General features: G+C 35.1%; 3 protein-coding genes and 1 long non-coding RNA gene across 5 annotated transcripts; 3 read left to right on the top strand and 1 right to left on the bottom strand.

Annotated features, from left to right (window-relative positions):
* The first annotated feature begins 69,203 nt into the window (after positions 1-69,203).
* Positions 69,204-99,875, top strand: LOC117321759 (homeobox protein Hox-B5-like). The gene is made up of 3 exons (XM_033876276.1): positions 69,204-69,481; positions 96,625-97,257; positions 98,421-99,875. The coding sequence occupies exons 2-3, from the start codon at positions 96,729-96,731 to the stop codon at positions 98,654-98,656; spliced, it is 765 nt and encodes a 254-aa protein (XP_033732167.1). The 5' UTR covers positions 69,204-69,481; positions 96,625-96,728; the 3' UTR covers positions 98,657-99,875.
* Positions 85,366-90,874, bottom strand: LOC117321760. The gene is made up of 2 exons (XR_004531407.1): positions 90,635-90,874; positions 85,366-87,440 (listed from the first exon to the last, which is right to left on the bottom strand). It is a non-coding gene; the product is annotated as an uncharacterized LOC117321760 (long non-coding RNA).
* Positions 99,876-117,716: 17,841 nt separating the features above from the next.
* On the top strand, positions 117,717-215,519 carry LOC117321757 (homeobox protein Hox-D4a-like). 2 transcript variants are annotated; one of them, XM_033876274.1, is made up of 5 exons: positions 117,717-117,794; positions 140,433-140,519; positions 141,090-141,215; positions 190,574-191,427; positions 212,346-215,519. In XM_033876274.1, exons 4-5 carry the CDS (start codon positions 190,848-190,850, stop codon positions 212,663-212,665), a joined length of 900 nt encoding a protein of 299 aa, XP_033732165.1. In that variant the 5' UTR covers positions 117,717-117,794; positions 140,433-140,519; positions 141,090-141,215; positions 190,574-190,847; the 3' UTR covers positions 212,666-215,519. The 2 variants fall into 2 exon arrangements, with proteins under 2 accessions (XP_033732165.1, XP_033732166.1); XM_033876275.1 differs by having other exon boundaries at positions 117,719-117,794; positions 212,364-215,519.
* A 6,288-nt stretch (positions 215,520-221,807) lies between these two features.
* LOC117342382 (coagulation factor V-like) lies at positions 221,808-223,223 on the top strand. The gene has a single exon (XM_033904538.1). It carries the CDS (start codon positions 221,808-221,810, stop codon positions 223,221-223,223), a length of 1,416 nt encoding a protein of 471 aa, XP_033760429.1.
* Positions 223,224-257,707: the final 34,484 nt, after the last annotated feature.

Genomic DNA, 257,707 nt, shown 5'->3' with positions numbered 1-257,707 from the left:
ATCTCGACAATACAGGATTTTATGATTACATGCAATTACTATTTTCATGTTCAGTTTCTTTGATGTGTCAGGTAAAATCAGTTCGATTTGTTTCAATTCATCAATTGAAGTTAATCATTTTTGCACCAGGAAGTGTGAATATTATTCTTTTGATCTCTATTACAAACGATAACTAATTTGGAATTTTTTATATTTACCTCTTTAATGTATATAGACATTCACCAAAGTCGAGATACTGATGATGTAATTATGAATAACATTAATATGTTTCGAAGCACCGCGTGGACGTACTTTAGTGCATTAGAACCAAGTATTTAAACAATTTTGATATCGAATGGTCTTGATAACAACACAGCTTACTTAACCCCGTATACAGACACTTTTATACAACGTTTTAAAGAATGTGCGAATTCACCGAGGAAAAAAAACTCGTAGATATGTGTTATTCCAAAGTGCGTAAGCTGTTAAAAATGTTATGTGAAAAATATCATGACATTTATGAGTTTGCATAATTCAAAATTTCGAGGGTGTCAACAAACTACTTAAACAAAAAAAATAAGGACAATGACAATGTAATCATATATGACATGTATTTGTTTGCATTAATTTCATAAACAATTTACATACAACTTGAGAATTCTGACTATGATTTATGCATTGGGGTACAGAAAGTACCAGACGGGTCTTTAAAAGGAGGAAAGTGCCTCACTGTGTGGCAGCGACTTGTCAAATCTCAATAAATCAGGGAAACCAGTAAGGGGTAATAAAGCTGCCATTTCTAGATGGCATTTTGGCAGTGTCTCCAAAGTACAGGAAATTGTAGCTTCTGTCTCCTTGCAATACACGCCAGGAAACTAGCTCATCAAGCCAGAGGCGCGTGTTGTGTTTATAGATAAATGTCGCAAGACCAAGCCCTAACTAATGTCTCTAGTTTACAAAATAAGATATGTTGGGATCAAACTGTTAGCCCCATCATTCAAGTTAGTCTTTTCCCTAATGCTGAGGAAAACATTGATACAAATGACGGGTCGTTTTGACTTCCTCTACAATCCAATCATTCCTAACCCTTTGAAAGCTTTTTGTTGACTAAGATGGAAAGCGTTTTAAAGAAATGGATTTCGGATTTGGTCTTTGGAAACATTTAAGGGGGTAAAGTCATCCGTATCGCATATAATCAGTAATTAACTTAAAACGAGGCGCTGTATTATTGCCCGTTACTGTTTCCTGGGTGTGCAGCCCACTTCCGGATCTGTGCGTAACGGAGGAATAGGGAGGATGGTACCCGAGCCTCTAATGAAGTTAGGCTGTAGTTTCGAAGGTATTTAGCTAGGTTTTGGATTACACACCTAGCCAGTAGTGTTTGATCCACTCATTTAAGTTGTTATGCCGGGAGTTCCGGCTAGCCAATAACACTCGTATCTGACCAATATATGGTTTTTATCATCACCTGTCATGAAACTACTTTTTTCCTGGGCAGTTGCTATCTAACAGATCAAAAGATTGGATTACTAAGGACACGCAAAATGACCCATATATGGATCTCAGATCAGCTTCAATTATAATAACACCTGCCATTAACGCTAACGAGCAATAGTAATGTGTAAAATATATGGACAAGTTTTTCTTGGAAGATTATACTTTACTTTAGGGCTTTAGACAGGCACAGATGTTCTATTATTCTTTCTCGTTATTAATATATCTATATATAAACAATGCGTGCAATTCATCTCTTGACTTTATACATGTCGGAAGCTATGTCGGTATCGTAACAGATATTTATGCTATTGTTGACTTGTTTGAGTAATGTTCGCCAGCTTGGGTGTGAAATTTTGCTATGAAGGGAAACCCCTTCTCTCGAAACATTTAAATTCTCCCAATGGCCCATGACCCGCGTCAGAGTGTCGCTTTTGAGTTTCTCAAGTGGATTGCTGTTTGTATATTTTCCATTTGTTTCAACAAGTACAGTTGATATCCTTACAGTTGGGCTTGTCATATCTCCTAGTTAGTCCGTGTAATTAACACTGGTCTTTCTCTACTTTATCTCGCTATCCTCCTAACTCTTCTATATACAAGTTACCGCGGAAAACACACCTTCTGGATAATTTCACGCCGTCAAACGTCTTCATCCGGCACCTAATTCTATGCCACGACCACAGATAAGCCCAGGAAACACACGCTCTATTATTAAATGAATGATAACCTAATAGATCATTTACTACCTCACTCCCACCCTCACTATTTTTGTCTTCACTTTTTTGCAATATCCATGCAGAGGCTTGCTAGAACGCATGGCTCGCCAAAACATTACACATGAATGAAATATCTAAAACAACACTATCTTGTCAAGTGCAATATCAGTAATAGCTATAGTCGCTTGTAGACAATCTAGGATACAACAAAACTGTGACTTTGGTGATACCACTTCTGTTACCATTACCGATATTAAGATGAGTAAATAGACATTTACTGTCAAGTCTCCAGAACAATCCCTACTTTAGGTTATGCCCCTTGAAAACATGGGCCTCTGCCCTGTGAGTGCAGGATGATATTCGCATGTGGCGGGTAAAGGGCCTACAAACACTATTGGCACGATTCCTCTCAGGATAACATCTCACTTACCAACCAGTAATGTCAAGCACGTAAATTTTTCGATCAGGTATGAGTTCATAACTATAATGTTAGTTTTGTATGATAATAGTAATTAATTATGACGCTATCATGCATAAGGCTGTTAAATTTGTAACAAGGAATACAATAGCAATTACTTCCTCTCTCAAAACAATGACCCACAAAATCATTATTAATGTTTTTTAGGTAATTTGCCACAACACATATGGCTTAACTTTTTCATTGGTGCTGGTTTCCTGATTTGTTAAGGAAGTGTTATCGTTGCAGTATATTCCCTGTGATGATTTGTATTTCCTATTTGCATAACGTTTTCTTTTTGTTTATGTCTATACAAACATACGAAATATATGTGACAAACAGCTGGTGTAGATGACCATTGACGGCGTTGTTAGTAGGGGCCTGTTTGTCCGGAGTCTTTGGTACTGTCCTAAGCTAACACGACTATACGAGGTGCATTTTTCTAGATTACCAGAAAGACCCGACAACATCCAAATGATATTAGATATGGTAATATTTTCCTCAGTTCACATTAACCTAACCGAAGCTCCATGATTCATAAAAAGAACAAAAACAAAAAACAAAAACAAGCAAATAAGCCGGTAAACAGATGTAAACAAAAACGTGATAACATGGAGGTTAATGTTTGGAGATACAAAGTGTACTGACCTGATGTTTACTTTTGCAAACACCGGGTCAGTATTGCATTTATGATGTCATAACTTTATGCCGTCGCAATGTCCTAATGTAAATTTCCTGTCATCAAGATACAGTTACGCCATTAAAAATTCCATGTCTAATATTGAATTAAAGCCCTTTAATTCGGTTAATATGGTGTAATACCAACCTGGTAAAATCTAGAATATTGACCTTCATGCAATATTTGTTTACACAAGGTCAGCATATGAAAATATTTACCTAATCGAAGCTCCATGATTGATGAATATGTATGTGTGCCTCCTAACATTGAATGAAATTCAAACGATTCTTTTTTAAAAGTTCTAAAAAAAACACCAAAACAAACAAACAAAAAACACAGGTAACAGATGTAAACAAAAACATTTTTTTTTTCTTAAAGCAATGTGAATTTACCATTGGCGTATATTCAACTGAGATGGCTAGAATTATTTATGACTCTCAGTCGCGTTTAGTTGATTTGTTATCGATATGGCATTGCCCTCTTGTGTATATTTGTAGCATAGTATGTATGCATTATTATATTGGTGCTGATGGACTTGCGGAGCATTCCATATGTGAGAGTTTGCAGGTCCAGCCTTTGTCACATGTGTTATATAGAGAAAAAATACAGCATATATCATTGCGCACACTAATACACGTACCTCAATGCCACCAACATTGAGAACATGTCAAATAGCAAAACATACATTTAACAACCAGCTGCACATTAGGTAGAAAAGACGAAAGTTAATACTATATTGAACATATAGATAGCTTGGTGTTTAGACTCAGTATGAAAACCTCAGTTGGTGATTGAATCTTATTCTTGAGATTCGTTCGATATGTTCGAATATTGAGTAGATTTCGTTACAACAGAACCGGAAACATATACTTATACAGAAATGACACAGCAAACTGTTTACAGTGAACACTGTCTTTACCGACATTGTGTTGGTCATTGTGTCGGATACCTCAGAGTGTCGCTAAGTCAGTGGTCGGTAAGGTCTGGATTCACTCCATAAACTGCTACATGCTATTTCATTCCATTCTAACAAAAAACTCATTTTCAACTGCAAATACTATGCTACAATGCTATCGTTTTTGCGCAATTCAGAAACTATGCAAACATAATTAAGGTTTGTACACATATAAATGATACGATGAAGGAAAGCAATTACAACTAATTGAAGTATTAACTGAGATATTCATAGAATTCGAGTAACACTTCGTGCAAAAGGACAGAGGCAAATAATGTCCTATACCGCACCTGTTTTATACACTGACGGATTTTCCTATACTCTTATATATGTGGAATATCGCTTCGACTACTGTCATGTGCATTTTGTTAGATTGCAATTTACATTCTGTTTGTTATTCAGGGTCCTCCGTGGTGTAAGAATCACCGTTACCAACCCGACACGCATGTCAGACCTCCGTTATGGCGGTAAACACCGTATTGATAATTCTAACACATATTTAGTCGTTATGGGTCTTTATTAGTTTAACAAAACGACCATGATACCATGCGGAGTTGTTATCCCTTGGCACGAAATCTACCCAGACGATTCTCGTTGCACACAACTATCATGGGCTTACGAGAACGGCTCGATAATTGCGTCTGATATTTTTTCTCTTTTGATGCCCATGAGCACGCATCCTTATAACATTTCACAGAGTGACGTATGAGAAACTAGCTCCGAAAATTAAATCATGTCTTCCCTGTTGTATTCGATAGGATATGGACATAAATCATACTCATTATGTTCTCATGGAAACTGTATCAAACACACAGTAATAGCCTATGACATCTAGATGTCTGATTAAACTCGAGTTTGCGTTCTGGGATAAGGACCAAACGACAATGTGCGCGGGAGAAATACTCGGGTACAACTGTGTCAAGTAAATCAATTGAAAAACGGCGATACGATATGGCAATTAAACTGAAAATGTATCACCATGCATTAATTGAAGTGATTAAACAAATCATGTAACATTAATTAGCTGGTGTAGAATACAAACAATCTTGTATTGAATGTAAGAGTACAAAGTTATTAAATAGTCATGAAGTAATTCCAAACTTCGCATAAAATAGTGTAAATATGCACATGATACCGTTTTTATATAGATACAAATGTGTGTACATGCTGGTTCTTGTTGTGTAACGAAAAATTGGCAACAGCCTTAGGCCAGATTTTTCAGTTCCTGTTTATTTCATTATTTCCGCATCCATACATTAATCATTACATTTGACTTGGACAATCAATACCTACACAAAGGGCAGCCCAGATATAAATAGAAAATGTCTATACAATTACTTTACAATTATTTCAGAACTACGTTAGTTAGAATGAAGGCATGCGCTTACCGACACAACGGAGTGCCAATCGCTGTCAAATAGGCTATTTTAAACATCAACACATTATCTGACAGCATGCCTACAGAAAATGCATGTTGATAGATACCATAACTGACATAACAGCTTACAGTGGGAATATACACGTAACCATAGCCTGTTCACATACCCATCTATTTTTTAAAAGTAATGCTTTATTGCCTTGGTGACGGCACGGCGCTATGATTAGTTTGACGTTTCTAAGACATATTAATTGATAACAGTAACATGTACATGTATATGCAGCAAACTTCGCTATGTGTTGGTGCATACGACATTCATTGTAAAGTCACCGGTGGATAACATGATTGCCTTGCTATGCTTTATGAAAACTAAAACGGAATGAAAAAATGAAGTATTAATGATGACCACAAAATTAGGTATTTATACGTACCCGCATATAGTTCCGCATAAGGTAAACGTTTTTCTTCATATTTGCTTTACAAGTGATTCATAAAATGTGTTTTTCTTAGATAGTTTGTCCAGCACGTAAATCACTGATAAGTATTAATATAAATATTAGATGATTTCATTAATTAAGACGTTACCACGAACAATATGATTACGTCATGCGAACGTCCCACACTGTTCACCTTTTCACACAATTATCAAATCAATATCTTTATTACTTACTTATGTATAGTCACAGATTCATTATACCGTGCTATGTTTCCATGTTATGTATTGGTTTGTATCATTTATCCTGTTATAAGATAATATAACAATATCCTCTTAATCAAAACAAAAGAACTCCCAGAACTCTCTGGTGGTGTCTTTAATAAAAAAAAAAAAAAAACGACCGAATCCATCAGGTGGGAGATAGTCACTTATCATGACCTGGTATATTTAACGGGCACGTGTTTGTAACTACACAATATTGTCAATTTTCTGATTTCGATGGCAGCTAGTTTTAGCGCTTAACCAAATTAAAACACATTATCACCTTGGATGACTTGGCGTTACTACAATGCATGTAGTCATCATAGAATGAACGGTAGTTTTAACTAGCATAATTGTGATTCAGCGGAAATAAGACTGACACTAAAATACGTACCTTCACAGTAAACATCAATGATATACCTACATGTACCTATTGATCTGTTTGTATGCATATTTCAGGTAGACGGATACTTTGGTGTGGAACGATGGTTTCCCTTTAATGGTAATAATGAAATATAATTTGTTTGTTGTTAATTTGAAAAAAGTCACTTTATTTAAAAACCTCGAATAAAGATGTCTGTTATTGCTACTTGTAGTTCTGCTATTTATAGACATGTAGCTGCAGTCATAACACGATGGTCTGGTAATAAACATATCTCAAAAGAAGATATTATTTTGAGATAACATACACAGCTAACATAACATTTCAAAATGAGAAAAAAATAACAATTACATTATGTACTACGTTAGCTACACACCATATATACTTAAACAAGATATTTTAGCTTATATGCAAAAGAAAGTGTGAATTGATATAAATATATTATTCTTATTGCAAGATCATGATTTCTGTATACTATAATGATACTACATACGTTGCCATTTGCATTTAAGTAACCCGAATCTAAAAAGGAGTTATGATTTGAATTAAATTGTTCAAAAATAAACTGCATCGCTGCATCATTTAAATGCTATATAAACCCCCAATCAAGATATACAATATCTATGTACATGCATTTAGGTCCATGTGATCTGAAAGGAATTTTGTGTTTTTGACAATGTTCTGAGGCTATTTGATGAAGCTTTAGAACATAATGATAAAATGGCATAACGTCCTTGCCCCTACATATTATCGTATGTGAATGTTGTCTAACAAAATATGGTTTATTTTATAGTAACCAATCGACGCACATGTCATCGGGAAGAGCTGTGAACTTTTGACTTTTCAAAATTACAATTAAAAGGCCATGTAAGAATAAGGTTTGAGCCATTATAGCAATCAAGCTAGGAAAACATTGACTTTTCACAGACGGCCATGAGACCCTCCCCAACAAATACCCCATCACCCATTAATCCCTGCTATTGTTGGCAAATAGCACATTAGGAACAGTCTTACGCCTGTTTATTGGGCATTAAAGTTTAATGGTTCGATTGATATACAATAGGCTGACCGGCTGGACACGAGAGAAAGGAAACAGGAGAGCGAGCGTTTATATTGGAACTAATTTTTATGGCATTTGGTCCACGAAACAAGACTTGCCGCTGCATTGAAGAGGAAGGCGGATGTGAATTAGGTTTGTGGTTTGCCAGAATAATTCTTTGTTTGTCAGATAATAATAAAATTTAGTAAAACAAGGGAGAAAGCAACCGCCACAGGTATCCGATACATAGTAATAAGAGCCAGAATAAACCTATAGCAATCGTTTGTGTTATTTGAAATCCAGTTATAGTGATACAACATCACACCATCAATTAGAAAGCTACTCATATTTAATAGACACATTTAATTGATAATATAAATATAATCTAACAATATAATCTAACATAGAAAAACACGTTATTTAGCTTCGTTAACTTCAATCAGTGGATATCAAGTATAAAAATTACAATGGGGATTAACATGTTTATATTTAACCAGGGATATTAGACATTTAAACCGATGTTAGATATACAAAGAAAATATTGAGGATAAACATGCATTAATATGTTATCAATGATTATTGGTCGTTTTGCGGTAAAGCATCGCACACGAAAAACACGTGTATACAACTTTCAAACACACATTAAGCTATAGGTATAGACAAAATATAAAATGAATACATTAAAAACTGCATAACACAGCAGTTTTCTTCTCAAAAGCCACGTCAGTGATCCAAGGGCTCAGAGTCTAGAAAGACTCTAGGTTATTCTAGAAATCTAGAAGGAAGTCGGAGAAAATGGGTTTAGGCGAATGTTAAGATAGAAAAAGTGAGCTGCATTAAATAAATACAACTGAATCAATTTAATTATCTGTAGATGTGGGATACTTTTGTAACATAATTGTTTTAGTCTGAACCGTTAATACAATCAGTAGTGATGTAAACGTGGCTTACAGGGTAACGGCAAATCCCGGGGACGTGAAGTAAACCGGCAGGGTTGAACACAAAGCAATTTCAGAGGATGATGCAATACTGAGATGAATATTTTATTTGCATTAGTTTAATAATGTATGTATTATATACCGCATATAGAATAAAAAAAATGGACAACACATCTGTGTCGGTTATTGAATCAAAACGGGACACATACCTCGTTATAAATGTGATCGCTATCATGAATGTAATATAACAATATCTTGCAATAAATTCAAATATTGCAAATTGAATCCTGCAAAATGACATTTGACTCGTTTCGATAAGTGTTTGATAAATAAGAAAGTTTACATATTTAATGTATTTAATTAACGATGACTTGCATGTTTTCTTGCACCTTTTAGTTAGGATATATAAAAATCAGTTTCACACTTTTCAATCGTAATACGTGTGTTCATTATTATAACAATTCGTATTTAATACTATGCCATGTACTTTTATCGCGTAGTGCTTCCTTGTGGCGGTAAGAAATGTGTAAATTACGAAAATTCAAAAATATCTACGATTTGTTATTGCTAATTATGACAGAGGCAATGTATACACACGTTTTGTGCAATATATACATGCTTGTTAGGCATCTGAAACGACATGTAGACATGATTTATCGTTCAAGTATCTCCCGAGAAAATTCCCGCCAAGACTCTAAATTGAGCCTCCGATATTTAACATAGGGTATCAATGAAACAAACGTCATGCCGCGAGAAATGGTACAGGGAAATATGCTACGCCCAAGATTTATCAAACAGTCTGAACAATATATTTACTGTATTATAAAAAAAAATCATCGATTTAACCTGTTTTTCTCTTAACTCAATCCCATTAACTGCTCTTTCGGATATCTATGAACTTGTTTAAACAGAGACCTATATAGTATATAGGTCTCTGGTTTAAATAACAAATATTGTTTACGTTAAAATCGCATAATAGATTTACTACTGACTAGTTACACCATTCGGAAATATAAATGATAGGGTGAATGATATAATTTATCATATACTAAGTACTAGATACTGCATCTCCACTCTGTGTAATACGACTAAATTCACGTAACCCATATCAGACCGCCGGTCGGAAAATGCATATCACCATATCAGCCCGGCGGTCCGAAAATGTATATCACAACTTTCGGAATTCCTCGTGTGTGATTGAACAGATGACCGCGAGGAAATCGTCCGAGGTGTTCCGATTTATAATTCAGCAGACGACCATTTCATTTGAAAACACCGGTCTGAATGTCAGATGGGGAACGTGTGTTGAATTCGTTAGTGGACATCATGGATAACATGGAGTTATTTTGAAAGTAATGTACAAGAGAACAGTTATATTTGTTGTTAATCTATTCTCTATGACTTAAATGTTAAAATATTAACTTTTTTCTGTTTAACAAAAAAAATGTGAAAAAATAACACACAAAACAAGCTTACATTTGTTGTTAACTTACTTGTTTTACATATTAAATGTTTATCACCAACATTTGTTGTTGTTTTATTAAATTTTTAAATCAAACTTTCAGTGTCTAAGTATATGATAAACAGAATAAAACATCGTAAACACATTTTTGTCCTCTCGCTGATATGCCATGTGATATGGATTTGGTTTGTTTTGTTTAACGTCCTGTTAACAACAAGGGTCATTTAAGGGCGTGCCAGGTTTTGGAGGTGGAGGAAAGCTGGAGTTCACGGAGAATAACCACCGACCTACGGTCAGTACCAGGCAACTGTCCAACGTGGGTTTCGGTCTTGGAAAGTTTGAGGGCTAGTGATAAAGTATCGGGACACCTAAACCACTCGGCTTCTGAATAATATGTGATGTCTGGTGCATGATGGATCCTTTGTTAAAGTTTACACATTTGGTTGAAATAAACTTAATGATAAGCGTGATGGTTTGAATGTCAAAAACGTTTATTATCCATTTCTAGATAGCAGCATCCCTGTATCCCCTATCTATTATTTTACGTGTGCCAGTTGATTCGATGTCCTCGTGTGATATCTAGCATGAACGGGCCTATGTTTGATGTTATGCCTTGCGGTTCCCTTGTCATCACCTTAGTTCTCGTTTGGAGGATGTCACTTATCCCGGATGTGACGTACAATTGTATGACGTAGTAGAAGACGCTCATTTTCCCGGTAAACCAGGTTTTATTATCGTTGTACCTTTTAAATGGTCCCCATAGAAATCTTGTTATGTTTCAAACCTTGCCCCCCTTTTATCGTTTCCGAGTTATAAATATGGTTTCGCTAGTATGTTGGTAGTTTCTATTATCTACCATGCCGTGAAATGATTAAACTTAAGACATGGATTTCGTACATAGGAAATAGGGCCAATTTTGTACCGATATTGCAATAGCAACGCAACAAAGTGTTTAATAATGGTGTCAAGGTTGGAGCATGACAATCACCAGCTGTAAGACATTGTTCTTGTTATCACGACAACATTCCCAAAGTTAACCTACAGGGAAAACTAAGTTGTATGGTAAGCATGATTATTTCAATTTTCCTAAATGTTAACGTTGTTATTTTTTCGTAATAATTAGCATCCCTGTTTTTCCTACCTGCGGTATTTACACATTTGTCCAATGTACTGTGTTTACATGTGTCTCAGTTGATTTGATATTTAGAAAAAAAAACACAGAATTAAGAGGAGTGACGGTTAATGAAGCCAATGGGGACATTTCATGGTCAATATCATAATCTCCTAGGGGGTGTTGACATCATAATCTCCTAGGGGGTGTCAACATCATAATCTCCTAGGGAATGTCGACATCATAATCTCCTAGGGGGTGTCGACATCATAATCTCCTAGGGAATGTCGATATCATAATCTCCTAGGGGGTGTTGACATCATAATCTCGAGGAGATGGTCGATATCATAATCTCCTAGGGGATGTCGACATCATAATCTCCTAAGGGGATGTCGACATCATAATCTCCTAGGGGATGTCGACATCATAATCTCCTAGGGGGTGTCGACATCATAATCTCCTAGGGGATGTCGACATCATAATCTCCTAGGGGATGTCGACATCATAATCTCCTAGGGGATGTCGACATCATAATCTCCTAGGGGGTGTCGACATCATAATCTCCTAGGGGATGTCGACATCATAATCTCCTAGGCGGTGTTGATATCATAATCTCCTAGGGGATGTCGACATCATAATCTCCTAGGGGGTGTCAACATCATAATCTCCTAGGGGGTGTCAACATCATAATCTCCTAGGGGATGTCAACATCATAATCTCCTAGGGGGTGTCAACATCATAATCTCCTAGGGGATGTCAACATCATAATCTCCTAGGGGATGTCAACATCATAATCTCCTAGGGGATGTCGACATCATAATCTCCTAGGGGGTGTCGACATCATAATCTCCTAGGGGGTGTTGACATCATAATCTCCTAGGGGATGTCGACATCATAATCTCCTAGGGGATGTCGACATCATAATCTCCTAGGGAGTGTCGGCATCATAATCTCCTAGGGGATGTCGATATCATAATCTCCTAGGGGGTGTTGACATCATAATACCATAGGGGATGTCGACATCATAATGTCCTAGGGGATGTTGACATCATAATCTCCTAGGGGATGTCGACATCATAATGTCCTAGGGGATGTTGACATCATAATCTCCTAAGGGGTGTCGACATCATAATCTCCTAGGGGATGTCGACATCATAATCTCCTAGGGGGTGTTGACATCATAATCTCCTATGGGTGTTGACATCATAATCTCCTAGGGGTGTTGACATCATAATCTCCTAGGGGTGTTGACATCATAATCCCCTAGGGGATATCGACATCATAATCTCCTAGGGGATGTCGACATCATAATCTCCTAGGGGATGTCGACATCATAATCTCCTAGGGGGTGTTGACATCATAATCTCCTAGGGAATTTCGACATCATAATCTCCTATGGGGTGTTGACATCATAATCTCCTAGGGGGTGTTGACATCATAATCTCCTAGGGGATGTCGACATCATAATCTCCTAAGGGGTGTTGACATCAGAATCTCGTAGGGAATGTCGACATCATAATCTCCTAGGGGGTGTCGACATCATAATCTTCTAGGGGATGTCGACATCATAATCTCCTAGGGGGTGTTGACATCATAATCTCCTAGGGGGTGTTGACATCATAATATCCTAGGGGGTGTCGACATCATAATCTCCTAGGGGATGTCGACATCATAATCTCCTAGGCGGTGTTGATATCATAATCTCCTAGGGGATGTCGACATCATAATCTCCTAGGGGGTGTCAACATCATAATCTCCTAGGGGGTGTCAACATCATAATCTCCTAGGGGATGTCAACATCATAATCTCCTAGGGGGTGTCAACATCATAATCTCCTAGGGGATGTCAACATCATAATCTCCTAGGGGATGTCAACATCATAATCTCCTAGGGGATGTCGACATCATAATCTCCTAGGGGGTGTCGACATCATAATCTCCTAGGGGGTGTTGACATCATAATCTCCTAGGGGATGTCGACATCATAATCTCCTAGGGGATGTCGACATCATAATCTCCTAGGGAGTGTCGGCATCATAATCTCCTAGGGGATGTCGATATCATAATCTCCTAGGGGGTGTTGACATCATAATACCCTAGGGGATGTCGACATCATAATGTCCTAGGGGATGTTGACATCATAATCTCCTAGGGGATGTCGACATCATAATGTCCTAGGGGATGTTGACATCATAATCTCCTAAGGGGTGTCGACATCATAATCTCCTAGGGGATGTCGACATCATAATCTCCTAGGGGGTGTTGACATCATAATCTCCTATGGGTGTTGACATCATAATCTCCTAGGGGTGTTGACATCATAATCTCCTAGGGGTGTTGACATCATAATCCCCTAGGGGATATCGACATCATAATCTCCTAGGGGATGTCGACATCATAATCTCCTAGGGGATGTCGACATCATAATCTCCTAGGGGGTGTTGACATCATAATCTCCTAGGGAATTTCGACATCATAATCTCCTATGGGGTGTTGACATCATAATCTCCTAGGGGGTGTTGACATCATAATCTCCTAGGGGATGTCGACATCATAATCTCCTAGGGGGTGTTGACATCAGAATCTCGTAGGGAATGTCGACATCATAATCTCCAAGAGGGTGTTGACATCATAATATCCTAGGGAATGTCGACATCATAATCTCCTATGGGGTGTTGACATCATAATCTCCTAGGGGATGTCGACATCATAATCCCCTAGGGGGTGTTGACATCATAATCTCCTAGGGGGTGTCGACATCATAATCTCCTAGGGGGTGTTGACATCATAATCTCCTAGGGGTGTCGACATCATAATCTCCTAGTAGATGTTCTATTTCCCTGTGATATATGAAGTTAGGCGTGATCGACGATCGTTGATCTGCCTGTAGGTTCTATCGGCACAACCTGGTTGTCATGGCGGGGAGTTGGCAAAATCTAGATATGACCAAGATTTGTTTGACGGGTGACATCGATGAAGAAGAGAACGCTGATTCTGCCGTAAATCTCTTCTTCTATTCACTATTTCCAGATCAGGATATAAATATTTTTATTTGTATATCGGTATTCTTTGTGTGTTATTGTGCAATTGTATATATATATATAAACACATATACATAATGTACTGTTTTTTACATATTTTAAAACAATTACAATGTATAAAATGTATATGCATGTATAATTGATTATACGAGGGCTGACTGATAAGTTGTGAGCCTCGTATTGAAGGAGGTACTCAAGGGTGTTCTATTCTCTTACTATATAGTGTTGTGTACCCAAGGACTAGTCTCATTAGGTAAGTTTATATTGACGACGTATACGTATATTTGGATCAACGTCCCGGTCTACTAGCGAAATTGTTAATTCGCCTTTGATTCTTTCCAATTTTCAAATCAATGAATAAAAACATCACATTTAAAAACAGAAGAAAAAAAAAACGTCCAAGAGAAAAAATTCCAGATAATGCGTCATTGTAATAAGGAGATAAAAATCAGGAATCAAAAATCACACAAAATCAAATTCATACAACTCTAATTCTCAAAACCAATAAAGCGACTGCAAAAATGGACAAACTATATGTTTACAAGGAGATACTTGAAACGGAAACGGATTAGGTAAGGTTTTCCGGAACGCTAATGTATTCTGCCTCATCGACATGTCCGCTGGTCCAGAATAATATAGAGGGAACCGTCCACTTCGTCTAAGTCTATACCAGAAATTAGTTTTACTTCAATATGATATATTTTGAACTTGCAGCTGTGCCTCGATCGGCTATCCCCAGACGTTCAGATTTATCTGCTATTCATCGCAGTAACCTAATACCATATTACTCAAATTTCAGAATATTCGTCATTCTCAGGGGGCTAAAAAATTAAAATAATTTTATATCGTTTCCTTATGCTTGTTACTTTAATATTGAAGTTCAGCCTACAACATATTCTCCCTTTCGGATCGGATCACACAACAATTACACAACTACATTCTTCTCCATTTTGAGAGGATCCTAAAATAGTAAGCTCATTATGGAAATTGCCACTACACAAAAAATAAGGTTATATATATATTATATATATTGCACGTTCCACTTCTGAATATGGCCACACAAGGGCTAAATTATAATGATATGTGTGTGTAGTTGCCGTGGATATATAAGTCTAAAAAAACAGATATACTATATATATCCACATGTTTCGTCTAACGTTGATAAGCTAACAGCTAGGGTTTAATCGATCATTGTCTTATATATTTCTATAGTCGCTAATGTCATATGTAAAACTAGTGTAAAATCCACTACGAAACACGAATACCAACAAATCGAGTCGGGTGAGGATAGCTCAGAGTCACAGACGGACCTGAACATCTAATGCACGTTTTATATGTCTTTATATACCAAGTTGCTATGCTCTATACATGTATATTTAACTATACAACATTTTAGATTTTATCTTTGTATCGGAAATATGGGAATTTTTTAGTCTATATCACATGTACGACTTTTTTACATTCTAGTTGGGTACAGAAATCATCCGTGAATTTTTGGCTTCTTAAAAGTTTATGTAATGTTGCAGAAAGAGCGACCGCTGACGGGACTGCTGAAAAGATATATGACAATAAGAGAGAAAAAAATACTACTCAAAACCAACATGATAACGGTTAACGTGACGATGGACTCTTAAGATGTGAAAGAAAAATGATAACAATGAAGACATCTTACATTAGCATTAAAATGCTAATGTGATCTGACAACGGTGAAAATCCCCTTATGCGAGTGCCAGAAATGTAATTCTATGTGACAACTACCATTACAAAATTAATGACATTTGAAAATGTGTTGATTAGACAACTACAATGTTAGCTATTTGTGCGAACAGTGACAAAAAACAGCTAATGAGACTTCTTCTGAACAGATAATGTTACATAAAGTGTTTCTCTATGTTGTGACTTAGATATGAGAAAGCGGCGGCATATTACTGATAGGGCTACGAAAACGTTATATGTGGGAAGAGGGAAAAGTACCGATGACATTGCAAAAAGGTTAAAATTCTTTAAGACTATTGTATTGTTTTCTGCTGTCCTACAGGTAGGGCGAAGGGATTGTTCCTGGTGCCTCTATTGTATAATCATAAGTGGTAACTAAATTGAGATGTTATCTTTTTTCTTCTTTCTAACAACTTTATTTTTCCTAATGTCTCCCTGGACACTGACTCACTTTTGACCTTTAGTTTAGCGTTCGACCCCTTGGAGAAGACTATGGTTTCAGTCCGAGACATACCAAACTCCTGCTTTGCTCTCACAATTTTTGGCAGTCGGACGAATACTTCATCAGTTGTCAGTATAATGTGACCGGGTAAGATTTCCCGCTGGATGTCCTCGGCTGTATGTTTCAGTGAGGTAACACTATAAAATCAGATTCGCGCTACCACAAGGCGACAAATACAAACATAACGCAGCCTCCCCAAACACTCACATACACACAAACTCACGCACATGCGTCTCGCACACTGGGGTGATCGTCCTTAAATGACATTAGCTGTTGATAGGACATTAGAAAAATATTTAACCAAACCAAACCTATTGTTTTAAGGTCAATCGACAATTAGAGCTATTTATGGCCAAATTATGTTAGTAAAAGGGCCATACAATCGCAAATGAGTAGCCAAGACGTTAGCGTTATGCGAGTACAATAAAATAAATGACTACAATGAAATTCGTGAGATGTTGTAATGGTAAGTGAAAACGGTGAAAAAAAATGCTGATATGACATAAAAAATAATGGTTTGTGAAGAAAGTGACGACAAACTGATGAGATTACTAAAATTAATGGGATGTGTTAACAGTGAAAAATTGTCGGTTGGACTATTAAAAATGTTAATATCAAAGGCAGCGGATATCTGATGATGGGACATCCTAGTAACATAATCGTATCTATAAGATGAGAAACTGTCCTATTTGACTAGGACATACAAAAATGTACTTTTTACAAAATTGCTTTAAATATTTACTTTTACATACATTGTACCTAATATCATTTACATAACATGATCGCTAAACATAGATTGATGGAAGACATTGAATGACATGGATTTATTTAATTTTAATATCGTCGATGTATATTCGTTTCGATTTTCTACTCTATCCTGTAATTGCCTATAGTGTAGTTATTTTTGAACATATATCCATATTAAATTCATCAATATTGCATAACATAAGCATGACACTACATGTGATTAAAAGAAAATGTATAATTCATGCATATTAATCGATTAACATGCATAAAACGTATAATTTAAAACTATAATCATATGCATTCTTATAATTGATGGATTAGAATGCAGACATTTTTGGGTTAGTTGGTCAAGCATGTCACAATCTGATTTTAGAAAGTCTATGAAGGAAATGCCATTGTAGACAATTAGATTTGTGTTATTTAATTAATCTTGATTATTATTATCATTCTGATAGGTAGCGAGTCTCTTAAGTGATACGTTTCTGAAATGAGAAGATATCGTAGACATCAATGGAATTAGAAATAAGATAAGAAGTCGCGAATTCCGTTCAATATTAAGTACAACTACAACTTTCCTGAACAATATTATGCACTTGAAATAATGTATCCAGTTATCAGTTCAGAATACTATGATGAAAAGATGAAAAATACGCCATAGAAGCAACACTGGTCTGGTTAGGTCAAAACAATAAAACACTATTACATTTTACTGAAATTCCCGTAGTATGTTTATCGGGATGGGTGGTTTAGGATAAGTGTTATTTGGGTTTGTTGGATGTGGTTTTGTTTGTTTGTTTGTTTGTTTGTTAATGTTGCTTTTTTCTCATTGTGATTATATTAGAATGATCTGAATGAAACTATTCTCTCATCAGAACCACTGCCCTGCAGGTAGGGCGTAAGAATTGTACCTGCTGCCGCCATTGCATGATCGTAAGAGGCGACTAAATTTGAGATCTTATCTTTTCTCTTCTTTCTTAACAACTTTCTTCTTCCTAATGTCTCCCTTGACATTGCCTCACTTTTGGCCTTTAGTTGAGCGTTCGCCCCTGTGAGGAAGGCTTTGGGTTCTGCCCCCTAGCCGAGACATACCTGAGTCTTTAAAAAATGGTAGTTGCTACTCCTGCTTAGCGCTCAGCATATTAGGAGTGGGACGAGTGGTTCGCCCGTTGTCAGTATAATGTGACAGGGTGGGGTGTGCTGCTGGGTGTCTTCGGCAGTATGATTCAGTGAGATAGCACTATAAATCGGCAAAAGTTCCGGCCTATCACAAGGAGACTTAACACGAACATATCGCAGCCTCCCAAAACACATACAGTATACGCACTCACCACACGCATACATGTCGCACATACGGGAGGCTGTCCTTAAATGACCTTAGCTGTTAATAGGACGTTAAACAAAATAAACCAAACCAAATCATCAGAACCATGTGTAATGGAATCCTGGATTACATTGTCGTACAAACGGTCTTCAGGGAAATACTTTTGATGAGACAGTTATTTTGTATGTAAACCATAATAAAAGACTCAATTTTATACCGATCTGCTACTCGACCACTTGCTTCCACCTATTGTTTGATTATAGAAGGAGGTTTACCAATAGCGATATAATCATGATAATCTTTATACCGATTCATTACCAAAGAAGTTGACGTAAATGGAGATATTGATATTGGTGATATGCTATCATACTGTTTATCAAGGCGTATCCATGGCGATATTGACATGGATACTCTTAATTTATGTAAATGATGATGTCACAGAAAATAGGAAATATTTGTATTTTGCTATTTCAGTTCTTTGCAAAATTAATTAGTTGAATTGTATTATGCGATAAGATGTTGTTTAAAAGCACACGTTTACATTTATTTTTGTTTCTATTTTGATTTCTGTCGTTTCGCTTGCGTTACCCTTACGACAAGCATGTAAACGATAACGTGCGATGATGCAATTTGTTCAATTTCTTGTTACCTTTCTGCCTAGCTGTATTAAATCGTAATGTATACAGTTTTAGACTGCTTTTAATGACTTAAGTATGACTTGAATATACCGTATTTTTGTTGTGGTTTATTTATTTGTTTATTATGCACTATATTTTATATTCGAAGCGATGGTTGTAGCATCATAATACACTTCCATGCCTTATATCATCAAATCTGCACTGTATAGTTTATATAATTTAGAAACAACATCTATTCCAATGGCGTTCACCTTGTCCAATCTGGACATTGGTGTTACAGAAGTGTTGAGTCAGTGTCTTAATTCAAACACATACACAATTTGATCAAGTTTGAGCGAACATGGCACAATACAAGAACGGCCAATCTTGGTCTTCCTGCCTTCGGAAAAAGTAAGATTGGTTATGTAAAGGAACCAAGAAATGGAAACAGACGTCACCCTGTCCATACATTCACTTCGTTAATATAAATTCTACATGGTTTTTGACAAAACTTTTAATCTTCCACGGTTTATGCTTAAAACCAAAAATAAAAATACTGCTTTAGGTTTCGATCAAGTCTTGCATCAAAACAAATTTAAATGTGGTACACATCTGGGCCCAGGTGTTAAAAAGGTGATTAGGCTAATCACGATAAACATCAATTTCAAAATATAATGGTTTGTGGGAATACTAACAAAAACTACAACACTAATCAGCCTCTTCCTACCTGCCTATTTTAAGGAATATCATACACTAATGTTTTGAAGTAAAGAGGAAATGAACTAATCAAGTGATTACACTAATCACTTTTTGAACAACTAGGCCTGTTAAGTCTACAAAACATAGTTTTCATCTCTACATTCTAAATAACAATGCGAATATTACCGTCGCTTCTTAATTAGAAATGAAATAATGACTCGGTGTTACAGTCAAACGATGTATCATCATCCATGTGCAATAACAACATTTCTAACTGACCCAGATCAACTTTCAAGTCACAAAATGTCATCGATAAAGTTAGGAAGATTTGATGAGGTGCTAGAATACGCAATACAGTTTGCTCTGTCAGTTCCATACCCCTCGCATGGATAAAGACGCCCAATGAAAGGTTTGATGGTGATACTAACATTCATTAGGAGGTCAGAGGATAATGGGTGACAACATGAGTAGTATGTCCACATAGTGAGGCAAGCTATTTCCACCAGGTGTGAATCTCTAAAGCATATACGACGATGCTTTACGCTTCCCTTGTTTTGATCAAAGTACTGACACACCTATATGAAACTCTCCAGGTTCACGTACTAGTAAAAGTGACCAGTAAGCATCCCGGTTCTCGTGTTTCGGTATATCACCATATACATCCCCATGTCTCCCGATTTGATCTTAGTGCCGCTGTTCAAACCAGCCAGTAAACCATCATACTAGTGCAACCACAGTGAATATCAGAGGTGTGTGGTTCGAACCCCTGCGTCTCACCAGTAGCTATAGGGACTTCATCTCTCACCAGTAACTATAGGGACTTCATCTCTCACCAGTAACTATAGGGACTTCATTCTCTCACCAGTAACTATAGGGACTTCATCTCTCACCAGTAACTATAGGGACTTCATCTCTCACCAGTAACTATAGGGACTTCATCTCTCACCAGTAACTATAGGGACTTCATCTCTCACCAGTAACTATAGGGACTTCATCTCTCACCAGTAACTATAGGGACTTCATCTCTCACCAGTAACTATAGGGACTTCATCTCTCACCAGTAACTATAGGGACTTCATCTCTCACCAGTAACTATAGGGACTTCATCTCTCACCAGTAACTATAGGGACTTCATCTCTCACCAGTAACTATAGGGACTTCATCTCTCACCAGTAACTATAGGGACTTCATCTCTCACCAGTAACTATAGGGACTTCATCTCTCACCAGTAACTATAGGGACTTCATCTCTCACCAGTAACTATAGGGACTTCATCTCTCACCAGTAACTATAGGGACTTCATCTCTCACCAGTAACTATAGGGACTTCATCTCTCACCAGTAACTATAGGGACTTCATCTCTCACCAGTAACTATAGGGACTTCATCTCTCACCAGTAACTATAGGGACTTCATCTCTCACCAGTAACTATAGGGACTTCATCTCTCACCAGTAACTATAGGGACTTCATCTCTCACCAGTAACTATAGGGACTTCATCTCTCACCAGTAACTATAGGGACTTCATCTCTCACCAGTAACTATAGGGACTTCATCTCTCACCAGTAACTATAGGGACTTCATCTCTCACCAGTAACTATAGGGACTTCATCTCTCACCAGTAACTATAGGGACTTCATCTCTCACCAGTAACTATAGGGACTTCATCTCTCACCAGTAACTATAGGGACTTCATCTCTCACCAGTAACTATAGGGACTTCATCTCTCACCAGTAACTATAGGGACTTCATCTCTCACCAGTAACTATAGGGACTTCATCTCTCACCAGTAACTATAGGGACTTCATCTCTCACCAGTAACTATAGGGACTTCATCTCTCACCAGTAACTATAGGGACTTCATCTCTCACCAGTAACTATAGGGACTTCATCTCTCACCAGTAACTATAGGGACTTCATCTCTCACCAGTAACTATAGGAACTTCATCTCTCACCAGTAACTATAGGGAGTTCATCTCTCACCAGTAACTAAAGGAACTCCATATCTCACCGGTAACCATAGGGACTTCATCTCTCACCAGTAACTATAGGGACTTCATCTCTCACCAGTAACTATAGGGACTTCATCTCTCACCAGTAACTATAGGGACTTCATCTCTCACCAGTAACTAGAGGGACTTCATCTCTCACCAGTGACTATAGGGACTTCATTTCTGACCAGTAGCTATAGGGACTTCATCTGTCACCAGTAACTATAGTGACTTCATCTCTCACCAGTAACTATAGGGACTTCATCTGTCACCAGTAACTATAGGGACTTCATCTGTCACCAGTAACTATAGGACTTCATCTCTCACCAGTAACTATAGGGACTTCATCTCTCACCAGTAACTATAGGGACTTCATCTCTCACCAGTAACTATAGGAACTTCATCTCTCACCAGTAACTAGAGGGACTTCATCTCTCACCAGTAACTATAGGGACTTCATCTCTCACCAGTAACTATAGGGACTTCATCTCTCACCAGTAACTATAGGGACTTCATCTGCTCACCAGTAACTATAGGGACTTCATCTCTCACCAGTAACTATAGGGACTTCATCTCTCACCAGTAACTATAGGGACTTCATCTCTCACCAGTAACTATAGGGACTTCATCTCTCACCAGTAACTATAGGGACTTCATCTCTCACCAGTAACTATAGGGACTTCATCTCTCACCAGTAACTATAGGGACTTCATCTCTCACCAGTAACTATAGGGACTTCATCTCTCACCAGTAACTATAGGGACTTCATCTCTCACCAGTAACTATAGGGACTTCATCTCTCACCAGTAACTATAGGGACTTCATCTCTCACCAGTAACTATAGGAACTTCATCTCTCACCAGTCACTATAGGGACTTCATCTCTCATCAGTAACTATAGGGACTTCATCTCTCACCAGTAACTATAGGGACTTCATCTCTCACCAGTAACTATAGGGACTTCATCTCTCACCAGTAAGTAGATGGACTCCATATCTCACCAGTAACTATAGGGACTTCATCTCTCACCAGTAACTATAGGGACTTCATCTCTCACCAGTAACTAGAGGGACTTCATCTGTCACCAGTAACTATAGGGACTTCATCTCTCACCAGTAACTATAGGGACTTCATCTCTCACCAGTAACTATAGGGACTTCATCTCTCACCAGTAACTATAGGGACTTCATCTGTCACCAGTAACTATAGGGACTTCATCTCTCACCAGTAACTATAGGGACTTCATCTCTCACCAGTAACTATAGGGACTTCATCTCTCACCAGTAACTATAGGGACTTCATCTCTCACCAGTAACTATAGGGACTTCATCTATCACCAGTAACTATAGGGACTTCATCTCTCACCAGTAACTATAGGGACTTCATCTCTCACCAGTAACTATAGGGACTTCATCTCTCACCAGTAACTATAGGGACTTCATCTCTCACCAGTAACTATAGGGACTTCATCTCTCACCAGTAACTATAGGGACTTCATCTCTCACCAGTAACTATAGGGACTTCATCTCTCACCAGTACTATAGGGACTTCATCTCTCACCAGTAACTATAGGGACTTCATCTCTCACCAGTAACTATAGGGACTTCATCTGTCACCAGTAACTATAGGGACTTCATCTCTCACCAGTAACTAGAGGGACTTCATCTCTCACCAGTAACTATAGGGACTTCATCTCTCACCAGTAACTATAGGGACTTCATCTCTCACCAGTAACTATAGGGACTTCATCTCTCACCAGTAACTATAGGGACTTCATCTCTCACCAGTAACTATAGGGACTTCATCTCTCACCAGTAACTATAGGGACTTCATCTCTCACCAGTAACTATAGGGACTTCATCTCTCACCAGTAACTATAGGGACTTCATCTCTCACCAGTAACTATAGGGACTTCATCTCTCACCAGTAACTATAGGGACTTCATCCGTCACCAGTAACTATAGGGACTTCATCTCTCACCAGTAACTATAGGGACTTCATCTCTCACCAGTAACTATAGGGACTTCATCTGTCACCAGTAACTATAGGGACTTCATCTCTCACCAGTAACTATAGGGACTTCATCTCTCACCAGTAACTATAGGGACTTCATCTCTCACCAGTAACTAGAGGGACTTCATCTCTCACCAGTAACTATAGGGACTTCATCTCTCACCAGTAACTATAGGGACTTCATCTGTCACCAGTAACTATAGGGACTTCATCTCTCACCAGTAACTATAGGGACTTCATCTCTCACCAGTAACTATAGGGACTTCATCTCTCACCAGTAACTATAGGGACTTCATCTCTCACCAGTAACTATAGGGACTTCATCTGTCACCAGTAACTATAGGGACTTCATCTGTCACCAGTAACTATAGGGACTTCATCTCTCATCAGTAACTATAGGGACTTCATCTCTCACCAGTAACTATAGGGACTTCATCTCTCACCAGTAACTATAGGGACTTCATCTCTCACCAGTAACTATAGGGACTTCATCTCTCACCAGTAACTATAGGGACTTCATCTCTCACCAGTAACTATAGGGACTTCATCTCTCACCAGTAACTATAGGGACTTCATCTCTCACCAGTAACTATAGGGACTTCATCTCTCACCAGTAACTATAGGGACTTCATCTCTCACCAGTAACTAGAGGGACTTCATCTCTCACCAGTAACTATAGGGACTTCATCTCTCACCAGTAACTATAGGGACTTCATCTCTCACCAGTAACTATAGGGACTTCATCTCTCACCAGTAACTATAGGGACTTCATCTCTCACCAGTAACTAGAGGGACTTCATCTCTCACCAGTAACTATAGGGACTTCATCTCTCACCAGTAACTATAGGGACTTCATCTCTCACCAGTAACTATAGGGACTTCATCTCTCACCAGTAACTATAGGGACTTCATCTCTCACCAGTAACTATAGGGACTTCATCTCTCACCAGTAACTATAGGGACTTCATCTCTCACCAGTAACTATAGGGACTTCATCTCTCACCAGTAACTATAGGGACTTCATCTCTCATCAGTAACTATAGGGACTTCATTTCTCACCAGTAACTATATGGACTTCATCTCTCATCAGTAACTATAGGGACTTCATCTCTCACCAGTAACTATAGGGACTTCATCTTTGAGCAGTAACTATAGGGACTTCATCTATCACCAGTAACTATAGGGACTTCATCTGTTACCAGTGACTATAGGAACTTCATCAGTCACCAGTAACTATAGGGACTTCATCTGTCACCAGTAACTATAGGGACTTCATCACTCACCAGTAACTATAGGGACTTCATCTCTCACCAGTAACTATAGGGACTTCATCTCTCACCAGTAACTATAAGAAATTCATCTCTCACCAGTAACAATAGAGACTTCATCTCCCACCAGTAACTATAGGGACTTCATCTCTCACCAGTAACTATAGGGACTTCATCTCTCACCAGTAACTATAGGGACTTCATCTCTCACCAGTAACTAGAGGGACTTCATCTCTCACCAGTCACTATAAGAAACTTCATCTCTCACCAGTAACTATAGGGACTTCATCTCTCACCAGTAACTAGAGGGACTTCATCTCTCACCAGTAACTATAGGGACTTCATCTCTCACCAGTAACTATAGGGACTTCATCTCTCACCAGTAACTATAGGGACTTCATCTCTCACCAGTAACTATAGGGACTTCATCTCTCACCAGTAACTATAGGGACTTCATCTCTCACCAGTAACTATAGGGACTTCATCTCTCACCAGTAACTATAGGGACTTCATCTCTCACCAGTAACTATAGGGACTTCATCTCTCACCAGTAACTATAGGGACTTCATCTCTCACCAGTAACTATAGGGACTTCATCTCTCACCAGTAACTATAGGGACTTCATCTCTCACCAGTAACTAGAGGGACTTCATCTCTCACCAGTAACTATAGGGACTTCATCTCTCACCAGTAACTATAGGGACTTCATCTCTCACCAGTAACTATAGGGACTTCATCTCTCACCAGTAACTATAGGGACTTCATCTCTCACCAGTAACTAGAGGATGTTCATCTCTCACCAGTAACTAGAGGGACTTCATCTATTACCAGTAACTAGAGGGACTTCATCTCTCACCAGTAACTATAGGGATTTCATCTATTACCAGTAACTAGAGGGACTTCATTTCTCACCAGTAACTATAGGGACTTCATCTCTCACCAGTAACTAGAGGCACTTCATCTCTTACCAGTAACTAGAGGGACTTCATCTCTCACCAGTAACTAGAGGGAGTTCATCTCTCACCAGTAACTAGAGGGACTTCATCTCCCACCAGTAACTAGAGGGACTTCATCTCTTACCAGTAACTAGAGGGACTTCATCTGTCACCAGTAACTAGAGGGACTTCATCTGTCACCAGTAACTATAGGGACTTCATCTCTCAACAGTAACTAGAGGGACTTCATCTCTCACCAGTAACTAGAGGGACTTCATCTCTCATCAGTAACTATAGGGACTTCATCTCTCACCAGTAGCTAGATGGACTCCATATCTCACCAGTAACTATAGGGACTTCATCTCTCACCAGTAACTATAGGGACTTCATCTCTCACCAGTAAGTAGATGGACTCCATCTCTCACCAGTAACTAGAGGGACTTCATCTCTCACCAGTAACTATAGGGACTTCATCTCTCACCAGTAACTATAGGGACTTCATCTCTCACCAGTAACTATAGGGACTTCATCTGTCACCAGTAACTATAGGGACTTCATCTCTCACCAGTAACTATAGGGACTTCATCTCTCACCAGTAACTATAGGGACTTCATCTGTCACCAGTAACTATAGGGACTTCATCTCTCACCAGTAACAATAGAGACTTCATCTCTCACCAGTAACTATAGGGACTTCATCTCTCACCAGTAACTAGAGGGACTTCATCTCTCACCAGTAACTATAGGGACTTCATCTCTCACCAGTAACTATAGGGACTTCATCTCTCACCAGTAACTAGAGGGACTTCATCTCTCACCAGTAACTAGAGGGACTTCATCTCTTACCAGTAACTAGAGGGGCTTCATCTCTCACCAGTAACTAGAGGGGCTTCATCTCTCACCAGTAACTATAGGGACTTCATCTCTCACCAGTGACTATAGGGACTTCATCTCTCACCAGTAACTATAGGGATTTCATCTGTCACCAGTAACTATACAGACTTCATCTCTCACCAGTAACTATACAGACTTCATCTCTCACCAGTAACTATAGGGACTTCATCTCTCACCAGTAACTATAGGGACTTCATCTCTCACCAGTAACTATAGGGACTTAATTTCAAATGGGCAGTTCATGGGGAGATAACTACTGCAAACATGCACGACAAGCAAATTGTTAAAACATGTACAAGAAGTTGTGAATCCGGCAGCAGCCATCTACATGCAATTCCCTCACTAGAGTAGCCGAGTCGTCTTCTTTGGCAGGGAAACCATTTTGCTTGTACACTATCACTGCAAGCTGCAATTACCTGTGGGCCATAAATACCATCTCGTATACACATATTGTCACCATGATCACGTACACACTTATTGTTACCATCTCGTACACACTTATTGTTACCATCTCGTACACACTTATTGTTACCATCTCGTACACACTTATTGTTACCATGACTTTGTACACATTTATTGTTACCAAATCGTACACACACGTATTGTTACCATGATCTCGTAAACACTTATTGTTACCATGATCTCGTACACACTTATTGTTTCCATGATCTCGTACACATTTATTGTTACCATGATCTTGTACACACTTATTGTTACCATGATCTTGTAAACACTTATTGTTACCAAATCGTACACACTTATTGTTACCAAATCGTACACACTTATTGTTACCAAATCGTACACACTTATTGTTACCATGATCTTGTACACACTTATTGTTACCATGATCTTGTACACACTTATTGTTACCATGATCTTGTACACACTTATTGTTACCATGATCTTGTACACACAATTATTGTTACCAAATCTTACACACTTATTGTTACCATGATCACGTACACACTTATTGTTACCATGATCTTGTAAACACTTATTGTTATCATATCGTACACACTTATTGTTACCAAATCGTACACACTTATTGTTACCAACTCGTACACACTTATTGTTACCATGACCTTGTACACACTTATTGTTACCATGATCACGTACACACTTATTGTTACCATGATCTTGTAAACACTTATTGTTACCAAATCGTACACACTTATTGTTACCATGATCACGTACACACTTATTGTTACCATGATCTTGTAAACACTTATTGTTATCATATCGTACACACTTATTGTTACCAAATCGTACACACTTATTGTTACCATGACCTTGTACACACATATTGTTACCATGATCACGTACACACTTATTGTTACCATGATCTTGTAAACACTTATTGTTATCATATCGTACACACTTATTGTTACCAAATCGTACACACTTATTGTTACAATGATCTCGTACACACTTATTGTTACCATGATCTTGTACACACTTATTATTACCATCTCGTACACACTTATTGTTACCATGACCTTGTACACACTTATTGTTACCATGACCTTGTACACACTTATTGATGCCATGACCTTGTACACAGTTATTGTTACCATCTCGTACACACCTATTGTTACCATGACCTTGTACACACTTATTGTTACCATCTCGCACACACTTATTGTAATCATATTGTACACACTTATTGTTACCATGATATTGTACGCATTTATTGTTACCAAATCGTTCACACTTATTGCTACCATGACCTTGTACACACTTATTGTTACCATGACCTTGTACACACTTATTGCTACCATGACCTTGTACACACTTATTGTAACCAAATCGTACACACTTATTGTTACCATGATATTGAACACATTTCTTGTTACCAAATCGTACACACGTATTGCTACCATGACCTTGTACACACTTATTGTTACCATGACCTTGTACACACTTATTGTTAACATGACCTTGTACACACTTATTGTAACCATGACCTTGTACACACTTATTGTTACCATGATATCGTACACATTTATTGTTATCATGTCATACACACTTATTGTTACCATCTCGTACACACGCATTGTTACCATGATCTTGTACACACTTATTGTTACCATCTCGTACACACTTATTGTTACCATGATCTTATATTTACACTTGCAAAGTTTTGTCACTATATAATAATACCAGACCGATTTATTTACCATTCTTGCATGGAAACATTGACCTTTAAACTTGCGTATGAAAATATGACAGGGTACGGGAACTACTTTCGCCAAGCACATGGCTTTGTTTACATTTACAATTTAAGTTACAAAGGGTTTGTTTACCATTGTTAAATGTATAAAAATAACATGTTTGACAATATTAAATATGATAATCTATCAAAATGTTTTTGTTATTTATGTTAATATCATAACAAAAAACAGAACTATTTTTTTACCGTGGAAAAAAAGTCTCAACTTGTTGTGAAGCGTCACCATTGGCTGTTCTAGTAATTGACTCCTCCCACTGTGTCCGACTTTTATATGATTTCTTTTTATTTACAAAGAAAAAAATATTGTTATCACAAAGACTTATAGAAACAACATCCGTAAGTGTAAATATAGGGATTGGATTTCACTTTTATGTTAACCATGCTTTTATGGAGCAATTCCTCTAAGAATATATTCTAAATGTGGCGCTAGCTCCATAATTGCTCCATAAAAGCATGGTTAACATAAAAGTGAAATGCAATCCCTATGTACACACTTATTAATTGTTACCATAATCTTGTACACACTTATTGCTACCATAATCTTGTACACACTTATTGTTACCATAATCTTGTACACACTTATTGCTACCATGACCTTGTACACACTTATTGTTACCATGATCTTGTACACACTTATTGTTACCAAATCGTACACACTTATTGTTACCATGATCTCGTATACACTTATTGTTACCATGATATCGTATACACTTATTGTTACCATGATCTTACACACTTATTGTTACCATGATCTTGTACTAACTTATTTTTACCATGACCTTGTACACACTTATTGTAACCAAATCGTACACACTTATTGTTACCATGATATTGAACACATTTATTGTTACCAAATCGTACACACTTATTGCTACCATGACCTTGTACACACTTATTGTTACCAAATCGTACACACTTATTGTTACCATGCCCTTGTACACACTTATTGTTACCATGATATCGTACACATTTATTGTTAGCATGTCATACACACTTATTGTTACCATCTCGTACACACGCATTGTTACATGATCTTGTACACACTTATTGTTACCATCTCGTACACACGCATTGTTACCATGACCTTGTACACACTTATTGTTACCATCTCGTACACACTTATTGTTACCATCTCTTACACACTCATTGTTACCATGATCTTGTACACACTTATTGTTACCATCTCGTACACACGCATTGTTACCATGACCTTGTACACACTTATTGTTACCATGATCACGTACACACTTATTGTTACCATCTCTTACACACTCATTGTTACCATGACCTTGTACACACTTATTGTTACCATGACCTTGTACACACTTATTGCTACCATGATATCGTACACATTTATTGTTAGCATGTCATACACACTTATTGTTACCATCTCGTACACACGCATTGTTACATGATCTTGTACACACTTATTGTTACCATCTCGTACACACGCATTGTTACCATGACCTTGTACACACTTATTGTTACCATCTCGTACACACTTATTGTTACCATCTCTTACACACTCATTGTTACCATGATCTTGTACACACTTATTGTTACCATCTCGTACACACGCATTGTTACCATGACCTTGTACACACTTATTGTTACCATGATCACGTACACACTTATTGTTACCATCTCTTACACACTCATTGTTACCATGACCTTGTACACACTTATTGTTACCATGACCTTGTACACACTTATTGCTACCATGATATTGTACACATTTATTGTTAGCATGTCATACACACTTATTGTTACCATCTCGTACACACGCATTGTTACATGATCTTGTACACACTTATTGATACCATGATCTTGTACACACTTATTGTTACCATCTCGTACACATTTATTGTTACCATCTCTTACACACTCATTGTTACCATGATCTTGTACACACTTATTGTTACCATCTCGTACACACTTATTGTTACCATGATCTTATATTTGCACTTGCAAAGTTTTGTCACTATATAACAATACCAGACCGATTTATTTACCATTCTTGCATGGAAACATTGACCTTTAAACTTGCGTATGAAAATATGACAGGGTACGGGAACTACTTTCGCCAAGCACATGGCTTTGTTTACATTTACAATTTAAGTTACAAAGGGTTTGTTTACCATTGTTAAATGTATAAAAATAACATGTTTGACAATATTAAATATGATAATCTATCAAAATGTTTTTGTTATTTATGTTAATATCATAATAAAAAACAGAACTATTTTTTTTCCCCGGGAAAAAAAGTCTCAATTTGTTGTGAAGCGTCACCATTGGCTGTTCTAGTAATTGACTCCTCCCACTGTGTCCGACTTTTATATGATTTCTTTTTATTTACAAAGAAAAAATATTGTTATCACAAAGACTTATAGAAACAACATCCGTAAGTGTAAATATAGGGATTGGATTTCACTTTTATGTTAACCATGCTTTTATGGAGCAATTCCTCTAAGAATATATTCTAAATGTGGCGCTAGCTCCATAATTGCTCCATAAAAGCATGGTTAACATAAAAGTGAAATGCAATCCCTATGTACACACTTATTGTTACCATAATCTTGTACACACTTATTACTACCATGACCTTGTACACACTTATTGTTATCATGATCTTGTACACACTTATTGTTACCAAATGGTACACACTTATTGTTACCATCTCGTACATACTTATTGTTACCATCTCGTACACACTTATTGTTACCATATCGTACACACTTATTGTTACCATGACCTTGTACACACTTATTGTTACTATCTCGAACACACTTAATGTTACCATAATCTTGTGCACACTTATTGTTACCATGATCTTGTACACACTTATTGTTACCATCTCGTACACACTTATTGTTACCATAATCTTGTACACACTTATTGTTACCGTGATCTTGTACACACTTATTATTACCATCTCGTACACACTTATTGTTACCATCTCGTACACACTTATTGTTACCATCTCGTTCACACTTATTGTTACCATAATCTTGTACACACTTATTGTTACCATCTCATACACACTTATTTTTACCATAATATCGTACACACTTATTGTTACCATCTTGTACACACTTATTGTTACCATGATATCGTACACACTTATTTTTACCATGATCTTGTACACACTTATTGTTACCATCATCTTGTACACACTTACTGTTACCATCTTGTACACACTTATTGTTACCATGACCTTGTACACACTTATTTTTACCATGATCTTGTACACACTTATTGTTACCATCTCGTACACACTTATTGTTACCATAATCTTGTACACACTTATTGCTACCATGATCTTGTACACACTTATTGTTACCATGATCTTGTACACACTCATTGTTACCATCTCATACACACTTATTGTTACCATCTCATACACACTTATTGTTACCATGATCTTTTTCACGCTTATTGTTACCAAATCGTACACTTATTGTTAACATGATCTTGTACACACTTATTGTTACCATCTCATACACACTTATTGTTACCATGATCTTTTTCACGCTTATTGTTACCAAATCGTACACACTTATTGTTACCAAATCGTACAGGCTTATTGCTACCATGATCTTGTACACACTTATTGTTACCAAATCGTACAAACTTATTGTTACCATAATCTTGTACAAACTTATTGTTACCAAATCGTACACACTTATTGTTACCAAATCGTACACACGTATTGTTACCATGATCTTGTACACACGTATTGTTACCAAATCGTACACACTTATTGTTACAGTAACATTGTACACACTTATTGTTACCTAATAGTACACACCTATTGTTACCATAATCTTGTAAACACTTATTGTTACCAAATCGTACACACTTATTGTTACCATGATGTTGTACCCACTTATTGTTACCAAATCGTACACACATATTGTTACCATGATCTTTTATACACTTATTGTTACATGATCTTGTACACACATATTGTTACCAAATCGCACACTCTTATTGTTAACATGATCTTGTACACACTTATTGGTACCATGATCTTGTACACACTTATTGTTACCATCTCATACACACTTATTGTTACCATGATCTTTTTCACGCTTATTGTTACCAAATCGTACACACTTATTGTTACCACATCGTACACGCTTATTGCTACCATGATCTTGTCCACACTTATTGTTACCAAATCGTACACACTTATTGTTACCATAATCTTGTACAAACTTATTGTTACCAAATCGTACACACTTATTGTTACCAAATCGTACACACGTATTGTTACCATGATCTTGTACACACGTATTGTTACCAAATCGTACACACTTATTGTTACAGTAACATTGTACACACTTATTGTTACCCAATAGTACACACCTATTGTTACCATAATCTTGTAAACACTTATTGTTACCAAATCGTACACACTTATTGTTACCATGATGTTGTACCCACTTATTGTTACCAAATCGTACACACATATTGTTACCATGATCTTTTACACACTTATTGTTACCATGACCTTGTACACACATATTGTTACCAAATCGCACACACTTATTGTTAACATGATCTTGTACACACTTATTGTTACCATGATCTTGTAAACACTTATTGTTACCAAATCGTACACACTTATTGTTACCATGATGTTGTACCCACTTATTGTTACCAAATCGCACACTCTTATTGTTAACATGATCTTGTACACACTTATTGTTACCATCTCGTACACACTTATTGTTAACATGATCTTGTACACACTTATTATTACCATGATCTTGTACACACTTATTGTTACCATCTCATACACACTTATTGTTACCATGATCTTTTTCACGCTTATTGTTACCAAATCGTACACACTTATTGTTACCAAATCGTACACGCTTATTGCTACCATGATCTTGTCCACACTTATTGTTACCAAATCGTACACACTTATTGTTACCATAATCTTGTACACATTTATTGTTACCAAATCGTAAACACTTATTGTTACCAAATCGTACACACTTATTGTTACCATGATCTTGTACACACGTATTGTTACCAAATCGTACACACTTATTGTTACAATAACATTGTACACACTTATAAAAAATGTTACCTAATCGTACACACCTATTGTTACCATAATCTTGTAAACACTTATTGTTACCAAATCGTACACACATATTGTTACCATGATCTTTTACACACTTATTGTTACCATGATCTTGTAAACACTTATTGTTACCAAATCGTACACACTTATTGTTACCATGATCTTGTAAACACTTATTGTTACCATGATCTTGTAAACACTTATTGTTACCAAATCGTATACACTTATTGTTACATGATCTTGTAAACAATTATTGTTACCAAATCGTACACACTTATTGTTACCAAATCGAAGGCACTTATTGTTACCAAATCGTACACACTTATTGTTACCATGATTACCTGATTATGTTAGTCTAGGAAGATAACAGAGCTGTAATCGAAACGTCACTAGCAATAAATGTATCGGTTGCGTTAGATAACCTTTCATTAATTTACAAAAGTTGCGTTGCATAAATGTATCAAAATAACAATGTAGACTATACGACCATTACCTCATGTCGTCTCTTCACAATATTATGTCGAGATGATATCTATATCAATCAGTAGAACAGAATTGCTTAATGTATGAAATAATTACAGAGACATACATAGTTTATGTTCAGCTTTGGGGTTATTTTAATAATACGAGTCAGTAGTCATACACAAATAAATAAACAAATAAACTCAATGCAATATTAAAAGACAAGAATAGAAAAAAGAACATATTTACATTGTAGGTACTGGCATAAGTATACTGACATATAAAACTGTATGCACATAGTATCATTACATGTAGTAATACAGTGTTCTAATTCGTGATATCACATTCTATCAATTTCACGGATAAATGATAAGTGACATGTTGACATAGTTAAATGTACAGTATAATATATAGGAACATTGCAGTAATAGAAACGAAGCTTAAAACATATAGTAATATAACACGTAATAGTTCATACATAGTAACAACACAATGCCGAGTGACAAAGTAGCATTGTAACAATATAACACTGAGGGTCAAAGTGTCATAGTAACAACCTGATTCTGAGGGTCAAAGTGACATAGTAACAATCTTAAACTGAGGGTATAAGTTACATAGTAACAATCTAATACTGAGGGTCAAAGTCATATAGTAATAATATAATACTGGGGGTCAAAGTGATATAGTAACAATCTAATACTGAGGGTCAAAGTGATATAGTAACAATCTTATACTGAGGGTCAAAGTGACATAGTAACAACCTGATTCTGAGGGTCAAAGTGACATAGTAACAATCTTAAACTGAGGGTAAAAGTGATATAGTAACAATCTAATACTGGGAGTCAAAGCGGTATAGTAACAATCTAATACTGAGGGTCAAATTGATATAGTAACAATCTAATACTGAGGGTCAAAGTCATATAGTAATAACCTAATTCTGGGGGTCAAAGTGACATAGTAACAATCTAACACTGAGGGTCAAGATTACATAGTAACAATATAATACTGAGGGTCAAAGTCATATAGTAACAATCTAATACTGAGGGTCAAAGTGATATAGTAACAATCTAATACTGAGGGTCAAGATTACATAGTAACAATATAATACTGAGGGTCAAAGTGATATAGTAACAATCTAATACTGAGGGTCAAAGTGATATAGTAACAATCTAACACTGAGGGTCAAGATTACATAGTAACAATATAATACTGAGGGTCAAAGTCATATAGTAACAATCTAATACTGAGGGTCAAAGTGATATAGTAACAATATAATACTGGGGGTCAAAGAGGTATAGTAACAATCTAATACTGAGTGTCAATGTAAGAAAGCAACAATCTAATACTGAGGGTCAAAGTGATATAGTAACAATCTAATACTGAGGGTCAAAAGATATAGTAACAATATAATACCCAGTGTCAAACTAGCAATGCAGCATCTAGTAATAAAATGGTAACGTAACGACATTTAGAAACAAGTTTGCATATCAATGATATAATATAGATTATCATCTTGACATAGTAACAATATTTAGTAACACATTGGTATAGTGACCGTACAACACATAGTAACACGTTGATATACTAATTATACAAAATTGAATAAACATAATTGACAAAGTAACAATTATTAATTAGTAACACGTTTACATACTAACAGTACACGTTCAAGGAAATATTGGCATGACATCAAAACCGAGGAACGCATTGACATAGCAATGATACAACATTTGAAAATCCATTGGTATATATATATATCAATACAACATATAGGACACCTATGACACATCATTTGCCTACCTGTTCTGAACAGGTAAGACTTGATTGTAGATATAATACGACGCGAATTTAACAGTCATTGATATAGAGATCACACATAAAGTTAAACACTTGTGCGATTTATGTTTAGTTTTTATTTTTTGAAAGATTAAACATCTAACATCAAATGTTGAAATTGTGCATGTGATAGTTTCTTCTTTTCTACTGTGAAGTTTTATGTATGTAATAATCTTCAGCTGACAGACCATTTGTGTTATAAATGCACAAATTATTCATGGACTATATAATATACAGTTTGATCAATATACGCAAAATTAAAATGTCTGGTTAATGAAGTATGTGTATAATAAGTCATGTAATATCTCATACATATTCAAAACCCCGTATGCATTTCTCTATCTTCGTGTTATCGTTAATAAGCATGCCGTAAGAGGTGGAGGAATATAACTATTGAAAATCAATGTCATAATTTAAACACCAAATTCGAACTCCATAAGTTTCTCTTGTATTATATATCGACTGAGATATTACCAATGTGTATTCGCCTATCACAGTAGGTTCTTTTTATTCTCATTTAAGGTCTCACTAAATATAGATTTTGAATATTGATATTTGAGGATGCACAAAAAAGGACTGATAATTATTTGTAACCGTGTTAATGAGATGTGTATGCAGACAGCACCATGACGTTTTGATATATCATCTCTTTTAGGTCTTACCTTAATAATATTGTCTAATGTTAAGTGCGATACTTCTGAAACGATATTAATATGCGAATTGCATCAGTTTTCTTTCTTTGAACTTTCTTATTTTATACGTATTTATGATAAATATATCACAGGATATTTGCATAAATGCACAATGCGTTGTTCTTTGCGAAAAATGTTTTTTATGGTATATATGCATTGTCCACATTGCCGGTTTAAAATAAAGAGAAAAAAGAGACAAACAACGAAGTAGCATTTTCGTTTAACTCTGCAGATGCTTGGTAACATAGTGACAATGCCTCATGAATGCTTTACTAAGCTGAGTGATTCCCATTTTATGATTTATATATATAACAACATACGATAGCAACACAAATGACGACAGAAAGCGTTTTATGACTCAGGACCTACCCGGACATCAAACTCAGGTTTACAGCACCAAATCACCTAGCCAGATATACCCGCATCTTTATACAACTGCGCCACATCCAAGTTTTGGTTTGTTTGATTGTTTTTTCCCGCTGTCGCATTTTTATCTGGTTATGTTTTCGTATACAAAATGCATAATCAGCGACATGTATATATGAAGAATATAACCCTTATACTTGTTTTCATGGTCGACTACTGTTTTGGTACTGCGTACTATAAGGTAAACCGTTTGTTTTAGATTTGTGTCGTTGCTCTGGTGTCTTTCCTATATATGTTTACATATTGAGAATACGATCGAAGCTAAAATACGTTTCGTTGAAAAAATGAAATAATATATAATTCATTCTAATTGAATATCTCAACTGTGATGATAATACATATATGTATTGTTACATTGAATGTTCTCCATAATAATATGTGTTGTGTATCTGCATGACAATGCAATATCCTCAAATGTATTATTTTGTTAAACATATGGCTGATGTAAGCGGGAGATCATATAGAAAGCGTTATAATATAATTCTGATTCTGTGGATTAAGTACATTGTAAACTATCTGTACTACGTAAAGCCGGGATTTCTGCTCTCATTATATCACTAATTGTGCCTTTTGTATATGAAAACACCACTAAATTAGAATGCATGTGATAGGAAGAGAGAAAAAAACTAGTTTTTGTAAACACAACTTGGTGACTTTATCATAGCGCGGCATTGGTTGTCCGTATATGTCATTACTACAGTATATGAATAACTCCACTTTCATAAATATTTATGATACAAAACAAAACAGATCTGACAGAAATATCTTCCGTTTTAAATATTGGTATTCCATCTTTTTCACGATTGTGCAATACCTCAAAACCCGGATTTAGTTTTTCAATAATCCAAGGGAAACGTTTAATTAAATGATGATAGAGTGATCCAATAACCAAAAGTCCCATTAACCTAAATATTAGAGCATCAAGCTGTCACAGTTTCCTGTCAGAAACGACAAAACATAGTTTTATATATAAAAAAAACCTACAGGAATTTCGGTAAGTATTGCTTACGTAATTCCACCAGAGCAGTTGTTATTAAATGGCTACTTTACCCCGATATATCCCTTTTAAAAGTCCTCATGACCTTGATACTAAGATTTTGATGTGGGCCGAAATCGTTTGTCTTGAGCACTTGAAGCTACCGCCCTTGTGTGGATGGTAAATGTTTCTTCATCTGTGTCGGCTACGGCTACCTCTATCTCCACTTCAAAGCGGTCCAACCAATCGCCTGCTGATAAAATATGTTTTCTTTGAATATCGGATTGTGGAAGTTGGCACAGAAAAGACATTTTTCTTCATAATCTGTCGTCAAGGTGCTCGGGGTGTGACAATGATGAGTTACCCGATTCATTTAATGGATAAAGCACACACGTGGGGGAGGAGGCAGGCTGAACAAGTGTACTTACACACTGCTGTGAAATCCTCGTGGTTCCTTTAAGAAGAAAAAAACTTAACTTATACGACACACCGTAACCACCAGCAATTCTATAATGATTGAGTGACTTCATACTCGATATGTTTTGCCCTTAACACTATTGTCATCCCCAGGCGTCAACGGAAATCTTGCATATATACATGTAATAAATATATGTTCAAAGTCTGACATTAATTAAAATTGAAAATCACATGTAAAATGACAAAAATAATGATTGATCATACAGAGTAAGAATTTATAGTTCAAAGCGTGCAATTCTATTTATTCATAATTATGATATGGATAAGTTTCAGTTTAAATTAAAATATGTTGCGTGAATTTGGTTTGAGAGACAAAATTATTATCATAAATAAGTATCAGTTATTCAGATCGGGATGATGTCAAAATGGTTATACTCAATATCAAAACTATAAATTAATCATAGTTTTTTTCCCCAATTTGAACACATTTTTATTAACAATTAAAATATACCTATTATGTTTTTTTATTTATTCAAATTCAATTGAATGGTATTTTTAATACTAGAACATTTTAATTATTTCAATTATAATTATTTTGATAAATGGATGTGTATGGGTCACTGTGCCGTACAAGTGCATTTTATAACTAACGGAACTGAGTAATATTACACAAGTTGTTTTCAGAATTTTCCTTCGCTATACCAAAAAGGTATGAACTGTTTTAAATGTTTTATAGTCATTCAAAATATTTTTGAAAGACACAAATAAAATAAAAATAAAACAATACAAACCTGCAACACATATGTGGAAATATATATCCTTATATACAGTATTGACCCATTAACATATACGGAACAAATAAGATAAATATGTAAATAAAAAATTTATGAATTATATATATTTAGATATGCACTTGTGTAATTCTACTGGTAGCTTATGGGCCTTGAAATATAAATCGTATGATGGTATCACCATTTATTGTGAGAAACTACATCATACATATTTTTCGTCTTTTCTCTGACTCTTAGTAGTCTATGAAGTAATGCATTCCATGTTACAGTTTTGTAACACCAAACATGTGCCACAGGAAGATGATTTTTATGTTCCTGTTCTTAAACAATACAGGTAAATACAGTATTAAATTATATAATGGTACGCGAATTAAGAATAATAATATAATATGTATAAAATCATTACGAAAATATGACGAACCATCATATATTTATATAAATGACTAATTTTAATGCTCTTTGTGGTGTTATTTTCTTCGGACAAGAGACTCGTTTCAAAAGACCTCTAAACAAGCAGAAGGCGATTTCCGAGCCAAAATTTGGCACATACAGTAGAGCTTTTTCCCTGGCTTATTATCTCAAATTTCGGCAATAATTATCTGTTAAGCATCTGTTGGTAACAGTGTGTAATTAATTAAGTGAACAAGGATAAAAACCAAGTTTTAAAATCTCTCCTTGTTCTTAAGTCTTTGTTCTGTGCGTTTAATGCCTCTTGACACATTTTAGTCGGATCTGTAATAGATTTTAGCGCTGTTTGATAGCGTTCTGATCCAAGGAGGAAAAGGTGCAAATGGATAGGAGTTTTACGAGGTGAAAAATGGTGTGTATTTCTGTCAAAATATCCTTCTATTGGGAGTTACTAATTGTTTTCAACTAAACGTCAGGAAGCATAGCCGTTTGTCGTCAGTTGGGCGACCCAGGAGCGAAATCGGAACCGTGCCTCTTTGCATCCCGCAATGTCTTGCTATGTTCTACCATGCCCGGCATCCAGCCGATTGGTAATAAATACGAAAAAACGCTGATTATATATGACGTGTAGTAATTTTAGAGTATATTGCAATAAGGGCTAGTACTAAACTCGTGTACACGACTATTTAGAAAAAAACACCATGGAATGATAATTGAAAAAGTCGTGTAGCGTGTTACGGCATAATCTGTGATAGGGCCGTGTAATGCACGATGTATGTACGTATGTTCAGAAAATGTAGACCATGTCGTATACGGCATTAGTGAGTGCTACCAGATAATATGTAGGATTTGAAAAAAAACCATATCTCAAGTACCTTTGATAACACTGTGTCTAGATTCTGTTTTGATTACACTGTAAAATAAATTCGGTACATACATTGTCAAATCAGCTACACGATCACGTGAAATAAGCATTGCAATGCATATTTACAAGGCCATTGGTTCAAACTTATCTGGAATCGGACGAGAAGAAATTATTAATTCATTAAAAATAGAAATAGCTTCAATGTGTATAAATGTTTTAGCAGACAAACATTAAATACTTCTTTTTTATTTATTTTATTTTATCTTTTTAAAACAAATTTGAACGACAAACTTTCCCAATAATTTTTCAGTGTTCAGTTTTTAAAACTAATAGGTTAGAAAATATATCAAAAATATTTTAAAATAAAAAGCCAAGTTACAATTTCACCTCGAGAAGCGCTAGGTAATAATTACAAACAAAGAGTTATTTGTTCAGAATTCCTTATCCTGTATATAGTTTCTGGTTTCAAAATATCTGACAAGTAGTACCAGGGACGCCCATCGGTAATCGCTGTAAAGTGAACATTTTATTTGAAAATTAAAAAGATAAAAAAAAAATAACATTGTAATTCTCATAATCATGAAATTGATACCTGCTAGGCACACCCATTATCTATCTTAGATAATTTTCTATAAGAAAATATGACACTTAAATACACGCTCGATTACTCAGTTAATTTAAATAGATATGCGTCTTTTTTTTTAAATCATCACTTGCATATGTGCGTTCAGATATCGTATTAGGTTGTATTTAAGAATGTATGATTGATAAAAGAAAGGGCCCATTCACAAAGTATTGACATTACCTGTATCACTGTTTACTAGTTCATATTGAAGAATTACTGAAGCTAAGTGCTTGTAAAGATAGCACTTGGTTTGACAATGCCATAAGCATGTATACTAATTACGTTAATGATTTATGCAACCATAGTAGAGCACGTGGCAGTTTCCATGTTTTTCTATTCAACAAATACAGCACATTTCAATATTATAATATTAAGTTGCCAGTTTATCAAGTGAATGACTTTTATTGTTTCAACGTTGTTCACTGAAATGCATAAAAAATTGTAAATATATATAATAAACGCCTCATACCAGGCAAATAGTTCAGACTGATAAACGTTTGGGTCAGTGTTAAGTGGTGCATTTACGTATAATACGGTTTTTGATTATGACAACAATGTGTTTGTTAAACATACATATTTGAATATAGTGTAATGTTTATTGCAGTGTCGTGCTCAATTAATATTGATCTCATTAACATTTGCTAATAAAACAATTTAATGAATGGCTCTGTAATTCATACATGTAGATGACAGATGTCAACATGTGTATATAAAAATTGGAATTGTACATTTATGAATGAATTTGTAAATTATAGAATATCAATTGGAGTCGTGTACAGGAGACCAGTCGTTCTTTTGAATTAGAGAATTGACCATGAATACTTTATATTTTCCAGATCCAATGTCAGGGAAGATTTTACTTAAAGAACGCAGTAGTGGTCACTTATATGGCATCAGATATGCTGTCCATCATTTAGCTACGAGTGACCGACGGAACGGAACAGAGGACTGCGGACAGAATACATTAGAGACCAGAAGATGAAAGCTTGCCCACATAAGTTAATCACGAGAAGAAGCAGTGGTCAAGCAACTAATTTCCTCCACATGTGAGGTCACAGCGCGTGCGGCCAGTGTCCAATGGCAATTAAAGTCAGGTGGGGTGATTTACGCCTCCGACGTTGAAGAGCTCTTCCTGTTGTGAACGCGGATACAATCAAAATAATGCCCGGGATTCGAACTCATCTTGAAAATTACATTCGATAAGACAGGAAGAGGGGGATGGGTCACTTTCCCAATAACTGCACAAGTTAATTGGCTTTTCCGATTAATTAGATAATGGTCCGCTGGTCAAGCAATTGACTGGACAATGGAATCTAGGAAAATGATAGGGGCTGGATGCATTTGGAAATTGGAGACTGATACTGAAATTGGGTCACGTGCTGATTGCTTCCCTCGCCGACTAATTATATTATGAAGTATTTCATGAGTCAGAATTTAAAGTCCAGTATTCAAAGTAGCATTCGTTTAAATAACCAGGTAATTTTGATACACCATATTATTATACATTGATGATATAATACAAGTTTTAAATGCGAAACAAAGAACACTTATTGTTTTTCTCTCTCTTTTTTTTTCCGCAAGAAAAATCCAATGATGCAAGGGAGGTAAGTTTATTTTTACATTATTTGAGCGAGAGTAGTCTCCCATGTACCATACCAAAATGTTTTGTTTTTAAACTTTTTACACTATTGAAATTGCAATTAATGGCATGATAGATAACACATTGATATCGTATATTTCACCAGGTAAGTGAGGCGAAAAGTGCCATGTAATGGTCTAGCTTGACATGTGATAGTGAATTGTACGGGGTTGCTTTTATGCTGATTACTTAGAAACCTAATATGATTTATATCTGTCAGTGTTAAACTTAATGGAAACATAAATAATATTTTTACCAAATTATAATCACTGACCAGTAAATATACGCCGAGGAACTTCACCACGGACGGTCAGATACAGTATTTGATTAAAGTACGTACGCGGAGTGGTGTATTTGCTGAAGCCCGTCTCTTTGATCCACGGCGGCGTGACCTTAGCGGGGTATAAATCAGATCGTATAGTAAGATAGAAACACCTGCAAACATTCACCATACCATGTATTTGTCATTCCAGCGTATCGTATTTTTTTCAGGAATATAATATATACACACTCATATTTATTAACTTTGAAAAAGTATTATCTATTCCATGCTTTCAGTATAATGGTTGTTTCTTGTAAGCTTTGCTCACTTGATCCACGTGTTTTAAGTGTGTTGCTAGTATTCTTTTCTTTTTAAAAATATACCTAACTTTACTTGCAAGATGTTTTTGCAAGGACACGATCATAATAACTTGCATTCTGTTTTAATACACCTGTATATCTATATGGATGGATTTATATCTATACAAAAGATGTGGAGGAGCCAGTCATCGACATCCGAATACAGGATAAAGTAATGATGTAAAGAGCTGTTGTAAATAATTCTAGACGGTTTTATTACGCTAGTTATTACACGATACTTATTACAAAGTGATAAAGAGCTAAGTAATAACCACAGAAATTCACGAGGGCATCTAAACTACATGTTTACTGGAACGGAATTTTACTGTATCAAGGGAGACAACTGCGTTAAAACAATAACAATTTAGAAAAGATTGCCGCAATGGCGCCTGTCTGCAACTATCTACATACATCAATAAACACATTTCATAACATGATAAATCATGACGAGATTCCGTTTTACCTTCAACTGAGTATTTTTCATATGTAGTGGAAAATGAATTGCAATATTTTGACATTTGAAATCTGTTAATGCTATTTCTTCAGAAGTATTGGAACTATAAAAGAGGAAAAGGGAGAAGAACTGAAGAAAAATTGTCTTACATATAGAAATGAAAAAGATCATTCACTGGTGGGTGTGAAGATCCCTCTGTGGTATTGTCTTTGTTAATTTAATGATGATGCAGGAGTACCAGGAATGAATGTTTACAAATGTTTTACAAGATGTAAATTATTTAATACATTGAGATTTCAACAAATGAGAGTTGTTGAGTAATGGAGTGTGCTGGTTGATTGTGCCATTGGGAGATCATGTGCTAGTTGTATGTGAAAGTTGTTCAATAAATAATATTTTAGTGAAAAAAAAATGCAATATTAACGATGACATTGAAAATACAAATGAAAATATAAATTTATATTATAATTTTTCGACATTCCTTTTTGAAAAAAATATGCATGGATACTTGAATTAAGCTGCAATAACATCAAAGCAAAAAGCCTTGATAGTTACTCTATTGATGTTAGATGATTCCCGTTCTGTTTACCATATGTATACATCTTGTATGAATTTGTCTTGTTTACATTTATTACAATCCACTTTCTAATGATACGTATCGAGAATAACGGTTACAAAATATTAAATACACAATCAACCGCGTGTAAAAACAACAGAAAAGTGACGAAGGACGGAAAAGCGAGTTTAAATTAAACTAGAACAGATAATCCTGAATATAGTCGCCATTACGAAACATAACTGGGCTAGATATACAACAAATCGACTTTCACTGCAGATCGATAGAAATAACTCACACCGCTACTGTTACCATGTCTTACTGAGCACGGAGATTATGGCAGCAGGGACATGTGCATGGGATTTTCAAACTATTATATTGCTTGCTTATATATAATTTCAATAATTGATTCCTCTTAAATTTCAAACAGATTGATTGAAATATTCACGGCGTAGAGATGATCGTCCCTAATATATTGTTAACGTACTTTCCTATTATATAGTGGTTGAGTGACCTCCCCTGTTCTGTATCCGCTTGTGATGGAGAGCGGAACAAGTCCAACTTTTGATACTATTTGTTGTTTGTTTATGATATATCTTATCAAAAGAAAACTGTATCCCTCACTTGAAATCAGGGCAAATATCAGTCGTCTTTATCCAAACACATTACGTCATTTACCAGCTGGTAGTACCCAAATATGGTATTTACAAGTCACAGCTTATAATAAAAACTCGAAACACAGAGTTCGAGACTGGCAGCTTAAGGATGTAGAGTGTTGACATTATGATCCAGTTGCGGTTTTCTTTTACCTCATTGAACGATATGAATACGTGTACACTGCCCGTTGATATGCACAGGTTCTTTTATCTTCAGTCTTATTATCAATTTGGGACATTATTCGGGTGTAGCCAAAATTTGTATTGCATGTAACACAGAACAAAAAGAGAAGACGCTCAACATTACGGAACGCCAAGTTGTATCCCCATTGTCTTCTTCAAGAGTCTCCATGTAACCTATATCTTTTACGTTAGAATTACAGTTGGACTCAGTTCCGTTTACATGTTCCCTTGGTCATAACTATTTTGCCCCGGGATGTTCACTGGATGAAACATGATTAATTACGTCTGTAACCGAGAAAAACTGAGGTTGAACTTGTCACATCTTCAAAATCGTTACAATGACACTGGCGACTAAAAAATGTTAATTATGTCTAAGTTTAGGAACCTACGAAAATGTCAAATGAAGGAACTGTGTTGCAAAGAAATTAATTTAAAAAAAAAAAACAAAAAAAAACTTGATTGATTTTAGCTCACTTATGTAATGAATTCAAACGAAACACATCAACACCTGTCATTTGAAGTTACCTCGATTAAAAGTTTTTAAAAAGTCCATCATTAGCAGGATGCGTGTAATTTCCTATAACATGTGTTATGTTATTGGTTTGTCCTGCTGTAGATTATATGTCAAATGTGACGAGTTGTATTAACTGGTTCAATGCGTGGCAGAGTCATAATTGTTCTTCTACAACAGATACGATTATATTGATCGAGGTACACATCGCACTTCGGAACAGGCGTGAGAATAGTTATTAACACATGTCAAAATTTAAAACGTCAACTCAAAGAACACATAATTCTTAATTGCAAATACCTGTCATTGGCCGTCAATTTAACGTCAACATCAATTTCTAACTTAACTGAGAAAAAAAAATCAATATTTCTCCGTGACATTCGAGGTTCGACGTGATTTATTAGCTTCAAATAAGTAAAATTGATTTCAATAATCTCTCATGTACAACTGGAAATTGAGCAGATATATTGTAAAGTACAAATAATTAATACAATATACAAATACGTAATATAAAGAATGTTCTTTGATACACTTAAGTATAGTTTCAATTTATAACATATCACACATCATGCAATTAAGCTAAACAAACGTGTTTCTACGGTGTGTCGAGAAGAAGTATGATTATACATGTATATGGGTTATTACAAAACGGAGACGAAAGGGACGTATACCCAGTTGAACGTTTGTAGTAATTACTTCATTCGTGAATAACTAGCCTCGTCGATTTGTTTACAAGGCTGTTAGTTATGGTTTGTTAATACCCGATTTGACAGACGGGTTCAAAAGTTCAAAAGTTATGCTTTTCATCGTAATCACGTATTGCGTGATGTTAATTGTTTGTGAGGTGATCGATGTCGGATAAAGACGGCATCTGAAGAAGAGTGACGTAGAATTTCACGAGAAATGCGTGAGGATATATATTATCTTGTACCAGTTCTGATTTTATTTAAAAGCTCGTTGACAGCCTTGGCATGGTACATTGATTACTTGTCATAAAAGGTCAGACGACATCAAAAAACCTTTGCAAATCCGAGTAACATCCATGTCAACAGATTCGAACTTTTGAAAAATAATGACCGATTTGATAGGTCACCCCGTCTCTTACATTTAGCGTATTACATGATATAGATAAGAGAATTAAATGTTTGGATAAGTTTTATCTATATACATAGTGTATCATACGCCTGTTCGACCCATGTTCCAAGGTGTTGCCCCTAGGGAATGTCGGAAACTAATGAACATGACCTACTGTATCCAGTAACACACATTTTCCACTAGAAAGCATTACATTATTGAAGAAATTTTCCTTAATTTTTATTTCTTTTCAATCCAATTCTGGAAAAGAAGTGATGGAGTTCTTTAAGTTAAGGAGCGTTGATGAAACTAGCACGTGGTCTGTGTCTTGTCCTTGTCATCCCTGTTTGGTCTGCTAGTCCCATCTTGGCACCCGTCCTCATATAGCCTTGACCTTTGCGATGATGTTATATCACACCCCTTCTACAACATATTGTTGAATGTGGCTACATTATAATGGATAGTCTTATATACATGTATTACCAAACATAAGTATGATTTTTTCCCCAGAAAACTTTCAATAAGGGGAAGCGTGTAAAGCATATTAGTGATATAAGACTGGTTTCCTTTCAAATAAGGATTAAAGTTAATTTTAAACAAATAACAATTTAAGACTCTTTTTACTAAATATTGGGAATATTTTTTCAGATGGTAATTGCGTTATAGATTTCAATCATTTTAAGTTAAGAGCTATATTCTCCATGATACCGATAAAATGATATATTAATAAGCATATGGAATTATTGATGATATTTCAATTCACCACAGAACATATCCTATATATTGTAATAGGAATTTTGATTAACACAAAACAAAACGGAATAATATGATAATAAAAATACACAGACATGTTTTGCACGTGTATATTTTATCAAAAGTAAAGTTTTGTTTTGGGGGCAACGAAAATCCACAGAATTTCTTAAATCAATTACAAGCAAACACAATGCGCCTTGGTTTCTACATTTTTAGCTATAGATTTCAGCAATAAATCTCTTAGTGACTTTAGCAAGGCGTAAAACATGTCTGAAATGGCGGATTTATAGCTTGGTTGTAATTTACACCTCAACTATGCGGAGCTACCGTCACGTGACATTCTGACATGCCTATTTGATTTATGTTTGAAGCGGATATCCGGTACGGGTCATGGTTGTAGGATAGATTGAAATAATCAGAAAAAAGATTCTCTCAAATTACGGTAAAAAGACCTCAGAATTCCCGTGTTCTGATAGGTGAAGAGGGTACCGAGTGCACTTGTTTAATTCTAGTGCAGGTTATTCTTCTAGAAGTGCAACTGTGTCAGCAGTGAGCTATTTATAAGGAGATAAGGAGAGTCTTGAAAATATACGAGAAACAGGTTGTTTAGCCAGGTTTTGTGTATCAGATACCCTGTAAGGTGATGTAATATGTGTCTGACATTTCGGTCATGTATTATCTGATGCATAAAAATGTGACAATGGTTCAGTTTCTTGTCTCTCGCTCCTCTTATAATTCCTTAGCTATACTTTTATAATGCTGGCTTGGTTTAATATATATATATATAATGTTAAATGATAATCTATAGAAGGAAAAGCGTAAATTTATTTTGATTTCGTGCTGTTTAAAAGTTTTCGGAATTGGTTGATATCAATATTCCAATAGAACGAATAATAGAATGAAATTTACTCAGTCGCCCTTCAGTTAACATACTCTTATCATTTCCCAGTACTTCTTCACTTAATGCTATGTTCTAATGTTAATGAAATCATATTACATGTATGTATATATAAGATCAGAAATAACATTGTGTTCATTCTGTCAACATGAAAGTGAAACAATACTGCATGTTTGGTATTGTAACGAACAAGGTAAACTACAATTGGTTGTTGATTTCATCCTTATTGGAGCAAAAATGCCAAATCACTATTGGTAACACGCGCTGATATACCTCGTGGTAAGTTTACTAGTGGTAATTATATATCAAATTAAATAAATGTAAAAAGTTACTGTATGTCATCTGAACCTTCTGTGATAAGATTTAAAGATTCAGCAAACGAGCTCGAATTACAAGGTTAAAATGTTTTCTGTTCAAAATTATGAAACAGAACATGACAATAAATATGACATATTGATGGTGTTGTCTAGAATGCTAAGGTCTTTCATACCAAACTATAATTCCGAATTACTTATATATATATATACATTGATATTAGGTATGTTTAATGTTGCAGGACAGTCCTACTGCAGGTTTGTAAAATGTAATTCAATTAGATATGCTTCAGAATTTTTAAGACATAGTACATTTATGCTACAAATGATATATGATATATACACTTTCACGTTGTAAGATGTTGGGCTAACACTTTTTTTAGAAATAAGATAATTATTCTGTGTCGTTTGCTAAAATAAAGTAACAATACATCAGAGGATATTTTTGTTCCAAGTATGAGTTTGGATTATAAAATCGCTTAAGATTCAATAGTAAAGGAATAAGGAATTGTGATTACGTCAAAGAAAAGAAAATATCAATTGAATCTTCTTCCCTATTTGTATTTGTGTTTTATATTGAAAACAGAACAATCCTGATAAAACCTTGTATATCTGTAACAGCTAATATCATATGAAAAACGTGTACATGGAACGTATCGAAATGGCTGTCGCTTCTGCAAGATACATCCACGTTGCAGATTCTGAAATATACATCATTTCCATTACTCTCGGACACGCTATTGTGTATTTGATAGATACTTGAAGTATGAACACAAGATTGACTTATTGTTGTAATTGTTTCTTAATAAATGAAGAATTAGAATTTAACCGATGGTTCCAATGATTTTGTTATCGTTGCAGCATATGGAACGGTAGTTGCTCTTTTTAACAATTAACGTGTCTTTCCAAATTATCGAAATGGCACAAAAAAAAAAAAAAATATTAAGTAAATTTAATGACTGCGTTTTATTAAGTTAGCAGTGGTAAGAAAGCAATAGGATACAAATACATATCAATTGTCCGTTTTTTCTCTGGCTCTGACACCAGACTTGGACATTCAGACAGAAGGTTGTCTTTCCCAAATCTGGTGTCGGGTCCAGATGAAACTCGAGCTAACATATTTTTCGAAAGCGAGTTTGCGCAACATTTGAAATATGTCTTTATCTCAATGAGCAATGTAGCTCAGTACAATCCCTGCATTACACGAATACAATACCATTATAAGGACACATACTAAACTGATGACGTCCCGCGATATACTGAGTAATGCAAAACGTCCAATTTTAGTGGAAATACGCCATAGGTACAATTATACGTGTGGACATTATTTGAAGTTTCACAAAAAAAACTGTAGTATATAACTCACCAATGAAACGCGATTATTGTAGTGAAGTAACACTGTACCTAATGCAGCTGAGAACAACGTTCTATGTTCCTACACAATGAATCATCTCCACATCATACAAGACAATGAGGGGGAAACACTAGCGTTTCAAACAACCAACAAACGAAGATGGCTCTCTACCAAAATTCTACCGTGAATTACTTCGTGACAGGAAATTATATCTTTTCAAGACGTCTGCTTTTGACGAACAGAGTTCAGTTTCTGTACATGGGATACGTACTCTTTACTTTATAGACCATTTCTTTATCATCAGTATTGTACAGTCTACATAATTGTCTTCCGGCTTACTAATAATATGAATGTATGGTGACTTAAATCAAGTAAAATCAATAGAGAATGCCGTTATGATAAGCGAAACTATAACTCCATCTCATAGGCGACAAAACAACGGCAAAATATTAACAAAAACCATATTAACATGGGGACATTTGAACATTTAACCATATACTGTAATAAGATCAGGTGTTTCGGAAGAGTAAGCGTCAAGCAAATCTAGGTAAAATTCAGGTTAATCTACTTGATCAATATAAAAGTATTACATTTACGTTGGTCACAACGGAACCACTACTATCGACCACGTCTGATTTCATATCGTACAAGGACATGTAATGTTACTCTGTGAGATCATGTTGTCTTGATCAAAATATCCCTGTGGTCTCCACCATCCTGTTTATATTTAAGCTAAAGCAGTAGGTTAGAAGGGATGTATATATCCTGAAATGATTCAGATATTCATTTTGGCTGATAAATCTATAGGAAACATACACATATATATAATGAGATATCTCTTACAGAATTCAATATTATAAAATAAATTGATAATAAAGATAGCTTGAGCTGTTGGGTGATACATATTGTTTGCCCTCCGTTCGCCGTTATATCATACAACAGCAAATATGGTGATACAATTGGATTGCCGACAATATGACTGGAATATAAACATATTCTTCCGTATTAAGTGAAGAAGAAATTATTCATGTCCAATCCAATATGATTCCAAATAGTGTATAACAGAACATCCGATTTGCTAATAGGTCAAACTGCAGTCGTCTAGATTAAACAACCTTAACTGAACAACATATTCTATATCATTCCTGGTAATCCTTTGTCGACAAACAACAAAGAATAACCGACATAATAATGATATTCAAATGAATTCAAAATCTATAAACCAAGGGCAAAATATGAAAACAAATATGGATTGCTTGGAAACACATTTAAAAAGTGCATGACCAGGTGTTCCGAAAGAACAGCGTCTTCTGCTTCATCAATGACACCTGTTATACAAATCTATGTCAAATAGGACTTAACCAAGACATATCAACAAGCATTGAACACCGCTGACTTTGTCTCACATACGAAATATTTCCAAATGAGATCATGATATCGACCATCGAAGTTAGAAGTATTTGTTGAGATGTATAATCAGGCGTAATTGACAAAACGCAACGTCCGAACAGATTTTTTTTTAAAGTGTTCATGGACGGTTTATACATATATTTCACATTATATATTTAACTCGTTGTTGCAACGATCCCTGTGCTCGAAGCAGCTTAAGTAATTACCAGTAGCATATTTCGGCAGTAGCTTTCTGTGACACAAATTTGAACTGATTTATGCAATCCCGTGCTATACCGTTAAGAGTATATAACTAAAGCTTTTTTGATACAGATGTAATTGATATATTTGTATAATTGCCGCAATTCAATATTTTTTCGGTACTACACTATTATTTCATAGCGTTATGCAAACAAATTCTGCCGCGGTGGCCGAGTGGTTAAGGTGTCCCGACACTTTAACACTAGCCCTCCACCTCTGGGTTGCGAGTTCGAAACCTACGTTGGGCAGTTGCCAGGTACTGACCGTAGGCTGGTGATTTTTCTCCGGGTACTCCGGCTTTCCTCCACCTCCAAAACCTGGCACGTCCTTAAATGACCCTGGCTGAAACAAAAACAAGCAAACAAACAAACTCCTTAATCTATCTGACTACTATGTCACATGTCTAGGTTATATATCAACCTTGCTTATTTTACAACAATTGCATATCATATCAATTTATATTAAACACTTGTTGACACAAATGGAAGCTCACGAGGGGTTTTACTGTGGTTACATGAAAGGCGAATGTGGTACCATTGCACCACCCGACCAACTATTCTACAGAGTGATTGTGCCTTTTTAATGTCGCGTCAGTAATCCATTATTATTGAGCACAGCCTAATGTGTGCAATATGTACCACACGAACATGCGAGCTAGCATTTGAACATGATGCCCAGAATCTATATTACATTTATCGCTGTCGGTTCATAATATCCGGACGGGGACACGAGTAAAAAGGAAATAAACCAGGTCTTTGATGTTTATTTTTCACTTGTATGATATGGAAACATGTCAGACCCGAGCACACGAAGGTGTAGATAATCCATATTAATAGCATGCTATTGTCTCTACTTCTGTTTAATTTTTTATATATGTTATATATTTGCTTCATATACTATAATTATATACACGTTATTTTTCCAATGGGATTTTCTATTGAATAAGTATTGTAAACCAAATATTCACTATTAATCAGCACCATCTAGAGCAAATAGAATAAAGTGTCTTGTCTGGGATACAACCACGACAGAAAAGACCTGCCTGTTTCTCAGCTTCTTAACGTAAAACTGTTTCATCAAAAGTAAAATTATTACGAAATTACATATTGTTATATTCATCAATCGTTTTGTTCTGTTGACAAATCATAATGACGTCATAAACAGTAATACGATGACAACACAAATCAATTATGAAATTCATTGAACATCTTACGTTGTAATGCTGTATGAAATGTAGTTACACAGCAAGAGGTTACTGGGTACAGTCCAGAAATGGTTTTGTATGTCTTCATAAGATGAAGGTGAAAGACAGAGTGTCATGCGCGTCACGTATAACGATTACCACGCATTGGTAGTGACGAAAACTGATGTGACCCAATTCTGACAAAGTCGTTAACAGCCATGTCTAGCTGGTAAGAAGATATGTATAATCGATGAAAATGACTCAGTAGAACTATTTACTTATGTGAGCTCTTTTTCATTTGAATGTCCTTAAGCTTTTCTTCACCAATGATAACCAACAAAAATAATATTGCTGAATGAACAGGCTTTTACAAAAAAAATTATACACCCACTACCAATTTATTCATAATTTTTTTATATACATTTAGGATTATAAGTATAGGTATCATGATTCTAAACAAAAAAACAAACTTCTTTGATAATTATGATAGAATACTACAATGTACGTCTCGTTTTATTGGTAAGGACAGTTGTTAAAACAAATAATCAACTACAATATATCAAGTGTACAATAATGTCGCCATGAAACAAAAGCATGTCAATTGCATTAAAAACTGAAACAAACATACATTGTGTTTCTTTTGTTGATAAGTATTGTGACAATAAATTGCAGCATCAATAGACAATAAGATCAAATGAATATCGTTGTATTTATATTGATTATCAATTCAGATTCTAATCGATGAAACAACACTTGCGGTAGACACCATAACGTTTCCCTGAAACCACGCGCCTCGGCTCATATGGTATCCAATGCTTAAAATGTATCCTATAAACGTATGTAAACTAAACTATATAAATAATACTAAGATGTAATTAACGATTACATACTATGGATCAAATTTCCTATCAAATAATTTCATTTTCATTTGTAAGAATGTTTAATTTTGTTAGAATTGATTTGTTAATGATATTCCTAATGTAGCCTTCTTGGAATTGATATGTTAATGGCATGTCTTAACAAATGAGAAGTGTATTACTGATACTTTGTAGGATATGGGATATATGTTGATCTCCAAACATGTAGTATTGCTAAAGCGATGATCGATTATGGAAAATTAGAACAGATTATCACATCAAAGGATGTTTAGCGATTGTTTAATCGATCATACCTGGTCACTTCCAATCACAATTATAACATCAGTTCGCACCAATAGGATGGAGTGTTGAAATTATTACACATATTGGTATTCTCCAGTGGTTTTTTTGTCCATTTGTAAAGGGTCCTCGATAGCTCAGTCGGTTAGAACGCCGGCTACGTAATCCGTGTCGGTCTGGATCGTCGTTGTTGTTGTTCTTAGGTTGGACTCTTTACCCTAATAGTCCCTTGATGGCATGTGATGGGCCTCCGGTATGTTGCTCAATGAGATAGCCACCAACTACTACAAGGTGATCCCGCCTCTGAATGACACTGGCTGTTAACGGGGCGATCAACCCATTAAACAAATAAAACAAATCATTTGTTTCTCTTGTGGAAACACCTGCAGAACGGGTGTTTTATTCTTCATGGCCAGAAAAGGTACCTAAAAATTGCTTTGCATTTTGAAATATTTCTGATCCATGTTTTCTTTTTTATTCCACTTCCTTTCCCAGTGCCTTACTAGGCAACGTTCCCTTTCTTCTTCTTCGTTTTGTTTTTCATTTTGTGAATTTATACAATATGTTGAGAAGCCGGCTAAACATGGATACAAATGTAGCAGGCATGGTACTCAGACGCAACAATGTCATCAAGATTGGTACATGCTTATATTTGCCTCGACATAGAACTTGAAATGAGTATAATGTTTGATGTGTCTAGTTGAGTGTTTGATTATCCTGTCCAGGTATGAATATTTTATTATGTTGACACTCTCAAACCACCATTAACTGGTTCCAACATCCATGGATAACGTCTCTATAGAAATGCCAAGAAAATAAAACAGCCTCCAAATAAAGCCTTCACCGTAACAACTGATGTGTTATAGTGTATGTCGCGGGTGGGTATGTCATGGATAATATAAAGTACAATGAACAAGCATGAACTAAAATATACTTGTAAGGGCGTCAAAACATAAGGCAAGTATAACCATAATGACGGCATTAATTGGTGAAATGGTTAAGCACCAACACCTAGAACATATCTTAAAATAACATCTACACAATGCAACAAACATCGTTTTGTTAACGCGAGACGAAAACCTTAATTCGATACCAAGTGACAGTTCTAGAAAATGAAAACACGTTATTTGTAGCAAAGATAAAAGAACCATAATATCGGCATTCATGCGAAACCTTAATTAAAATCAAAATCGATGATAGGAGCACAAAATAGGAACAAAATATAGATATGCACGGAGACCTTTAAAGGTTCAATGAGACTAACACCAGGTGACCGCAAAACCACTTTCAAAAGAAATGGAACATGTTTGACGTCATATCGCACAAGAAAACAGAACCTGTCCAAGGTCAAGTAATCAACTATCAAATTTTCCCATGATCTTCATCATCATCAATATATCGACACCTTGTTTTAATTTGTTCCACATGTAATCGATATCCGTTATGAAAATCGTGATAACGGGAAAGGTAATTTATCATGAATTTATTTCACACGAGTAAGTTATTTTTTTAAATCTACAAAAGACACGACATTAAGCGAGTGTGAAATCAATTCCATATCATATCGGCTTGAGTCAAGGGGAAATGTGGTCAAGTCTTATTTCGCAAATAAGGTGAACAGATGACAGCAGGGACACCGTGATGTGACCTCATTCGATTATTGATGACGTCAATAACAATTGAAGATCAGGTCAAAGATCGAATTCTTGACCAATCAAAAGACCGGAAGGTCATATTCCAATAGTGGAATATAACATATATTCATCCAACAGTCGGCATATTTATACAATGGCTTAAGAGTGGAATAACACAGGATATTGTGGTAGAAAAGAAAACAAAATGAAATGTTAACACCGTAGGTATGATATAAGGAATGCTACTATGTAGAAATGGAAAATTAACAATTTGGGTAAATGTAATGAATCACGTTTATCATGCAGCTTAGTTGAAGTTGTCCTTGCTAGTTACTGTCAAGCTCTTCGTGTGAGATGAACTAAGAGAAGGCCATAGAAAGTTCCCATTAGTGTTATGATAGTCTGTTGAAATATTTTACTATCACATCACACTCAACAAAGATGCTTTCGACCAGAAATTAAAACATTTCAATCCTCGCTGTTCGCCTTTCACTAAAAAGAAACAGGAAAATGAAGGCATGCGGGATGGCAACGCTAAGATTACAACAGTCAGATATTTGATAAAAATTAAAAAAAAACCGAAACATTCAATGGCATACAGTTCAAACAATATATTACAGCATACGTGGCAACTAAAGCATGGAATTTAAACTTCATTTTGAAGTAACCACACCATAATAAACTAAAGAAACGAACAAATGTTAATATTTTCCCATTTATTTGCTTGCTGTCTTGTTCCCTATTCCCATTAAGTATTCGATTGTCGTAACATGCAAGCAAGAACAATGCTGATGATTGGCGGACGTACGCATACCTTACTCTGAAAATGTCTTGAAATAACGTTGCGACATAAACAAATTGGCAATAAAAATACTTTTTTCTGTATCCCAAGATTGATGAAGTTTTGGAATTTGGGCCGAAATACGGTATATATTAAATGGATAATTGTTGACTATGAAGTACTAACAGTAGATTATCCGTTGTAAGAAACAAATAATGACCGTTACACGAACATTTCACAATGTCCATAACATGGTTGTAACTTCACGGGATAATGACTTCAAATAGTTAGTGTTGCCCTAGTCACTATGGAGTCCGTATTGAAAATGATTTCCCTGGTCTATAAAACGCAATAATCTTAAAAACAAAAGTTAGCAAATCTGTAATTATCCTTACCCAAGGGGGGCTCAAACAATTACAGAATTGACGTGAAATATTGGATGTGTCAAGGCAATGGTTTCTTTTGAACGGTTCCACGTCAGAACGTGAACCCGCGCTGACCGTGGAGCGAGCCCTGGGACAAGGAGAAGTTCGCTGGCGCCACGTTTGCTCCTGTTTTATAAAAAAAGATAATTAGTCGATGTTCTTCATTAAAGACATCTGCATGGCGTTTTTTCCTCCGATGTGGTCATTCCTGATTGAATCCTTGAGATATCTTCATTAGGATTTCTAATTCCCTCTGTTGACTTGGAATCAATACACTCCAGATGATATTTGATAGTAATGCTAATAACATAAAAGAGAGGATATTCAAAAAATAAAATCTTTATGGCATGATTCAAGAATTTTACAGAATCAAAACGGTAAACAAAGAAAAACCAAACATATTCCTTATAATGCATCGTCTTCAGTAAATACCTTCTTTATCAACACTATTATCAGCACAAGCTTCTTAATGGATCCGTTTGTTATTTTCCAATGAATGCAATAAGGTATTATGGTAAGGCGCTATTTCATCGATCAACGAAATTGTATCTCGAGGCTATATATAGGCAGTCGTATGATAATGATGGTAACTTTCAGCCTTTGTAATAGTTTTAAACGATTGTGGAAGGGGGGGGGGGGGGGGGGGGGAGGGGGGGGATAGATGTGGCATATAAAACATTACAATGCTACACTCACGTATCGTCGTTTTTATCGTGTCTCCGAATATCCGGATACAATCTGTTCACTCTAAGGGGCATCTAAACAGTAACTCCAGTCAAAACAATGATAATTATTCCATAAGCCTAAAAATCCCTACTATGGTGCAATTTTAGAGAAGTAATTTGATTAACTTTAAGTATGTATCATGGGAAACCTTGGGCCTTGCAGTTGACATATTTGTTAAGCCGTTTGTAATTTTCAACACAACATGCGAAAAATACATGTTTCATGGGGATATAATTAGCTCATACATGTATGTATCGCATATATTACACAAAATAGCTGTGTCGTTTTGCTAACAAGTGTCTAAACCACACAATAGGACCATTGGTTTGAGTACATTTGATTTTCTAATATGTATAATCGCCGATTTTATTTTGACCTTGAAATGCAAAAGGTGGTTGCGAATGATATCACATAAATATGGCATATAAGGAGGTATTTCAAACATCAAAAATGCTCTTTTAAGACAATATACGTAAATCAGACATGGTAAGATAACTGTTTTTAGTGGAAAATGTTCAACCGTTGAGTTTCGGGTAAAAGATGCATATTTCTGAAAAAGGCTCCAAACTCACCAGTTTAACAATTTGTTTTAAAGGGCCCTTCTTCCTATGATCAGATCATGATGAACATTTTTATTGAATTTGTGGAATACTGGCGAAGCCGATTTGTGTACGGGTGGTACTTTTTCAACATATTCAACAAGAAGAAATGATAAAGAGGAACTACATTGCATGTATATTACAAATGCTGGCCAGGTGTAGTAACAGAGTTCAGAAACAATATGAACATAATACATCATTTGACAATTAATTTAAATGTTTCTATTTAAAGCGTTATAGGAGCTAAAAGATATTTATTAATTCAATGAAGGTGACACTTATATATCTTTCACGAGATGCAACATCTATCATTGTAATGAATACACCATCTTAGCACAGACGACAAATTGAATTATCATTGAATCAGCCCCCAGGAAATTTGAAGACAAAGTACATGCAACTTATATTGGAAAGGGTACAACTGTAGGGTTATCTGTTTTCTACTTTATCATTCTGGCAGAAGGTGCGAGTCAGTCTGTTATGGGCAATGTAAGCATTACTCTCACAATCACACTAGATAATTCAACATCACAACTATGCGGCCAAGAAGGGTTTGTTAGGCAATTAGTTCTGTAATTGGAGCCCGGATCACTGGGTTTATCTGCTGTGGTGAAAACATTGCCCCTTACAGTTTTCCTGGATGTTTTATGAGAGCGATAAGAAAGCATTACTGATGTCATTTCACTAGTTAGCCACATCTGACATATCACATCCTCGTATACTGACACACACTCATAGTAGTACAAAGTCTAATGACATTGATCGTAAATGTCTGTGGCTATCTCTTTCTTATGAATTTAATAAAAAAAAATATTAGGAAGTTTTGTTATTACACACTTTGGTTTGGTTGTTAGGATGTACTTTACGGTATACAATGGCACTGGTGATCTGCCAATATGAATCTTTCCAACACCGATTGTGAATTGAGCAAAACTGCCTTGATGGAAAGGTCAGTAGGCTTCCCCAACACTAAATTCACAAACATTACCATTTATCTAAACCTCATTTTAAACAAAGATAACTAAAGACTAATATGACCAGAAACCAAATTTTATAATTTAAATTTTTTACATTTGGCAAGATTTATAGTTAGATAGTGATTTTCCACCTACGTGACGCCGCCTATTGCTGGGGTTCGTTTCATCTAAATTTTCAACGAATGTTTACTTATTCATTAAAAGTGGCCATCTCGACGAATTAGTGCGTTGGCACAACAATATTCATATGGAGTAGGAAAATGTATACGTCAACAAAATATCAATCCTGAGAATTTAATGTAGATACTCCTAAATCGGTAAGTTAAATGAATTACAGAATATTAAATCAAGAACATCTTGGAATCTTCAACATTAGCCGCTTACCTCTAACTTTATTTACTAAGTTACGAGCAGGGACAGACCACAGCTACGCTGTATGATAGCTGTGATGATTTTATTTCCCCTAATGCCCATTTTCCATTTCTGGATAGTAACATCCCCTTTTCCCTACTTCATAGCCAAGTTGATTCGATATTTAACGTCTTGTTCTGATTATCATATCTGCCGTGACAGATGTCAACTACTGACGGAAAAAACACCAACTCTAGGTTTCGAATGATGCAAAGTGATGCAGACCGCTGCTATGGTCAATACCATTATTTCATTTGGGAGTAGGCCATTTCTTTGTGAAATGTGAAGTTGGATGTTGTCGATAGCCCCAGTGGTTCCGTTGTCACCACCGTATTCAACATTTTGAGAAGTGACCAAACCCGATTGCCCGTTGTTTTTATTGTCTTTCCATAGTCATAGTTATGATAAAATAGTCAACAAATTATTAGCGGAAGTATAGCAATCTTATTCCAACGCCTTCGTCTCTTGAATTGTATCTACAGTTATATAGATACATTTTATATATTGCAATACGTCGACGACAAACTTAAATAATTTTTAACAGCTTTTATTGATTGCTGATCAATCTTGGAACACGATTGAACATTCGACTGGTACATACCTATTTGTCTTCGTCATTGTCGATGTTGAAGTTCTATCGTTTTCTATGTATACTTGATAGTTAAACTGTGTTTCTCTTGATTGACACGATTGTGTTTAATATGTCTAACAAAACATGATAGATTATATGAAACAGATGAGAAATTGGCACTTACCTCGGTGGTCTAGTAAACAGGTTCCGATCGACATGGATACATTTCACGGAGGTTTTCTAGTATTTAGCTAAGATGCAACATATGGCCAGGAATCACTTACTTTATCCGAGTGGTTTTTGGAGATTTTTCTATTCTAGTATCGATTTTTTTAGCATAGTCTTTAAAAGTTTGACCTGTGGTTTTACTAAACGTTCGCTAATTATCAGTGAATCAGAAATTAATTTATTTGAGAATATATTTCAGGTTAAAATATCCGGGCTATAACCTAACGATAAATACGATAACGAGGTAAACGGAATGTCATTCAGTTGAATAAACGCAAGAATATCCAAATACACAATCCAAAACAAAAAAACAACAACAAACATGGAAGCGTGAAGGGAATATGTGTTAAAACAACAGTAAATACCGAGGTTATAACGATTAGAAATGGCCGAAATAAGAACACAAAAGATAAATTTACATGGTTCTCTCAGTACAAGAGGAATAAAGATATGTGTTCCGAAATGATATAGTGCCCAAAGAGTGAAATGTTGTTTCTAAATTTTCACCGAGCCTAGTTGTTCGATTCGGTAACTCGAGTGTTGAGAACAGGTAACGATGTTATCGAACATCAAGAACATGAATTAAAAAGGCATGATTATATACCAGTTCCTTGTTTGGTAGGGGGCTCCCAAACCACTTGGTAATGGTACTATTGTTGTTTAAATTTAGAAAGTGTATTGATATTACGGACTTATTATCTCCCTTTGAGTTACAGTACGCTTCGAGTGTCCTATTATAATAAGAACAATATTGATCATTTTTAGATATATGCTACTATTAATGAATTCATGACATTCATAATAAGAATTTCTGTAAAGTATGTACTACAAAGGATGTGTAAGATACTTATCTTTATTTCATTTCATTTGATTATATTTCAATTTCTACTCAAGTTGGACTCAATATCCGGAATGAATGAATAGATGAATGAAGTGTGTCGAGAGAGACCCCTCTTGTATGAGGACCTGTTTTAACTATTTGTGTTTCTCAAAAATAAAATGTATTTAAAAAAACATCAAGAACACGACAAATGAGTTTAACGAGTTTAGAGGCAGAATCAAAATAGAAATCAGACTTGTATGTCGCAAACAGATGCAAACCTCCATTTGTCGCGATTGCCAAATAATAAATCAATTATGTCAAGTTGTCAGGTGATACCAAAATGCCTTTCTGTCTTAAAAATGTCTTAATAGTTTATTTTAGTGAATTCGGTATGTATTCCACAAACTATACTGTGTAATCTTTATTGATTTATTCTAAATTGTGTAGGAATTCGGACTAACAATTTATGAAACCAACATTTCCCCGCAGTTAGTGAACATTTAAGTTGTACATCGTTATTTTCTCGTATCACGTGACATCCTGTCCATAAAAATTCACCTATGTTATTGCTCCCGAATTGCAAATCATTTATCTATTAAAACTGGACACAAATACTGAAAACGACCGTTTGCATTACGCGAATTTAGTTGATATCATTTTTCAAAAAAGCGGATCAGAACTATGATTCATTAAAAATATGGAGTCAGTGCATACCAATCTCTATTACCTAATGTTTGGTATACTGATCTAATTGCCTGGTCTGTCCTCGGATTGCCGATAATTTTAGAAGTTGTGTGTACAGTTTGATGTATCCTGCATTGTCTTAGCCCTGATATATTATTTCATATTAAACTTATTGAATAATTTTGTGAATTGAGGTATATAACTTTGAAATAATTAACAATGATAGACAATCTTAATCGTTAGTGTTGCTTACTTTAAATATTCAAAAATTCGACCTTTCTATAATGAAACAAGGATAATCACTTCTCTTAAATTCTATAAATGACTTTTGAAAATACAAAATTACACCTGGGATCAGCACTTCCGACGCAATTTCCAAAGTGAGCTTGACATAAATCTGCACACATACTAAATAATGGTTCTTTAACCAGGTGAATCATGATTAGCAGGTTGTGACATTTGGATATGAAAACCATCAGCTTTATCTTAATACACATCTTCAATTGCACAATTATTGTATAAATTGATTTTATAAAGTCGATAAAAATGTATGACGCTTATATTGATGGTGATGTCAATGATGTCCCAAAAAAATCTGAAATATGATACAGTAAGCCTCATAATGCAGCGAAAATGCACCAAGTGACACTGTAAAATCTGGACTTTTGTAAACTTGATCATTGTCCAACGTGGACCAATTACTAACTCGCTGATGTTTATCCAGATATAAAACAAAGTAATTGGCCAATGAATGCATTGTTACAACACTGATGTGTATAATAGCGAATTAAACAAATGTACATGAAATTGTGTCAATCACTTCCAATGGTGCCGTGAAAGGAACTTGGCTGTAAAACCTATATCGAAATTTTACATTAAGTCTCAGGGGGCATGACCCCGTATTCATAAATCGACGTTTATTCTCCAACTAGAGTCAAATGTCTCGACTAAGTACCTATTATCAACTGTCCAAAGGGATAACAAAAGATAACAAAATAGATATATTCTAACCAATAGTTTTGTTACCTATACTCAGGGTATTGTTTCATTTCTGATGACTTGGATCCGTTCCTCTTTAATGTCATTTTGACATTTTACCAACACTTCAAGCAAACACTAAAACTGAAGCCAGCGTTTAATTGGTAAATAAGTCGATAAATTCGTCTATTTGCACACACATATACAACGTTAATGTAAAAGAATAGGTTTAATAAAATGTGCACTTGTAACACAATGTAAGATAAAATACTTTAAAATTTAGTCGTTGCAGAATATCATACATTACTGTATTCTTTGCATCATCAAATGTCGGCCGTTAAGAAATATTTCATTGTAATTAAAGATAAAAAGATATACAATCGAAGTCTTAAGTGTTGTGACGACAGTTGAGGTATAGAGTAATACAAACTCGGGTGATGCATCTCTTTCTTTATTTTATTGACAGCAGTGAGATAGTTAAAGTAGCAAAACTTAAAATGAAGAAGGATTATAGGACAGGGTGTTCCGGAAGCTGACTTAAGTCCAGCTACAATGTTGTGGTCCATATCAGCAGTCAAATGACGTCATCGCTACTCAACGCGAAATAGCACCATCAAAAATCAATATAGGGCTACAATGCTTTTTATCAAGCTGCATCTCTGCAAACCTTCTATTGTTGATGTATCCGTCGGTGGACGGCATCTGTCATAGAAATTGTGATAATGAAATCAAGCCCATAAACGACGAATCAACTGGGACATGTAAACACCGTAGTAGGGAAAGCAGGTGGGTTACTATCTATAAATGGAAAATAAACAATTTATGAATTGAAATCGTTTATCATTCTGCATAGTGGTAAGCTTTACCTGCTGGTTGCATTGCTAGAAAAAAATCGAGGCAAGTGACTAATGGGAAGAGTCCGTAGTGGCTCTGCTTTTCAGTTTTGCATAGTTTGTTAGAGGTAGTAAATCGATAAAATAATTATCTATAGGTAAAATTGAAGATCTCTGTTACCTGTTTTGTAATTTTTGCAATGCAACTAGCCTCGTGTGAAGGCAAAACGAAATCAGAAAACAGATGCGCACAGTTTGTGTCCATAGGTATGCCAATAGCATATTGGAAAATCTGGTCACCATACTCAATAAAGATGTTGTGGATAAGAAATTTAATCACTGCCGAAATTTCATTTTCCATATGACGTAGTATTCCACCCCAAAATAAGTAATATAATATAAAAGGTAGTTTATTTATTCATGTATGTGATGTTTTTAACAAAATGTTTCTGTACCATGCTGTTTATAACTGTTATTTTGGTACAGAAAGATGCAAAAGCAAACTGTTGATTTTATTTTTGCTTTCATATATTTTTGTACTATACCACACAAAAGAAGTGAATCTCCATATTCTGTGTTGCATATCTAAGTGTACCATGATACGACAAGATATGGAAATTCAAATAATTTTGTCAGGTTCTTGTTTGCCATCGTTACTTTGAGATGGCACACATACATATGAAAATCCACTCATGATGTACCAGCCTTGGTGCAACGTTATATGAATGCAGAGAAAGAATCAATCCTTTACTTTTGTATCTTTCTTTTACAAGATAGCTGCTAAAACAGCCATGGTACAGAAACATGTAAAACAATCAGACGAAAAGGTTACCTAGTATGAAAAATTACATCCTGATAAGGCTGTCATCACATACAATGACGGTTCATTGCAAGGAATGTCTGCTATTTTTATTTCTTTTAACAAATAGGATACCTTTTATAAAGACTTTGTGAAATACGATGAGCTAGTTCTTTTATATATTCTAGAGATATGTCAACACAATACAAAAGACAAAAATATACAAATGTCCTCTTATGTTTTTGAAGCCCTTTCAGAGCCCTTATTGTAACTAACTCATTTTTACATCAGAAGGGATTAATGCATTCTGTATATTGTTCTAATTAAGGGTTAACTATTCGGGGTTAGTTCTGGTCAAAACTTACCCTAACATTCCGATGCTTCTGGTGGTACACATTTTTTAGTTTTTTTATTTTTTTTTTCTAATCGTATATGGTTGAAAGTTACAAAAAAAGGTAATGCGTTACAAAAAGAGATAAGCTTCGATGTTATCTATCTGTACCATGCAAACTTGTACCTATTGTACAGGAAGGTTGTTATAATATGTATGTGTCACACATGGTACTAAATGATTTGATTTTTCAAGAAGTTAATTGATTTTCCCACCTTTTATATACAATGACTACATATGTAATTTATTCATATCGTTCGTATACCATGGTTCACTTTTACATGATACACAACGATTTGAATTTTCATATCTTTGCCTACCATTTACAAGTGTAAAATGGCACAAAAAATGAATGTATTTTCCCACTCTTTTATCGGCCATTGTGATACGTATAGATGTTTAATGTATTATTTTTTGCTTTCTGGATTTATCGCCCGTGAACAGCCAGTGTCATTTAGAGCAGGGGGTCTCCTTGTAGTAGTCGGTGACAACCTCACTGAACAATATACGGGTGGCTAGTCGCATGGCACCCACCCAGGACAATTAGGGTAAAATATCGTGTCCAAGCGCACAACTATGACAGCACAGACCAGACCGTTTCCACTGAGAAACACAAACCGACACAGATGAGCGTGGAAACAGGTACCCCGGATGGATCTTCATCTGGGGTTACGTGGTCAGCCCTCTAAGCGAGTTATCGCGGCCCCAGTATAATGTAAAGCTGGTATTTACTTTGGCATACATAATGTATTTGTCCCTGGTAAAAGTAAATAGATAAAAAAGACAATATATAGGTGATATGCTTTACTATTGAATATATCAAAATCACATGTCACATCAAAATGTAAAATCACTCCCAATGTCATCTTTTTTCCATATAAGCTTTTCCTTCCTTATACAGTACAGGGTATAAGCTTATGTCTGAATATATAAACTTGATTACTAAGTTAACAGGTTACAGCGTCATGACCTTTTGTGAATTTATTCGCTACTTATAAGTAAATTAATAAATATTTCAAAATATAGAAAAAAATATGTTAATGCGGAATATAAGATGATTAATACAATAATATATATTATTGAAGGTAATATAACAATTCAGTTAACATGTTTATGTATATTGCATTGTCATTTATCTGTAGACCTATGACGAGAGCAAGAATAAGAACACAATGTTTACCTTGAAAGTTTGCGTTTTCGATTTGGAAATATGAATGAAAGTTATATTTACTGGAGATGTATTTGTAGAAAACATCGTATAAATCAAAAAGGAATGTCCATTGCCTAAACTAATTCAATAAATTGACGCATACATGACTCCAAAACAAAACATCTGATCGTCTGTTAAGAGAATGATCCTAAATCATACCGTAAGTGATGCCGACTTTTATCCGAGGGTATGGTGATTTGGGCAGTCAACTCACAGATCTGTAAGAACTGTTAGCTTTCCCACTTTGCAATGTATGCATGCAGAGCAGAACACTATACGTTTGTCAGTTAAAAATGTTAGCACAAATATCCATGCAATGGTCGGATATTTATAAGAGTATTTTGTCGGCACAATGAAAATAATAATCCTTTTTATTGTGTGATATAAATGCGCTGCATTGACGATAGTATGATTCAAATCTAGAACGCATCCACACCAACTACTGTAGTTGCCAGCAGCAGAAACAATGGCCTTGTAAGTTATCCTATTCGAACGGACATCTTTCAAAAACAGCTCTCCTGGGAATGGGACAAAACGGATGAGATACAGAATTGGACATGAAGCACAAACCTCCGCAAGGTAACCCAAGATCGCAATAAATAACCTAGCTGGCGGGAGAATTCCTTCAGATACGTAAGATATACACAGGGCATGGAGACAATCCATGGTAGAATTCTCAGAAGGAAATGCGGAGATGTCGTGAAGGTATTTGAAACGACGTATTTATGAGTGTGAAGTTTACCAGACAATCGTACTCAGCTAGATAGAAGGGGTGCTAGGCCCTGAAGTATCCGATACAGGAGTCTTCGGAGTTATAGCTTAGCCATGAAGTGTAAAGGACACTATTAGTTAAAGATACTTAGAATTATAACACTTATCTTAGAGAAATTAAGTAATTTATCATCACCTGATGATTTCCTCTTTGAATTTTACATTGACTATGATTATGATCAATCTTTTCAAAGTATAACAGCATCAGATGATTCATTATTACGTGATCAAGGGAAAAATTCATAGACATATTTCCTTCGCAGAGATCACCACTGGGAAACTGCGATATCAACAGGCAAGACGAATTAACGAATTAAACAAAAACAAAGAAATTTTCACAGATGGATATCAGCTACTCAAATATGTAAATATTCAATACTACCTTAAACTTTCATACATATGAGTGTGTTACCTCTATGTAATAGCTCAATTTATCACTGGCTAGAAATACGTTTGATTTCCAATATTATTATTAGAATTGTAAGTTCGAGTTTATTTAAATACGTTTTTTAGTAGTAGCTAGTCAAATTAAAAGATGTCAATTATTTGTATTTGGAAATAATGTTATTGAATTGGAATTCCTAATAATATTATTGAAAATGAACACAGATATGACATTGTCGAACAACATAGAAAACAGACATTTAAACGACACTTGACCAAAATTACAAAAAAAAAACAAAAAACAAAAAACAACAACAACCAAGAGCAAAACCCAAGATATGCATTGCCTGTTAAGGAATGGTAATCGTATCCTGCATCATCGAAATATCAACATGCATCGAAAACGACTTCATATCGCTCATGACGATGGAATGTTTCAAACCTTACCTTACTTTTGACATAAATCACGACACTTCTAGAATGTATTGACATGTAAAGTTAAAGTGGTATTTAAAAAGGGTACTGAACTCGTTTTATTATAGGGAAATATGTAACCGATGAAATGAGAAAATATCAAATGAACATTTAATTCTTGAAAGGACCAACAATCCCAAGGATTGAAAATCGTTCTAACGGTACCCCTTCATGTACATGGATGTTTTGTCTACCAGAGAATACCCTAATGTAGATTTCAAATGTGTACATATGCAGCTATGAATTATATGTGTATATTTGTGTATATATGTGTATATATGTGAAGAATTATGTGCATTATGTGCATCGGAATTCAATTTGTATTGATCTAAGTAGCCATTATTAAAGATATTGGTAGCTGATATTTATGCTTTACAAAGACATAAATTTACACTTATTTGTTACTTGTTTGTTAGATAACTATTTTTTTTATATTATATCAAAATGCAAATGCAACTTTACTATTTTTTTAACAATATAACTAATTACTCATTGCATCAGTTCGTTTTAGTTGAATATTTTATTTTTCGTTTTCTAAAGAACATATTATTTCAATATTTACTTACCAGAAAACCATGTCAAAATCACGTATTGAAAATAAGACACGTGTTGTTAAATACTCTACATTTCGTACCGGTGGGGAAACCAGAAGCAACCATGCCAGGATTTAGTCAGCTGCGCCCTGTCATGATTTTCTGGCCTGTCATCCAGCGATGTAAAAACTGGCGCGATTGGTCTTTCTGGTACTGCTCGTGCGAATTGACCCCAGTTGACCTGCATAAACAAACAGTTCCGGAATAAACACAATTACATGGTTATTTTTTGCTTTGCTGGCCAATGACGTGGGCACTTCAGAGCAAGTCATTTTAGTAGTTGTACATTTGACATATCCTCACAGCATGCTACTTGGACTTGGATAATATCAGGTAAGGTATTATTACGTTAAAATTGGTATAAATATATATATATATTTACACAACTTCTGAGTATAACAATACATTACTTAATCTGATTTTTTTTTCGAATATGTGTAACACATGTTACCTACAATCCCAGATTGAAATATATTGTTTCCATACGACCATGAGTATCTTAAGCAATCCTTGTGGATACAACACACGCTCGTACACTTAATGTTTAATAATACACAGTGATTTAGAGTGTTAGTCTACGCCAGAAGATACTCGTAAATTTGTTTTATTGTTGTTTTATTACATGCTTGGTCATAAAGAAGTAATATATGTTACCTTCCAGCCTAACACTTTTTAATAGACTAAATCACAGTTCGACTCATCACCAATGATTGCGTTTACATGTTACATTATGCATACTAAATGCTGTACAATATCAAATGAATCCCTCAACACTTTAGCCAATGGAATGACAAGAGCTGTCTAAACGTTTCACCGGTGTATGACATACAGGCGTGTGTTCTGAGACCCAAATCTTTTTGAGTTGGTTATTAAATTATTCCTTTGGGATGGATTGGATGATGTGAATTAATGTAACCTGTCTGTGTGCCACTGGTGAATGAACTATAAAATGTTTCGTTTGATAATTATTAATTAATATCCATTTGGTTGTCACCTAATGACTTTTAGGGACTTTCAATGTGTGCGCCTTGATTCTTAGGCAGTCTGGATTCTGTTTAGTGTACAAGGTTTATTATTGACAAATTATTTATGTTGGCTGATACTTATATTTCCTATAACAGTAACTTAATATTTTGATTGTTTATTACAGACTTCGTCTAAAATAGCATCTTAATAATTTTACAGAATGCAAGGACAAATGCACATTAGCGCAAACGATTTTTTAATTGTTAACTGCTTAACAAAACAAATATAAGATAATGTACCATGCCAATAATAACAGCAGAACAAGACTCATATACTCCTATATATTGAGAGGAATTGAAATTTTAGAAAAATAATAAATACTAAAGATATCACCGTTTAAATTATCTTCTAAGTATAATAACAACTCGAATGGTCGAAACCTACAGACAAATCAATCTGAAACAATATGATTTATCGAAGGAAAAACGTCCACATTTTTGTTTGTTAGTTTAATTTAATATAAAATGATAGGATAGCAACGACGCTCAGATATAAGATGACTTTAGAAGGAATCTCATGTGACATGTGTTTGATTCGGACGTTTTTTTATTTGCCGTATCGGGATAAAGTAACAAACGAGTCGCTTTGGGTTGAAACGCAATACAAGATATGATTACTGAAAAAAAATATGTACCGGTATTTTAATTTCGTAATTAATGCGACGAACACTATTGTCTACGGTAACATATTTAAACGAAGAATATGTTATAAATTTTGTATATAGCATTACAATTTTGTTGTAACTATATTGTTAAATAATCTAAAATACCATCTTGTTTGGTTGAAAGCAAAGTTTAATAATGATCTATATGCATAGAAAGAGATTTATCAAAATTGAGTGTAGAGTATATGACTTTATTATGTTGTTTATATAACCATAGAGAGGGGGTATATACTATATCATGGTAGATTTATTGTGGTAATTATTTATTTTAAAATGCATATAGTTATTACTGATATAGCACAAACGCGGTGAGTTGCGTACATATATACTAAGTAGGCAATAGGAACATAGCATCTACGGAATTTGGCAAAGATTCAGTCCTTTACGTGGAATATTTTTATCGTTCGATTGCAGATTTCGGTCAGGTATGCCCACTTGTACTTTCTCTTCGGAGATGTGCCGGGATGGGTGAAAGATATGTTTTGAGCAGTCTGTCTAATGATAATATCCATTATATTTTGATAAAATTTATCACATATGCACCACATTTCTGAAATTTCGTGAACGAAATATACTTTTTATTGTTACAATATAGAAAATTTGCCTTGGTTTAGGATGCATATTCAATGGCTCAGGAATATACAAACAAGAGTAGTTCTAATACAAAAAGATATATATAGTGTAAAGATATGTACGTAATAATGATGAAATAATTTTAGCTGTAAACAAGTAGAAATTGGTTGTGAAAAATGACTTCGTGAAAAGGAAATAAAATATGTAAAAAGACCAGAAACAAATACGCTAGAAAACACCATTTATTTTGTAATAAAGAAACTAATACACAAATGTTTTGTTCATTGTAATTTGAATAAAGCTTTATTTCGGACAACGCATGTCCTCTTAGTCAAGAAATACAGCTTTGAACGTAAATATATTGTTATTAACAGGTATTACATACATATATAATATAATATTACCTACAATCGTTCTAATGAACAAGATTTTTTTTTAATCTTGTCTGACTTTATTTTACAGATATGCAAATGTAGCCCATGTGATATTAAAAAGGAAAGTACTAAACCTGCAATGTATAAGTTGATACTTTGAGATGTTGAATTTTAAATTGTGGCATTCGTTGTGTATTTGGTACAATTGCAAGAAATATTAAGCAAACATATTTAACATATGCTGCATATATTGTGGTTGTGAAATACTGTCCTGGATTTGATCAACAAAGAGCTGATATTTATGTAGCTATTTATTTGAGGATAACTAGAAGTCTGTTTCACCCATGTGTAAATACTTTACACCTGTCACTTTAATACCTGTGTAGCAAATGACACCTGGTAATGTGTATCAAGTTACGTAGAACACAGATCCAGTTAAAGTGCCAGGTCCGCGTAATCATTGGAACCGCCACTAATTCAACGTGTATGTCTCATCTTATTTCATCGAAGTGCTTTAATTTAGACTTTTATTATCAATGTGTTGTGCAGCATGACAAATATGATACATACTTTCCATTGACTTGCATAAAGCTTTGGACAATATCTCCATTTTGTAAGGTAGTTTGTAACAATGCGTAAAATTGGACACTTAACACGGGTTAAATGTGACTATATATGACATTAAAATTTTGTCAACTTGGTTTATGAGGAACAAACTCCATTATAAATTATGTAGAGCAAATATTTTTCGTTTGACACGATTTCGCAATATGACGACATGGAATCTGAAGAGAAAACACTATAGGTTGAATTATGACGTATCCGAAATGCTAAAAAAAATTATTTTACAAAATTTGAAAAGTCGGTTGTTTTAGACATGTAAAATTGGCAGTAAATCAGCAGATTAGTTTACCTATCTAAATTTAATAAGTGACATCGCTGTATATGACGTTTGCTTTATTATCTTCTCCCCGTCTGATTTATGCACGATAGGTAAATTATATCAATAAACATATTCGTGGTAAAAGTCATGCCCCTTTGATTAATTGTTACTATATAATATAATACAATACACAGGGTATGTATTGTTTTAGTCTTAACAGTATTTGTTCAATCATATACATTGATAAACGTTGCATCATACAGAGCGATGAAGACTCTGGAAGCAAGCTTACGGTATTGTTTTCGATTGGCATTTGTATCTTGAGCATGAGTTTTCAGGAGGAAGTTTATTTTGATACCATTGGATACTAATATCTACATGATTAAATATCAACAGGAAAAACATTGAAATGTCGGTAGACTAGAAACCTATTTGTTCGTAATCAATTATATATTCACATCTATCTTACGTCGTGTATTTGGAACATAAACATTTGAAGATACAATCATACATATCGTGGCACATTGTTTTAACAGTGGTAAATTGTTTTGTTAGTATCTGCGTTCTGGGCCACTGTTGTCGCTACGTTAATACATGGACTACATGATGTGTATATACATACTTTTACCAAGGCATTATGATAGTGTTCATTTTCTTGGTTATAGTAATATCTTTTCATTCATTTAATTATTTATTTTCTTCTTTAACTTTGTCATATGTAGCGCGACAAACGTGATTTCATTATAAAGGTATTGCCAAGTAAACGTAACAAGAATTGCCTCCGGCATGGTAACACAATAATTATTATACTTTGATAAAACAATGCAGAATATGACGAATTACATCAAGACACAAAAATACAAAACATACAAGAAGGATAAGACTAGGTGCCCATGGATGTTAGGTGTCTTCAGCCTTATTTAGGTCATCCGCAATATAAATCTAGATAAAAAATAGTAATGGCATGTTCTTAAAATGATAACCAAGGTAATCGCAGCAAAATCACCTCTTGTTTAAAAGATATCATGAATGTAATCAATTTTCTGGGATAATGTGATAGCATTTACTAGGAAACATGATATAAGAAAATGGCGGCTGCTATGTGAAACACTAGACTAAACAATAGTATTCTATGTTATCAAATTTATCTTTGTCATCATATTGCCGAGGTATGTAGAAAAGTATGCATTTGAAATTCTGGTTTGAATCTAGCATACTAGCTGAGACTATTTGGATACAAACTTCAAGCTGGTACATAAATCGATCGGTGTTTTCCACTGACCGCCTTTAGAATTTATCTCACTCGCAGATAACATAAAGATTCAGAACATCATCGAAGACTAGCTGGTTTTTTTCATGAGCAAAATCCGCAATGTGGTTGGCAATGTCAAACAACTTACCATACATTCAGTATAATTTACGTTGAATAGCCATGTGTTTAGTGGTTGAAATAGTCACCGCCATAATAGTTTAAATTCCGTTCTCTACCAATTAACTGCATACCATGCGACCCCCATCGTTGAAACACACATATGCAACTGCAAAAATCAATAATTTCATTACATGCAATATCAAATCATTTCTTGTTTCCGTTTAAAATCGTCAGTTGCACGATACCGACGGCACAACACACATCACACAAACCCAGTGGCCTTCACGTTTGACATCCTTCCATCTATAGTATATGATATGTGATGCAGCTGCTGATCGTCGTATTGACCAATATAACAATGACACCATCAACACATATATCAAACGAGCGTCAAATGTTCTGTGTACCCATAGTGAAACTTGGAACCTAGTTCATGCATAAGAGTTGTTTATACTTCAATTTTCTCATTATCAATAGATCCGCTGTCTAGGTTGTCTTTTGTACAACCCCTCACAGAAAAAAGGCATTTCTGTCAACAGTTTCAAACAAATGCCTTGTTGATAAACATCATGGCAATGTTTACTTCAAATCTGTGATATGAATCATAAGAAGTTGAGGCACGTATTGAAAAATGAACTAGAAATGGTGATCGGAACAGTATTTTGTCTCGCCTGCGACGAACAATCCGGAAGTAATAGTATGGTGTAACTTTCGGTGGCGATAACAATATTTCTCTTTTACGATCTATTTTGATAATTGATTCAATAGCAGACAGCACAACCCCAGTCCATTACAGTATATCACATAAATTATCTGGTTAAGTGACACTAGCCGATAGGGATGCTTGAAAACTGGATTTTAAAGTTTTGTATTTAGTCCAGTTTCCCAGTGATGTCTCGTGGGAGTCCAACCTGTCAATGAACATTTTAACCCACTAAGTAATTTACATAGATTTCATTTCATTGGTATATTCTGCTGTAAAAACATCAGGTCTTTAGAAATACTCACTGGTTCAGTAATTTATAGAAAACAAACGAAACATTTTGTGTAATAAGAGGAGTTTTGTTTAAATTACCTCCCACTGCTCTACGGGTGACCTTTGTCGTGAGAAATGTCATATTAGGTGAATTTTGAAAATACGGGATTTAAGATAATTTTCCGATTTTCCTTTACATTACCTCACTATTTTTGCTTGTAGGGGGTGATGTTGAACTACAACGTTAACGAATTCGATGTATGTTATGTACTTTTTAATGCCTCACAATAAGTTGATTTTAGAGTTTGCTTCATAAAAGTTGTGTAAACGTTAAAACAAAGTGGACTGGCGAGACCTGATATCTTGAGTTGGGTAAACGGACTTCTATATCGCCATTCAACCCTTCAGGACAGGAATGTAAAAGCGCAATGAGATATTGTTATTCAAATGGATATGGCATTCTAGAAAAACAAACAAGCGTTTGTCATAATCTGATATATACATGTTTTTGTTTGCTTTGTATCATGATTAATATATTTAAATGAGCCTCAGCGAACGTTCGATTGTTTTCGATATGGATGTATTAATATGAAATAATGCAATAATTATCGTTCCCAATACACTTATGCATCGTTATCTCGAAATTAATATATATATATACATATACAAAAATAACACTAGTACTAAAGGTAAAAGAGTATATTTTTGTAGTTGGAACTGAGTTTTCACAACGAGGTTAGTCTTCGAGTTATCAAATGTATTCTAATCCCTGATCAAAATATAACTATATTCTCAAAATATTATTTAATTTATATGTTTAGATAATTGAATGGTAAAAATATTATTATTTGACATTTAAGATGATAGTATAGACATTATAGCTACATTTACTATGATGTTGATAACTCATAGTACATCAATATGTCCGTATATCAAACGTTGTCAAAATAATGAAACGACTGTGATGTCCAGTATCAGATATTTTTCGATTTATTATCGTCAAAGCGGTTGTAATTTTACAAATGCAAAAATACTATGATACAATTATGTTTTGGCAACCTATCTTTAGATTATTTATATCATTGTCATGTTGTAAATAGTTGTCGATAGTAAATCGTGAGAGATGGCCTTCACCATTAAGAACAGAAATACTAATAAATAGCATTGTCGACATATTGTTGGGTTTTTTTCGGGTTTTTTTTTAACCAAAATCATGAATTGAGTTGTGACCTATGATATCCTCATTAAAACAATTACACAATTCCTTTTTATGCCTTTCAATCTGTCATTTACAACAAAATCTGTGTAGAAAGAAGATTATTGCACGATATGAATAATGTTACATTTCACACACAGTTAAGAGGTAGGGGTTGCATTGCCACTGAATAAACAGAGCTGCCATTATCTATTGAATAACGTCTTACCAATTAAATAATAAAAATCGTCTGTTTCAAGAGAAAAATATATCATCATTGCTTAAATAGTTACTAGTGATGATATCACAGTTTAGAATTGTCTAGATTCATCGCATTGAAATCCGACCATTTTATATTAAGGGATATTTTACCAAAACAAAAAATACAAACAGAACGCTTAAATAGTGTTGAGCAGCCATTGCATCCGCGCTGTGTTGACACAGGTGATCTTTCAGTCTTTGAAAATGAAATAAATAGAACTATAGTGGTTTTCCTTAATATATGTTCCATCTATTCGGTATGCTGCCCTGCTATGCTTGTTATCCAACAGGTAACCAATAAATATGCCCTATGTGTCTTTATATTATCTGTATAAGTCTCAGACTAATCTTCGGCTACATATCTTATTGTATTCATGTATCTATATCTTTATTGATCAGCTCGTTATCGTCAGCCTCGTGCCAAACATAGTTAATTTCTCCTTAAATGTGGTCACTGCTCAATTTATAAAGTATAGGAAAACTATTAAATTTCATACGTATAGTTCTTTGCCACTAGATGACCAATCCTGACTTTATTCGACGGTCTACTTACTGTCCGCATTGACCATGAATATTCTATGGCGTATGTTCGGTATGAAAAGCTGGTTCGGTATATTCTTTGACGTCATTGACGATTCAGACCTTTTATTTTTAAAAATCATCGTGTGATGTTTATTTCACTTTTGTTCGGAATCATTTATTTTCTTTCGAACAAATATTCGTGTCGTTATGTTGTTTACGCCAGAGCATGGGTTAGCACTGCATTATGGGATTTGGGAGCTAAATTTTGGAGTCGCATGTGCATGTTAAGCTTTCAGTCTGAAGAGTTCGATCTGTAAATGAGGTTCATATTGATTGTGTAATTACTCTTTTTTTCGGAACACAGCATAACATAGAATCCAGCTGACATTACATATGACTATATTGCAATCTAAATTTCACTTAGTGATATATTTGCGTAAAGACCTTTTCAATAGCTTAAAAAAAAAAAAAAAAAAAACAAGCAAGAAATTTAGACAACAAACCCTTTTTGTACACTATTTGTGTTCCGTTCTTTAACTTGTGTGGAAATGGAGGATACTATATTAGTGGATATACATTGTATTACTTGGAATTTATTAAACGAGTTCAAAATTTTGATATACCAATCGCGTAAAAGCTCGTGTCATATCAAATTATTGAACGAGGGTGATGCATTTCGCATGACATAGCAACGAGCGCAAGATTTTCGTTATCGTATAACTCATTAATGAGAATATTTGTTAAACTCGCCACAAATTTCGACTTAGACGGCATATTTTCTCCACACAGACATTCATACGACGTCATATATATCTTCAGCAGTATTCCACGTGTGTACTACAATATTCATCACATTGCCATATTAAATGGTATTACAGGCTAGTTTTGCGATATATTATTTTCAGTGCTTTATATAGTAAGTGAATGGCAGATCGATTGTACTAAGAGATATTCTAGGATCAGTATAGGATATGAGTACTTCTGCAGTGCACCTTGCTCTGTCTCCATTTTTAAAGTTGTTTTATTTGCAGGTGTTGTCTGTTCGTATCAGCTGTGCTATTGATGATGCGATTCGTTATTTGCTAATATGATAATCTCTTTTCATGTCTGAGAGATAAACAGGTGTTCACCTATGGAACCAACAAGCGTATCAATGTATGTATAATATTAAAGACCCCTTACGGTGTTAAAAGATCAAAGAGATATTAATGTATGCTCAATACACATTACCGTTAAAGAATACAGAAACAGTCGTAAACAACACAAAACAACATTAATATTGATGGGTATTCCATTTGAGCATATTGGAGCAACATTAATGTACGCTTTATGTACATGTGACAATATGGTTATAGTACATGCGTTTTCACGGTTAATTGATTAGCACTGAGAATTGTACATTTATTACAGGAGAAACATCGAAACTATGCTAAGTATTGTTTCAGTATGTAGACCATTTGTTACGTCCAAACATAAAAGCACGTCTTACATAGACCAGCTAATATAATAAATACCAGGGTATTTCCAGTAAGATTGATTATATACGACATTTAAATCACACCCTTACATCAAATGCAAAGAAAGATCTAGCAATGAATTGTGTCGTTAAGAATTCTTTAAACTGCGTGCATAGTGAACCATACAGTTTGCTTTTCATTATTCAGCTAAAAACAGATTTTTATATTTGGTTCTCAGACGTTTTGAAATCTATAACACAATTGAAATATCTAACAGTTTTATTTAACGCTCAATATCGGAATATCTACATATAAAATGAGAAATGTGATTCGATTTAGACTATGTCTTCGAAACAATGTGCACAGGCGCAGTATGCCACTTGTGATTTGTAACTTGTTATTGGTATCATTTAAAATGACCAAGCATTGGAAATATTTAATAGAGTATGACGATAAACTACTACTACATCTTAAGTTAGGTATATAGATAAATAATTGATGTTCATTTTATTTGTTAAAAGAAATTTATTTACAGCTTGCTGAATCACTGGTGCTTTTTGCATTTTCATGTGATCAACATGCTGGTCTTATTATGCTCTCTTAGTTTAAATTTTCTGGAGGCTTATTGATACTTAAATCACGAAATACCCAAATTTGTATGTATGAGTATAATTTTATAAGGATATATCATAGTTTTAGCGGGCATTTTTTAAAATTTGTTTTTATTAAAGAAATATCAGTATACCAAACTGTATTTAATTTTAACCAGTGAAATATCGAAAATTATTCAAACTATAAAAGTGATATTTTTTACTAATTTTTTACTTTTGTTTTTCTCATATTATTCACTAGTGGAAAATATCACTTTTTTCTGATTTGACCAATCAGAACACTGCTTACAAACGACAATGGGGAAAACTATGATTTGCATATAGCTCTTCGTTATGTTTCATGACGTCATAATGCAAGATAGAATATATAGCAACACGATTTGGCGTACATTTGGGAGCTGTTGATAGGAGACCACAATGAATTCTAGGAGAAACAATGGTAGATATCCTCTATGCCTTAGGTCTTTGGGAGACTTACCAGTGCTTTCCTTTTCTAAACCTGAGAGATATAAATACACTTACTTCATCGGTGTCAGTGGCTTTTTATTCCTGATATTCAAATGGGGCTTTGTTGACTTTCCTTTCGGTCTGGTGTATCCACGATGTCTGTTCTTGTCTGTTCTTATCGTCATTGTGATATTGTTCAGTTGTTATCTTCACTGGCCTCTCTGGCTTCGTTTCAAGACGGGTGTGGGATTCTTTTCTTTGTTATTACTTTTTGTAAAACCTATAAATGTTGAATTTCCACCATGGCAGGTATTGTAAACCATATGAAGTTTTGAAGCTAATCACATCGCTAACAAAATGTTGATTGTTTAAATATCAATTCATATGGGGAGGGTATAGATATTGTTATACTGATGCATGTTGGGAAATGGTATAGTTGTCATCGTGGTCATATTTGAAGTTATACTATTTTGTTGTGCAGTATGAACAGTATGATCTTCGACGCTCCGATGCGAAATAGCCCACTGGTTAGTTCGGTTCTAGTTTTGAGAGCATAACGCTTCCTAGATTTGGATGGTGTTGTTATCTATTATGCTGAATATGCGTTCCCGCAAAGCATACATTGTGTTGTGGTTTACGTTCTCAAAAAGATGCACATTGGCATTCTGTTTTATCAGGCGATGTATCTTTTTGTCACCTCCTGTTTTATCAAGGACATTGGCTTCCATTAACCGGGTTCCTCTCATTTAAATTTGACTTGAGAAACATAAGTTTTAGTTATAATATAAGTAGAACTATTACGTAGATTTCTCTGATATTCCATAAACTGCAACTTATCAGAATTGGTCTAGTGAACATTGTTCACTCTATATTAGTCGACATGGTGAACGATAAATAACTTACTCCTATTGTTTCTGATATCAGAAACTGGTAAAACGGTGTGTCACTACACTAGTGAATATGATGGCGGGTAATAAAGAAGTATTTACCTCCACATAATCAAAGCTTAAAACAGGTGGATTTAGTGTAAAATAGGAACGAGAAGAAAATTGTCATAAATGAATAAATTGATGAATAATACATAAAGGAATACATAATTAAGCCGTATTCTTGGCAAGGCATCTTTATTTTATGACAATTGCCATGCAAATCGTGTAAAATACATCTTATGTCATGTTTTCAGAGAAAACAGAGATTGTGCCAATGTAATCACAATAAACTGTTTTCTATTATGATATGTGTGTGTGTGTGTCAATATAACATAAATAGAAATCATCACGAAAGAAGATATCGTGTTATTGTCATACCCTTTTATTGTTTATAATAAAAGTTTTTAGAAATAGAACGAGTAAATTTGTAATGTAGAATAATTTAATGGAAATGCATGAAAGCATATAAAACCGACGTGACCCGAGTCACCTTACGCTGACCTGTACTCAGGGACCTTTCACATCAGTCTGTGCCTGTTTGACCAACTCGGTAAAATCATACTTTCGTTGTCCATTAACATATATACACACAAATGGGTCCTAATCTCCGACCGTAAGATAACATCTCTATCCTAAGTTTGGTACTTACCATCTAGTTCATATTGCTGAATCATATTCCTACGGGGGCCGGACACATCAAAGTGACCACAGTCTGACCGCTGGTCACTTGACGGATGTATATCAATACGATCTGACCGCAAGAGGCCAACCAGTTCATTCCTAGAGTTCACTTATATGCACTTTAATATGTACTGTATATGGTGATAATTTAACTACTCCAGTAACTACTATTGATTTAACGTATTACCTACTTATATTATAAAATGTAAGTCGTGCTAATAATGATCGTCATTCTCGATTATATTTGAATCTCAACTAACAACTGAAGTTCTCGGTATCATTAAAGAAAAATTAATACAACATGAACTGAATGAACGAGGGTATATTTAGACCAATGTTAGACAAATCAAAAGTTGCTGAATGTCAAGTCTTATCTCTCCATTTGAGCAAGTGCATTTATAATTAGGCAAATCGACTTTGAGAATAAAGCAATATTTTTTTGGCATCGAGAAATGATCTAAAACAATACCCAATTGATACGTCCATTGATATACAAACTGGTCGTCACTTGTTTAAGTCTCTACAGGCAATCTATCCATCAACCCGCCAAGCACCAACTTCAGATAAACAATTATAATATCATTTTTTATAAGTGATACTACAATAATTTAAGAAATAAATTAATTGGAAAAAGACTATATATGTACTAGCAACACAAAGCAGACTACATCTGTATATAGGTACTTAAATCACGAAAAAGACTATATATGTACTTACACCACAAAAAGACTATATATGTACTTACACCACAAAAAGACTATATATGTACTTACACCACAAAAAGACTATATATGTACTTACACCACAAAAAGACTATATATGTACTTACACCACAAAAAGACTATATATGTACTTACACCACAAAAAGACAATGCATGTACTAACAACACAAAACAAAGTAAAATTCAGAAGGTAATAAATGACCCAGTCATCCTAAAACACAGACAGATATTTGATGATGAAATTAGATATCATAATAAAGATAATAAACTATACATGTATAATATATTGAAGCAGGCATTTCAACTTGAACCGTAGTTATATTGTATCAGTGATGCCAATAGACGAATATACAAAGTTAAAACTCCATGAGCATAACTGGCCCGTGGTTGATTATATAACATAAAAACTGTAATGTTATTGAAAACAAACTCCACTTGTTTTCTTCAAATCTTCAAATGTCCTATACATGTTTATCACAATGAGAAAAGTTTCTCTATAAAATGAAATTAGATATGTTGAAATTGTAGTAAGAACTTTTCTATTCATTAAACGGTCGTTAGAACCGCATCCAGTATAATCTCTAATACTCTACTTGTTTTATGTATGTATTGCAATAAAATTAGATAAGTAATTAGAATTGCGCAATAAACATCTGAATGACGTTGAATTGAATTTAATGTGCAGTTTACAAACACACACACACACACACTCACCCACACACACACATATATATATATATATATATATAACACAGGAACTTCATTCAGGAAATATTTCAATATAATTCTAATAGTAATTCATATTTTTTTCAAAACAACTCCATGACAAAATTTTATGGCATATTACACCAACGATTTGGCTTTGGTCGACTTCAGTATTACATTTACTTTCGTTTAAACATTTTACAATTTAACCCTTCCTTACATCTTCTTGATGTCATGACATTTGTAGGGTTTCCTTACCGTTATTTCTTATCAGATTTCAATGCTGCGAAATCTTATACTCCATACATAACCAAACCAGTAATAAACATACTTGTTGGTTGTTCGCCCTGTGAAATTTTGTGATTTTCTCTTTAAACATATACCTTCTAAAAATTCAATTGATTTGATTTTCAAAGTTCATCTTCATATCTTTTGTGTTAAAGGTGTATGTATTTATGTTGCTTGACTGATTTTATTTGTGTATGTAGGTATGTTTTCGTATATCGCTTGATGCTTTGTGATTTTTTTTCTTTTTATTTTAATTCAAAATCACTGAAGCTAGCTTGAGTTATCGTGTAGTTTATATCAACAATGGATAGAGATACCGGAGTTATCTCCCTTTCATTATTGATCTAGGATCAGATAAAGTACGTGTCTTTCTTTATGAATGCGCATGCTCATATAATTGATCAATTTATATTCAAAATAACGTACGACTATTAACACAGAAATTGCCCGATATCTTTTCATTTATCCTGGTATCGTTGATAGGTAAAACCAACATAATTGTCAATATGTATCAAATGTATATTAAAATTATGGGCTCATACAAATAGCTACCATACAGATCAGGAGACTTATTGAGTGTGTCTAGACGTTGTTTTTGTCTTATTTAGAACGCCCTGTATCTTCTTCCGGATGCCACCCAGAACGCCGTGTAAAAACACCCCTGTATCATATCCATCCTTGCTCCAACAAGTCGCCATGTTATATAACCTCGTTATAGATGTCTGGCCGTCGTGGGCTTTTTTTACTCAAACATGCATTATAAGTTTTACTTCATCTAATCGTCCTAAATAATAGATAAGATAGCCTTCATCTAAATGAGGCAGCTTTTAAAGCAACATAGAATTGAGATATAAGACACTGTTTCGGTTAACATAGGACTTTTCTGGTGTGTTCCATGATGTCCGACAATCAGTGGCTTGATATCCTTTTCATTTTTTGTATCTATTATCAGTAAACACTCCTTATCTGGTTCTGAATGAACATATATGCAAACTAATATTTTTGATGTGTAAACTATGTTTTCCTAGTATTTATTGTTCATTTTTGATATATACAATACCAATTACTAACATTATTAGCTAGTAAACTGATTCCATATACATTTGTAGCAATGATTGCGACATATGTTGAAAAGAAAGAGACAATATGCCAATATAAACAGCAGTCCCAATCAGCCCAGGTTAAGTATGTGTACACGACCAGATAACTAAGTGTACATCACCATAGCAGTCTATAATCTTCAAAAAAAAAATTCTTAGTCAATACAAAACATAGCACGCTGATAAAATATTTATTTATTCTATATTTTATTTCACGTATGAAATTTACATTTGCAAAATCTATCTATAGTACATTTTAATATATCTCTTTTTACCAACCCGATAAATATGTAAAGACATTTACTACCTAACAATGATTAAGTAATATATCGTTTTTTTGACAGTAAACATTTAGATGATATTTGATTCAACTTAAAAGAAGAGAGGAGCATCGCGCTTCTTTTACCATCTTCATTTGTAAATATGTTTCGGCGATGACTTTTCCTATAAACCTATTATCCGAAAATCTGTAAACCAATTTAAGTCGCAGTTTAGGTTGTGATAAGAAGTCCTTTGTAAAAGCCGGATCATATTTAATTGTCGTAAGATGCAAAAAAAAAAAGAATATTTGTACATCCTGAAACTGATGCAAATGATGATGGATTTTCCCCCGTCTTCTTCTGTGAACAGACTACCTAAACTTTACATACAATAAAATCAAATGTGATACATATTCAATATACAATACAAGTTAAAAAAAGAAGTTTATATGGTTTACAATGGCACTGACTCAAGATAAAATATGGAAGGAATATTATCAAAATTAATTGATCACTTTTCTGGTTATAAGTACTTAATAACAGCCCAATATTTAGGTTTAGGATACTGGATGCATTATCACTTTGATATACTGGCTTATAACGAAGGGGGGAAAGGCCGTATATGAGAAACTATTCTACAGAAGAAATGGATTAAATATTTTCTGTAGCACTTGGATAAGCACAAACAAAATTAAATCTACATCGAAGAACAGAATGTTATTTCAATGAAACAATAGTTTAATAAATTAGGTATATTATTTTGGAATTTGGTTACTTTTCATACCTGTTTTAATATTTTGTTTTTTTGTGATTGTTCAAACAGTGTGCACCAGCTGTTTGAATCTGCCATCAATTCAATAGGCCGCTATCCCTTAAAACCAGTCATCTTACAGGGGAATTCCTTCCTCCCTACAAAGGCTTTCCAGGAATCGTGGTTTTACTTCTGGATAGCCTGTAACCCAGCAGGTGCCAGTAGACATTGTAAGTGGAAACATCGGTTGGTACTGCTATCGTATCTTCTCTGGCACTATCTCACGACCGAGGTTAAATAACAGAAAGCCCCAATACATAGCAAAGCATGTCATTTTCCATCAGAGGTTCTAAGGAACCTTTCAGAGGATCATACAACCGGCCTCTCCATACATGTAAAAAATCACAATTAACAAATTCCTTATTTTCTTTAAGATATGTTTATTGATATTTGCCATTTCGGATAAAGCACAAATAGCAATTAATTATATACCAATGTCAATTTAATCAACGGTGTGAAACGACATGCGCCCTTCTGATCTGAATAACTTTTTAACACATATTGCACACAAAGTAGAGTTTTTCACTAATCACGTTTTTTATACATATCACACACAGCTCATAATAAATGTTTATTCACCATATTTACCAAAAACATTTGACAAAACACTATAACAATGGTATAATATCAGTTTAAGGTTGTATTTTTTGTTCGCTATAAGTTAACGAAAGGTACATAATGTTCAGTGATTTATAATAACTATCAAGAAAGAGTTTGCTTTTCAATAGATTTAACATGTATGGTATGTTATTTAAGTGTAACAAATGTACAGATTCACATCTCACCTTAAAATGAAACATTACATTTCACGTATACATAATCATATCTATTTAGGTATCGTTGCGGAATGTCAAAGTTGATATTTCAGAGACTAAAACGCTTTGTCAAAGGAGAGGAATATAATTGCTTTTGATAGATAATGTCCGGTATGATAAATTACCATTATTCCAATCGTATTTCCATATGTAACATCCTAGATCGGCAAAGAATGATTCGATTTAAAATACCTCTATATGATGGAAATGAGTCTTGGTATTAAGATTTTTTGTTTTTTGTTGGGCTTTTTTTGGCACGGGGGGGGTATGGTTTTTGTTTGTGTTTTTTTCGTTTTGCAATTCATTGATATTATAGAATTATTTTTTTATTAATTGTACCACGTCCAGGGTATCTATAGTTTTAACCTGTCCGTGTCTATGTATACTGAATATATATCATATATATATCGATAACAATAATACGTAAGGTAACGTTGTAGAAGTATAAAACGATTTGTGCCGGCCGTTATATCTGAATAAAATAAAATCTCAATATTCCGAACTCTATATTCCACTCCTAAAATTTAATTTTCCTCTAAATTGGTAAAATTACAAACATAAATTAAATATTGGTAGAAAGGTGGGCCTTCAATTCAAAAAGACACAAAATACCGCCATTTAAGCTTAACGGCAATTCCAATTCTAAATTGATCCCAAAAAAATATTGCATATAAATACATCTAAGCTATGACGATCTCTAATTTCTAGCGACTTAAGTTTGATAAGAAGGTATCAAGAATAATTTGGTTATTTTTGCAGTGATTTAGTCTTTTAGCATATTTACAATTCTTTTGAAAAATGGCCACAGTGAAAACATCAAATATTCTATTACAGGTTTTCTTTTTTAATTTCCGTATATTTAACTGCGTAAACATAACATTATTTATGAGACCAAGCTGATATCATCACACGGTTAAATGGCAGAAAGCATAATGAAAACATATTATCATTACCCGAAGCAGACAGATAAATGATCAATTTCAATATATATCTTAATACAATGATTCATTAATATAAATTTGAAATTCACATTCTTATAACGTTTGACTGGATGAAATTGATGCAGTTCTTGATACTGCATTTTGAAGAAGTAAATATGATTTTTATATCGTAAATAAACTACACGCATGATCAGAAAATCAAACATCGACTCTGAAAATGGTTAACATAATCTACTGATCACTATACATACATCAAGAAGAATAAATGCAGCGTGCACATTATGCACTGTGATTCAAAATAGAATTATGATGAAATAGATTTAAATCATACCGTAAAATTAATATAGTATTGTATAAGTTTACATCAACAAATATTTATCTGATAACTAAATAAGAAAATCGCCATGGATGTAATACCATTCCTGTGACTGGTGCGGTAAATGAGACCACCTGTACTCACGTTGTAATGGGTCTAAATTCGTATTCTTGGCTAAATCGCTAGCTTTGTGTTGTACCCAATACCTGGAGTGGTTCGTTCATTCACACGTCCGTCAGGCCACAACCGACCGATTTGTCTCCTATTCCACACGGCACGCCGATGAAGTAATCCTTCTAACTCCTATTATACGCCCGTTTATTCGCTTTCTTGTCGCTGTCCGTGTGTCCTTTAAGCGCTAAACTGCCAAAGAAAGGACGAAATAAAGGTCATTTTGAATATTTCAGTAAACAAAGAATGCTTATCCCTTCTCCGCTTTCTCCAACAACATCTACTTAGAGTCTTTGTACACTGTCGACTGGTCTCTGTGGTTTGGCCAGCCTTCACCCAAAGTACAGATGCTAAACGGAACTCGTAAACATATCACATCCAGGCATATATCGGACCTAAATGGGCATTAAGCGTTTGATATCACTGTGCTATTGTTATTTTATAGTCCCTTTGCCCATTTCGCATCCCTTTTTATCTAACAGGTAGAAAAAGGCAAAATAAAGGAGAGAAGCATACCTTGACACCTCGTGCAACATACCCAAGCGCCAAATCGGTGGGACATCAATAATTATACTCCAAATTATTGTTTTTAAATGAGTCGTAACTTTCACTGCGTCTTTTCATCTTTGGCAGATCCCAAGGAGCTCAGGATTTAAAGCATTTATTTGACCCTTTGGCCTTCTGATCGTAAGGCTCGCATCTGAATCTGAATATTTTGAAATAAAATTTAAATGAAATTTTCGAAAGAAGAACTTTAGCTTAGAAAAGTTATAGTTGTCAATACACATTTAAGTTTTCCAGCCTTAATGAATCAATAACGTAATACGGAATGTCCGAGATGTCAAATATAAAAAGGTTTCACCTGGTGCATGTTACTAGCAAATATGCATATAAACAGTAAGATTTACCTGGAAAAGAGTTTTTTCGTTGTTTGTTTTCTTTCGGGTTCCTTTTTGGATTCCCAATTACCTTAATAAGAGGTATGTCTGGGTAAGATAAGATTTTATTTATTTTTACATTTCAGTCGGTATTTCTCATTTGACAAGGTGTTGTACATCATCGAGTAGTCGGTATTGGCAACTTATCCAATGATATGGAGCATTTATAAACAAACACTGCAAACATTATGTACATAGGTAAATATATACCAAGTAGTGAATTTATTTCAGAGAAAATATGAAGGATCAATAATGTCATTTCATTTTATTGTTTTTACGAAGAATTTGTTTTTTAAAAAAAATTCTACTTTATGGTATGTGTACTTCAAGTAAAATGACATTTAATCTATCAATCATCCATCCTCTCTCTGTATGGTATGTACAAAATATAGTACAATTTAGATAGTTTCCTGTTATCGGATTCTTAGTAATAACAAATACGGTAGGAACAGTGATGTTATATTTATATCCACAACAATTAAGTCAGAGATAGTTTCAATTAGGAATTTTAATACGGAACGAAACAGCAACTGGAAACTACAAAAAATAATTTCTGACATTTCAATTAACCTACAAACACAACAGAAAATACCGACATAATCATAAAATACCAAACACAAGAGAGTAGCATGTCTTGACAAGTTATTACAAATCCATACAGACATACTGAATTACTATGTGCATCTCATAATAAGAGTCGCATTTGCTGGTGTCTGCCACCAAGATCAAGTGGCATGTAGTTCTGTGAAGAAACAATTCTTTTAGGAAACAGATATCTGATAAATCTGACTCTTTTAATCAACGTAAGACGTCAAAATAAGGTCTTAAGAACACTTCACATAATAAACATTACTTGTTTGCCTTATCTTCAAAAGACACAACGTTTCGTACAATACTTATTTCGCTAAACCTGGCTTAATTTATGATTCATATCTTCCTTTAAACATTGTTATGAGGCAATTAACATTTAACCAATGAATATAGATAATACATCTGTCCTCCCTGGATATAACATCGATTCAGGTAAATTCATAGCCATTTCTTCTTTACATATTTGCTGCATTATCTAACATAAAAGAATACACCATTTTTATATTAAAAACAATACTCTGGTTTTTTATGATAGCATGTAATTTAAATAATGGCTATCAGTAATTAAAAAAATAAAACTGAATGTAATGGGTAATTTCGAAGAAATGTTTCAAGAACATGGGTTACATGAGTAAAATCTAAACAGTCTCAAATATATGGATGTTTTTTGTTTGTTTGTTTGTTTGTTTTTTCATTTCGCATATGCTAATATAATACATACAAATAACATCATGGATTGAACGTTTTGATTGGAATGTGAGCGTCGTTTTAAACACTTCTAGCAGTTTTAGTTTTATGTTTGCCTTAAACTTTGCAGGACATATAGCCTGCGCGTATAATGAGATATTTGTCGTTTTCCTCTACCCACAACAATACAAAAATGCTTAATCTTAATAAGAATTCTTGATATCGGCCTGTCTGTATCTACGCACTTTCAGGGTTTAGACACTGTTCGTCTTGCATGACCTAAATTGACCGCTAGAGCGCCATAAAATCCTACAACATATGTCCAAATTAATTGAAGCAGCGTGAGAGTGGCCTGGTCCAAGAATCTTACCAATGAGATATATAATCAGGATTCTTCTAGATGAAGCTTTTTTCGTCAAGCAAATAACTCATTTGGTGTTAAGTAAATACAATGAGATATGTTATTTAAGAGCAAAGTATGGTAAGGAATCAGAAGAATAATTCCCATTTACGATTTCATTATGGATATAAAAAAAGGATGTCGCTTTTGTTTCAAGTGAGTACTTGTCTACGCTTCTCTAGTTTGACTGAAATGAAAATGTGTAAATACTTTTGTTCTAAGATTTCATACAGTTTTCAAAATTCCTTCCCGGCAAAACTCTCATGAATACAAAAAGTAAACATATTCGATGATAAATAGTATAAGTACTTATACTATGAATATATTAGATAATATATCCCTACAGATGGGTTCGGTCATTTGTGTTATCTGTCATGTTGAATATGTTCTTTTAATATGCTTCCCATCAAACTATTGTAGATCCGATTTGAAAAGAACTAAAGGAAATTTAATTCATAAATAGACAGCGAAAACAAGCGACAACATCCGTGATGATGTATTGCGTATGTTTTCTAAAATGGGTGTTAGTGATCATTAGGCCTCTAGCTGTGATAAATACAAACATAAACGTCAGCAATTGAAAATATTGACAATATCTTTCATTATACGAAATACACTTCAAAGAACGGTTTACAATATCACATAAAATATATTAATTTCAAATCAGATTGTCCAATAACGCTTCATATGGCGGATGACGGAGCACCCGACCCGCCCCACCAGGCATCTGACCTGTGGACAGCGTGGGCCTTGTAACATGAACCACTCACCATTTTGTCCGAACCATCGACATGTCGAGCAGACGCCATCTTGCAAAGTAAAATTCACAAGGCAATTCTTCACGAACAGTCAGTTTCGCGGTCAAAAAGGAACATAAATTATCCCATTTTGACATTTAATATCTAGCTCCCTGAACGCCAGCCATCGGTCAGTCAATGGAAGCCGGCCTCTCTGCCGTACAAGACACAAGTTTCCGTCAGAATATTTATTGACATGTGGTTCAACCGGCCGGTGCCCGTCACTCTAAAATACTTGAGCGTATTTTCATAATCAACATATATCATCGTTTCTGAACTTGACTAACGTTTTTCATTTATGATGCATAAAAGAGGACAAAATTAATTTACGACGCGTTTTTTTCCACCCCTACTGACTATAATTGATATAAGATCGTTCAAAACTATAAAAACAGTTTATATTTTGTTTATATTCGAGTATTGCTGGGTTCATAATTCTGTCTTTGTAAAATAGCTAAACCTTTAAGCGCCAGGGGACCTATGATGAACTAAAATTCACAGGCTCCTTGTTACAGCAGCATAAAAATGCCAAGAAAGTATGATTCATCAGCATTTTCAACCCTAAGAATTAACTTTTAATATATAACGACATAAACCAACAACTTTGTCTAATTACTTACATCATATAATGTTTCCGTTTGTTTTGTACTCTTGTGAAATAATATCTATAGATATTAATTTCGTAGATATTTCCTGTACGTAATCACTGTCTTTGTGTGAAATGGAGTCCAATCACTGTTCCTATATACTAATTATGCCCATTTAACATTTTCAAATATAACTGTGTGGAACATAAATAAACAGGAAACAGGGAAAATATTCTATGTCAAACTAGTATTATCATTTAAAAACATAATTGAATATTGATACGACAAGTATGATATACAAATCGAAATTTTTTATATGTAAATGACAATGAAGATTTTAAATTATATCCTAATGCATTAGAAACATAATATAGTTCCCAAAAACGTTCAACAATCAAAATGTTTAAAAACGTAAAGAAAATGGTTTTCTATTTTATTTCTTGGGAATTTACGTTTTAAAAGGTTGCACTGCTAAAGACAAGATATGGTATGCAATTATGTACAAATGTCAAATCTGAAATTTGCATATGACACCAATAATCGAGGCCTAATTGAATTTCAATTAAAATCATTCAAAACGTTACACTCATAAGATATATTTCGAACGCGTAAAAAACTTTGCAATTAAAATAAGTAAGTGTTCATGTATCTTTTTAGACTAGAAAGACAAAATAGTGGTACAATTATAATCACTTTTAATTTATTTCCATTTAAACAAACCGTGTCATTTTTAATATTAATTTACGGCCCAGGATACCGTCAATCTTGGTATTAGAAACATTAAAATACATTGTTGATAATATAACATATATTCGGCAAAATAGAAAAAGAAATAATTCGAATTTGAATTCCTTGTATTGAACCAATTTTAATGATAGTATTATGCTTTTTTGATAACACATGTTACATACCTATGACCCATTACATACGGTTATTATAAGATATTTCAAAATAAAATTAACATCACTGATTATCACATTATTATTCTCTTTATTTTTGTCTTTGCGCGACATTTCTTACTCAATAAAAGACTAAGAATCTCAATATTGTCCTAACAAGTCGATCTTTACGTCAACGTGCTCAACAACGAGATACATGAGTGATATGGATTGGTATGCTTTACCCTTTCCTAATTTGCTTTAATTCAGTCAAACTGTAACTCTTGTAACAAGGGACGATGCTAAAGCATAATATTAATATTAATATTAATACACCAATATGTATGCAATATAATTTTCAATAAAGGAAGAATAATCCTAGGATAATAGAAGAGTAAAGTACTCTACTGGTTGTGTTGCGATATGTGCAGGATGACTGGTGATATTTATAGCATTGCGGATTTATTGAGGGTCATAATTTGGGTTTACGTCTGTGAGAGTCATAAACTGTAATTGAGTGATTAAATAACTTAGTTTTATTTCCCATCTGATATATGAGGGGCTGTGGGCATCATTTAAACCTCACATTGTCAGTTGAGTAAGTGTAGGATATCATACACTGATTCGTATGATAGCATAGTTTACAATCCAATACGAAACACTGAAGCTACTGTATATTGTATTCTGAAATATTTCAATTCGATCACAATAATTTTCGATATATGTATCTTAAAATGTTACTTCAGACAATGATTCTAAACATTAAGATCTATCTTGAATAGATAAACTTGAGATTTTTAATTAATCTTGTTCACAATTAGCAAGTTTGTGGTACATTGATTGATGCCAACATATCCAGTATTACTGAGCTGCATTTTGCACCACTATAATATATCTTAAATTATATTTCACCTTGCCCAGTTTTATATGATATGTCCCTACATCATCAGTAAGTAAAAGGTATGCATTTTAATTAGTTGAATTAACATGTTGTGATGTGGATAAAGCCATGTGGTTGATTGCGGATACAAGTAGATTTTTTATGTTAATCTGTTCCTTCAATAAATTATTCTACTTAAGTTATATTTAATCTTGAAAGATCTAATAATTCTTAAATCAACGTATACAAATATTATACTCTATATTATGCAATGTGTCCCTCACTCTCCTCGTAATTTTAATTGGATGCTATACTACGGATTCAAAACCCATCAACCATTCATTTAATGCATTAATTTATTTGACTGTTAAAAGTAGCATATGTTTGCAATTTAATAAGCAATTCATTATCAATATGCAATTGAACTAGTTATCAGAGCGTAACCGAGACCGTTTCAGATTTTTGTTTTCAAAACGGGCACATCCATGTAGTAAGTAATTATACATTGGAGCCTTTCTTAAGAACGCACAAAACATGGAAGAGACATCAATATATAAATAAATATATAAATATATATGACTTTTATTGCACCACTTATACTTACTCACCGTAGTCATCATATCGATACCTTTATCAATTGATATATGCATGTCATGCACACTTATGGTGTAATAAATAATTAAATTAGATCAACAGCAAAGAATGGAAATCAAAATGCATTTTGTAAAACCTACGTTTTAACACTTTTGATGGTTGTTTTCATTTTACTATCACCTGCCTTAATAGGTCTGTTATTCTAAAATAGCCAAAACCTTATATACGGAAACGACCCAGTAAATACACATTCTTCATTGAGGATAATCCCTGTAGAACGGGGCCCCGCGCAATTTTCTATCTCCGTTTTTACTACATGCGTTTGGCAGGCATATATACATTTGTACATAGATAAAAGTAAATAACACTTGTATTTGTGTTAAATCTTTTAAGTGATGCCTTAGTGCACACGTTTGATTGTTTTTGCGATGAAGGGGAGGAAACTGTGATATAGAAACATAGCCGTACGTTGGTTTTTTTCCATTGCTCGCTGCCTTGTGTTCATAGTGTGATAAACAACTGTTCCACGACATTCTCGGCCTACGTATTAATACCAAAGTAATCTAGATATTTCTGAGAACTATGTTATTGTTTATAAATATTAAATAGATAGATATAACTATTTTTTTTTAATTCCATGAAACCTGATCAGGAATTATATACACCTTGTCTAACTGGAACAATATCCTGGATACAACAATGACATTTCCAAATCAGCCATCTTGATGTTTCTAAAATCATGTCCTGTCTATCAACACTGATCTGAAAAGTATCACATGACCATTGTAATTAATGCGCTTATCCTGTCTTTACCTATTTTTGGGGCAAAGGTAAGATCATTGTATACCGAAACGACAACGACGTTACAGGCATTCTTTTATTTTTTCACATAGCCTTGCATGCATATCTTCTTGCATAGATATGTCGTATATGTTCAGTTAATATGTTTGTCATTTGGCGAAGCATCAAAAACAAAGTGAATTGTTATATAGTTATGCATTTATTCGCCGTCACATTTTTTTTACCAATTATAAACCTTACAAAACAAGGTATCACTGAGGAATCGCTAATGAAGGAAGCATTACAAACCGCATATTTTCCAACAAGTAATGCGTTGCTTCCGTAACTATAATACAAAGTAGTATGCATGTAGTTTGATTGTAAATGTGTATATGTAAATACCTGAAAGTAATATATTGCTTTCAAGGTTGCATTCAGTCTGTTTTTTATATCATAGCAAACAGTCAGTTGTGTATACGTGTCATGAAGTCAAGGTACCAATAATATGGTGCTAAAAGTCAATCTTACGCCGAGGGAGTCAAATTTTGTCCGAAAAGTCGTATACTGATTTTTTTCCAAAACACATAATATATATAAATGTCTTTGTGCCCTGATATGATTTCACAGCAACAGCTAGTTCAAATAGATCTACTTACAAGCAATAAATTGGTTTAGGTCAAATATGGTACATACATACGGTGTATAGTGCTGTGTCACACGGCTAACATGTCATTGTATATCGCTCTCAGTAAAACATAGTCTTAACAAGGTAAAGATTTGTTTTCTCAGCCATACGTGTTGCTGTCGTACGCACAATAAGTATTTATGAATAAATGAAAACCCCATATATCTCTTTTGTCATATACCATATATTAATTCAACATATAACCACACATCAATAACTTTTGACACTACGTTAGGTGTATTTGAATGAATTATCATAACACATTTATCATATACCTATAGTTATAAATATAGATATAATCATGTAGTAATTTATCATTGTTCGTTACTCTTTCGCCCTATGCCAAGCAAAGGCTGTCCAACACCTTTGCCCATGATAAAAATAAGTAATTCACATTTTAGTGCTCTTAATAGCTTTGCTTTAAATTCTTTGACATATGATATTTTATTCATTTAATATTTTAAACGAAATATACATCTAAGTAAATCAGAATCCTCAAAAATATAAAATAACATTATTTGAATTATACAGCTTCATGTTCAGTCCACCTGAAAAAAAAATGTAAGCAGATTTAACTTTACTCACATCTCTTTCAAATAGAACATAGTTGAAGGGGGAAACATATTTATCATTACATCTATAATATTTCAAATTATTAAACCAGACATGTGTCAGCTATTGGTTCATAACTCTCTTATGGCACTTGCGATATAATGTCATTTTTATTGTGACGTCATAATGATCATATATAGAAGAAGAATGAAGACCAATATTAACGTCTAACTCTGAAACTGTGTAAAGTTTACCAAATGAAAAACAAAATAATACTATGTGATTGTACCAGTTATAAAACTTCCTCAAATACTGCACACGCAGGTCCTGTTAAAATCCAATTAGTAATTTTTTCTGGGTGTAGTAATTTGCTTTAACAGACGTTTTCAAATTCCGACTATAGCCATTGATATTGAGGCAAATAATGTGAATTGTTGTAAAGTATGCATGCAAAATGATCGAAAAAGAAACGAACCGTTGTTGGCAATTTATATTATAACTTCACAAATTAAAATTCAATAAGATTTTAAATTCCTGATTCTGATATGGATCGACATCTTGTTTTAATCTGTAGCACAGATCTTACTAAAAGTGCAAAAATTAAAATTCAGTTATCGTTTGGCAAATTCGGTATTTCCTATCTATTTAATCAAATCTCTTAAGTTGATCCTGCCTCGGATAAGGTTCAAGTTTGTGGATTTGATTTCCAAAAAAATCCAGATATCAATCAACGCGTGTCATGTTGCTGCAATTCTGTCCCGAATGTATCCAATCAAATAACCTATGTAAAATGTTTAACTAATAACAACATGATATAATAACATTATCTTGATATAATCATAATTATTTCAATGCATTCCTTCCTAAATAACGATAAGCTGGCCTGAAATTAATATACAGCTGAAGTTGCAATCGATTTCCTACTGTCTGAATATCCTGAATAGCAGTAGTTTTTTCATCCCGTGTGTACCTCAGTTATTTATAATCATGCAATTTCACTCTTTCAGATATGCTGACGGAGGCAGACAATTTACGACTGGTTCCCTGTTGAAATGTATCCAAGTAGTCTTTGATCTTACGGGCTGTGCTGGCGGAAAGTTATTCTCGTAAGATGTATAGGAAAGTCAACTCGTATTTGCCGAACTCAATTCCATCGTACTTCAGGACAGGAAGCACGTGCGATGCCGGAAATGGTAACACAGGCGAAGTTCGGCATCCAGATAGTTTGCATGATAACCCGGGATATTATCATCAACATTTTGTATCATATAGTTCTACCATGGACGTCGCTCCCGCAGGAGGCAGAACGCCATATATGCATCCCCATTTATTTAGTGCAAATAACCACCACCGCGTGCCCTCTTTAGTTAAAGACTTTCAGAAAGATTTTTCCAACGCAAGCATTAACACCTCTCACAATTGTGTTACTAAAGACGACCCTGATAAATTTCCACTGACATCCATTAGAGAACTTAGCGTATTCCCAAGAACGGTCTCTATGTCAGCCGGTGTTGGCAGTCCAACAGAGGATTCACTTGACAATCTGGCGGAAAGGAAGTCGACGAGCGGCGATGAAAGCCAGGACAGCGATGGCGGAAGTCCTAATAAGCCCTTCTATCCCTGGATGAAAAGTCAATTTGGTCAGTTTTTTTTGCAAACACAACATAATATGTATCACTAATCACCGCCAATAAACACCAAACATGTCCCCTATTATGGTTTTAATTTATTTACAAAGAAAACAAGAAATAGAAAGTCTGTGTCAGTGATTATTCTATTTAAAAACTACGTTGTTCTTAAAAGTGATGATACATCGCGTTTATAGAAACAGAATCTACCATGATTAATTTATATTTTGTTTATGTATAAACAATTAAAACTTACATTTTTTCTTGTTATATGCATATCTGTTTTTAGTCAAAATTCAAAATTCAAAATAAATTTGAATATTTTGCAGTGTTTGCAAAATTTTATATTGAATAAATTATTTCAAAAACAGTGTCTGATGCTATATTATTAATCAATTAAATATTTTGTTCAACCATAAATTTTCAAAGTCACCTGCTTACATGATTCTTTGGTAAAATAAAATTATGAACACAATATTATCGACACTCAGCCATGAATTAGACTTGAGTTTATATATCAAAACATGTTAGTTCACTGATAACTAGGAACATGCATTATGTCCCACAATCCTGAAGATAAACAGCGTACATGGGGGAAATTTGGTATCAGATTCTGTTATATATACCTTACGCCAATCAACAGAGATTTAGATCATATCATACATAGTGATAAAGTAAGCTAATGATAACAAACATCATCACATCCTTAACTTTGTAGTACATGGATCTGAGGTATCAATTAACATATACTTAAACGATTTAGGTTGCCTTACAATCCAGGCACAGTATGTCAATTAAGCTTGAATTATTTTAACCTTCGACACTTTTTGCCAAATTTTATACCTTCGGGTCATTTATTTTATAGCTTATAGGTCACGTGACGGTCATAAACGTCACAGGGATAGAAATTACGTTTTGTTTCTATTGGTGGGAGATATAGTAGAGAGAGTCAGCCAGAGGCCATTTTAGAGGCCATTTACGAGACAGTAATGGCTAGTATTTTTAGACTAAATCGTCATTTTTACAGCTAAGAATTGTCATAAAATGGTAGCGGGGCGGAGCATCAGTCCTATGTAACGGTAGTAAAGGAAAGAGAAAAAGCTATAAACAAGTGGATATATGGCGGCTACTGGGGCTAATATTTCACCATAAATACAAATTCGTTTTGATTGCAGGTCCAAATCGCAAACGGGGAAGGCAGACGTACACACGGTACCAGACGTTAGAGCTAGAGAAGGAATTCCACTTTAACAAATATCTGACCAGAAGACGTAGGGTAGAAATAGCGCACGTGCTTTGTTTAACGGAACGCCAGATTAAGATCTGGTTCCAAAATCGACGCATGAAATGGAAAAAGGAGGCTAAATTTATACCCAATTGTGAAACCAATAAGGACCGAATTCCAAAATGATGTATATGGAAACCTAGGTTACATCAGAAACACTTTGCAGTACCGAGGGATTTCCCGGGAGATGTAACAGACAAGGACAACGCAATATTTTGGAAATTTGGATGTTATTAATGAATGCATTAATTCTTTGATAAAACAACAATGGACTAAAAGGCACTTTAATGAAACGTGAAAGTGATAATAAAGGATTTGTTTTTACCTAGTGGAATACCATTCATTGGAATAAATAATAGATAGATGCAGGTAACCATTTTAAGCCGATGATGTTGACAAGAACTATTTTCATGTTCGGCCAGTTAAATGAAATACAATGACAAAATCTATCATTAAATCTGATTTTAAAATGGTAAACATTATGACCACAGCTTAAACATGATGTGGGTCTAATGACATATTACAACATTATGATATAGATTTATATCGATGGAGATATCATAAAGCGGTAATTATATTCATAATGAATTGTTTAAATTGTGTTGTAAATAAATTTAGATATATTAGCATACACGTATGAAGATGGAGAGTATATTGTCTAGGACATCATCGAGAACGTGTAAGGTACTTGTAAATAAACGGATGGAGATAATGTAAATAACCAAAATATATTTCTATATAACGTTGATACAGCCATATTTCACTTAAACTGAATTATCAATTTAAGCAACTTCGAAAGTAGTACCAAGCAAACTGAATCGTAAAATGCATGCACAGAAGAGCATTATTTTGGGCAAAAAAGTTGTTTCAAAATTGATTTTTTTAAACATGTATCTAGAATAAAGATATATTAGTTATGACTACAATTAAAATTAGCATTGTAATGAAAAGTAATTTCTGCATTACATGGGATATAGTATCAATATGTGCACTGTATATTATGTATCGTTAATGATGATATAAATTCGTGTCAGAAATCAGAAATAGTCAAAAAATGATATTTAGAAATAACCAATTATACCAAAATATAATATTGTCTAGTCATAAAATGTTTCTTCGTATTTCGAGTAATATACCTAAATGACGACAAAATGTAGGGAGTTTTATCTGCCCACTACTGGCTATTTTCAAATTATGTATACACACCTGTATAGAAATCATTTTTGTACGCTGTTATTGTCTTTCTATTCCATAATACAATGGACAATGTGATGTGATTGTTGACGCTTGCACTACTAACTACGAAATAATTCTATGCAATAAATTTTTTGAAAAGATATTAAAATCTTTGGGGTTTTGTTTTTAATAATGTTCTTGTTTCCAATACATGCAGGAAGCATAATAATCATAATAACCCAGCATTCATAAATATGTGCGTAATGAGTTGTTAAAATATCGAACAAAGAATATGTCTATTTAATATTTTATATACTTTATTCTACTTTACGTCTGTGTGTGAAAGATTTATATTATCTTACTGTTCGCACTTAAAAGGCGTGTCGATTAATATTGCGATAAACTGTTTCTGTATAAAATTCGAACAAAGATGACGGGTAGATGATTGATTTAAAATATGTTACTGTGAACAGTATCATGATATTAGAATTTAAGCGATCTAGTGCTGATAGTGTCGAAATGTTGATGGGGATACCACTTTTTGCCTAGGGGCGATCAAACAATAATTAAACTAACAATGTTAAATGACTAAAGTGACTTGTCACAATTAAACATGATATGTCTTAATGAACATTTTATTTTCCCACCTGTAGTGTTTAATTTTTAGTTTGTTGATAAAACTTAATATTAATGTTTTACGTGGAAAATAAAATAAACAGAATCAATCATTTAATTGATATGTATTAGTAAAACAATATAGAAGTCTTATCAGGCAGTATATGTATCCATTTTGCTTGCGAAAAGACGTTTCTGTGAAAATAACTTCGATACTGACATTGTGTTAGGACGGTATAAATTTTCAGCTGACATATATATATATCACATGATATTTAATATAGGAAATATTATAATATGTCAAACCCTGAATATCATAATATTTCATATCTGGTATATCATAATATTTCCTACCTGGTAAATCATAATATTTCATATTTAGAATATTAAAATATATCATATCTTGAAAATCATATTTCATACCAAGAATATCATAACATTTCATACCTGGAAAACAATATTTCATACCTGGAATATCATAACCTTTCATACCTGGAATATCATAATATTCGAACCTGGAACCGTTGTTTTTTTATTTTAGAGAATATTTATAAATAATACAAAGAATAAAGTATGGAATTAGATTTGTCTGTAAAAAATAATTTTATCTAATAATTAATTTCATTTATTTTGGACACGTTGTATCATCCGCCACTCATAAACTCGACTGCTGACAGTTTTTAAAGCTGGTAAAGATTATATGTAAATTTTTATTTTTTTTTACAGTAACATAAGAGTCAATCTTACTTTACTTACATAATCAACGTTCCTAAAACAGAGAAAAAATAACAACTACTACCAAAATTGGTTATCTTTAATGCATTGATATTAATACAATTTCAAGGTTATATTATAAATTTATAACAATATATTAAACTGAAACTACTATAAAAAGTAAAAGATAGAGACTACAAAAAAGCTGCTTTGATATAGAAATTCAAAAATATTGGATGCTTATCTCAAAATCCATATAGATAATTCTAAGCAGTTAAGGATTTAGAATATGTACATTCATCAAAATATAATCTATAATAAAAAGCATTTACTTGAGAAATAATTGTTGATATAATGATTTTGTGGTATTCGTGATTTGCTTAAATAAATCGCAAAAGGTAGTAAAGTTTGTGTATTTGTCATATAAATAGAGAAACAATTAAGTGATTTTGAGATTTTACAGTGGCAACATAGAATGAGTACAGTGATGTTTAACGGAGAAATAATTGTTGATATAATGATTTTGTGGTATTCATGATTTGCTTAAATAAATCGAAAAAGGTAGTAAAGTTTGTGTATTTGTCATATAAATAGAGAACAAATTAAGTGATTTTGAGATTTTACAGTGGCAACATAGAATGAGTACAGTGATGTTTAATGGAATCTTAAATACGATATGCACACGGCCCTAGTTTACGTTGTGGTGTGAGTCGTGCGTGCCCCACGTGCAGAATGGTATTTTTGATAGTTTTCAATTCATGAAGGAAAATAGATTCCCAGTTCTACTCAAAGAAATTGACAGTACTACAAGGCAGTTTGCGGAGAGAGACTCCAGCCAACAACATCTAAATCTGGTATCGAATACTGTTAATGGAGCTATTAAGATCAAACTTCGTTTTAGTTGGTAAAAAGTAATTAATCTCAATGAGAATGCGTGCATGTGTGTCTGTCTTTCACTAGCAGCCCGTCTGTGTTTGTGAACGCCATTACTTACTACTGGATCAAACTTTATCTTCGCCGACTTGAAAACAATAAATCTCAATTTATACTCATCGTGCATCTGGCCATACTACAGACACGTCTTGTTCAGAAATACTCACAAATCGTTTATGTCAACCCGCCTTCATCATGTAACAGCATATCTGCATCAGAGAGGGTTATGTAACATAGAAACCAGATCCGGCTTCAATAAAAAACAATTAACGTACAGGATAGTCACTTACGATTTTCGGTTTTCTTATTATTAGTATTTAGTTTGGTATGCGTTTCCAATGTCATTATATGTCTCTCATTAAGTATGCAATATACCTCTTGTGGCTTGATAATCACAGGCCTCATAGCAAAGGTAAATCATGCATAATTATTTAATGAAAACCATCAGTCAAACAGGACACTGACATTTATATTTATTTTCTGCAATTCATCAAATAACCTTCACATGGCCAACTTTCAATAATTATATCCACTTTCATCTTACCGTTCTCTTTTAATAGGCCAAGATAACCTCTAACTTTTCAATGTAGTGAATCTATTTTTATTTCAGAACATATCTCTCCTCTACATCAGAATTGGTAAAATGGTTGTGCTATCATTTTTAATTTTTGCATATTAGTGGTGCATAAGTGTTTTAAGTAATAGGCATAGAATGCTTTAAATACTTTACCCTTAGACATCACCATGATAATTATACTCCAAACTTTGGAATTTTAAAATCATTGGCATTGAACTGCACGTGTAATATGAGTTTGTTTATTGACAAACGCGTGATTTGTTTTTATAAATTTGATTTTGTTAAATGTTTTAATTAATAAAACTAATTTCACTGGTTGATGGTTCGTACTATCCGCTTCGAAGTGTTACATCAAAGATATTGTTTTTATCTTTAAAAGACAATGTCCATGTTTTTGTATTTAGATAAGCCTTCCAAGTGGTCACATTTGATAAATATTATCAATAAATGAAATTTGTTAAATTTCTCGAGTAGCAATATAAGGAAAAACTAAACTACAATTAAGACCTTGTTAACAAGTTAATTACACTGATTTCGTTCATTTATTTATATATCTATTTATATATTTTCAAATCTGAGTGGTTATTTACACAATATACACAATACGAAAAATTAAAATTATTCTATTCCATTCCCTTAAAAAGACGTAGCTAGATAGTAGCTTATACATATTGAATCTACTGTAGGAATAAGTTCTGATAGACAGAAGTTTAGAAACCTAAACTGACGCTAGAAATCTCAACACTATCTATAAAGTTATAAATGCCGTGAAATTGCAAAACAGTAACAGAGATGATAATATAAAACTGTGGCGTGCATCTGTCCCGTACTTGTAGAACTTGTCAGTGAGCCTAGAGGCTCAAAATATTGAACTGTGAGAGTAAAATCAGGAAAAAATAACAAAACATGCCTAATCGATGTTAAAATATCAAAATTGAACGAATTAACTCCATCAATTACCAGTTTAGCTTTTTTTTTTATTCAATTTTGATTTGAAATTTTAGAAATAACATAAAGTATGTGTTGGAACTACAGGAATTAAAAGAAAATGAAGAATCTGATAACACGATTTTGGATTAATCTGTTTCGAAAATTTTGTCGACTATTAAATGGACTAGGTGTTACACCTTAATTGTCTCCTTTTTTGCATTTATTTTTTAATTCTCTAATTCTCAATCATAAGTCCAATCCTTATTATAATGGATTCTCTCTGAAAAGGATACTAATATACGAAGTTGACTTCCAGTCTGTTTTCACGTGACTTATTTCTTGCTATTGTTTTAATTCCTCAACGTACATGTCGTAACGCTTGTGAGAGCGTTTATCTTTCACTTAAGTATTTACAAAAATCAACCAATAGATCTAAATAAATGACGCAATTTTAAATTTTACAAGTTTTCATCCTTTTCCTTCGGATAATTTCGTAAACATAATTAAGTGATCATTTGCTATAAGCAATTTTAAATGTCTATAATGTTTCAAGTGTTGATATAGTGTTACAAAAACGATTGTCCAATCATATGACTGAAATAAAAAAATAAAAGCTACATTACTTTATCTGTGGATGTGGAAATAGTAAAACTTTAGCAACGATATTTGGGAGAAACAGGTAATTATTCGACCGTTGAGGTGCTGATTTTCATCGAATTCGATTTGATGTTTGAAACAAGTCTAATTTTTTAGGGAAAGCAAAAGAACTTTCTTTAAAATAGTTATTAGTTTTAAAAAAAAAATGGTTACAAATATTTTTTCATTGTAGCTTTATCCGACAAAATGGGTAATTTTTTTAACTTAGAAACCCTCATAAAAATAAGATATTATCATATTAACATTAATTATAAATTTCCCTCTGATTGAAGTAGGATATGTTTGTATATGATAAATAGAGGATGAAGCAGTATTAACTAATTGATATAGTAACTAAGTCTTCAGAGATCGGAATAACTGAAGCGTCACCAGCATCTCCCCATTTCACCACATAATAATGACATTGGAACTGTCACTAGGTGAAAAGCCTTGTAAAATATGTATATTTAAATATGCTATAAAAAGATCATTTCGTTCAAAACGATAATTAACCATTTTGTCTTGTCATTGAGCGCAGATAAAGAAAATCAGCGCATGCGCGAATTTATTGTTGTGTTTTCTTTAACACGAAATAAATTATGGAATGCAATTGGTATGATCAAAAGTTCAAAGTGTTTTATGTTTTCTAAGAGGTTTCGACAATGTTACATCTCCAGTAATTTTTAACAATTAATTACAATACACTGAGGTACCAGTCATTTAATTCTATTATTTAGAAAGAGACTACGTCAGTATATGACATTGCGAAATCATCAAATGTATCTATTTCACTGGGGAACAGTCACGTACCCAGTTACCCATGAAATCGGACAGGTCATGTCAAACACTTGGAATACATACCTGTCTGCTAATGTCCGTATCTCATGGACACTCCTCATCACCACGGTGTCCGCTAACACATTGTTTAACATACCAAACCGAAATCGTCCACTACAGTCATAACATATCCTATTAAGGTAAAATCAGAGATGAAATCACCAAAATGGGACAAAGAAGAAAGCAATTCTCTTCTCTTCAACAGTCTGTGTTGTATTTAATAACATTTTTCGTATTTGTCAGCGACCATATGACTGTTATTACTTATAATAAAAATCTATATATACCAATAATAATCTAAGTAAAATAAAATCCCAATATATATATTTTATATGTGTGGTTGTGTAAATATGAAAAATAACTCCGAAAAAGACCAAATCTTGAGGCCTGTGGTATTTCACAACTGGTATACATTTAAAACATAATGATATATACTAATACTACCATTTTTGTCCACATAGGTACCGATAGGTCAAATGAATTTAACCAAATTTTTAAGTAACGTAACATCTTCAGCAGGCAACATTTAAAAATACATTACTGTATATATTACCTTTTTTCTTAAACAAAAGTGTAAAATAACGTAGCATCTTCAGCAGGAAAGACTTAAGATACATTTCTGTATAGAATACCAGTTTTTAACAAAAGTATAAAAAAAAAATTACGTAACATCTTCAGCAGATACTACATTTTTTTCCATATGGGTACCGATAGGTCTAATAAATCTAGCAAAAGTATAGAATAACGTAATATCTTCAACAGATACTACATTTTTTTTCCATATGGGTACCGATAGGTCTAATTAGTCTAGCAAAAGTATAAAATAACGTAATATCTTCATCAGCAGATACTACAATATTTTTTCCATATGGGTACCGATAGGTCTAATAAGTCTAGCAAAAGTATAAAATAACGTAATATCTTCAACAGGAAAGATTTGAAAATACATTACTGTATATAATACCATATCTTTCTAACAAAAGTACAAAATAACGTAACATCTTCAGCTGGCAAGATTTAAAAATAAATTATTGTATATAAACCATATATTTTTAACAAAAGTATAAAATAACGTAACAACTTAAGCAGGCTAGATTTTAAAATACATTATTGTATATAATACCAGCTTTTTAATAAAAGTGTAAAATAACGTAACATCTTCAGCAGATACTACAATATTTTTTCCATATGGGTACCGATAGGTCTAATAAGTCTAGCAAAAGTATAGAATAACGTAATATCTTCAACAGGAAAGATTTGAAAATACATAATTGTGTATAATACATCTATATCTAACAAAAGTATAAAATAACGTAACAACTTCAGCAGGCTAGATTTTAAAATACATTTTTTGTATATAATACCAGCTTTTTAACAAAAGTATAAAATAATGTTATCTTCAGCAGGCAAGATTTAAAAATACATTATTGTATAAAAATAAGGTAACATCTTCAGCAGGCAAGATTTTAAAATAAATTATTGTATAAAAATAATGTAATATCATCAGCAGGCAAGATTTTAAAAATACATTATTGTATAAAAATAATGTAATATCATCAGTAGGCAAGATTTTAAAAATACATTATTGTATAATAATAATGTAACATCATCAGTAGGCAAGATTTTAAAAATACATTATTGTGCTGTTGAAATAATCAATGGAAACAGACAACACTGTAGGTGTACATTTGTTCACATTGCACTGCCTTAAATCATCGTGTGAAAGTAGAGTTTAGAAATTGGAAAAAAATAACAGAGTAATGCACATTGCAGATAGTTGCATATGTGAAGATATATTTTAAATATATATATTTGTTATAAACTGTAATTCTCTGGATAGCACTGGATCCTTGTTAACGTATGTCTGCAGGATACGAATTCCTTGAAATGTTGATATGATATACATCTTGTTAGGTTTGTATATCAGTACATGTATTTGATTCACTCAACATAATATCAGTTGCTGTTGAAAACAGGGAAATAATACGTTGGTACACATGTAATAAAAAAATGTATCTAGCTGATTCCATGGCGTAACACTCTCCGTAATGGTGAAGTAGCATGTCTGAACCCTTGCTAATCATTCTCATCTATCTTATTTAAGAAACTATTGTTTTGTTAATTGGTTTATTTTGTTTAACGTCCTATCAACAGCCAGAATGGATTGTTAAATGAGTGTTATAACAGGGAAGAGATATAAAATTAAGAGTATTAACAATGGGATAAGATAACAAGCTAGATCTACATAATTCATTTCCTATCTCATCTACTCTAGTTCTATCTAGTTCTATGACATTTAGTGTGAAATTGGAGTCAAATTCTGACCTTGTGTGTTGAATATATGCTGATATTTTCTTAATTAATTTGTAGCCTGCTTTCTTCACAAATTATGCACATTTGCAATACATCCGTAAGCTTAGCAAACGACCACAACAGTTAAGCTTAATATTTCTATTGAAACATTTTCGTTGTTATTAAATATCCCCACTAAAAATATGAAATATTTTGCTTTCAACGTAATCGTTTAGCATGAGCTCTATCTAAATTCATTAAATACAAATAGATAACGATGGATTATGACGTTCCGATCTCATCTAATGCAGTAAAGCCACTTTTCAAAATCAGAGATCGTGCAGAGTAAGCCAGGAATGAAGGTATATTTAGGTCTAACTGATGATAGAGATCACCTGGTGCTTTAGGGGGAAGAAGCAGTGGTCCAGTGGTCTACTAACCCAGTGTAAATTCGCTATAATATCTGTACTATATCAGGCTTGTAACATGGAACCAGATTGCCCATACTATATTTATTCTATTAATATTGATTGATGCCGTGATTGATATGAAGCTACACCGCTGGTTTCATGAGCTAGTATATATATATATATCATACACACCGGGATCTCTTAATTCTCTCTGGCCCAGTTTCATTCATAGATTGGTTATCTTGTTTGGATGACTTCCATGAAATCTATTTAAGATATTTTATATCATTTATGTAAATATCTTTGAATAGGTTAGTTTGCTTTTATCAGAACACATTTGTTGTAGTCAAAGAGGTGAAATAATGTGTCCAATGTTAATTTGACACATAGCATACTTAATATGAAACCATAACAATGAATACCTATAAGTACATTTGTATATCGATATTGGAGCTGATCTAATGTCTGGACCAATATTTCAGCTATCCAAACCCCGTGAATCTTTATGTGATTTCCACAATGTAATTATAAGTATACTTTTATATAGCACATCAATCGGATATATATAACATCTAGACGCTGAATTCTGGGAATACAGGAAGGTAAACAAACCTGGATATACGTAACCATGACGTCACGATATGAGATAAAAACTGCAGAATCAATTAAAAAATGTCTCAATATCGATAGTTTTGATACAAAACCTCAACATAGTGTTCGGACAACCGATCAACATCAATATTCTAAATATCTTGAATTATTTGCTTTCAATGAAATGCGCATTAAGAAGAATAAATACGGGGAAAGCATGAAAACAAAAGAAATAACAAATAAAGAAAAAGAAAAATACAAAACAAAAAAACTAAACTAAAGAATATGAGAATAGTCCTCATCACGGCCCTGTCTCCAAATTTCTTTGTCAGAGAATAATTCATGTAGGTCTTTGTGGCAGAAAGGACGTCTTTTTCAGCCATAAAACATGCTTGTGATCTTCATCAATCTGTATCTTCAGCCAAAACCTGACAAGGAAACGATATCCTATGTAGTTACATTACAGATGTACACATTGTCAACTCTTAAAACAATGCATTTTTATACATAAGCTACAATTGATTATGTCGCAAATCTATAACAATTTTGTCAAATGATCCCATATCAATTACTTATTTTGCTTTAAAACAACGCTGCATTGGCGGTTTGAGGTTTACACGTCGCAAATCGTTTATCATATTCCTAGTGAATTGTATGCATGTTTCTTCTATGGCATGAAGCTTTGTACGTTTTTCTGTTGGTATCTTCTCTTTATTTTCTTTCTTTACTCTTCAATTGCCTTGCCAATAATGTCACTACTTCCCTTGAGTTAATGGTGGAAGAGTTTCTCAATTCCACTAGGTTTGTACTTAAACACATTAAACAAGTCAGTGTTGACAGTAATCACACTTGGATTAGCTTCTCTCGGTCAAACTTAAAATAGTTTCCCTATGGCAGCTTTACAAAGTAGGCAGCTTCAGCAACAAAGGGGGGCAACTCTATCAATTTTCTTCACTAACATGTTTTACTTTGGCTCAGTACCATATCGATAGCACCACGCAGTGCTCGGGGAGTGTTATATAGCTGTTACAGGCAATACAAAGCAGAGATGTATTCAAATTAAGCATTCATTTGATTTCATTTGTTTTATTGAGCTTGCAAACCAATCAATTTTACAATTTTATCATATTTTTATCATTCTTAATTTCATTAGAAAACAACATCCTTGAATTAATTTTCACATAAATTGAGTGAGCTGTCTGCATTGTTTCTGCGAATAATAAATCGGTTCCTCCCACCACTTAGCTATCAGTAGCAGCACATTCCATAAAGCATAATATAGGTGATACAGCCATAAATAGCCTTTGTCTGAAAGCTTAATTTCCGATTTATTTTAACGTAAATCAGAACGTCAAAATCAAGGTAAAGATACAAAAGTCATAGTGTTCGACGCCAAAAACGATGAGTGTCTGTTTGTTCAGCTGTGTATGAATGCGTCAAGTTTGATGTTTTGATAAATTATGATTGTGATCGTCTTGTCAATATTATTTTTTTTTTACATTATCATGATTCTTGTTTCTTTTATTTATCTATTCATTTATTTGTGTGTTCAATACACAAAATACTTAATCAGAGAACATGAAATAACTGTTTTTTATTAAATTAACGTGTATAAGTAATACAACCCGTGTCCTCTTACAGCAGAGCATATATCCATTAATACAAACTATTAATAATATTCCATCAGTTTTACTAGAAATTCGCTTAATAGACCTAGGAAACGTCACTAGTTCCCTTATATATATTTTACAACAAAAATTTACCGCAAAAATAAATATAATGATCAGAAAAAAGTAGTCGATAAGATTGGTTTTATTTCGATCCTCCTTTGATAAGTTGTGTAGTAGGTGTCCATGTGTTACAGTGGAGAAGCATTTTGTTTGTTTGAGAGCATGGTAACTGTTTGTCATTTAAATGTTGTTGTCAAGTGTAATATCTTTGTTTCGTATGTGTTGTGCTAGATTCGGGTTTATTTCGCCTAGAGTACGGTGTAGGTTATCTACTGGAGTGAAAAAAGAACAAGCCTTACCTAAATCTGTTCGCCACGTCGTGTGAACTTGGTTAGACCTAACCGCTATCGTATTGTGTTTTATGACATTACTTACGGTCAAAGTAAACTAATCATGATTAGCATTGAGAAGCTACTTACACTTCAGAAACGTATGGATCCCTAACGGAAAAGAGACGGAATTGTGCCAACCTATAAACTTACCTGGTCGGTCCATACCGGAAGGCGGAGGCACAATGTCAGCATCTGGACCTACCTGGTCGGTCCATATGGGAATGAGGTGTTAATGTGCACACATGAAGTCCTACTTTGTCGCTTCATATCGCGAGGAGGTGATATTGTATCAAAATCTTAACCTACTTGGCCGGTCCAAATTGGATTGAGGTGGCATTTTGTCAACTTATAGACCTATCATGTCGGTCCATTGTGGAAGAAGGTAGCATTAGACCTACTTCATACGAGAAGGAGATGGTATTGCGTCAACCTATAGACATGCCATGTCTGTTCATAATGGACGGAGGTGGCATTGTGTGAGCCTATAGACCTATCTGATCGGTTCATTCAGGAAGGAGGAGGCATTGTGTGAGTCTATAGACCTATCTGATCGGTTCATACAGGAAGGAGGAGGCATTGTGTGAGCCTATAGACCTATCTGATCGGTTCATACAGGGAGGAGGTGGTACTGTGTGAGTCTATAGACCTATCTGATCGGTTCATACAGGGAGGAGGTGGTACTGTGTGAGTCTATAGACCTATCTGATCGGTTCATACAGGAAGGAGGAGGCATTGTGTGAGTCTATAGACCTATCTGATCGGTTCATACAGGAAGGAGGAGGCATTGTGTGAGCCTATAGACCTATCTGATCGGTTCATACAGGAAGGAGGTGACATTGTGTGAGCCTATAGACCTATCTGATCGCTTCATACAGGAAGGAGGTGACATTGTGTGAGTCTATAGACCTATCTGATCGGTTCATACAGGAAGGAGGTGGCATTGTGTGAGCCTATAGACCTATCTGATCGGTTCATACAGGAAGGAGGTGACATTGTGTGAGCATATAGACCTATCTGATCGGTTCTTTTAGGAAGGAGGAGGCATTGTGTGAGCCTATAGACCTATCTGATCGGTTCATACAGGAAGGAGGAGGCATTGTGGGAGCCTATAGACCTATCTGATCGGTTCATACAGGAAGGAGGAGGCATTGTGTGAGCCTATAGACCTATCTGATCGGTTCATACAGGAAGGAGGTGACATTGTGTGAGCCTATAGACCTATCTGATCGGTTCATACAGGAAGGAGGAGGCATTGTGTGAGCCTATAGACCTATCTGATCGGTTCATACAGGAAGGAGGAGGCATTGTGTGAGCCTATAGACCTATCTGATCGGTTCATACAGGAAGGAGGAGGCATTGTGTGAGCCTATAGACCTATCTGATCGGTTCATACAGGAAGGAGTTGGCATTGTGTGAGCCTATAGACCTATCTGATCGGTTCATACAGGAAGGAGGAGGCATTGTGTGAGCCTATAGACCTATCTGATCGGTTCATTCAGGAAGGAGGAGGCATTGTGTGAGCCTATAGACCTATCTGATCGGTTCATACAGGAAGGAGGTGGCATTGTGTGAGCCTATAGACCTATCTGATCGCTTCATTCAGGAAGGAGTTGGCATTGTGTGAGCCTATAGACCTATCTGATCGGTTCATACAGGAAGGAGGAGGCATTGTGGGAGCCTATAGACCTATCTGATCGGTTCATACAGGAAGGAGGAGGCATTGTGGGAGCCTATAGACCTATCTGATCGGTTCATACAGGAAGGAGGTGGCATTGTGTGAGCCTATAGACCTATCTGATCGGTTCATACAGGAAGGAGGTGGCATTGTGTGAGCCTATAGACCTATCTGATCGCTTCATATAGGAAGGAGGAGGCATTGTGTGAGTCTATAGACCTATCTGATCGGTTCATTCAGGAAGGAGTTGGCATTGTGTGAGCCTATAGACCTATCTGATCGGTTCATTCAGGAAGGAGTTGACATTGTGTGAGCCTATAGACCTATCTGATCGGTTCATACAGGAAGGAGGTGACATTGTGTGAGCCTATAGACCTATCTGATCGGTTCATACAGGAAGGAGGTGACATTGTGTGAGCCTATAGACCTATCTGATCGGTTCATACAGGAAGGAGGAGGCATTGTGTGAGCCTATAGACCTATCTGATCGGTTCATATAGGAAGGAGGAGGCATTGTGTGAGCCTATAGACCTATCTGATCGGTTCATACAGGAAGGAGGAGGCATTGTGTGAGTCTATAGACCTATCTGATCGGTTCATACAGGAAGGAGGTAGCATTGTGTGAGCCTATAGACCTATCTGATCGGTTCATACAGGAAGGAGGTGACATTGTGTGAGCCTATAGACCTATCTGATCGGTTCATACAGGAAGGAGGTGACATTGTGTGAGTCTATAGACCTATCTGATCGGTTCATACAGGAAGGAGGTGGCATTGTGTGAGCCTATAGACCTATCTGATCGGTTCATACAGGAAGGAGGAGGCATTGTGTGAGCCTATAGACCTATCTGATCGGTTCATTCAGGAAGGAGGAGGCATTGTGGGAGCCTATAGACCTATCTGATCGGTTCATTCAGGAAGGAGGTGGCATTGTGTGAGCCTATAGACCTATCTGATCGGTTCATACAGGAAGGAGGTGGCATTGTGTGAGCCTAAAGACCTATCTGATCGGTTCATACAGGAAGGAGGTGGCATTGTGGGAGCCTATAGACCTATCTGATCGGTTCATTCAGGAAGGAGGTGGCATTGTGTGAGCCTATAGACCTATCTGATCGGTTCATACAGGAAGGAGGAGGCATTGTGGGAGCCTATAGACCTATCTGATCGGTTCATACAGGAAGGAGGAGGCATTGTGGGAGCCTATAGACCTATCTGATCGGTTCATACAGGAAGGAGGTGGCATTGTGGGAGCCTATAGACCTATCTGATCGGTTCATACAGGAAGGAGTTGGCATTGTGTGAGCCTATAGACCTATCTGATCGGTTCATACAGGAAGGAGGAGGCATTGTGTGAGCCTATAGACCTATCTGATCGGTTCATACAGGAAGGAGGAGGCATTGTGTGAGCCTATAGACCTATCTGATCGGTTCATACAGGAAGGAGTTGGCATTGTGTGAGCCTATAGACCTATCTGATCGGTTCATACAGGAAGGAGGTGGCATTGTGTGAGCCTATAGACCTATCTGATCGGTTCATACAGGAAGGAGGAGGCATTGTGTGAGCCTATAGACCTATCTGATCGGTTCATACAGGAAGGAGGTGGCATTGTGTGAGCCTATAGACCTATCTGATCGGTTCATACAGGAAGGAGGTGGCATTGTGTGAGCCTATAGACCTATCTGATCGGTTCATACAGGAAGGAGGAGGCATTGTGTGAGCCTATAGACCTATCTGATCGGTTCATACAGGAAGGAGGAGGCATTGTGTGAGCCTATAGACCTATCTGATCGGTTCATACAGGAAGGAGGTGGCATTGTGTGAGCCTATAGACCTATCTGATCGGTTCATACAGGAAGGAGGTAGGCATTGTGTGAGCCTATAGACCTATCTGATCGGTTCATACAGGAAGGAGGAGGCATTGTGTGAGCCTATAGACCTATCTGATCGGTTCATACAGGAAGGAGGTGACATTGTGTGAGCCTATAGACCTATCTGATCGGTTCATACAGGAAGGAGGTGACATTGTGTGAGCCTATAGACCTATCTGATCGGTTCATACAGGAAGGAGGAGGCATTGTGTGAGCCTATAGACCTATCTGATCGGTTCATACAGGAAGGAGGAGGCATTGTGTGAGCCTATAGACCTATCTGATCGGTTCATACAGGAAGGAGGAGGCATTGTGTGAGCCTATAGACCTATCTGATCGGTTCATACAGGAAGGAGGAGGCATTGTGTGAGCCTATAGACCTATCTGATCGGTTCATACAGGAAGGAGGAGGCATTGTGTGAGCCTATAGACCTATCTGATCGGTTCATACAGGAAGGAGGAGGCATTGTGTGAGCCTATAGACCTATCTGATCGGTTCATACAGGAAGGAGGAGGCATTGTGTGAGCCTATAGACCTATCTGATCGGTTCATACAGGAAGGAGGAGGCATTGTGTGAGCCTATAGACCTATCTGATCGGTTCATACAGGAAGGAGGAGGCATTGTGTGAGCCTATAGACCTATCTGATCGGTTCATACAGGAAGGAGGAGGCATTGTGTGAGCCTATAGACCTATCTGATCGGTTCATACAGGAAGGAGGTGGCATTGTGTGAGCCTATAGACCTATCTGATCGGTTCATACAGGAAGGAGGAGGCATTGTGTGAGCCTATAGACCTATCTGATCGGTTCATACAGGAAGGAGGAGGCATTGTGTGAGCCTATAGACCTATCTGATCGGTTCATACAGGAAGGAGGAGGCATTGTGTGAGCCTATAGACCTATCTGATCGGTTCATACAGGAAGGAGGAGGCATTGTGTGAGCCTATAGACCTATCTGATCGGTTCATTCAGGAAGGAGTTGGCATTGTGTGAGCCTATAGACCTATCTGATCGGTTCATACAGGAAGGAGGAGGCATTGTGTGAGCCTATAGACCTATCTGATCGGTTCATTCAGGAAGGAGGTGGCATTGTGTGAGCCTATAGACCTATCTGATCGTTCATACAGGAAGGAGGTGGCATTGTGGTGAGCCTATAGACCTATCTGATCGGTTCATACAGGAAGGAGGAGGCATTGTGTGAGCCTATAGACCTATCTGATCGGTTCATTACAGGAAGGAGGATGGCATTGTGGTGAGCCTATAGACCTATCTGATCGGTTCATACAGGAAGGAGGTGGCATTGTGTGAGCCTATAGACCTATCTGATCGGTTCATACAGGAAGGAGGAGGCATTGTGTGAGCCTATAGACCTATCTGATCGGTTCATACAGGAAGGAGGTGGCATTGTGTGAGCCTATAGACCTATCTGATCGATGTTATACAGGAAATGCGCATTGTTAGTCCTAAACATATTGATCGGTTCAATACGAGGATCATGGGAGCCATAACCTTCTGATCGGTTATAGAAGAGGATTTAGCCTATAGACTACTATCATCATACCAAAGCGATGGATTGTCCTATACCATCTGTCAGGGATTCAGTACAGAGAGGTGGCATGTACCTATTTGAACATTAATGGTTCACCAACGGGTGATTGTGTGGCTCTGCACATGTCAGTTCTTGAAGATCATGTGTGAGTAATACCTTGTCTATCATTCGAACTTCAGTAGCCAAGAGACATCTGATTCGGTTCATCAAAGATGGCAACCAACTACCATCGGTTCATTCAGGAAGGAGGTGGCATTGTGTGAGCCTATATACCTATCTGATCGGTTCATACAGGAAGGAGGTGGCATTGTGTGAGCCTATAGACCTATCTGATCGCTTCATTCAGGAAGGAGTTGGCATTGTGTGAGCCTATAGACCTATCTGATCGGTTCATACAGGAAGGAGGAGGCATTGTGGGAGCCTATAGACCTATCTGATCGGTTCATACAGGAAGGAGGAGGCATTGTGGGAGCCTATAGACCTATCTGATCGGTTCATACAGGAAGGAGGTGGCATTGTGGGAGCCTATAGACCTATCTGATCGGTTCATACAGAAAGGAGTTGGCATTGTGTGAGCCTATAGACCTATCTGATCGGTTCATACAGGAAGGAGGAGGCATTGTGGGAGCCTATAGACCTATCTGATCGGTTCATTCAGGAAGGAGGAGGCATTGTGGGAGCCTATAGACCTATCTGATCGGTTCATACAGGAAGGAGGTGGCATTGTGTGAGCCTATAGACCTATCTGATCGGTTCATACAGGAAGGAGGTGACTTGTGTGAGTCTATAGACCTATCTGGACGGTCCATACAGGAAGGAGGTGACATTGTGTTGACATATAGACCTACCTAGTCGGATCTTGGACATAGCATCGGCTGAACAATATGGTAGACAAATCATGGTCAATGGGACGCTTATATCCAGACAATCATGAAGTGTTGGATTGCAACTACAGAGGAAAAGACGACCGTTATTTTGAAACAATCAAATCGTTGTGATGCTACGCGCAATAATACCAAACGGAGAGGATACGATGCTGTTTTAACTACAAGTTCTGGTGGAAGATTATGACTCTTACAGTAACATGTGTCTGTAAAATAAATAAACGCAATGGTATAATAATATATCCGGATATTAAATCTAATGACTTCCGTTAATAGAATTTAATAAAAAAAATAATATTGAGAAGTTATAATAGAGACAAATGCCCAGATAGTCACAAACATTATTGGATCAGACAGTATTCAAAATTATCGAGGATCATCAGAGGACGCCATCCTTGCTGGTTAAAAGCGATTTAGCCACATAAACAACATACCCAACGATGGATTGTCTAATACCCAATACATTTCAGAATATCTAGCTATCTGCATGGTGCTGCAATGTACATTCTTCAAATTATTTAACATAATGTTCACCTAACGGTTGTTGAATTCGGTCTGCAAATAGTAAGTTTGAAGCACAGTGATAATACAGTTTCTATAATTTAACTTCAGCTAGCAAGAACATCGTATCTTTGGTAGTTCGATCAAACATGGGCAACAACTACCATTAAATATATCGGAAAATACAGCATATCAAGTCGTTTATTATCAGCTAGTCACCTGAAGAGATAAACACCAATTAAATCAAATGTTTATTGCTCTTTGATAATTACAAAGTAATTTAAAAGAAAAAAAGCAACAGATTCACGTATATATAGGTATAATGATAGATAATATGTCAATTTATTTTCGAAACTGTCGTTAATGTTTCATTATGTGAAGTATAAAGTCGTCTAACACGCCTTTCGTTCGACTCAGGAAGGTAATATGTTCGTATGTTAATTGCAGTTTCCTTTCAAACACATCTCCGAAAAAGAAAAGTTACGAGATCAAAATATGTAAAATTGTATAACGCCTGTCTTTCTAATAGTTCATATCCGAAGCTAAATAATTGTCGAGATGTCGCCCTACTATCAAATTGTCTACTTGTATGACTGTAATGGACGTCTGTAATTAACATCGATTTGTCACTAATGGGGACTGTCCCGATCAGGTGTTACGTAGCGTTCACAACAGATGGAACATTACAAACTCACCAGCCCTTATCCGAATTATTATCACTCTCAATTTCATAAAAATTATATGAATCAATAATTGCATAATTTTCATAACTTTGACAGGCGTCAAAGGAAGCTTTGTTATGGTACAAAGTTATGCATGTTTGATTTTCAACAAAAAAAAAAAAAGCTCTTATGAACCTCTCTGTTGAAATAAAACGTTTTACCTTGATAATCTTGTGTATTTATGAAACTCCGTGTTCTCTCGTATGCCTCAGGCATGCCGGTTTAACATAATGAAGATGGCTGCCAATTACATCAGTGTTGCGGATTTGCTACGTAGAAAGATCATCTGCTGTGAGTACCACACGATGTTTTACTATTTCAGAAAGATAACTTAGCGATTCCAGATCGCGGAATTTGTATGATATTTACCCGAATATCACAGATAAAAGACTTATGCAACACATAATGAGTATATTAATTGATTCAGTGCGAGAAACAGCGAAAGGTATTCGTTAGAAGGGGATAACACAGATAGCTAGGGGACGATGTGAAATGAATCCGCAGTGGAACACTTTGTGTAAGTGCGTTCCAAGCGAAGTTCCCCGTTATTCATATAATCTCTATGTACCAGGTATAGCATTGAATTCAAAACAGATCTGTCATCGCTCATAAAACGCACCAACATAGTTTTTCTTGTTTTTTCTTCTTGATAGTTTTTGGAAGATGAGTGCGTTTGTGTTGAAGGATTCTTGATAAAAATGAAAAGATTTTTCTGTATCAAGATTTCAATGACAATTGGACGAATAATTGAAATTCCATTCTATTATTCAACCTTTTTTTCAATCTCACGAATGTATTGCTATCTGAATTCTTTTCAAACGTCTGTCGCCTTGTATTATTTTGGATGGCGGTGTTAATTGTTAAGAATCACTTGATAATAATTTACTTTGTGTTGTTAAGAGGATTCGGCCCAGTCACGTTACAAAAGAAAGTGTATCCATATGAAAACGGACAGCTTAAGTTTTATCAGAAAAGGTTTTACAATGTAACATCCACGTGCAAACAATGAAGTGGGTTTTTTCTGCAAATCCACGTGTTCACTTTATTACATTTTCCACTTATAAGTATTTTGGTACATATTTGTGAAAATAAAAGAAAAAAAAAAAAAGAAAAAAAATATTAAAAAGATTTTTTTTAAATCTTTATCATTTGTGAGGCGTAGTAAGTCTAGAGGTAGGGTCCAAGGTATGTGTCAGAAGAGTCACTAGTTCGAGTGCCGGCACGGGTGCGGTGTCTTTACTCTGTTGTGTTGTAGTCGACACAGCTATACATGAATACGTAGTAGGTCAGTGCAGGAAATGTCGTAATTAAAATGTTAGCGCCGAAATTGCAGCTCCGGTTTTATGTTCCCCGGAGGACATGTGACACGACTCTGTAGCTATGATATATCAGTATATAAAACTCCAAATCATAATAAGTACTAACATCACATACGATAGTTGGTCTATCTTGACATTGTACAACTGTACATTGGTTAATGTGACCTTGAAATGTGTTGCATTTATATTTCGTAAAATAGTGCGAATGATCCTGAATGCAGTGCCAGGATAAGATTAATTAACCTATCAATATTTACTCAAAATGTAAATACCATCCATTAATTTAGCTGTCTATTTTGGTTTGGTGTGTGCTAGGAGAAATCTATAAATCCTGTAATTAGAAAAAAAACCTTCTGATATTAACATGTAAAATGCAATAGGTGATACCAGAATGATAATTCAAAGGCGAAATTAATCACAAATACTTTTCTTTGGAGACAAGTTCAAAGATCATTGTTATATCAGTTGTTTGTTGGTCTTTTCTTCACCATGTCTACTTGTGTCACAATGAAGTGGTTATTGCAGTGTGTAGGTGCTATACAAAGGGCTGCTACACCGCATATACTTTGTTTGTTTGCTTGATGAACAGACAGGGATAGTTTAACGTGTCCTTGTAGTAGTTGGTGACTACCTCTCTGAACAACATACGGGAGACCCGTCGGATGCCATTCAAAGCAATTAGAGTAAAGTGTATTGCCCAATGACACAACCACGACAGCAAAGACCGGCCCGTTTTTCAGCTTCCCGAAAAACAAACACCGATAGGGAGCATCGAACCAGGTAACCTCGGATCTTCATCTGAGGTAACATGAAAAGGTACTCTAACTGAATGAGCTCTCGCGGACCCTGGTTTTAAGTGTAACCAAGCTCATAAGTTGGTATTGACATCAGTAACAACATTTCCTCCTGTTTAACCTTGGGTTATCTCCCTTTAGCATAGAGGAAGGGACGTAACTGTGATTTGTTGCTTGTGGTAGTTCGTATAGTTTGTATAGTACCGACGCCTTTAATAATGATTAACTGCTACTATAGGTTCAAACATGAATATGTTTATTACTGGTAAAAATATTGATTGACGATCACATCGATCAGGTAAAATGATACACGGCGAGAGAAATTCACAAATGTGATTCCGACTTGTCATACCACTTATAGGAATAATTTTGACGGGTGGTTTACCAAGTGTTTGCTATGTCGGTTCTTAAGAATATTTAATTCTCAGAGTTAACCACTTTGGGAGTCAAACTGTATCATGTATCTACAACCCTGTTGCATGAATGTCTTTTTACCATTGCCGTTGCCCTTCTTTTGTCTCATTGTATGTGTCAGAATATATCCTTATGGTATGTTCAATATTATACCTCATTTATTTAAGTGTCTATGTGATTCTAGTAGTTGCTCCGGTCATTATTTTAGTACATTTATATATATATATGTATGTAACACAATATACATTTAAATGTGCGTACTACATCATGTGATCTGCATATTCCATCAAATGCATCTCATTGCACGTGACAAGTCACTGAAAATTACCTTTCCCGTTACATTTAAGAATAAGAACAATAGCATTCGTCCTTGTCTTGTATAAAGATGGTCGACAGAAACAGGTAGTACTAGGTAAACGTAGGGTGCCGAATCTGTCGAGGTTTGCCGAATGACAAAATTTTCCGAACTGGAATAAAACCATTTCAATAAATCCCTTCCGTGAGAAAGCTTAAATGTGTCAGTAAAAAGGCGCTTAGTAAAAAAGAAAAGAAAAGAAAGAGCCGGAATCCGCCAGTGCGATAAGATGAAACCCCGCTAAACCTAAAAGGAAAACGGTAACCCTACCAAAACTAAATTACGGGAAAACACCCACAATAATGATATAATTAATTCGTTACGTTTGCTGTTTCTGTGCCTTTTTCTGAATTTTGATTCAATCTACTTCCGTCGATCACCAACAAGTTATTATAAACAACTGATGTTTTGATGTTTCAATATATCCACCAACATTATACACAGACTAACCAATTAGCCTATAATAAGTGTTTATTATCTCACGTTTGACGCAAACGAACGACATTAAATATGTTTGTGTGATAGCTTGATAGTTATTTTAACACTTAAATTAACGTTTGTAAACTTATTGCCGATTTCTTGCAATGGAAATACAGACTATCAATCAATTTAATAGCTAACGGGACATGTTAAATTGATAGAAATGATCGATTGATAATGCACTTTTCGTAATTATTTAGCAAATACCTATATGCGTCATTTTTTATTAAAGTTATGTCTATTTTTATATATTATGATATCAATGCTCGGTATTCTTTTAAAAAATAATCTATGTTCATGTACGTATCGTAAACATGTCGTTTTAGATGTAATTTATATCCTTTTAATTAGATTTGTATACTTGTAATTTTAAAATGATAAATAGGTTCGAACCACACATACCAATTACAGTGATAATATATGGTAGACGTTTCTTCATCTGTAATTTAACTTCAATATTATGTAATTTTGAACCTATATATCACATCGTTAGTGTGCAGTTAATTGGTAGGTTAGGCCACACAACCCATGGACTCTTTAGAATGGTATCGATACTTATCTGACGTTACTGTGTAATTATGATATGTATCAATTTCTTAATAACACGTTTCTGTATCAACAGTCTTGTTTGTTTACCCAAGTTCAGTAGACCGTATTGTCATACCAGTGGTCAATGTGTGGTCCACTATTGTCCGAAGTGTCTAAATCCTATTCTTCAGTATTCTTAACGAAGTGTTTGTCTACGATGAAATCTTAGATAAAGCTTGCGCTGCCTTCGATCAGCCTTTGGTCATCGTTTGGTCAGTGTTTGGCCAATAGGTGCCACCGCGGTGTGGTCAATTGTCCAAAATGACCATATCACAGCCAGTGGCTAAAGGTGTTCCTTAATAGCCTTTCAGAAGGTCATAAAAGTTACTCGACTATTGTCCAGTTTGGCAGAAACAGTTAATCACGAGGTTGTTTAGATCTCTCCCTGTTTCCGTGTGTCCGGTCGGCATTTCGGCCATTAGGCAGATTCAGGGAGTCTAGTGTTTTGGAGAACATTATCGTTAATTATCACTATCCGCTGACCTCCAGATCCCTCAGAGGGCCGCGGTTGCGCAAGAAATGGCTTTTCTGTCCCTTGTCTATATACACGGTTACCTTTGGCATTTTGAATTAATGTCTTCAACTTAAGAATTCTTCGACATGACAAATCTAAAACTTTTGTCAAGAACAAAATATGCATGACGCGGCTTTCCTGTAAATGTACAAAGATATATTGTCCTTAGGCTTTTTATATTGATTCCTTTATTTCGGAATCTTAAACATCAAAATGGGGAGAAGATCTGAGACGTCTTAATTATCGCTCGGTATAATGTGTCTGATATTTGTCCAAGCTTTGATCTTCTGTCAATTTACATGGATCACTTTGTGAGCCGTAATTAATTTATAGCATCAATAGACATTTCCATGGCTTTGCAATTAAGAAAATTACATAATATTCTTCCGATACAGATAATGTAAATAGTCAAGTGCAACGTTAACTATTCAATGTTGAGATGGAGATTCAGAAAATTAAAAAAAAAAAACAGTCATCTTTGAAAATAATATCCTTGGTTGGACAAAAATTCATGCATATATTGCTGTTGATGTAGAAAAAGCATACGTAATGTTATAGACTTTTTTGCTGACATTAATTTTTTTCTTCTTTTATCATATTATGTTATATAATGCATTCAAGCTCATTATTGGTACAACACAGTGGAGAGTGAAAGAGATCGTGCAGTATAATACGAAGAATGGGAAAAAACTGATTTATCTTAGGGTACCCTTTATACAGTATATATATAGCTGCCCGGTTCATTATTTGAAATATATCATCGATAAAAGTTTGTTCTACTTTCGGAAAAGTATGAACGTATGACAACGTTTAGCGATTTATTTCACGACTGTCAATATCCACAGTAAGTTTCTGATGAATGTTCACACGTTTATTTAAGCGTCCGCCGGGTCACACTTTACGTTAGGTGGTAGATAGATGGGTTGGCGATGATTTATTTAATCCAACCAGACACTAAATCGATGAAAACAGCAAAACGGTTTTAAGCAACATTCTCATTGACGTTTGAAATTAGAAGACTTGGATAAATCACATCCCGTCACCTCGACTGTTACAATGTTTGATGGCGCCCCTAACCCACGTTCTAGAGACCTTCACATAAAAGAGAACACACCAAAATACATCCCCAGAGACAAACAGCACTTATTTTATCGTTAAGTTAATGGCATTATCTTTATTTTATTAAATTTGTGTTTATTTTTATTAATTTTATTTTTGATGTTGTAAGTTTAACTATGTTGAAATCGCCAAAATTTATTGTAAAACATTGGACTCAAAGAAAACATATTTGTCACTAGAGATATGGTTTCCACTTACTGAAGTATCATGGGTCAATCGGCCTAAATCTGCATGCTAAAATACAGCGTCATTTAGATATTTACAATTTACTTATAGCATGGCATAGCTTCTAAATATAGTGCTGTGGACAAGAGTAATGTCCCTTGTCTTAGAGTATATGTAGGGAATACACAATATTCATACAGATATAACACAGTGTTGATTTATGCCTTAAACCATCTAAATAGTGTTTTATCACATCGTTATGTGTTCATTTTGTGGTTACAACATAAATAACGGCTTGTCTGGTCCGGGCCCGTTTACATGTATGCCTCCCAGGGACGGGTTTAAATACTTAATAAATGGCCAAATTATGTTTCAGTTATATGTTAATTTACATGTGTTTGATGCGAATTAGTAGTAGTTAAGCTCTTAAATAACACAAAAACAAGTCATTTATTGGATAACAGTTGACATAAATGATACATCGAATAAAAATTGAAAATATACCTTGACGAAGAGATTATCATTATGTTGATGGCAGTGCATCACAAGGATAGCCTAGTAAAGGTAGATTAAAGTCCAAGTATGTAAAGACATGATTTATGTTTTGTTCTTCATTTCAATAAAACTGTTGTGTTAGGCTTATGTTTTTAAGTCCCACCTGGTTTCGGAAACAATAAAATTGTGAAAAAATGAAAGTTTGTGAAATTTTCCATAACTGCTACAGTTGTATAAACTTTGCCGTAATTACGACCTTGGTGTCGAATCCAAAAGGAGTTTTAAAATAATTAAATGAAAATAGAAAAAAAAAATTTAAAGGTTTATTTCGACATTGTAGTAAAAATAATAGAGATGTGTTTTATATTCATGGGATAAATTATTTTGGCAAAAGATATACGTTCACAGTTTCACATTCTAAATATAACTTGAATTTCTTATCTGGAATTATAAGTAAGTACTCGATGATACAAAAGAATATTCGTACGATGAACAGATGATATACATGGTATGGAAATATATATATAATATTCATGAGTGTTATGACGAGTTGTTGGCAGAACTTTATCATCGTCAATCAAAATGGGTAGGTGCGAATGTAAAAGTGACCACAGGTGACATTAATGTCTTATACAGTATGAATCTTCATACATATACGTAAAGGCCTAGCTAATGTCATCACACAGTATGTCAGCATTCTTACTTTTTCGCCGACCAAATAAATGTCTTATTTCGAAACATTAATATATTAATCAGAAGACACGGTAAATTAAATGAAAACACTTGTGGCATTTGATTGTGATGAATGGCCCAATGGAATGCATAAGGCGGTGTCAACGCTTGTTTTATATATAATATTGTAACCGCCGAATATAACCCTCTTAGGGAGAGGAATTTCAGAGATCGTCTATGATTTAAAACATATTCATTGTCATAAATCAAATAATACACGAATCATAATTGCATTTTTAAAACTACAATGTATTTTCTATGTTATGCAAAGTTGTAACGTACAAAATACGTTATGAAACTATCCCTGAATATCCGAATACTTTGTTGTTGTTTTTTTTAATTATTTCTTATATATCAATAAACATATATATATATGCATATATATTGATATATACAATACATGTCATACAATACAAATGGAGAGGGGACTCGGGCAATGACCGGGCCTCGACACTCACGATCTACGGCACTAATCGCCCAGCCAGAAATACTTTTAAAACTGCACCACAACTAAATATAGATACCGTACAATGCATGTGTGCATTCATTACGATTTCTAAATTATACAGCAGTTGGATGTCAAAGAAGAAGCAAGGAAATTAAAAAAAAAAAAAAAAAAAAAATCTCACAACAACAGGCATTCATCAAAATAGATAATTTGGTATTGAGAATAGTTTACTGATATTCCCCGAGAAAGGCTACACCCTCCTTTGTTGTGAATATAAATAGCAGTCAAGGATTCCAGACTAAAATCACATTTACTCCAGATTATCATTTGTTTTGTGTAAACATTTTATCTGGCCCATTCAAAGGATTTAAAACAGCATTCTTGATGTTTAAAAACAACACATTTTTATAATGAAATTGTGGATCTGTGAATATCGTTTGTTCTGCTCTAAAACAATTGGATAGATACAATAATATGTAACAAACGAATACGAATTGCCAATTAAGTCTTCACAGCATCGCTGCCTTTGTTTCGAACTAACATAAAATCAAGACTATTTGGACATCTGTCCAACTGGTGTTTATTTAGATTCTATTAGCATTCATTATTGTCGAGCTATAATCGTACATGAATTACAAAGTAATGCAATGTATGCGTGTTTCCATAAACATATGGAATTATATCAATCTGTTTCTGTACTTTTAGAGATAATTCAGTTATAACAATTATTCCAATCACAGTTTAAGTACATCTGAACTATAATATTATTCGAATAGCAGGATATGTGTTGTATCAAATGAGATAATGAGACTCGAAAATCCCTTGTTTATGGTTCCTTTGAAAACATTTAAAAGCCTGTAGTATTTTTTATTTCATTTATAACCTGACCATCATGGTGCTCTTTCCCAATAATTCTCTGAACCATCGACATATTGATGAGTGTTATTGTGGACCTGAAACGTCCTCTAAGTATCCTTGATGGTTAAGGTAATTAAATTCGTGCATAAGAGGAAAGCGGGTTCCGAAATTGAATTCAAATAATTGCAAAAAGAATTAATTATTGAAAGTTCCATACATAGAGTTAATGGCAAATTTGTAATTTGGATTCTCACGTAAGTCGTCCGTGCGTAAATTCTAGCTAGTGTTTTATTGCTTTGTTAGGACAAACTCGTCATTACTAAGACACCGTTATTGTAAGCAATAAAGATTTGCCGAGGGTGTTTTCTTGTCGGTCGTGTTTACCTGCGTTAGAACATGAATGTATCATTAATTACTCTCCGCCATTAAACTTCACCTCATTAGTGCTCAACAAATTGCCATTGATTCCCTTACTCGTGTAAACTTATTGAACACCCCCAATGGACGTGAGACATTTAATGACTGCAATCTAGACCTAGACAGTTTTGTTAATGAACACCGGTAGTCTCGTTAACGAAGTGTCGCGCATGCATTTCGGATACGATAAACTTCGAGTGACATGCACATACTTCATTAGTTTCCAAGGACAAGCTGTCCTCACCAATAGTCGTTGGTCAACTGCAATCTATGGTAGAACATGAAAAACATACACCTTCATACACGAAACTATCTTAGGACATTTGAGACCTTTAGATGTGCACTAAGCTTTGAAACACTCACGAAACATACAGCTGGTTAAATTAAACATATTGGACACCAGAGCCCTTAAGGCAAGCAAGTGAAACCAATAGCTGGGCCGGGTATATGAACGATGATATCAAGTCTATATCTGACACATCAACAATATAGCACGGAATATGAAGCATAAAGCCAGAAACATGAGACCATACCAGGGAATAGCAAGCTTATAAGTAAAAACATGAAGGGTATGCATAGAAACATAAAAGACGCATAGTGACATAATGTTAATGTAGCTGGCATAGAAATACCCGTGTCTGGGTAGACAATGTGTACAGAACGACATAAGTCAGTATTTGTATAATGTCATCTCCAAACTCCTGTGTAAAAATGCATTTAAAAATGATAGCATCTGAATTGATTTAGTTCAGGGTTCTGAAACCATGAAGACAAAATCAGTGTTACTATAGGAGACTTGTGGTGAACCATTGTATGATAGAAGCCACAGGCATTGTCAAATCATTCTTTGAGTCATGTCCCCTTCCAAGCCCTCAGACAATAACATGAAAGCATTTTTTATACCTCTGTCCAACCTTTTTGGTGCACTATATCTATTGAAATACTGGTTTTATTTATATTTTCCTTTTACATCTGAGTTGATATTTATGCATATGTTTTTTCTAGGTTTTACGTTTCTACACATCATGTTGAACCTTCGCAGCCTCGTGCAGTATTAACATTAGTATAATTTAGTGGTTTCATCCTTTATAATCTACATACTGCTTGGAATTTCGAGTTTTAATTCGTATGTTGACTTTTGGCGTACACCGTCGCACATGTGATGAAACCTATATATCCAGTGCTAATAATTTGTAACATGCATCTTAAATATTACATGGACAAATTAAAAATTCTAAAGTGATATGTGTTAAGGATATAATTCCCTTAATTAGTGGAGGAATTAATCATAATGTTTTTTCTTTATTGTTTTATTTTTATTTTATTTATTTTCTGTTTGTTTGTTTTGTAAGTTTTAAATCTTGTGACATAGACTATAACAATATTTATGATAAAGACAGTTAATACAGAGGATCTTAAACAGGTTTTTGTGCAGCATTAAACTTATTATTTGATTTAATTATTTCATATGCAATGAGCCTTAGTCCTGTGATTTAATTAAGAAATCATATATGCAAAACAACCAAATGTACCGATTAAAAATTGTGTGCGGTAGACTGGAATTTGGCTGCAACAATTGAACATGTAACAATTAATCAGAGCCATGCATAGAGTATACTTTGATACTTGTTTCCCTTGTCGTAGACCGATTAATATTTGGGAACGTCTGTAGATTTATAATATGGCTCGATTTCTTAAGTAAATACATAGCTGAATTATCCAAAATGGCGCGTGCAGTTGACGCATTTGTTTAGTATAAAGTACATCTACTACTCAGCTAACATAAGATTTTTTCGTGGGATCAAAAATTGAGAAATGCTTCTCAACTATTTTCTCTTTGTTTAGGTATGAGATAAACTTGTTTATCACATAACTGGTTTGTTCTACACGTGACAGGACCATGTCAGTAAATACCACAAGACACATGTTAAATAACGCTATTGTGACGTCATAAATTGTTTATGGTGTTACAATAATTATATGAGTCGAACGATTAGAATAGAGAATAGAGAGAGCGAAAAAAACTACCGTCTTATGTAGAAATATTGTTAAACGTTTGTTATTATAAATACATGTTATGTGATAAACATAATCTTACTCTCGTAGCTACATGATAATGTATGTAATAAAAACTCGAGGTATATCAACATTATTGAACGTGTTCAGTAGATTCCACATTATATAGCCGTTCATGAAATATCCTCTATCTAAAAAATCGAGTGAGATGTCTTTATTAAAAGATAACAACAAAACATTAGCTTTTCTTGCAATATAGATAACAAAATGCCTTCAATAGTATTTTGATGTCGATCGTCAACTTCTAGTTTGGTTCTGAGTATTTGATAATACGCTGTAACACAATTCATTGAAAATGTGTACCAAATATATGTTAATGCAAATGATTATTTCTCCGTCGGTACCCATGCAGTAATACTGTGTAGTCCACGAATCTATAGCTGTTAATCAGTTCATAACTTAATGATGAAACGTAAAGTTCCCTACATAGTTATTATAGTGAAGTCTCTCTGTTGGTATTACACAAAATATAGTATTGGTTTCTATGTTGGCATACAACAAATCCAATGATTTAAGTTGTTTAAAGACTATGCTATACTGGAATCATACTATTTGTTTAATGGTTAGAGCATATTTGTTCTGCTCTTATATTTCAGTTAAGATTTCCTACTATTTTGCTGCGAATCTATCCCAAACATATAAACATTTAAAAGAGGAAAAAGTTCATCCTAATTCATAGTAAACATAGAAATTATTTGAATACCTTTCGGAATGTTAGGATGATTCCCCGGGGGATGCAATTTTGTAATTCTCCGTAAAATGTTTCATCTGAAAAATCAAACACTCGAAAGAAAAACCTTCCTTGTGGTAAGGTGAACATTGAAGTCCTTTTTATCGCTCTCCGGAAAAATATTCAATAAGATAATTAAGACTTTAATATGTAGTTATGATATGATTATATAATGTTACAATACATTTTGGTGTGGAATTTGTCCTGATGTCTTTGTAGATATTTCCTATATCTTGTACTATAAATAAATTAATTAATTTGCATCTATTATTAAAAATATTATGTAAACCTTTATTAATCACTCGTGGTGACCCGGATGGAAGCTCTCTGTAGATTTTAATGTCGGCGGAAATGAATAAAACAAAATATGCATTGGATACTCCTCAAATTTATCATCATCTGCTAATAGTGACACCACATCCTACATTTATAAATTTAGATTGTTTTCACAACTCCCAGCCTTACCAGATCTGCCCGTTGTTAACAACTAAATTAAAATGTTGGTTCGCTGCTGTTGACTAAGCTGTTACAGGTAACAGGTGTGTTTTAAACAGCATTTAATATCATGCACGTTTTGTATGTAAATACAACTGAAATATTACATTATAAGGTCATGATAGCCACATGAAGTGCAGTGTGTCTTCTTTATACATTCACTAATTTCCATGTAATTTCTTCATGATGAACACCGTGCATTCGGGTCAAGGACAAGAGGATGCATGTGCATTGTATATGTATTTACAGAAGCATACTCCCCCAGGTAGTATCAAATAGGACAAAGATTTATCCGAACACGACCTCTGTAAGGTGCGTTTGAAAAGGACTATTGCTTTGCCGCGTCTCATTATGTATTGATGTCCTGTACTCAGTGTCGTCACCAAGAGAATTATTGGTTCTAATTTTGGTTTATGCAATAATTTACTAAAACATGCAGTACAAGTAGTTTTGGAGTACCCGCTCACCTGATTGGTTAGAGTCTAGTCCGGTACTGAACAGATGAAATGTATTGGATGCATGCTGTCACTATTCCTTTGAAGTATTTTGATGTATTTGGTGGTGGCACACAACATTTGTTAACATGTATGCATTTATTCATGACAACTCATTATGACAAAAGTTCAATTATACTTTGGTCTTATAATTTCGCCCACATTATAAGTTGATTCAATACTTAATTCGTTGGTTCCTTTTGACACATTTAAATTTTAATTTGTTCCGCATCCATTGCATGACACAACCTAGGCGTAATGAAAACAAAGATATAGGATATTTTGAAAATTAGTTTCATTATTTGCTTGTTTTTATAGTTACATGCCTCAGAAATTAAAGGCACTTTTTCGAACAAGAACATTGCAATATTAGAATGAATTATTTTTGTGTTTATTTTGAGATCATTTTCATTAAATAAAAAATATATCAACTGAAGCTAGGTTGTTTTTGCAATTGACGATGAGACAGAGCAATAGGATCGTTTATGTTTATATAGGACAAAAATAGTGCTTTTTTAAAGTTAATAAAATAGCATTTGAAATCCGCTGTCGTTTGATGTCGTTTGTATTCACTTACAAAATCCGTATTTGCATTTAGTTTTCACGTGTGTGATATTGAAATTTAGTATCTTCCAAGATCCTTGTGCTTCGCTTGTAATATAAAAAAAAAAAACAAATACAAATTGATTGTGCGCAAAAAGACAATGTAAAGTAAAATCAAAACACTGTTAATTGGATTACGTATAATGCGCACAGGTGTATTATCAATGCTCTACATTTAGATTGCTCCATATTATTGATCTGAGGTATGAAAATCAAACTGAAATATGCATTTTTAATTAATCAAAGATAACTTGAAAATGAACTTGAACCCATTCCTTTGTTTGACACAAAATTTAATATATCTGAATACATATCGTCATAGTTAAAAAGGCGAATTTATGTGATCATTGAAGTAATGACTCTTTTCTCCTCGATAAACAGAATAACATTAAGTGAAATTATACGAGATATTTCATAATCAAAATTGTGGGTTCATTATGATTTTCTTCTCGTACTATTCCTGAAGAAATATAGGTACTACTTCAGCTGCTGAACACAGACAGGAATACTACATTTTGATATCCTTCGATGCATTCAAACCAAAATTGTTGAACTTTTGCATAAATATTGTACAGAATGATTTTACATATTTAGATGTTCCACATACCATAAATAATATAAGCTGTCGATTTGCATGTCAATAGGTGGGCTTATATTAGGATATTCAGATTGCTCTTAGTAAATACGATTGTCTTGATTAAATAGCTCATTTTTTGGAAAAATGTAGTCTCGATAAGAGATCAATTATACGAATGTTATAGATTATAAATGTTATGCATATTGGCTTTTTCTTTTGTATGTTTTAATTTTGCTCCGTTTGTTTAGCTATGTTTTCGACATTAAAATGATAAGTGACTGTCTGCGTCACACGTAAATTGAAACAAGAGGTGAATATCTACGACAACAATAACTATTGGAAAATAGTATACAAAATCAACATCTCACACACTATCATTATTGTAATTCGTTTAGATACATATTTTCTTCATACATTTACCAATTGCGTATAGCATATACCAATATATCATTTTCAAATAATTTACAACTTGTATTTATCCATGATTTAAATTAACCCATGCGCTATATATTATCTTGATACAAATATACAAAAATACATTTCACATTGATTAAGTTACAATGTATACAAATTGAATATTTATTTAAATATAAATTTTTAATTAGAGTTTTACAGTTTAATCATGTCTCTTAAGGTATCCTTGGGGTAAATCTAAACATGCAGAGATGATAGTATTTTTACATGTTTGGTATTAATACCAATACTATTCAAGTTATATAACATACAAATGTAAGTATTTTTACGTTAATTAAGATGTACTTTCCCTTTTGCTAGAATGTACACAACAAAATGATGTCAGCATTTACCTAAATGAACGTACTTTTCTGGTGGAGGTGCTAAAATAACATACATTTTCTACATGGCAAAATGTAGCAAAGTGTCATACCACGAGCTAATGTACATAAACTTGATCGTTAATACCTCATGTGGGAAATAAACATAAACTGAAAAATACCACATACTAATTTACTTATTAATTTTGACTTTTATTTGTATTTACATTAATATAACTGACGTTTGAGAGAAAACAAACACGTATACCACAGGGAATTACGATCTTTTATACACAGAATTGTACAATATTATTAAAACTTGATATATCCATTTTTCGTATATAAAACTTACTTGGTTCATAAAAAAAAAGAGTTCCCTCTTTTACTTTATGACAACTTCATGGAAGAGATGCATTTATAGAATGGCCTTAATAGACTTAAAGTGCACATTTAACTAAAACCGAATTTTTGTTTTATGAATTATAAATCATGTTAAAATTCAGGGGTTTTCTTTTCTTTCTTTTTTCTTTTAACTTTTTTTAACTAAATATTATATTATGTAGTCGGTTTATCACCAATAAAACAATGTAAGAATACTCAACGCTGAATAACTTTTTTTCTGTGACCATTGTTTTTAAATTGGACAGGGTGTGTTTTATTGTGAAGTCAGTAGTATGTTTTATTGTGAAGTCATTAGTATGTTTTCCTGATCTACTCATGACATTTCAAAACAAATTATGCTTATTTGTTCGTTTTTGAAAAGGTAGCCAAGTTACTGGGCCTTTTCCTTCAGAAAAAGAGTTTAAACCAGTGAATGCCAATAAATAAGGTTACAGATAGATTTTCAAATAAAAATAAACAAACAATTCAGACGAAAATCCCAAAACAAGGTGCATGCACCTTCTTTAAGTAACTTATTAAACGAAAATATTTTAATTAACATAACGTTTACCTATATATTTATCTTTGATCTTAAAGAATTATTTTATAAATGTGTTTCGACGGAGTTTTATTTATCATCACTTCAAACTATAGATGCACGAGTAGTTTAGAGAGGGGAAGCCTAGAATTGAACAGATGTTAATGTAAAACGGTTTTCTCTAGGCTCATTAAGTCGACATAAGATGTAGGGCTTACAACGATGAATCGACATTCGCTAACTTGACGGAAATTAATGAGAAAATGTCATTTGTACGGGAAGAGCATTAATACATATGGCCAACAATAAACCACTATTGCACTTAACATACGTCTTCCTCAAACCTATAGATACGTCCTGGTCTAAATGTTTACACGTACATGCATGTGTGTTTTATGATAATTATATACTTCACACATATAAGGTTATGCTCTACATTGCAATAACTCTTATTCTTTTTTCAAATGAGTACGCGTCCACTAAGTGGAACAAAAGGAGGACGTTGCATATCCTATTTCTCCATAAACCAATCGAGATAGAGTTTAAGCTGGTACCTTGTAAAAGTACATACTGTACTTTTAGAATGTATTGGATACGTACATGCTATCTACAACAAAATCCTGATTTTGTTTATGTGAATATTAACATTAATCTCAAATAAATAAAGTTTCGGAAAATATTAAAGATAATAAGTTGGTTAATTAAGACATAAGAAATTTAAAAAAAAATCAGCGATATGCAATGCTATCTCACGGGATAATATCTGTTTTGTTACACATTAGGCTGATGGCAAAATATGCACATGAATGGAACTGCAGCAAAAAATTCAATATTAACAAAATCCAACAAATTAACAAATTCAAGTCAGTATTCTTTAAAAGGGACAGCATGTTTTTAATACATTACACAAAAAAGGGATATCGCCTTTTTTCCATTGGACACGTGTTTTAAATGTGAATATTGATTTACATATTTTAAAGTCATATCTATCAAAGCATAAATGATTAATGTATTTTTTGTATCGGTCATGCCCTAGCTTCAAACTGATTGTTTTCTCTTTCAAAGATAAAATATAATAAATGGAAAATGTCAACCAATGAAAAATGTATAATAATAGCAAACTATTTGTTAGCGGTACCAGGAACATGGAATGTCGTACAAAAACACTTTCCAGTTTAGCCATAAATGGTTATTTAAAGGATTTACATGCAGTTTGAGAGGCATAAAAATCAAGTAAATTTACAAACCTATTGTAGACAGTCCCCTTCGTTCAAACTCTACAAAGTATTTCATAAATGAGATATGGTTTTATAATGTATTCACATTCAACCCGATACTGGTAATACAGTCTGTCCAATGCAAGCGTAAAGCTTGGAGATCGCCCCGCCTACACGTTCTGTATATGTCAAATTTGTTATGTAAAATGAATACAAATCTGACAGTAATGTATTTATAATCTCCAAACGAGGTTCATTACACTACAGGGCAACACACAAAACATACTATAACTGTCTGGGTAATGTGTTGAAACTCGGATTTGATAACACTACAAAATGATATTAGTTTCGCGTAACTGTTAAAGGGCTATAACCAATATCCTCTAATCTAACACTTCATAATTTCATTATTTACGAGATGAATTGTTTCATCAATGTAACACATAATGTAATAAAATCATATCAATAGCATTTTTGACCTTTTGTAGAATAATATAAAATATTTCAATTTTGATGTATTTATAAAATGTATATTAAATTTTATAAGCTTTTTAAATGTATCAATAGTTCATACACATACCGTTTCTCTATATACACACGGATATCAATTTCAGGTTATGCATAATCCATCTAATCATGATAGTTGAAGTTTCATGAATAACATTTCAACATAGCAAACGGCTTCAATATATTTTAAACAATTATATTGATGTTAATGTAAAATTATTTTTCCACAACACTTCCGAAACACGTTATATCAACTTATGCTAATGACGTTTGTTGACTTTTATGGAAGCACGCGAGGGGTCTTAGTGCGGGGGAAAACCTGAATACGGGAGAAAACTCACATGGTCGAGCAGGAGACCCCTAAACTCTCCCAATCCAAACGGGAAATCGAACCCCGATCGCCAAGGTGAAAGATAGGTGTGCCAACCACCCATCCATTTATATCGATCGCTACAGTATCAGTGCATCCTGATGTCATAGTATACACATTGCGTCTTATTATAATTCCTACTTTTACACTGATATAGCATGCATTGTTTCAGAGTCAGCGTCATCGTTTAAGTTTACCTCAAAGTATGTTTTGAAATGACTTCAGATTACTGGTATCGCAAACACTAATAGTACTCTGTATGTGGTTTATTCAACGTATTAGTTATAGCCACGCGATACATGACAGCATGTCTGCGCTGGTGGATCTTTCGCCAGTAATTTACCGTTACCTGGATTTCCAAACTTCAGGCATGTACCTACAATCACCGATTTCCAGAGGTATTGCAGAACATTTGAAATGAAGCAAAATAGGTAACACGTTTTTATAAAAAGGACCCTTTCAACACGGATGAATCATGATGGATTCATAATCAAAATGTTGTGAGAGTGCGTTTTGTTTTGGTATAATGAAATATATTGCCCTTGGTGAAAGGGGAACATGGATATGTGTTTACCTCGACATGTCAAGCTCCCCGTGAGGAAAACACGAGGGAAAATGACACGCCAAAGATAAACAAATAGCCATGTCTATCCAAAGCAAGTGCAATAGATGCATCCTAATATCTCCCATTTTGATTTGATATATATTGATTTCGCACCATAATTTGATCAAAAAATGTCAGTTGCCGATTGAACATCAACATGAAGTAAAAGTCAAGCTATGCAAAATTAAAACCACTTGCGTCAGTTCTATGCTCACAGTCACTACAACACTGATACATAGTTCTCGTCCGATATTCATTTTGGCATGTCCAATGTCTGTTTATAGCCCTGTGATTTCGTTGTTACCTCACAGGCACCGATTTGAAGAACGTAACATTACCTCACCAAGATTGACCTGATGAGTGTCGCTGAAGTAAAAATACGCTTGAACTGCTGGGATACATGGTCTCATACCCTTTCAGCAATCTAGATGCCACTGCAATTTCCTAGAAGTGAGATTACGGATTTGGTTTCACTTTGAAGTGTTTTAGCAGCCTGAACACGATGTCATTACCATTGGAATTACATTGTTATGATATATTTAGATACCATTCCCTCCATTATGAAACAATTAACTGCACAAATGTATATTTTGTATGTGTACATTTGATATATATGATCATTTATGCTACATTCACCCGCTATTTGGTATGTTGATAAGATGTTAAGCATGTTTTAATGAATAATTTTAACATATTTGCATATTCATATAAAATTTTAAAAACACCACAATGCATACAACGTAATTTAATAAAAACTTGCAAGATTAAGTCAGTACATTTCTTTGAATATACGCTTATACGTGTATGAATGTTTCCATGATTGGCAAATGATAATACATAGATACCTATCCGAAAAACAAAATGTATTAAAGACTATCAGATAAAATGAAATCATTACAAACTGTCTGATTTATATCGAAAAGTAAACCGACTTACGTCTCCACATCAACCACTATAGCTCTACATGACGCAATACCACCACAACTGATCAAGTTGTTAAAAGGATTTAAAAAATCTTATTCCATTGAAGAAAATTATAATATATTTGTCTTATCGTACATTCTCTGGTGAGCCACCGTTACATGATTTATTTGATACTTGTGTTGCTCGACTGTATCTAGATTAGTTTTCAGTCAGTCTTTTAGACAAAGATGAATCTGTACGTATGCAATCAGATAACGCTGGGTTTGTTTCGCAACCTCTTCAGAAACTTAATGGATTCTGGATTGGAAAAGGCCCACTGAAGATTATAGACAATAACGGAATTATTGTAAAGCTGTCATGATTAACCAGGGGTATGAGTGGAGGATTTTAGTTCTGTCTATTAGTGTTGCCGTTTGTAGCGACAACTGATACCTCTAACGCCACTGTTACACTTTTAGAAGCAGCACTTGTATTATTTCAAAATATCTTTGTGCAATTGAACACAAAGGGCTATTGTGACATGCAAGATAGAGATCTCCAATCGCTTTAAATGCATGTGCGTACATGTAATTTGTGATATATCTTGCTAACCGTGAATTGTACCACTGCAACATTTGAAATCGTGAAAACGTGTTCTACTTTTTTAGATTTTCGTTTAATGTAACATATAAAGCAATGGTTATACTAAGCTTCGAGTTCGTTGTTTGTCAAGGGGATCTTCGCTCATTAATTTGTACGATTTGAAATGAATCAACCATTCAAGTAGCGATTTTGATTTGTTATTTCTTGAATACTAAAAATATTCGCTAAATATTACGTGATATGTATGTATCAACTGGTTAATTGTCGCCATTCTTGATCTCGTTTTGATAATGTGATAAAACCGTGTGTCGTCGATAAACAGAAGACGGTTAACCTTCCGGAGTATCTCGTTTTATTCCTATTATTTCCTTTTATTATATGTTATGGATACCAAGGCAATTATTTAGCTTTGTTCATATTTTGCCCTCGTTTCATATTTTTTTTTAAATTTGGAATTATGGTTTAAAATCGGTATTCTCTGTTCTTTTCAGACTGAGGTCTTTTCCTCGTAATAGTGCGACCAGTAATATATTTCACTTCTTAGTACACTTGGGTTTTAGCCACTGATAAAAGTACAGAAAATACATAAATTTACTGAGATAACAATCTAGTATAAAATCGATAAATAGATATATCATAAAGTCTGCACACAATAGCTAATTATTGATTGGATGTTGGCACGAAAGAACAACAACAATAATCTAGGCGACAGCAGTGGGAAATGAAAGACGTAGCAAATTGCCACAATGATAGGACGAATAGATAAGTTTTTAATTCACTGAACTGTGTCCTATTTATCTTTTCGATATCACTTTGTCTGTCATGATCTTCTGAACCGGGAAGTGAGTGAACAGGCATGAGACAACTTTCCATCTGTTTCTTACTCGTTTAAACAAACGTATCCTTTCTGCAGCAACATATATTAACATTTATTTTGACACTCTAAACATATTTGAACTGACAGTACATCGTTTGATAAAAAAAACTGTGAATTACATGAGACCTTCATTCTTGTGCGCCGAGTTAATACTGTAAAGCTTGTTTATGTGGAAGGTGTAAAAATTTCAGAAAGTTGGACTTTTATGACATCACAGGCAAATAAGCCAAATGCTCACGTCATTGTTAGGGTGATTTGATTGGTCTACATTTTATCTTCATTTTTGTTTTCAAAAACGAGATAAGATAAAATAAAAGTCATATTTTTAAAGGGGACAATAGTAATACTTTGTTTAAGGTTAAACTCCCTATATTCTACAATGCAAATAACGGAGTACCCGGAGAAAAACCACCGGCCTATGGTCAGTACCTGGCAACTGCCCCACGTAGGTTTCGAACTCGCAACCCAGTGGTGGAGGGCTAGTGATAAAGTGCCGGGACACCTTAACCACTCGGCCACCGCGGCCCCATAAAAAAAGCAAATAAACTTTAGAATAGGCAGAAGTAATTTTATGAGGACTTTTTGACAAAGTTCAATTCGTAGAGAAACAAGCAGTTATTACCATATCATTTCTAATATATAATCATATACGTGCATTTGAATGATGTAACTGTTTTATAAGAAGGGTCATGCAGACTGACTTAGATAATCGCTGGTATTTAGATATAATTAAAATAATACCAATTCTGTTGTTTCCTAAACAGAGACAGTGATATCTTGGTTCTAGCCCAAAATTCACTGTCCTGTAGTTCTCTGATAGGTGTCTCGAATTCTCATTTAGGAAACGTACGGAATTAGAAAGATTAATCGATGGCATTACGTGTATAATTGGTTCTTGTTTACATTTAGATGGTCTATGTTGGTATATTCCCTGACCAGAGACTTATCTTAAACTGCCGCTCACAACAAATTGTAAAATGTATTAGAGTAAATAATTGGAGTTAATCCCTTCCTTGAATTGGTCTAGACAATTGGTCCTTCAGGTGGAATGAGATATGAAATACCCAACGAATTTTATTTGGAACTTGGGACACCAAACCTACAGTTGCAAGCTAGATCATCTGGAAATATCTTAAACAGTGATTAAAATAAAACTAGAAGCTATATAATATAAGTAAATCATTTTGCTGAACAGTTTGTTGTGCGATATTTTGTTAAAATACTTGTCTAAAAATGAGTCTGCATCTCATACGGATGGCGTACTTTTTTCTGTCATTGAGATGCAGCAAATATGTATAACTCTCCAGTATGATATTCATTTTTAAAGCAGCCTGTGCCGCAGAATATGCGGAAGGTTGTAAAAACAATGAAACAAATATACCGTAACGTCAATAGCTGTTACAAGGTCCAAAGTTGCGAAATTAGGAAACCAATGAGTTTCAAAGAAAAACGCCTTACAGGACAAATGTCAACTCCCAGGATTGTTTAAGGAGCAATACACGAATTTCAAGGAAGGCGTTGATTATAGCAGTTACTGAAATGACATTGATGGTCTGCAGCGTATTTTTGAATTGCTGCTATGTTATCACGGGTTGTGCCAAAGACAAGTAGGCGCACTCACCTGGAATATGAAAATCACATTATATATTGCGATGGTTATACATTTAAATTTAACATCGTAAACTTGGGAAGCTTATTTTATCCATTAAAACCTTCACAAGTTTCATTGCAATTGACGATAAAAATATGTATTGCTTAAAAATGCTTTATTGATGGATGGATGGATGGATGGATGGATGGATGGATACATCCTGTTATCTCAGTGTCTTTGGATCGAAGATAGTGATATTCAGTTTCACATCCACGCAACTTGTATTCTACCAATATTTATTACATTCCAGTGTCGAACGCGATCAAATATTTTTACCACTATAATATTATGGAAGTCAAAATTTTGACAGGAGAAATCACGTCCGTTGCCACGTGTAATAAGGAAACGCCTTTCTGTCTGAACCACGCTGTTGTCTCATTTTTGTTTAGATGAAATACACGTTATGCCGTCATTTCTACCCTTGTCCAGGTTCTTTCGTATCATACATTGCTTGATGTTATGTGACACTAGGTGTTTTTCAAACTTCCTTAGATCTGTATTTAAATGATTATTGAAATGCAATTATTTTTCATTTATGCAATTGTTAAGACATATAAATATTTAAAAACAAATACAAGTCATGCGTAACTTGGGACATCAAAATAATATAAAACGGCACAGTTGTCGGATGAAAATGTCAAAAGGATGACACATTCAATGAAACGCCATACAGATGGCTTAGGATGAGAAAGAACAAATTGATCCATTTCATTTTTCCCACTTTTATTGAATAGGACCTATTTTATTGCCGTTTTACTACAGTCATAAAACCCATATGTTCAAACACAGCTTTCAAACACAATATAATTTATTTATTGTTTAATAACTTTAGGTTGCATGAGGCAAAATATTAATCAATTAATGGACCTGACGACTACCTCTGCGTTAGTGGGTACCGACAACTCAAGATAGAACACAGGTGAGGTGATTTCATCCTTCGTCTACAACATCACTTCCTAAATGTATTGTTAGATATATTTTGTCAATTAAGATATAATATTATAAGTAGATAATGCAAGAAACTGATTTCCATCGCCATGGATTTATAGCATCTTTATTATTTTATGGCTAATCATATTTGCTAGTTTGAACAATATGGTTTACATACACTGGTTGATTACATCATAGACAATGTATATCTTTTAATGTTCATATCATAATATAGTGGTCTCGATCAACAATGAATCGACTTGTATGGCTTGTTGTATTTTCTTATTCACCTTTTACTACAGGAAAAGCAGTTCCCTTGATTTTATCAATCTTAGGTATAACCTACTAAGTATAAGGAAGCTGTGCATGACCTCAGTTAAAGGCAAACGACGTCAAGATTCATTTAATTTTGTAATATTGTAGTTGTAATTTACAATTCAGCGATTGTGTATGATCTACGGTGGTTTTATGTTCAATTGTCGGTATTTTTGTAATCAAAATTATTATAATGTTCTTTAACAGACATGAACTATACATTATACTGTTTTTTTCATTGCAGGATTAAACGTTTCCAATCATACTATCCAAATCGAAAAAAGATCGTTTCTAAACATTACACCCTGGTGATAGTGATGTCACAGTCCAACGACGTCCGAGTACGGGATAGAGGTTCATCACCATCAAAGTAAGTACGAAAGCTGGTGCTATTATAATAGTGATTAATGTAAATCGTCAGTAAAAGGCCTAGCGTACAACTAGCCACTGTCTGCGGAAACCATACCATTCATGAGGTTTAGAAAAAAACCTGCATATCAAATTTAAACGCATTTTTCACACTTTCCTTCTACGTGTTCACTCATGCATATCGATAACAAAGATGGTGGAAACGTGAACAAAGATAAAATCTGCGGTTATGCAGGTGTCGAAAATGTTTCGTTGTCACGCCTGGTTGACCAAAAGGCTTGTGTCTATGCTAGATTTCACTGGTCCGTGAAAACGGTGAAATAAAAAACACAGTGCAGATATATCGTTACAAGACATAAAAATATGATTTATATGCCCGGTTTTGACGGGTTTACCTGTGGATATGTGATCCGTTTTGAATACTTTTTTCTGTTGAATCCCTTTACTGTAGTGAACATCTACAAGGTGACTAACCAGTATGTTATCGCCTAAACTTTGGCCTTAATATAAAATAAATAAAGTAAAACTAATGTCATATGAAATTGAAGATGGATTGTTAGACCAAAGCTTCAGATCAGATAGTCAAGATTGAATTTTTATCACTCCACGTTTAATCAAGAGATAGACCTTATTAGGGCCTGATTTATTCCCTTCCGGAATCTGGATACTACGGGCACGTTCTACACAACGTTTAGATGATGTTAAAATTCTCATTTATTTTCCTATACAACATGACGGTAAACTAACACGGAGACATCCAGACCCTTGTTCTATAAGGCAGATCAAGCTCTGTAGTTCAGAGAGATCAAACTTTAGAGAGAAATAAATAATATATGACTTATTAATAGATACACGGGGAAAACGGGTAAAGCACAGCTCCAGTGTGTATTCCAGCAAAGTCCTCTAATTCCCGAAAAATTCAAATTGAGGTAACTCCGGTGAACTTTCGTTCAATAACTCGGAACAAAGATAAGAGCAGGGAACATTTATCAACGGCTGTGAAGGAATTCTGGACTCTATGGATATCCTTTCTGAATCCCTTAATTACAAAATATCATTTGCCAAAGTAAGTGATAGAATCACGATAAAAAGTGGCATGAGCTTGGAACGTTAAAAATGTATAGTCTAGCTTCCTCGAACACCACTCTTAGATTATCTGTACAGAATCTCTCGAGTATACGTATAGTGAATCGGCCTTGATTGAATTCAATAACGGACTGGCCTGACGATGTTGTTGATAGTTATGATTTTGATAAAATATCACCTCTCAGAAACTGTCATGTATCAACAGAAATCCAACTATAGTCATTAACGCTGCTTTTTTATCGGTTATAATTATTGATGATCGAAGAATCATCTAATCAATACTACATATATGGAAAGACGCGTCGTTAACTAGCAGACATTCATGTTCTATTGTTTCGAAGTATCTCGATGATACAGCCGAGTTATGTTATTCCTTCGGTTTGTACTTTCTATATTTTAAATCAATGACAGGGATGAATAAACAATAAAATAGTGTAGGGAAAAATATTGGTTAATATACTATTTTAAAATATGCATATAAATAAATAAAAATCATGATGCAAATGATACCTTTATCTGAAGTTTAAAATGATATCATATTTGTATAAGATAAACTTGTCCATTTGGTTTGCAATTATTTTTTTCTATAGCTTAGTCCAGTCTATGGTAAGTATTTTTTAATCGAATAATTCATTTTCTCATTACAATGATATATAGATATTCAGACTGCTCATTTCTCTTCACACTTTTAAAGAAAGATATCTGTAGCGTTTGATAATTTAGATTGCAAAAGTGTAGTTCAGTATAGTAAATATTCAATTCTAAAACTAAACTAGAATTATTGAAGAGTTCAAAATGCATAAAATATAGCGGTTGAACTCAATAAATATAAATTATACATATAGTAATTTTCAATTGAAAACACCGAGATTGAATATCTCCTTAAATATTTTCTATATGTTAAGAAGCGCATCCATAATCGAATTAATACGTATTTTCACCTTAGGAAAATGCAACAAACATATCACGTGCATGGTATCATATATTGCATTTACAGTGTAATGAACTACATTAAAATATTAAATGACATACTTACTTTTAAGTAATCAACTCACAAGTAAAATCAGAATTTAAAAGTAATGAGAATATGAAACAAATACTGAGACACTTGAACAGGATGCAATTCTTGAGCTTATTGTACGGAAAATATTGATATGATTGTATATCTGTTTTGAGTATAATATATATATACATGTATATATATCAAATTAAAAATAAAGCACATGCACATAAACAATTATGTATACGTTTATATTTTATTGTATGTACGTCAATTATATTTGTTGATGTTTTTTTCTATTCATTTCAATAGTATTTTTATAAAATGAAAAGCATCCAATCTCCAACTTGTTTGAGTTGTTTAGTGTGAGATGCTAAAACGATATTATAAAACTTTTACATCACTCATCATATCATAATTCAGAAAAAAGTTAAGTCAACATTATAATTTAAAATTTACTTGAAAAAATAATTTTCTTTGCGAAAGCAACCATACAAAATTAGTTAAACGATATCTATATTATTTTTCCATGAATCAAATTATTCATAAAATTGTGTAAAATAAAAAAAAATATTACAAAATAAGAAAAATGAAACAAATATCATTTCTTGAATTAAGTTAGATGTAGTTCATGAATATTTCTCCTGAAGACCAATTTAAATATTTCATTGGGTAGATAAAAACTAGTGGTTCACAAAGGGATTTCACAACCAATGATCATTGCTGGTCCTAATAAAACTCCATTAAGATTGTCAGACCCTAAGATAAATATGTTTTACATGAAATTTAAAAAACATTTCTACTGGCGAACATGGTTTCGTTTTGAAATATAAATTAAGGCAAGGCTTTCATTGGATATAAGTAAGTCATAAGATTTACCTTAACCCAATAAGAACGCTTAGAATGACAAGTAGAATATGATATGGTAGATCCTAGGGTGATATTGCGCACAAGTGGGCGAAACGGGGTTAAGTGTTTTGTTTTCATAGAGGTCAAATTTGCCATATGGTTACATCGTATTTGCAAATTCAGCTTTATTTTTGGAGGACTATATATATATATATATATTAGATAGTGATGATGGATGTTAAACCGCACTTATTAGCATTGCACATGGCCTTTGATCTTTCAAATTTTAATTTGATAGGGTATCGAAATCAATCATTTTTTAATATATAAATACCAATTAATGAAATTTACATTAATACATCAGGTAACCGGTATGCCGATAGGCACGTCCTTCATATATATGGTAGAACAGGCACTTATGTATATTACTTTATTATCATATATGAATATGCAAATTTCCTGGGAAATCCACTCAGAACACAGCAGGACATTCGGTTGATGATTTCTATCTGATATTTTGTGCTGGTATAATATTTCTTAAATCCCATCTGGGAGTATTTGATATATGTTAATGTTAATCTTATCAGGATCAAGTCAGTACTTGAGAGTAGATAAAACTTGTCCTATCTCTCATCACTATACGTGAAGGAGTAAAACATATTTTTATGAAACACATATATACATACATACACACAAATATATTTCAAACTAAGACAGTTGTTGGGTTATCTTGAGTTTTATCGAGTGTACTACATGAAATTCCTGACGATTTTGTATACAAAGCGCCGCTAGGAGAGCAGCGTTACAACTCCCTGCCGTGCACTAGCGGGCCGTCTCATAGGTACCTGCTGGGCAGTACTATACTGTATTATGACAAATGGGGTTTTAGCAGTGTAGCAACTGTACTATACAGTTATATATTCATATCTATAGACATGTGACCCGGGGTCACCCCGTTCTATGTATGTATTTTTAAGTGATCCCTGGAGTCCATTTCCTCTAGTCAAGCCCACAGGAATATTCAAGGACAGGTGCATGTGAGACAAATTCTAATATATGACACATCCCTCTTACTTTCTGTTCTTGATTACAAGAACTTGTTCTCACTTCAAATTTGCCTTTCTCTAAAACAGAAAAGTAACTATAAAAGTGTATTTTAATTTAGACTATTTTGGTTTGTTGTTATAGGATTTAAAGTATGACAATGTTTTAACTAATTAGCAGGGTATTAAAGGTACAAGCATTATGGTAGAATTAGTATGAAGATGATAAGAAAATATGATAGATTCTGAATATTATAGGAATTACAAACTCACACTAAAACAAGGAAATCAATAATAATTGCTTATTCCAATGAAACTGTTATGTGAACAGGTTACTTCATATTGGTTAGAACATCAAAGTAGAATGAAATCTCGTTATACTGTCACCAACACTAATGTGACGTTGTAATGAATATCACAATATAATTAATACAACATCTGGAGTATTGGTAACACACTGGTGATAAAAGAATGACGTAACATCAATGGACTGTCTTTTTTGTGATCATAACACAACCTAACCGTTGTATTCAAAACCGCCCGTACGAAACAATTACAGTAATTCAGGAGATGCATACAAAACAACAAGCATCACAGACTTCCATATGAACACATGATGAGGACATAGCGTTGTCGGGGTAAAGTGTAAATGTTCCCCGGCAATTCTAGTGACATCCTTGGAACGCAATGAATCAGTAACTTGTGTGTATACTGTATATTTGGTAATATTTGCGGGGGGTTTGGTTTCGCTACATTCGCGGTCATACAAGAGAGCGCAAAATAAATACACAGCGAATATTAACCACAAATGTATAGACGTGTTCGCTTGATTCATGCAATGCTGTTACGCGAAATAGATAGCCGTTAACGAGTTTCGACTTAGCACCGCGTAAGTAACTAATACATTATCAAATACCGATATCTTTAGACTTGGGTGCAGCAACGGTTACCTCCGTTTTCTATCCTATAACGATGTCCTGTTATTGCCTATCCTCACCAGTAGCATAACCGGTCTTTCAGTCGATCGTTTCTAATGCGATTTTGACTCCCTAAAATGAGAGCTTTTCAAGTCGGTGGGACATTTGACAAGTTTGTTGGGTAAGGATGGTTTAATTTTCTTTAAAACAACAAAGAATGTCGACATAATAACAAGACCATAATTCCAACTCGAAATCGATAAACCGAGATTGTCATATAAACAAAAATATAGATTTACATGGAGATCGTTGAAAACGTTTAGATATAATAAGACCAGGTATTCCGAAAGAGTAGCGTCTTCTGCTGCAATCGTATTTAAATCCGGGTTAAGAACTTAGTGGAATTTCAACAAACATCGAAGAGATCTAAATTGATATCATTAAATAGAATATTTCTTAATGAGATCAGGATGTCGATCTTTTACCTTTTCCCTGGACGTCATCAACCTTCATCTCTCGAAACCTTGTTGTGTTGATTTCTAAATCAGTTGTCGGCATCTGCTATGGAAATCGGATGATGGGATCAAACCATTGGATATCGGTAAGGGAAGCAGGGATGTTACTATCTAGGAATGGAAAATTTCAAATGCTCAGCAATTAATTAACCAAGGCTTTCAGTAGATCTTCAGGAGATCGTTTCTTATGCGATTCTGACTTCTTAAAATGATAGCTTTCTTTGGTTGAAAGGGGTATTTGGCATGTATGTTGGGTAAAAGTGATGTGATTTTTGAAATTATGACATGTTAGAGGTTACACGAAAGCCATGATAATGTATCCTATTTCCTAGTGCATCTTGCATGGATGTATTTGGATTGTATACATCAATTTCAAAATATAAGCACCTTTCTATGCCAATTAAGATTTGGTACAGTATGTCCAAAAATGAATTAAATTTCATACAGCTCATCCGTCTTTTATGACTCGTCAGCGATGCAAATGGCTCAGGTGCATACACCGAGTTCCATCATTGTATCTCTGAACATGCTCAATTAATATCTGACGTAGAAACTAACATGGCCTAAGTTATAAGACTCCACATGGGGCATAAAACACAATTGATTTCCTTGGTGATTCGGAAGAACATGGAACACTAATGGTCTTTTCGCGAGCTAATATTCTTGATTCGGAAGGGGACATGTTTATGTCGTTAGAATAAGAACGCAAACATAAATGTTATCAAATGTTAGTAACTTGTAGAACGTCTGTTTAACATTCTTATGTTTAAGATTTGTAATTCGAAAGACGATACTACGGGCAACCATTCTATACAAACAAGATACGTATTGCATAAATTCAATAAACAAGTCACATAATTATAGCAACGATTCAATAGAATACAGATTATACCCTCGCATATGAAGTGTGTATACTTCAACCCACTGGGTACATTATACTGCGTTACAGCATGTGAATGCAGCAATAGCATTTCAAACATAGTGCAATACATTGATAGTATGCCCTGGTATTGGCACGTATAAACGCTTTCCGTTTCGTTTATGATTCTGTAGTTCTGAACAGAAGTGCAAGCTAGTCGCAGACGGAATCGGAAAACGAAACGGATTGTTTTTCTGATTACGTGAGTAATGAAGCATTCCTCTATGAATGATTTAACAATAGTATTCGATATAAAGCTGGTAAATATCGAACTATTGGCATGGTTAATCAAAAGCGTTTTGAGTATTTTTCCTAATTTGATATGAATCACTGGCTTCTACGAAATCCTGAAATACCGAGGTATATATATATAACTGATTAATGAACCAATATGAAAAGAAAGCATTATCACAGACCGTTGATGAAGTACAAGGCGAATAAGACCGGGGGCTCCTTAGTGTAAAACAGATAGTAATGAATCGACGGTTACGGCATGCCAATTATAGGTAAATCTAAGTAATGTAAGGTTCACAGAATGAGAACTGGAGTAGTGAAAAAGAAGCCAAAAATACCCATACAACAGCTGTAAATAATGTGAAATCATTTGTAAAATACAGAGCCACGTAATAAAATGAGTATTTAAAACAATAAGATTTTATGAGAAAAACGTTTTGAAAACCTCCCCAGTTTTCGAAATTTGAAAGGTCATGTTTCCAAAATATTCTACACACGTCTGCTAAAAAAATCTTTATACTTTAATCCAGTTTTAGATATATTGAAAATCACGTAATTCATTTATTTTCTTATTGTTATTCCAGTTTTCGTTAGTTGATTTTGCTTTTTATACTTGCCCTGCTGGTAGGGCGTTAGAATTGTACCTAGTGCCCCCATTGCATGATCGTAAGAAGCGACTAAATTTGGGATCTTATCTTTTTTTCTTCTATCTAAAAAACTTTCTTCTTCCTAATGTCTCCCTTGATAATGCCTCACTTTTGGCCTTGAGTTGAGCGTTCGCCCCTGTGAAGAAGGCTTTTGGTTCTACCCCTGGCAGAGACATATCAGAGTCTTTAAAAATGGTAGCTTAGCGCTCAGCATATTAGGAATGGGACGACTGGTTCCCCTTTGTCAGTATAATGTGACCGGGTGGGGTGTCCTGCTGCGTGTCTTCGGAAGTATGCTTTAGTAAGGTAGCACTATAAATCGGCAAAATCTCCGGCCTATCAGAAGGAGACTTCACACAAACATACCGCACCCTCCCAAAACACACTTACGCACGGGAGGCCGTCCATGACCTTAGCTGTTGATAGGACGTTAAACAAATCAAACCAAACCAAATCAAAGCTGTTTATATGCCCGTCCTGAAATAAACGCTTTTAATATTATCATATCAGGCAGTGTCGTTTAAATACTGATTATACATTATAATTATTGTTTTCAAATAGAAATTCCTGGGGTCCCAAAATAAGCCGATCAAATGTTAGTGCTTGCTGGAAACGATAAATGCGAAAAGTGCTTGCCATATACAATTTCAGATTATTCTGTGAGAAAAAGGGAAGGTTATCGTTTAATTTTCAATAATGAAGGAAAAGACATTTATTATGATTTTCACAACGATTTCGTTTTTATTTTCTTTAAATATGCTTTAAATATTTTTGTTTTTATTTTTATATATGGAAATATGTGTAATATCGATATTGTCAAACATAAAAGGGAGAAATAATACATTGTATGTATGGCCTTATCGAATATTACACACTGTAATGTATGCATCATATTGTTTAGCATTACCCCACTGATACATCATGTAGGAGTCTTATTTTTCGCACATTATTTACTAGTGTAGTTCCAAGAGCAAATGACGTGACACTTTCCGTTACTTTTCGTGGACATAAATGTCGTAAATATCCAACCTGACATGTTCCGCTGATAGAATATCCATCAGTTCGTTTCCATGATTTTAGATACAGCGATAATCATATCCTCAGATTGGCATGGACGTCGGCCAACTGACCGTTGGTCAAGACTTGATTTAGGCGGTCCCCTTGGGATGCAAACGCTGGTAGTTATATTTCCAATGATTCGAGTCCGTTGTCGGTGTCATTATGCTGTGCAGTGGCTAAAATATTGATAACACTGACCATTGGTCTTCTCGGTTGTTCATTAATTGGGAGACACGTTTCAGTTATCTGTACATGAATATAAATCATTTTAATGTTGTTTAAAGCTGGACAAACGTACGCATAGGAAATACACGTGCTTTTCACATGCAATATTTTGAACATATTTCATGATTGCTATCAGTAGCGAGTCACCATGGGACAATCTAGACATGCGGCAGACCCTGCAGACTTGGCGTGGATGACGTCGGATTGTTGGCCAAGTCGTTTTGCTGTGCAGTTTAATATGAACGAAAACATCAAAGACAACATTCACGGGGTCATTTGATTGGATAAAATTAGATGAGCTCCTATCTGTTGAATTAATATATAATTTTGTATGTGGTAAATTTTAATGAAAATTATTGATAAAGAGTTTTAAATATCATATTATTTGTGTGCTAGATATCGTTTTGTTGCATTGATTTCAATAAAATCAGAAAAGTAACAGTATTTACATGCACTATGTAACTTGAAGCTTTCATTGTCTATAAACTTTCATTGTCTATAAACTTTCATTGTCTCCAAACTTTCATTGTCTATAAACTTTCATTGTCTATAAACTTTCATTGTTTCTAAACTTTCATTGTCTATAAACTTTCATTGTCTATAAACTTTCATTGCTTCCGTAGTTGCTATGGAATATAAATACATCGAATATTGATCATGTATTATTGTTAAATCATTAATGCATGGGATAATCTCAAATATTTCTACTCACAAAATAATTTGAAGCTCCAGACCACGAATGAAAGTACACTTAAAGATTTATTGTTATACAGAATATACGTAGCATTACCTCCATTATAGGATATATCTTAATAGGTAGACTAATCCATATTAAGATTATCCGCCCTGAATTTCTTGGTAAAATTCTCACTAAAAGCGGAAATGAAAGGAAATGTACTGTAAAAAGGAGAGGCAGGGTGGGGTTGTGATGACATTTACATTTGTTACGTTATATTTTCATTTCTAGTTGTTATGGGTGTTTTTCATTACCCTAAATATCATGTAAATACTGAAGTTAAAAGTTTACAATGACACAAGGAAAAGTACATCTTACACAATATATCACGTGATCCAACACGGAAATAGACGCAAAAATTGTCCCGATTCAGTTTTATTGCATCCGTTCACACATAATCATATCCCTATGGCGCTTGTGATACAAGCATATGCTTGTCAAACATTTCAAAAACATCTGATCAAGGTCGTTTTACCGCTTGATACTAGAGTGTACAGTGTTGGCGAATTAGTTGTTAAAGGTCGAGCCAGCCGTCTGCAACACTAAAACAAAAACCGTTTGTTCCTATTTCGTCACATCTTGTACAGGAAAACATACAATACATTTCATTAACCACAAAAAAAACCTATCGTGCTTCATGAAGGTAAGATTTCATTATCAGAATTGTCTTTCATCTTTTGATGATATAAATTCAACACAGGGTTTACTCCTTAGAACTCTCACTGAACAAATGAACAAATTACAATTATTTTTAGGACAATTGATCGGTTCGCAAAGTTCAAGGCTCTTTATAGCCTTAGTATTATATTAAATATACAATTTTGCAAACAAGAAATCATGATAAGACGGAGGCTTAAACAATGGTTTTTTTTCGATAATGAATTTAAAACAAATATGTCACGATAGTGCGCGTATGAGAATACTCGACTCGATTGGCTACCGTTACGTGGCCCACAATAGCTAGACACGTGTAATTACGCTACATGGTATAATATGCATGTTGTTCAGGTAAACATTATCGGTAACCACAACAGTAGTCCCGCCACCGTCTCGCAAAGGTGTGGCGTAACCGAACATTGCACCCGACAAACCTCACACCACAAACACGATAGATGGCATCGTTTCATCATATGCGGAAGCTGTTCATTTTTTACTTTTATTCGTCTACTTTAAAGGCTTCCTACAAAGGATATTTTGAATGAAAAATTAAAACTTAAAAGAGCTACGAAAAATGCGTGCAGGGTAGAGCACCGTAGTGTCACTGATTGATGTGTTACCGCCCTCCTCTAGGGAACTCAAGATAAAAGTGAACCATCGCTTCAACAAGATTGTCCAACATGGCGTGTGAAAACGGCTCAAAAAGTTAAAACAAGTGTTTCATAAGATAAAATTTCAGACGCAATCCATTGCAACATCCTCTCATCTTTGATACGGCATTGTAGCTGCGAAGAGTCGAATCATTCAGCTGTTCGCTAACACCTTGGCTCGAGCTTTATGTTCTGTGGGCCAAGCGGTCTATCGACTTCTTCGTTTCGATAGCGGTGTAGGAGATTATGCACTTTCAAAACATAACCCTTGACTTTTTTAATTATCAGTAATTTTGCCGGCCTTCAACCAATTTGTTAGCTGGAGAAATAGACAACTCAATTTATCAGTCAATTGTCCCCAACATGGCAAGAAGTATCGTTTTCGTGATTTAAAGGGCTCATTGACAAAGTTCGTTGATTCAGCTTCGTTTGCCGAACTCTTATTGTATCGTCGTAGTAACAAGTATAGCTAGTGGTGACCGCAGATCATTTACGGTTTGATTCCGACAAATGTGTTTCTAAAATTGATATATATATATTAGATAGCAGAGAACGAACCAATATGTGTCATTACATGTCTACCAATATATATTGGTATGCATTAAAATATCATGTTTCAAGTAAAATTATAATAAGCTGTTTTATTACTAGGATAGATGTAATTATCTATGGATGTATCCTATACTTAATTACCATAGCATATGATATCATGGCTGTTTAATTGGAATGTTGTGCGCAACTTTACAATGATAGCTTAATGCGTATCAAATGTTTATTTTGGATTTGTGTTTCTGCATGAATCATGCAATATGTTCGGAATTGCTCTAAATTGTCTATGTGTTTAAACCTGGCAGCCTCCCCTTAAACGCTTAGTTAGTATTTTTCAGTGTTGTTAGAGAAACTGCAATTATTAAATTTGGACATGTGACCAAGGTGACTACATGTCCTTAAAGGGGGCATTCCTTCGTTCGAACATCACAAACATGCACAATTTCTATTGATGAAATCTATGTCCGAACGATGATTATATGAGTGTTTGTGCCTACATGTAATGAAATTAACGCCGAAATGTACAAGAAAAATGCGTAACGTATACAAATACCGCATGTCTTTGCGTTAAATAGTGATACTTTCGGTCAAATTAAGAATTTTCATGACTTAATACTCGAAGATTTTTGGTTGATCTTGAGAGTAAAACTGCCTTATTAATGTAAAGATAATAACTTGTTCTACACATTTTCCAGTAAGTTTAAAGTTGAAGACCTTCATTTTATTCAAACGAAGGAATGTCCCTTTAAACACAAAAAAAAGTTACAAATATTTTCTAAATGATGAAGAATCATTCCAGTTAATCCCCCTCCCCTCCTAAAAAAGATAAATAAATAATTACAACCTTATTTAAAATGCAGAATCTGTATAGATGTTTTGTTGGATTTTTAAACAGTATCAGATAGCATACTCGGTGTTTTCAACGTACATTTGACATACAATTACTAATATTCTATGACCGTACAAAAACGAGTTGGCCAAACATACTTATAAAGTAGTGATGAAAGAGACCAAAATGACTGTCGGCGTTTAGAGACTTGTATCCCGGTATAAGGACAAATCCGAATATTAACTAAGATATGTTGAACTTTACGTGTATTGAAGATGCGAGAAAACAAAATAAAATAATGGCTGATGATCGCTACCAATTGACCTCAAACTCTAGCAGATATGCTCTGTTATCCCATTCTTCACTATCGCCTTTAACGGAACTGATTACAGCATATCACCTCTTGTATCAGATAAATCATCAGCGTGTAGGAGATTGTGTTGGTTATGCTATGATTCCAGATAAGTCCGTGGACAACAACGTGCGCAGCACATCATTATTGATTCAACTAGAAACGGGAAGAAAAAAAACACCAAAAAAATGGTTCCGTTAAGGAATAAAAATATCATGTCCTGTTCACGAATATCCAGAAATATTGGAAATAAATAAATAAATATGAAAATAAAATTAATTAAAACATTATCTTTTACCAGATACCAAATAAGAAAGTAATAGAATCGATATAAGTAACAGTGTTTTTGGTTTATTCGTTAGTTCAAACTGCAGTTTTATCAAACGATGTTTGAAGCAAAAATGTTGGATTTAAGGGCAAATTGTGACATGGGTTTTCATTTTCTTTCATTTTTTTTTTTTTTTTTTTTAAGGTGGACATTTTTATGCGTTTTGTTCTATCCTAGAAATTATCACAAAATCTCAAACCTCGATTCATGTGTATGTAAAATACTATACTGTTATGCGTTGTACATGTATAAGGACCGTAGATTTTGGACTTCGTGCCAACACCCAGAGGAAAATATCGTAAAATATAACACTTTGAAAACAAGTCTTATATAATACAATTAAGCCTGTAAGGTGAGCGTTCATTGGTAATAGTTCCTGTTTTAAGGAAACAATGGTGCGTATTTTCTCACATCTACCCATCTGTGTATTGAGCAAGAGCACGAGCCGTCGGTTATTTTTTTCTGTATATTTATATGAGATGCACGTGTGTCAAGTAAAACGCGCGCATTGACTAGGCCGTGCTCACAGAGAGCACAATAGTTCTGTAGCAATGTATTCAATTCCGAGCACTTAACAGTCCATTGTTTCGTTTTGTTTAATGGGGCCTTGTATGGGGATTACTTATTAGTAAAATACAAATTTAGCTGTTGATTAGGGCCAAGGTTTATTAGCATCCATATTTTCCTTTGTTTTACTATTTTTCCAACGTTAACGCTTTTGTTAATTCCAATTCCTCTGTACGAGAAATAAACATTTCCCTTCTGGGTTTAAATAGAGGGTGATATTCTTCCAAGGCTCGCCAGCTGCAGCCTAGTGATGCCAATTTAAGCAATAGTATTTAACGTCCTACGACTGGAAACATTAGAAAGCTGCAATGTCTGGAAAATAAAAATCATGTTGACGACATCCATGTTATATAACACGCATCATTTCATTTTTTATAACAAGTATGAAAATCTCCCTTGCTCGAGATTGGTGGTTTGTTCAGAAAGAATACTCCTTTCAATTTAAGGTATTTGGCTTACTACAGTGCAATATCGTTATACATGAATTAAACCCAATTGTTTGTCCGTGGACATTTTACACTGTGTACGTGTTACGTGTAAATGTGTAACACGGGCATGTGTTTTATTTTTACTAATTAGATATCTTTATTGACTACTAAGTAATTGTTAGTGTATTCGTTATGTTGCTGTATTACTTTGGAGTTATCTTCTACTCATCATGGTCATCTATGTGCTTGAAAATGGCCTCCAAAATTTAACCTGTGATTCCTTTGCGAAAAGTGTGAGATTCTTTATATTGTACATACAATGTTTAACATTCCTTGTAATGTCATTTTCACATTATGGAAATACAATTTCTCACAACTATGTGTTCGCTTATTATTGAATAGGTTACGTCCCGTGCGTAGATATACATGTACCTGTATTTGGTGAATTTATTTTACGGTGAAAATAATCGTGGCGCCTGTCATTGTCACTGGCTGTCTCGGCGAAGGCTCCATAGACAATATCATTGAACTTTTAGAGAAAGATTACGCAGCATTTGGTGACAAAGACAAAGGTCTGGCGAATACATATATAACGGTATTAACGAGGGTAGATTAGGACAAGGTGGAAAACAGTACGTGTACAATCTATAACCGGCGTGTTCGCAGTCAGACGCTGGTATATATATGTTTTGTAGGCAACGGGGAATATACTGTAAAATTGAAGAAAAAATTAAGAAGAAAAAAAAAGAAATGAAATGCAATTGGTTTCATTTGGGACAGAAAGTTAGGTTAATAATATATGGTAAAACAAACATACGTGACATTATAAGGTTGGGATGTGTTGATTGAGTGATGTTTCGGTGACTATAGTGACGTTTTTCGGTCGTTGACTAGTTTTAGTATATCAAAGTACACGACGTCATATTATTGCTTTCGTAATAACAACCATCCTTCCGTTGGACGTCACTATAAAGGGAAGAAATGGAAATGCAAAAGTTTGATTTTTAGATTGTTTTATAAATAAAATGTAACTTGACTGTTAATGTAGAATCGCATCATTTAACATTTTGTAATTTATTTTACCATTTTGTAATTTATTTTACCATTCATATGTACTATGTATATGCCATTTGAGAGAAAACCGAGTTATTGAAACCTGTGATTGAAGATAAAAAAAGTATGAAGCATGGATATCTTACAAGCGATGCAATTTAAAGGAAGCTCAAATTTAGTCACACCTGGTCATACAAAATTCCTACTGCTGAGCACCGTTGACTTTAATCGAGAACGGGCGTGAGCGGCCGATCTGTTTACAACCTCCATCCATTATCATCAACCAACCAATTGTTTCTAAGCGATTGTTTATAGGACAGGGCAATTAGTAAAATCAAAGTTTGTCGACTTTATGTAAATAATCTGATTCATCATTCACACTTGTTGTCATTCAAATTTGATGCATTTGTATTGAATAACATTTAAATTTTACATCGTTTGTATACGTAGATACAAAGGCAGTAAAACTGGTTTGTAACGATAACGTCTGTCTCACGTGCGAGGTCACGTACAGTCGTCCCAAGGCGGGATCGTGTGAACATGTGCACGGCTGTAAAATTGACGAGTTAAAAGCATTCTGGTGATTGCACTTATTGCATGAATAACAAAACGAACCGTGGTCACACACATATCCTGTAATTGATCGCCTCGCCATGAAGGTAATAATGGATCTACGAGATTCATCGAATCACATAGGATAACGATAATCGTATCGGGATACATATTTGTTTAATTGATGTATAGTTATAGGAAATGTTCTACGAGAATTTCCCCTTTTTGATTACTTTACAAAAACCTGATGTGAAATAAAGCGTGAAATTGATCAATTTATGAAGTTTTCATTTTACTAGTAGTCGTTGCAATTAAAGTAACTGCAGCATTTATTGATAAGGAAAATGACGAATGTGATCTACAAAGCCCATTCAGATGTGTAGTGCAAATCTGAAAAACCGTTATGCTCAACTTTGATCTGAAATGACACGTCCGAAGTTTGAAAGAATGCATACATCACGGAAACGTATCAAAACTGTATATTCACGAAAAGTGAGAGGCATTGGAAAGTATAGCATTTTCGCATTCATAAACAATTCCACAAAAGATATGGCTGTCCTACCGCGCGCGATTTATACGCGCTAGCGTCAGTCACGTGTTACGATTGTAAGATCTATGCGAGTCTTCCATTTCATGAAAATTAAGGAACCAATCAAATCGCGTGTTGTAAACAATACATCACGGCGATGGCGAATTCTCGCGAGACTCGCGATAAGGACGTTACCTAATACAAACAATGCGTTTTTAATACTTTTAGTGGAGAATTGATTCTTGCTAGGCATTCTTTATCCTCACAAGTGCCAAAGTGTTTGTAAATCACTGTTCAGATTTAGTAGTTTTTCTTGTATGTCTAGAGATGTCATGATCAAAGTGAGACAGACATTTCACTTGTAGACAAATGTTCTAAAACACACCAGGACAGAATGCTATAAAAGATGGGCATGGGATGCAATGTAGATTAAAATCGAATTTTTGATTTGTTTGTTATAAAAGAAAGTAATAGAAGATTCACAAATGTCAGTTTAGTGACGGGGTAATCTGGCATCGTTGTTTAACACACAAATAGACAAATGAGCTACAAGGGGAGGTAAGCATTGATAGCGCATCATTTATTTACGACTCTTGTGTGCCATTGATGCTGTCGATATGATACTTGAATTTTGATATATAAGCAATAACGCCAATGGAAAAGACTTCATTTTCAGAAATGCTATCTTAGTTTATGTATAAGTGCGGTTTGTGGCAAAATACAAAAAGAGAGGTCAGCATTGGCATTTGACAGCGAATAAAATGAGTACGTCCTCTTCGCCAGCTCTTTTTCTTGACCGCCCCTAATGACCGCCACTAAAAGTAACACACATGATCATTTAATGCGGGGATTGATATGTCTCTATGTGTGTGATATGAGCCGATGTTTGAATAGCCATCAGACCAACATACTCATCACTGAAACGAGAAAGTAATCACCAACCGATAGGTCCGAGGTAAAAAGCTCGAAATGGGCTATCACGTGTATAGGTAAATACACAATGACAATCGAGAACTTCCGAACGAGTAATAAACATCACCTGGCTCTCGACTCCGTCACAGGTAGAAACGGTGATTATTCTTTAGTTCCTGGTGATGGTATTTATTCCTTAATTCGACAGGCCACTCTAATCGGATGCGCTATCATATCTTGCGGCCATTAAACTGAATTTGTAAGTTCAAATTCATTAATTTCACCTGGCTCATCTGTCAGATTCATCAAGAAAAGTGAGCGTATCGCATGTGTACGAATATGGACAATATACATTCTACAAAGAATTGTGATGTGTAAAATGATTCCTGTATTATTTGCTTACAGGACATCAAGGGAACACAAGTCAGAGATGAATTGTATAGCTTATAATCAATCACGATCTCCAATAATACACGGCTTCTTTTCGTGGGAAAAAATGGACATCTTTTAGTAATCGGTTACATTTTGGTCACTCTATATACAAGAAGAAATATAGCCGTTTCATTTTTATATTAAATAATGTACTTCATAATTATATTGTGAAACCCATGTCAAAATAAACTGGAAAGCACGTTGAACCACGCATCATACATTATACATCGTACAAAACATAGCGTTTCAGTTTTAGTGATAAAATATGTCTAATGCCAATATCTTAGATCTGATTTAAATATCGTTTGCTTTATTTCGCTTCTTATTTTCCTGAACATGAAGAATATTTTATAAAATTAAACCTACAGCGCTAAGGATAGAGATTGTTTGTGCGATTTAAAAATCTGTTTTTAAGTTATTAAACCATATATGTAGTTGACGAATCGTCCAGCAAAATGCTTTTGAAACTATGTTATAAAAAAAATTAATCCCTTCACAACATGTACATATACCAAACTGCTGGAACGTAAAACAATAAAAATCGATTGATTTTATTCTCGTGAGCTCATCCACAGTACACCGGGAGACAAAGGACACCATGGTTATATCTATAATTGAATCATAAGGAGTACCCCTGTTACTGAAAACATCAGCCATTGATATTATAATATCATTTCTTCTTCACTCCACATTGTTCGTCCCTGGCCTCAGTGATAATTCGTAGAAGGACTAGGACTAAACAGATGTACCGTGTAGTTTTATCTATTAATAAATATAGTAGGTAAAGGCTTTAATTTGTTTTCTTCTATCAATCTGATAGATAATGGCATCGAGATATTGAACTTATACACGTGTATATTATAGATTTGTTAAGGATATAAAATTACGAAATATTTCATGAACTTTTTTGCGTAAAACCATACGGGAAACCGCGCTCTTCGCATAATAAGCTCGCAATTGGTAACGGCAACTGCTACTCATTCGTGGAGTTGATCGCCTCACAGAGGACTTATCCCCTAAAACGTCATGTTTTTTTTATTTTAACTACTATCAAAACGAATATTTATGATTCATGTTATCGTTTACGAAATGTGTGATTTATTTTTTTTATCATAATTGAATTGCGATCTGTTCAACATAACGTGTTGTTCTCCGACAAATATCTCACAAACCTCACAAAACGTCCCGACAAAATTACATTTACCAGCTATGATTTCTCAGTTTAATCACGGTAATCGTGTTATAGAGGTCTCGTAGAATTAGCTGGCTTGTTGGTTAGGTAAGATCATAGGAATTACAGTTTAAATGTGTGAGTATAACCCCTACAGGCCCATCATCAACGGGTTACACACTCTGGTGGCGCCACCAGTGTCCGAAACGCAGCCGACCACGTAAACATGGGCGGGAACAGAACGCGTCAGGTCGGAAAGATCAACACGGTATATTATATATTTCGTTAAACGTCATTACGCCTTGGAATGAAATCAGCTAGAACTATTTGATTACCGTTTTACTACGTAGTTTCCTCCGACTTTGTTTGGAGGCGTTATTTCATTGAGCAGAAGTCTCGCGCGGAATGACATTGAAAAACTAAGAGTTTTGTCATTTACAAATAGCGAAATATAGTATTAAATACATCTTAGCGCTAAACATCAAAGGACATACAGGCAAGGAGAGTTTCTATTGATCTCATTGGAAAGGTAATTTAAATGTGATTGACTTGATTACAAAATGATGTAAATGAGAGTCGTGGTTACGGTTAAACATCAGTACCGCACCGACCAAGGGAGAGTGCCAAGGTTCATAAGAAATATCTCAACTATTTCAGAAAATCTTTAATTTACTCAACCGGACGTTGTGTACCGTTACTTCAGGTTTATCAAATCTTCTCACATAATGAATGTTCCGCTTCAGTGATTTAGAGGTCTTTTACTTGTCATTAGGTGAAGAAACCCTATTGGAATGAAATATCCTTGAACTACCACAAACATATAACGTGACTTGAAGACAATTTCTGGTCCTAACATTGTTATATTTCAGTGTTGAAAACGTTCGCAATTCACGGATCTTCCTACGATGCAGCCTACCTTTGATTTAATTTCAGAATAATTGTTCATTCTTATATCAAAATGTTCCTTTTAATTGGGTTCTTTGTTATTGTTGATTACACACGCATATATGATAAAGTGTATAGCATAGACGTTCAGTTAGTATGATTTCGTTAGATAAGTAAGATCCTTGAATCTTTTGTATTGTTTATCGTCCTATCAACAGCTATACCTCCTTTGGGTGCTAGATGGATGTGTGGTGAGTGTGTCCGTGTTTGTCTCCTTGTGATAGTGCAGGACTGATCCTGATTTTATAGTGGCACCTTACTGAAGCATACTGTCGAAATAAATACAAGCCGCAATATATCGCTCGGCCAGAGAGACCTTCTCTTTAGTTCGATCTAGTAACCGAGAGGTCCAGGGTTCGATCCCTAGCGGAGATAGTGATATAGATTTAATTAATTGCGCTCTGTAACATTCCGTTATCCATTTGTTAATATTCATATTCTCTGCACTGTACTGTTTACGAGAATAAACAATTGTCATTGTCATTGTCAACCTGCAGGACACATTACCGAATCATATCATCCGGGCGAAACAGTGGCCTCGCTCCCAAAAAATGGCAACATCGCTTTGACTGATTACAGTTATAGACCACATATTTTCAGCTTTCGTTGTGTCGGATTAATTCAAGTCCTGTCTTATGACATACTTGAATTTTTATATACAGAATTGTGTAAACAGTACTTCCCTCTTGTAGTATGCCTATATTTCGACATTGTAGTTTTGACGTAAATTTCACCTAGAGATTTAAAAATCACACATTAAATTTATCGACTGCTTTCGTATGCGTTCAAAGTGATATTTAACCATGATCCTCATCGAAAAGTTTAAACTGACAACACAAAAATAATCTATGCGATTTGTTACCATTTTATTAATGACACTTGTGCATGCAGCGAATGTAACTGTCTCGTATAAACTTTTCCATATTAGAATTCTATACATGTTCTTGATAACATTAGTCCCGCCTTCTCCCGATAGAGGGCGGGCCGGTCTGCCTTTCCGGTCGGTGATCAGTGGAAGTGAAAATGTCAGATGTTACCATATCACAAAAATTGTCGACGATTTATGTAGCAAAACACACGAGTCTTCAATGCAATTTCCTTCGTTCTGATCACTTCGAAGGGTCACGCACGTAAGTGCACAAGCTGTCTCCTGGCGTTTAATTTCAATTTAAAATATTCGAATATGTGGCAGCTTGTTTTGAGATTGTGATATCTAAATTTTTTTGAGAAAGGTTGCAATATAATTCGGAACTATGGCCTATGATAGACCTGAAATAGACACGATGGTAAATGCAATTTCTATTCTATTGCATATTTCAGCATTTTTTTCTATTTTTGTCAGCGCGTGCTTCCGATAATAAATAGGTGAGAATAACAATTCTATCCCAAGTTTACATACCCTGCATACCAAAATTTTAATCTTTGTAATCTGCACGTGTTATGATTCGAAATTCTCTCAACAAAAAGAACAATCACATTTATTACACTAACTCCTCCTGTGTGCCATCTCGGTAATTCTTGGATAGAATTCATGTTTTGATGAAGACGGAATTTAATAATCCGTAATGATACATATCCCGAGACAGCCTTCTACGTCATTAGTAGGTATATGTCGAGAAACAGAGTTATCAAAGGCAAACAATTAGAATTTTCTAGAATGCTCCAAACTAAAATCGACAAGCTTTCTGGAAGCGCCCATTTAACGTTAATCATTCAATATGTTTAACAAACATTTGATATTTCCGTCGAAACATGTTTTGTTTGTTTGTTTGTATATAAAGTAAAGATGTAGATAAGTTTGGAAATGTTTGGTAAGCACTTTACCAAACCGCCATTGTCAGATTGTCGCTTAATATACAAAAATAAAAAATGAATTAATATAATGCATTATATTTGTTGACATTACATTATATGATATATGCATTCTTGCCACAATTGTATTTTTCTCGTCATTAGCTTATACGGCCTCAATCACTAACTATGGCGTCAGGAGTGTACCTTACGATAGCTTTGTTGGTGTGAGTGTTTTTTCTTATGTAATAATGTCCCAAAGATCAATTGGCCGTTAGTCCTTTGATCGGCCAACGGTCACCTCGACGGAGTATGTAGCTGATGTCCGGGGTGACGTTTAACATGACACGTACATCTAATCATTACGTTGTTATAATTGTACCTATTAACGTCCAGAGTAACACTACTAGTCAGTGTCCGTTAGACTGTCCGATACTCTGTAGTGTCATTAGTCAAACTGACCGCAACAAAATTAACCGACAAAAACAACTCCTCGTCAAATCAGGACAGAACACATGTCTAAAAAGATTTACAGTGAGCTGTAGACAATTTGACCGGTCGCGAGCAGACTTCTCGGGTCCAGAGCAGGACACGACGATGACAGACGTGTCAGACGACATAAACAATGACGAATGCCGAGGAAATATGTTACGTGGGCATTTCACGGTGTACAAAATGAAAGCTGGTCTACTTCTAAAGCAATATGTGCTTCGACAAGAGCACTCTTTTTCCGTGAATAATATAGAATAACTTTAAAACAGTGAATGATACATTGTTGTTTTTTTCACTATTCATTGTCCTAACCCTCTTCATCAACTAGGGCAGACTTGCTGGAACCAGTGATGGCCCTCTAATGACAAAATTGACACTGGTGATAATGGTAAGGGACATTGCAAGAAGAACGTCGCGTGCCAACATTCACACCTAAAAGACGATAGTATTGATATGACATGTTATATAACCAGGACAATCCTTATATAACAGTACGTACATTTGATAACATTGAGCGGCAGAACTTGAGTGTTAGTGGTCACTTTAAATATCCCCGTTAGGTCCAGTAGACTCTCTGGAGCCTTTGGTGCGTCATCGTTGAAACAGCTTAATGTCAAAGGTCGTGCACCAGTAGGACATGTGTCGAAAACCGAATTAAGGATGGGCTCATTTTAATTCATTGTTACATTGTCCTTCAATATCTGAGACAAATCCAACATAAAACGTAAAATTCAATTCCATATCATAATTAGGATATCGCCCTTGGAACATGGCGCTCTAAACCAAATCCTTAATGAATTAATGCGGAATGGTGCTGTTTGAAATAACGGAATCCTTGTACGTGAATCGCTGGTTCGTTGTCATTAAGATACCCCGCGTCGGTGTCCGTTTGATCTATACAAAGCTACAAATATCTAATGACACCGGGCCATCATCAGTCGCGTTCCATTTAAACTTACATCCCTTGTCACGGCCCTATGTACTCTACCTTTGTCAGGTACAACTCAATGGATTTTTCTCCCATATGGAGATTTACGATAACCAGCATTTCCTGTGTTATGAAAATCTAATAAACAATAATGAAAAAATACGAACGTATTGAAATCAAGCTAAAATTACAATTGTGCTGTTCTTCCGTCATTTAAAAAAAAATCATACAAAAAATTACGTACGTGTTTTATGTAAAAGAAAAATGTGTCATCCGTGTCTTTGTTTGGGTATCTGTCGTTAAGTGATACCAGGATATAGTTATTCAGGTACAATATAATTATCTACGGCGTCCTCTACTTTCTATCTCGTACCAATTCGTTCTATTCACAAGTTGGCGACAACAGTTGTTACAATATTGTAAAGGACTGCTATAATGGCGTTAATTCAGCCGGAAAGGAAATAAATTTCAAAGATTAAAATTCAATTGTAAAATTGGTTATAATTACGCAATTCTTACCTTTGATGACGACATAGAAATACGTCTGGATGCTCCACAGAATTTAAAAATTACTTGTCCCCGAAATGACAGCTAACATTAAAATGTATGTTATGACTGAAATGAAATTAATCTTCTTACATTATACTTACAAGCTTGTAATTACTTTTTAGCACTTCCGCTGTTTAATAATGATATCACAAATGAACTTAATTGATGCTGAACGGGTACATCAAGAGTAATTTAGGAATAGTATATTTGTATATGATATGGTAAAGAGGCAGTATATTTGTATATAAGTATATATAATGTGGTGTGTGATAACACGTGGGATTGTATTGAGTTAATGTGTGATTACACGTGGTATTGTGTTGAGTTTTAGTGTGATAACACGTGGTATTGTGTTGAGTTGCAGTGTGATAACACGTGGTATTGTGTTGAGTTGTAGTGAGTTAACACGTGGTATTGTGTTCAGTTGTTGTGTGATAACACGTGGTATTGTGTTGAGTTGGTGTGTGATTACACGTGGTATTGTGTTGAGTTGTAGTGTGTTAACACGTGGTATTGTGTTGAGTTGTAGTGTGTTAACACGTGGTATTGTGTTGAGTTGTAGTGTGTTAACACGTGGTATTGTGTTAAGTTGTTGTGTGATAACACGTGGTGTTGTTTTGAGTTGTAGTGTGTTAACACGTGGTATTGTATTGAGTTGGTGTGTGATTACACGTGGTATTGTGTTGAGTTGTAGTGTGTTAACATGTGGTATTGTGTTAAGTTGTTGTGTGATTACACGTGGTATTGTGTTGAGTTGTAGTGTGTTAACACGTGGTATTGTGTTGAGTTGTAGTGTGTTAACACGTGGTATTGTGTTGAGTTGGTGTTTGATAACACGTGGTATTGTGTTGAGTTGTTGTGTGATAACACGTGGTATTGTGTTGAGTTGTAGTGTGACAACACGTGGTATTGTGTTGAGTTGTTGTGTGATAACACGTGGTGTTGTTTTGAGTTGCTGTTTGATAACACGTGGTATTTGAGTTGTTGTGGGATTACACTTGGTATTGTTTTGAGTTGGTGTGTGATAACACGTGGTATTGTTTTGAGTTGGTGTTTGATAACACGCGGTAATATGTTGTTGTTTTTTTGTTTTTGTTATTTTTTTAATTGTTTTATGATTATTAAAACAAAAAGGCCATTAAATGATCGCGCCTGTGAATGATTTGGACATAAACAGACGTTTTAAAGTGTGATCACTCTGAAACGCCACACAGGATCAAGTAAGCGTAACAAAATAATTGGTCATATTAGGCTGACAGCGACAAACTAGCCATTACTATCAATTTTAAAAGTGAACATCATGTAACAAAACCAATAACCTTCATCACATGGGTAGCTCTCAACTAATGGCCAAAACGAGTCAGTATCGAGCTCGACATTATGAAGAGACATATTATTTAGAAAGATGGGAAAAGACAAAAGTCCCAGTTAAATCGCTTCTTACGAATCACACAATCAGGCAGCACGTACCTTCCGTATGAATGAAGCATTAGAGGATCTGGAAGGGTGCTACTAGTACAGAATATCTGATTGTCTATAATCCAGCGAAAATGTTAACCTTCTGAAAAAAATGATAACATGTCACGATCTTCTTATAAGAGTTCCAGGAATAATTAATTGGTGGAAGTACATTTGGGATGGAATTGAGGACAGAGTCGGATGAAGATGGAACTAGAGAGGTATACAGACGTCTCTGGGTAGACAAACGTTATAAACACATGTGTGACAGAGCCATCTCCGACCAGAATACTGCTCTGGGGTGTGTGGGTTTTTCTGTTTCATCATTCGGAACATCTTTCTTTACATAAACATAACAAATCAGATGTTATTAGAATAAAATGTTTCAAAGAGAAACAGCCCTTGAAATAAGAACGTAAGTACTGCACATGTTGTCCCTAATGCAATATTCATAAAGGGCGACATCTTTCTAAACAAGTGGTTGTCTTGTGTCTTCATTGAAACAGCCATGATTTTGGGGTTTATTTCGGCGTACGCTCCTGTGAGGATGGATACGGGCTCTTTGGCTAGTCTATGGAATACAAAAGTCATTAAAACGGTTCTTGAATCTCATCGATGAAATGGATGCAGAAGTAATTAGCTGGGAGATGTTCCGTGCCAATGTCCTGCAACATAACATTCCGTTGAAATGGCAGTGTAAAGAGCTGACCCCATCCAAGTTTGTACTGTCCTTAAATGCACTTATTTATCATAATAGGACGTTTAACAATAGCAAATAGCCAATCAATCAAAGAGACAATGGGTATTTATCAATGGATCCATTTTACACCAGGAAATTCCTTACAGAGTTCCGATTTACAATGTACGAAATATATTGTTCCACACACGTGTTTATTTTGTAGGATGTTTAGCCTCAGGGAAGGAAAATCTTCATCGGGTTAATAAATCATTGCATCGACCTCAACACGGGTTAATACTCATAAATACTGTCATGGCGATGTCTGTCATACATTGCATCTCTTTAACGTTGAACAACTGTGAGAGAGCTTCGGTCGGCTTTACATTTTGATCTCTCGCGGTCGGATGACATAACAAATCGATTCATACCTGGTTACAACAATAATATATTAACTCAGATAGATTTGTTATCATAGCATGGACAACTTAAAGTACCTAATTGAAAGTGAAATGATATAAGTATATATATATCCAAAGCTCTATTATTCAAAAATGTAAAAGCAGCAGTTTTGTTTTGAAAAAAAAAGAAAGTTTAGAAAATCAACCTCGAATTTGTAAATTAAGTAAAACAGACAGAATTGATAAGTTCCTACTTGGTGAATGATATCGTTACAATTTTTCAAGACTGTCACGCAATATTCAAACTTAAAGACTATGCAATCTCGAAGAAGAGATAGTCAAATGCTCGAAGACTCGTCCAGATTCATCCAGAAAAAGAATATATCTAGGAATGGAAATGATCATATTTTCCTATGGCATTGATAGGGATTTCAGTATCAAGGACTTTGGTTGTGATGAGCATAAAATGTATAGAAGTTCGTACATGTTTATTATTACAGTCACTGTGATATACATGTAACATGTATTTGTGTTGTATTTTGTCTAAGTGTCATTAAGTTCATGTAGGTGCTCACTCGTTAACTATGCGAACATAAAAACTATGTTCGTGAAATATATATATATGTCATTACTAAAGACGCTTATATTGAAACACCCTCTAAATAAGGTCCGCATTTTCATAGCTGTGATTGGTTAAAACATGGTCACGTGTTAGTCAATATTAAACACATTAAATTGTAAGAACAGGTTTACCTAAAGTTCGTCTCGGGTTTGTATAACCATATATTCACCTCAGCAAAGGCCCTTAATTGTAGGTTAGCAGAATGTTATATATAACTACTTTTTCATGGAATTTATAGCTGAAGGTATAATATTCATAGCTAGGAAACAATAATTGAATACTTGTAGAATTACTTACATTAAAAGCATGCAAAATGCGTGGCGATATTTATCGTATTACATGTGGCATAACGGTAGATCGATGAATGGTAACAGTCAATCCTGTAGGACGTCGATACACACCTTCACGATAGGATACACACCTACACGATAAGATACACACCTACACGATAGTATACACACCTACACGATAGGATACACACCTACACGATAGGATACACACCTACACGATAGGATACACACCTATACGATAAGATACACACCTACACGATAGGATACACACCTACACGATAGGATACATTACGATACATGTAGGACGTCAATACACACCTACACGATGTGATACACACCTACACGATAGGATACATTACGATACATGTAGGACGTCAGCACACACCTACACGATAGGATACGCACCTACACGATAGGATACATTACGATACATGTAGGACGTCAATACACACCTACACGATAGAATACACACCTACACGATAGGATACACACCTACACGATAGGATACACACCTACACGATAGGATACACACCTACACGATAGGATACACTCCTACACGATAGGATACATTACGATACATGTAGGACGCCAGTACACACCTACACGATATGATACACACCTACACGATAGGATACATTACGATACATGTAGGACGTCAATACACACCTACACGATAGGATACATTACGATACATGTAGGACGTCAGTACACACCTACACGATAGGATACACACCTACACGATAGGATACACACCTACACGATAGGATACATTACGATACATGTAGGACGTCAGTACACCCCTACACAATAGGATACACACCTACACGATAGGACACGTTACGATACATGTAGGACGTCAGTACACACCTACACGATAGGATACACACCTACACGATAGGATACATTACGATACCTGTAGGACGTCAGTACACACCTACACGATAGGATACACACCTACACGATAGGTACACACCTACACGATAGGATACACACCTACACGATAGGTTACATTACGATACATGTAGGGCGTCAATGGAAACAGGTCGTCAGAATACGTTTAGGATAACTATACGATATATACATATGCGTTTCCATGGTCTCGGGAAAACGCTTGAGAAAAAAAAAAGTAAAAAAGGGTCTCTTAATTGCGTTTTATGGACAAATTTAAAGCATTGTTTTTAACTGGGCGGTGTTAAATACCAGATGAGGATATTCACCCGGAAAAGTAATGACCCCGGTAGTTTTCTCTCGGGCCTTGTCAATAGGTTTTGTCTGTTCGTTCAATTTACCGTATTTACTCTGGAATCCCTGTTAATTTGATTCTGGTCTCGTCCTATCCCTCTGTCTTACACGGAAATCCGTCTCACTGAGAAATAAACGCCACTTGGGGGTTTATATATAATTAAACTAATATCAGTGTTATGTTTATGATGGACATAAAGGTTGTCATATGATAACAAACAAATGATTACGAGCATAAATTGTAGTAAATATTTGTCCTACGCTATCACTGGTGGCAGACGACTAGCTTATTTGACCCCACGTTTGACCTCGAGCTAGAGATCACTGACAGAAATGGCCATTTATCAATACGGTAGTTTCGTATCCGTTGTGTTTATGTTTTGTGCTGCAGGTCTCGTGTCAACACGACATCCACACGTTACTAGATGACTTATCGTCCCCGAAAACTAGCAAGTACGGGGAAGCTACCTGTAACATAGAATGATTTACTCCCTTCTACAAAACATAAACATTGGTTAATCTATTAACGGTGATGCCGACCCCACAACAGACTGTCAATTTAGCGATATCAGACCGATTGATGGTCTGGCCAAAGGAGACCATAATTTACCGAGGCTCGAGTCACATAAACATCGTCAGGAATAACAGTTTGTAGACGTTCAGTTAAAAGCGCAAACCACCGTTATCATTTACCATCGTGCATCACAGACGAGTTACCTGATTTAGGAGAAAGCCCTCCGCTGTAAGTCTCGGGAATAGTTTTGATGTAATCATGTGTTTAATTGTTTATATACCACAGACGATATAGTGATTATCCTACAAGGTCATGTCAAGGTCGTTCTATCATCAGTGAAAGTTTATTGTGTATAGTCTATAAGCAATGTTAAAAAAGGTTATATTTGTATTACAACAAAAGATGATGAAAAATAAACCCTAAAATAAACTGACATTAATATGATTTCATTATCAAAGCGAAAAATAAACTATTATTCGGAAGGCGGTGAAAATAGCAATACTTATCTACTTCCAAAGTGCAAGCGCACGTGTGAACAAAAACTGCCAGAAAATATCGTCGATCAAACACAATCGTAGTTTTAACTGAATGTCGACAAAATGGCGATAAAATGGGGACAAATATAAACTTACACGTGGATCCTTGAAAAAAACCAAGTGTTTCTAAAGGGTATCCGTCTTTTGCTTCATTGACGGCACTTACTGTGCAATTTTTTTTTTGTCAGCAGACGACATTCACTGAAATCGTTATATTGGGAACAAATATCGAATCAACTGGAACATACATTTTTATAGTTAAACGTCCTATCAACTATTATCCCCCTGTTTGCGAGATACATTGGGAGGCTGTTGTATCTTCGCGTTATCTTCTTGCGATAGAGTGGAACTGATGCCAACATACTGTCGAAGACACACGGCTGGACACAACATCATGTCACATTATACTGTTAGCGGGCGAACCAATCCTCCAATTCCTTAAAATGGCGAGCTAAGCAGGAGAAAAAACTACCACTTTAAACAGGCTCTGCACGGTATGTCTCAGCCGGTGGTCAGAAGTCAGAACCGAAGGGCTGGTTTCTTCGCAGGGTTGAACAGGACAAAACGCAAAAGTGAGGCAGGGTCAAAGGTGACATATTTATGGGAAGAAGCTATTTGTTGAGAAAGAAAAGAAACAATATCAAAACTTCTGTCGCCTCTACGACCTTGCAAATTGTAGCAACAAGTACAATTCTTACTCCCAACCTGAAGTTTTTAGGAAATGCATGTTTTTTATGTATGCATTCATGTAATATATATGATATTTGACTTGAACAATGACATTTTACGATAAGCGAATCAGCTTTTTTTTCATATTCCGCTTGCCGAAACAGTGAAGAAAAACGTCAAACAATGTTTCGACATTTAGTTAACATCGAAATCCTCCGTCGACCGGGATGCTTTACAACGAGACTTCCCCAATGTAGCCAAATAAAATGAATATATCCATATTATCAGGCCCTTGTGTATCCAAATGTGCCTTTTATAATAAGCTATAATGTCCATGTTTGTTGAAATATACCTAATACCTAAGCCTAATATACCTAAACATATACCCTGGCCCCTTTGTGCATATAAACTCCCATGGTGGTCCTGTGTAAGGAACTTCCATAGACCTGTATAACAAACTCCCATGGTCCTGTGTAAGGAATTCTCAGGAGCCTGTGTAATAATCTCTCAGAGCCCGGTGTAATGAACTCTCAGGAACCTGTGTAATAAACTCCCAGAACCCTGCGTAACAAACTCTCATGACACTGTGTAAAAAACTCCCAAGGTCCTGAGTAACAAACTCTCAAAGCCATATATAACAAATTATCAGGGTCCTATATAGCAATTAGCAGGGTCCTGTTGTCCTGACACATTATCACTAGCCCTCCACCTCTGGGTTGCGAGTTCGAAACCTACGTGGGGCAGTTGCCAGGTACTGGCCGTAGGTCGGTGTTTTTTTCCCAGGTACTCCGGCTTTCCTCCATCTCCAAAACCTGGCACATCCTTAAATGACCCTGGCTGTTAATAGAACGTTAAACACAAACAAACAAACAAACAAATCCTGTGTAACAAACTTTCAGGGTCATGTGTGCCAAATATGCCCACAGACACACACGCTCGGGTCACAATGTGTCCAAATATACCCATTATACAGACAAATTTGTCCATTGGAAGTAACTCTTATACCCCTGTTTCATAAAAGTTCCAGGGAATTCATGAGAAAACATTACAGAACCTAAGGAAGTTTATTTACTACGATGTCTTCGTTATGAGGCTATATTCCTAGATTTTCATCTTATAAGCGGAAATACACTTTCTGATAATTTCAAAATTGAAATGTGATCACGAACGATTTCTAAAAACAAGCATAAACAAATAATTTGCCTAGCAGTAATTAAACCATAATCGTTCAGAATAATGTAAACGATGTGATTGCCAATGCGCGCTATGGGGAAATTCCCGACGAATGTCCAGTCATGTACCTTCCATCTTGGAGAGTATCTTATTGATCAAGTGTGATTAAATGAGTTCATATTTACATAGGGAGTCCATATCGATATAGGGCGTCCATATTTATATAGGGAGTCTATATTTATATAGGGAGTCCATATTTATATAGGGAGTCCATGTCGATATAGGAAGTCCATGTCGATATAGGGAGTCCATGTCGATATAGGAAGTCCATGTCGATATAGGGAGTCCATGTCGATATAGGGAGTTTATGTCGATATAGGGAGTTTATGTCGATATAGGGAGTCCATATTTATATAGGGAGTCTATATTTATATAGGGAGTCCATATTTATATAGGGAGTCCATGTCGATATAGGAAGTCCATGTCGATATAGGAAGTCCATGTCGATATAGGGAGTCCATGTCGATATAGGGAGTCCATGTCGATATAGGAAGTCCATGTCGATATAGGGAGTTTATGTCGATATAGGGAGTCCATGTCGATATAGGGAGTCCATATCGATATAGGGAGTCCATGTCGATATAGGGAGTCCATATTTATATAGGGAGTCCATGTCGATATAGGGAGTCCATATCGATATAGGGAGTTCATGTCGATATAGGGAGTCAATGTCGATATAGGGAGTCCATGTCGATATAGGGAGTTTATGTCGATATAGGGAGTCCATGTCGATATAGGGAGTCCATGTCGATATAGGGAGTTTATGTCGATATAGGGAGTCCATGTCGATATCGGGAGTTTATGTCGATATAGGGAGTCCATGTCGATATAGGGAGTCCATATCGATATAGGGAGTCCATGTCGATATAGGGAGTCCATGTCGATATAGGGAGTCCATATTTATATAGGGAGTCCATGTCGATATAGGGAGTCCATATCGATATAGGGAGTTCATGTCGATATAGGGAGTCAATGTCGATATAGGGAGTCCATATCGATATAGGGAGTCCATGTCGATATAGGGAGTCCATGTCGATATAGGGAGTCCATATTTATATAGGGAGTTCATGTCGATATAGGGAGTCAATGTCGATATAGGGAGTCCATGTCGATATAGGGAGTCCATGTCGATATAGGGAGTCCATGTCGATATAGGGAGTCAATGTCGATATAGGGAGTTCATATTTATATAGGGAGTCCATATCGATATAGGGAGTCCATATTTATATAGGGAGTCCATGTCAATATAGGGAGTCCATGTCAATATAGGGAGTCCATGTCGATATAGGGAGTCCATATTTATATAGGGAGTCCATGTCGATATAGGGAGTCCATGTCGATATAGGGAGTCCATGTCGATATAGGGAGTCCATATTTATATAGGGAGTCCATGTCGATATAGGGAGTCCATGTCGATATAGGGAGTCCATGTCGATATAGGGAGTCCATGTCGATATAGGGAGTCCATATTGATATAGGGAGTCCATGTCGATATAGGGAGTCCATGTCGATATAGGGAGTCCATATTTATATAGGGAGTTCATGTCGATATAGGGAGTCAATGTCGATATAGGGAGTCCATGTCGATATAGGGAGTCCATGTCGATATAAGGAGTCAATGTCGATATAGGAAGTTCATATTTATATAGGTAGTCCATATCGATATAGGGAGTCCATATTTATAAAGGGAGTCCATGTCAATATAGGGAGTCCATGTCAATATAGGGAGTCCATGTCGATATAGGGAGTCCATGTCGATATAGGGAGTCCATGTCGATATAGGGAGTCCATATTTATATAGGGAATCCATGTCGATATAGGGAGTCCATGTCGATATAGGGAGTCCATGTCGATATAGGGAGTCCATGTCGATATAGGGAGTCCATATCGATATAGGGAGTCCATGTCGATATAGGGAGTCAATGTCGATATAGGGAGTCCATATCGATATAGGGAGTCCATGTCGATATAGGGAGTCCATATTTATATAGGGAGTCCATGTCGATATAGGGAGTCCATATCGATATAGGGAGTCCATGTCGATATAGGGAGTCCATGTCGATATAGGGAGTCCATATCGATATAGGGAGTCCATGTCGATATAGGGAGTCCATGTCGATATAGGGAGTCCATATTTATATAGGGAGTTCATGTCGATATAGGGAGTCAATGTCGATATAGGGAGTCCATGTCGATATAGGGAGTCCATGTCGATATAGGGAGTCAATGTCGATATAGGGAGTTCATATTTATATAGGTAGTCCATATCGATATCGGGAGTCCATATTTATAAAGGGAGTCCATGTCAATATAGGGAGTCCATGTCAATATAGGGAGTCCATGTCGATATAGGGAGTCCATGTCGATATAGGGAGTCCATGTCGATATAGGGAGTCCATGTCGATATAGGGAGTCCATATTTATATAGGGAGTCCATGTCGATATAGGGAGTCCATGTCGATATAGGGAGTCCATGTCGATATAGGGAGTCCATATCGATATAGGGAGTCCATGTCGATATAGGGAGTCCATGTCGATATAGGGAGTCCATATCGATATAGGGAGTCCATGTCGATATAGGGAGTCCATATTTATATAGGGAGTCCATGTCGATATAGGGAGTCAATGTCGATATAGGGAGTCCATATCGATATAGGGAGTCCATGTCGATATAGGGAGTCCATATTTATATAGGGAGTCCATGTCGATATAGGGAGTCCATATTTATATAGGGAGTTCATGTCGATATAGGGAGTCAATGTCGATATAGGGAGTCCATGTCGATATAGGGAGTCCATGTCGATATAGGGAGTCAATGTCGATATAGGGAGTTCATATTTATATAGGTAGTCCATATCGATATCGGGAGTCCATATTTATAAAGGGAGTCCATGTCAATATAGGGAGTCCATGTCGATATAGGGAGTCCATGTCGATATAGGGAGTCCATGTCGATATAGGGAGTCCATGTCGATATAGGGAGTCCATATTTATACAGGGAGTCCATGTCGATATAGGGAGTCCATGTCGATATAGGGAGTCCATGTCGATATAGGGAGTCCATGTCTATATAGGGAGTCCATGTCGATATAGGGAGTCCATGTCGATATAGGGAGTCCATGTCGATATAGGGAGTCCATATTTATATAGGGAGTCCATGTCGATATAGGAATCCATGTCGATATAGGGAGTCCATATCGATATAGGGAGTCCATGTCGATATAGGGAGTCCATATCGATATAGGGAGTCCATGTCGATATAGGGAGTCCATATGTATATAGGGAGTCCATGTCGATATAGGAATCCATGTCGATATAGGGAGTCCATATTTGTATAGGGATTCCATATTTATATAGGGAGTCAATATCGATAAAGAGAGTCCATATTTATATAGGGAGTCCATGTCGATATAGGGAGTCCATATTTATATAGGGAGTCCATGTCGATAAAGGGAGTCCATGTCGATATAGGGAGTCCATGTCGATATAGGGAGTCCATGTCGATATAGGAAGTCCATGTCGATGTAGGGAGTCCATGTCGATATAGGGAGTCCATGTCGATATAGGGAGTCCATGTCGATATAGGGAGTCCATATTTATATAGGGAGTCCATATTTATATTGGGAGTCCATGTCGATATAGGGAGTCCATGTCGATATAGGAAGTCCATGTCGATGTAGGGAGTCCATGTCGATATAGGGAGTCCATGTCGATATAGGGAGTCCATGTCGATATAGGGAGTCCATATTTATATAGGGAGTCCATATTTATATTGGGAGTCCATGTCGATATAGGGATTCCATATTTATATAGGGAGTCCATGTCGATATAGGGAGTCCATGTCGATATAGGGAGTCCATATCGATATAAGGAGTCCATATTTATATAGGGAGTCAATATCGATATAGGGAGTCCATATGTATATAGGGAGTCCATGTCGATATAGGGAGTCCATGTCGATATAGGGAGTCCATATCGATATAGGGAGTCCATGTCGATATAGGGAGCATTGCGAAAATGAAAAAGTTTAATTGCAGTTTCCGGTGACGCTTTGATGGCTATGAATTCCGTAGTGCTTTTTCATTTTCCCCTACGATTTGTTATATTAACACCTATGCCCGGTTAGACTCGCACAGTATATGCGCAGGTATCTGCATTGGTAAGTATTTATAGTAAAAAATATCAGTCACTACTCCTACTATATTAACAAGGTGTAACACTTGAAGATCGGACGATTCATCGATTGTGGAACAGAAGTAACTATCTTAGAGCTGTTTTAAAACGGACAGTTTGATTGGTAGAAAATGAAAGTTAGTATTGTGTACAGAGCTGGCGACCAATCAGATTGCCCGTTGGAAAACCGCTCTTAAATAGATAGCCTACTTCCGTTCCACAACTGATACATCGTCGGCTATCACGGCCGCTTTTGGTCTATTTTCTCATCATAAATCATTTTCACATAAAAAAATAATAATAAAATGAGTTGACATTTAAGAATTATCAACCAAGGTAATTTACTGGAGTTTGTGTGCATTTGATATTTCAGTCGGATTGAACTTAAATTAAAAGTGAATCGAAGCTTACCCCACACTTCCTTGGTGATATAGTAGGAGTACGAGCACATGTGTTTCCCCATAAATACTAACCAGACACAGGTGCCTATGGTATATACCTGACATGATATTCGAGGCTGTGGAAATTTCGATAATTCGTGACAAAATAACTAAGTCTTTTGTAGTATCTTAATGCTACATACATGTAATACGATAATAATTTCATTAAACGTTTAAGATGAGTTCCGTTTTGGAGTTATGAAGCTTTTATAGTGACAGCTGGTACACGTGAAATGCACGTGACATATGTTTACATATTTTTCGAACTTTCAGTTTAGGTTGGTATAAATCGAGGTTCCGAAAAATAACGTGATTATCCAGCTAAAAATTAGTGTTTATCGGTGAAAGTTGAAAGTTCACAGCCTTCTTTATTTCTTAACAAAAAAAAATGGCATAATTTTGTCAATTGTCTAATTCAAAGTTTTCGAACGTTTCTCTAAAAGCAACTACACGGAGATAGATTGTAGTCCCTGAAAATCCAATATGCATTTTTATGTAGAATCTGGATGTTGATGAAACCGGGATCTGGTTCAAATATATACACCGTACCTACTTGAATAAATTCCCAGGTACCTGACTACCTGTATAAATGTGATGGTACATGCACGTGTTTTGTATGATCAATTCACTCCAAGACCATAATACGTACATAGGTTTTGGGTGCGTTAGCTCTGTACACATTCATAACATGTTCTTAGAATTTTTCTGAAGCGCTCCTCTGTATGTACTTATGTATCTAATGCATAACATCTGTATCGATTTAAGTAGGTCATAGACCTCGTTTTGAATTGTTCGGATAGTTCGGAGTATAATGGTTACCGCTTCTCTCCGCGAGGAGATAATCCCCGGTGCCTAAAAAGTGTATACCGGGATATTTATTGGTAAGTGTGTGTTACATTGGAAAAGTGGGCTCGTTATCTAATATCCTTAATATACTGATTAAATTTTTATTCGGTAGACTTAATTTTTTTTGGCAAAATGTCACATTATCGTTGTTAACCGGAATTCCCGCGGTATATAACGTGAACAAGTGCTGGAACTTCTATATAAACATATGCGGTTTGGATGCGCACTGTCAAAAAAAAACTAGCAGCTGATATACATGTACCAGTAAACACATAAACGTGCTTGTTGGTTAGATACGTAATACATAATCCAGATATATAAAACGAACCCCGTGATAAGCCAGGGTCAAACTCTCCTTGATGTTCAGCACAGCAAACACTAAGCCATGATAGAATTCCGTAGATAATATAACTACCCGAAGCTACACGTGCGGTAACTATATATAGATTTAGCTTACGCTTGCGTTTATAATATTTTTATATTTACAATGTGATATTCTGGACCGTATGACGTACATGTACGCTGTATAGTTGAACATTGAAAAGAAAGTCATTTAAAGTGCCCGTTTGATTTTTCTTTGAAAATTGGCTGTGTATAAATTGGCTGAATAAGTTACTACTATATAGTTACACTAAACCGTTAAGCAACGATAACTCCAGAAGCTATCAGAATGCTCTTCCCGGTCGTGTCTATCAGTCAAGTAAGTGTTTCTCAATCAGGCTCCACTTCATTAGTCGAGTATGCGTTTGGTCATGACGGTGACGAGGCTGGAGATGACGGACGAGATCTGCTGGACCACATTCAGCATCCTTGATCCCTTCTAACGCGGCAAACGGTCATACTCAGCAAACACACTGCAAATTCATTAGCTGGTACTCTTGAAATTGACATTCTAGAGATTTGGTTATTTATTATTGTATTTAGTTCCTATAATCTTGGCACGGCCATGTTGGCGTCCATAATACGGGAAGCTACAACGAATTGGAGCATCTGCAAACGACCCGTCATTTTTGTGCGTATTTATACTTCCGTATTAACTATTTTGTAAAACATTTAAGAAGACGTGTAGTCGTAGTTTACAGAATTTGTACCATCGAGTCTTGGAGCTCGGGACAGCGACATTGTATCATAGATGTAACATAAGACAGGTTGCTTTCAAGTTTTCTAGTACAACAAGCGCTTAGATAAGAAGAGGGGCGAAACATTTAAATCTCGCTTAATGAATTTGAAAGAAAACTGTTTGATTCATCACTTGTACACGTGATGGTGACGATACGACATGATGAAAATTAGAATCAGCCAATCAGAAACGAATCCTTAGCTAACTCACATCTCGCTTCACTTTATGTATATGTAATGTAATGTAATGTATATGTCTTGTAATATATTATATCTTTTTTTTTATTATTTCATTAAAGAAACCGACCTTATAAACAAGCAAGTAAACCAGCTTATACGAATGAAAGAGATTGTATTTAATAATTAGGCCTAACATGACTAAACGTTATGCTCACAATAATCACTGACCAATATAAAACATAATTTATTACACATTATAAAGTGATACATAAGCTATAAGCTTGTTACCAAATCCTCTGGTATCTTTTGATTATATTATACTGCTTATTCTCAAATAAATATTGTTTAAACAAAAGAAAAACATTTTTATTACAAAGAAACAAAAGCATATGTACCAGTGTTAACAAAAGATATAGTTTTTACTTGTATTAAAAACAACAAAATGTACCAGGTTCACGAGTAAGTGAATGATATTATGAAAGAGATACAAATGTGAAACAAAACCTCCGATTCCTACATTCGATATCGAGACAACTAAACCCATGGATTGTGAACTACACGATGCCTGGCAAATTTTACTACTAATCAGAAATGCTCTTTAATATTTAAGATAATAATATGATCTATATGTTTCTTGTAATATCATTAATTATTTGAAGAGTAAATTACAAAAAGAAATTTTTCAAAAAACCTTATGACATAAATTAATTATAATTTTTGCATTGGCCTAGTAACTTCTGTACAGTGTCTGTCTACGTGGGGAAGAAATAGAATGATTTATCGAATATAAGCGGTGGTCTACTGTTATAAATAATATTTATGTGTGTTTATCACGTCACAACTTCAAATTCATTTCAAGAAAAACGTTGATCCTTTTGTCTACTAAATACCCACTAAATCACTAGCCCCGGAGACTATTACATATTCCGAGTTGTGTTTAGAACCATACATCTTCTAGTTCTCATAGTTAGAAGCCGACAGGGATACGTTATGTGTAGGTAGTCGGGAGAGTTATGGCGCATTTTATACCTACGTAATACTAAAATTAATCGGTATTAATTAGCACGGTAGACTGCTCCTAACAGTACACCGCGGCATGTACCGCATATATCATACAAAACACTATTTACAACTCGTGTAATTTGAAATCTTGTCCTTCACCGTTAACTTTTTTTCTTTTTCTAATTATTGGTAGTTTTTGCCGAATATATTATTACCACCTCTTGATTTATGCTATTAGAGGCTGTCTATTGTAATTTTAATCAATTACGTAAAACATGTTTGATTTACTATACAGTTATATAATACATTATGCATTTAATTAAACGAAAACGACTTCTAATAACATATATTATTTCACACTTTATATGCAAAGTTTATTTATGACAAATCCCTAAACACATCGTTACAAAAACTAAAGAAGATTAATTAACCTTTCCGATGTATGAGATATTTTCTTACAATATCAAGTCACCAGCAATTATATATGTATTTTTTTTTTTTTAAGTTTGAACATATATCTTTTTGTCTATTTGACGTCCGGGGTTTACCTGCATTTGTGCGGTAGACTATTTCCAAGTAGATATAGATTATATACAAATTAATGAGAAAAAATGATGATAAATTACTTCAGTTCATCAAGACTTATGTCATCGTTAACCTAAAAAATCACGGCAGAAGCAATAAGATATGCGTCTAAAAATATCTTATGAGACGAGAGTTTTATTCCATTTAAATATTGCACACGTCGCAGGAGGAAAAAAAGTTAATATCGTTCGTGAATGTTTTACTTATTAAATGTTGTAGTTAATTAGAAATGTAATGGAAGTTATTTGAATATATTTTTAATAGAGTGGCACAGTCATCACTTTGTCAAACGCATACTTTTAAATGTTTATGCATACAGTAATGCTCGCATAATGTTGAATAAAACGTTGTGTGGTGGAAAAGGAAGGCGTACGACTAGACTATTGCATCTAATAAAATCACGTTAAATTAAAACACAGTGTTGAAAATGTATTAAATGTTGGTATAATTCGTTGTTCAGCAGATGAAATTGTCCATTTTCTCTTTCTTGGCTTTTATTTAGGTACTTACTATGTAGTTTTTAATGTACATCAACAATTCATAAAAAGTGTTTATTATCATTATTTTTAACAGTTTGTGAATTCTTTAAACTTGTAAATATAGAAGATTGTTATTAAGATGATGAAAAGAAAAAAGGATAAATAATGAACGAATGATTGAATGAATAAAATGATTGAATGATTGAATGAATAAAAAATAAAACTATTAATCATTTAATCAATTAATCATTCAATTACCCTTTCAATCAGATAACCCATTAATCAATGGCAATTGTGGTCGGCTATCTTTCTGTCTGAGGCCCTGTCCCCCCGGCCTGTAATTATCTACCTAGGTCTTTATAGACCTCGCCCCGTCCGGCTGTGTCCCGACCCCCCGTGTTGCCGTGAGTCGGGAGCACCCGAGGTATAGTGTCCAACTGTTACCAATAACGGAACACAGGGCCCACGGCGGGACTTTTGATGCGATGATGACTAGCGAACAAAGGCGAGCAGGAGATAAGGACTTGATTAAGACCTCGTTGGTTTTAGTCTTTGTTGTTCTCCTCTCTTCGTATCTCACCTGTCATTCGTCCTTTCGGCAATCTTTTACTTCTCGACAAATACCTTGTTCCAGGTATAGATACATGTGTCAAGTAACTGTTTACAGACCGTTATGAAAATATTGAGATTTTGCCGAAAATTAACAGAATGTATGTTTACACTCCTTTTCACATTGTTATGTTATATTACATCTATATATATATATAAGTGTTTAGTTCTTTGTTTCTGCGATAAACATTTGTGCTAAAGAAGTTAAAATGAAATGAATTCCAAATTGAATAGTTTATTGCACCATTTTAGTAACTTATAATTGATAACTTGAAAGGAAAATAACGAATAAGATTTTAAATACAGACGGCTTCGATTTTACTGAATTAAGTCGAAGACAAGTAACGAAACAATTAAACGCACGTAGAAAACGCTTATTTAAACAAGAACAAACGTATTTACATTCCTACAGAAGAGACTATTGAATTAACATGTATATATATAACGACTAGAACTTATATTAACACGTATAACGGCTCACAATATTTGTTAGTCACTAAATTCGAATTAAGTGTCCATTATACAATACATGATTCACTATTTGATTTTCTGTAAAGCTAAATAAACTAAACCATACTGCCTCCTAAAATGCAGATTTAAATTTCTCTATTTGGAGTGATTATCGCCGTATAATGAATCCCCATCGGTTCTGGTAGAACGTTTAATTTTATTGCAGTTGTACCACTGATCCTAACCCATTATATTTCACTATCTGATCTCAAATGCTAAACTCACTTTAACATGAACACAATTAGGATTTTTGTTATTTTCTTACTTAAGATTACCTTAAATAACCATGAATGATTTATAACAAAAAACTACGGAAATTTGATTTTTGAAGACCCTTTCTTGATTTCTTTTCACCGTAATAAAATAATTAGTGTAACTATCAGATATATACATACTGATTCCGATCCCTGTGGATACCTGACTTAATTATCTTAGTTTCCCCCCAAATAATATAAACTACACGTTGAGTTAGACTCCGGAGGGGAGGGGGAGGGGGGGGGGGGGGGGGGGGGGGGGGGGGTCTGGGATGAATGACTAAACAACGTGTCAAGGTTTTATTTAATCACTCTGACACACTTACGTCCGAATCGCCTGGCCAATATGTTAGTTATTTATATAGTTCAAAAGGTCAGTCGGTCCTCTGATTGTACAAGTAAGCAATGTACAGTTATATATTTTATGTGTTAGTATAGCTAGTATTAAAAACGTACTACTGCTTTTTGGCAAATAAATATGTTTTAACATTAAACTAAGCCTAAAGCATATGATCTGTTTGACAAATGTATGTATGCAACGGAATATATAATATAGATATATTCAACTCCATTTTTCAAAAATTCTTTGACGGACAACAAACACATGAAGTCGAATGTTATTGACCTTAGTTAATCAAATCATTCCTAATGATATATATGTATAAGTTGATTGAGGTCGTGCGATGCTGTTCGGTTAGAATAATTTGTTTTCAAATAAAGAAATGTTCGTTTTTGTCTCAAGAAACAGACGCGTTAATTGAATATATTTCTTATGAGAAAATAACACTTCAACATCTTTCAAGTTAAGGAGTTTTGATTAGTTTTTTATAAGGGAAGTTTTCATCTGATAATTGATTTTCCTTGTGGCTATTTATAGTAAAGTAATGAAATTAATTACACATTTTCTATACGCAATTTAGGTACCTCATGATGAACGCAAGATTGCATATTCAGGTTTTGTGGACCAGTTGGTATTGTTTAAAGATATTGTTTTGGTGAATATATTTCGTAAACTTGAATTAAACTATTTCCACGGAAATTGTGTGCGATTTAATTAAACTAGAAATGTACTAATATTTTATGGTAAAATCATATAATTATCGCAGTAATAAGTATATATTTTTAGGGATGGACAACTTTATTTATCTATTAATTTACTAGAATTAACAAGTTATCTTTACTGACTTGTACAAAAAATTTAGGAAGAAAAAACGGTTTACTCATGCATGCAAAATCATCAATATTTACTTTCGTTCAACACAAATAAACAATTTTGAAGGTGTTAACTTCACTCCCTGTAAACAACACAGACAGTGATCATTATCGATAATTCGTACACCATCTCAACATATTTACCGAAAATATTTTCGGTGTCTTCAATGAAGTAATATCATATTGATGGACATGTTCCACACGTGGTTGAACCTGTCGCGTGGGTTTGTAGAAAGCCCCGTGGATAGAACGGTTTGCGAAGGAGTTGCTGGGACAAAAGTTAGCCCCTTAAGGTATCAATAACGACAAAGAAAATCTACGTAAACACGCGCCCGCGCCTTGTTTTTGTCGAGATGAAGAGGGATTATTGCAATTAAAGCATAGAAACTTGTTCCATTTACAAAAGTGTGAACAGGCCGGCTGATAAGATTGATTTTATACCGTTTTCATGTTCAACTCGACTACAATACCAATAAAGATGTAAAGATCAGAGAGAAAGTAATCACAAACATATAATTTACAAAAATATTGATGGTTGTAAAATAGTGTATGAAATCTATATGTCGGAAGTGTTGTAGCAACATATTTCAAAACCGTTTCCTATCCGATATCATTTCACTTAAATTTACTGTTGGTTTTAAATTTTTCATCAAAATGTTGACGAGAAAGTATAAATTCCACCAAATATTGTTTTATTGATTTTTCGACTACTTTTCACACTCAGAAATTAATAATAAATAAAAGATCAAAAGAAGACTATTTACAGGAAATGGTACATTTAGAAATTGAGATTATTTAAGGAAAATATATCTTTAATCCGAGTTTTATATAGCCATTGTATAACCAACTTACAATAGATATAATAACTCTTTATTACTTGCTATAAAAATTGGGTGTGTGGCAAGTCGTAAAATGAATAAGTAAAATTGAACGCAATGCTATTACGTAAAACTCACACGATTTTAATGGCGCCTTATATCAAATTTATTGCAGGATTATCTTCTTCAAATAAAAAATCAAATATCTTAAAAATGTTGAGTCAATGAAATGGATGGGTGTGTTAGGAAATCGAAGGAAACATGTTACAGATGAATTTCGGCTTGGAATAAAGAACAGTAATGAAGAACTTCTCAAAAAGTATTTTTATTTCAATTAATGAAATCCGGTTTACACATCAAACGTTGTCGGAGGTTTTAGATGTGAAATGAAATAAAAATCCGTTTCAGTCTTGTTACTAAAGAGTAGCGAGGTGAACTTTGATGATGGTCGCGCGCATCGATTATACATTAATTTTGAACGTGGTTGTCATGACTACTGCTTCCTTTTGCCACCGTCCGGAGTGTCTGTGTGGCCGACCCATTAGGGTGGCCATTAATTATTGGTCCATGGTGTGCCCGTCAGAGCATCACGAGATCTCATTGTCTCCCTACCTAACAGTACAAGTACCGTATCAGCGAGGATATCGAGCATCCTTTGGTGTGATGTAAAACGTGGCTTTTCTTTCAGACAGGAAAATATGTAGAGAACTTCACTATGGATTTTTTTTTTATTTCGACGCATGATTTGTTGGTTTAGAGAATCATTGATATTCAGCGTTTGTTTGAAGAATAATTCTGAGTTAACCGATTTTCTATTAATATTGAAATATGCAAAATGGCAAAGTTTACATAAATAGCAGTTACGACAAAGATACTAGGAACTTTATCAGTGTAATGCGAAAATGCATACAACATTTATCATTATTTTGTCGTAAATTCCAACTTTTAAATTTATGGACATATATTTCATCCAGCACGTACAATAAATGGAAAGCAAAGAGCATGAAAAACAAACATCACACTATACACTATTTAGATATATACTAAAATATATAATGTTACAGAATATTGCAGGCGATAGTCCACATAAAACTGCCACCGGTCGACCATCTATCGGCAAAATGTCCATAACACTTCTGACTGGTGAAGGTATGGAGATAGAGCTCGAGCTATCTTTCGACTTTCACCTTAATAGCCCATAACCAGTCCTTCTGACAAATAATTATTTATTTTTAAAATCCTCTTAAACATATTCATATATTTTTTGCGTGAATTATCACACTTTTTGATACAGAGTGGATATTTTTATACAAGTAAACAGTAAGTAAAGTATAAGTAACCCCTATTAAACATGATTATTTTTATACTGAATTATTTACAAGTTAACGTACAAAACTATTGTATAATCATTTGTACGGAGGATGTTGCTGGAGTGTATAATCTGGTTTTGTAAGATAGTAGTGTATGTTTACATATACTGCGTAAAATATTGAATTAGAAAATTGTTTATCGTCGCTAATATATTCCCGATGAACAATTGTTTAGAAGAGTCTTCGATAAATTGACATGTGCATTTTTGCTTACACTTTTGGAATAAATATGTTATATCTAAACATATTTAAACCTCTTTCATTTACCATAACCAAATAAATGTTCTAAAAATCGCAGGATATATACACAAATACGATGTCAGAAAAAATATACGTATCGGAATAAAAAAATCCACTGATATCTGTAATTAATTGTCTTGATTTGCCCCCTAGACAATTACCCTGATGAGGAAGTCTGTTTGATTTTCACAGCAAATATCTAAATGTACCTCCATTCTCAGCCTCGTCATTTTTTTTTAAATCAATTTAGAATATATTCTATATATAATTAGATATATCACAGCAATTAGTTTTCCGTATTAATTGCATGTTATTTACATATTTTATCAGATGTTTTATCTATCCCCTGTTGTAGTCGGAATATACTGTTTACTATGTTTCCAGTATAGTTTCAAACGTAGCTCTTCTCTTCGAGAAAAACATTGACAAAATGTTTGAAAAGTTTATCATGAAAGAGTCCTGTATTTGTAATACAAATCGGATTATATTTCCGAGATGATGATTAACATGATAGTATACGTCCGTGATCAAATATTAGGTTTTGTCTAAAATCCTTTTCCCGTGTTTTTACAGAACATTTATTAGTAATTGTCAAAACTTTTTGAAATCGTTCAAAACTTGCTATTTTATGAAATATATATTTTGACCTATGTTATTTTGATTTTCAAAATATATATGTGATATCAAAATATATGTGTGATAACACCATAGTGAATCACAGTACCACTATTTTGATTTTTGCATGTTTGCCTCGTGTTTATATGTTATGTAATTACAACCGTTCTTCAGCAGTTGCTTCCGCAGTCTAATGTTAGGTTACATATCTTTTTATTAGCACAATGTATCATGTGCACTATGTGTTGGTGATACGAAGATATAGATTTGAATTTCCTGTCGTAGTTGTACCGAGAGAAATATATATTGTAAATACATATAACATAACATTGCTATGTCCAGACTGCATGATAAATATCAGTATATTTACCCGCTATATATAGATATGGTGTGTATATGTGAATATTTTTTATATCATTTTTAATGTTAACTCAATATTTGTGAAAACTTTTATTTTATTTAATTATTTTATATATTTTTTTTAATTTTGTGGAGAATTTGAAAGGACTTTTTCCTTGTTTTCACTGATAGAATTTAAATATATCTTTCATGCAAATTAGTTATTAATATACTACCGTGAATGGGGATATATGCAAAAATTGATCAAAAGATTCCAAACAATACATTTATAATAATGTATAAAATGATTGCAATTTTCAACAGAGATCTCTTCTTCAAAGTGAGCATCTTATTCACAGATACGGTAGCCGGTTTATATTTATCGCAAGACTTAAGAGAAATGGAGACTTCGTCATAAAATCTTGCGCATGCGCATCATTTGATCGACCGTACCGCTACAATTGTTTTACTGTGACATTTCCCCCCTAATTTGCATATGTAAACATTTTGACAAATCATGAATAATTACATCTAAAATAAAAAATATTTTATGTTTAATGTTCATATCAATGATTAACTTAATCCCCTTATTTACTGATATTTAATGAACCACACGATTGGGTGGTTTTTATTAAGTAATATGTAAATAACTAAAGATTGACATTGGATCAGCCATTGCTGAGAAATGGTGAGCATAAAACGAGATCGTGTTACATTGTATATAATAAATATGTAGCCCTGGTTTGTAGGTAATAGACATTACTGTTACACCTGACGAGATCTCACCTTTTTGTGGCCGTCGATTACACGTTTAGTTGTTACCCCATCAAACTAAACATTACCGAGTATTTAGGCTGGGGGATTATAAACATTGCTCCCACTAATTACCAATTTACTCGACGGGATCTGCTATATTGGACAAATAAATCCGGTTATTTTCTCCTGGTGAAATAAACAAATTCGCTGGAATCAGAATGCAGCGTGTCTTTAGATGTGTCTAGAATTCATTCTTTTTTCCAATAGAAACGTAAAATATCCATGAAAATGTTGGCATAACCTTCGAATTATGTTTTGGTAGAAAAGCCTTGACCAAAATCAAATCTTCGACGCATAAAGCTAACATGAGATAGGTGAAATAAGTGAGCGAGTGAAATAGCAGTACAGAGGAGGACATTATTGTTGTTTAACCTTACATATCTTCTATTATTCAGCTTTAATATTTACCATTGTAAGTAAATGCAATTGGACACCAGCAGAAGCTGTCCACAATGCATAAAGCGACATTATACAGCATGGCCGTAGTATAAGAAGGACCCGTGTTTATTATATTATTCATAATTACTTACATTAATGTAAACATCACCAATAATAACGAGAGGTTCAGCATGTGATAATTAAACGGATATACGCTATCTAAATATATTCAGATTATGTAATAAATCAATTTTACTCACCAAAATAAAAATATTTGTATATGATATGGTTAATAAGCAATATGATATTCTATATAGATTAATATTCCAATATGTTATATCGATTATATCATTTTTCAGTGGAATTACCATATTATAAAAATAGAATAAAACAGTCAACACAACCATGCATATATTTAATTAACATGCATCTGTTTATAAAATACATTAGTTGTTCTTCTTTAGTGTTTTGATATAACCAATCTATTGTTTGTAAGTCATCTGCTTCTTACAATGAAAATAAATGTTAAAAACAAGGTCAATGTTTTGTTATTTGTCCTGCTACACAATGAATGAACATTTTCCTATACAAGGCCGGTGGTTTGGTAGCTGTGTTATTGTTTACGTGTCTCAAGATCGTTAGTAGGGGTGTACATTGATGACCAATGTCCAGTAGCATTGTCTTGTTGCAATAAGACACCCATTTGTCATAGAAGACAATCTTGAAGCGTGTGTCTGATTTATAGCCCGTGTTCTGTATAACTGGACATCGAGATTGACCACTGTCTTCCCGCAGCACTGTCCAGACTTGGCCGGCTTTAGTATGATTTTATTGCCTTCCAATTTGTACAGATGATAGTTAGAGTGATCAGTTCGCACTATAACTCTAAACAATTAACGGGAAACAATATCACAGTATGTCAACAAAAACACCATTGTCAAATAGAGAGTCCACTTAAATATAGCCCGTAAACATCAATTGTATATATAAACAAAAATGTATCAAAACAATGTTGATAGTTCGTTTATTTTGTCCTGATCTCACTATACAATAAAAAAACAAATGAAATGATATTTTATCTTAAATGTTGGTATAGCTGTAAATTGAATTTGATATAAAATAATTTCCGGATAAGTATGATTTCAATGTTTATTCATCATTTATACACACTCATATATAATTTATATAAATAAATCGAGGAAATATGGTATATTTCTATCTGGGTCAAACATGACTTACACAAGAACAAATATACTTGAATCAATTGCTAGATCTATATTATTTATCTATAAACACGCTTACTAGATCTTCGATTTAGTCTCTTACTTTCATTAAATAGCAGTCATAATAATTAAATTTACGTATGTGCAATAATTCATATCATAAATAGAAGGCAGTCAATGACCGTTACAGCCACTTGTATCATATGTATGTGTGAAATTCATTAAAAATGGCATATCTTCAGAGCATCTAAATTTGAGGTAAAATTACCAAAATGCTGATCACATACATAGATTTATGAGCTGATAACATTTATTATTCATTTAAAATCTGTATTAAAATCTAAATCCTGAATATATCACCAAACGGCGTAACAAACGATTACAATTATAACATTCCTACAGCGTTTGAAAAAAAGATATAATTTGAAATTAATTTCAGGCATTTTAGTACCTGCACCTTTAATACATTTCAGCTAAAACTAGCAAACACAGGTACATTCTGTCTGTTCAGTTTACGATCAATTCTACCGTTGAGTAAATGTGAACATATTAAAGCTCATCTGTTATCATTTCACCCAGACATTTGTTTTGTGAATTGATATTTGTTTTAATTAAATAATACAAATACATTATGTCACCGCAGTGACAACACTCTAATTTATCACAGACAATAAAACATTTAAAATTCCAATTTCAAACAGATTAACACAGAACGACTAAAGTTTACTTTGATATAAGATCTAAATCTCATATGATCTCTGGTAAATAAGCGGGTTTTTGTGATCTTTCAAATCGAAAACGATCGTTATAGAAATCCAACAGGGAAAATAGTATTCACGCTGGTTATAACAAAGGCCGGACAAAGCAGATACGTAAACATAGACACACCTCTGCTTACAGGTTCGTACGATGCCAGCGAGATAATAACTTAACAATTCATTTCTTTTGACTTGTATTAAGTGTTTAATTTTGTTTCATTTATATCTAGCCTTTCACTAACGTCGCCGAAAAGTGGAGCTTTTATGAACCCGAAGTGTTATTCAATAACCGTCCGTCTTACTAACGCACAATTTAACTTGAATATCTCACCGGGGTGCAAGAAAAAAGGTTTTCTTTTCACAGTTACCAAGCACCGTCAGGGTTAACATCCTTCCATCTTCAAAGCGAATATCTGTAGAAAATAAAAAATATCATACAAAATAAAAATCTAAATTATTCAGTTTTTCTCGTGAAGCCTCCTTGCATAGTCAGTGGAGTGTTAACTTTATAAAACTGGGGCGATCTGTGGTTAGAATATAGCCTATACTAGTACGTACGAGACGTGTAGAGTGTGAATGGGGATCACTCAAGCATGGAAATATAGACCAGCCCCCTGGCTAAATATTTATCAGTCATCTGTTTCACGTCAAAAGAATGCTTTTAAAACCCTGTTCCACAACACTGCTTATTTTTTCTCCCGATTTTAGTGGCCCACTAGAAAATAGTATTTCACATTATAATAATTCTAATATATTTATATACTCGCTATAGTCCAACAGTTTTGCTATACATTCTTTCCAATTTCAGGAAAAACTACGACAACCTATTATTCCACATCAAAGGAACCGACCGATCTACGTCACGGGGCAAAACAGAATCAATTAGTCACGTGGGACGTCGCTCGCTTCTGATTGGACACAAGTAAAAGTCACATGCATAATGTTCTGAAGTGAAAATGGTAGTTGTTCAGTAGTGGGGGTGGCTACCTGACTGACGGTGTATGTGCAACGATGTTCGGCTAAGTCGTCACTAAAACACAAATCATCGGAATACAAGATAAAAATATAAGTGTAGCGAGGTTATGAGTTCCTATCTAGGAAACCTACTGCCGGCACACATGGCTGCTAACGCTGGACATTCGGATGTGTTCTATCCACGAGCGGAAAAATCACTGGACAACCATCATTCAGGAGGATATCATACGACATCGACACACAATATGTGTTATGAAAATGAAAATTCAACATACAGTATGGGTAACTACAATTGCTATCCTATGTACGAGAGATTAGACTCTCAGAACCAGATCCAGCCTATGAACCTTGTAGCTAAACAACAAGGATATTGTCCCGGTGGAAACGGTAGCATATATCCTTATCAAAATTCACACAATTTTAGTCATTCTAATCATTTGCATGGGATTTCACCTTACCAGGATGACCGACCGAGCTGTGTTAAAACTGAGGAGGGGTGTATCCCCACCCCTCCACCTACCTACCCTTTACACGAACAGCACCAATCTGTGGGACAGTTACCCTCAATATCAGGGCAAGAACTTAACCCACATCATCCACATCTTTCCACAAATCCCTCATCAATAAATGGAATTTCTCAACAAAATATGGCAGTTTATCCATGGATGAGAGCAGCCGTTAATGGAGGTATTGTATTTACTTTTCTTATGTTTTATATTTGAAAATGCAAATAATAACAGATAAACAGAATATTTGTAGGAACAAGATGAATATTTTATGTCACTATGCGATGCCGAGTCATCGAGCTCCCCTGTCGTAAATCAACTTAATGGTTGAGTTAATGTGAGCCGAATTACACATGCAGTAAGGCCTAGATGTATAGCCTAAACTGTGGTTTCTCACCACCTCATAATATATATACATTGTACTAGCCTTCAACATTTCTCGACAGGATACAACATATACTTTTAAAGCCCTAATGTTGTGCTTCCTGTAAATTGCCCTTTCAACGCCATGTTCTAAACCCCTTATGTTTTATGAAACTGTGTTTGACACGGAAATGTGAGCTATTTGTTTTTTCACGGCTGAGAAGACGCGGTTATAATCGTACACCAGGCTAACCCCCGGTTCATTGGAGATTTGTATCGCGCGTTATAAATGTATTATTTCACTAGCTAGGAACCGTAACATCTTCACACACAAGTGACCTTAAAATGATTTCCGAGGGCTGTCAATAACGGCATCATTTGCATAAAAGGCAATGCCTCTCGGTCATTCAGTGTCGCCTCATGTGTATTTGTTGACAGATGTGATCGTTACGGTAAAACAATTTAAAAATTATCTCCTATTTATTTTCATTTACTGACAAGCAGCATTTGTCATGATAACACAGTTATGTTGACGTTTTGTAATAAAACTGTTTTGCAAATAATTTCTAATTATTGTTTATATATATTTTATTTTACTATTGTACGACAAACACTATAATGATAAAACGAGGTTTTATTACGTATCGTAAAGATCCATCTATTGTATTAGTTATTATGTGTAAATAAATTTAAAATAAGAAAATATATTGACTTTGTATCATCAAATTACAATGTTGATATTCAAGTAAATTGGGATGAAAGCCTTACCTGAAGTACTGGTATTGAAATATATTTAAAAACAAAACAACAAAACTTTAATGTCTACTGGAGATAGTTTTTAAATCTAAATGGTAAAATATTAGTAAATTTTATTAGGAATAATTCATTTTGAATTTTGTCAATAAAACCTTACCTGTTATTAATTAATGCATATACATGTATACTTGCTAATATTTTGTTTGATATGATACATCATCATTTTAACTGGCTCATAGCTGTAGTTGAAGGTTTTTATGATCGTTTCACTGTCTTGCGCTATATAAATCTCGCCTAAACTCGGAACTGAAGCATAAAAAGTCACCATTAGGCCATTAATTCGTCATAAAACCAACCAGCATAATTCATATCCCTGTTCATAAGAAAGTAGTTATCCTACTTTTGTTTCGGACTTGTTCGGGACAGGAGGCGTGCACAGTAATTCAGTAAGTTTGTAACTCGCTCATTACCACAGACGTTTATGGTCAGTCATGGACTGTTTATGAGGTGGCAACCCGGTTTTTACGACCGCCAACCTCTCATGGTATTAACACCAGATTATCACTGACCCTTGGCCACAATACACAAATGGCACGACAAAGGAATGTTTGAGGATTCTAAAAATATGAAAATGAATGATTTAGAAACCGTGAAATATTTTAATTGATTCATGGGGGTGAGAACTGGTTGATGAACCAGTCTTCACATCCAAATGTCTGCACATGTTGTAGGTACTCACTCAGCGCCCAAACTGGTAACATACTCATTTGCCTTTGAACAAGCTATTAATATTTTAATTGATTTATTAGGACCGAACTGTTTTACGACTATAAGTGATTCCTCAGTACAACGAGAAAGAAAGCATTTAAGAATTTTTCCCGTTTTGTAAACAGTGCATTTTAATTTTTGTTTTGTTAACATGTTTTTTTTTATTGATATCTACATATTTTGCACCATATTCTCTCAAATATCACGATATGATGTGGTTGAGTTGCAAAGTAGGATACCAAATAGATCATTCTGAAAGGCCTATCTATGACAAAATAATTTATGATTATTATATTCCCTAGTAAAGTGTAAGAAGGGTTTATCCATTGTGTAAATATCCAATAAATGTCTCATTTTATGAACAAATATTATTTATATATTATACAATTCTGTTTATATCATATTGCAAATTTCACTGCTACTCAAAACAAGATCAAAAAGATAGTAAATGTTTTAATTTACCTAAGTCTTCTTAATATATTTTAATGTGAATAGCTTGGATTCAAATAACTTGTCTAAAACAGGTGCATTTTATGTTTACAAAATATGTATAAAACATGCATAATCGTGTATAAATTATGAGCTATGCAAATTTCAAATCTGATATGGTGATTATTTAAAAACATGAACATAAACTTCATGCAAATACAAGTAACAATCACATTAATAATAAAACGAGATTTATCCTACTTGTTAAAAGATAAATTAAAGAACATTATATGAAATGAACGAGAAAGTTTTGTCAAAAACTACTATTGTGATAAAAAAAATATGAAATGCTCTTTATGAACACATTGAAATACATTTAACATACATGTAATATGCTTGCAGGTTGAAATACATTTAACATACATGTAATATGCTTGGAGGTTTACATGTTTACAATTTATACAGAAACACAATTTGACAATTTTGAGTCTTAGGTACGCAGTATAGCATTGGTGAATGTTTTCTTTTCTTTTATCACAGGTAAATTACTCTTTATATCTTTTCCAAAAAAGACTGATAATTATATTGAAGGTCAATACAGCTCATACAGTTGTAAAACAACAATAATACAACATTTATGCAGATTACTTTTCTAGCTTCTATTTTATTTTCTTCTACAAAATATTCAATTATTAAATTGATGTGTAGTGCAAGTATGGAAAAAATACAGAGGAATATCTTAAACATCTTGTATTGAAAATGACCTGAATAATATAATAACAAAATTATATGAATGAATATCCAATATAACATGACAAGTCAAACTATTGCTATGTATACATATATGTAATTCTCCTTCACAAAGATCTAGTTTAACAATAATTTTATTCAAAATTCATTAAAATATACATATTTTTTATTATAATATGGGTCGGAAAACAAGCTTAAAACTTATATTTATTCCTTTCCCAGTTACATTACAAAAGCAAACGAATCTTCATTAATATATCAATATATGTAATGCATGATATGCTCCCCAGTATATCCTATCCTAAAGTTTGACACGATTTGCTATAAAGGGAAATGCAATTTATTTATAAAAGACCTGTTGGTTTGCCGTTAAAATTTGAACATAAAATAAACATGCAGAATAAATAATAAAACATCACGCAGAACTTATTATTTATTTAAAGAAAGTACCCAATAATCTGCTATGAATATAGTTCAACCTAATGCAATGTCTTCTAATTAAAACCGCTGCTAATAATATCATTAAGTTATGTATCGATATAGTGACATAGTACATGTCAGCATAATTGATTGAAGAAAGTTCCAAAACGATTGAAGTTGTTGTGTAAGAAATTGTCCTGAGTTTTAGATGAAGTCGGTAGCTGTCACCTACAATCATTGACTGAATATAACTACCAGTAAATCAGACTTTGATTTGTAATTCATTGGGGAATAATGTGTCCCAAAATGGTAAATAAAACAGGTGGACATTTTAAAAAATCTAGTTTTTATGTTGTATTAATTTTTTGTTTTTTTGCAAATAAATTGTCCACATTTTCTAAAATCTTAATTTTATCCTAATATACATTTATTATGTCATCAGCAAGTTCTTGCAGTTTTTATTTTTCAAACAGAAAAAAACCCTATTTTATAGTATGAATTGAATTGTCTACCATGTAGTGTGTGATAAGCAGTTAGACATATGTTGACTAAAGTGAGTCAATACTTTCTTATAGTAAATATTGTTACCATTTTTTTTCTATATTTTGGGAAATGATTTATCAGGTATTTATACGGATAAACATTTGTTGTTAAATATATGCATTTTATCTGAAAAAGTAACTTTCTTGGAAAACATATATTGTATTAACATTGAATATGGATGGTTGTTAGGGTGTTTATTTCCAATAAAACATCCTCATAAAATGATAGAAAATACCATACTATTTCGTTAGAAAGCAAGAGTGGCCATTAATATAATATGTTCTAAAAATACCTAACATAAAAACAACATTAATCATAATAATATTTTCAGTTACAGACAATAGGTTTTTTTTTATATGAAAATTTGCAATTTAAACTAAGACAATGTTTTTTCCTAAACCTTCATTGACAATACAAACCTGAACTTGTTAAGTAATATGCTGTATGACAATAAGATAAAAACGTATGATGTTACGTGAAATTTTCCATGGTACAAACATATCAATCAAAATATAAATGATCGAGAAGCATTTATATCTTACGTAGATTTGCATGTCAGGTTTGACAAATGTAATTCAGATCTTCAGTACACCCGCGCGCTCGAATTCCACGTCGTTAATATAGCAACAAATACGTTCTGAAGAAAAGCATTTGATTAACCGCTGATTCAACAAGTTGGGACGATAATCTGTTTTTCAAAAACCCAATATGGTTTTTGAGGAGACGGCTGTCCATACCCCACCTCGACAATCGGCCCGAGCCTGTCTTATTCACGTGATGCAGTTCTTCTCTCTGTGTTTCCTATCTTATTCTCATTACAAATCCATTTTTTAACTTCATGCCTGGTTGTTGAATATTTAGAAAGCCTAAATTACCGTCATTTTGGCGATAAACCGTAGGAAGTACGGCAAACAAACGGTTCGTATTTTAAATCTGCTATAAATAATGTTACATGAATTGAAATCAAAGGTAAACCGGAGCCACATCTTACTCGAGCGATTTGAACCTTTTTGTGGACAATCACATTTAGATGTTTTAAGGACGTGTTTCTCCGCCTCGGAATCTCCGCGCCGTGCCAAGACCTTAGCGTATTCACTGGGTCGTATGATCCTATTCTCACCTTCTCAAGTGTTCTTTTGAATATATATTCTGACTCAAGGGACTGATATGTTTAAAGAGAAATGTTATTTGAGGCGTGTGGTGTTGTGGTTTTCTCTAGGTGTGAAGATGATATAAATGATTCCGTGGTGACTTGAATGATATATTTTATATAAGAAGTATCTTGTCCCTTTAACATCACTAAGGTAGGATTAAGTTTGGACAACTCCTATTCCCATTGGCGAGAGCATGATTTAAGGATGATCTGCCAACGTTCCGTCATAGCACAGTGTCCAAAACTGCTGTTACATTACTTAATATTACGCCTCATAATTAATAAAGTAAACAGTCAAGATGAAACAAAGAGTGTAAAATACTTTTAGAAAACAGCAACAAATCACGACCAAGAACTCGATATATTAACAATGTTACTGACACGATGTCTCCTAAAACTGAAGACAAAGGAAATTTATACTAATACTTAGAAACCAAATGCTAAATAATTATTTTTTATCAAAACACGTGATCCGGATTCCATTACAAAGCCAATATAAGGTTTACTAAATTTATTGACTACCGGTAGTCTCAGGACATTCTATTGTCAAATGATGTAAAAATAATATTGGCAGTTCCCGTATCGATCCCCAGAGAACACAAGAGAGCTTGGTTCTACGTGTTACTGAACTAGAAATAGTTAACTATAAACAACACGCTAATGGCCAAACGAGTGAATCTGAAGGTCCATATGCCGACAGTGATAAAACGTAAAGGCCATATAGGGAGAGCCACTGCCAGCTGACCGGCGGGGGTCGCTACGGTGCTGCGACAGATTGTGATGACTTATCGGTAGTGTAAGAGAGATATATTGACGTACTTTTTCCAGTGGACCGCGGTCAATATTATCGCAATAGGCCAAATAGAAAGTACATTTTCACTTGGTTTTGATCAGAAGACAAACTCACAATCTCATTAATAGCTTGGAAATATAATATATATGTCTGTTACGACTATCATAACAAATGCTTCAAATCATATTGTGTTCTTCGATTGAGTATAGGGAAAGCAAATTTCCTTGAGGACTGTAAAGAATATCACTCTATTACTTTGGGATAAGGCTACCTTACTGTTAAATGAAAGAGAGAAGATGTGCTATGATCATTAGCATCTGTCTTACTTTGCCGTATCCCCCACGCCACGCCCACATCAAAGTACGATGTACAAACCAGATTGAATTAACGAGCAAAATACAAATATCAGAAATAATTAACTAGGCTTTCAGAATCATGTCCCAATTTGATTCCAATGAATGATGTAGTGCTTAAAAGCCATCATACACCAAACAAGTAGTAGAGCTTATAGAGAAGCATCAACTATAATGCAGATGGCAAAGGAAGCGTCGACAGAACGACCGGAGTAAGTGTGGAAGAAAACAGGTGTTTGCTATTAATGATTTCCCCTTATTCCTAAGACTGAGTAAGGGACACACGTTAAATTAAAAAAAAAAAGTGTTTGTTTCCCTAAACATGTTGCTACTTATCCTTCATAACGAACTGTTGGTATTTATCAAAAATGCATTACCGCTGAGCAGGGTTACCGGAAGTTATTCTTAGTCAGTTATGCGTTTTTTCTCTCTTTATCGCCAGTAGTTGACTGTGATACTTGAATCAAAGTAGTTAGATATGTCATGTTTCATACTCAAATCTATTATACGGGAACTAGGCAGTTTATCAGATGTAAGAAAGATGTGTTTCTTGAACGAGGAGAAAACTTCAACAAGATTTGATGGATTCGTTGAATTCTTCATCAATACGTCTCCACGTTGGAAAGCCGTATTTGTATATAATTTTCACCATGCTTTACTTTAAACAGGAATGTATGAGATATATGATATCTCTAACACACATTTTTTTTTCAATATATCAACCCATTAAACATTGACAATAAACGTTTTTATAATCCTGTACAAACAAAAGAAATCGCTTTCACCCATACAACAATATATACCCTTTACATTCTGCCACGGCAATAAAATCAGCACAAATTATAAGCTTTGCTCCTCAGATACAATTGCTTCACGAAATTTCTGTAACGAACGCGAGCTTTTTGTAACACTTTAGTCCAAATCAAAGTCAAAGACAACCTTCAAGTTACATTGTTCCAGAGTATCAGTTAATTAAATATTAGAATTGTAAATATAATCAGCGGAGCGAGCAAGTTTACAGACTATATAACTGATGTAGCGCATTAAAGATTAAACAAAATCAGTGGACCTTCCCATGGAACTAGATATTGTTTCGTCACACATCGCTACAATATCGGCACTCATCCATATCAATTCTCCTTTCATAACACTGTGTCTCGCTTTCGTGTTATAGGACATCAACAGAAAAGAAAATATCCGTGTGTGTGTGTTCCTATTTGATTGGATATTTTAGTTTGAGAAAAGCAGATTTGCGTATGATAATCAGTGAAATCACATATACATATCTTATAAAAGAGAACAACGATGTTGGCGACGATAAAAACAATAGTGTGTATGTGTTGTGACGAGTGGTAATAACGGATCAGATGAGCCGTCAATATTACAGTTCTCTGTATAATTATCACGTGCCCTATATACCTTCCAGTGGCAGATTTGTGATTGAAAAATAAATGTACATGTATATCTTTTTCCTGAAAATGAAATCTAACCGTTTGCAAAATTGTATAATTAAATGTGCAATTTACTTTGACAATCCTAAAGTCACCAAAATAAACGCACCCCCCCCCCCCCCCCCCATTCAAAAATAAAATAAAAAAAAAAAAAAAAATAGTAGAGAAAAAAAAAGACATGGATTGTACGGTTTGCTAGCTTTACTGTCCTGGTACAGAATTAAGACATTGCAGTTTTGTACAATTTCTGTGAGCTGTTATTCATTAAAGTGTATGTGGCACTGTGAGTTACGATCCCCTTTCACCCCATGGTTCCGCACTTTTGCGTACTCATTGACGTCGTAAACTAGACAACCACTCTAAAACTGTGTCTTATAGTTCTTACGTTGATCTTTCGAAAATGATTACGCCAGGAAGTAAACCAACTTGCTCACATCCAGGACGAGTTCTTTTCTCTTGAGTGTTTATATTACGAAGTAGGACGATGCTCATAGGTAACGTATCTGAAGCACATCTCCAATATTTTGATAATAGACTTTATTTTATTTACATAAAAGTACTTGTCACACGGAGTAGTTGGGTTCTTAAACGGTATGGGGAATCCATTATAACGTCATTTTAAAGTAGGTCATCGTGTGAAAGTCTTCGATATGCTGCTGTTCGCACCAGAATGTTATCATACATTGCAAAGGAAACAAAAATCGCTTACCTTGCCTGATTTATTCGAATTTGTTAACGTAGCAAATACATGGGGTACAAGTATGATACAATCGATTTTGGAAAGGAAAATATATAAAACTACACGATCTTTACTCTAGAACTAACATCATTTAAATAGTTGAATAAAGAAATGTAAGCATTTCTTTATTCTCTTTATCTCGCTAAAAGTGCGAACGACACTGCTACTTTAAACCTATTTGTTTATCTGGAATTAAACGTTATATACGCCGTGTGAATTAACGTCACTGTTAATTCAGTGGTTGTCACCTGAATGTTTGTCTGTGCCATGACATGGCGACATATATATACCGTATTAAGTCATTTCTGCACGGATTGCAATTAATACACAGGTAGGGGACATTCTGGTTACGAGGACAAATATTTGTATATGTGGCAAACGAGATAATTAATTTACGAGTGTGTCGGCGAATGGTGACGAGGGCGTTTAGTGAGGCACCTTTCTTTCTGTAAAAAAGAAAAACAATGACTTTCCGTTGCACATGGAATAGATGGAAATTTCAAAACTGCAATATTTCAATAGTTAGGTTAAAAACTTCAAAAACATCCATTGGCATTTCTATCGAATTGTCGGTGTTATCATATAGCAGCGTCTGACGAATGCGGGTGTATTTTGAGAATGGTAGGATCGATTTGCTAGGAGTAACCTTGAGTTTGGGGTTACCACTCATATTAATTTTTTTGGCTGATGAAGACGTGTAGGGGTTGGAGTGTTAGCATCCTCGCTAGATCATATCAGCTGACGTTATACATCGCTCATCATATATGAATGAATGCGTTTACACAAATTACATTCCCGTGTGTTCAGTAGCATGGTGTTCAGTACTACAGTATCCCGCTATACTTCGGTCTAAGGAGATGCACTCAAACGACTTTTTTTTCCATGACTGGATCGAATAAATATTGTCACTAGTAAGATGAATTACGACTTAACACTGGCACAGTTACCTTTACCTTTGTGCCAACGTGTTTAAAGCCGTTCTTACATTTCGTTTCTTCAAAGAAGCACTGTATTAAGTTCATCCAAGGGTCGCTACCAACAGGTTCAAAGACCTGGAAAGGGCTATCATTTTGTTAGAGATTATCTTCGCACCCGCGAGACTCCGTTTACACGTTTGTGTCCCGTGGGATGTAAGGGAGGGCGAACCTCGTGTTTCCGAAATTTTAGTACGAAAAATCGAGACCTGCTCTCTCTTATTTTCCAAGGGGCATAACCGAGGGAACATAGTGTCATGGGTTTTTAACGTTGGTTTAAGGTATGTTTTATGTGTAGAGTTGTTATTTCTAGATAAACAGACTGTATAACGTGTACGGCCTAGGTGATGCGACTTTGTCTAATTCGACTTTTGATTTTCGCTACACTAATTTATAAACGAGATCCGGTTTGTTTCTCTTGTCCAACATCCTCAATGGTATGTTTTTGTAAAAGATCTATGACAGAAGCAATATATTTCACCAATAAAATTTGACAACGTTGGCATTACACTTAAACGTCGTAACTATTTTAAATGTGACCCTTGCGCTCTATCAAACATCGGAATCAAATGCAGTTCTGTCGGTTGTGGTGTCTGTACCGTAAAGGCTGTATTGATTGGGGAAACGTGAGTTCCGGCCCAGGGATTAGATGTAACGATACCGTAACCATTTTGTGCTTTAGAACAAGTCGTAAACTGTTTCCTCTACGCTTGTCTCGCCGCTATAAGGCGTCTTCCTAGTTAGAATGTTATATACGACGATGAGACAAGGATAGATACGTGTGTGGTGTTTGTGACACTAGGACTTTGTGTACAGTTGTGACATACCCATATCATCATTCATGCATAAACATATGTATCTTATCGCACGATCAAACGTGTAAGAGAAAATAAAGCAAGATGCATATTTTATGAAGATCGTAAATTCAGCTGAAAGTTTGTGCCACACATTCTCATTCATGCTCGTTCGTGTTTGTAACATTTTTAAGGTGAATCTCAAAGTAAGGGGTAAAACGCCAGTCTCTTTTCACAACCCGGTCATGCGTGGAACAAAATGCAGTCTCTGGTCGGTGTGTCCTCCCCTGTCAACATGTCCAGTAAACCGAGTCGTCCCAAAGGACAATTTATCAGTCGATATCGTGCCAATGCCACGTGCATCATACCTTCATGTTAAATATACATGTGCGACCCATTAGCTCGGAACGAGATGTTGACATACCCGGTACCCGTAACTCCATTGTGTCAATGACCGAAACACTGGAAATTAAAGTAAACAATGCAATCGTGTCAAAAATGCCATTACCATTGACAGTTGTATGAAATATTTTCTGTTGCGAGTAGAAAAATGAAAACACTACATCATATCATAGTGTCGCCATATTGGATTAAGTCCGCCATTTTGGATATAGCCGTGACAAGGAAACAATATTACGACAAATTCATAGTCAGTGTTATCTCGAATATACATTGGGCATACATATATAGTTTAGGCGGTAGCTAAATTCCCCGCTCGCAGAGTAAACATGAGAAATGAGGGGTCTGGATAATTTAAACTCTTGTATCAAAGAAAAAGTTGACTATGTAGCAAATGCGAAACCAAAAATCACTTCAAGTCACCAAAACCGACGATATCATCTTATTTTGTCAATTGTTTACATTATGTTTTATACCTTTCTATGGGGTACAAATCGCGAGTGAATCGCAAGGGAAGTCACTCTTGAAAAAGAAAAGACAGTACAGTCATATAAAAATTGACGTTTTTGATAATGATATTCATATGTGTTTACAAAGCTGGCGAATTAAAAATACAGATTAGAAAAATAACTCAAAACTGATTAGCTTCAATTTTTGTCACTTTTAAAAAAATATTTTCAGTAAATATGTCGAAAGCTTTAATATGCAATTTGAGATAATAACGATATGTCTGTAAAATATAATGAGGTGTAATGAACAGACTTATCCAGTACACGTGAAACTTGTTTCGACTACATGTTGCCGGTGATGCAAAGGATGATTATGAGAATGAATTGTTTCATTGCTCCGTCCGAGCTCTGGGCGAATGGTGAATCATGACTTTAATCCAGAACCGTTGTTTTGAAGTGGTTCTATGTGATAACACAGATGATATATGTGATTCCCACAGCTGATAAAACATCACGTGCATTCCCGACACCCCCTTAAACCACCCCATGGACCGATCCATGGATTACGAAACCGCAAATATAACCGGAAACGCTACCGTATTTTAATGATATCATGAACATCGTATAAATTCGCATGTGATGAATTCATTTTTCATGCATTGGATTATTTGTCATTAATGCACTTTTCTGTTTCAATCAGATCTGGCAGACGATTCCAATTGAAGGAAGAATTACATACATAGTCATTTCTGACAGCATGCATATAATCTAACACATTGGTGTCAAGCACGAGATTTATTACTAGTTACAATTACAGAACAAAATGGTTTCGTGTTAATACTGGATCCTGGAATTCGACACCTAGACAACCGAACACCGTGATTGCTGGACGAGATATAAAACCGTCTGTTTTACTCGTGTTTATTTAAAGTAATGCTTTAAAAATATAGAGCATGTGGTAACGCATGTCTTTAAAAATCGAATTTTCAAAATTGATTCTCGCAACAACCGCTGATATGTGACGTCACACCTGTTGTATGACGTAGCTACAGGTGGTGTGCCAGAGAGGGGTGGTATTATATACCACTATACGGTGTTATGTTAAAGTCTTTTGACACCAGAGGTTGTCATAAAACTGCAGCAAAAGAAAAATTAATACATATCCATAAAATTGCAGCTTTATGTTTCGTTTATGTCTGACATAGTGTCCCTCTTGGTGTAAGCGAACATTTACTGCTGTCATGCTCTGTAAAATTTCACATGAAACCATTTCGCCAATGGATTTAATTCATATTTGGAAGTTTTATGACGATACATAAAAGTTATATAAATGTTTTAAAATATAGCATGATAAATTCCTATCTGTTATTGAATCGTGAGCTCTGAATGTTTAGCAGTATGTAAGATTTTCAAGCTTGCGGTGTCGGAAAATCTTTTGGTGTTCGTCTTCTTGTTCACCATCATATGATGATGGTTCTGACCAATCCAAAGGTTGTTCTGACCAATACAAACCGAGGTCTGTTAACACAACTGGTACGAGCAGCTCTCTGCTGGCTATTCAGCTTGGCCAAAGGACTGATCAGCCGAATGTCTCCAATGGCACCGAATCGAGGTCACGACATTTCAGTGTGATATCACTTTGAAAAGGTCATACTTTGTCTCATCCGTTGGCATTGTCCTTATAGGATACCAAGGTAGAAACATAAGTGGGGATGAAAAACTCTAAAACAACTAAGCAAACCAATACGTCATTTTTCAATTCGAAATTATGTGTATGGGTTTATCAGCATGTTACCCTAATATATTAAATCTTCAACGGTGAAAAAAGGAAAGTCACTGGCCTTTGCAACATTTCGATGTGAAAAAACGACTGAGTATGAACTGGATATATACATCTACACAGGACATTGATTCTTGTACCGCTCCTCACTTCTAGGTCGGGAGCGGCAGACCGTATCTGCCCGATAGGTATGGGACACTAAATCGATGACTGGCTCAGATGGCGATCTCTATGTACGTGACTTTGCAGCTAAAGTGTCGAAATTATTTTTGTCGGATCGGAAATCTCGCGTTTTGCATTGTACTAGTTTTTATATATGTAGTTTTCATCTACTGCAACTTCGCATATCCGTTATCTTGTGTCAAAGGGAATTTTAAAACTATCATTTTTACTTTTTTTTAAATTGAATTCACTTAGCCGTCATGAAAATTGCATGCCTGACATCGTGGAAGAATGCAATACCCTTGAACGTCGGCGGGTTTGTAGGAAGCGATTACAAATGGTTTAAATTTCCCGTTTAATGGTAGTTGGTCGTAGATTTAACGTCTTATTTCACAAAGATGGTTTTTGTACCTCAAACAAAAGAAGAGTTCTAATTTCATCAGTTAGTCCTTACTCTGACTAACTTTCTAAGTGATTCTGTAAACGTTAATTATATAAGACTAAGAAACGGTTCTATTAAATAAATACTTTGGTAGCACAGCAGGAAGCTTATTCATCAAACCGCTTGTCATAATATCTTCTCTTTCATGCAACATGAAACCATGCCGGGAATAATTTCACAAATTACTATATCTCGCTAGAATGGTCCGCAAAATTAAATCTTAACGCAGATAAAATAATAAAAATAATCAAATACCTTTTATACAATATAAAAATGTCGTTTTATGCTATCTCAACAGAGTTACTGTAGGGGAAATCAGCATGCAGCTGTGCTGCGTACTAGTTTCAGGCCCACAAGACACCAGAATGTATTCAACTAGTGTCTTAGTGTCAGAAAGGGGGGAGGACACTCTCTTTCAGAATCCCTCTAAATCGGTTCAATTGTTGAATCATGAATTAATAACGAATGTTCTGCATCCTTGCTCAACGTTTTATTGTTCCTATGCCTGATCAGTAACTAAAAGGACATGGGCTGAATTTTTGTCTGTGGATCTTTGGTCGCTGTAGTCGAATATCAAGGTGCTCAAAGAACTTATCCATGATGAGCATAGCGTATGCAAACACTAAACGTATAATAGACTGACACTCGTACGTACAGGTAAAGTTCACGCCGGGTCGGGTCCCGCCCCTCGGGGGTGGGATTGGGTTGGGAGATGGGGGGGGGGGGGGGGGGGGGGGGGGATTGGGGGTTACGCATACGTGCAGGCACAATCTAGAGGAGCCATAAAACACTAGCTTCTTTCACCCTATATTATTCAGGTTTTATTGCACGTGGATGTTGAGTTGAATGTTAACTCTGCTGTGTTATACTGGCTTCGAGTTGGTCTGTAGTTATATCAATGGGCTAGTTCTAGTAAATACACTACAAAACAGTCTGGCAAGTTTAATCGTGTACTCATCGAACCATCCCTGATATTAACACGCGGTATCCATCGATCCATGAGCAGATGTAAAGACAATGGCGTTCATCGTGTAAATCAGCAGTTCCGTTGTAAAGGCAAAAAACAACGTCCGTATCATTTAGTACCGCTCAGGGAAAATCAGCCTCGGTGGAATTCAATTCTGTTTTACAACTCTTGTTTTTTCATCGTAGCATAAAACAAAAAACTTACGAGATGTGAACGCACAACAAATCAAGAAAAATTGATTATGAAATATTTTGCTTTAACAAAGATCTATGTTGTGTCCTTTATCATATTGAAACTTAGGCAACAATTTGTTTAAAGCCATATGTTTTTATTATCAACCAAGATCTACGCGGCCTTGAAGACTAAAAGTAGATAGCGGTTTGCGCATGTCCATAAATAATGTAACTCGCGTATAGAATGGATGTCTAATTGAATTCGTGTATAATATACCACACGTACACATGCGAGAATCGAGACACGTGCATGCAACACAATTCCAATACAACAAAGCCAGGAAAAACTCACAAATCATAGGCATTTGTAGGCGTGGAGATCTGCTAACATAGTTATGCAACGATGCTCATTATAACAATGACTTTTTTCTATTGTATGCTCTAAGACATGTCTTTGTCTGTTATACTGATACCAAGTCCTGTCGTTAAATATGGCGTGCTATTCTGTACTGAACCCTGGAGTTACTCAGGGACGTGTTATTACCCAGTTTCTTGATTATATGTGGAGCTGTCTTTACTTGTTAATCATTGCCAAACGTCATAATATTTATTATATTGCACCTCGAAGATGTGACCACAATACATCTGTTCTACTCGCCATGATGAACGGCTGATAGTCACCACATAACATTGGTCGACAATGGCCGTCGGACCTAACCTGGTATACGGCGATCATCATACACATGCGTGTCTGTCTGAATGTACTAACGTATTGGGGTTATCTAGTATAATCAACAGTATAGATCCTCATCAAAGGTATCTCCATGTAAAAGGGATTAATACTAAAGACACACAAGATATTATCACATTTCAATACAGAATGAGAGTTGCTAAAGAATTAAAACTACATTATTGGTTGATATAATATAGTATCACTTAACGTGCCTGCTTAAATACACATGGAAACCATTCAATTTCGTATATCTTAATAGGTTTACCGATGTCAGGAGAGCGTTTGAAAAGAAACGAACTCCATTTATTGAAAAAAAATGATGAACTGTGGCATCGCATTTGCAAGTTCTTCACAGAATATTTCAGACATGTTGGATTTTTGCTTCTGAAACTTTTCCAATATGGTAAGCATGCTTTAGGCAGTTTAGGACCACTAAGTAAGATAGTAACTACTGCCAGCAATTGTAACTGTCCCGAACTCACATATGGAATTGGGTGAGGTTTGGCTTCTCTCCATGACTTTAAAGAGGCACTGGGTTGCTTGTTTTTTTACAGAACACGTTACATTCTGACACACCATTGAATGGTTATAAATGGGAACAGTAAAATCTCGTGTGGATTCCCGAGAGATCCATGGTGACTGAAAGGGCAAGGTGGCAACCTTCCCTAGTGCTTGTAGCGCCCCCTGACAGTGTTTAGACGAGAACATTTCCGAGCGGGATCCACAAGAGACCGCTTCTGGCCCGCAACTACAGCGTATAACTATTGGGTTTATATATACATGTACGTCTAATCGTTTTGAACAATTAAACTTTGTCTTTTTCAATGGCCTGTAAGAAAAGGTTTCTTGCGTATGAGAAAGGTCGACAGCCATAATGTAGCATACCCAGCTGTATCCGTACAGATAAACAAGTGTATGTACTCACTGTATTGATTTAAGTAAACTCTGCTTTCAATGGCGAGTTACTTACACTGAATATACTGAACTTAATTAACATACATGCAATAATTCACTTTTTCTCGAGAGCGCCAAAAGGAGTACACAGTTCGGCAAAATGCATAGACTACGAGAATCTGCTGGGTAAAAGCCGCAAATGTAGGTCATATGCCTTTTCGAAAAAAATGTAATTTGTTTCGTTAAGGAAGTTCATGATTTAAAATTACCCAAAATATACCCCCTGTTGGAATCAATGTTTTATATCCAGAATTATGACGTTACAATACACTGAAGAAGAGTTTACCAAGATTTAAAGATATAATTCGAATGTTTAAATTCTAATTTTGATATTGATATTTTGGACAACCTCCAAATGCAATCTAGTTTAGACTTCACTCAGCATCTAACAATCTCTACAAATCCAACATTGAAACGTGAAGTTTTCTTCACGCGTTATAGTCTATTCCCTATCCAAAAGGCAATTATCACAGGGTTTCCTTTTTCTGTAGTTAAAAATAGATATATTCAGCCCCAGCGGAAACCATCTTGTCTCGACATGTCTCTGGTCCCCCCACTTTGTATACAAATTCAACTAATAAAAGCAAGGAATCTGAAATATGTTTAATTATTTTTCGTAGAAGACCTATTAACTAAAACACAATATATAATAAAGTTAAGATTTAATTACGCGGAATATAGGTATATAGTTTGTAACAGCGGCTCTTCCGTTTGTAGTGGTTTCTACAGCTCTATAAATCTTGTATCAATATCTTGCAAGTTTTTAATACACGTAGAAATGGAAATAATCAATACATCATAGCCAACTAGAAAACGAAGACAGCGATCTAGCGCCGTTTGATTTACGAGATCGCAAATGTAGTTTGAAACACAACGATAAAAGCATTGTCAAATTGATGGTGCGTGTGGGTGAGCACATGGCGTATCACACTTACACATTAACATAAATATATACATTATTACAATCTAAATATTTACATATCATACCCTATATATTCAAATACGTGTTTCCATTAATAAAGTATCTGTTTTATAGCAAATATACACAAAAACACGTTATCATATTTCAGCATAATAACTTACGCCTTTGAAGTTTTCTTAAAATGCACGCATTATGATTATATGTATAATATGCAATACCGAGTGTGTTCACAGCAACAGAAATTCACATATACAACCAGAAAGTGCTGTTACGTAACATTTCCTTTTGTCCAATACCAAACAAGCACGCGTTATATTTAAATTTTAGCGCCGATGTAAAATTCAACCAAACTTTATTGTAAAATATTTTTGTCATTGGGGAAGGAAATTGAGAAAATAAGCAACTAAGCATTTACTTGTAGAAAACTGTCTGTCTTGGTGACGAACTATAGCGCCGTGTTTTCTGTCATAAAAAGTTCTCTGAAATAATTAATATATTAAATATGTTTCGGGAAATTCAGAACAAAGGTCATAATATCACTAAGAAGTCTTCTTTGTAATTAGAAGCACGTTTGTCTCTGACGCTTTCGGACAGAAAAGGGAGCTATAACTGCGAATCGCGTTGATGTATTTCTGGAAATTAGTGTTGGTATGCCTGGCAATAATTTCCCGCGGCTGACTTCCGTAAGTTATTACAGAGTGGAGGGAAACCCTATCAATCTACGTTGTAAAACTTGCTTAAGAACTGTGACATAGGCAATACGACCAGGGTTAGCTATAACCACGTCAGCGCTGAGAGCTCGGTATGTGTTGGGTTTTAGCTAAGAACCAAATCTCATTAAGGCACTATGTCAGTGTATGGAATTCTCGCGAAATGACCAGCCCCCTATCGATAATATTTACATCACTCGGACTGTAGACATGTTTTTGTGTGATTGATATGTTAGTTTGCTGTGTAGCAGGAGCCTAGCACTTGTGATGAACTATAGGGAGTCCAGGATAAGTGTCGATTGAAGGAGAAACGCGTCTAGACTAAGGACCGGAGATGGAGCGAATGACTCCATTTCGGAATATTGTATGAAAACTGAATAGCTTACTCGTGTCTATTTATTTATATAAGTAACAATGGTCGTTAAATAAATCAAACCAGAAGCATTTATCTTGTTCTTACTTGATTTGTATTCGTTTATTAAAAGTCGAAAGCTGAATATGCTATAGAAGTGCTAAAATGCTTATCATGTATAACCGCTAGAAATGCCTCCGTTGGCACCTCCGCATCAATCCATCTGATTGGCTAATGAAGAAATATACATTCTACGTATTTATGGTTTCTGTTATTTGGGAAAATGAAACACAGAAGGTCAATCTTTTAATACATCAGGCTTGGTTCTGTTAGCTGGGAGAAAGTGACACTTCACATATTTCGCGCAGTGATACACCGTGACGGTATCAGTATCCAATCAGATATCAGAATAATTAATACGTCTAGACCAATGACAAGGTCTGAGACCCAAGAGACTTTTTCATTGGTCAAGGTTTAAACACGTGATATCAAATGTTGGTTTTCTGCCTGTTTTCTAGAAATTAAAAGTAATTTCTAATGATTAACATGGATATGATAAGTAATTGATAACTAATAATAAATATTGAAGTCAATCTACTAATAACTATCTATACAACAATTAATATAAAGTGTGTTATTTATCATGAAAATGATGAAAGTAAACGGATTTTCCCCTCAAATTTATCATGGTCATTTGAAAACAAATGTCATATATGCAGTAGAACCCCGATGAAATTTACTAAAACAGACCTGCTGTTCTTGGTTTTAAAGATTATTTTATGACTTTAAGTGTTCATGGTAATTCATTTAGTAGTTTAATCGATACCAGAAAAAACTTCAGAGATATTTTCAATTGACGCGTGCCCACCGAACGTAATTGTTATCCCTCCGTGTGTTACTTCGTTGAAGTTAATTGATTTAGTGCTATAATTACTTAATTTATTACCTAATTTATAGATAAAATCTCGGTAGTGATCAATGGTTCTTCTGCCCTATTACTCCTGTCGAAAAACTTCCTCTCAAACGTTTTTGTAGAGAATGTCACATGATTTTTCACGTGTATGTTTTAAAAAAATCTTATCTTTGATACCGAGGACATTTCAATTTCACATCTCAAAAAGGTGTTGTCTGTTTATGATGTAAAGGGCGGAGTTTTTTATCTTTAATTAATGCACTATACCCCATGCACGTGTGTGTTATGTTGGTCGACAGTTTCCCTGCGAGATGCGAACAGATACGTTAACTGCGCTGGTAATCGATCAGCCATCGTTTTGTGTACAGGTATTCAACATGTGTGGTGCTAGGTTTCAAGTCGGGATTAAATAATTCAGGTGTTAAACCGCCCGTGTTATCAACACCTCATCAATAAAACAGTTTTATTCTTACTTGGGGAGTTTATTATGTTCCATACTTGCAAGGCTGCATGTGTAATAACAAAACGGTCTTACCCCAAAATAAATCCACTTCCGGAATCTGAAACAGAGCTTGATATCAAATAGCATCAATGTGATAACTATTTTATTTTAGACACTGCAATAGATTGCAGTCGTGTAGTTTTATCAAAAAAAGAAATTGATTTTTTTTTAAATCTTGAATTTTTGGATTTAAGTATTTTATTTGAGTTGTCGAAAAATATGACACAATTACATATTACAACAAAACACTTCAACTTGAAAAAGAAAACTGCATATTCATTCTTAGAAAATGTATGAAGTGTATGGTATCTTGATGTAAACTTTATTTCGTTTCTTCTGGTAAAGTATATGACAGCATTTAATAACAACAACAAACAGAAACAGGATATGGAAACAAGCTTGAAAGCTTATACTAGTCCAAAGTATGGTATCATGAACAGAAATCGCTATGATTCCACGTGAAATATGCACATTTTCATTTTACCTTGTAAAATTATTATCCTGTTGCATATAGTATTATGTAATAAACGGATACTAAAATATGGTTATTTGTTAATTCATACAAGAAAAAAGACTTGAGTAAAATTAAAATGGACAATCACTCTTTGGTTTTGTTTCAAATCCTTTCAATCCCTCACAAGCTATGACGTTTAAAATGAAATGAACGACAGGGGTAACACTGGTGTGGTTACCTGTTCGTGGTATCTAGATCTAAACATATGATACAGGGTTATAAGTTAGTAATAATTGATACTTTACTCATTTTTATGGTTAATAATATGCGGCAAATAAACAACACTTAACGAGGGGAAATATACACTGGGCGACCGACAAAATGCCCTCAAGGCATAAATACAAAAAAAGCTAGCTCCGATTTCGTATAATGTAAACTGTCCCGATTTGATGATAAAGCCAGGAAACTTATACACATGTGTTGTATTTCTACCTGGCAATGGGTTAGGGTGTCAATATCATGGATCTGGTTCACTCTTATAGACCCCTGTTAACAACTTTTTATTTAATGAATAGATATAAATGTATAGATCAAACGTTCAATTTGACATAGTTTTATTCATATTTAAATATATAATACATTGTATTTGAATGTAAAACATTTTCAAACTGGCCTGTTGAAACTAATATGTATGGAGATTATCAATGAAATGGCATTTAACAAAAGATACTCAAATTATTCCTGTTTAAACTTATTATTTACCTATATATTTACGACTTGAATCCTATGAATATCATTTCCTTTATGAGTTGTATTTTAGTTAATATTCAATAATGATTTTAGATTTATTTGCAGGTATTTTCACGATTGTTTACAACAGTCTTAACTTGCTAAAATATAGGTTTTAATTACTTTGCAGAAGTTACATATGAACAGAAGCGAACGCGCCAGACCTATACCAGATACCAGACCCTGGAACTGGAAAAAGAGTTCCATTACAACCGATATTTGACGCGACGGAGGCGGATTGAAATCGCCCATTTACTCGGATTAACGGAGCGGCAGATAAAGATCTGGTTCCAGAATCGACGAATGAAATGGAAAAAGGAGAACAATATCCCAAAATTGACCGGTCCGGATCGGTCAAAACCTGAAACAGATTCGGAAAGAACAAACATTGGCGCGAGTCCAAGTTCAGACGAAAACAACTATTCCAATTAGTGATAAAATAGTGTGACTTCTTGGCAGAGTTTTGATATAACGAGAACGAAAAATCGAACACACTTTTATACATCTCAGGGTAAAAAGACGGTTACAGAAACGAGACGAACTCCCGATTTTTGCTCATCATACAGGTCCCATAGTGTTATAACTGAGGTGCGCTTATTATAAAGTGTACAGTATATGTTAGAAGGTGGTGTGTGCTTACAGACATTAGTACGGTATTGGCACACCATACAAAGGAATGTGCAGCATTTTGTGATGATGGTTATAGGGTAAACAAGTCAAGAATTCCCGATATAAATTCATCCAAGTTTCCAATATATATACTGATAAATTTTCGGAAAATTCGAGGACTGATTTATGAAATATTTCATAATTCTTTTTATGCTTGTTTCATTTTGTTTTCAATTTATTCCATTTTCAATTCCCCCCCAAAAAAACGTTATTTCTTAAATAACAAACTTATCGAATTTATTTTTATGAAAGTGAATTATCGAAAATTCCAACATGTCTGAAGAAGAAAAGAAAAATGAAAAGAAGACGAATTGAGCTCAACATGTATTTGGAATAACTTGGATGGAATTTATAACGGATCTATTCTTGCAAGCTAATTCTACAAATGTGAAGTCATTCACCAAGGAGGATTCTAATTAATTTGTGACAGTGCTTTTTGAACATAACCAGCTCGACGATTGTGGAGTTTTCATTTTCATCGTCGTCCTTTTCATCCCCATTGTCATTTGTTACTCCGGAGAGATGTTATATAATTATCTGTGAACCTAAGTGTGCCGTGGTAATTTCATACTCTCTCTCGCATACTGGTAAGGACAGACTTTTCCTCTGATACAAATGTTTTTATCTGTGTTGGTGACCGTATCAGAAACTTCAAACTAGTCTTTTTCTGTTAAAATGAAAGGGTTATATAATAAAACATAATACAATGTTATATTTAAAAAAAAATAGTTTTTTTTTCTCAACCATGTACTTATGTTGCTTACTACCGCGAAATGGTCGATAAATTAGACCAGAAAATCGTTTTTATTAGGAAATATTAATGTGAACAAGCTTGTGTTTTCACAATTTTATGAACCAAACATGAATACTGTATTGTTGTTCAGATTTGGCATTTTACGCATTGTATTAAAAATTATATATAAGTTCAACTCAGGTATAATCTGCTACTCAATTTTTGTCTTTAGTTTTAAACCTTTTGTTGCATCCAAGGTAAAATTAAAAATAAGTCTTTACATTAATTTTTAACTTCATGAATAAATTTCGAAACTATTTTTTAATAATTCTATCATAGCCCTAGTGACACCATGTGAACATGTAACCAACCTCTGTTGTTTACCCTAGTTGTAAATTCCCCTCTCACTGCACACATAACTATATAAAACTGCTGTTCTCATGAAAATATTTTTTTTTTCTTGTGTAAGATTATAAAACATTAAATATCGTGAAAATCTATTTAATTTAGTTTCCTTTGATCAATAAAGATTCTATAATGCTCATTCTATGCATCAACAGATGCCACAGGACATGAATTTTAAAATATCAAGATCTGCTGAATAGAAGCTAATTCTACTGTTGTTACCTTCCGTTTAATAACACAATGTATTTTAGCCTGTTCATCTATCAAATTCACTTAATTTTCATCGCTTTTACATAGGTTTTACTGATCAAAAAGAAAAACAAACGTCTCTAATCATGAATTAAACATAGATATCATTATATTATTTCGATCACAATGATCATAAACTTGTCCATAACAACAATGCAAATATGATTTCGTTTTGTTTGTCACTACGGGCCTAAACTGTGAAGCCGGTAAAGGCTGAGTCATAACGCCATATGTGTACACTACGCTCCAATGCTCACAGAGGTAGGCGGTAGTCACTCAGTCGTTTTGTAACCAATGAAAAAATTCGATATATCCCCAACACATAAGCTCCGCCCACTAACGCGTATGGATATCCCGGAGTAAAGTAGTACCGGATCCAGTTCAAAAGTTTAGATTTAGTTATTTATATACAATGTGTTTTTTTTTGACAGAAATCTAAGGACTGAATATTGTTTCTCATTAGTTAAAAAAAGGAACATGCAATAGAAAGGAAATGTTTCTTTTGATAAGTTTATTTTTTATCTGAGATCTATATATACTAGTATAGATCTTTGATTTTATTGATCATTTTGTAATCCTCAGTCCAAACTCATTTTGGATCTATCGTTTCTTTGTTATCATTTATATATATATTATATATATAAATGATGTTGAAGTGAGTACAGACTTATTTTCGGTATTCTTTGAAAATTAGAGAGTTGGATGATTATATGTTTATAGCGGACGGGAGAAGTTGGTATGAGAGTGCGTGCGCTGAATGAAGATCTATGGAAGACTGGGGTAGATTGATAATTCTCTTAACATTTTTCCTAATATTTTTTCTGATAAAATAGATCATACCGTTTACATTTGATCAAACACTTATAAAATAGCTCCCTTTATCAAATTATGTAAATAATTAAATTGTTCTTTGCGCCTGTATTTTCCATAAGTACGTAAGAACGCAAGTTATTGATTTCTGGTGTTTGATTGGTGGGTTTGATGGAATGTGAACGGTGTATTAGTTTGTCCTGAAAAATGAAACTCGGCTTTTTGTATTTGTACCTAAAATTACTGATTGGAATCGGACACAAGGGAACGAGAATTTATTAAATGCAAGTGTGGAGAAACTGAATAATGTTGTATTCGAGTAGATTATCGTTTTGTCCCTGTTTAGCGAGAATTGAATTTGTATGATATGAAGAGAGAAATCGTTATAATTAATAAAACCGTGACTTTCTAAAGAATGAAGTTTTTAGTTTTCGTTTTGTTGATGGTTTCTGTGAATATGTTCTATTTTGGATTACGATATAGGGAGTTAACATAGAATTTATTTGTGAACCGTGATAAACGTTTTGTATGGTATGAAGCGTATATAACGCATTATCATCAACAGGGAAACATGTCTCTGCTCCACTTGGTAAATATAATGTATTTTATTTAATATTAATCTCGTCTACATTATCAGACACGATACAAAGATGGGATACGTATTTTTTCAAGTTTATTTTCTTAATTCCAAATATAACACAACACATAGTTGTTCATATTTTATAAAATCTTAAGATGTCAGAGGGCAAATCCATACAGATAATGTATATATGTATATATATCATATCCTACATTAAGTCTCCGTGTCATACATGACCCTTTTAAAACGTGTATAGCGAATGAGGAATGATAAGCAAATAAGTAATTCACTGACGAAATACAGAAATATCTTATGGCCTTGAATTGGGTACAAATACGCCTAACCATTTCCCCCGAAAAAAAAGTCCCAGAAATCAATATTTTACATGTTTACTGAAAATAAAACCGCGTAACCATTGTCTTTGATTTGAGACTAATAATACAAATGATACTGACTGTACAGACAGATTCTAGGATAGAAAAAATGATCGAGAAATAACCTATAATAATTAATGAATACATAGAGGATGAATATCTTTCACAAAATAATAACAGTAATAAAAAAAATAGCTAGAGAGCAAAATTGTATTGTTGACAACGTCGAGCATTTTTGATAATCTATAAAATATTTTCATATATTATACACGTCTGTGGTTTAATCAAGAATATATGGATTTCAATTTGACTTTTACGTTTTTTTTTCTAATTATAACTTAAGATACGGCAGTATTTTTATTTTAACACAGGAATTATGAAAGTGATACAACGAATTTACAATTTTTTTCGGAATTCGAACTATGTTATGAGAAACTTTAAACTGTTTTTAAATTTGCAATATAAAGTTATGTCCGATTTCGTATTTAATTACAATATTTAGCGTAATCAAAATCAATAGGATGTTATTGGTTTTAAAGACATGAAATGTGTATTGGTTATTGTCAACAATACATAAGTATAATAGTCTAGATACCACTACATTGATCCCGAGACTTAGATATACATTAATATGTCAAAACATATGAAAGACAACCCGCTGTACCACCGGACGCCTGTAGCGAATTATTTTTCATTTACATAAAAAAAAATTATATATATACATGTATATATTGCAATTTAGTCCGGAGACCTCCGTAGTGGAATTCGTTCAGAAAATCAATATTTATTTTTTAGAGTAGAATAACAATTTGGCGCCCTTTGGTAATAGACTTCTGAGATGAGATCACATACGGAATCCATGTAGCGCGTTGCTGACTTTGGGGAAAGGCTGGTGTTTAAAAAGTTGATACATAACTTTTAAAACGGTACATAAATGTAAATACGGCATTTGATTTTAGAGATAAAAACACGGAGATGGTCAATTTTATATGTATATTTGTTAAAAAAAAAATTTTTTTTTAAATAAAAAAAAAAAAAAGTATGTTGGCATTGTATTAGAAATACAGATGCCGTAATTGATAATGTACAAAAAGTCCATCTCATAAGATTTGAACTGTTACATCGGCAACAGATACGCTCCATTTGGAATGGAGATATTTCAAATGATACTAAAGTGTGAGTAGGAGAAATAAAAACCGGCTATATTAACCACAGTGTGACAACACCGGCCGAAACGAAAGCCCTTATTATGTACAAAATTAGGAAAAACAATTCATTTGTCGTAGTGATATACCGAGCTACAGTTAGAATAAAAATATCTATCGAAATGAAATCCTGTGATACCGACAAAATATAATATCTGTCTACAGAAAAACATGTGATATAGGCAAACATATTTAATATCTGTCGAAACGGAATATTGTCATACCTACAGGAAAAAAATGTAATATGTGTGGAAACGAAATCTGTGATACTTGCTAAAATATGATTAATATTGGTCGAAACGAAATCTTGTGATTCAGGCAAAGTTATATCTTTTGAAACGAAATCCTATGACCAGGGTAAAATTATGATATATTTCGAAACGAAATCCTGTGAATCACACGAACTTATGATATCCATCCAAACGAAATCCTGTGTCGTGGAAAAATATCATCTTTGTCGAAAGGAAATTTTGTTTAATGAACTAAACTTGGGGATATGTATTTTAGTACAAACGTTAGACAGATTTGCTTGTATCAGCGTATGGAAACGCCACTTTATTCTTAATGGATTTTAAGAATTTGTTCCGTTACAGTTTTTTTTATAAATAACTGCAACGCTATGACGTTACACCCATTAAATTACACTAAAACCATCTAAAAACATTTTCAAGCAAAGTTTGAATTACAAAATATAACGAACTACATGTATTTTTAATGCTCGATACAATTAGCAGTTGTAATACTAGAAAAGAGAAGAAGGATGCATATGTGTACATAAATCTGCACTTAAAAATAATTTCCCTGCGCGTGTCCGCGGACTTACGTAACACATCTCCTTAGTCATAACTACAAGACGTTTTGCACGGTGTAAGGGAGACAATACAAATATATTTTCGATATTCAAGAATTCACTGAAACTTATTATTACAGATTTATCAAATCGGATATGTCTGCAGCAAAGATATCCAATATGTTGAGCTGGCTGTGGCGGTCAGTATTTCCACCCCGCTGTGCTGGTAGGCCCGACTCGAATACGTCCATGAAACGGTCTATGGTCATGAATTGGCTATTCTGTGGAATATGTGTATTCGAGAATATTACTGAGAAATAGAGGAAAACATATCTATACATTATGTTTCGTATATAATCCATATCTGGATAAGACTGACCGTCTCTGTTGACTAGGAAATTAAAGAGCTGCTTTTTAATTCTGTCACCCAACAATGTGGAACAATTGCTCACATAGGGTGGTTTATGAATTGTAAAGTTTAAATGGCTATGTATATCATACACTACACGAACTTTTTCAGAAGGCCTAAATACCACCATCTTATCCCTAGCATACCAACAGTACCGAGGATTCCGAATACCGCTTACCATCATTAGAAAAAAATACGTTAGTTCGGAAGTTTTGGCGTCTTTCGTAGAAAACAGCAGACATTACTTAACACTACAGTGACACAACATTTCATTCTTTTTAAAGAGATTTGGTATCCGTATGAAATATAGGGATATACAGAAACTGATAACTCATTCACAGCACAAACAGAACTCGGATCTTAAGCTCACTTAATTGTATTTTTACATATCGATTAATCTACTGCAGGGCTTATCTCAAGAAACATTTCTGTAGATAGGTTTTAGGTTTAATTATTATTTGGATAAGGAGTCACCTTCAAAATTATAGCTATATTCTATATTATTTACAACAGACGACTCCCCAATCTCCTCTCTCTACCCTTTTCTCACCCGTCACTCCATACTATATATCTACTCCACATTCTCTAATCTTTTCTCTCGTCCAATGAAAGTCCGTTAATAATGATAATGATAATAGCAAACTCCGCCAATTCAAACTCACGTGCAAAACTACCTTTCTACCATCAACCTGATCAGCATTTACGCAATGATTTCGTTTATATGATGGAAACGCAGCACAAAGGATATGGTCACATGTATACTAACGAATGATCAATAATTTGGATTAGATGTTGCAATTAACCAAAACCACATTGTCACGTAGATGGTAAAAAATCTAAACATATGACCATTGATGTACCAACGAATCTAAACACATGACCATTGATGTACCAACAAATCTAAACACATGACCACTGATGTACCAACGAATCTAAACACATGACCACTGATGTACCAACGAATCTAAACACATGACCACTGATGTACCAACGAATCTAAACAAATGACCTTTGATGTACCAACAAATCTAAACAAATGACCTTTGATGTACCAACAAATCTAAACACATGACCACTGATGTACCAACAAATCTAAACACATGACCATTGGTGTACCAACGAATCTAAACACATGACCACTGATGTACCAACGAATCTAAACAAATGACCATTGGTGTACCAACAAATCTAAACACATGACCAATGATGTACCTTCAAATCTAAACACATGACCACTGATGTACCAAGGAATCTAAACACATGACTATTGGTGTACCATCAAATCTAAACACATGACCATTGATGTACCATCAAATCTAAACACATATCACTGATGTACCAAGGAATCTAAACACATGACCATTGGTGTACCAACGAATCTAAACAAATGACCATTGGTGTACCAACGAATCTAAACACATGACCACTGATGTACCAACGAATCTAAACACATGACCATTGGTGTACCAACGAATCTAAACAAATGACCATTGGTGTACCAACGAATCTAAACACGTGACTATTGGTGTACCAACGAATCTAAACAAATGACCATTGGTGTACCAACGAATCTAAACAAATGACCATTGGTGTACTAACGAATCTAAACACGTGACCATTGGTGTACCAACGAATCTAGATAAACGGCTACGTAGAACCACCGAAACTAAGTAAATGACCACTTGGTATTAACAAAACTAAATATACGTCAACATAACCATCACAATCAAGACTGGGTATATAACGAATACAGACCCCACTTGACAGAAACAACACAGGTCAGGCTGAATACATTACATCAAACAGTCCATATTGAATACAACGAGCGAAAACAACGAAGATCAGACCTGATACATAAACAACGAAGGTCATGGCTTGACACATCAACAACAGATGCAAGACTGAATACAAAAAAAAAACAAAAAAAAAACAAAAGCCAGCGGCTAGATTGGACACGAAAACAATAGTCCAGGCTAGATACATAAACAACATAGGTCAGTCTTGATACATAACAACAAAGTCAAAATTAGATAAATAAACAACAAAGGCTAGACTAGATAGAGGCTAGATTATATACAAAAACAGCTGTCAAGGCTAGACATATAAACATTACAGGCAAGACTGGCCATATAATTAGCCACTTACAATAAACAACACAGGTCAGGCTAGACATAATAAACAGTCCTAGATTAATACACGAGCGAAAACAACGAAGTCTAGACCTATACATAACATTACAGGTCAAGGCTGACACATAAAACAATGCATGACTGAATACAATAAACAAACACAAAACAAAACAAACACAGGTCTGGCTGGATACGAAAACACAGGTCTGGCTAGATACATAAACAACATAGGTCAGTCTTGATACATAACAACAAGTCTTAGATACATAAACAAAAAGGTCTGGCTAGATATCATAAAAAACACAGTCTGGCTGACAATAAACAACACAGCGCTGGCATACATAAACAAACAGCGCTAACTGACATAACACAGGTCTGGCTAGACACATAAACAACACAGGTCTGGCTAGACACATAAACAACACAGGTCTGGCTAGACACATAAACAACACAGGTCTGGCTAGACACATAAACAACACAGGTCTGGCTAGACACTTAAACAACACAGGTCTGGCTAGATACATAAGCAGCACAGGCCAGATTGGACTGGATACAAAAACAAAGGCCAAAACAGATACACAATCAACACAAGTGCAATTGGATAGGAATCATAGACAAGACTGGATACAAAAGCAAGAGAGATCAGAATGGAAGTATAAACAACTGATGTCATACTTGATAAAACAACATATTTCTGATTGGATACAAAAACAAGATAGGCCAAACGATTATGCACATACAAAACAAAGGCTACACTAGATCATAAACAACAAGGACAAGCCTAGATACAAATGCGCAGATAAGACTGAATACAGAAAACATGTTCCGATTGGATATAAAAACAACAGTGACCAAACAGTGACCATACTGGTTAAAAAAATCCAAACAAAACAACAAGGACCAAACTGAATACAAAAACAGCAGTGGCCTGACTGAATACATAAACAACGGGGATCCGATTTAATACATAATCAAGAGGGACACAACTATGCAAATAAACAACAGAGTCCGGACTATACACTTAAACAACAGAGGTCAGATTATACACATAAACAACAGAGGTCAGACTATACACATAAACAACAGAGGTAAGACAATTCACATCAACAACAGAAAACAGACTGTACATATATACAACAGAGGACATATTATACACATAAACACCAGAGACCAGACTATACACATCAACAACAGAGGCCAGACTATACACACAAACAACAGATGCCAGACTGTAAACATAAACAAAAAAGGCCAGACTGTACATATATACAACAGAGGACATATTATACACATAAGCAACAGAGATCAGACTATACACATAAACAACAGAGGTCAGACTATACACATCAACAACAGAGGCCAGACTGTAAACATAGACAACAGATTCCAGGCTATACACATCAACAACAGAGTCCAGACTATACACATAAACAACAGAGGCCAGACTATACACATCAACAACAGAGGCCAGACTGTAAACGTAGACAACATATTCCAGACTGTAAACATAGACAACAGAGGCCAGACTATACACATCAACAACAGAGTCCAGACTGTAAACATAGACAACAGATGCCAGACTGTAAACATAGACAACAGAGGCCAGACTATACGCATAAACAACAGATGCCATGCTATACAAATAAACAACAGAAAACATACTATACGCATAAACAACAGATGCCAGACTGTAAACATAAACAAAAAAGGCCAGACTGTACACATAAACAACAGAGGCCAGGCTATACACATAAACAACAGAGGCCAGACTGTAAACATAAACAACAGAGGTCAGATTATACACATAAACAACAGATGTCAAACTATAAACATAGACAACAGAGGCCAGACTATACACATCAACAACAGAGGCCAGACTGTAAACATAGACAACAGAGACCAGACTATACACATAAACAACAGAGGCCAGACTATAGACATCAACAACAGAGGCCAGACTATACACATAAACAACAAAGGCCAGACTATAGACATCAACAACAGAGGCCAGACTGTAAACAACGACAACAGAGGACAGACTATACACATAAACAACAGAGGCCAGACTGTAAACATAGACAACAGATGCCAGACTGTAAACAACGACAACAGAGGACAGACTATACACATAAACAACAGAGGCCAGACTATACACATAAACAACAGAGGCCAGGCTATACACATCAACAACAGAAGCCAGACTGTAAACAACGACAACAGAGGACAGACTATACACATAAACAACAGAGGCCAGACTTTACACATCAACAACAGAGGCCAGACTGTAAACATAGACAACAGAGGCCAGACTGTACAAATAAACAAAAAAGGCCAGACTGTACACATAAACAACAGATGCCATGCTATACAAATAAACAACAGAAAACATACTATACACATAAACAACAGTTGCCAGACTATACACGTCAACAACAGAGGCCAGACTGTAAACATAGACAACACAGGCCAGACTATACACATCAACAACAGAGGCGAGGTTATACACATAAACAACAGAGGCCAGACTATACACATAAACAACAGAGGTCAGACTGTAAACAACGACAACAGAGGACAGACTATACACATAAACAACAGAGGCCAGACTATACACATACAACAACATATGCCAGATGATACACATCAGCATCTGAGGCCAGACTATACTCATAAGCAACATAGGTCAGATTATACCAAAACAAAACCAACTGGGGACAGACTATACACAACAACAACAACAACATATGCTAGATTATACACATCAACAACAGAGGTCAATCTATACACGTAAACAAAAGAGGCCAAGCTATACAAATAAACAACAGAAAACCGACTATACAGATAAACAAGAGATGTCAGACTATACTCTTAAGCAACAGCGGTCAGACTATAGACATCAACAACAGAGGCTAGATTATACATATAGACAACAGAGGCTAGATTATACATTTAAACAACAGAGGTCAGATTAGATACATAAAAACAGATATCGGAGTGGACACAAAAACAAAAGAGGCCAGGGTTGATCCATAAACAATAGAGGTCAGAATGGATATGAAATGGTGAATGCTTGCATCCAAAAACAACATTTAGGGTACATACGTCAACAACGGAGGCAAAATTGAATTGGAAACAGTTGAGGCAAGATTGGTCACAAAAACAAGAGATTCCAGGCTTGATTCATAAATACATTGTACATCAGACAGGACTGGACGAAAAAACAAACAACAGAGGTCAGACTGGATACGTAAACAACAGATGGCAGACAAAACAATGGCTTACATACAGAACAGTGTCCAGCTAAGTAATTGGAGTCCAAACTGGATACGGAGTGACGGGCCTTTGGATTATATAATGTTGTCGGCTATTTGATCGATCTAATAGTCATATATAACGCTATCATCAATAACGAAACGCTATGGAACATGGGACCAGGATTAACTAACTATGGTCCTAGATATCAATCATAAGTGGACAATCTATAGCCATTTATACATCGATGGAGGTCAGGCTACTTTGATAGTGAACTCTTAAAACAGGTTCAGTGTACTTCCTATATGTTGGTATTCCATGATAAGAGTCGATATATGGTGTTTATAGAAATATGACATGACACCCTAACATATCCTTATGTGAAAGTAAAACAATCGTAGTTCCTATGTACTTATCAATAAACATACTTGTAAAGGATTACCAGCGTTAAGGGTAGCTAGACATGATCACTGGATTAAACCTAGTATATATCGAATGTATATTAATCAGTGCCCCTCACTCCTTCACCCCTTAATACCCTAATTATCACCTAACCTTTATCCTATTCCATTCCCTAAAATAACTAACACGTGTAGAACCCTCCCAATGCCACCACCTGTTGATCTCCCTTTCCCCACTGTCACCACTCGGTGATCTCCCTTTCCTCACTGTCACCACTCGTTGATCTCCCCTTCCTCACTGTCACCACTCGTTGATCTCCCCTTCCCCTCTGTCGCCACCTGTTGATCTCCCATCCCCCACTGTCGCCACCTGTTGATCTCTCCCATTTCCCCACTGTCACCACTTGTTGATCTCCCCTTCCTCACTGTCACCACTCGTTGATCTCTCATTTACATTGCTTTCACCCGTCGATCTCCCCTACCCCACATGTTGATCTCCCCGACCACACTCCCCCACACACTGTCGCCGACACTGGTACCAAGTTAGTCCACCTTGCTCACAGCAGCACCAGCAAATCCCCCTTTCTTCACTGTCACCACCCGCTGATTCCCCTCCCTCACTGCCACCACCCACTCATCCCCTCTCTCTCATTACCACCACCCACTGACCTCCCTTACCCCACTGCCATCACTAAATAATCTCTGTTATCCCACGCCATCACCATTTGATCTCATTTGCCACACTTTTGCTTTGCTTTATCTCCCATTCACATTGTTTTGACCAACCGATTTCGCCTCCCCACCAGTTAACCTCCCTACTGCTTAAACCGTTGATCTCCCCTTTCCCACTTCCACCACTTCCCTCACTACCATCACCCTTCTTCCACTGCCAACACATGTTGTTCCCCTCGCCACATGCCAGCATCCGTTGATCTTCTCCCATTCCCCTCTGTCATCACTCGTTGATCTCCCTTTCCCCACTGTCACCACTCGTTGATCTCCCTTTCCCCACTGTCACCACTCGTTGATCTCCCTTTCCCCACTGTCACCACTCGTTGATCTCCCTTTCCCCTCTGTCACCACTCGTTGATCTCCTCTTCCCCACTGTCACCACTCGTTGATCTCCCCTTCCTCACTGTCACCACTCGTTGATCTCCCCTTCCTCACTGTCACCACTCGTTGATCTCCCTTTCCCCACTGTCACCACTCGTTGATCTCCTCTTCCCCACTGTCACCACCTGTTGATCTCCCCTTCCCCACTGTCACCACTCGTTGATCTCCCCTTCCCCACTGTCACCACTCGTTGATCTCCCCTTCCCCTATGTCACCACTCGTTGATCTCCCCTTCCCCTATGTCACCACTCGTTGATCTCCCTTTCCCCACTGTCACCACTCGTTGATCTCCCTTTCCCCGCTGCCATCACTCGTTGATATCCGCTATCTCAATTCAACCACCCGTTGATCTCTCATCCACATTGTTTACACCCGTCGAGCTCCCCTCCTCAAACCGTTGATCTCCCAACCCATGCTGCCACCAACTGTTGATTTTTCATCCGCACAGCTACCCCGGTACCATCCGTTTATCTCACATTCCCCATTTCCACCTACCGTCGATCTCCTTTCCCGAATACCACCACCCGTGATTCTTCTCGCATGCATGGCATATTGGTGGTTCTTTTCGTTTTAAAAGCAACGAATGAGAAGGATTTATGTGTCCGGTACGGAGCTGGGAGAGGACAACTTCCTCTCTACGATCTTTCTGACTGGGAATGGATGTTTTGGGTTTTTGTTCTACCGATGGCAAAACCGATGACACATGCTTCAAAAGAGAAAATAGAGGCACCATCTGATAAACGGATTGAAGAAAAATGGCTATCGTGTTGTCGCGTTGTTGCATTGTCGCGTTCAGAAACTACGACAACCCGAGATTTAGTAGAAAAAAATGTCGTTTTGTTGCGTTCTCAAACCGCGACAAGCCGACGACACGACAACACGAGATGGCCGTAATCAGCCACTATAGCTGAGACCTTTTTACTACCTTTTCTTCAGTGTAGATCCGAACATGATCGGGGGAATCTACAATGATTTTTGGGTGAAAATGTTTCGGTATTGCGGATTGAAAACCAGATTGAAAGTCGAGTTTTTCGGATTTGACTTCAATTGAGCAGCATACTGAAGGGCCAGATTTTCCCTTCGGTTATTAAAAGATGGCTCATTTACCTCTACCTAAAGGTTCTGCACTGGTGTTGTTAGAAAAGCACCAAGTGCTAGACGTAATCCTTGGTTTATGATAGGATCCAGCATCTGCAGGTATGAGTCGCGTGCTGATCCATAAACGATGGAGCCAAAGTAGAGCTTTGGTCGAACATTTCACAGTCTGCACCCCAATCGATATGGGATTAGCATTTATCCTTCAGATGTTTTATGATTGGAACAGAGGAGGATTTCGAATCGAATACTAGTCCGAGGAATTTAGTCTGTTCAACAACTGGAATTTTTCTACCATTTAATGTTAGATCTGGATCGGTATGTGCTTTTCGTCTTTGACAGAAGTGCATGCAGACAGTTTTTGATCTGGAGAATTTGAAGCCGTTTTCTGCTGCCCATGACTGTACTTTCAATAAAGATTGTTAAAGTTGTCGTTCTGTCGTGTTCATATTCTTCGTCAGTTGACTTACCGAGACATTTAGTTATACTTTGATTTGCAGACAAAAAAGAGTTACAGTCTGTTACATGTCTGTCGATTATGTAATTTGAAATGAATTTTGGGAGATTAACACGTACACCAATGTTATGCAGGTCTTCATAATACCGTATTACCATGTAGTATCGTATGCTTTCTCCAGATCAAAGAACACAGCAACAAGATGTTCCCTCTTTGCGAAAGCTTCTCGAATAAAGGTGTCTGCTGTCCTCAAATGAACAGAGTGGAGCTGGTGTCTGATGTCCGCACGTGAACAGAATGCAGCTGGTGTCTGATGTCCGCACGTGAACAGAGTGGAGCTGGTGTCTGCTGTCCGCACGTGAACAGAGTGGAGCTGGTGTCTTATGTCCTCGCATGAACAGAGTGGAGCTGGTGTCTTATGTCCGCACGTGAACAGAGTGGAGCTGGTGTCTGATGTCCGCACGTGAACAGAATGGAGCTGGTGTCAGATGTCCGCACGTGAACAGATTGGAGCTGGTGTCTGATGTCCGCACGTGAACAGAATGGAGTTGGTGTCAAATGTCCGCACGTGACCAGATTGGAGGTGGTGTCTGATGTCCGCACGTGAACAGAATGGAGCTGGTGTCTTATGTCCCCGCATGAACAGAGTGGAGCTGGTGTCTGATGTCCGCACGTGAACAGAGTGGAGCTGGTGTCTGATGTCCGCACGTGAACAGAGTGGAGCTGGTGTCTGATGTCCGCACGTTAACAGAGTGGAGCTGGTGTCTTATGTCCGTACTTGTACAGTTTGGAGCTCGAGTCTCATGTCGGGATGTTTACAGAGTGAAGCTGATTCCCACTATCCGTGTATGTATAGATTGGATCTGGTGTCTGATGTCCGTACTTGTACAGAGTGGAGCTGGTGTCTGATGTCCGTACATGTATAGAGTGGAGCTGGTGCTGTTGTCCTTAGTTCTACAGAGTAGATCTGGTGTATGTTGTCCGTAAGTGTAAAGAGTACAGCCGGTATCTGACGTCCGCTCGTGTACAGAGTGGGCCTGGCGTCTGATGTCCGTACCTGTACACAAGGATGTTAATGTCTTATGCCCGACCGTGTACAGATTAGAGCGAATGTCTGATTCCGTGTGTGTTCAGATTGGAAAGGATGTCTGCTGTCCGTATATGAACAGATTGGAGCTGGTGTCTGATGTCCGTAGGTAAACAGATCGGAGCTAATGTTTGATGTCCGTACGTATAAAGAGAGGAGCTGGCGTCTGATGTCCATAGACGAACAGACTTGAGTTAGCTTCTGATGTACGTATGTACATGTTTACAGAATACAAAATTGAAGCTGATGCATGGAATCTGTACGTGTACTGATTACAGCTGAAATAAAATGTCCGCCCGTGTGCTGACTTAAGCTAGTGTCTGATTTCCGTTCGTGTACAGAGCGGAGCTGGTATCAAATTTCGATACGAGTACAGTTTGGATCTTGTGTCTGATGTCCGTGCGTGTACAGAGTGGGCCTGACATCTGATGTCCGTACCTGTACAAAAGGACGCTAATGTCTTTTGCCCGACTGTGTACAGATTGGAACGGATGTCTGATTCCGTGTGTGTTCAGATTGGAACGGATTTCTGCTGTCCGTCCGTGTACATATGGGAGCTGTTGTCTGATGTCCGTATGTATACAGATAGGAGCTGGTGTCTGATGTTCGTAGTTCTACAGAGTAGAATTGGTGTCTGATGTCCGTAGTTCTACAGAGTGGAGCTGGTGCCTGATGTCCGTAGTTCTACAGAGTAGAATTGGTGTCTGATGTCCGTATATGTACAGATTGGAGCTGGTGTCTGATGTCCGTAGTTCTACAGAGTGGAGCTGGTGTATTATGTCCGTAGTTCTACAGAGTGGAGCTAGTGTCTGATTTCCGTAGTTTTACAGAGTGGAGCTGGTGTCTGAAGTCCGTAGTTCTACAGATTGGAGCTGGTGTCTGATGTCCGTAGTTCTACAGAGTAGAGCTGGTATCTGATGTCCGTAGTTCTACAGAGTAGAGCTGGTGTCTGATGTCCGTAGTTCTACAGAGTAGAGCTGGTATCTGATGTCCGTAGTTCTACATAGTAGAACTGGTGTCTGATGTCCGTAGTTCTACAGAGTAGAGCTGGTATCTGATGTCCGTAGTTCTACAGAGTATAGCTGGTGTCTGATGTCCGTAGTTCTACAGAGTAGAGCTGGTGTCTGATGTCCGTAGTTCTACAGAGTAGAACTGGTGTCTGATGTCCGTAGTTCTACAGAATGAAGTTGGTGTCTGATGTCCGTAGTTCTACAGATTATAGCTGGTGTCTGATGTCCGTAGTTCTACAGAGTAGAGCTGGTGTCTGATGTCCGTAGTTCTACAGATTGGAGCTGGTGTCTGATGTCCGTAGTTCTACAGAGTAGAGCTGGTGTCTGATTTCCGTAGTTTTACAGAGTGGAGCTGGTGTCTGATGTCCGTAGTTCTACAGAGTAGAGCTGGTGTCTGATGTCCGTAGTTCTACAGAGTGGAGCTGGTGCCTGATGTCCGTAGTTCTACAGAGTAGAGCTGGTGCCTGATGTCCGTAGTTCTACAGAGTGGAGCTGGTGTCTGATGTCCGTAGTTCTACAGAGTGGAGCTGGTGTCTGATGTCCGTAGTTCTACAGAGTAGAGCTGGTGTCTGATGTCCGTAGTTCTACAGAGTATAGCTGGTGTCTGATGTCCGTAGTTCTACAGAGTGAAGTTGGTGTCTGATGTCCGTAGTTCTACAGAGTAGAGCTGGTATCTGATGTCCGTAGTTCTACAGAGTGGAGCTGGTGTCTGATGTCCGTAGTTCTACAGATTATAGCTGGTGTCTGATGTCCGTAGTTCTACAGAGTGAAGTTGGTGTCTGATGTCCGTAGTTCTACAGATTATAGCTGGTGTCTGATGTCCGTAGTTCTACAGAGTAGAGCTGGTGCCTGATGTCCGTAGTTCTACAGAGTGGAGCTGGTGTCTGATGTCCGTAGTTCTACAGAGTGGAGCTGGTGTCTGATGTCCGTAGTTCTACAGAGTAGAACTGGTGTCTGATGTCCGTAGTTCTACAGAGTAGAACTGGTGTCTGATGTCCGTAGTTCTACAGATTATAGCTGGTGTCTGATGTCCGTAGTTCTACAGATTATAGCTGGTGTCTGATGTCCGTAGTTCTACAGATTATAGCTGGTGTCTGATGTCCGTAGTTCTACAGAGTAGAGCTGGTGCCTGATGTCCGTAGTTCTACAGAGTGAAGCTGGTGTCTGATGTCCGTAGTTCTACAGAGTGGAGCTGTTGTCTGATGTCCGTAGTTCTACAGAGTAGAACTGGTGTCTGATGTCCGTAGTTCTACAGAGTAGAACTGGTGTCTGATGTCCGTAGTTCTACAGATTATAGCTGGTGTCTGATGTCCGTAGTTCTACAGAGTGAAGTTGGTGCCTGATGTCACCATCTAAAAATGTGAGTCAAATATCATTGATCTCATCTCGTATCCTCTGTATTCGTTTGATTGTTAATGCAAAACTTGTCTCTGTAATTACCAATAGTTCTAAACACATAAATCATATTTAATCGGTTGAATCGTGTGTGTTATTGTATTTGGTGACAGTAGCGCCAACAGAGAGACACCGACATCATTATAAGTCATTAGATGATAGACTGTCTGAAGTAACACTCTCGCCAATTACGTGTAATATTACCCGTTGAATACAGACTCTTACAACTCGGCAGATGAACCTGTAATGTTTCGCTTGATTTACGATTTTACAATTATATTATTTCTATTCATCAAGAACCACGTATTTCCTGTGTCGAATGAAGACTTCTACGCTAAAAATTTACAAAAAAAATATTTGATATATTCATAAGAACGTACAGCAAGTAACATATGGGTGGTCAAGTTCTCTGAAAGTACAGATACGGGAATCAAAATGGGTTTTTTAAAATATAAATTTGTCAAATTATATGTCAAATAAATTTGAATTGATTTTAATTTTACCATTTTGGGAGAAATGATTTGCTTTGTTACCTGTTATCGCGAAAATAATTGTTTTTGTTTGATAGCCAAAAGTCACATATACACCCGTCATCTTCCGCTGAGACAATCGTGTCTTATGACGTCATTCGTTAGGGTGTTTGCTTTGGTTTGGGTTTTAATTATTAACACAGTAAGGTCACTATAAATGTTAGTATAAACTTTATTCTATTATCATAAATTGAAATTGTACATACATGTATACAACATGAAGGATTAAGAAACAAGTACTTGGTACTTATGTAAATCCGTCTCCTTGTGTTTATAGATAGCTAATGGAACAGTGCTGACAATTTCATATGTACAGGTGAAAGAAATAGAAAGAGTGAAAGGGTTTCGAAAGGGATGATGCTTGGGGAATTTAAAAAAAATGAATACTATAAATGTTGGTCAATGGCAAGATTTTATATCCCTGAACATGCAAAACTGTTCAGGACATATGATAAAATACATGGATACATTTGTTAAGCAAGGTATTATATTGAATAGTGTTGAGTCGTATACTTATTTGCTGAATTCTTTTCACAAGTGATTTCAATTTATCATCTACTACAAAATCAAAAGGGTATTAAACTTGATTATACTAGGTCTGTCATAATAGTATTTTGATATATATATTTTTCCTGTTTAATGATATTTGTTGATCGCTACAATTAAATAAATAATGGAACTCGTCTCCTATTTCGTTCAGGTTGCCATGACATCATTCTCGGGGAAAACAATCGTTTTTTTGAGACATTCGTTGTTCACGGTGACGTTCGTGGTACATGTAAATGTTAGTTCCACAACGTCATCTAGTGGTTATTTTAAGACCACTCATTCATAGCTAGAATTTATAATAGAAAATAAGAATTGGTTATGGACATATTTAGGACGCGTTTTGCTTATTAATTTCTTCATTTAGCTTCTACACTCTTATTTCGAAAAAAAGAAAAAAAAAAAAAGAAAAGAAAATGGTGGTGAAAGGAACGGATTAAAAAAGATCATGCATTAAATCCTCGCTGCGATATACCTCTTAGATACAGTACGACAGTTTCGACATACATGTGTATTTTTGTCAGCAGACTCTCAAAAACTGTTTTCTCCTGATAGTACCTGGTATTTGGTCGATCGATATTTAGAAGTTCATACGGTCAATTAGTGTAAAACAGACCGAACTATTGCTCATACTTTGTTTTAAATAAAAATTAAACATTTAAATATTCTAATGATGTATTTTACAGCTGTTTTTACTAGTTCCATATTTGTTTTAGTAGACCATTCGTTTATCAGTTATAATGCTATAGGTTTATGGAGTCCTGGTATGTGTTGGTGACACAGATCCGTGCGAGTTCTCTCCCTTCTATATGTAAGTTTCATTACTTTTATAAAATGTTTGCACATGTACTGCCAAATCATGTTTTGTTTCAATGGAATTATCATAGATACACCAAGTCTGTGTATTCTGATTATTGAGAAAGGATTACATCACACTTCTTCGTTTGCTCTCCCTGTATAAATATGTTTGATTGTTGTTTAAAGTCAAATTATATTTGTTACTTTAAATAGTAATCGGATTTAGCTTTGCAATACTATTCTAAATTCAACAGTTTTATGATATGATCTGTATTTATAATTGTGTAAGATCTGTAAGTATGAATACAACGTGATTAAAACGATACATTAAACATCAAAGTACAAACATCATGATAAATTAAATAGTCTAACCAAATCAGAGGCCAATTGCAGATTTGACAAACTTTCAATATCGACAGGCAGTGCTTATCCGTTTGAGAGACTAGTTAAATTCACGAGAACAAATTATTTTTGGATAAAATGTTCAAATTAATAAGGGACAACTTACATTTGAAACAAGATAAAAAACAATGCGTTCTTGAAAAATCTGTCAAATTGAAATACAGTGATTAAAAAATGATATATTATCTTTATATATGTTGACGAGAGTAAACTAAATAAAATAATACGAGTTAGTCAGAAATGTTGATTTTTTAGTGAAGTAATCAAGTGAATTCTATTCGACTGGAAGGCCCGATTCTGCTCGTTACTATCTATATGACTGCCATCACTCGGCATTGTCTCAGATCTGAGACCTACTGTCGTCTGCTATAATGTTACAAATTTACGCATAACAATAATATCTTAAGAAAGAATTAATGTAATTCCGTGCCACAAAGAACGTGTGTGTTCATTATAAAGAAACTGTCGACTGATGCTTTCGGAACACGCCCACTTTTATTAAACACTAACCAGGCAATTTTCTTAAGAAAAATGGCAAAGTATGATTCCGAAAATAATGCGGAACGAAAAGCGCTGAGAAGGTTATAACGAAAAGCATCGATTGGCGGTGTCCTTTGATGTAGCATGCGTATAATTCACTTAAGTGATTTACGAGACTGATTCACATGCTAACAATTTACAAATCCCATTTTAGATATTCTCCTATTTTGAAGATAAAATAATACATATTTTACATGATTGATTTAATTATCATAAAAGAGGAATTAATTCCGTTGAACCAATATTAAAAATACATATAATAAACACATGAGTATTTACTGGAAATTTAAAGCATGTAAAACCGGTATAATTTAACAATCGTACTTTTTCCAGTAGTTATGTTCCAACCAACTTATATGCATGTACATTCACCGAATATTTGTATATATAAACCATTACAGTAATTTAAGTAGTGTTATTATTTTTAATCTATTTAATATCTTGTATCCGCTTCTTATCACAGAATCTTACAAGACATCAAGCGAATGGGAGAAGTCGCAGTTATCTCCCGTCGTCCGTATCTGGTCTAGAGGGACGGAGAGAAAACCGGAAGTTTTGTTAGATTTGATAAGATGTAAAAACAAACCGGAAACTGTTCCGGAATTAATGCAAGTATAATAATCATCAACAGGTATTAGCTTAAAAAAGGGTGAAAAGGCTCACAAAGCAGTTATAGTAATGTAGAGATAGATGCATATGTTGGAGCTTGTGAAGTTATATTGAGAATTTATTTATGAGATATATAATTCAGTGTTTTAAAAGTGCGTGAACCTTTTGTCATACGCATGTTTATCCGATTTTATCGATTTCCGAGGGGAGAGGAAGCTTAACAAAATCCAACCGGTTCAGATTGAAACTGAAAAAGGAAATAATCGGACTGAAAATACATTTACATACACACATATATATATGATATCAAGATGAGCAGTACCAGTGATCCATCTGAAAGAACAATAAATACATGTGTTTTCGTCTGTCGAGCAGTATGCATCTATCACGCTGTAGTTACCTATAGGGTTATATGTATGATGCTGATTGGGCCATGATAAGTCGACCCTCACATACAATAAAATGATGTTTGTCGATAAAATAAGATTTCATCATCCCCCACTTTACAACAACCTTACAAAAAAAAAAAAAAAAAAGATTCTTATACGGATCGCGGGGTTGGAGTTCAAGATGTTTGGATATCAAAATTTTATTTGCGCTCAGCCAGTCAACCACACGTGAAGCAAAAGGTCGGGTCTTTGTGCCAAGTCTCTTTGCTCCTACAATTCTTCATGTATGTAAAGATCCTTTTATGTTCTTACATTTCATTCTGACATGTATATTTGGATCAACCGAAACTAAGAAAATAGTAAGTTAAACGTCTACATCTTTAGTACACCCAACTTATGTAAGTTTAATAGGAATTATTCTTGTAGTTAATTTGAAATAACATTGAACCTTTTATTTTGTGATTGCAGGACAAAATTATTATCGCAAAGCCGTACAGTATCATCCGAAACATTATCGACAATTGCATTTCATAAAACTTACTGGAGGGAGAAGTGAGAATTAGATCGAGCACATGGCTGAAAACCAAGGTTGATGAAGCAGATATAACATTCGTCTTCGAATTTTACCCAAACTTTTCAGGTATGTCGACCCGTCACAAAATAGGGATTTGAAAACTGTTGAACATGAAAGATAATCGAGTGACACAGTGTAACAAACTTGGCTTTCATCTAGACAGCTGGGGTTCGATGCCTCGATATGACATTAAGAGGTTCCTGGTCACTGGCCCCAACACGTGTATTTTCTCCGGGTACTCCGTTTTTCTTCCACAGTAAGTTCCCTTGCAATCTTTCATCCGAGCCAACAAGCGCGATTGATATAACTTAATATAACTTATTGAAAACTGTTCCACAGGTACGCGGTCTTGCACATTATTATGGTTTTCAATAAGATAGATATGAAAAAGATGCGAACCTTAGTGAAACCGTTTCGTATTCCACAGAATTGCATTTATTTAACTTCTGAGCAATCGTCAGATTGAATTAATTGTCAAACTTGGCGCAATAATGATTAATAAGTTGTCATCCAGTTTGCATTCATATGACTATTTGTTTAACGTTCTTTCAACAGCTAATGATATTAAGGACGGCCACTCATGCGTGCAACATGCATGCGTTTGGTGAGTGCGTCTGTGTGTTTTAGGAGGCTGCGGTATGTTCGTGTTATGTCTCCTTGAGATAGTCCGGAGCTTTTACCGGTTTGTAGTGCTACCTCACTGTTGCATACTGCTGAGGACACCCAGCAGGACACCCCACTCGGTCACATACTGACAACGGGCAAACCGGTCGTCCCACTACCAAAATACTGGTCGCTAATCAGGAGTAGCAACTACCATTTTAAAGACTCTGGTATGTCTCGGCCAGGGAACAGAACTCAAAGTCTTCCTCACAGGGCCAAATGTGAGGCATTGTCAATGGAGACATTAGGAAGAAGAAAGTTGTTAATAAAGAAGAGAAGAAAGATCGCAAATTTAGTCGCCTGTTACGATCATGCGATGGGGGCAGCAGGTACAATTCTTACGCCCTACTTGCAGGGTAGCACAAGCTAGGTTAGCGTAGATTTAAATGAAAACCTCAAAAATGTATATATATCTTTTTTTTTATCAAACACCTGAACAATGTCATAAACATTAAGCAAAAATTAACAGATTTGATTTATGTAAAAAATGCAGTGTACTTAGTTTTATACTGAAGCAAGTGGTAAGCTCGACATCACAAACGCAATTAAAAAAAAAACTTTTTGATAAAGAGGCTCATATTTGACAAATGTTGGTTTAGACAAGGTGAAAACAGAGTCGCTGGTTTGGAGTATCGTACGATGCCCTAATCGAATATGTTCGTCTGCGGTGAATGGCACAGTATTAATGTATTAACACTTCCATCGTGGTCACCCCACGTCCCGGCTAGCCTGTGATTCACAGGCTAATGTGATTATAGTCCTGATATAGGACACAACTGTCCCTTCTATTGTCAGCGTAAACAATCAGCAGCTAACACCTGTACAAATCGTCTATCTTATGACACGGATTCCGTCAAACGTACAGACTGTCCACTTAAGTGACGGAACTGTTATACACCGTCGTAAACACCGTCCATCTTATGTCACGGATCTGTTACTATGTTAGCTGTATACACCGTCCATCTTATGTCACTGATCTGTTATTTCGTTACCTGTACACACCGTAAAACCTTCGTCACGGATCTCTTATTTCGTTACCTGTTCACACTGTTCATCTTACGTCACAAATCCCTTATTTCGTTACGTTTACACACCGCCCATCTTACGTCTCAGATCTGTTACTATGTTTCCCGTAAACACCGTACATCTTACGTCGAGGATCCATCATTTCGCAACCCGTACAAACCATCCATACATTTTTGTCATAATGCTCAAAACAATTTGAACATGCATGTATATCGGTAAGGGAAGACGAAAGCTCAGTCAGTTAGAGTTTGTGGCTAGATACTCAGGAGGAGATCCGAGTTGCGTGGCTCCACACTTCTTACCCGTGGTGGTTTGTGTTTTGGGAATCTGAGAAACGGACCATTCAGTGCTCATGTGATCAGTGTTTGTATCCTTGAGCAAGACGTTCACTCGAAATGATTTTGATGGCATTTGATGAGCCTTTCGTTTGCCGTTCATTGATTTAGCCACCTGCTGCTACAATGGGACCCCTTCAAAATGACTCTGGCTGTTCACAGGGCGATGAACCTAACAAACAAACAAACAAACGTGTATTGGTTATTGCTCACATAAAGGGGTAATGTAATTGTAACTGGATAATTGGCTATTTCATCAAGATAACGATATATTTCCTTCCTAGAGGAAATTATCGAGCTCATTTCAGACATTCGTTAATGCATTCTTTCACTCTTCTAAGATATTTTCACGTCCTCATCGTCACTTTCAGCAATAATTTTTTTTTACCAAAATGCATGTTTAAAATGAATATACATAACATTTCATTGGTATGGTATGCATGAATATTTTATTCATATTCACATGACAATCAAATGACACATGACACACCACATGACACACCACATGACACATCACATGACACACCACATGACACATCACATGACACATAACATGACACACCACATGAAATTGAGACAAGAAATCCCAAAATGCACTCAGTTTGACTGTTACGCATTTAAAGGACATATCCATAATCACCTGCACATTTTAGGAATAGTTTCTTTACAGTGGCGATGTAAATTAAGTAAATACATGCCCAAAGCTTCTGAAAGTGAAAGTTTTGCACGTGCAACCCTACAGTTTAAAACAACACGTGATTAACCTTTGACTTCAGGAGAGCACATCCATCTGTCTCTCAGACATGTGTGCACCTGTATCTGTACCTTATATTCCCTAGTTTCCCTTTCTCTGACTTGCACTGCCAGATTACTCCGGACACCTGTTTACCTGGACGTTTGTTCATGTACAGTATCAGGGACGGCAGATACCAAGCAAGGCGACCCCTTATCACATTGACACGCATGACGTCACATCGGGCTATAAATGTCAAGCAAGCAGACAGTTGGAGACGCGCAGTAATATATGACATTAGACGGTGAGAGGGCAGTTTTACGACCAGAAAATGAGTAGTTAAGTGTTGGTTGGACAAGGGCGAATATTTATTGTCACTTGGTTTTGTGTCGAAATTCTAGTAAGTGATATTTGTATGTATAAATCATTTTATTAAGTGGGACATGTTAACCACTCTGATCCGTGTATTAACACAGAACGTTCAGTCATCACCACTTATAATAACAAAACGGGTTTCCATAAATCCAGAAATGAAAATATATAGAAATAAATAAAAATTATTGATTATTACTTATCTATATTAATGAATATCACTAGTCATTCCAAAAAATATTCCTAATTCATGGATTCGCTAATTTGTTCCGTACAATAAGAGGAAATAAATTAATAATCTCGCGAATACTGGCGACGTTCAACATGAAAAATATTTCGAGAACTTAATTAGTCGTTTCTTTAGAAAATATGATATATCGAAACCATATGAACATCATGTCTATGACCTGTAGCATTCTGATCGACCTTTTGACCGGCGTGTGTATTACAAACTTCCTGTGCGCTGCATGCATGACCACGGTACTTATGAATGAAACATTTTATGTAAATATAGCAGAAAAGACGGATTCAGTCGCTACAGCCTAGCCGTAGCCTGAGTTTCTGATAGAAGAATTACTTTTTATATATTCCACATCACCGAAACTGACAAAGAGGCCATAAAACCTCTCGTGATGCTTGTCTAGGGGACTATTAACGTCAGTAGAGTATTCCTCCGCTGACAAATGGCGGCCGGGCAATTCTAAATGTTAGAACCATCATTGCCGAAGCGAGTTATAATTGGCGATGATAAATGACAGGATTGTTAGGCTATTAGTCTACCTGTATCACAAACCCAAGTCGGAGAGTCGAGGGGGAGGGGGAGGAGTTCAGCAGAGGAAGTCAAACAGTGGAGGATGACGTTACGGGATAGCTGGGACAAGGATTACGAGCCGCATACATCTTATTGAGAATTTGCCACTATTGTTAAACCAACACCGTTCGCAAATTTATGTGTAACATAAATTGTATTTGGTTGTTTGGGCTGATTATCGCGTGGACTCCCTGCTATCCCCCGGGACCCATCCCTGATGTACGGCCATACATATACGTGGAGCCGCCTAGGCGTACCAGGTTCGATACATTCCCAGGCTATGAGTAGCTTGGGAAACAGGAAAAAGGAAAAACTGGGGATGATAATGGACATTAAGATGAATCTGAAGTGTTAATACCTTTGTTGAACGTGCCAACACATGTTCATTTCAATAACTGTTTGGCCTCGCCACACTGGCGAGACTGCTAAAATGTGTATGGCTATTTTTGTGACCTACCTGCACCAGTTATCTCCCCCTGAACAGATAGTTGTATGTGATGTTCGTTTTGTTTCGTACATTGGTTGCAGTGTATGATAATACTATATTTATATATACATATATATTTATTTTCGCTAGAAGCATCCCCTCCTATGTTACAATATCACGACTTCAACACACAGAATCAATACGAATATAAGAAAATGAGCGAACTAATTTTATGATTTAAATTGATTACTGACAATAACATCCGACTTACAGGACAGACAATGCGTTAGTGATAAATTTGTTTTGTCGATAATAAATTGTATTGTTAATTTCAAAAATCTGCACAGTTTGTAAACAGGCATACATTGTATCTTCCCTTTGTTTACACAAAGCTGAACAATATACGTAATCATAGTCACACAATAATGTATTTTATTATACATAATGCGTTTGATTTTCCTTAACTATACGCATAAGGTATATATTATGTACTATTGCACGGCCAAAATGACTATTGCACGGTCACGTGTGAACTATTGAACACCTGTGACGCTTCGGAATTAGGTCACGTGCGAACTATTGAACACCTATGACGGTTCAGAATTAGGTCACGTGCGAAATATTGAACACCTATGACGGTTCGGAATTTAATCCTACTCTTTCAAGCGTCAGATATGAACACTGCCAGACGACAGTCATGGCGACTTTTAGGCAAACAGAAAAGTCGATATTTCAGTGATTCTAAGTGTATTTTAGTGATTATGTAATAAAACAAGTATATCATGAGTGTCTGTGCAATAGTCCAGAATATTTGACCCTCGGTACTGGTAATCGACCGCTGTTCTATTGTACGAGGCCGAATGATATATTTGTATAATATATAACATATTTATGTAAGCATATGAGAATACATACTTAACTTTGAAGGTAAGCATCTACAGTACAGTACATTATACAAATATTGCATATCATTATATATTTAATAATCATTTATCGTGTGGATTTATCATATATTGAATTGTTTGATAAAGCACACCTGTAATATTTTTTCTTTAATATATCCTTTAACAATATATTTAGTATTGCTTGATAAATGAATCCCGATGTAAATTGCAATGGGTTTCAACTATCTTATCCTGTGGTATATCAACAATGTCACTTTAGACCTCTCTTACATTCGTGTAGCGTCCTAAGTAGTATATTTGATACCAATATAATTTATTACATTTACTTCATCATTTATCAGCTTAACATAAATGGGTATTTTGTGGCCAGATGTCCAGTTCTCAGGGGCAATCGGAAAGTGACCCTTAATGGTCCAGATCCGGCCACATAAATAAGAGGCGTGTGTAAGTAATGGACAGACGTTTGAGGCCTTCACCAGCGCACGTGCCGGTCATTAGTTAAGAGGGTATCTTACCTTGATGAATGGTTCGGCCAGGTGTCACAACCTTCCAGAGTACACCTTACCGACACATACCTATACATCGCCTGTGTACATAGATCTTACTGATTAACAAGTGGAAACAGACATCGGACAGGAATTACATGCAGACATTGTGCGTAATAAATCGAGCTAATCTTGTTGAAGTTATATTGAGTAAGTTGATTATGAATCAATTACGTAATTTGGAGAAATGTTTAAAGTATCAAAAATCGCCCTCTGAAATATACCTACATTGACAGTAAAGCTTCGTTCATTCATTTCGTTTGTGAATTAGAAACCAATTAAATTTTGATGTAGATGTTTTATAAATGTTTAAGTAATGTTGATATATAATACTTTGAAATGAGGAGGGACACTTTTTTGTGTTAGACCGTGCCTATTTTCCACTTTACCGGTTATTATAATCAACAGTTACCTTTATATATCATAATGCTTGTGAAGGTTGACCAGACAAAAGTATGTCGTTTCTATTACGTGAATGGCCAGCGTTAGGAGAATCCTGTTATCAGTGAAATGTTTCTGGGAATATTTATCTTGACCAACAGACAACCAACGAATCATTTGTAAATATTGACTGTCTTGATATGAGTTCTATATCTATGTTTTACATAAAGTGTATACCACTGAGATTAATTACATTCTCATGAAAAATGGTCGGCGTCTTTATTGTTTTCTTGCAACAGCTATAATTAAACGAAGACATGCGCAAAGGGGACAACCGTTTACACAAAAGACGGCTTAGCTCTGTAGAGGAAAGGGTGAGTCCTATACGTGTTCATTTGGGACAGTAGATATTTGTGTAATGGTCTCTAAGCAGGAGACAATGAAAATAAAGTTCTGGTTATCAACATCGGTCACCTCGACTCTGTAGGTTGTGCAAAAACAGCAGAGATTACTCTCAGCAAATTCTAAATCAAAGCCAATAAATTGAGGTCAAATATGAACAAAAATGTAGATTTGCATCAAGACTGATACAAGTACCAGTGTTATAAGACCAGGTGTCAAGGAAGGTTATGCGTCTTCTGTTTCATCGACGTCGACCGCCATGCAAAATCGTCATATCCGGGTAAAGTCACACCCAAGATGAGAGTTAGGGTGGTGACAACGGAACAACCAGGCATATCAACTTTCATGCACCGTGATTCAGCAGTTTTTTCGAGTCTATATAATTAAAGATTAAATTAAAATGAAAAAATTGTTGACAAACAACAACATGTTTCCTAATAAACATTTGTCTACTCGTGTTACATATTACGATGATCATGAGCTAGACAACTACGGAATTTGTTTATAGTATTTTTATTATAATACTATTATCAAAACTTGATTATATATTCTTTTTAATATGTGACATTCAATGCCTGGTTATATATAGCTAGAACATACAGTTATCTCGTGGAATCTAAGGATTTCGTATTACTCTCACATCTCAAGGCTTAACCCTGTGATCTCATACCATCTAGATAAATACACGTAATTCCAAATATGGGCGTGACAGGAGTTTATTGCAGGCGTATATGGATGTGTTGGTCTTTCAGTGGGAATACTATTCCAAATGAATGAACATCGCTTGTATATTACAGCGCATTATATACATATACACACACATACTTCAGGACTCGATAATACTTTGCTGACTATCAGCTCAGTACATTAGACGACAAAGTTTTGTATTCCATTATGACGTCATTATCGACATGACCATTCAAACTTTTTTTCGAAAGTTCAGATATTACAAACATTTATATGTATTGATATGGATAATTTGTATTTAAATGTCGTAAAGCTACACTAGGAAATATTACAATTGATTCTCTATAATAAGAGATTAGCGATTGGTTTCTTGAGTGAGCATTAAAGGAGAATTCAAACGATTTAACATGTACATGTACTGACATGAGTTATTATATCAGACTGTTCCAGATACATTTGTAGCAGTGGATCTATAAGAGATAGTTTTCTTATGTTTAAACGTGTTCTAGTGTGTACTGATGACCTCGTGTGCCAGTATTGATCTCGTTTGATGTAATAAACATTGTTCCTCAGGATCATAATTCACTGTCACGCTTTTAAAAATTCTACCATCTCACGTCTTAAAGCTAATATTGGTTGTTGCACTCGCTGGGGTCTCTCTCAAGGCAGTGTGACATCCAACTCAGACCACCGGAATATTGATTGTAGGTAATTCATCCTGATAGCTCAACACTAATACATACATGTATGTTAAAAGCAGAAACATGCCTATCATTTTGAGACAATTTTCAACGTTTTGTTTTCAATGGGTCATTTTTTCACGGTCTGAGAAAAAAATTGGGGCTAAAGGTTGTTCGCGGAAATTGTGAAACGGATAATGATTTTAGCTATAGAACTCTACTTTTTTGTATCTATCTAAGTATCTTTTGCTCGAAAATAGCGAACAAAGCACCCCTAGACTTAACAACCTTTACGGTAGTTCGTTTCAAAAGTTTACTGCAAATTATTATGTTAATCAATGCGTCTGTGGTTTATTTTACTATTGTTTCAGGAGATGACTGGTTTAGGAGCATTGGTCGTAATTTATCAGTTTCGTCACACCACAGCAGAGTACCACAGCCACAGAAGTGTACAAATTACGAATAGATTCTCAAATCTCGAGGGGACACACTGTGACATAAAGTAATTAAACATCTAGACGCCTGAAAACTAAACTTTCAAAATATTATGATCTCTGAGAGTGAATTAGCTTTTAAGTCACCTCCAAGTTCACAAATTGAAAAAGAACCGTCTGGTGGGCTTGTTAAAAGCGTTTACGGCATTCATCCCGGAAAACCAATATTTGGCGTCAAAAGCAGAGAAACGCATTGCAAGAACGACAGATTTAGCGGATTTAGACAAGCTACGTAAAAGGACGTTGTTCTACAGCATTCAATTATAACACGAATCGTAATGAAACTTTAACTAGCGTGCCGACTAGCCTAAAACAGTAATGTGGCTGGGACGTAATTGTATCCAGGGTCGGGCCGGGAGGTGATACTGCATTACAAGGTGCCAAGAATGTCACGACTCTTTGTACTATCGGCTGTACACGGGGGGAGTGGCGAGGATTCGCTAGTAACATGGCGACGCATCATATTGTCGCTAATAACTCCGAGGTGTTCGTCGTTAGTCATGAATACCTGTAGTGTGGAATATCTAAGCAAAACTCATCTATTGTATACGAAAAAAAACAAAACAATAAACGTGCAACAACACACGCAAGACCACGCCAAATTATTCAATATTGTCGCTGAATCTGAATAGATACATTATATAAGAACAGTGTCATGCCACCTAACTACGACAATATTAGCATTGCAATTTGTGAACTGCCGTGTGGCGACAATTTTATGACAAAGCGGTACCATGTATATAAAAAGCTTACTATTTTCTCAAAAATCAATAGAGTTGAAAATCAATATATAGATAGATACGGTTCGATCGCTATAGTACCAAGGTACAAAAGAATCAGAAGTACTTTAGGCTGGAGAAGTTTTCACATACAAATGTAGTTCTGAAATAGTTTTCTTTAACGAGAAGAATGAGAGAATGTCAATATCAACATTAATTTACATTCAGCATTAACAAATATATCAATTGTGAAATGTATTGCGTCAACAAAACTGAGTTCTGTAAGTATATATATAAATTGTATCCCGTAGAATTGTACTGATTAAGGTGAAACGACATGAATTTATTCATCAACACATTCAATATACGATATTGTAAAAGGTGATATTTCACGGGTTTACAAGCCAAGAGGTATTTCTATATATTATGCACATTATGCTATGAGGGTATCCTTTCAGATGAAGTAATATAGTTATATACCGATTATAGAACAGTTCCTATTCAATAGTGTAAACCTTATTTTAAAAAAAAACAAACAACAACAACAACAACAACAACAACAACAACAACAACAACAAAAATATAACTCTAAAATATTGTCTTCATAGGATGACCGACAATTGTTATATATCAGTATTTCCCACATGTATATAGATTCAATTTCTTAAAATAATCATATGTCAAACACAAAACGTCTCAAAATGTATGTACACTACTTTTATAGATGATTAACTAAATATGTTCATTCATATTCAAAAGCAACATATACATTACAATGATATATATCGGGATTTTTAATGATCAATGAAGGACGTCATTGTATCATGCGACATAGGTATACATGTACATTTATATGAATATGTAAATCGATAAGCTTATCCTGTTTAAGTTAGACTATTGTACAGGTATTTATTGTGTAATTTTGTTATACCTAATTCCATATACTATCCCAATGGCTGACTACAAATTGCTTATAATTTAAGAGTTACTGCATATTCGATCATTAAACATAATTTGTGATGTATAAAAGCATACGGTATAGAATTGGACACACGCGTCTTTCACTGAATACTGCATCACATTTCTAGTTAATGTATTAAGCATGTATAACTATTTAAAATGATGAAATGTTACGTGAAAGCGTTAATCCTCAGTTTCAGAGTATGTACAATTATTATAGTATTTAAATTCCTCGTACCTTGTATGTTCTGGTTATGTCTATATACCATAAATGGAATAAAACCAAAAACATACAGGCAGGTCAATAATACATGTTTTGAAATTAAAGAATACGGAAACTCGTACTATGATAAACAACACATATGTATGAAATAATGAGGAAATAACATTCATAGTCATAGTCCGTATTGCGTAGTATTGTATTCAATGATGCTTCACACCCATTTTACAATACAAATATGGTTATGTATGCATTATCAGAATGCAACCTCATCCTAATTCCAATTTCAAATCAAATTGGGTTCATCGAAACTTATTCAGCATAATCTAGATAAACGATGTCTGCGCGTTTGCCTAATTTCACACCATTTCAATATAATCCTGCCGCCATAGAAATTGATCAAAGCTGATTTAGCATTCTTTCTAAGATGAAAAAAAAGATATTTACAAATTATTACTTGTGTAATAAACAAGTCGTGTTAAAACAATTATGATTATCACATTCTTATATAAAAATTATCATTTAATGACGGACTGTATTTTACATAGACTTGCAAACGTTCAAGCGTCTAGCCATCATGGGCAGATTTGTACAAATACATTAAAATATAGGGATTGTATATTGCTTTGACGATCTCATTGGGTGATGAATTGAGTTGGTCTTGAGACAAATTCAACATGATTTGCGTGCAGTTAAATGACTTTGTCCTAAAACCAAAATAATCTATCACTCTTGAAAATAGACAAAAGCCATCCTTAACAAAACTCATACCTAACTATGGTAGTATTCCAATTCCAAACAGATTACCTTGGTATCGTTATATACGTAATTGGTGTACGTGTACTCGAAGTTTACAGGGTTCCTTATTAATGTCTCTCTTTGACCTTTCTAAGTATGCTGGCAATGGATGGTCAGCGTGGTCACTCTTACACGGCCATGGCTTACAAACTATAGCACTCTGCTCACACTTGCCAGGTAAGTCATTAATTTGTACGACCTAACTTCATTATTCCACATTTTTTTCCGGTAGAACTGAAAAATGTGTCCTTGCCCGAGAACTAATCAAGATTTATGTTCCGGTAAGTTTCATTATAACAAGTAGCGGGAACCAAATTAATATGATTATCTCGCCGAGTGAAAACAGATCGGTGTTTTCCCGTACGTGGAAGTAAAGAAGGGGACATGATTTATTGATTATGTCAGTTATGCGTCAAATTAGGGGTAACCTTTCCAAATTTGGTCACCCGAGCAACTCACGAAAATGACGAATTGAGAATATAATAAATTTATCTTCGGCTGCTGATCTGATATTAGATAGTAAATAGAAGGGAAGCGTAGCCATGTTTGTTAATATGTCCTTCCGAGTGGTTTATGTGAGTCCAAGAAGTAAATATCACATACTTTATCAAACAGATGTGTTTTTTTCGTCATCTTTGGTAATATAAGGCATCTACATATTATTTTTGCATGGTTTTGTCAGCTATATGGATGCTAAACAAATAGGTTATCACCCAATCACAGCTTATCAAAATAAGCTTATGGTGTTAGCTTTTACTATTATGGTATTAGCATCTGGACTAATCAATAATATGACATGTAAAAAAACCCAAACAAATAAACAAAAACAAACAAGCAAATAAACAAGCTAAAAGAAAACAAAACAGAACAAAACAAAATAATAATAATAAAACAAAAACAAAATCGAACAAAAAGATAACTGATTGAAGAGCTAATTCTTTCTTCGTGATTTCTTGCACAAAACCAAACAAAATAAACTGTTCTCAAATGGTACGCGACATTTTGACTTTATAAATCAATATATCTAATGGCGGAACAAAGACGGCATTAACACAAAGGTAACATAATATTTCCCCCAACTGTTATGAATAAAACAATCCGTAATTTGATGTATAAGAAAAATATGAATATGATTATGTATTGATACCAGTGCAAATTCATTGCCACCTAAATGTATTTGAGGATAACAAAGAAAACAAATAAGGTAATACAGGAGTTGGCTTCAGATGCTTCTGACGTAACTTAGCTTGAATAAAAGAAAAATGATGATTAACTATTTTTTCTTCCCGTTTTAGGATACCTAGAGGGTGTCATAGACGCTACTTATTAGTGCAACAACTGCCCTTCTTATTGGTGTATGTTTTATTACCTCTTTAGTTATGTTTTAAATAATACATTATTGTCATTGATGTTAGGAAACTCTTTTGGACAACAAGAGACATCTATACAAGGAGCTATAATTGATTGAGTCTAAAGCTGATAACCATTGACAGCTGATATCATGTGACATAAAAGCACATGAGCATTGGATTCGATATGTTCCTGCTAAGTAAAGGAATGTTAAACTCATTAAAAAATCTCTGGCAAATCAAAGGCCAAATGAAAGCATCGATGAATGCTATTTCGTATCATCGTTATACAGTTGTAATGGTTTACAATTCATATATTTATATCTCGATTAAAAAAGAAAACCTAATCATTAAATCTGAAAATGTTGAAATAAAAATAAAAGCTTCTTTCTATACAGTGTTCGTCATTTACGTCTGTCAGTAAATGTGATATGGAAACAAGAATGCTTTCAAAACACCTTATATCAGTTACATGCGCTTCCTGTGTTTACGTTTTCTTCGGTCCACACTGAAGTTTGAGTTCCTTTATATCGCTTTGTTTTGTTATATCTATTTTAAGATTTTTTTTCTATAGAATCAATTCTGTTATTGAAAATATCCACGCTAGCTTATAAAAAACCAGTATATAAATAAACATATTTATATAACGGTTATTTCTGCAACACGGGCTTTACGACATGCAATTAATGATTTAATCATTGGACTTGTTTAGTACTGATATTTAAGAGCAAGCACACAATAATGCTGCTTTTAAATTGTCAGCAAGGATGTAAGTTTTACTCAATATTATACCTTCCATTTATATTCCATACAATCAATAGATTTTCAAATACATTGTTTTTTCAATGTCACACTTCCTATTTAAAATCGCATAAGTTCTGTAGTACGATACTGATCGCTGCCGTTCGTATTCGTACGGGACCTACCCGAGCACTTTTGCTACTTTGTCAGCATTTAATATGATATTTGTATTTAAAAGAAATGTGAAACTGAACATTACGTTATATTGGTCGAAATAATTACGTGTTTAAATAATAATTAAGACTTCGTTAAATATTCAAATGCAGAAATGTGTTCAATACTGGGTTTCGAGCTGCCATATCAATTTTACGGTGAAAGGTGGATCTATCTATATCTTCAAATTTCTCTTTCAAAGAGCGCACCTTTAGAACAGCACAAGGATTACAGATAATGTATGCAATGCTAGGATAAACATGATATTCAAGATAAGATTATTAAATTATATTCCCTGTTAATTCAATGCAAATATGGGAATATTTTGGGGCTTATTTGGGTTCGATTTAAGTCAATTGTATTTATTCTTAAGATGTCATGTAACGGTCGTAGGTATCTTACTATGCGAAGTATCTGACCTAGTTACTAAGAACGCTACATGCTGTATACAATATCGATTGTTGTAAATGCTTTTTGATACAAATACTACAGAGAGGTTACGATATCTTTATTCAATGTGATGATATCAGCACATTGCACGGAATTGTACGGACTATTCCGAAAATGATTCATTCTTTGATACCTTATGAACATGACCTACGTAACATACAACCTGTATTACAACTACCTTATATACACGATACACCTTTGTTTTGACGTATGGTCAGCGGACCATGGGTCTGTGGTAGCCTTCGACAATTCCTAATATTGTATCCATTGGGACGTTATCTCCTTGTCCGATCTGGCGATAGATATTTGTGTCTCCAAAACTCATTTATCATTTGGGGTTTACTCCAGCAGATATTCATTGACATTCCCACAATACAGCATTATTGGATAGGTTTGAAAAAAGTGCACTTGAAACCCCAATGTCTTTTTTTAATAAATTCTCAAACAATGTCAGCTACAAAAGGCTGTTTCTTAATTGCATAAGTAAAAATGAGTTTGATTAATACGTAATTTTAGTTAATGAAGTACAGGTTCATGTCTGACGTGTTTAGAAGTTGATTTGCTGACATTACGCATTTGATGATTAATGGTTTGACTATTTAACTCTTGGGTAACCTAAGTCACTATAAAAACAATTTGCAAACATTCAGAGTTCACAATTATCACCTAATGTCATCCGGGTGCGTCCGTAAATTTGGTAAATTCAAAAGATTGACAGTCGGTTGTCCTATCTGCCTTTCACACCAACACAACATGATATCATTGAACACAAAGGGATGTACGCTACGACCTATCGGTGGGAGTAAAAGATCACAGCGGAAGACAACGTAACGTCATCACGCACGCGATTTGTAATGGCACCTGTTTCACCCCTGTATGACAGAATATATTAATACTGTAAGGTTATGTCACGGTACCGATAAAGATACGCATAGCTATCTGAATTAATTCAACCGTAAACAAGATACGTGACGGTTCTTTCATTCCGCTCCTACCGTATATTAGCGTTGGTAAACTCCTATTGAACCAGAAATCCAGGAACGGATATATTGAATAGGTGTTCAAGGTTTTAAAATATGATAATTTTGGCAATTTTACATTCTTTTAAATGCGCTGACCATTGCAGTGCAAAGGTTGGTTTAATTAAAGTTAAACAACGTACAACATGTCAAACCTAACAAAGGTAATCCGATCGGAGGCTCTGACATGGCAGAGATCTACTTATCGAACTACTGCCACATACTAAACAAGCTTTGGGTGATGTCTACAATATATGTCAAACATGATATTACTTGTGCAACGATTTCTGAATATAACAAGGCATAATATAATTGTAACTATTTATGAATTGATGACATATATATACATACACATGTGAATACTATGTAAAGGAAATCTACATACAATAATACACAATCCATAACCATATTTCGCTGCAATGCAAAGTTGAGTCTAAAAGACCATTTCATTAATTTGTTCCCTGAGTCAACACATACTAGCATACTTTCATATACATATATACTACTGTTCCGATTTTTTTTGTTCTTCTATTGTTATGGTCATTCGACACAGTGGATACAGATCAAACAAAAGTAAAAAAATAAGTACCCAAAATTAGTTGAACCAACCTAAAAATGATAATGAAACAAAGTAATTTGTTAAAGCTTCTATTTTGTCTGAACAAATTATAACGTATATTCATTGCTCACATGATTGTAAAATTACCGTATTCTGAGCTCATCATGAAATTAATCAAATAATAACAACAAATCTTTTATAGATGGGATGGCATTGGTTTTTGTTTAAAATCCGTCAACTTCATCACGATATATGCAATTGTTAACGTTTGATCACCAGGATGACAATGCTATTGGTATATATATCACTTCCCTGATGAAATTAGTCAGAGATCATTTAACAAGACATTGTTGTCTTTCCTTTATTTCAACATAATCATTATTTATTATTAGGTGTTCAAATGTTCGTTTGTAGATTGAAATTGAAGTTCAGCCAAGTGTGTTAGTGAGTTGACTGCTGACAAGATATATAAGTTATTGTAAATATATAGAAATGTCATACAGTTTAAAGGTTTATTCAGAACTTAAACATTGTTGCGGTGAAGGTTTCCGTCATACACAGTATATTCCGTTTGTATTTTAACGGTTTTCACAGTGCGTGAAGGCGTCAACAGGCCACATCCCCCGTTGAGCACAAGTGGAATGTCCAAATGCCAACGTCAAATCGAGACTCGTTGTCTCCACCGTGTGAATCCATCCGTCTTATATAGCCATGAATATTCATGCATATTTATCGATAACACCTCTTTTCCCTTAATCTAAGTATTGTGAAACATGCATTTTTTGTCAATCTTGAAATTTTGTATTCGTGTTATACGAGTGAAATAAACACAGCAGCACACCACATTAAAATTGACCCGCGGGAAGGACTATAAACCGGCTGTAAGATATATCACATTATCCCGTATCTTCATTACCATTTACTAGACCTTATATATCTTATAACCTGAGCAACTTTGTCTTGGAATCTAATAAAAATAAAACCCGAAAGTACACCCTGCCCCAATGCTAAGTCATCTACTGTAAGATATTACATCAACAATACAATGTGTGAAATTCTGATGAACATTTGATAGGTTTTAGAGAAAACATATCCTATCGAGCTTTTCGCCCAGAGTTGAACTTCTGTAAACAGTAATGGTAATGTAATTAAACAAATTATAATAATTTAATCTAAAACATTGATATTTATTAGAGGTCAAGTGTTAACATTGTCACATTCTATTCTCCACTTTTGGTACTGTATAAGTATGAGTTAATTTTGATGTATTACGGGTGCTGTTGAAAATTTCAGGGATTTGAACAACCGTCAAATTGCGAAACATCTGTTTGGATTATTGTCCTTTCAGAAGGATCTAGGGGCGATATAATTTGACAGCAAAATGAAAGAAACAAGTTCCACTCAGTGCTATTGATATTCCTTAGTAAAGCAGTGTTTCAAAGTAGTAACATATCAATATTGTTTGGTAGATCTAAATATCATAAGGAGCAGCGTTTGGTTTCATTTTTTTTCAAAATAAACAATGTTAGTTGCTCTTGATGAGGCGAATTGAGGATAACTGATTCGTCTTCCTAGTTTCTTGTCTTCAATTATATTCTACTTTCTTGGAAAGTGATGGAATGGATACAAAGAAGAACGGATCCACAGGTTGTATGTACTATAAGCTTGTCTGGGACAAATTGTGCTGTCAGAACTGGGCTATAATGTATACAGATGACACACTTTGCGAGTCATACGAACCATTGGCGTCAGGTCTCGTCCAAATGTCCACCGTAGGCGCCTTTTTTGGTTAACTTGGCGAAAATTGGCCATGGACGTCTGAACACGATAGTAGATAAATGGATTCATTTATAAATGTTTACAATTGGTAGGGGCACGGCACATAGCAACTCTCTCTAGAAGTCGTAGTTTTTAGTTTTACTCTATTTGAGAATAAGTAAAGCAATTTGCGTGACTGTGGATAGACATGATAACGTTTGGTTGCAAAAAATACGAAGAAACTTCAGTTTAATCATAATGACAATATAACACTGTACATACATTTCGGATTTGCATCTGTTCTCTTCATTATAATGACGCGATGACGTCTGAAACCTTTGTTTTGCTAATTATAAGATGACATCACAAAAGCTTTGATAAGCGAACTATGCTATACGTGTAATACAATTTAGCTGAAATGAAAACATTTTGGAAGCTAGGACAACCAAACACCTTGTAGAGGATTTGCATGCATGCTCTGTATTATATTTATTTCTAATTGATATAATGTCAAATTTTCACAGAATTATATCGTAAGCAGTACTCCACTTATAGTTGTTAGACTATTCTGATTATTTTACTTTAATGGACGGTATAGGATTGTTACGGAGGCATCTGTGTTGTGAACTTACGCTACCGTTTTTCTTGATATATATATATTCGCGATGTGTCAACGTAATTATCGATAACGATTAATAGCTATAGTATAATTTTTTGTTTAGCTCCTCTGCCGTCCTTCTGCAAATTTTCAACTAATAAATTACAATTCATTTGCGTTAGATTCATCTACATTTATATTGATTATGCCCTTATTAGGATGAAGCAGAATAGACCATCTTAAAAACAAAAACAAAACAAAGCAAGCAAACTTTTTAGTTGATACATGTTTAAATTTTGAATTTAATGGTACTTAAATTGACGATTTTTTCAATTGTGGATTATAAAATCATTTGCAATTGTATAACAGTTTAACATAACTACGTGTATATGCATATACATTTTCCACGTATATTACTCGTTACTCCCAAAACACGACTTCATTTCTAACCTGTTGAATTCAGACATGATTACCCTAAACACGTTCTCCTACTTGTAAATGTGGAATCGGAGAGAAAATCGGCGAAACATGAATATATTTGTCATCTGCTATAGGTTAACGAAATACATACGTTTAACTATTGTCACAAAAGCTCTTAGACGAATAAACACCTACGCGGATATATCGTTGTTCTCGATGGCTATGTCCCATAACAATCGGGACTTGGGTATATCTTCCCTCATTGTGTCGATACATGTATTTGCTTGTGAACTGACCATGATATTTGGATTCCACATTTTTGATATATCCTTGATGGTTCAGTTTGGCATCTTTGCTGATTATTGGTAAGTGTGTACCGGGATATATACTTTGTAAAGCACGCCTCTTTTCAAGTCCACCAGGGATCAATGTCCTACCAGCTCTTGCGAGTTTTGTCTAGCACTTCCTAGGGTTGTCCATACGACAAGTATGGATGTCGGTAATTGTTGCATTTCAATTTGACTGTTTGAGGACCTCTTTGAGTCTAGAGCTAATGTCTTCCTTGTTGCAAACGAAATAAGAAAGTTGTACTGTATTTAGCGCCAAATGATGTCAATACCTTTGTATCGTGACATCCTATTTAGACTCACTTTAATTGATTTAACCAGTGCAAAAACCATGAACTTCAAATATCATGTATTTCCTGCCGAACCGTTAAGTATCAACCGTGCAAAAACTTCGGTGTTGTAAAATCTGGCGGGGAACACATGCCGTATAACATTTAATAAAACTCTCTGTAAAGATTGAAAATTGTTTTTGTCAATTGCATGGGTTGACTAATTGAGATGGTGCGAGAAAGGTTTAATGAAACGGGAATGTGAATTTATCTTTGATGCCAAAACAATTTGTACAGAAACCGACAGAGCACAATTCCAGCTGGATTGTCCAAATACAGATATAGCTCGTCATTTATAAGACAAAATCTTGAATAACGTTTAAAATAAATCCTGCAAGATATAGTAAATATATTTACTCTACCTACATAGTTTTATGGTCACTATAATGTGTCAAACGTTAACAAACGATTTCAGTACAAATCACCTCGCATATTAAGTTATTCTATTTTGATCTACGGCGTTTCAACAGCATTTATTGGCGTCTGTGTCAGGTAGAAAATGAAAACATGTGTACTGAGTTACATCATTTATCTGACAATCGTGATTACATAATTATCATATAACTCGTAGCAGAATATTTATGCATATCTAGAAAGCAATCGGTATTGATGGTGGTCAATCACCCGACAAAATGAAAGTACAAGTTAAAAATTGTCCATGTCTCTAGCTTAGTTCCAGGTTACGTTGGCTGCAGAAAATTGGTGTAATTACTTAAATATTTACGGAAATCCGTCTCCGATCGAACTCCTCATGTCGAAAATGCTAACGAGGCTTCCATATTAAGCTCCGGAATCTGATTGTAAACAATATGACCAAACGAAAAAAATAAGTATTGAATAGATATTTCTGGGATAAAAATTCAATTTTGGAATAATGTCAAAGAAGACATGGGGATCATCTTCTCATACTGAACGAGCTCGCACATCTATCTTTTATTGATGTTGCCTGGCTTTCGAAATACATCGTAAATCTGTCAAATAAAGCATGTAAAATTGGTTATTTGTCAGAAAGTATTTTCCTTGTCAAAGAAAGTAGGAATGGACAGCTGGAGGCAAAAATGAGTGAAAATTAATAATTTTCAGAAATTTTATTACATGAGGTCTGACCATCTTTGAACAGGTGGTATGACGAATACGGCTACTGCATTTCTAGATATTTTGTTTTAAAAGATATAATTTGTCATGCATGAATAGAAAAATTATTATACTGGCAGTACCACATCATTGACTGTTCTAGAAAGCGCCTCAAAGCCACATACAAATTTATAAAAAAGAATATTTATCTGACAAATCATCTAAAAGATGATAGAACGTCCAAAATTTTATAATCATTTGTTTTGCTGTGATCAATAAGAACACCTGTCTTACAATAGAACAAAATCGTTTACTAAAAACAAAATCAATATAATCCAAAACAAAATATGTCAATTCATACTATTCAGGTGTGAAAACACGAAAATGTAAACGAACAACACTTTCATTAATCAAGCGGTAGCTGCTGAAGGGTTTTCTCGGACTGATTCTGATAATACACAATGAACAGTTTCATGTACGCAACGAAGATGGCATGGCCAAAACGTTTATGGGGATTTAAACTTATTTAGAAAAGCGATACCAGCGCGTGTGTACCTACAGTATATAAACATAGATTTAATAACATGCAGAGTGAAATCTGGAAATCTTGCGATATTCACGGCTATCGTGCAATTGGTGATTACCTCTGGGTTGGACTTTCTTCTCAGTCTAGACCGTCCTCGTCCCTGGCTTCTCACGAACCCGATATATCATGATCAATACCCATTTATATCATCTGCACCGAATAGTTTACATGTTTAGTTTTCGGCATGGAGTATCATTGTGACCTTTTCCTTTTGGTTTTACAGTCGAACCGAAAAACACGAAAGGGCGAGATGTATAAATAAGTGGAGATGATTCAATATGGTTACAAATGACGAATGGCCACTCAACACTGCAATAAAAGACATTTTTGTCCCCTGTACGACGTTGTGACCCCATGCGATCGTTATGAACCTCAAAAGGTTGACCTAAATATCAGGAATATATCACGATGTCTCGAATCCGAGTTTAAAAAAAATAATACCCCTTTCATCTACTCTGTTATCCAAAGGTGAAAAGACACTTCGCAAAGTTGACGAAATATAATTGAAATTAAATTTAAATTAACACACACAGAGATTTGGCTGTGTTCGTCCTTACTATGTTTATACACATAGGTAGCACATGCCCAGGACAGTGTGAAGGCATGCGACACGAACTATATATTTGATATAATCGTAAAACAAACCATATTCTTGTTCGTGTACGAGGAAATCAACGACTTAAATAAACCCTTTGATCAATTAACGGCCTTTGTTTAATTGACCAACTCTATTGTAAATATTATTATAGATAAATTTATGGATGAAGTGAAAAAAAAATGGAAAAAAAAGGCCAATGAAAACTTCTTGTAAGTGTAAATATTTCTATTGAATATAATAATACTACCTGTGAAATATGTAACATATTAAGTGGACGGATAACAGGTTTATAAAACTAGATATTTGTGATTTAGTATTAACATTTGGAATTACACTTTATTATTCCTGACAACTATAAAGAATGGCAGACTTATGTTCCTTTTGCCATGTCTAATTAGTACATTTTGTTACTTATATCTCCTCATCAAAGGAAACTATGTTGTACCCTTTTTTAGATTGAAATTTTAGCTTAAAAAGTTAATACTTAATATTCTCTTAGTCAAATTCTACATTACATGGATGCTGTTTTTCCTCATAGATCTACTTTAGAAAATTTTAGTTTTAGAGTATATTGTCATACCTTAATAACCTTGAGATTTGTGGAAGTAATCTAAATTTCCTTGTCAAGGAGAGTCCTATAGAAAACGTTTTCTTGGTCTAATTAGGTGAATATTGTATTTTATAATCAGACGACTACCTTTCCACAGTACCTGGTCTGACGATCTATACATTTCTGCAAGAGCGACTGTTTAATACTCCATTTTTTTCATATATTATCTATGTAGGGTTTGCGTTCAATTTACGTTTCTAATGACGCTGCAGCATTGTGTTCCTTTATTTATTAATCTAATATAGAGAGGATATCTACAGTGTCTTCAGTAATACAAAATATATTTCACTGGTGGGGCTATTATTTTGATATTTTTCACGAGTGCGCCCTGAAGTGAAAAAAAATCAAAATTTTAGCCACACGAGTTAAATGACTTTGGTGTAACTGAAGACACTGTTAGATATTCTGTTCATTACATTTTATAGCAAAATATACCGAGGCAGCTCAACCTCTCCCAGAACTCATTGCGGCCCACTTTCAACGGCTCACAAATGTACGCAGATCCGTGACGTTTTGTATTCTATCTTGCATTATGATGTCATGCAAATGACGGAAAGCTATATGCAAATCTTATTTTCACTAGTGAAAAAAATCAGAAAAACGTTTTATAGAATGAATAATTTTCGATATTTCACTGATAAAAATGTGATAATATATTTACATAACGCTACGTTGACTTTGCTACTGTAATCTCTAACTGTTTACTAAATCAGTTTATTTTAATGTAATTAGTCACATAAATATTTGTCAAGAGAAAGGATCTGGTATATAACAAAATATGAAAAATCCTTTCACAATCTGACACACATAGCATAATTCGAACGAAGCCTTCAAGGATAACTAGTTCAACAATGTCCGATTCGCTATATTAAATAATGAATGCATAGAATGCGTGAACAGAAGTCAATGCTAAAAGACGCGATCTACAATTAGCAAATTGAAATGAAAATCAATTGAAGAAATATGCTTGATCTTTTAGAGCATCACAGGTTAGGCTTTCTATAACGACACAAAAACATATTTTATCATGAAGTCATTATCAACTATAAGAAACTGTTGCAGCTGATACTTTATTCATTACTGTGCAATTGCACGTCACAAAATAAATCACTTA

This window comes from Pecten maximus, chromosome 2 (assembly GCF_902652985.1).
Source record: "Pecten maximus chromosome 2, xPecMax1.1, whole genome shotgun sequence".
Taxonomy (NCBI): Eukaryota; Metazoa; Mollusca; class Bivalvia; order Pectinida; family Pectinidae; genus Pecten; species Pecten maximus.
The sequence above is the reverse complement of the archived record's forward strand: the minus strand, read 5'-3'. Positions and strand labels throughout refer to the sequence as shown.

Coding starts and splice junctions, on each gene's coding strand:
- LOC117321759 (XM_033876276.1), top strand. CDS start 96,729: ATGTATAGGAAAGTCAACTCGTATTTGCCGAACTCAATTCCATCGTAC. Junction 97,258..98,420: donor CTGGATGAAAAGTCAATTTG/GTCAGTTTTTTT, acceptor TTTTGATTGCAG/GTCCAAATCGCAAACGGGGA.
- LOC117321757 (XM_033876274.1), top strand. CDS start 190,848: ATGAGTTCCTATCTAGGAAACCTACTGCCGGCACACATGGCTGCTAAC. Junction 191,428..212,345: donor GAGAGCAGCCGTTAATGGAG/GTATTGTATTTA, acceptor GCTAAAATATAG/GTTTTAATTACTTTGCAGAA.
- LOC117342382 (XM_033904538.1), top strand. CDS start 221,808: ATGCCAGACTGTAAACATAAACAAAAAAGGCCAGACTGTACATATATA.